The sequence below is a fragment of the Cyprinus carpio genome, chromosome B15 (genome assembly GCF_018340385.1).
Source record: "Cyprinus carpio isolate SPL01 chromosome B15, ASM1834038v1, whole genome shotgun sequence".
NCBI classification, from domain to species: Eukaryota; Metazoa; Chordata; class Actinopteri; order Cypriniformes; family Cyprinidae; genus Cyprinus; species Cyprinus carpio.
In genome coordinates, this window is record NC_056611.1 from 6266407 (window position 1) to 6512979 (window position 246573).

The following is a 246573-nucleotide window of genomic DNA, read 5'->3' on the forward strand; positions in this document are numbered from 1 at the left end:
CTATCACATAACACGATGACAGATTGTCCCATGCACACCCGTCTTTAAGTTCAAGGCTGCAGTCCAAAACAGTGAATCTACTCACCATACAAACATAAGTTAACTTCAAAAATTAACAAAATGGCTTGATGAGTTTGAAGTTTGGTGTTTGAAAAATAATGCAAACTGAAGAAAAAAATAATGTGTAATCACTCCGTATGAAACAAACTTTTTTTCTTCTATCACCAAAACGTATCCCTGAAAATGCACAATATGCAATATTCTAATTTAGGGTGGACTCATTAGGTACATAAACATGTATTTGTGATAAATATGGTTCGATTTATTGAAACAATATGTGAGTGGTGCCTTGTGGTGTGGTGGGTTTTTGAATAGCTGATGTGCTTACAGTCACACAAAAGTGTTTTCGCCCATATAGCTATAAAACAAAAACAGTCAATGAACTTCCAAGCTCTGTTGTGTTTACTCAATTCATCTCTTCCCTCTCTTTATCTCTCACTATAGGTATCAAATATACAAATAGTGTTTGTTGTACACACAAGCAATTTTGCACATCATTGGATCATCTGTCTTACAACCATCTAAGAACCCTATCCATCATGACAATGAGGCAAGAGAAACCTCACGCCTCTTTCATGCAGGGAGCACCTGTACCCAACAGGGTCCCAAAGAGAGTAAAGTGGAGGTGGCAAAAGTCTCAACAAACCTTTTTGCCCCAGGGAGCCAGGTACCTACAAGGAGCACCCAGGTCTGCCAGGTATCCACAAGGAGCACTGGTGCACGGAAGGGTCCTGCAGGGAGCTCCCATGTGCACCAGGAACCCACATGGAGCACCTGTGTCTGTTGGGTACCTGAAAAGAAGAAAGAGGAAACAGCTAAACCTACAGACTTCTTTTGCAGAGGGAGCTCGGTTCCCACAGGAAGCACACATGCCTGCTGGTTCCCGACAGGGAGGAAAGTGGAGACAGCAAAAGCCTCAACAAACCTTTTTGCCCCAGGGAGCCAGGTACCTACAAGGAGCACCCAGGTCTGCCAGGTCTCCACAAGGAGCACTGGTGCACGGAAAGGGAGCTCCCATGTGGACCAGGAGCCCACATGGAGTGCCTGTGTCTGTTGGGTACCTGAAAAGAAGAACGTGGAAACAGCAAAACCTTCAGACTTCTTTTGCAGAGGGAGCTCGATTCCCACAGGGAGCACCCATGCCTGCTGGTTCCCGACAGGGAGGAAAGTGGAGGCAGCAGAAGCCTCGGGCTTCTGTCCTACAGGGAGTACCTGTACATACCAGGCCCCCACAAAAAGCAAAGAGGAGGCAGTTGAAGTCTCAAGCCTCTTACCAGGGAACCAGGTACCCACAAGGAGCACCCATCCCTGCTGGTTTCCAACAGAAAATAAAGTGGATGCAGAAGCCTCAAACTTCTTTTCTACAGGGAGCCAGGTTCCCAAAAGGAACATTCATGCCTGCTGGTTCCCAACAGAAAAGAATGTGGAAGCAGCAGAAGCCTCAAACATCTTCTCCACACAAAGAACCCAATCTGTGGAGGAAGCATGCCGTCTTGGCACCTGTTCAGAGAGGTTTCCCACTGGAAGCACCCATGCTCTTTGGGACCCCTCAGAGAGAACCCGTGGCCATTGGGTCCCCACAGGGAGCACTTGTGCCCTTGTGTTCCTCAGAGGGAGTGCCAATGCCCTCTGTGACCCATCAGAGAGCATCCATGCTCATCATTTCCCCACAAGAAGCACTTGTGAATATCTGTCTACCAAAGAGACAACTTGTGCAGACCTCTTTCCTACAAGGAGCACCTAAACCCATCTTCTCCCCTCAAGAAGCGCTCATGCATGCCTCTTTGCAAGAGGAACAAAGTTCCCAATCCAGTAGGAATAAGAGGCAATGGCCATGGAGCACAGACGATTCGGTTAGTCCCACCTAACTCTTATTTTCATTTATTTCAGAATTATTTTTGAAAAGGATAGATGTCATGTCTTTCAGTTTTGTTCAAGTACTTGTTAAACCTGTCCAGTGTTAGATGATAATGTCTGTTCCTTCAACAGGACAATGAAGGTCTGTTTTGGCCACCTCCACTAAAAAAATGGCGTGTGGAATTAGAGCCCAGAGCCTCCACAGGAGCATCAGTTAGTCCATCTTGTCTCTCATTTTAACTCATATATTCATTCAAAAGATCTCCAGAGAGCACCCACGTCTGCCTCTTTCACACAGGAACAAAGTTCCCAGTGCAGTCGAAAGAGGCCGTGCCCATGGAGCACAGAAGATTTGGTTAGTCCGTCCTCTTTACAATTTCCATATATTTTCAGATTTATTCAGAAGATGTACAACTTTATGTTTAAAATCCTTAGTTTTATGGATGAAACGGTACAAGCATTGTATTTAGATTTAGTCTGTATATTACTCATTAAACCTGCCTTGCATTATATGATTATGTCTGTTTCTTCAACAGGACAATGAAGGTGTGTTTCAACCACCTCCACTGAAAAAACGACGTGTGGAGCCCAGCGCCTCTCCAAATGCACAGCTCACTCGGAAGAGGCCATATCCATGGAGCACAGGCACATCGGTTAGTCCCTGCTGTCTTTCATTTTACTTTCAGATGTATTAACATGTCATACCCTTTTCAGTTCATAGACCCTTCATGTTGATCCGTCAAGGTAAAAGCAATAGGCCTTCATAATATTCTGTCTGTGGAACACTCACTGAACCTGTCTATTCCCCTCAACAGGACAATGTAGATGCTGATCAGCCTCCTTCATGTAAAAAGCGGCGCATGCCAGTCCAATGAGGAGCAGCAGTTCACCTGCTTATCTAAATATTTCATACAAAATCTGATCTATATTTTAAACATAATTATACTTATTTGTATTTATTTGTACACATAAAGTTAAAATACATTTTATTTATTATAATAGTTTTATTCAGTTGTCTGTATATGTATTTTTTATTTGTGCAATTAAATGTTTTATTATGCATGTAATAAAAAATTAAATGTTAAACTATTCACTCAGTAAATTCCAAGTTGTTCAGTAATCTCCATCATTTATCCTTTAATAATAGAATATGTACCCATGGTTAAAAAATGCATAGGCCTATAATAAAATACCAATATAAATTATTATTATAAAATAAAAAAATATATTGTCTTTCTACATCACTCCCAAACATAAGATTGCTGTTTAGGCCATACATACCACATAATATTAGAATTGGTACCCCTTAGTTTCAAAATACTTACAGTATAAATGATTTGTAATTTTACAGGTTGTTACCCCTTTATTCCACAAACGTTGCATATTATTCCCCTACACGGAGGTACTGAATTGGTACTCTATAATTTCAAAAAAGTTATGCTGTAACTTCAGTTTACTGACGCAGTTCTTTGCAGGTTTCATATCTGGTTGTTACCCCCTTATTACCCAAACATAACATTGTTCCCTTTAGTGACTTTTTATGAAAAAAGCTCCTAGCGACTAATCTAGCGTCCTCTTGGACAAACCTTATTTAGTTTCTGAGACTTGTTGGTACAGCCGCCCAAATGCAAGGTCTTGCTTTCCCAGTGCGCACACACCTCTCTTTGCATCTGCTCTTTTCAGCAAGTGGCAGAGAGTAGCGCTTTCAGTTAAAACAGATATTCTTCTATTGCTTCTCTAATTTTTACATGGAACTATAGCTGAAATCACAGCGCAGACATTGTCTTTATCTTACGTGTATTTTATTTCATCAGACTATGGCTCAATTATAAAACAAGATTTTTGTGCAGATTAACATCTTGGAATGTAGTGCTGGTTGTGTAGTCTTTATGGGTCATGTTTCACTCACTTTTTCATAATCATCCGGTTATCTGACACCACAATAAAATATATAAATGAAAACAGAATTATTGAGAATTTGGCTTTATATCATTTGGTTCTTTTGTGTCCTTTTGGAGTCCTTTTTTGGAAAGACATCTAAATTTATCTTTTTAAATTTATATTTTTGAGAATCACCCTTCAATCTTTTGGTGGATATAGCAAGCAAATGATGAAAAAATAAACATTTGTAAGAAGATAAATGGTCTATGCTTAATTTCATAAAGTGTGCGATTAATCATGATTAATCACAGAAAAAGGGTGTGATTAATTAGATTTAAAAAAAACTAGCACTTGCTTCCCTAATCTTTTTGTATTCTATTTTTTTCATTTAATATGCAATTAACAAAAGCAAAAAGGCATCTAACACTAGCTTGCTCTATTCTTTTTCTATTCTGTTTTCTTTTTATTTATTATATGATTAAAAAAAACATGCTACAGTATGTGTACTGCATTAAGCTAATTGAGACTTGTTATAGCACTTGCATATCATTGGACATGCACTTGTGCGCGGCATGAGCTCCTGCGCACTGGTACACATGAATGCAATACAAGATTTACATAAATGTAATAACTAGCCATTTTAGTTTGTTTCTCACCAAACCCTATACCTTCAGAACGTTCGGAATATACACCCTGAGATACATCTGATTATTTTATGACAGATTTACATCCGCTTAAAGAATTAAAAGTGAAAGACACAATTCTCTGCCAATGAACAGGTAAGTGCAAGCCAGACATTTTGTTTAGAAAAAAGAAGGTAGGCCTATGTAACATAACAATAAGATACTGATTTTTATTTTTTTCTTTCTTTTACCTTTCCCATTTTCATGCCAGGACCATGACCAGACAGTATGGGAATAGATTCAGCCTTCTGGCTTTTTTTTCACTTTAAAATAATTTATTTATTCATAAGGTAGTGCAAACAGATAATTCATGATTTGAAACCATATTTTTTTGTAAGTAGAATTTATTTATTTATTTATTTAGTCAAAGTTTTTAAACTTTTTTAACCTTTTATCTAAGTAAAAGTAATGGTGACAGTCAGACAGGAAAGACAGTCCAAATGTGCAGCATACTGCATTTATTTATGTAAGGCATTTGTTACAAGTTAGAATGGTAGAACTGAAGAGTTATCTAAATAATTTAGCACAAAATGTCAAAAGTCAGAATGAAGATTACATACATCAATAGAAAAACTGTACAATTATTTATTACACTGGACCCTAAACTGTATTTGGACACTTAAAAAGTAAGTCACATTTAAAATGCCTGTCATATTAATGTCCTGTTGATAATTTGTTCGACATTGATACATATTAACTGAGGGTTAAATGTCCATATACATTTTAGGGTCACTATACATGCAGCAGATCATAGAGCACACCCATTGCTAAGAACATGCTTCACATGCCAGCAAATAGGACGAACGATCCATTACACCATGGATTCGTCTCCTCTTGTGTCATTTCTGCCTGCAAGAATGACATTTTCAGACTTAAAAGAAGAAGAAGAGTAAGTAAAAGCGCTGCTAACTGGATATCTGGAGGCACAGAGACAAGAGAGAAAGTGTATGAAAGACAATCACAAATGATGATCACTCGTGTCCACCTCTGAGATGCTGCTAGCAGGTTTCACCCTCTATTAAGTCTGTTTTATGCTTTTAAGCCACAGAGCTGATCATCTTTAATCAGGATGGGATCCATTTATTGCGCGAAGCATCAAACATTGGCAGTCACTCCTTCTTTTTCTGTCCATTAACTATGATCTCCAGGACATGGGTGAGGTCCATCATCTTGGTGAGCATCTCCATGATATCAGGATGTTCTTTAGCCCCTGTGATGAACTCCTCCAACGTCAACTCACCTGCAAATGTGACATGATTTTAATTAAATATATATATATATATATTGTTTTAAATGCTGAAAAGAAAAGAAAAGAAAAGAAAAGAAAAGAAAAGAAAAGAAAAGAAAAGAAAAGAAAAGAAAAGAAAAGAAAAGAAAAAAGAATGGCCTAGATGTACAGAATATGATTCCAAACTTTAACTGGTTGTTTTGGTTATATTATTGTTTTTTTTTACCTGTTATACTGACCTGACTGACCTAACATTGTACCACTGGAATTTGTTCTCTGTGTATAGATGCTGTAATGAATATTCATTTTAGTACATAACCTTGTTCTTTTCCTAGTTCTATAAAAAATCTAAACCTTGACCCTTGTTAATTGCAGTAGTGGTGTTAGCCTAATGGTTTTAGATTGGGGCTAATTATACTATTCAAAGGTTGCAGGTTTAATCCTGAACAGAAAAGACTTGAAGAGTGCAACACAGTTGTGACCTTCCTTGAGCATAAAGCACATTAAACAATACAGTGGACAACAGGAGGAATTAGTGTTATGTACATTTTTCCAAATAAAATATTACAGTTGAAATATTCTGTTGTAGGTTAATATGATCTAGAAGCTCACCTTCATTATTGACATCGATCCTCTCATAGATCAGAGACACAATATCATCTGGAGGGATGTCATAACTCCGGGTAATGTCCTGGATGGCCTGCGCAAAGATGAAAAATTTTCATTTTTATTCCTCTACCAACATCACTATCTTTTTGACACAGTATAATAAAAAATAAAAAAAAATCACTGTCTTGAAATGTTTTATTTTATTTTTTTGCACAAGAAGAAATAATAGTAGGTGTGAAAAATATTTTTGAAATGATGTAGGTCCTCATGAGAAGAGTCATATCAGATAACAAATATTTTATTCTACATGGAGCGGGTTACCTCATGGAGGCTTCCGTGTTGAGGCCACAAGATAAGTGTGAAATACAACTTGGTTTATCTCCATAATACTGGAAACATTTGCTTGAAGAATAAATGTGATATATGTGAATGTGCATTTCTACTATGGCATGTAACTGAAAACCATAGCTATTATGAGATTATATGACTGAGTGCATCTTTAAAACTGAACTGTAGTCTGGACCAGTGGTCGTACACAGGAGGAAACAATGAATAAAGAAAAAATTGATATATTACTTTGAATATGGTCTCCATTTCATCTCTGTCAATCTTTCCATTTCCATCCTGATCAAAGAGTTTGAAGTACCACTTCAGCTTCTGGTTTATCTCTCCTTTCAGTAGAAGACTTACAGCTGCAATGTATTCTACAAAATCTATATAGCCATCCTGTGGAAGAAAAAAAAGGAAAGAAAAACGAAGAAAAATATATATGAATATATAATACATACAAAGTATAACATTAATTTTAAAAGGGCCTTTCAGACAGGATGCATTCTTACATCAAACAATTAGAGCACAACATAACAGAACAGAATGCAGGAATCTTCAGTTTAAAAATTATCGTCACCAGCATAGTCAATATCCGTGCACACCATCCGTATGCAGTGTGATTTTATTACATAAAAATGTCTTTGCACTTGGGTTTCAAAAAGAACTTCAATCAGACTTCTATCAACGAGTTTTCTTACTCAAAAGTGGCACATATGTGAGCTGGGCATACATTGGACACATGGTTAGAAAAATCTGACTAAGCTCCTACAGTGAATGTAATTTCACAGAGTACAGCATGTTCCCGGATCACCATCCTTGTTGATCCTGGAACAACATTCCAATTAACCAATCAGTACTGAGGGACAAGTTTACAGGAAATGTAGGTTTTAGGCTTACAACAGCAGTTAGGTGCTTCTACACCCTTGTTATTCAGCTGTCATTTCACACTGATTTTAGAGATAAATTATGGGTTAGTTTAGGGGTAGGTTTTTGGACAATAATGTTGATCCAGGACCAACAAAAGATGTTGACCTCACACCTTCATTGCTAATGATGACATTTGTGTCATGCACACTGTACACATAACCAAATATGCATAAAAACGAAGTATGGCCTTAAGAGTTTTTCAATAGATGCTTACCCACACTGAACATATCCACATGTCTGAAAATGCCTAAAGCATGTTACTGCATAAGCATAAAACATGATAAAAGATAACTGCGATAATACTGACAGACCAGATATAATAAAGTTCTCACACCATTTTTCTGTCACGCACAATCATTTTATTAGCAAAATATTCCACCACTCACTCTGTGTGTCCAGGTCACACTTAAAATTGCTATGGTCTAATACGCAACTATCATGCTTTTCCACAGGACAGCAACTGTAAATTTACAATATGTGTCGAATGACAAAACATGCGTCAGTTTCCGAACACTTCAATTTTCATCATCTGCAATACAACACTTGAAAATGCTGTTTTCAAAACTTTACTACTTGGGAGAGCATCTTCAAAAAGTTTTCAGTCTTAAGTTTTCAGTCTTAAGTGTGACCGGAATGCCAAAACAGAAAGAAGAATATACATTTTGGATTAAGGTGGACGCTTATAACGCAGACAGCTTGACAGGATTGTAAAATGGATTCCTGTGGACTGTAGAACACTAATAGGCTTATGTTCAGTGATATATGCATTATATAATGCCATTTGATGATTTAACGGTTTATTTGTTTGCCACAATAATGACTTTTATCTTAAGTTTGGAATATTGATATGTGAATAATAAACCATTTGAAAAAATTATTCTTCATAACCATTAATTTGGTTAACAAATTTTCCATTCACAAATTTCTCTCACCCCATCCATGTCAAAGGTGTAGAAGACTTGATCCACATAGCTGTTGGCTTCCTCGGTCATCCCCTGCATCTGCAGCATGGTCTTGAGTTCAAAGAGCGTGATGAGACCTGATGGCGATTCCCTCATGAACTTGTTGTACCAATGGTGCATGTCCTCAGCCAAGACTTCATCCAGGCTGGATCCGTGGGCACCCATACCTCCTCAGAGAGCCTCTTTCTAAATGAAATGTAGAATTGGTCTGTCAAATCCAGAAGTCCAACAGTAGCTGCAGTTTATTGAGTATGAGCTGTGAACAGTTTGCTGCTCCAATCCAGGATTGACTGTTGATGACGGCACAGAGTCTAAAGCCCTATAGACTAGGCAACTAAAAGGAGAGATAACCCTTTAATTGGATAACTGTTGAAATCTTCCAAGAACTAAAGGACATCTATGGCCATCAAAGAGGGAAATCGGAAAGTCTCCAGATGGACTTACCCCTCCCGCTTTGGGGGTCATGATTTGCAGTGATCCTGAACTTCCTGGCCTTGTCTGCAAGGGCTTAGCATAGAATGATCAATCACTTTCCATGGAGAGGTCAAGATCTGGCCAATAAGCTTAAATGTTCCTGGCCTCTCTGAGAAAACCCCGCCCGGGGATTTCTTGGGATGCAGAGTTCTTGTCTAGGGAAACCCTTTATAGAAGGCTATGTTTGAGTCCACCAAAGTTCAATGTGGAACGTAACTAGGGTGAAGGATATTTTAAGAAATGATTAAAACTGTATCAAGAGATACAATCTGTATCAAGGGGCCAAAAATAGCTGGACTCTGCTAAATTTAATACAAATTTGCACTGAAAGTCACTAAGTCGATGTTTAAGAAGTAATTAAGGCAAGTGGGACTATTATCATTGTTTGCATTTAAAGTTTTACATTTCTGTGAACTCATCCTGCCCCCTTTGTGCTTCAGACCTAAATAATACTTTGTTGAGAAGAGGTTTGCAAATAATTCTCTAAAAGATCAGACAGATTGTTCCACTGTGCAACATTCTTACAACCACCCAGAACAATCATCTAGAATCTCCTTAGAAAACATTTAGTAATGATTTATTAACATTATTATAGTTATTTTATATATTTTATGTTAGCATGTTTTAAAGTACACACAAGAAAAATAAACTTTTTGCAAACCTTTACAAAATTACAGCTTAATTGTGTTCACAATATTTGACACAAACGTCAAGTTTTTTAAAAAGAATGACTTTTTACAGACAATAAATATTATTATTTAAAACTCCATGTCAGTAGTTGTAATTAAAACTACTTAATTTTTTTAAATGTATATTTCATTGGCATTTAACCTTTTTTTAGGCAAAGATAAAGACCAAGTGTCATGTTTATCCAACACAGCTGACCCAAGTGCGACCCTGATCTCTGATCTGCATGAGCTTTCACTGGCATGTGCATGATCCATTCAGGAACACAAAGTAAAGTGCAACCTCACTGAGATTAAATGCAGAGGATAAATCAATCAGACTATCAAAGATCAGTGTCCCGTTATAGTAAATCTGGCTTCAGACGATTAACGATTTCCAAAACAGATTACATTAATTCTTTTGAGATTCTTGGGACTTCTTAAAAAACATCCCCTGCAATATACAACCAAATTAAATGATAGAAATTGATGCTAAATACAGAACATTCTGTAATATTTCTAATTTTGCAGTATTTCTATTTAATTATAAGTATTTATTGGTTTGAATAAAATGTGTCTCATTTGATATTTTAATTTATATAAAAATTTATTATTTTTGTACAATCTTAGTTAAGACTATAAGGCAAACAGTTTTAACGTCGAACAATTTAAAAAATAAACAGTAGCTTTTAGGATTAAAAATTGTGACTGATTGGAAACAGTTACTTTTTATACTTTGTGTTGAAAACATTTCTCCAATAAAACTGCAAGTCATCTGCTCAGGATGTTCTATTAATAAAAACGAGTAAATAAGAGGTAAAGTTGATTAATCGGACAGATGGCATGGCCAAATCATGCCACCCTCTCCCAATCTGATTTAAGCAGTAGAATGCTGATTACTGAATTAAATCTCCTGTTTTAATTCTCATTATCTCAATTTAATTAAGACTTTTACTTTACATAATGTTCAACATACACACTCAGTCATTAGGGTTAAAAATGTTTAGTAACAGATCATTGCTTGCTTGGCATGCTGAAATAAATTTTGCATATGTTGTCATCAGGGGCGGCGTTAGGGGTGGGCTAAGGGGGCTGGAGCCCCGAATGTTTTCAGTAAAGCCCCTAATGTTTTTATTACCACCATGCCATCAATGAGTTTTCATGCCCAATAAAGTAATTTATATTAGAATTTAATTGAATGAATGAATAAATAAATAAATAAATAAATATCTCTCGACTCTCACGTCTACAGTGTCTGTCAATTTACGCGTTGTCATTCACACCCGACAAAAACCGCCCACTGAGTCTAGTGCTTCTGACTGACATGTAAACTGGCCAACCATCGATGAGCGTCTGTACGATCCAGCCAATGAAATTAGATCTTTTGGAGCCAGGCGGTTTGTTGGCGTGTAGTATTTTACTAGATCAATTTATTTGAAAATTAAAATGGATATTTCAAAATTCTTCAAAAAAAAAAGGAAGTAAAACACCCCCAGCCAACACTTGAACGCCAAGATACAACACCTTCAGGTATCTGTAACTTTTAATCATAGTATTATATTTCTTTTTCGGTTTTAAATTGTGTCTGATTTAAGGTTACATGTTGAACATCTAACAACAGTTAACGGTTGCGCACAGTCTTTAGGACACACACACACAGAGCGGTTATAATGTTTGGTTAGCACGGTCTGTGGCAGACTTTTCGTGTCAGGGCAACAATTCAATAAACAAGATAATAAAAAAATACATATTTCACAAAGGAAATGGTTCCAAACAAAGCATGTTGTTGTGCTCTGCAGCAACACACAGCGGTGTTTACTGAATACATTTGCTTGAGTAAATGATTCACTGACCCATTCATAAAAACAGCTGCTTACTTTTTTTCTGAATGAATCATCTGTTTCGAACGAATCCATTGATTAAATGACTGACCGACTCACTCATTAAGGCAGTGGCTTGCCGCCACCTAGTGGCAAAGTACCATTCTAATTTTTTTCATCATTTCATATTTCTGTATTCCAAATTTTTTTTAATTTGATAAATTAGCCTCATAAGATTATTTATGCAATTTGTAAGTGCTGTGTAAGTGCTCCTTCAAAAATATAAGTGTATAGAGCCCTGTGTTTATAATTATACTTGGCTTTAAGTGTTTGTGTGTGTATTATGTATGTGAGTGTATGTATAAAGTAAGAATAAGGTAGCTTATAAAATGTAATATGTGCAGGAAGAATGGGTGAAGGTTTTTTTTTTTATTATTATTATAGATTCTTTATTCACCTTTTTTTATCTATTCTCACAAAAATCATGCCGTTAAATGAAGACTATTAAAACAATAATAGAGCTGAGCTTGCTATTTTACCATGACTTAGATGAGTCAGCAAGGAAAGAAGAGGCTTTAGAAGGTGAAAGGGATGATCTAGGAACACTGCAGACAGGCCCAAAAGCTTCAGCAGTATCCCTTTACCCAACTTGGAACACAGCAGAGAGCTTTTAATAAGAATTGGCTAAATGCATTTCAGTGGCTTGAGTATTTCGTATCCAGAAATTCTGCATTCTGCTTTTCTTGTCGTCTCTTTGGCAAGCATTATATCCGAAACAGCAAAGACACATTAACAAGTGCAGGTTTCTCCAACTGGAAAAGGGCTTTAGAATCATTCAGAGAGCATGAACAAAGTAGCCTTCATAAGGGTTCCATGACATGCTGGAAGATCTACAAAACAACTGAAACACATGGAGATATTACAGAACAGCTTCATAGAGCTAGTGTAGGAGATATAACTGAGAGTCGTGAATACTTCCATCGTGTTGTTGCTGTGACGTCATTTCTGGGGAAGCAGGGGATTGTTTTCCGTGTACATGATGAACAGAGCCAGAGTCAAAATCAGGGAAACTTGCTTGAGTGCATGAAACTTCTCAGCAGTACAATGCTCCATCCTATGCTACCTACCTGTCTCACTCTTCGCAAAATGAAATGATTGCATGTATTTCAGAAGAGGTCACAGAAAGCATCATAAAAGAAATGAGAAATTCAATGATGTATGTCAGTGCACTGCTTAATGTTTGCTTCTTATCCCTGTTCTACCAGGAAGAGTGTAGCCAGTCAGGCTTGATTGGAAAAGAAAAGAAAACTGAGAGACAGAGACAAAAAAAGTGAGATAGAGACACAACATCAGCATATGTGTCAGGATACAAGGGATAAACATTAAATAAAATGTTTTAAATTATTATTATTTTTTTATTATTGTTTTTGTATATTTTGAACAAGGTAAATCCTTCTGATTTATTAAAATAAAAAGTCACATACATGGATTTTTCTGGGCTAAGCCCCGGATCTCCACTGACCCTAGAACCGCCCCTTGTTGTCATAAAGAAGCTTTATTGGTATTATCTGTACAGAGTAGGCTAATATTGTTAAGAGATTATACTATTAGTGACAGCGTTAACTTTTCCCTATACTAAAAAGGTTTTTCAACAGCACAAAAGTGAATCTGTAAAACAGCGAATTAAAGTGATAGTTACATACTGTAGATGTAGCAGAGATTGGGTTGAGTAACCGCTGGCACCAGTCACTAAACACAAAACTAAGGCTGCAAAAGAGCAGTGCCTCCCCCTACTGGACACAAGAAACAAACTCATGCAGAGTGAACGCTAGGAATGTACCGAAACAAAATCGGACAATAATATACGATTATTTGATTTATTGACAACAATACTGATAGCTGGTGGCTAATTCATTACCATGAGTGTCAATTTAACACATTTAATATGAACAATTATAAAACAAAGAATGCGATAAGTGCAGAGTCGGCGTCAGAGCAGATCTACTGGAGGGGCATTGGATCATCGGCGGGGGGGCACTGTCGTTTGATAAATATTTTTTTTACGCATTGGCAACATCATAGTAGCATGGAAATCCAGACCTAAATCTGAAAGATCTATATAGAATGACAATGAACGATTTAGACTTGGGTTTTTATCTAAAAGAGGAACAGTAGACAGCGCTGAAATTTGCTGTTTTGCCGACCGGATACGGCAAGAGTCATTTAGCTCCAATGATCTTTATAGAATGACATTCTACCCTAGAATGTTAGCTCCAATGATCTATCTATATAGAACTGTGACGAGTGGGGCGGGGCTGAGAGCCGTGGGAACGGAGCGAGGCCGGTGGAGTGATTGGGAAATGAGCGACACCTGCTCCACTCACCGGTCTCGAGTCCCACGGAGGAGATTGGGAGGATACAAAAGAGGAGCGACGACAGTGAAGGACGATAGAGGACCAGTTCTGGGCTTTATTTTGTGTTTGGTTTTTGTTTGTGCGCGGCAGTCGACCGTGAGGGGCTGTCGCGCTGTTTTATCTTTATTTGGTTATTAAAGTTTTATTTGAATGTTCGCCGGTTCCCGCCTCCTTCTTCCCGTGACTATGGAGTTTTTTATTATTACAAGAATGTCATTGTATAATTTTTTTATTTTTATTTTTACCTGTCTGGATTCCTAATACACAACAGATGACGATTGTTAGTTTAAAACGTTCAGAATACGATTACATATAAGGTTAGTATAGCCTAGTTCAGCACTTTGCGAATGGACAGCGACTCAAGTAGCACGTAGTAGCCTATTCTCGCGTTCTACAAGTTCAGTAGCCTACATTTTTGGGAAACGCGCGAGGAATTGCGGCTAATGTTTATAACCTTGCACGTAGAGAGCGCTTTTAAGAGCTAAGATAGGCTAGGTTACATCGTTATCGGGAAACCCGGCCCAGAACAGATAGCCTAAACAACAGAACAGCACAGAAAATAATAATATAAATATAATATAGGCTAAATAAAAAACATAAAATAGGCCTACAATAAATAGCAATATATTTTTTTATACATAAATAATTAACAAATTACGACGACAAAAATAAAACACTGAATCAGTTTAAAGCTTTGAAAAACCGGCAAAAAAATGTCCCCATCAGACAAAGTTTTTTCGTATAGATGTTTCTGAAAACTTAATGTTTTTTTTCTTCATAAAACGAGTTGGACATCATCACACAAATGTCTGCGTATTAAATATTTTGGCGGTTGCCCGGTGCTAGCATTTGCAGAAGAAGCCAGCTCGGCTCTCATAGACCGTGGTACTGGTGGTCGTGGCCGGAGTATCTAAGTCTGCTGATTGACGAGGCTGCGAAGGTCTAACCATTTTCGTAAATCCAAATTTTTTTTATTTATTTTTTTTTTAGAAATTTTTAAAATTAGCTGCTAAGAACAGTCTATAATATAGACGGATAAACTGTTCTTCAACTTGAAATGGATTTTGCACGCGTGCTGCAAATCAAATGTAACAAGTTTACTCGGCGACCAATAAGCATTCACCATGACGAATCCTAGTAACGTGCCATGAACAACCAAAATTATGCATTTTCCCCATTCTTTTTATTTTATTTTATTTAAGTAACAGTTTGAACATTTAATATTAAAATAATAACTAAAAGGGATATTTTTTTTGGGCCACGCCATGGCCTGTGGGGGGGGCATCAATGACCGCTAAGGGGGGCACGGCCCTCGAATGCCCCACCACAGCGCCGGCGCTGGATAAGTGATTGAGTTGTACTGTAGCTTGGCTTGAATGTGACGTGATGGGATCATCGTTCTAGTCATAAATGAGAAGTCAAAGTACAGTACATGCTCGGAGTTTCGCCATTTTAATCAGACAGAACGGATTCTTTGCAATAAGCAATCAAAAAAATATATATCTAGAAATGTTTATTAACTTAATGGAAAAGGTGGATGGTTTTTATTTAGCTGGTTTTATGTATCCAAAGTTTGATTAAGGTGACTGTTCAGGTCTCGAGACGCTTTAAAGATGACTTCCGCATGAAAATTCTGAAAAACGTATTCATTCTTACATGTGCTTGATAATGAACGTGCCTTCTGGGTTTTCTGAATCTTCAGCTGAATTAAATCTATCTGCGATGTCCATCCAAAATCAGGGTGCACACTCCATGGATGAAACAAAATCAACCACAGATGAAGATTTTTATCCAAGATGCAGGTACTTTGAATGGACACTCTATTAAATACATTTATCTTATAAAAAAGTTGGGATTAGCACATTTTTTATGTGATTTTATGTATTAAGATTTGTTTTCTATTCCAGTTCAGTCCAGCAGGAGAGATCAGATTCACCAGATTTCAGCTGTGTATCTATGAGTGCCCAATCAATTGAACAGCCAGTAAATATTAAGAGTGGAGACACACAACCTGATCTCATGTATGAACATTGTTTAAAACATATGATTTATAGAATGTCATTTTTGATTTATGGCGGATATATTTTAGATCTGTTCTTTATTCCAGTTCAGTCCAGCAGGAGAGATCAGATTCACCAGATTTCAGCTGTGTATCTATGAGTGCCCAATCAATTGAACAGCCAGTAAATATTAAGAGTGGAGACACACAACCTGATCTCATGTATGAACATTGTATAAAACATATGATGTATAGAAGGTCATTTTTGATTTATGGCGGATATATTTTAGATCTGTTCTTTATTCCAGTTCAGTCCAGCAGGAGAGATCAGATTCACCAGATTTCAGCTGTGGGTCTATGAGTGTCCAGTCTATTGAACAGCCAGTAAATATTAAGAATGGAGACACCCAACCTGATCTTATGTATGAACAATGTATAAAATATGATTATAGAATAACATTTTTTATTTATGGTGGGTAAATTTGTTTTATTATATAATACTTTGTTAAGAAGTAGCCTGCATTCACAACAGTGTAAAAACTATTGATGGAATTATTAAGGTAGGCTAATGAGAAAAAACTACAAATATCAGTTTCTGATTCTTGATTCTCTTGATGATGTTAAGGTCAATCCATCCACCCAGATCAGACCTAACAGAACCTGTCTGCAATAAGGATGATGAGTTTATGAATCAACTACAAAGCACATATTCTGATTTCAGGTAAAATAATGTTTATTTTTATTTATTTATTTTAAATGCTGTAATGGGTCATAACACATTACTCAAAAACATTATAACTGACTTAAAATGTCATGGAACTGATGGTCTGTGTACAGTATGACGTAGAAAACAAACAAAAATGTTTAATGGAATAATTTGGTATTTTAACTGATACAGCTATAAATCTAATTCTGCTGAAGTCCTTAAGGCACTGAAATCAAATCTGAGGAAGAAGTTTCAGTGTCTGTATGAGGGAACATCAAAGCAGGGAAACCCAACACTCCTGAATGAGATCTACACAGATCTCTACATCACAGAGGGTGAAAATGGAGAGATCAGTAATGAACATGAGATGAGACAGATTGAGACGCAATTAAAGAGAGCAGCAACAGAGGACACACCGATCAAATGCAATGACATTTTAAGAGCTTTACCTGAACAGGACAAACCCATCAGAACTGTGCTGACAAAGGGAGTCGCTGGTATTGGAAAAACCGTCTCTTTGCAGAAGTTCATCCTGGACTGGGCTGAAGGGAAAGAAAATCAGGACAGCCACCTCATATTTCCACTTCCTTTCAGAGAGCTCAATTTGATACAAGACCAAAAATGTAGCCTTTTAGATCTTCTCCAGTGTTTTTTCACAGAAATAAAAGAACTGGATATTTTCAGCAGTGAATATAAAGTGTCATTTTTCTTTGATGGTCTAGACGAGTGTCGCCTGCCTCTAAATTTTCACTGCAATGTGAGGTTATGTGATGTACGTGAATCAGCCTCAGTGGACGTGCTGCTGACGAACCTCATTGTGGGGAATCTGCTTCCCTCTGCTCTCATCTGGATCACCTCCAGACCAGCAGCAGCTGGTCTCATCCCTTCTGAGTGTGTCCATCGAGTGACAGAAGTGCGAGGCTTCAGTGACCCACAGAAGGAGGAATACTTCAGAAAGAGAATCAGTGATCAGAGTCTGGCTAACAGGATCATCTCACACCTGAAGTCATCAAGAAGCCTCTACATCATGTGCCACATCCCAGTCTTCTGCTGGATCTCAGCCACTGTTCTAGAGAAGATGTTGAGAGAAACAGAGAGAGGAGAGATTCCCAAGACTCTCACTCAAATGTACACACACTTCCTGATCATTCAGACCAACATCAAACATGAGAAGGACTATGAGAAGACAGTGAAAGATGACATGATTCTCAAACTGGGGAAAATAGCTTTTCAGCAGCTTGTGAAAGGAAATCTGATATTCTATGAGCAAGATTTGAGAGAGTGTGGTATTGATGTGACAGAAGCATCAGTGTATTCAGGATTGTGCACTCAGATCTTTAAAGAGGAGTTTGGGCTCTTCCAGGGGAAGGTGTACTGCTTTGTTCATCTGAGCATCCAGGAACATCTAGCAGCTCTATATGTGCACCTCTCTTTCACAAACAACAACCTAAATGTGTTTGATGATATCCCCAAACAGAGACCACGATTTAAAGTTCTGAACTTGATTCAGAATAATCCTCCAAAACATGTTTTATCTGAGCTGCATCAGAGAGCTGTGGATGAGGCTCTGCAGAGTAAAAATGGACATCTGGACCTTTTCCTGCGTTTTCTTCTGGGTCTGTCAGTGGAATCTAATTATGTTCTTCTACAAAGTCTAATGAAGCAGACACTAAGCAGCTCTACCAGTAATAACAAAACAGCCGAATACATCAAGAAGAAGATCAGCACCAGTCACTCTCCAGAGAAATCTATCAATCTTTTCCACTGTCTAAATGAGCTGGGTGACCATTCACTAGTGGAGAAAGTACAAGATTATGTGAAATCTGGAACACTGAGTGACGCCAAATTCTCTTCATCTCAGTGGTCGGCTGTAGTTTTTTTGTTGTTGACGTCAGAGACAAAGTTGGATGAGTTTTATCTTAAGAAGTTTGTTGGAAGAAGAAGTAAATCTGAAAATGTGAAAGTTCTTCAGAAGCTGCTGCCTGTGGTAAAAGAATCCAGATCAGTTCAGTAAGTATCTCTGAGAACAATCACTTAACTTTTAAAAGGATAGTCCACCCAAAAAGCAAGCCAGTATGAGTTTATTGCTTTTGTGCATAATAAAAGATGATATTTGATAATTTATTTCAAAATTTCTTCTTTTGTGTTCAGCAGAAGAATGAAACTCATACAGGTTTAGAACTAGAATGAGTAAATGATGACAGAATTTTCATTTTTGGGTGAAATATCCTTAAGGCTGGAATGCACTACACAACTTTTTAAATCTGAACAGATTTTAAAACACTGGGCATTATACACTTACTGACTAAAAAGCTACAGAGGAAAACTGGCCGTCAAACATTAAACGACTGAGGATCGTACCAGACTTTAAAGTCCCTCTCATCACAACAAACATATGACGAAACTGGGACTTGTTGCTAGGAGATGCGTGACAAATGAAAAAGCATGTGTTTTCAAATCGTCTCAAAACATCAAATGTTTGTTATCATCAGACTAGATGGAATCATAGTGTGAAGCTAAAAAATCTAAGTCTGTTACCATCATACAGTACATTATTTGATGTTCTATTAAATCTGTCAACTTAAATATGCAGACTGTTTCTAAATTTCAGCAACTAGCATCAACTTCTCCAGACTGTAGATCAGGCCAAAAATCATATATAGTGTATTCCAGCCTTGAGAGAACATACAGAAAATAAAAGTTACAGAAAAATCACTTGTTATCAGTCTGTGGTGTTTAACAAGTGTGTTCTCTACAGGTTGTGTGATTGTGACATCGCAGATGAAGGTTGTGCTGCTCTGGCTTCAGCTCTGAGATCAGACTCCTCACAACTGAGAGAACTAAACCTGTCTGATATTAAACTAGGAGATTCAGGAGTAAAGCAGTTATCTGCTGGACTGGAGAATCTGCACTGTAAACTGGAAATACTGTGGTAAGAACATTTCTCTATACCTTTGTCCTCAACAATAAATGTCATTAATGTTTTTAAAATAAATGTTATAAATGTAATAATCATTAACAATTACCACACTACATCTAAGCACAAAATGACTCTTCATTAATCTCCATCTTCTGATTTCCTACTCCTGTTTTTAAACCCCAATAACCATTTACCGGAAGTTTGTCTTCTGGCTTTTTAAATAATACTCCATTAGGGTCTTATTTTTGTTCTTGCCCTGAAATCAAAATTAATATGTTTGATCCTTCACAAGAAAAGTTGGTCATACAGTAGGGGTGTGACGAGACACTTATCCCACAAGACGAGACGAGACTCGAGACTGGGTTCACGAGAACGAGACAAGACAAGATTTTTAAACTTTTTTTTTAAAGAAGTCCTCATTGATGAAATATATAGTGGAAAATTGTCTTTCATTCAACTGAAAAACTAGCCTGGGTGCCAGCCCGAACCCCGCCCACAACATTTTTTGGACGGGAACATTTTTTGGACTGCCTAGAATATGAGTATGACGAAGTCAGGCTACTGAAAAACACAAAATGCAAAAAAATAAAGGTGCATATTGAAATCAAATTGTACTTTAAACATCTATTTTAATCAATTTTATGCAGGTTTAAACATGTAAACACTGAAAAAGGTTTTTCCAAAAACTCAACTGACATGCAAGTAATTGCACAAAATTATATAGTATACATAAAAATAAATAATAAACAACACAAATAATATCCCTTTAAAGTAGCAGTCACGTGCCACGAGATCTCGTCACACCCCTATCAAAATTATCTAAAATAATGATAGTCCTTCCTCTGCAGATCATGTTAACTATGTACTTAATATATTTTTGGGTAAGGATTAAGGTTTGGTTTAGGGTTACTTGCATGTAATTCATAGTACAGAAACGGCCCTTCTAAGAGTAGTGAACGACCTCCTCCTTGCTTCTGATTCGGGGGCCTTCTAATGTGAACTGAAATATTTTGATGGACAGATGTCTGTAATGTGTAATTGTTCTCAGGTTGAGGAATTGCGGTGTCACGGATAAAGGTTGCGCTGCTCTGGCTTCAGCTTTAAGTTTAAACCCATCTCACCTGAGAAAACTGGACCTGTCTATGAATGAACTAGGCAATTCAGGTGTGAACCTGCTGTCTGCTGGACTGGAGAATCCTCAATGTAAACTGCAAACACTGATGTAAGATCATAGGACTCTCACACATAACAATGTAAACTAGGGATTTACAATGTAAAGCTGGAGTTTTTACTCCAACCCTAATCAAACACACATAAAACAACTAATCAGGGTGTTCAGGATTACTTGAAACTAACAGGCAGGTGTGTTGGAGCAGGGATGGTTTAAAAAAGTACACTTCCATAATTTACTTAAAGTGCTTTATTTTCACACACTATTTTTGTACTTAATATACAAAAAAGGATTATTTAGTATTTCTTATGATAAACTTGAGATTAATTAAGTGTACTCAACTGTGCTTTTTTGGGACATCATGAATATGAGCTAAAATGCACTTTTAACATACTTTCTCTGTATTTAAAAAATGTATTTTCAACACTGCATCAATATTGTGACATGGTCAGATCCCGGACATCATAGCTTTAGACAAGCAGCATGTCATGGCACTACATAAACATTATTTCAAGATCAGTGCATCGATTTATTTTGTGCATAGGCTTGTTTGAATCGAGATAAACTGCTCTAAATATCTATATGCGATTAACTGTGCTTTATTAATGTTTCACAAAGTTTCAATCCAAAACGTTGCACAAAGCATACTGTGTGTACTGTTAACATTAGCATAAGTGAAATGGTTCTTACAAAAACTTAAAATTGAATATTTCTATATGTCAGCAAATTTTAAAGCCATTGTTAAGAGTAAACAAACTTTCCTTGTCCAAGTCTTTGCTCCTACCACTGTTTTATTTAGCCTCACCTAAAAAGCATCCATCTTTGCTCCTCTCCATTTTCCTCCTTTCTCCTCTTTAGTTGTATGAAGAAAAAAAAAAGGCCACTAGCGTGAGGCTGCCTCCGCAACAAGAAACTATGAGGGGCCATACAAGCCATAATTCATTCTGGCATTCTCACACACTTACATTTTCCTTTCACCTACATATATTTTTGCTTTCACACACATACATTCTCCTTTCACGTACATATATTTTTGCTTTCACACACTTACATTCTCCTTTTACATACATATATTTTTGCTTTCACACACATACATTCTCCATGTACATACATACATTTCTACTCTCGCACACACATACACTCTCTTTTCAACAAACATGCATACATATATATAGAGACAGAGAGAAAGAGAGAATGTATGTATGTCTAAAGAAAATATGTGTATGTAAGAGAAGAATGCATGTATGTGTGAGAGAGAGTATAGTGGAAATGGAAGGCGTATAGTGGAAACAGGCAGGTCAGACGCGATCAGAGTCACAGAGACAGGTCCTGATTAGCATGGCAGAGGTAGATGAGGAAACCGCAGAAGTATTTCAGCAAGCTATGTGGGTTTTAAAAAATAAATAAATAAATATTATCATTGTGAAAAGTTTACATGGTCTCGTCCCCTGAGCGTGAATATATTCTAAACAGGAATTTTTATCAAGTCTTTTTAAATTTGGGGCAACAACGTCACCAAATATTTAGCAATGAAAATCACCAACATGCTTAAAAACTCTGCAAATAAATGTTATTGCACTTATTTTCAAATAATCTGTTTTAAAAAATGTATATCACTATCATTTCATTTTTTTTCATCAATGGATCCTTGTAATTTCTTTTTAAAAAAAGTAATGACCCTATACATTTTAATGCTACTGTAAATATAATACCAGTCCAAACTCAAAATAATAATCAACCTCAATAGTCTGTGAAGACAATTAGACTACTTTTTGTTTGATGGGGGGTGGTGAGGTACCTGAATAATGGGTAGGGGGGTGCTGGCCCAAAAAAGGTTGAGAACCACTGAGCTATAAGAACAAAACAAGTGACTGATTTGCACTTTAAATGTGTTCTTCCTTTCTAATAATGGAATAACTGCTAAAGTGATCTATGATGATGTATTTGTTCTCTAATCTCTGTAGATTGAGAGACTGTGGCATCGCAAAACAAGGTTGTGAATTTTTGGCTTCTGCTTTAAAATCAAATCCCTCACACCTAAGAGATCTGTATCTGTCTGATAATAAACTAGGAAACTCAGGAGTGGAGCAGCTATCTGCTGCATTGAAAAATCCTCACTGTAAACTGCAGAAACTGAAGTAAGGCCATACACTGCATGACTTTTGCACATAAAACACAAAATATATACAAATAAATGTAAACATCCAAAGTATATTTTAAGGTATTTAGCTGCTGTGTTCAGGTGATTGAGCTGTAAGTGTTCAAACACATCAGCTACTACTCAGTAACTTGATACTGATAGTCACACTAAAATACACACTTTCACATCACAGTCAACATTTAAATCTCATGACTTTAAACAGACCCAACCTCAACACAGTAAGAACTATGATAAATGAAGACAATGTTGTACAAACACACATCACAACTCCATACATTTGTAGTTTTGTAGTTTTGTAAAGGTAAACTCACCTATGTAATGAATGTTATCAATGTTGCATGACAATACAGATATGTAAAAAAAAAAAAAAAATTAATTATATTGAAATATTTAATTTAATTATACCGCTTGAATGAGTCTTAAGATTGTCCCATAGATTGTGCTCTGTGATATTTTAGACTTTAGTTCAATGATCCATCTAATATGGATTTGACAGGTGATGAGTTTTTTTTTTGTCTGTTTGTTTGTTTGTTTTTACAGTTTTTTTTTTACTCTGTGTTCTGATGAGAGAGTAATAAGTGTGCCATTTTCTACAGGTTGACTAATTGTGGTGTCAGAAATAAAGGTTTAGCTGCTCTGACGTCAGCTCTGGCATCAAACCCATCACACCTGAGAAATCTGAATCTGTCTGAGAATAAACTTCAAAATTCAGGAGTGGAACTGCTCTCTGATGTACTGGAGAATCCTCACTGTAAACTGGAGATACTGTGGTAAGATCATCAATTCATTAGCAGATGAAACGTGATGCCCCATACTTAATGTATGTGAGTCACAATATCATCTCGTCTCTGAAATTGGATGATTGGATTTCTTAGCGTAAGGAGTTTCATGCAACCGGGCATGAAATTGGACTATTTTATATAGCCTTTAAAAAATTGCTGACCTGAATGTTGATTGGACAGTGGGCTTTCAATAATAGACTCTGTGTGAGTGAATAGTCTAATTTTTCTCTACAGGTTGAGGAGGTGTAATGTAACAGATGCAGGTTGTGATGATCTGGCTTCAGCTCTGTTATCAAACCCCTCACACTTAAGACAGCTAAATCTGTCCTGGAATAAACTAGGAAATGCTGGAGTGAAGCTGCTCTCTGATGTACTAAAAAATCCTCAATGTAAACTCGAGTCACTGAGGTAAGATCATCTCTCTTTATCACCTTTCTCCTAAGTAAAACATTATTTATGATAATGTAATAGTTTAACTGTTTAACTCACTCTATACTTACAGTGCTGTTAAATACATTGGATTTAACTTGTTGCCGAAAAAAATAAAAAAATAAAATCCAGTAAAGTCCAGTCAATCTTCACACTAGGTCCAAAAAATAAATAAATGAGAGAATGTGAGAGAGAGAGAGAGAGAGAGAGAGAGAGAGAGAGAGAGAGAGAGAGAGAGAGAGAGAGAGAGAGAGAGAGAGAGAAAAGAGTACATTTTATTAATATATTAAAAGGATAGTTCACCCAAATATGAAAATTCTGTCATTTATTATTCACCCTTATGTCGTTTCAAACCAGTAAGACCTTCGTTCATCTTCGGGACATAAATGAAGATATTTTTGATGAAATCTGAGAGCTCCACGTTTAAGGTCTAGAAAGGTGCCAAGAACGTTGATAAAATAGTCCATGAGACATCAGTAGTTCAACTGTAATTTTATGAATCTACGAGGATACTTTTTGTGTGCAAAGAAAACAAAAAATAACTTTATTTAACAATTCTTCTACTGCACTTCACCCTAGCACCATTTTGGAGAGTATCACAGCGTATGTGCGTGCTTTCCTCTGAACATAAACAAGACGCAGTGCATGCGTGTTCTAGGTCAGCAGCATTGTTTACATGCACATCAGAGTATGTGCATGCGCAGTGATACTCTCCTTCACACCTACAGGACATTCCAAGGCAGTAGCATAAGCCAGGAATAAAGCATCTACTATCCAGCAAGATAGTCTCTGCTTTGTGACTGGCAGCCCTTTCAGGAATCCTCCAATCCACTCAAAGAGCTGCTCTGGTTGTTTGAACAATTCAGAGCGCTCAACGTACACTCTGCGTGTCCTAACAGGACACAGTACTGTAATTTGATTCCCTGCTTGCCATCTGCCGCAGGGAGAGCTAAGAGGGAAATAACCTGGGCTCTCAACTTGTTCAACAACTCCTGAAGAAATGTTAGCACGTGGGACACGTCACAGGAATATGGATCCAGGCTTTGTGTTGAACACTATTTAAGGGTGTAAAGGTATAAATGGCACTCTAGCCTCTAGAATGTTACACTGATAATTCAATGTTTGAAACATTTCAGTCAGGCTTTCACAAATGCCATTCCACAGAGACTGCACTTTTGAAGGTTTTTAATGATATTTTAATATCCTGTGATTCAGGGGATTCTGCAGTTCTTGTGCTCTTAGATTTGATGGCCGCTTTCAATACAGTTGACCATGCTGTTCTCATTGATCAATTAGAACATTACAATGATTTAAGAGGTGTAGCTCTAGATTGGTTTAAATTGTATTTTGCAAATAGGATTTTTTCAGTCAAGATAGGTGAACATTACTCAAGTAATGCTTTTTTGCCCTGTGGGGTTCCCCTGGGTTCTATTTTGGCGCCTTGTCTTTTTTTCTCTCTGTATGCTCCCTCTTGGTTCAATTTTTAGAAAACATGGGCTGTCATTTCACTGTTATGTGGATGACACTCAGGTTTATCTGCCTGTTAAACAAAATTCTGTGGGTTGTGAATCTCTTATGGCTTGTTTGGTGGATGTGAAGGCTTGGCTTTCATTATTTATTTTTTTTTTTTAATTTTTAATGAAAAGAAAACTGAAATTATTGTTTTTAGCCCATCTGAATTTTCAGACTCTCTGAAATTGGATTTGGGTGGGATGTCACTGTGTCTGAAATCATGGGTAAAAAAACCTGGGTTTCATTTTTGATGATGACCTAAAGTTTGACCATCAAATTAATTTGGTTGTCAAAACTTCCTTTTTTTATCTGCGTTTGCTTTCTAAAGCAAAGACTTTTCTTTCTTTTAAAGATTTTGAAAAAGTGATTCACGCCTTTATTTTATCTAGGCTGGACTATTGTAACTCACTTTATTTTGGGATTAGACAGACAGCTTTATCCCGTCTGCAGCTTATTCAAAATGCTGGGGCTCGGCTCTTGAGTGGTCAAAAAGAGGCAGCATATTACTCCTATTTTACGCTCACTACACTGGTTGCCTGTTCATTTTAGAGTGGATTTTAAAATTTTGCTCCTTGTTTATAAATCTCAAAATGGTTTGGCCCCTACCTATATATGTGAGTTACTGAATAATTATCAACCCATTAGATCCCTTCGGTCTTCCAACCAGGATCTATTGGTTATTCCTAAATCGAGGCTGAAGTGCGATCATGCTTTCTTTTTTTGTGATTAACTTTTTATTTTTTTTATTTATAACCACAATTCACAATCTGAAAGCGATGAAAAAAAAATTACATTTTCATTTCTTTATATATTCCAAAATGTCAGAAGAAAAATATTGCCATGCATCAATAGTCCCAGGCCTATCTCCGTTCATTCATGCCATTGTGCATTCACAGGTCACTTTCCCAAGGAGGCTATTTATCCAAAAAAAATTTGCACATATGTTCGGGGTAAACCAGTTTTGTATTATTGTCTTCTTATAGGTCGATTGCAGTTTCATTTTAAACTTCTTGTAAGGAGATATGTAGCTCTATGGATGACTTTGAAATAGATAAGACGATGAACCAAGTTTTTAGAAGTTAAGATTAGATTAGACCACACCCTCTCCCAGTCGACGATAAGTCTAAATCTGTTAATTCACGATTCCATATAGATTTAATAGAAAGAGTCTTTGCAGTGTGATCATTAAGTTTGGTGATCGTGCTTTCTGTATTGCTGCCCCCAGGCTTTCCACTCTCCATTAGACAAGCTTCTTCTGTTAATATTTTTAAGTCTAGGCTAAAGACGTTCTTATTTTCTAAAGCGTATGGCTGATGGGATATTTGTATGATTTATAATTTTATTGTTTGTTTGTTGTGTGGTTTTTCTGTTTTTAATGACTTACTGGAAAGCACATTGGTGGACAGATGTTGAAATTAATTGTGCTATATAAATAAATTGTCATTGTTAGATGTCATAGAATGGTATTAGTGACTCTTGCGGGAAGCTGGCTAGACTCCTGTCGAGGGGCCAAACATGGAGGCTCCACAACTGTGACTGGGAGTGCCAAATCTTGCCCCTAGATTGCGAGAAAAGATCTCTCCTCAGCAGTATTGGCCACAGGGTTGCAGACAGCAGCTGAATTAGTTCTGGGAACCAAGTCAGGTTTTTCCATAGAGGGGCCACCAGAAGGAGAGAGCATTTCATTTCATCCCTTGCCGAAGACAGACCAAATCATTTGAACAAACTGGGGACTCTCCACTCTTCTGGAGCTATATTGTCTCTGGATAGCATGTCCGCTACCTGGTTTAATTTGCCCAGGACATGAATTGCTCTTAAAGGAAGTAGTTTGATCTGTGCCCAAAGCAGGAGACGTTGAGTCATCCTGTAAAGGGGACGTGACGGGAGCCCACCTTGGTAATTGATATAAGCTACCACTGTCATTATTTGAACGGACCAGGATGTGATGTCCCATAAATGCTGGCAGAAAGGTTTTCAGGGCCAGACAGACTGCCATTATCTTGAGGCAGTTCATAGGCAGGCGTTGCTCATGGATCGACCAGGAGCCAAATGTCAGGTTGCCCTCGTACAGAGCGTCCAAGCCCGAGTCAAGTCAAGTCAAGTCAAGTCACCTTTATTCATATGGCGCTTTTAACAATACAGATTGTGTCAAAGCAGCTTTACAGTATTAAATAGAAAAAATATTGTGTAATGATACAAAAGGCCAACAGTAAACACTCAATTTCTGTTAAAGTCAGTTCATCATTGATTCAGTGATGTCATCGAACTCAGTTCAGTTCAAATAGTATCTGTGCAAACCGAGCTTGAGGCATCCGTCGTAACTATCATCCTTCTGGAGGTCATCCCCAGCTGAATGCCTGATTGAAACAGGCAAGCAGTCGTCCAGGGGACTATGGCTTTGACCTAGCAATGGGTCATCCTGATATAACGCCATCCCAGGCGCCAGGCATGGGAAGGAACAGAAGTTCTGAGCCATTATTGGAGCGGCTGCATGAGCAGCAGGCAAAGGGGAATCACTGAGGTTGCAGCTGACATAAGGCTGAGCAATCTCTGAAACACCCTGAAAGAACGCACAGTCCCCAACTTGAATGATGCTCTCACTGTGCCCATCTGGATCGTTTAAGAGTTCCTTGGATTTGCTCATATTTACTCTATGGGAATAGCCCGATGGCCACAGGAGAAGGCTGGATCTCTTCTGCTGCCAGTACTCCTTCTATGGTGGAGAGCAGGCAAGCCTCAGCCTTCTTAGCCTTCTTGATTGCAGAGTCAGAGATGGTCTCATCGCTGAAGGATAAAATTCTGACAAGATGGCACTCTGGGCAGACTTACAGTATATATCAGTCGGCTCCTCCCATTCTGGTGGGCTCTAGCACCATTGGTTTGTGTGGCTACACAAGCATTAACTAATCAGGCTTCTGTATCAGAGGAAACAGGAGTACACCCATAACCTTCAAGTGACGCAACGGGAGTTCCTGTTCGATAGGGAACTGTTTGTACTACAAACCAGTGTATTTATAATTAATTGTGTGTGTTAATTATTACGTGTTCATAATTAATACATTAAAATAATATGGTAAGAAACACCAGTTTACAAGAACAGTTGAAAGCGAATGAGACAGGAAGCCAGACACATTAAATTTAAAAAAGACTGCGCCTGCATATGCGGGAAAAATAAGGTGGATATAAACCAGCACTTTCATCCAACCCACATTTCCAGCACACATAGCATCTGGTTAAATGTGTTTTCAGGCCATTGACTGCATTACTGAAGTCATTTTTTACACACCGATTACACAGTATCATTGTGCAAACTACAAAGTGTGTAATCATCTTCCCTACAGGCTGATTAATTGTGGTGTCACAGATGAAGGTTGTGTTGCTTTGGCTTCAGCTCTGGGATCAAACACTTCACACCTGAGAGAACTGGATCTGTCTGATAATAAACTAGGAGACTCAGTGAAGCTGCTTTCTGCTCTAAAGGATGATCCATATTATAAATTGGACAGACTAAACTGTTATTGTGAGTATATTTCATACAATTACTATATACAATATTTAACCACCCCCCCCCACACACACACACACAATAATAATATTCTAACTCTTACAGTATCAAAGTGACAAAGGAAAAGTTGTTTATAGATGTTTACTGTCTAATACTCCATATGTTACTATCTGTGTCTTATACTGTAGGACTCTCAGTATTTATATGACAGTAAATTTTTTTCAGGATAAGCTGATGGTGAATAAAGAGCTGCTACAGAGACGTCACAGTAACAATCAACAGAGAATGAAAGCACAGTCATCTCTTTGTGGGACTTTTCTTTTGGTTTACATCATCAGATTTCCATATCTAATACACTTCCTGAAATAAGAGTGAAATGTGATGTTATTATTTTAATTTGTGTATTAGACTTTTAAAACGTTTAGGAGAAGGTGAAAATTTAAGAGAAGGTGAAAGAAACTTAAGAGTTTTACCTTAGAGAAATTAAAGAGCTGGTTATATTCAAGATAATAATTTCTTGCTGGTGTCACCAGCCAAGTGCAACAAAGAAAATGCAAATAATTTCACCAAACATTTATGTCTGTAAAACATTTTATTACTTACTAGTAATATAATTCTAATATTTCTGGTAGCAATACTGCCCCCTACTGGACATAAGACCAAAAACAATGCAGGTTCTAACATTGGATACACTGACACAAAAACTACAGAAATACATACATACAATCATTCATTTTTAATAAATGAATTAACATCAACTACTGATGACAACACAGGCTAGCTGCCATTACAGACCGTGCCCCACCCCAATCAGCACTTACTGTTACAGTAGAATGAGTAATGGACTGGTTATACAGTAGTTGATCCGTCCACAAGAGTGTGAGGGTGGTTGAATAAGAGTTTTTTTTTTTTTTAATCTACTTGTAAATGCTCTGTGAATTAATCTTTCATGTTTGACTACTTATAAACTTAAGAATTACACACAAAAAAAATTCTAATTAATAAACAAAAAAAGGTCCAAAAGCTCTAACTAAGGTGGTGCCCTCTAAAAAAGATAAACTTTGTACCTTATTTATCAGGAAAAATAATTCAGATCATCTGGATTATAATACAGATTATTTATATTTTTCATGTAGAAATACAGTAAAATAATTCCATTAAAGCACATTTTTTAAAGCACATTTTTTTATTTAAAAAAAGCATTTAAAAAAATTTCACACACCTACAAAGAATTGCTCCACAGTGCTTAAAAATGGTCCAATGGAGATCAATAAAAGTAAAGTACACTTATAGTATTATTATAGAAATTCATCCTGGAGCAACATGGAAGTTAACACCATAACAACAGAACAGGTTTGGAAGTTCCATATTCAGTGTTTCGATAATCTTTTGAGACTCAAATTGTGACAAATGTAAACCTCCATATTTCTTAACAGTAGGCTACATCTATCTATTCTAAAATATATTATTATTATTACTAATGCAAAATCTGTTTTACTCTACTGTTTTCCATTAAGTGTTTTGAAAGTGTTAAATATCTACAATTTTTATATAAAGTTTGTAAAACATACTGTATGATCACTGGATTTTTTTAAGTGAACCCATAAAGACTGAGTTAATTATTAATGGTGGGTTATTATTATTATTATTTAGAGATCTGTTAAAGAGTGGGGAAGGCAGTCAAATGAAATAATGTGATGTTTGGAATGTTTTGTTTTCTGATGAAGGGACGTGGTTCAATTTAAAACATCCATCTTGTAATTCAAGTTTTGCTTATTTATCCAGCTGAAAAAAAGCAAACAAAAAACAAGAAAATCATAGTCAGTTCTACTAATAAAACAAAAACAGATTTATTTTATATTTGGAAGTCCTTTTAATAATTGTAATATTATCAATAACTGTTTTGAGTGTATTATTATTTATTTAGAATTTATTATTCTTATTTTGTTTTAAAAATATCTCCTCACCTTCCATGTGGAGTGATGTTGGTTTGATATAGAAAGAGTCTCCCGTGTCTCGATCATACAAGTGTTGGAGCAGCACATTTTTGACCATCTTTAGACTCAAAGTGTAGCGTATCAACTCGTCATGTTCTAAAGGCATCATGAACTTGAGCTTGAACTGGCCTGTAGTATTCCTGTATGGAAACACAGCATTAAAAGGTAATTTCGGTCAAATTTAACTTGATATAATTGAGATGTGTTTGTCTGGGTTGCACCAAAAACATGTGGACAAAGGCACACTACAGTATGCACAAGCAAAGGCTTAAAGGCACACTACGGTATGCACAAGCAAATAAACTGAAAAGCAGGCCTAAAATATGACAGTGGAGTGTGAAATTGACTCACTGAAGATTGTTTATGGTGACACTGGAGAAGTACCGCTCCAATGCAGGAGAAGAATTGTAGACTCCTGTCAGCTGAGGGTTCATCATGGTGTATGGGAGAGACAGACATATATTGACTAATTAATCATACATGTAACTAGCAAAAAAAATAAATGTTTTTCCATTCTTCTCCTGGATGTCTAGCTTATCTAATACATCTTGAGTCATTCTACTACTGAGCTGTAAAAAAAAAAAAAACAGATGTGTAGATAAACAAAACATCTCAAATATGCAGTGCCCCCAGGAACAGCACTGAGAGAGAGAGAGAGAGAGAGAGAGAGAGAGAGAGAAGACAATGCCACTTTGAAAGCATAAGGGCAAGTTGTGGCACATCCCACTCAGGCTGGTTAGTTCACCCACAAAATAAACATTTTGTCATTATTTACTCACCCTCACTAATAAGTACCAAACCTCTCTGACTTACTTTCTTCTGTGAATCACAAATGGTTTTTTTTTTTTTTTTTTAAAGAAACTCTTGATTTGTGCAACACTTCTAAACAGTGATGATGTCAAATGAAAGCATTGTTCATTCTTTATAAAAAATATAATGTATAGTAGTGGCCAAAATTATTACAGCACTAGTATTTTGACCAACTAAATGGTTTTAAGTCAGTTATTTATTTCTATCTTTTGCTGTAGCGACCTACCTGCAAAGCTGCCTGAAAAACTATGCACTAATGCACCAAGGGTAAAAGCTACTTTAAACGCAAAGGATGGTCACAATAAATGTTGATTTAATTTAGTTATTAGAAGTAATTTGATAAAGAAAATCTATTTGATTATTTTTTGACAGCATCCTCATGTTACAGTATTTTTACACAAGTGCCTAAAACTTTTAACAGTACTGTAGTTTTGCAGGTAGGTCTCTTGAAGCATCTTGAAGACACTGTCACAGTTCTTCTGTATTTAGTCTGTCTCAGTTTGTTCTGTTTCTTCATGTCATTCCAGACAGACTGAATGATGATGATGAGATCAGATCTCTGTGTCAGATTTCTTGTGTAAACAAAAATCTCACTGGATTATTACAATTAAAGGCATGATGAATGTTTGGAAATGTAAACTGATATTTCCTACTGACAAACTACAACAAAAGATAGAAATCACTGATTTAAAACCATTTTAGCCAGAGAAAATACTAGTGTTTTTGGCCACCATTGTGGGTGCATGCACACACACGTCGCAGGAGTCTCGTTTGCACTAAATGTGGAACATTCATTTAGTTTCAGATTCAGGATTAGTCAGGGAAATCATGTGAAACATTTGAAAAAAAAAAAACAAAAAAAAAAAAGCATGGTGAATATTTATTCTTTAAATCCATGTTAATTTAAAAATAAATTTATGTCTCTGACTTCTTCAAACTTCGGAGTATGATATGTGTGTAGTTATGTAAAGCGTACAAATGGGTTTCTCAAACCTACTTTACAGGTACAGTATCTATAATAACGGTCAGATCATTCTTGTATTTACCTGCTGTGTCAGCTCTATTATAGTCTTTTCGTCCTGAGTGTCTGAATGGAAACTTTTAGCGTCCAGAGTGAAATTCCCTTTGAAGAAGCGCGGCACCACAAATGATGATTTGTCATATTTTTCATCCTCATCATCATGACCAACTTTAAAACACAGAGGGTTGCAAAACAACAATAAAATACAATCAGAATCTTACACAGGAATAACGTCAGAAACATATGTTTGTACAGACATATGAATATGATGACATATGAATGTATAGAGGAACGCTTCTCTGATCTCATAACTTCAAACATCAGTGTCATAAGATCAAGCCAGATATGACTGGTGTCAGCTAAGAATTCAGGATGCACTTGGCCTACCAAAAATAAATTTCATTTAATAATAAATTAATTAAATGTATTTAATAAATCAACACTCACAAAAAAATGTGAGTAAAATGTGTATTTAATGTGTAAAATAAAAATGTGTATTTTGTGATAAAATTGACAGAATGTGAAAGCTGAGACTTTGTTTCCTATTAATAGTGCATAAAAACAGCAGAATATGTAACAAATAGTTACATTATCAATAGCATTCACACTAGATAAAGAATCTGAATGGAGCATTGGTACCTGCGCACACAATGATTGAGATCCCAATAACCAGAGCAATGGCAATAAAGACGATAAGTATCACTGTCCGTAGTTTGAGTTTCCACACCACCACTTCATTCAGTTCTCTCTTGACCCTCCGCAGCTCCCTCCGCCACTGCAAACAAACAGAGGAACACGGTTTTCTTACTGTACCTTAGTGATATTCAAAGCCAAGTCTGGATACAGAGAGCTGTTACTATTACATTAAACATCTTTGTTTGACTGTTGCATTTAAGATTTACCTTGGGTTGACTTAGGGAGTCAGTATCGACGCCTTCATCCACCTGGAGGCGCTGTTCCCCATTGTTCTCAGCGACCTGAAAACACACAAATCAAGACTGACAGGTCAAACTAAACTAAAGGATCAGTTTGCCGCTTAAAATTCTGCACACAGTACAAAATGTCAGGGCACACATATAAAGTGGAGCTTATTTGAATAACAATGAGTGAAAACAATGTATTGTATGTAGGTTATTTAGACTGTTTCTGTATTTCCCAAACAGGTTTGCATATTTATTATTTGAGTCATTGCATATCAGGTTTCAGAGCAAGACAAAATGGAAGGAGCAGCTTATGTATTTGAATGCATGTCAAAATGGTTTTGCTTTGGCTAAGAACCATCATAGTTTCATTCATTCAGTTAATTACTTTAGCCAATCAAAAGTTAGGAGTAAGGCATATACCTGTCTTGTTGATAGCAAAGGGGACACTTCATTTCTCTCTGAACTGTCGGGGCCTGAGCAAGCACCATTCCCTGGAATCACCTTTGAACATTTGTGACAATTTATACAATATACACAAACATTAAGATATTAAATCTGTTTAAATTGCTCTGTACAGTTGCAGTATGGAAAGTATATTTTTAGACAACAGCCACTAACAAAAGAGTAAAAACATTAAAATGGTACAGGACGGGGCAATGGAGAGGGCCCATGATAAAGAAAAGAGTACATTTTTGAAATGTGCCAATTAACACACACACACACACCTTTGTGCTCATAATTTACATACCCCTTGCAGAATGTGCAAAATGTTAATAACTGAAACAAAATAAGAGGGATCATGAAAATATGTATTTAGTACTGTCCTGAGTTATTTCACATAAAAGATGTATACATAAACTCCACAAGACAAAATAACAACTGAATTTAAAAAAATGACCCAATTCACAGGTTTTCATACCCTTGAATCTTAATACTATGTGTCATTTCCTGGATGATGCACAATGTTTTTATATTTTGTAATAGTTGTTCATGAGTCCCTTGTATGTCCTGAGCAGTTCACCTGCCTGCTGTTCTTCAGAAAACTTCTCCAGCTCCTGCACATTCTTTGGTTTTCCAGCACCTTCTGCATATTTGGACCCTTTCTAACATGATTGTATGATTTTGAAATCCATCTTTTAACTCTGAGGACAATTGAGGGACTTATGCATAACTATTACAAAATGAAAACATGTACTGACACTCAAGAAGGCTACGCAATAAGAGACAGGGGGTGTAAACTTTTTCAATTGAATGATCAGGGTAAATTGTACTTATTTTGTCTAATGCTAAACATTTATGTAGTTAAAGTATTTATGTAGCTTCTGAAGTCCAGCACTAAGTTAAAAAATATGATTGTTAAACAAAATGAGAAGAATTTACACATCATCATCCTGTAGATATATACACACACACACACACACACACACACATATATATATATAAATACATACATACATACGTTCATCAATAATAATATAAATATCTCTAAAATATCTTTAAATTTTTGAGAATCACACCACATTTTACAACTTTTTGCAGCCATGTAGCCTACTATAGTAATCCTGCCGACAAAAAAAAAAAAAAAAAAAAAAAGTAAATGAATAAATAAATAAAAACACATCTCAAACCAGCCTTAGATAGTTTCATAGTCTTTGGTCTCGAAACCTGGTCAGGTGTGCGTCCATCGAAAAATAACTATTGTTGTAGCTCCATTTAACTTTATTGGGAACGACTGAACTTGCAGTTGCTTTTGGGAAACGCACCCCAGGAGTTTTTTTTTTTTTTTCTTTTTTTTTTTTTTTTGTAAGAGGAATTTTCTAAATAACCACTTAACTAGATGAATTACAGGGTTACAAATAAATAAATAAATAAAAATAAAATTCCTTGTTCTGTACAGTTGCAGTGTAGCTTAGAAAGCATATTTTTAGACAATAGCCACCTTGCAGTTTACAATGTAAATAAATGGTAAAACGATTATGGTTATTATTCAGGTCGTGTCATGTATAAGCATTAAGGTAGCACCACAGTACCTTTTGTACGGGATTAGAAAGTAAAAATAAAAAAGTTTTTCCACAGATCTTACGATCAAACCGATACAACAATGCAAGTCCCTCGGGGTAAAACTGTAGCGTTCTCTTAGTAGAGCTTGACGTTTGCGTACTTGGACAAACATCATGTGAAACCAAACTTGTCAATGACCTGAAGACTAGATTAAAATGAATAAAAGACACATTTTTGAAAACTTACCTCAATCGTTTGGTCACTCGACACGTTATTGTTGTCATAGACAACTTGAATGGGCTTCAACTCCAGCGCGTCGTTCATGCTTCCATAGTCACTTTCCCAACCTACAAAATACCCGGAACTGCGACGTGTAAAAGGTTACGAAAAGGTCTCACAGAGTTTTTGTTGTGGTTAGATGACAATGCCGTGTTCCGAATTGTTACATTCAGCAAGTAAAGGATAAATAAGTTGATTCCAGGTTTCTTCTCAACGTGGATGTGGCTGATAATGATGTAGGCTACAGGTGAAATTTAAGTGTTAAAAAGCGTCTCGTATTTCAGTTAGGAGGAGTTTCTATGTACAACATCGAAGCGAAACTGAAGTAAAGCACACAGTTTTAAGCGTTGCTTACAGGAACTGTGAGTTACTCAATGTCTGAAGGCCAATAAAATGAAGAAGCAGGCTATATCAGTGTATAGATTCAGGGGTTTTGGGAAACCATACTTTTTACTGCAACGTTGAGGACGTATATTAATGTCTTTAACTGTTGTGATTCATATTGATTTGAAATGCGTTGGTAGTTGTTTACTGTGATTTCAAATAAACACAGGTGTCAAGGCATTGCCCTTGTGAACTGTATTTTGTGCACATTTACATTGCATCCAGAAAGTATTCACAGCGCTTCACTTTTTCCACATTTTGTTGTGTTACAGCCTTATTCTAAAATGAATTAAATTATTTTCCTCAAAATTCTATAAACAATACCCCATAATGACAACAGAGAAGTTTGTTTGAAATCTTTGCAAATTTATTAAAAATAAAAAGCGAAGCCTTTGCTCAATATTTTATTGAAGCATCTTTGGCACCAGTTACAGCCTCAAATCTTTTTGGGTATGATGCAACAAGCTTTGATCATCATCATTTGGCAATTATCTGCCATTCTTCTCCTCAGCTTTTCACCTCTCAAGCACTGTCTGGTTGGATGGGGGCAAAAGCACATTTTCAGGTTTCTCTCATATATTTGATTGGGTTCAATCCCAGGTTCTGGCTGGGCCACTCAAGGACATTCACAGAGTTCTCTAAAAGCCACTCTTTTACTGTGTGCTTAGGTTCATTTTCCTGTTGTGCTCTGACATGCACTGTTAACTGTGGGACCTTATAGACAGGTGTGTGCCTTTCCAAATCATGTCCAATCAACTGAATTTACCACAGGTGGACTTCAAGTTGTAGAAACATCTCAAGGATGCACTTGAGCTCAATTTTGAGTGTCATGGCAAAGGCTGTGACCACTATGTACGTGTGATTTTTGCATTTTTAATTTGTAATAAATTTGCAGAGATTTCAAACAAGCTTTTTTCATGTTGTCATTATTGGGTATTGTTTGTAGAATTTTGAGGAAAGTAGTAAATTTAATTCATTTTGGAATAAGGCTGTAACATAACTAATGTGGAAAATGTGAAGCACTGTGAATAATTTCCGGATGCACTGTAAAAGCACTGACTTTGCTCTGCAATGAAAATTAGTGCTGTTATGACTAATACTGAGGCTTCCAGGCTTGTTGTTAAGAATATCAGGTACTTTCAGACGGAGCTCTGTATTGAGGCTTGTATCATTTTAGTGAAGTGATGTCAGTGAAGTTCAAAGCTTCGTTTGAAGGCAGTGGGTTCACTTTTGGTGTTATCGATCCATGTGTTTACTATCCACCTTATTCTTCAATGCGGAAGTAAGCCATTTTCTGTGAATATGCAAGATTTCCGGTTCATTCGCGAGAAGAATAACAAAGTGCAGTAAACAGTAAAACAGTTTGCACTACAAGCCAGTGTGTTCATAATTAAGATAATACATTAAAATAATATGGTAAGACACACCAGTTTGCAATATCAAGCAGCAAAAAGAGCTGATTTGCACTGGAAGCCAGACACATTCAATTTACAAATGGCCATGACCGCTCTTACGGGAAAAAAAGGTGGATAGGCTATGAGTGTGTATGTTAAATTTATCAAGCCCCTTTTAACCATGTAGTTTTTTTTTCTGCACATGATTAGAATGGACCAGCAGGTGTCCATATAGCGTGCATTCAAAGCCTCGAGAAATGAACAGATTTTCAGCACCTCTAGCTGGAAAGCTTTAAAGCTTCACGAAGCTTCATCTTGTCACCTCTAATGAAAATTTATTCACCTTGTCATCATGTGTCTGGATGAAATCCATAATTGCATCCGCTTAACACAAAAGGGGAGGTTTACAATTTCACAGTGCAATGACAGCCCTGGTTCGCATTACAGAGAGAATGAGGACTGAGGCTGTCAAGCTCCATATGTGTTAAGAAGAATAAAAAAAAAAAATAGAAAGAAAGAGACTGATATTTAAGTACAAATTAATTGACAGTCACTAATAACTCTGTCTCTTCCATTGTTGCCAAACTTCATTCATACTAATTCAAACAGGTTACAACAAGGCAACACGTTGTGCTGAAGTCTTACAAGTACTGGGACCAGTTGCATTAACATAATGTTAAGACTGTGTCTTAAAAGCTACTTTAGTGGTAATCAACCTTAATTTTCAGATTTAAATTAGACCAATCTACTTTTTTGTGTTACTGATTATTAAAAAAAATCATGACCAGTCTTGCAGAAACAAATTAGATGACTAACTTTTAAGACTAGTCTGAGCAGTTTACGCACATGACCCCTGGTCTCTGCAGAGCAGTGATGGGAGTTTCCGGATCAGTGGGTGAGGACAGACCGGAGGGGATTTCTGACTGTTACCTGGTTTGCTCTTGTCACTGTGATAGTTGTGTTTAGGGGTGGGGTCAGTCAGTGACGTCTCGCCTTTGTGTTTTTACATGATCACGTGATCAATTATAGTTGACATTTCGGTATGCTATGTAATAACATTTTGATGGAACCTCGATTCATAACAAGGGGTTTGCATATTTTCACTTTCATTATCAGCAGCTTAAGCATTCTGCAGAATAACTCTTTCTGAGTTCTACAGAGGAAAAGTCAACTGGTTGAGTAAATGATGATTTTCATTTTTGACTTATCTATCCCTTTAAATTTTATCAAAGAAAGCTATGACAAAAGGCCAGATATATTTGTTCAAGATTAACCATTAAAAATGCTTAACCCATAATTACTGTAAAGGAAAACATCTGTTAAGTGTAAATAAAGCTCTTTATTCAGTCTTATATGGGAAGTAAAAGGTCATTGATGCAGTACAGTAGCTTTGCAGTCACAGTGATACATTCCAGGCATTTTAAAGTATCTTTGCATAGCAGCAGTGGAGGAGACTGCTGGTGAATTTGGCTTGCGCAATATCTGCCACTAGTTCTTTGTATTATTTATCTTGTTATTTATAATTTTTCTGCAAGATGTAAAAAAAAAAAAAAATTGCATTTCATTAACCATCAGATAAAGTGCAGTAAGTGACTTGTGATTTGCAACCACACAACCTCTCCACAAACCTCTCAGCTAACTCAATGTCTGCAAACCTAAACACTCAAAATGACTGACAGATAAAGCATTTCTGAAGCATTTACGAAACATTTCTAGCCAACGTTTGGTGTTTACAGAGTCTAGGACTGTCCCAGAGGCATGTCAGATATTTTTTAATTAACTGATAGTCAATAAAAATACACTTATTTCAATGATTTTTGTCATTTTGTAAACTGAATCACATAAATAATCAAGATCAGGTGAAGGTTGAAACTTTTAAAATTGAGAATGCTCTCCAAAGGTGAAAGCTTTCTCATCCTCTGAACAGCAAATAAGAATCCTACATCAGTTTATTTAAAAGCAAAGCAAGCAAGATAAAAGCATATGAATTACTCAGACATATCCTATAGAGTTCGAATAGAAACTCAGGGTTTGATATAATGGATTCATTTTAGTTATAAGATCCCACCTGATCTCTTGATAAAACTTAAATGTTTTTATTTATTTATTTTTATTTTTATTTTTATTATTATTATTATTATTATTACAGTTGGTAAATTTGATTTAAATTAAAAAGGGTGGGGGGGGGTGCAAGGAGATTGTACACAAACATTCAAATTAGATTGTACAAATTCAACACCAATTCTCTAAAACATAAGAGTTACAAATGATAGTGTGTTGAACATACTGTATAACCCTTTGTGTAATATTTGCTTTAGCGATATTAAGTCCATAAATCAACAGTACTAAAAGAGGTTCAATTCTGGCATTCAGACACTGTCCCTCTTCATCTATACTGGAGTCTGTTCTCAATGAGTTCACCTGAACGTTTGTTAGAAACTCCAGTAATTCAACTGTTGTCTGCAATAATCTTCTCACTATTCTAGTTTGCTAAATCAATGCTTATTGGCAAAAAAAATAAAAATAAAAATAAAAATTCTGATAACCATTACCCTTTTACTTCTATTCTGGGTTGTTCTCTGCATCCAGCACTTCCTTGTCCTCTTTCACTTCTGTCCTGTCCTCTTCTGTCTCTTCCTTCTCTTCTTTTTGTGCCTGTTTACAGTCAGAAGGTTCATATCCTCCTTCAGTTACTTCATGCTTGTTTTCTATATCAGTTACTTGGGTCCCCTCATTTTCTTGGGGTACATCTCTGTGCTCTGTCCTGTCTTTTTCCTGTTGTGGGCCATTGGTGGGTTGAGCAGAGTCTATTTTATCTTCTGTATCCTCCTGCGAAGGCCCACCAGTCAATTCCCCTTCATCTCCATTCTGCTGTTGACTATATGGTTCACACGGAGATTCATTTCCTTCATTCCATTTTGCCTCCTCACATGCTGACTTCCTGTGTTGTCGTGTGGGCAGCCGTCGCTTAAAAGACAGCCTAGCTCGACTCTGTGAAGTGAATGCATAAAATCAGACTTGAATTAGATTTGAATTCATACATTAATAAACTATAGACTACAACCGACATATTTACTTTGTTTAACTTACTTAGCTGCAATGCTACAGCTAAGCTGCAATGCTAAACAGCATGCTAATTGGTCAGAACCTCATAAATAAAACACACAGGACAATCAACTCACAACTGATTCTAGGAGAGTTTGGCATTGGCATGAATGAATCATTTACTGAAAAACAAATTTTCACTGTAATCTGAAATTAAGGTGGTGATCCCGGCTGTTTCTATCAATATGGTAATATGGCATTTTAATTATACTGAACTATTTTTATTGATACTTTTAAGTACTAAGTGAAATAAAAGCAAATTTATTAACAATTTTCTTCTTGACTAGTCAACCTGAGCTTGTCGCAGTTCAGTCTAGGACTGGTTCCTGCAGTGGATATTTCCTTCCTATGATGGTTTAGGTGCAAAGATAACCATCGACAACCCACAGCTATTTACAGAATGCAATATTAGAGTACTGCCTACAGCAGTATAGGGTCATTTCTAGCCTTTCATCAAGCCCTCATCAAAAATAAATAAATAAATAAATAAAAAAACTGTCCAACATGTTGATATTTTTGAATGTGGCTATGAACACAACCAGTCAAAAGGTTTTTTTTTTTTTTTAAAGAAGTCTCTTCTGCTCACAAGCCTTCATTTATTTGATCCAAAGTACTGCAAAAACAGTAAAAATTTTAAATATTTTTACTAGAAAAAAACTGCTTTCTATTTTAATGTTAAAATATAATTGATGATTTCAAAGCTGAATTTTTAGCATCATTACTCCAGTCACATGATCCTTCAGAAATCATTCTAGTATTCTGATTTGCTGCTCAAAAAACAAACAAACATACAAAAAACTTATTATTATTATTATTATTATTATTATTATTATTATTATTATTATCATTATTATTATTATTATTATTATTATTATTATTATTATGCTGAGTATTATACAGCTAAGTATATTTTTTCAGGTTTCTTTTTTTTTCAGAAAGTTTAGAAGAACAGCATTTATCTGAAATAGAAATGTTTTGTAACATTATAAATGTCTTTAACTTCACTTTTGATCAATTTAAAGCATCCTTGCTGAATAAAAGTATTAATTTATATACCCCCACCACCCCAATTATTATATATTGATAATAATAATAATAATATATGTTTCTTGAACAGCAAATCAACATGTTAGAATGATTTCTAAAAGATCATGTGACATTATGCAGCATTATTGTTGTTTAAGTCATATCTTAAATCCAGGACAATTTCAGTGGCTATCGGCCAGGTTTCCTCATCATAAGTTTCTCTCCCTTGTGGGGTTCCTCAAGGGTCCATTCTGAGGCCATTACTTTTTAATCTGTACATGCTTCCATTTGTTAATATAATTAGAAAATATAAAATCTCTTTTCATTTCTAGTCTGATGATTCTGAGTTATACGTTCCATTAAAATATAGACATTCTCTGCAGCCTCTTATGGACTGTCTGAAGGACTCTAAAATCTGGATGGCGAATAATTTCCTCAAGCTAAATAATAATAAAAAAAAAAAACTGAGGTGATTGTTTTTGGTCCCTCTAAAACCACAAACTCTATAGTTAGTAACTTAGAGACAGTCTCACTCCATATGTTGTCACATGCAAAAAATGTTGGTGTTATTTTTGACTCTGAGCTTTGCCTTGAAAAACAAATTAGCTCAGCTGTTAAAAACAGCTATTATCATTTGAAAATCATTTTAAGACATAAATCAACACTTTCCTTTCAAGACTTTGAAAAGTTATTCATGCACTTATCACATCATGATCGGACTACTATAATTCCTTATACCTAGGTCTTCCCCATCTTCACTGAATCATTTGCAGATGGTCCAGAATGCAGCAGCCAGATTGTTAACTGGTGCAAAAAAAAAATAAAAATAAAAAATGTGATCATATCACTCCAATTTTAGCGTTGCTCCACTGGCTTCTTGTCTCCTTAAGAATTCAATTCAAAATTTTGTTGATTGTTTTTAAAGCACTTAGTGGACAAGCCCCATCATACATTTCTGATCTTATCTCATTTAATTCTGCTCTTAAGTCCCTCAGATCTGCTAATGTAGCCCTTTTGTATGTCCCATGGTCATGACTTAAGTTTAAAGGTCACAGAGCCTTTGCAGTAGCTGCTCCACAGTTATGGAATCAGTTGCCACTTGACATTAAGTGTGCCCTGTCTATTTTGGTTTTTAAGTCTAAACTTTAAACCCATTTTTACTCTATGGCCTTTCCTGATTTTTAATTTATGGATTAGTATTGTTATCTTGGATACTTATTTGTATTTTATTGTATTTTATTTTATGCTTAACTGTATTTTATGATTGTTTTGTACATCACTTTGGTCAGTGTAAGCTGAATTTAAATGTGCTCTATAAATAAAATTTACTTACTAATGATGCTGAAAAATTAGCTTTGATCAAAGGAATAAATGACATTTTAAAATACATTCAGATAGAAAGCAGTTATTTTAAATAGTAAAAATATTTCACAATACTACTGCTTTTGCTGTATTTTGGATCAAATAAATGCAGGCTTGGTGAGCAGAAGAGAAATCTTTTAAAAAACATTAAAAAGCTTAAGCCTACTGTCCAAAACTTTTGACTTGGGGTGTATATTTATATTTATATTTATATGTATATTTATGTTTATATACCTTAGCAGTACAGAATCAAGTTGCTTCTTTGCTGATAAATAATAAAAGACTATTTTAGTTTCTACAGTGAATTAAACATCATCCTAACATCTCGTTATTTTGTTTCCAGTTCCGTTATTATTTCAGTGTGAGAAATCACTAAAAAGGATTCAGTTAGTGAGTGAACTTTCCAAATTAATTAAACTGAATTGAAACAGATTCAGACCTTTTTGTGAATCCATTCATCAGGCTATATCAAAAGAGTGATTTATTTGCAAATTTCACGACATAAATTTTAATTCTAAACAGCAGCAATGTAGTATATTCGACCCTGCACTACATACCGCCTATTTACTTGATGCAACATGCAATAATATGTATTTCAAAATGTTTTATGTAAGAGAAAATTTTAAATTTACAGCTGGTACTGTATAACTACCAATTCATTCCTCACAATGAAACTAGAAGGTTGAGTTGAGACAAATGCATTGTGGCATATACATTCAATGTAGCATGCTCTGTATGCACAGTATACTGCATAATTTGTCAAATGTACAGTAGTACATTATATTTGCATTCTGGATTTAAAGAACATAGTTCAGCAGCTACGTGTAAAATATAAACAGGCATGTGTTATGGCTGCATTCTCTTGTGAATGCTCTTTGAAGAGGTGCAGAGGGTGAGATGCAGAAGTGGCCTGATTGGATTAGAGTTTGCAAACCCTGTTATTATGTCCTCAGACAGTGCATGGACAGTCTCTATAGGCTTACACAGAGCTTAAGCCAACAATACTGGCTGCACGCAAAGGACGTGCACCTTGATGCTGATATCATTCTGCACACATCAGAGGTTCTCTGAGAAACAGCAAGCCTGTAAAATGTTACTGCTGAACTTAGAGATCATGTTTTGCTATTCACATTGGTCTACAACAAATACAAGTTTTCAGTGATCAGCTGAATTTAAAGTTATTACTCAGAGTCCAAAATATGTGATCACGGCCTTTCCAATAATTATTTATTGATGCAATCCAAAACCTGTTACAATATATACTTAAAAAAATTCCAAGTATCCCACAAACAAATGCACAAATTTTGGTATCTTTTTCACAAAGTGATGTTTTATGCCATTTTTAATGCATATTTTATATTTATATTTTTATATACATTCAAAAAGCATTATGGAGTCCCCAAGGAGACATAGTGATAAAAACAGTTATGAAATGTGGAGAAAAAATCATGTTTCTCTTGCTAAATTATTGCATTACCTAGAGAAATCTTGCATTTTCTCTCCCAATATTTGCATTGTCTCACAATATTTGCAATCGCTTGAAAAAGTAAGTCTTGAAAAAAGCAAATTTTTTACCATCTAAATATATTTTTTACTATTATCATGTCCATGACATTTCCACACTTAGTATAGGATTTTGTGTCAGCCCAATTTATTTAAAGTGTAAATATTTTCTAAGAGACAGGCTTGTGTCTCATTGACATTACAGTAAGTTCCGAAACAAGAGTAAAGCAATGTATTTTAAATGTATTTTGGAAAGTGAGATCCTTTGTATTGCTATTGATATTGACAAACTAACTGACCTTGTTAATGCTGGGCAGTGGAGTACCCTCGACCGGCTGCTCGAAGCTAACCGGCGCCTCTTCTTCACAGGACAGCTGAGTGGGCTGCAGGGTGGAGCTGCAGGGGCTGATGGGACTGGAGGCAGTGGGTGGCTGTTTGGACTCTGGACTTTTGGGAGGGGAGAGCAGGACAGTTGGAGAGAGGGCAAGATTGGCTAAATAGAGAAGGAAAGAATCTGTTATGTACTTGAATAGAGACAAAACTAGTTGACAAATGAAATTGTTTCATGAATAGTGGACGACATAATGCACATTACCATAATGCAACTTACTGATGATGAGATGTACATAAAATTGTGAGAGTTAAATGATTATTTTACTTATTATTAAATATGTATTTAGTGGCACACAGGGCTGTGCATTGTTCAAGATATATAACTGTTGAGCTCAATGCCGGGTTAATAAAAAAATAAAAATAAAAAATTATTTCAGCTAGTTTCTAAGGTTTATTTAGTTTAAGTTATTCTAAAGTAACTTTAAAATTAACTAAAGTTAATAAATCAAAAATAAACAAATACTAATTAATAAAAATGACAAACTAACAAAAATGGCTAAATTACTAAGACTAAAGTAAAAACATAAAAAAATAAATTCAATTTAGAATAACAAAAACTATAATAGTACAGTATATCAATGATAATAACATAAAACTCAGGTTTGAGTTTTGCCTTGGGTCATGTCTTTAACCTGTTCTCCTTCTCTCTCCCACCTCTTTCCTGTCAAAATCACCACTTTCCTATCTACTAAAGACAAAAAGCCAATTAATAAAATAAAAATAAGTAATAAATCAAACTTATTTGACAAAATTATCAAAGAAACATAATCTTTTAATATGGAAATATAAAATGTAATGTTATGCATGTAAATATTATTTTAAAAAGAGAATACAATAAAAAAGACCATAAAAAAATGTATTAAATTTAATAAAACTTATAATGGCAAGCTAATATTTTAGTAAAAATAGAAAATGCAATATACTTAATACGTTAAAATATATAAAATGAATAAAAATACATTAAGTAATTAAAATTAAAATAAAAAAAATAAACAAAAACAACAAATTATAAGTAATTGATGTTTGTAGAATGCTGTCAGAATAAAGAAAAAAAAACTTTTTTAAAAAAATAATTGCTTTTAAATGGCAATTAAAAGACATGTTCCTCAGACCATTCACAGTAATATCTATGTTCTTAAAATTATCTTTACCTTGACTACCTGTGTGTTACCCATGGTTAACCTCTGGCATAGGCTGTTGGACATAGATCAGGCTTAGTTTATATTCCACTGGTTCTGGCTAAGATGAATCTCAACAAACTAAAAAGGCAACAAATCATCTAAATCTTATGAGCACATATTATTATCAGTATGACAGAAATGTATAAAAGGTACATATACCTTTAAGAAAGAAACAGCAAGTTAAAACAACTAAAAATCAATTAAGTTCCTCTTGCACTGTAAAACGAAAGACATTATTCCGAAACTAATATCTCCTACCTGTACAGGAGAGAACACAAAGAGAGAAAAACGGCAACCCTTTTGTCCCATGACTGCCTGATAGCTGCTAAGTCGAGTCTAGTACAGGTCAGCACTCAGCAACTGTGGCTAAGCCATTATCTCATTAGAGTCCTTGCCTGAACCAATTGGAGGAGACAGTCCAGACCTGTCCCTTTTATGAGAAGACGTATCCCACGGACCAATGACAGTTCAAACTAACTAGACACCTCTCATGAGAGATGCTGTGTGGGGTTTAGTTGCATGTATTGGCCACACAGTAGTACTATTTAAACTCTAGGTGGCAGAAAAGTTGCGTTAAAAAACATTGCTTTGTTTGCATATGAATATTGTTTACTGCAAACTGCAGGTTAACACTGCATACTGCCTACTGCTTTAAAGTGTCCAGTTTCACATTTTGTCAGTTTGATAAAATAATGACTAAAGAAGATGATAAAAAATCTTGGTGGATATTATTATATTGAATTCATTGGTTAAAAAAGAAGAACTACATTTACTAACGTATGTATAGTATACACTATGTATACACGACTACTGCATAAATACTAAGAGTATTATCTTAGCATGCCATTCTGAACATCTTAAGCCAGTGGTTCTCAAACCTCTCCATTAAATACCCCCAGCACTGCACATTTTGTATGCCTCCCTATATCTGACACACCCACTTTAGGTCTTGCAATCTCCACTAATGAGCTGATGAGTTGAATCAGGTGTGGTAGATGAGGGAGACATACAAAATGTGCAGGGCTTGGGGGTACTCCAGGACAGGTTCGAGAACCACTGTCTTAAGCCATTGGGTCTTGTTTTTGATATGCCCTTGCAATAGCACATTTTTAACACTAGGTGACAGGAGAGTAGTATAAAAGTAGCAGCAGGTACAACAGGTATACTTGCAAAATTCTATAATATGACTAATATTTTGATGTTCGAAACAGACAATAAGTTGGCCTTTAAAATAACAAAAAAAAAAAGAGGAGTTTCCTATTAAGCATACGCATTTAAAATATATTTGAAACCTCAAACAATTCGCTGGCGCGGCTGATTCAGAAGAGTGTACACCACCTGCGTACAGCCCAGAATTGCCAAAATGGAGCTACAGTGATTTGGAGAGACACAGAGGAGAGGAATTGTTGAATAAAGTCGTTATTTTTGTTTTCTTCATGTACAAAAAGTATTCTTGTTGCTTCATAACGTTACAGTTGAATCACTGATGGCAGATGGACTATTCTGATGATGCTTTTCATACTTTCCTGGACCTTGACAGTGTAATTTACTTGGCAGTGTAAGGGACAGTCTCAAGTTTTCATTCAAAATATCTTAAATTGTGTTCCGAAGACGAACGAATCTTTTATGGGTTTTGGGACGACATGGGGCTAAGTGATTAATGCCAAAATTTTCATTTTGCAGTGGAGTAACCCTTTAAACACCAGAATCACACACCAAATCTGCAAAACCATACACTAATTGTTGGCCTTTGACTTTTTGCAAAACAAAACACACAATTCATTATGTAACACACAAATCTAACAGGAAGTATCTTGATTTGCTGTTTCAAACACAACCAAAATCAAAATGCCAAACTAATTCATCAGTCCCTTACACTAATTCCTCACATGTGCAAACACTCATTGCTTTACTTAACACCAACCAATTATGGCTTTAGAATAGGTCTATAACTACACAACTACGCATGGTTGATGTATTTCTTTTATTTTGTATTGTAATACTGTATTCACTACCATAAATGCTTACAGTAAGAAAAGTTTGGTTTCAATCTTACTTTCGTGTTTATTATTTTATTTAACATCTCTCTGCCAATTACTTTCTATATTGTACAGAAATGTACATAGGAGCTCATAAAAGAAGAGCTTTAGGTTTTGAATAACTGTGTGTGTGTGTGTGTGTGTGTGTGTGTGTGTGTGTGTGTGTGTGTGTGTGTGTGTGTGTGTGTGTGTGTGTGTGTGTGTGTGTGTGTGTGTGTGTGTGTGTGTGTGTGTGAAATATCCAAAAATCTAATATTATGGTAAAGGTATTTTCAACATAAGACAAATGTTTGCTTTTGAGATGTTTTTGATATTTTTAATGCAGTGCTCCATTTTGCAAGAGATGTGAGGCATTTTGTGTGTGCAGTTTTAAAAAGAGGCAAAGTTTGAAAAATTTAAGCAGTTGAAAAAAAAATAACTCATTAGCTCCCTTTGTTCATTTCCTTCATCTGGTATTGTGTTACTACACTTTGGTTGATCTCTTTGTGGATTAATTAAAGTCTGTTTGGACTCATCGTTGTCTTCTTAATGTTTAGCAATGTGTCAGTTACATGCAAGTTACTTCTTAATTACATATTTCAGCAAATAGTTTGATGAGAAAAACTGGTTTCCTTTTACCTGAATAAAAGTTAACTTCGGAAATATGTGAAATTGATAAGCAACCTTGGTGAAGATGGTGAAAACTTGTGCAAATAGCTGGCTGAAACTAAAATCTTGTGTGAAGCGGATAATCAAGGAAATCTCACCTGTAGTTTTTCAATGAAGGGTGAACTCTTTATCTTCATCTTAGGAGGATAAGGGCAGACAGACGACTTCTGCAACAGAAAAATAAGTGACTTCAAAGACATTTGAGATGAGACCATTTTACATGGATTCCTGGCATTAAGATATCACAAGGTGTTTTAACATTCATCATCTATTGATATTTATAACTCAATTAGTAACAAATGTGTCAGTGGTAACATGCTCACCTCTTCATGTTCTTCATCTTTTTGGTTGTTTATCACCAGAGAACATGGGGGTCTTCTCACAGATATCACCTGCAATTCAGAACCATACTGTAAGCTAAAATACATTAGTACAAGTGGGTCTGAAAATAGAAAATGTCAGTAGACTTTGTAACTGACTCAGTTAATTTGTAGACCAACACTGACACATTGCTTCAGAATTATTTCTCAAGGATTTTTGAACCATTTAATGTTATCGATATATAAATAAAACCAAATGTAATTTTAAATAGGAACAACCAAGAGACAAACAGAAAGATGTCAGATGTTCCACTACCTCCATGTTTCCTGGCATTGGCAGTGCATGACCTTTGAGTTTTCCAGCCAGCTGAGCTACTGACAGCTTGACTGGTGTTTCCTCCTGCAAGCAGAAAAGCAGAAACTGTTTGTTTCACTTAAACTGATAGATATTCTTTGCTGATGGACCACAGTATCCTGATCTCACTTTACTGACACAGAATCCCACAGGGCCTGTAGTGAAGCTCAGACCACCAAACACAAGTGAGGAAGCTTGCTGGAGGAAAGTGCACACCCTACTGCTCATTTTACACTTGGGATTCTTTTTCGGGCCCATTACATAAGACAAGCATGATGCAATAATGGGATCAAAATTCAGCATGTGCTTGTTTTTACTAGACATGTTTTCTTACTTAAGAACAACTGGAAAATGAAAGACCTTTCAAAACTAAGAAATGGTGACATCAGAACCACAAAGAGAGGCTGGCTATACTTGGAAGAGCACATTACCGCTCTATTTTTGTATGCATTTTTAGTATGCATACTGTGTGTATCTGAATGTATCAATTAGCTGTGATTTCTATTACATCATCTGATAATTTCATGTTTTAATCAGACTGGCAAGATTTTTGTTTTTCACAAAACAACCAGAGACCAGAGTTTGAATCCAGGATTTGATTCAAATTTCCATTTCCACTCTCCCTCTCTCTCCCTCCAACTTTCTTTGAGTTCTCCAATGTCTTATATAATAAAGGCAAAAGTATGTGTAAATTTTACATAAATTAAATTTTATTGGCCTATATCATTTATTTATCAGCTTTATATCATTCATCAGCTACACTGCTCTCTGGTATTGAAGCTTGTTTCCACCTCAAAGTAAAAAAAGAAATAAAAAAGAATATTGTGAGATAAAGTTTAACGTGTTGAATTGTCAACTGTGTTGATAACAACAAATTTGTGTGACGAAGACATCAAGATTCAAGAATGTTTTTTTTTTGCTTTGTTTTTTTTATTCGTCACATACACAATTATATAGAGCATATATAACCAGCAGTGAAATGTGAGTAAGGTCCGCTCCATGGACAGTGCAATTATTAAAGAATACAACACATATGAAAATATACATAAATACAGCTATGAAAGAATTAAATAAAAGTAAACAATAAAAATATAAGAATAAAATATAAAAAAGATGGACGAATAGACGAATAGATGAATACACTGGATCATTGCTACACTCAGTTTAAGAATGCCTACAAAGCTTAAACATTAAACATCAAGTCATATTTATGAGAATAAAGTTGCAATTTTGAGATATAAAGTAACTAGTATGATATAAAAATTTGTGAATGAGCGATATAACTGTATTTGTGAGAAAAAAAAAGTTGAATTTGGGAGATATTAATTTGTTTTTGAAAGTAATAAAGTCACAATTGTGCGATATAAAACCAAAATTATAAGAAAGAAGTTGCAATTGTGAGATCTAAAATCACACAAATCATATAAATTTGTGAACAAAAGATATAAGATTGCAGTTAGAGACAAAAAAAGTTGAATTTGTGATATATAAATTTGTTATTGAAGGATAGAGTGTCGCAACTGTGAGAAAAAAATGCAATTGTTAGATATAAATTTACAATTAGGATATTTCATTTATATAAAAATTATAAAATTATATATTTGTGATTGAGAAAATATGACTTTGTAACTGAGAGATATAAAGTTCCAGTTATGAAAAAAAAAGTTGTCAGATATGTCAGATTTGTCAGAATTTGTTAATAAGAAATACAACGTCACAATTGTGAGATATACTTTGTAGTGTGCAGCACACTAGTTTTATACTCTGGACACAGCTGCTGTTTTCCATTGAAGAATAAACATGGGTGTATTCTGAGTTTATCAGCAACACAGCTGACCAGCATCACACTTACTGCCTGGGGGAGTTTATCTCTCTCTCATCACGAGGAATCTATCAGTGTTTCACTGAAAACTGAAGAACATTTTAGAAAAGCATTCGCCATGGCTGAATCTGTGCTGAACATTATCCCAAAGTATGTTTCAATGCCCCAAACACAAGAGTAAGCACTTGTTCTTGGCAAGAACTTATCTTACACTTGCCTTTTTCTCTCTATGTGGCTCTGCCAGACTTTGCAAACTGAAATACATCTCTCCAACAACATTCTTCGCAAATCTCCTAAATATACACACTTTCCACACTTTATTTAACTAGATTTCCACACACATGGTGACCCCACTCGCCTTGCTTCCTCCAGCCACAAAAGCACAAACTCTCACTTAATATCACACGCTTTCTGAATACCACTGCACACATTTGTGCTTACAAGCACAGAAAGAAGACGTGTTTCCCCCAATCCACTTCCCTCCATTTCCTGCAGTTCCTCTGCTTCACCCATGATAAGCAGAATTCCCCTGGGACCACCCACCCATTGACTCATTATTTTGGTGCCCATGATTGTTAACTCTTTCCTGTCCCTCGAAAACAAAGCCCCCGTAAATAGGGTAAACTTCACAACAAGGACAACACGGTCAGGAATTTGTCTGTTTTTTAAACCCACCCTTATTTGTATTTTTGGTAAAGAGGGCTTGAGAAGGAATCCCTAGAAAAAAAAACATCACAATGGAGATTTTTGGAATATTTCCCAACATTACCTACATCAGTAAGACAGAGATCGTTTTAACCCTATGTTTGGATAAAAGGCGGGTGGGAATTATGGGCTTGCTTTGGGAGTGGGAGTACAGAAAGCTCTATTTTAGGGTGCTGTGGCCTGAGAAATAAACCGCAGACCGACCTGTGAGGGTCTGGGTCAGTTAAAGTTGAGCAAAACCATGTCAGAAACTTCATGTGCAGTTTGTGGTATGAGACACACTGGTTCAAATTTTGTTGAAGCAGTGTATACAGTAACTGCAAAATGGAATTTCTAATGGAAACAAATTCACTTTCGGGACTGTTTCACAACAGCAGCCTAACAGCAGGTATATGTTGTGCTTCCACACTGATAGTGTTTCTGTTGAGTAACAAAACCCATAAAGAAAACAAAGTTATGTCTAGCTACACAGAGTAGGTTTTTTACAACAATGGCCATAAAACCTTAATCCATTTTAACCAAAAATGACATGATTAAGTGATTTTTATCTTTTTGGGTTAGGTTTTTTTTAAATATGGTATATTTAGTCATTAATATATTTATAAGAGAGAGAGAGAGAGAGATTTTTTGTGTAATAGTTTGATAGTTTTTTTTTATTTATTTTTGTGCACATTATCATTACAACTTTTTTTTTTTTAATTTTAATTTTTTTATGTTTATTTTTCAATTTAGTTCATTTAAAATATATTAACTTAAAATGTAACATTCACTGGTTTACAGTAAATTATAATCAAGTACTTTACATGTGCTTTAGTATGTTAGTCAATACATCAAAATAATTGCACTTCTTTAAAGCACAACAAAAGTTTGAAAGAAAAAAAAACAATGACATAATGTGTTTTAAAGTAAAACTTCTAATTTAATATTATTACAAAATGCACTTATATGAATGTGTTTACAGATGTATAGTCATGATAGTGTACTCTCTTTAAGAACACTTAAGTGGCCTTTTAATTAAACACTACTGTATTATCTGCAAGTATAGGCTTTTAACTGTATCTTTTAGATTTGTAGTAAACTACAAGTGCACATTTAAAGCACCAGTACATATATAGTTTACTAAAGAACCACCAAAGTTCTTAATGAAGATATCAGACTGTAAATCTCTTTTTAGTTCTAACCAAACCTTTATTTACTGTATAAGGGAAAACCACAAAGTTTCCCACAGGGCTGTCTTAAGCAGATGGTTCTCTGACTGGCAAAACTAGCAACTAAATTACAGTCACAAGAGGATCCAACAGCAAAACTGTTCCAGAGACAGCTGAATTTACGGCACCAGAGCACCAGACACAACATGTGTCATATCTCAGATTATCTCCTTCCTTTGGAAAGGCGTAAATTAGTGCGAGAGGATACCACAGAAAAAAACAAAATTGCCTGTTTTTGTCAAATCTGCAGACAATGTATTACAATTTATGCTGTGAATTATCATGACAGCAGTAAACCACTTCAGTCTTTGCATTACAGTGATTTTACCACAGTTTAGCTAAGGGTTTAGCTATTTAGCATGTTCTGTGCTCTATAACTGAGTTACTTCCATTGAGATAAATGCGAATGCTAATGGACCTTTTTCTCCAGATATTATAAACCTGTTTTAAAAGTCCCATTGTAATTCTTTGACAAATCTTTGACTACCATACTTATCATCACACACCACGGTACCACCACAGTACTTTTTGTTACGTCTCTAATCATGTACAAGAAAATTTGACAGCTGACCTCTTGGTACACCTTTGATGCTTCTCTTAAAGAGTCTTTGTCATAGAAGTGAATGCTATCAGTAGACACATGATGCACATGATGCAATTTACTTTAATTCATGTTTTCTGGACACTCATCTCTGAGAATTCAGCCAAGGTTCAAACCTTTTTGGGGTCATGACGATATACACTATATATGAGGTAAAAGGAAAAATATTGAACATAAACTCAAAAAAAAAAAAGTAGGGAAAAAAATTTAAAAAGTCAACTAAGACGCAAATAATATGGTCATTCCACATCTCATTAATATGAGAACAGGCGAGTAAGTCTCCATGTCATCCATTCCAGGAAAACATGATGTGTTTGAATTTTACATCATCGGAAGATCACACTTTTCCACTGCCTTCACCGGCCTTTCAGGCACACAGCTTGTGTTTTCACAAAGGTTCTCTGTGTGCTACATCACTCAAAGGAATGGGAGAAACAGCATATCATGAGGCCTGAAAGGAGGGAACATTGTGACATAGACTAGGGGTGCACAAGGAATTAATACCAATGTTTGACAGTAAAGCAAAATGCAGTAAGACAAGTTGTATAATAGTAAAGATAAGCTGGGCAGGATGTTTATTCTTTATTTATTACACATCTACAGCTTGAAAAAGGATTTTATACAAAGTTTTTGGCTTAAGGTTAGTGTTAAGGACTCTGTACATGTGTGTAGTCCTAAAAGTTAACAAACTAAATTTGCAGATATGAAAATTATTTTTTCTTCCAATAAAAATGATGATGTGTCTGGAACTTTTTCACCCTCACTCAAAACTCACGATCATGTGGATACCTATAATTGATTTGATATCGGCCACAATTTTGCAGAATAAGTATGCATGAATGCACCTTTAGGCAACTGTCATGGAACCTCAAAGGTGATCAGTTTGGAACTCTCTTCAAATAGCAGTTAGAACACTAAGATTTGCAGCTGTTTTTAGTGTTTGATATTGTCACGCTGTCTAGTCGCTGTTTCCCTGGGTGTCCACTAGTGGGCTCACTTCCCCTTAGACACTTCACCGTAGGCACTAGAATTCCTCTAGTCTGGTCCTGTCTTCAAAGTAATTGCACTCCTGTTAATTGCACCAGGTGCAGGCAATCTATTGTCATTAGCCTCCCTATATATTCCTGTCTTTTCCTGTTGTTTGTATGGAGTCTTTACCCTTTGTGTGTCCAGCTTTCTCGTCCCCGAGTTCTTCCTATCTGCTCGTCCTCCGAGTCATCTCGCATTCCGAGTTCCCTTTTCCTGTCCCTTTCATTTGTTTGTTTTGTTTGGACTGTCTTTTTTGGTTTTGACCTTGGATGTATTGACTACGATTTTGGATTTCCCTTAACTAATAAATACCTGCAATTGGATCTCTCGCTCTCCCTGTGTCTCTCTGGTACACGAATCGTCACAGAAAGACTCCATCCAGACAGAGATCCAGCGGTATGTCCATTCATATTTCCTCCCCAGTCACCGAGCGGGTGAGGAATGGATTTGAGGGTACTCGCCTTGTCGTGTTTCGTGGGACCAGGGGAGGTCGCTCAGGAGTGAGTGGTCGAGAGGAGGTCCGGCATCACTCTCCTATATGGCCCCCCGTCGACCTTGAGTTCGGAGGGGAGCCGCCGTCTCTCCATTGTGGATGGAGAGGGGAAAGGAGACGCAAGTCTGCCGAGCCAGCGCCGCTGCACAAGATGGCCGCCAGTCCAGTGCCGCTGCACAAGATGGCCACCAGCCCAGCGCCGCTGCGCAGAATGACCGCCGACCCAGCACCATTGCACAGGATGGCCGCCAATCCAGCACCACGAGGCATGATGGAAGCCAGCCTAACACCACAGCACAAGATGGCCGCCAGCTCAGCGCCACGAGGCAAGATGGACGCCAGGTCAGCGCCACTGCACAAGATGGCCACCAGCCCAGCGCCGCTGCGCAGAATGACCGCCGACCCAGCACCATTGCACAGGATGGCCGCCAATCCAGCACCACGAGGCAAGATGGAAGCCAGCCTAACACCACAGCACAAGATGGCCGCCAGCTCAGCGCCACGAGGCAAGATGGACGCCAGGTCAGCGCCACTGCACAAGATGGCCACCAGCCCAGAGCCACTGCGCAGAATGGCCGCCGGCCCAGCACCACTGCCCATGATGGCCGCAGGTCCGGCGACACTGCACAAGATGGCCGTCAGCCCAGCGCCACGAGGCAAGATGGACGCCAACACAGCGCCACAGCACAAGGTGGTCACCAGCCCAGCGCCACAGCACAAGGTGGTCACCAGCCCAGCGCCACGGTGCAAGATGGCCGCCAGCTCAGCGCCAACGCCCAAGATGGCCGCTGAGGCGTTTTTGGATTATTTCTCCATGCTGTCTAAGATCCTAGAGATTCCCAGGAGTGTTCACATCATGGCTGCTGAGCCAGCACCACAGTACAAGATGGCCACCAGCCCAGCGCCACTGCACAAGGTGGCCGCCAGCCTGGAGCCACTGCAGAGGATGGCAGCTACAGTGGGCCTTCCAGAGTTGAGTCGCCACTGCAGAGGATGGCAGCTACAGTGTAAGGTGCCCGTTGACCCTCCAGAGTCGAGTCAGGTGCCCGTTGACCCTCCAGAGTCGAGTCAGGCTCCTGTTGACCCTCCAAAGTCGAGTCAGGTGCTCATGGACCTTCCGGAGTCAGGGTTAGTCACCGTCGACCTTCCGGAGTCAGGGTTAGTCAGCTGTGGTGTTAGTTGACCGAGTAGAGTCGAGTGTGGTCTTCGAGGACCGAGTCAAGTCACCGGTGATCTTCGAGGACAGAGTCAAGTCACCGGGGTTCTTTATGGGAGAATTCAAGTCACCAGTGATCTTCATGAACAAAGGCAAGTCACCAGTGATCTTCAGGAACAAGGGCAAGTCACCGATGATCTTCATGAACAAATGCAAGTCACCGATGATCTTCATGAGCAGAGTCAAGTCAGCATCGATCTTCTGGAATCCAGTATAAACACCATGGGATTACCAGAGTCTCGTCACTCCTCTGTGGAACTACCAGAGCCTCTCCACGTCTCTGATGAACTACCAGAACCGTTCCACGTCTCTGCTGAACTACCAGAGTCTCTACTCGCCTCTGCGGAACTTCCAGAGACTCGTCGTGTCTCAGTAGATCTCTCTGGGCACCCGACTGTTCCTGTTGTGGCCACGGAGGCTACCATTAACATGTTCATGTTCTATGTTTCAGACTTGCCCAACCAGACTTGTCCTCCTCTTGGTCCGGCCGCACGGATGTGGTGGTCTTCTGCTCCACCCTGGGGGCTTTCTGCATCGACCACAAGGGAGTGGTGGTCGTCTGCTCCGCCCTGGGGGGCATCTGGTTCGACCACACGGACGTGGTGGTCTTCTGTTCCGCCCTGGGGGGCTTCGGCCCTGACCACATGGTTGGGGTGGTCTTCTGTTCCGCCCTGGGGGGCTTCCGCCCTGACCACACGGTTGTGGTGGTCTTCTGCTCTGCCCTGGGGGGCGTCCGTCCTGACCACACGGTTGTGGTGGTCTTCTGCTCCGCCCTGGGGGACTCCGATCTCAACCACAAAGACGTGGTGGTCTTCTGCTCTGCCCTGGGGGGCTTCCGCCCTGACCACACGGTTGTGGTGGTCTTCTGCTCCGCCCTGGGGGGTTTCCGCCCTGACCACATGGTTGTGGTGATCTTCTGCTCCGCCCTGGGGGGCGTCCGTCCTGACCACACGGTTGTGGTGGTCTTCTGCTCTGCCCTGGGGGGCGTCTGGTTCGGTCGCACGGTTGAGGTGGTCTTCTGCTCCGCCCTGGGGGACTCCGATCTCAACCACAAAGACGTGGTGGTCTTCTGCTCCGCCCTGGGGGGCTTCCGCCCTGACCACACGGACGTGGTGGTCTTCTGCTCCGCCCTGGGGGGGCTTCCGCCTTGACCACCTGGTTGTGGTGGTCTTCTGCTCCGCCCTGGGGGGCGTCTGTCCCGACCACACGGTTATGGTGGTCTTCTGCGCCGCCCTGATGGGCATCACGTGATGTCCTTCTTGGACTTGTGTTTTTGTGTTTATTTTTTGTTGTTTTTTTGGTCTGTGTCTTTCTTTCTGTTTCCTCCTATGGACCTGGCCCTCCGTCCCTCCCCCCTGATCCTCCGCCGTTCCACCTCCCTCCTGGGTTTCTTGTCTGTGTCTTTCGTTCCGTTTCCCTCTAAGGACCTGGCCCTCCGTCCCTCCCCCTGATTATCCGCCGGTCCACCACCCTCCTGGACTCCTTGTTTTGTGTTGCACTTCTCTTGTCTCTGTTTCCCCATTTTACCTGGTTGTCTTGTCTCTGTTTCCCCATTCTACCTGGTCCCCTTGTATCTGTTTTACCATTTTATCTGGCCCTCCATTCCTCCCCCTGGTTCTCCGCCGCTCCACCTCCCTCCTGGTCTCTTTGTGTCTTTGGTTTTTCCCTTGGGTTCAGGTGGAGCATCTGGCAGCTGCTCCGTGGAGGAGGGGGTAATGTCACGCTGTCTAGTCGCTGTTTCCCTGGGTGTCCACTAGTGGGCTCACTTCCCCTTAGACACTTCACCGTAGACACTAGAATTCCTCTAGTCTGGTCCTGTCTTCAAAGTAATTGCACTCCTGTTAATTGCACCAGGCGCAGGGCAATCTATTGTCATTAGCCTCCCTATATATTCCTGTCTTTTCCTGTTGTTTGAATGGAGTCTTTACCCTTTGTGTGTCCAGCTTTCTAGTCCCTGAGTTCTTCCTATCTGCTCGTCCTCCGAGTCATCTCGCATTCCGAGTTCCCGTTTTCCTGTCCCTTTCATTTGTTTGTTTTGTTTGGACTGTCTTTTTGGTTTTGACCTTGGATGTATTGACTACGATTTTGGATTTCCCTTAACTAATAAATACCTGCAATTGGATCTCTCGCTCTCCCTGTGTCTCTCTGGTACACGAATCGTCACAGATATTAGCATTTTGTTAAGCTCAAGACACAATACTCTATTTTTAAGTTTTGTTTTGCTTTTATGATTGTTAAAGAATTTGTGAAAATATCTTATATTCATATCAGATCATATATCTAAATTATGACCTATGCTCTCAATGTCAAATGCAGAAATATTAATTAATGCGTTCATGACCTCAAGGTTAGATTATTGTAATGCTTTATTGGGTGGTTGTTCTGCACGCGTAATAAACAAACTCCAGCTGGTCCAAAATGCAGCAGCTAGAGTTCTTACTTGAACCAGTAAGTATGACCATATTAGCACGGTTCTGTCAACACTGCACTGGCTCCCTATTAAACACTGTATAGATTTTAAAATCTTGCTTATTACTTATAAAGCCCTGAGTGGTTTAGCACCTCAGTATTTGAATGAGCTCTTATTGCATTATAGTATTACTGTATATATAGTCCTCCACGTCCACTGCATTCTGAAAACACTGATAATCTGATAATACCTAGAATTTCAAAATCAACTGCGGGCGGCAGATCCTTTTCCTATTTAGCGCCAAAACTCTGGAATAACCTACCTAACATTGTTCGGGTGGCAAACACATTCTGTCAGTTTAAATCTAGATTAAAGACCCATTTCTTAAACCTGGCTTACACATAACACACTAACAGATTTCTAATATTCAAATCTGTTAAAGGATTTTTAGGCTGCATTGATTGGTTCAACAGGAATTGGGAACACTTCCAATAACACACAATGTACTTGCTACTTTGTTAAAAAGTTTTTTTTTTTTTTTGCTTTGTTAAAAAGTTTTTAAAATATTTCTAAAAATGTTTTTACTTTTAGCTATTTTGCGGTATTTATTTACTGAAGGTTTGAGGTGCTTTTGTGGTTTTGGTTGAATGAATGATTGTTTTTTTGTTTCTTTAAGTGATTTGCCAACACCTAGTTTAATGGTGGTTTTAGTGTCATATTTAAAAGTCTCAGTTTGTTTTTCCATCATATTTCTATAATCAATTTTTTTTATTATTATTTAAAACATTTCTCTCAACATTATTTATGCAGTGAATTCATTATTTTTTGAATACCAATTCAAATGCAACTTCTGTGCCACATCCTATGCAAAGTAGTGAATTTATTTGATTGGTAACAGCTCTATACAGTGTCTTATTCTGATTTTGTTTACTGATTAAAATTAAAAATAAGACATTTTTCAGGCTTGAAACGTGGATCTTAATGATGAGTTTGAGTGCTGGTTTGGTCTTGGTCTTGACTCTGTCTCGATTGCTAGGGTATTCTGGGTGACTATGCTAGTGTGTTGATGTATACTGTAGTGTTCTGGGTGATCTTCAGTAATGTCCACATACAGACAATCCCACCTCTGTTAATAATGGACACTGCTATTGTAACTTTTTATTAATTAACAAAATAGACTATAAATTGTAATGCAACCATAATGAATATTCATGGACACAAATGTGCAAACGAGACCATAAATCCACAAGACCTATCTACATAAATGTTGCTCATGGTCCTTATGCCATCCCCTTGTTACTGTATGATTCATTTTCTAGATACACCCCTTGATGTAAGAGCTAGAACACATTATATTATTAACAAATTTACAACTTCAATTTAAATTAATTTCTCTCACAAAGATATTGTATAACATTAAAAGACTCTAAAGTACAGGGCACGACCCCTGGTTACCATACACTTTTATTAAAAGAGCAGCATCAACATTATTCAAAACATCTCCGTTTGTGTTCCACCGAAGAAATAAATATATATGGTTTTGGAATGACATGAGGGTGAAGGAGAATACATATTTACACAATTTACATTTTTGGATAAACTGTTCCTTTAAACTTCTATATATTTCAAATTAAATGATGGGAGCTCTTGTAATAACTGCATTTGTGGCAGTGTGTACTACTTACTGTGACAGCATCCAATAGCACTTGAAATATTGTTGTCTTACTACAATATTACATAATATTTGTGGCCCAAATATCTGGCAAGTCTAGCCTACCTTCTTACAACTTCAGTTACACTGTGTTCTCTTGCCTTCTTCCACAACATTCTCAAGCAGAGGGGACTCCCAGTTTTCTAAGTGTGATGAGATGTGGGATTTTCCTTCTGACTTTCTCACATGGCGTTGCTTTCTGCAGTGATGTGCCTCTAAGGAGTTCTTCTTTTCTCTTTACATTATTCTACTAAGTTGAAGTCATGCCACAAACTAGAGCTTTCTCTCATGAGAATGACCCTCCCTGTGTTTCCCCTCTCAGTCATCCTTCACTCTCTCTCTTCCTCTCACTCATCTATGCAAACTTTCCATTAAAAATGAACACACTGGTGCTTTCCATGTACACTATCACAAATCAAAGGTTTGCACACACCTTCTCATTCTTAATGACTATTTTCTACAATGTAGAATAACAGTAACAATGGAAGCACAAATAGAAGTATAGGAATTCTGTAACCAAACATACATCTATACTCTTAAAATGAAAGGTTATTTATTGGTATTGATGGTTCCATGAAGAACCTTTAACATCCATGGAATCTTTCCATTCCACAAAAGGTCTTTTATAGTAGAAAAAGTTTTTATTAGATTATTTCTATACACTAAGAAAATAATTTTTTAACTCTCTATTTATTTATTTATGTATTTTTATTATTTATTTTTATTGTAGGCCTAATTCACACTCAGTTAATTTCTCTCTCTTTCTGTCCAGTAACTGGAATTAGCAATGAAGGTTTGGGGATGAAAAGAGTTCTACACACAAGAGCATTTTAAGAACAAAAAAAAAAAAAAAAGACAAAGGTCTTGAAATAAAACATCTGAACAATATCTTGAGGTGTGGTAACCATGGTATAATCAGAATAACTGACTTCAGTCTGTTGGATTATTGAAAAATAATGCACAATGGCCTGTCATTATTTATTCTTTACATACATATATGTAATTTTCATGCATTGAGGGCTGTTTTAGTTATCTATTTATTCAAATCATACAGACAAAATCTGTATTTGTCCACAAAACTAATTTCAATCCTTTAAGCAAAAGCAAAAGCAAATATATATATATATATATATATATATATATATATATATATATATATATATATATACACACACACACTTTTGACTGGTAGTCATGTACATTCTGACATGTACATTTTGTGGAAAAGCATACCTCCTCCTTTCACATCCCTTTTAATGACCTTAAGATGAACACCAAGGAAAGAGTTGAATGCTCTTTGATTACACTTGCAGAAGTAACAACCCAACCACCACATGCCACGTGAGGAGCTTTAATGCTTGTGGTTAAGAGAAAAAAATCAATGCTCTTACTTTTCAAACAGAGGAAGATATTCTGCAGACGGCCCTTCCTGCCTTATTTTGTGGTAATCTAGGGTTAAAACAGTCTGAGTAGTCATTTTACCAGCATATGTCTGTTACAGTGTATCTGCTAAGTGTAGCTCACTTCAGCCACTGTTGACTAAATGAGATTTATGGTTACAGATATTTCGGCAGACATATGGGTAAAATTTTAATGATTATGGTAGCACAGCTAACCAAAAAAAAAAAAAAAAAAACTTTCTGTGCTTTCCTTTTTTTATGTTACTAAATACCAGGGGTTGTCATCGGAAGGAGTCTCATAAATTTCTCAATTCCTTAAATTTGTAAAGGCAAGAAAACTAAACTACATTTACAAATATTGTACGAGACTAGACAGGTTATTAAAACACACATGCAGTTTAAAGTGTCATAATAATAAATGTTACATTTTAGCTACTACTATTCTCCAAACACATTTACATTGTTGTTATTAACAGTATTCGAAAAAGTCTAGTCATTTATGAAACTAAGTTGTTAGAAACTATTACCTTAATGTCAATATAAACAAATGTGAGTCAGTAGATTTCAATTTCAATTTAGTCATTTAGCAGATGCTTTTATCCAAAGCGACTCGCAAGGGACTTTTCTCACTGTTAACAAGTCTATTAGAGTCCCATATACATGGATTCATATAGGCTTTTAAATCAAATGTCTTTTTTTTTTTTTTTTTTTTTTTTTTTTTATTGCAGGACATAGAGGCAAAAAGTAATGAATACATAAAACGAGATCATACCTCCATCCTCAAACAGGTTTATCCGCGTTGATCTTCTGTATCCAATCGCAGTATCGAGATGCGTCCCTCTGCTCTACAGACAGCAGCAGCCTTACTTCACTTTCCGTTTGTTTAGTCAGCAACACCCAGATCTGCGAACACTTCAAATCTCAGACGACAAAGGAAGAGAAACTGTGTGATGTTGAGAAGGCAAGTGAGCTGCGCCAAACACAGTGTCCATCTGCGTCTGATCACGATCACCTTACTCTCAGCAAACTCTAAGCCCGGTCAGTTATGAGCCATGAACAATTATGACAAACAGACTGGCTGTGTCACAAAACCTAGTACTCTGCCTTCTTTAACCAGTAGGCTACATGCCCCGTTTGAACTTTCGGTTTAAAAAAAAAACTGATGCCAATCATGTGAGCATCAGATGCGAGCGTTTTATGCGTCATATGCGCGATATAGTATTAAAAAGGACTACAAGGAAGATACACATCTAGAACAAATTCTGTATGTGGTCTTGTTTCATTAATACAGTGTACATGTTTTTCTTTATTACCCGGAGATTATGAAAGTTAAATGTGACAACATGCCCCACAGAGAGGGGCACGTGGTAACATGACCATAACAGCTTGAAATGCTGATTTAACACACACACACACACACACACACACACACACACACACACACACACACACACACACACTGTATATATACTGTACTGATATTTATATTTGAATAATTAAAAATAAACAAATTTTGAAGTTTTACAATGAACATAACACAGAACAAAGCCTTATAAATCATGTATACACGCATATACATGCACATATAACACACATAACACATATTCAGGTTTGATATAAATATTATGACATAATTGCAAAAAATAAAAGTATACTTCAGTTAAAAAAGCTAACTTTCTATTGATATAATAATGATTTTGTAATGTCTAAACATAAATCTAATGGCACATGAGCCATTGAAGTTTCATGTCATTTTAATTTTAAAAGTGTTTGTTTTACAGTAAATATCAGCATGTTTTCTTGTATTACCGTTAATGAAATTGGAAAATGTAGATCTTCCTTAAAAGTGATTTTTATATAAATGTATACATTTGATTTATTACATATTGAAAAATATATTTTAAAAATACCATAAATCCCCCAAAACTAAATAATTATAGTGATATTACATTTAAAAAAAAAATACAATATTATGTTAAAAAACATATTTTACTGATTATGTAAGCTAGTTGGACAGAAAAAGGAATATTGCATATAGCATCACATAAGGGATATATAAGCCTATTTTTCGTCCTTCAACGTTAAGTTGACATAATAGGCTTGTTCGAGATGATTCGGTTCTTTGATGTCATATGCCAATCGTTCTATGCAACGCCCATACATCTCGAACAAGCCTACCATGTTAAGCGAACCATAGATACATACATGCCATATTGGATTGCTCAAGACTTGTCTGCTATCTTTAAATGTCAATGTGTCTACAGTCAAAATCAATGAGCTTTAAAACAGGGTTCCTCAAATCTTGCCCTGGAGGGCCAGTGTGCTGCAGAGTTTAGCTCCAACCCTGATCAAACTCACCTACCTGTGATTTTGTAATGATCCTGAAGACATTGATTAGCATGCTCAGGTGTGTTTGATTAGGGTTAGAGCTAAACTCTGCAGGAAAGTGGATCTCGTGGGCCAGATTTGAGGATCCCTGCTTTAAAATGTGGTATAGCTACAGTATAACTGTCAAGATGGAAAAGGGAACTTTACATTTAAGATGATGGCTTACATCATGTTATTTCCTGCACTATACTTCACCAGAGGGAGGAAGCATTTTACATAACACAATGAGCAAAAACAGACACCCTGAATGCAGTTTATATGTCAAGCATGTGACAGAGGAATATGAAGAGGCTCTCTGTTTACAAGAGAGTGAAACCAACAAATCAAAGCATGAAATAAAAAAATTGCATATAAATAATCTACTTGACTTATAATGACAGTGGTGCTGCCCCAGTCATTTGACTATCTTGTGCATGAACTGAACAAAATGATTAAATAAATCATATTATTATTAATTAATGCAACTTTAACCTTCTGAGATTTTTATTCCAGATGACAGGCTTGTAGACTAGTTTACTGTAATTAGGCCATTCTGTGGATTTTGGACTGAGCTTTTTTGCTTTTGTTTTTGACCTATTGTGGTTCTTGGGGTCTTGCTGAACAAAATTTTGTAAACTTATACCACAATAAACAGTCTTTTAATTTAAACTTTATACATAACTTGTATGCATGTGTTAAAAATATCATGTTTGAAATGTCAGAAATGCTGTTTGTTACCTTTAAAATAGTTATTTAAAAATAAATAAATAAATAAATGACTTTTGGTTAAAAAGTTGATTGAAAATAATTGTAAAAAATATATAAACAGTAAAGTCTTTAAGATTTAGATTAGATTCTTAAGATTTTTTAAGAAGTTTTATTTAAAAGATATTATTAAAATATATTTTATTTGACATTTTTAAATGTTTTTGTTATTTACAAATTCATTTCTACATTTACCATGAACTGACTTCTCAACCATTTGGTAGAGGTAAAAAAAAAAATTATAATCATAAAAAAATAATAACTTAAATTTAAATAATAAATAAATAAAACTTGTTATATTTTATTGATAATTGATTGTTTTAACTATTGCCACAACTAAATAAAATAAATAAATAATAAATAAATAAAAAAAAGCAAATAAGTTATTTTTTCCATTTATTTTCCTCTTGGTAAGTACCTTGAAAGGCTAAGGAAAGAACAGCATAGCTAGCAGACGATTGACATTTAGGAAGAATTTTAATAAATACTATATATAAAATCTATGTCCAGTACAAACAGACACTACAGTATGGACATGTTATGTTTTATGCTATTAGATAAGTCTTCTTATTATGAGGATATAACTGATACAACAAAGAGTCACTCTCCCTCCAAAGAAATGATGTTGCTTCTTGCTAGTCATGTGACAGAAATGGTTTTATACTCATTTAGTTGTTATGTTTCTTTGTTTTTGACCTTTTTCACCTGTTCTTTATTATACCTTTGTTACTTTGTATATTTATACATTTCTTATGCACTGTGTCCGAAATCGAATACTTCCCTACTATATAGTATGAGAACAACAGTATGCCGAAAAATATTTTCGAACTCATGGTATTTAAAACACTGTAAGCGCTGTGTTAAAAGTATGATATTTTGTTTCTATATGGTTTTCACAGCTGATGCACTTTACAATCCCATGAGGCCAAGTTAGAGAATTTATATGAGTGAAGCAATGTGAAACAATGCAAAACTGATGCTGGTAAGTCACATGATAATACCAACATACTGTATGGCGGATGTAGTACTTCTGAATGAGATTCATACTATCCATATTTATAGTATATAGAACATACTTTTTGAAGTTACTCAGACACTACACAATTTCAGACTCACTGGTCGTCTTTGTCTGGTTTTGTCCTTTATTGGATGTTGTGTGTGATTTATTTAGTCCTGTTTATCTTATGAAATCTCCTTTTTGTTACCTGGATTTACTTTTGTTGTTTTATTTTAATAAACTGCATTTGGACGCTTATCTATGTCTTTTTCATTTAAAATAATTTAATGGTTTTACACACACACACACAAAGTATCACAACAAATTGTATTTTACATCAAACAGAATGTAAAAATTAAGCAAATGTATAGACTACTACTCAAAATTGCTAATTTAAATATTCATATGTAACCTTTATCAAAGTGCAGTTTAATATGTAATATGTGACGTAATGTGCATGTAAACAAATATGTGAATTGGACTACAATTGGAAATTGTAGGGTTCATACAAACAGATTTTTAAAAGTCTGAAATCAGATTGGAGGAAAACTGGTGCATGTAAAAAAAAAAAAAAAAAACCTTATGTGAAAGCACTGCTAAGTACTAAAATAATATGTCAACAAGCTGTGGTTTACAGTGATTATTTATTATTTATTTATTTTATTTATTTATTTAAAAAAATATATTTTTTATTTTATTTTATAAAATAAAATTTAGTTATTTATTTATTATAAAATGTATTTAAAAATATACATTTGTATATTATTTTATTTTATTTTTTATTTATTTATTTTTTAGAATATTAGAATATTTTTATTAATAACAGCTTCTGATGCTGCGCAACCAATCATAATCAAAGACCGCAATCATCCGTTTTATAATGAACAATAAGTCCTTTTTAGAATCAGTTTATCAAGAATTACATTGAGTGGACATTTCAATTACAAGATGACCCAGATCCCGATTCCTTTTCTTTTGAGGCTATGTTGTGATAAAGTCCCTGTTCCTCCTCTTTTTTTATACCCACGTTTATAAACATGGCCACAGCTGAGTGAGCTCATGTCCTGTGGAGTTTGAGATTAGCTCAGAGCAAACAAGCTCTCTGTCAAGAGGCTGGCCGAAGGGGAACACAACCAGGCTCCTGATAATAGTGCTTTGAAAGTCTTTGGAAGAAAGCCACGAGAAACATTCCAAACATATGGCTGTCTGATGGAAGAAATAATGTCTTAATGCTTTATGTGACCCTTCCTGACACTTAACCAGATAGTTCATTCATGTGGGAACCGTAACGATCTCACACCACTTTACACAAAATACAGGCATTTAGTAACACAGCTGGACTATTTAAATACTGTTCTCACAGACTGATAGATATATTAATGATAGATAGATATATACTGATCAATATATTGAACAATGCTTAAATATTGATCAATTCTAGAAAAAAAAATATAAATAAAACTATCATAGAAAAACTAAACTACAATTAAGGGTTCAGAGTTACTGGGATTTTAATGTGTATGAAAATTATAAAAATCATCATATTGTTTAATAATTTCAAGCAGATCTTATATGGTATTTATTTATTTTTCTCTTTTTTAATTCATAAATAAATGTAACCATTTTTATTAATTATATTTGATTAAACGTTTTATTTCTTTAGATGCATTCAATTAAATATTTGTTGTTTTATGAATATAAAATATTGCTCTCACCTCCCAAAAGTTATATATACTGTAGTTATACTGTATATATGTATTAGTCAAGCATATAAGAGGGTGGTTCCCCCTACTGGACATGCACTGCTATTGTAGAGTAGGTTATGTCGAAGTTACTAAGGCAGTTTATACAAAAACAACTTCAATCCATCTTCTCAATACTTTTTACATTTCTGAATTAAAATTAAATGTGATGTTTTGCGGGGCTTAATACAACAAAGGGCGTGTGGCTCTAACTTTTTGAGCCACACTTCATATGAAAATTGTAAAAATAAGCAAACACCACATTAAGTTGTAAATTTTAATTACAGATTTTAGATTTTAAAAGGATATTATATATTCACGTTATTAATATTTTTATTAATATCTAAATAAAATATTATTTTTTAATGTTAACTTGTTTTGTTTTGATTGCTGCTGAACAAACATCATTTAGTATCTTAGTTTAAATGTTGTTTCAAAAGCCACAGAAAATATTTTTTATATACTTTCCATATTATGTTATTTAATGATTACAATACACTATATTATAATGAATACATTATAATATAGTATATTGAAATCATTAAATAACATATTATATTATATAATGATAACATTATATATATATATATATATATATATATATATATATATATATATATATATATATATATATATATATATATATATATAAATAATGATTACAATACTATTATAATAATATTGTAAAGTTTGTTTAATGATTCCAATACAACATACATATAAATACTATAATTGATATGAATATGTGCAAAGGAAATGACATCCAACACAGTAAAACAGAATAATTTACAGACACAAATACATTCAAGTAGAAATAACACATCACTGCAACAAGATAATACCATCACTTTGTGGTATAGAATCACCATTTTGTCCCGCACTTTTTAATTAGAATTTAAAGATTTGGATTATGTTTTCTGTAAGACATAAAAACATAAAATGGCTTACAATTCTGTGTAATACAATAGAAATTCTAAATTAGAAAATCATATTAAAAAAGAAGCACACAAAGGCTGCCTAAAGTCTGCCACATCTCATTTTTGAGCTCAGGTGCAGCACGTATTTAAAGAGAGAAACATCAAACTGACTTCTACACCACATTTATATGTGTCTGCAATGGTTTACAGTTGCTTTCACCACAACTGGTTTGGCAACAACTCAATGTTTTACCATGAAATTGTCAAAATCTAATCATTCAAGTCACAATATTTCCATTAATCAAGTAGTTCTATACAAAACCTATTTCACATTATTGATCTAGACTACATGATTGCTATAAGTGTGTAATAACTGTGTAATAACTGTGATATTATGCATTTGTGTGAAACCCTTCATTTATGAGTCATTTCCCCGAGCACAGTCACTGTCACTCATAATGTGAGTCAGTTCCAAACTCATTTTTCATTTCCGTCACATCAATTATTCAAGCTCTTATCCAAGAAACCCACACTTTCTTCACTTTTCCCAGGTGCCTACGCTCCTCTTCAGCTGGGTTGATGTTACCGTAGCCCTCCTCTGTCATTACAGTCTCCTTCACTCCATTAAACGTCTCTGTGCACACGGTGAAGTCATCACGGGTCGAGATATGCCTCCGGTTGGGCCCGTGGTGGCGCCTGTGGGGCAACAGGAAGAGGCGTCTGACGGCGGAGCGATACTTGTTGGACATGAGGTTGTAGAGGACGGGGTTAATTGAGGCGCTCAGGTAGAAGAGCACCATGGAGGCCACGTTGAAGTTCTGACTGAGGCGGGCGGAGTGGTAGTCATCCACGTGTGTGAAGAGGAACCGACCGATGTGGTAAGGAAGCCAGCAGATAGCAAAGACCAACACAACAACAGCTAGGAGAAGAGAGGGGCACAGGACACAGGGTTAATGGAAGAATGAGATTTGTCCATGTTCTGGGGGGTTGCGTACCGAGACTAATTTATGAAGGCAAAACATTCGCCAATCATTCATAAAGGAACATAAATTGACAAGATAGTAATAAGACAATTAATAAATAAGACAAGTTACATATTTGCAATCTCACACAAGTTGACAACATTCATTTACATTGCAAAGACGTTGCTACTGCTACTTATTAAGATTAGGCAATATTCATGTCTCGCCCGAGTCACTTTAAATGGAGAAGAATGGAGAACATTGTAATTGTCCGTTTCATTGCTTAGAAATAAGGAACAGTGGATGATGATGAGACGGCCGTTGTCAGACTCCTTGTGAAAACAAAAATCTTTTTATTATTACAATTAATGGCAAAATGAATGTTTGGAAATGTAAACTGATATTTCCTACTGACAAACTACGGAAAAATATAGAAATAACTGACATTAAACCATTTTTAGCTGGTGAAAATACTAGTGTTCTAATAATTTTTGCCACAGCTGTTCATCTCTGGAGCAACAGATTGCGTGTGAACTCTAATCGCTTGTCACCTACATAACCTTCGGAAATGTGCTGTGAACTGATCTGTTAAGATTTTGCATGCTTTTCTAAGACTAAACCAATCAGAATTCTTTAAACCTAAATTAATGTCTTATTTAGTGACCTCTGTTAGAGTGTGATTATACACTCCTCACAAATATTGAAGCTGACATTTGCTGATGAAACCGAAAACTATTTTCTTCAGTAAATTTTTCTTCAATTGTTCGCATCTCTGACTCTTGGTCTCATCTTCATTTACATACCTGGTCCTTGGGTATTAACCGTAAATCCCCTACAACACAGTGTTTTCATTTGTCGTGCATTTTCTAGCAAAAAGGGGCATGAGTTTGATAAGTTTAGAATGACTTGAAAGTCCAATGTGATAAGTCATTTAATGTATAACGCCCAGATTTTCTGTCACCATTGCAAATGAATGATGTGTAGTGTTTCAAAACCTGTTCAGATGTTTCAAGTCGTGTAGTGTATTCCAGCCTCAACACTTCCCAAGACCCACTCACCCAGAATCTTGACAGTCTGCCTGTTGACCTTCTGTCTGGCTGCCGCATTGGGCCCATGAAGCTCATGACGACCCTTCCACAACTTTCGACCGATGGATCCATACAAAAATAACAAGCAAAACATGGGGCAGAAGAAGTAGGCGGTCGACACCCAAATAGTGGTGTGCAGCAGCCCTGATTCGATGGCATAGCGTGTGTGCTTGCACTGCCGAGTGTCCGGGTCAGGCATCGTCTCGTTCTCGTACTCCACCCCCATCAGGAAGAACACTGGTGCAGCGGACAGTAGGGCGAAACCCCACAGAGCCAGAATGACATACTTGACCCTTCGCTTGGTGATGGCAGCCTTGGCTTTGAAAGGGAAGCAGATGGCCAGGTAACGCTCCATGCTGAGCACTGTGATGTGGAGGATGGTGGCGTTGGTGCATCCTTCATTAATGTAGTGCGATAGACGGCACACCAGCTCCCCGAAGACCCAGGGTACATACTTCCAGAGGCGGTAGAGGTCGAAAGGCAGGCTAAGGAAAATTACCAGGTCTGAGATGGCCATGCTGGAGAGATACAGGTTGGTGGTGGTCTTCATGTCCTTGAAGCGCTGGATAATGAGGATGGTCATGGTGTTGCCGGTTATGCCGACAATGAAGAGTAGGATGCAAATGGTGGTGACAGGAATGAGGGTGGAGGTTGGGAAGAGAGAGTCTCCACAATGGTGGTCCTCCATGAACTCCTCCATGCTGATGCAAATCTGCAGATGCCCCTTGATAAGGTCTAAGAGATCGTGGTAAATATACAAAAGACCTTTAAAAGAGGTTGAGCATGAAGAACTCTGATGAGACTTCTTTGCTGAAAGTCTGTTTCAGCATCAGGGAAGGTGGAACCAAAGAGGTGGTGTGTTTTACAGGAGATGAAAAAGACGAGACCTGTGGGTGTAGTATCTGGTGCGCTGCTACAGGAGATGAGAGCATCACCTCTCCTCTCCTGTGTGCGTGCAGAATATCACTTAGTTCAGTTCTTAATTAAATAGTGAGATCACAAGAGGTGGAGACAGTAGACAGATAGGGATAGAGGTGGGGCTTTGGCTTTCAAAGTGTGTTTAAATTAACAGCTCTTGATTTATGTCTAAGTCCATACTCTCTGATAATATGAATAAAATTACGTGCATATCAATATGTATCAAGTTTTATCAAATTAAGTAATTTGGAAAAATATTGAACTTGCAATCTTTAAATCAAATTTATTTTGGAAATTTTCTTAGAATTACAATTTAGTCAGCATAAAGCAGGGTTATTATAATTAACACAAACAAAAAAAAAAATGTTTTTTTTTTGTTTTTTAATAAAGTCAATTATCAAAAAACTTAATTTCATTTAGTTTCTAGCTTTAGTTTTAATAATGTATATGTTAAATGAACATCAAAAAACGAAAGCCTGTCAGATTAATGAAGAAACAGAGCTGTGACCCAAGCGTATCTCAAAAAGTCTAATGTACCTTTTTATAGAAATACTTGTTTCAAGTTTAATATATATATATATATATATATGTGTGTGTGTGTGTGTGTGTGTGTGTGTGTGTATATATATATATATATATATCAGTTCAAAAGATATACTGAATAAAAAGGTGTGACCTAAGTGTATTTGTCTTTTTTGTAACAAATAGTTAATTAGTATTAATGTTAGCAATGTCTAACACAATCTTTATTCATACTATGTTGATGCACAAATAAGCTGCTGGTGTGTCAGGTGGTGCATTGTGTTCACTTCAAATCTGTTCTGAAACATTACAGAAAAATACATTTAGATCATCTTAATGTCTTTGTAATAAGCTTTAACACTTGATCCAGGTGCTGAAGAATAATCTAATTTAATAGACAATCTGTCTGGAGTGAGCACTCCAACCCAATGAACCTGACGGCTCTTTCTTTTTGGACAAAAGTTAACCATATACAGGAGGAAGGAACTTTCTTTGTACACAGTCTGGTCAGGAAGTCTGGATCTCTGACTAAACACAAAATCTGAAAACATATTTTTACTAGTTTCACTGAAAAATTAAGATGTAAAATATTAGATACAGTATACTACTCATAATATAGTAAAAGTCATTACTATAATGATGTTTAATAGGTAGAAGTGTTCGATTGTCAGATTGTTTTATTAAAATGTGACGCACAAAATCTGAAAATTTGATTTGAATGTGCTCAAGATAAGAAAAAACTTTTAACGTAATGTTGACTAAATACAATAAAATCCAATGAAGCAAAAAATCTTGACTGAAATGCAGGCTTGATGAGCAGAAGAAACTTCTTTCAAAAACATTAAAAATAGTAATGTTTCCAAACTTTTGACCTGTACTGTATATACACTGAGTGTTTTTTTTAGATACAAAACATTATCATAGTGATTTGAATCTACATATATGGCAACATGCAGTAAAAGAAGACAATTAAGAATTATAAATCTTTTATTGTGCATGGATCTGTCTGTAGATATCATGACTATACAGACACACTTTAGATACATATATATATATGATTATACATTTCCTATCTGATAACGAACATTTTAAAGTGATATGTCTGATAGTATGTATACTATAACAAATTTTAGTTTTGGAATGTACGGTGTATGAGGTAACTGCAAACATTAAAATTACATAAAAATGGTCTCATTTTTTTGTGCATATTTTATTGATTTTTTGTAGTTTTTCTGTCTCCCAAGAACCAAACGCCTACCATGTTGGGGAGATGTTAAAATGGCACACTTCGCAATTACATTTTATCACTATCAAAAATAGGAGTTTGAGTTTTTTTTTCTTTTCCTTTAATGACAAACAGAAGACATCTGCAGAATATCTATAAGACCAAATCATGTAATTCATTTTCATCCAAGGCTTCTTGCAAGGTACCTTCAGTTGTTAACAGTTGTTGACAGCACTCATATGCCCATAACTAAAGCACGACACAAAACCCTACGACCGGACCATCATGCTGCTGTGACACAGCGCTGACAATCACAACACTTTAACACACAGAGAAAAAGGCAAAAATGTTCGATTCACAGGAAGTACATATAGGATTAACACAATTCATTACAGCTGTTTGCATTTCATTTCTTGTACTTTTCTTAATTTCTCTGCTGGACAGAATAAACTTAAAGGTTTTATTTCCATATAAAAATAAAGTTCAAATGTGTGATAAGAAAAAAGATATCTGAAAATTAATATTTAGTCCTATATTCAATAATCTTGAGATTACATCAAAAAGTAATATTGCTAAAAGTAGAGTATAACACAATGCGATAATCTGGTTTCTAAAACTAAAAACCAAAACCAAAACAAAAAAAAAATTAACAATAGAGAAATTAAGAAAATACTATATGACTTTCCAAATCATGATTACTGGCTGAATAAACCATTTCAAGAATTTTTTTGTGGTACTACATTTTTAAAAACAGCCAAAACACATTGAGGGCTTGCACAACTGGAGAACATGTTCCATAAGACGCATCACAAGATCAAGACGCATTCGTAAGTATTTTTTTCTCTTCTCACTAAGGTGCAAAGGTAACGACTGAAGGAAAGGTTTCCGAGAAGCATACATTGTTTGTGCTGAACCACAATATTTTGGAGCAAAGCAGCTGCTTGATTGTGAAAACAAGCTACAGTATACGTACATGATAGTAAAAATAACTATTAAGCTGAGTTAGTTTGGTATTCATAGTCATAGTCTTACTCCCCATACTAAGCCAGAATCTCAGGTTCTTGTATCATACTGTACAAAAATATACTTACATTTCTCTAGTTATTTTTGCATCCTTTACACATTCTGAACATCAAAAAAGTTCTGAGGAAAGTGCTAAATCAACGTTCGCTAATTTGAGCGGTATCGGTCTCGCCTCCCCTTTTTTAAATCGTAGACCTGTAGACTTCGCTCGGGACCCCCGGTGGGCCTTCTGCTCGCCTGTACCCCCTCGCCGACAGCGTAGTCACTGGCCCTCGAGTCCCAGGCCCAAGATAGCAAACCGGTGAGTGGTGCGACCACCTAGCTAGCTTTGGGACACTGAATGAAACTGACACTCAACAGTTTACAGTTGAAATTATACGTATAAATAACATAAAGACTACAGCTACACAAATAAATGAAGTGGTACGATGAGTATGCGATGAGCGGTAAGCCTCACTGCTGATCCTTCATTAGATTGCTCTCCGAGTCCCACGGAGGGAAGGGCGTTCTTTCAACAGCATGCTCAGAAGGGACAGCGGAAAGAAAGATCAATAGATTGGGTGAAGTGATTCTAAAACTTCCTTTTTCTCAATCCTTCCCTTCATGCGGCTCCTTGATGCTGGTGCCGGAACGAAAAATAAAGAAAGAAAAACAAACATCAACAAACAAACTCGTTTTGACGATGTAACGCAGGGCCAAGGCTTATTCGATCACGAAGTACTGGATGGCGACCGCGATGAGGATGGACGTCACAGCCAAGAGGGCGATGATGAGGAAGGAAAACTGTTCGTCCGTCATGCTGCGTTTTGGCTTCTGGGCCTCGGCTGCTTTGGATCCCGTGGTGCCGGAGACCCCGGGGCTATCGACGCGAGGTGGAAGCAGGATGACGGTGGAGCTGTAGGGCCCGATGATTTCGGGGGCGTCCTGGCACTGCCGGATGGCGCAGACACGAAAACGGTACTCCGTGGACGAGCTCAGGTTAGGGAGCTGGTAGGAAGTGGCTGAGCCCTTGTAGATCTGAAAGAATTAAAGACGACCATTAAATATTTAATTAAAAACTAAACACAAATATATTCTTAAATACTGCATAAAGTATTATTTGCATTGTTTTTTTGTTAGTTTTTGAAAGAACCCTTATGGTTACCAAGGCTGCATTTATTTGATCATAAATACACTAAAAACAGTAATTTTGTAATTTAAAAGAAGTGTTTTTTTTATTTTAATATACTTTAAAACTTTTCAGCAGAAATTTTCAGCAGTCATTCTCCACTACAGTATTCATTGTCACATGATCCTTCAGAAATCTTTCTAATATGCTGATTTGGTGCTTAAGAAACATTTTTTATTATCACAAATGTTGAAATCAGTTGTGCCATTTAATATTTTTGTGGAAACCATGAAACCCTTTTAAAAGATTGTCTGATGAATGAAAGTTCAAAAAATTTATTTAAAATTGTTTTTTAATAGTGTAAATGTCTTTATTTCACTGTTATACTGTTACTTGATCAATTTAATAGTGTATATAATAATGTATTGAATTATAATAGAAGACCTAAATTTAGCTTATTTTTGAATAGATCAGTAATCAGTTGAATTTATACAGAACAGTATTCAGCATTACATTAATTTCATTCTTTTTCACAACAAAAAGTAAAGAGCTGATGAAGTCTATTTAAAGGATGCAGATGTGTAGGCAGAGAAATAATATGCCCGAAGAACATGAGAATATGAATATGAAGTCGCGCATGTGTGTGTGGGCTGCATCAACACAAACACACAAGCCTCCCATCATGCCTGCAGTCTCCTACAGTGTCTCTCAGCAGGGGGTGATGAGTCAGAGCCAGTGAGACTGCTTTACCCTTCCATTACCCTCAAATCTTCAGTCACTCAGAGGCAGCCCACGCAGGTGCTCACGGTAGAGTGGTTTTAAGTTAAATCAAACGTTCTGCCGGGTCCCGCCTGACATACAGTTCAGTGATAATATTTTTAGTGACAATCACTATTAGGAATTAAACACTGCAACTACAGACAACTGGGTGATGTTTTTACCCGGCTCTCCAGGGGCCCCCTTAGGACTCCCATTTAAAGGGACAGTTCACACTAAACGTTTACTCCTCATTTCTTTTGGAGTGAGTTTTTTTTTTTTCAGAATGTTCAAGGCGTTTTTATACTTTGTGAGAACAATTAAAGGGATAGTTCACCCAAAAAGGAAAATTATGTCACTAATTACTCACTCTCATGTCATTCCAAACCGGTAAGACCTCCATTCATCTTCAGAACACAAATTAAGATATTATTGATGAATTCCGAAGATGAACACAGTTCTTACGGGTTTGGAACGACATGAGGGTGAGTAATTAATGACAGAATTAAAATTTTTGGGTGAACTAACCCTGGGCCCGATGATCATCAAATCTCATCTGTTTTTTTTTGTAATTTATGCATTTAAATATGGTGCCACAAGTTTGGCTTTGACTTTAGTTTAAGGTAATATTTTTACAGTATAGTTACACAATTAAGTACTAAGTAATATTAATTTACTACATACACTTACTACAAGGTTAGGATTAGGTTTAGCAAAGGACCTCAAGATGGGAATCAAACTTGGGTCGCCAAGAGCACAGTTGCATTATATATGTCAGCACACTAACCACGAGGCTATCGGCGCCAACAGTTTCTGGCTGTTTAACAAGGACAGTAACATGTCACAGCAAAATACAGTGTTACCTAAGTTTGTGGGAAGTCTGACATAAATGTTCACAACGCAAAAGTTCCTAATGCACTTCACAATTAATCATAACATGTTTAAATGTTTTAAATTCAGTGCACTTGACGTTGACTTATTTTATGATCTGCTTCTCATGCTAAGATATCGTATGAGCTCAAAAGATGGGACTGGTTTTGGAACAACTTAAAGGTATAATATATCACTACTTTTGTTTTGTACTTTGTTGCTTCTTAACATTTTTGGAGTCCTTGCCAAACAAATTCGAATTTTGAATATTCGTCAAAAAGGCAGCCTTGTCAGTGGCGTAAATGTCATTGCATTTTAATGTTTTTGTAAGCCTATCAAGTTGAAGCCACTATATATGGCGCAGCTGCATTGTTAATTACAAATATGACGGGAAACGAGAACATCAAACGTCAAAACTAAAACCAAGCCATTCACACAGAACGCATATTTCATGCATTTTCTTTAGGGACATCTTTCATCGTTGCACTCGCACTTCGCACAAAAGAGCCGCATGTTTAGAAAGCCATGTAAAATTAATGCAAGTTCAACTTTGAAAAAACATATATTGAGACTTTATGGCGGGTTTTTTTCCCCATCCCCCCGCAACTCCTGTTTTTAAATGAAAAATGTACTTGTGATCGGCTTTCGGCCCTTTCTATTAAACTATGCATACATACACGATGCTGTTTTGTACATAGTTGTTTAAGAAACTTTATTATAATTGGTTTATAAACATTATTTTAAACATTATGTACTTTTTTCACAGATGTTATTCATGTTATCTTATGCTTTGAATAAACATGCATTAGTAATATTTTGCTTGATGCGCCCTCTTTTGGCCTCAGGTGAGAAGCCAAAATCTTTTCTTCACCCTTACTGAAATTATGCATTTTTTAATTTCGAATATAATTCGAATTTAGTTTTTTAGCTATTCTGACAGCCCTAGTTACATCATGAAGTCAGAACAAAGAACATGCACAATCACATCACAAATGTGAGTGGATAGATTTGATTTAGCTATAACATTAAGTGCAATAACTGTCACTAAGCCATTCAAGTAATGACCACTAGATCGTCATTATGCTATAATAATATTCATCCAAACTGCTGAACCCAACACCTGCTGTCTGCTGAGCGCACCTGCTGAGCGCCGTGGCCTCTGTGTAAATTGCTTACAAGTGCAAACCTACATTTGAGACACTTTTGCCTCACAGTGAATCGAAATATTTTAATTGAGATGCTTAAATGAGGTTAAAATGGATGGTTTTTAAGTGTTCGAATGAGCTGTATTCTACTGAAACATGTACATGCAGCTGATATAGTGCGGTGTAGGTACCTGTTTGAACTCAGAATTTCCCTGCATGCTTTGCAAACAGTAGATGACTGGATCTCCCTTCATAGGCGGCAGTGTCTCCCAGCTCACCTCACACGACTCATCCACACGCTCCACACGAGGAGCTGAAGTCAGATACAGACAGATGTACAGTAGAGATGATGAGAACAAACCAAACTTGCATGCAAAAATATTTCAGGTCAAACCGCAGAACATTAATTATGTGTTTTAGGATGTTGTTTTCAAAGTGAATCAATTTAAAATAATTAATTTGAGTGTGAGACTGATTATTAAATGTAACATTGGCTGCAACATGCCAATAAACAAAGCTGTGCAATTATTATTTATGCACATAAATTAGCTCCCTTATGAGAAGACAGGCATAATATTCTGTGTAAAATACAAGTGGAGCTTTATTAAACACCTTTATATTTATAATAAGTAAATACCACAAAATATTTTCATCGTTGATACTAATAAGAAGAAATGTTTCTTCAGAAGCAAATCATGAAAATGAAGTTTTGTAATCAGCAAATTAAATGAATCCGAGGAAGCCTATGGGGTAAGTGTATGGCTGCAGCAGCTGTGATGCTGTACCTTTCAGGGGTGCAGGTGGGGAGCGGGGGGTAGTGAAGGTGTAAACAGTGGAGAAGGGCCCCTCGCCCGCCTCGTTAAAGGCCTGGATGCGGAACGCATACGAGGTAGACTCATTTAGCCTCTGCACTTTGTGAGTGTGACAGGGTCCTTTATACAAGGATATAAACCTTTAGGAAGAGACAAAAACAGATAGAGAAAACGTTATAGAGTTAACCTCTATAAAGCCAGAAAAAACACAATATTATAAAACAATAACAGACTTGAAGGCAGACCTACACAAAATCTGAGTTTTGAATGAATTAATAATAACAAATAAATAAATGTAAAAATAACTCTAATTTGAATGATTTATAAAGCTGAACACATCCCTTGCCAATTGCATGTTTGTACTATACAACCTTTCAAAAGTTTGCAGTTGGTCAAATTTATTAAAGGGATACTCCACCCCAGAACGAAAATTTTGTCATTAATCACTTACCCCATGTCGTTCCAAACCTGTAAAAGCTTTGTTTGTCTTTGGAACACAATTTAAGATATTTTGGATGAAAACCGGGAGGATTGTGACTGTCCCATAGACTGCCATGTAAATTACACTGTCAAGGTCCACAAAAGTATGAAAGACATCGTCAGAATAGTCCATCTGCCATCAGTTTAACCGTAACGTTATGAAGCGACGAGAATACTTTTTGTAAGCGAAGAAAACAAAAATAAAGACTTTATTCAACAGTTTCAGCCATGCCACATGCATCCTTGTGGCGCAGTTCATACAGAAGAGCATACGGTGATGTGGAGAGACACAGATGAGACTGTTGACAAAGGAATTGTTCAATAAAGTTGTTATTTTTCTTCTTCGTTATATTATTCTTCGCTTACAAAAAGTATTCTTGTCGATTCATAACATTACGGTTGAATCACTGATGGCAGATGGACTATTCTGACGATGCTTTTCATACTTTTCTGGACCTTGACAGTGTAACTTACTTTGGCAGTCTATGAGACAGTCACAGGCCTCCCAGTTTTCACCCAAAATATCTTAAATTGTGCTCCAAAGACGAACGAAGCTTTTACGGGTTTGGAACGACATGGGGATTAATGACAAAATTTTCATTTTGGGATAGACTATCCCTTTAAGTGTTTTTGAAAGAAGACTCTTCCAAAGCTGCATTTATTTGATCAAAAACAACAACAACAACAAAAACAGTATTTTTATTACAATTTAAAATAATAACATTTCTGTTTAAATGTATTTAAAATGTAATTTATTCCAGTTATTACAAAGCTGAATTTTTCAGCAGCTATTACTCCAGTCTTCAGTGTCACATGATCCTTCAGAAATCATTCCAATATGCTGCTCAAAAAAACATTCATTATTATTATAAATATTTAAAACAGTTGTGCTGCTTTACCAAGATTCAGCTTTCTTTGATTAAGGGAAAGTTACTACATTTACCTGATTTACTTATTACTTTCATAATAATCATAAAAAAGTATTTACTTAAAAGTCACTTCTGATCAAACTAATGCATCCTTGCCAGATAAAAGTATTAATTTCTTAAAAAAAAAAAAAAAACACTGACTGAATACTTGGCTAATCTAAGCATTTAGCTTTCAGAGAAAATTACTTGAAACTTTTCTCATGCCTGGTCAGGACACAGTGTTAAAATATACTGTAATGAACCAACAGTGCATCTACTAACCTCCCACTTTTATCCTCCATTTGGAGATGGTACTGTAGGGAATCAGTGGGTTGGGCCTTGGCCGGGCCTTCACCCCACTTGAACCTGAGGGTCTGGTGACTGGAAGCGGTGCACTCCAGACGTGGAGGGAGGGGTGGCAGTGGCTTGGTCTTCAGTTTAAAGGTGTGGCTACAGGGTCCTGCTCCCAGAATATTTAGAGCCTGGATCCTTATCCTTCAAACACAGAAGCACAAGATTCCATTTTCTTTCATATACATTCATTAATTAGTTCAGATTCATGTTCATTATTGGAATGGTTGTGGAGTTTAATTTATAAGGTTCGTAAGTTCCTACATTCATGAAATGGACAACACTGGTTGTGCTGTATGTTTATTTTGCTACTGTTTTATAACAAAGATTTTATTGTACCTGTAGGTGGTGTCGGGCTGCAGGTTCTGAATGATGTATTTGGTTACGGGCCCAGTAAGGATGGGTTGTCTTTCTCCCAGATCGATCAGGTACGACGTGATCTCTGATCCGTGATCACACGGCGCCTCCCAGCGTAGCCCCAGGCAGGTGGATGGGGAGTAAAGGAGAGGTCTGGCCTGTTCGTCCTCCTCGTCCTCATCGTCATCCTCATCTACGCCTCTCTCTGTGGTCCTGCAGCCCTCCACTCTCATCTCTGACTCGCGGAGAGCGTGGACGTTGCTGACTGGCGCTGGCACAGAGCACGGTGTCTGGCAGAGCACGGCATCGCTAAAGGGCCCTACACCGGCTACATTCACTGCCTGAGGCACAAAACACACACAGTCAGTGAGTGATTAAAATTTTAAACAGGCCTGACATTAACAACAAATAAACCTTTAATCTTTGACTTTTTTGTAATTGATTTTAGTTGAGCAGATCATCAAGATGAACCATAACAACTACAGGACCAACTATAATGATAATTCTACACACACACACAAAAAACTACATGTATACAACAGTAAGACATGGGACTGGGCTAGACTGGTGTAGAAAAGTGGACCATAAAAATGTCTAAAAATGAACTGTTTTGCTTTTGTAAATCTGCTAACTGTACTACTAGAAATATTTAGGGAATGAGCATATTTTGTAATATAATTACAAACTGTTGCAAAATAATTTAATTGAACAAAATTTCATCCAACAATCAATTTATAGTATAACAGCCCCCAATATAGTAATAAACAGTTGTTATAAACCACACAGGACAAGAAAAAAACAAAAAACAACAACAACTGTATTTGTCTCTCATCCACTGGGTGGCACTGAGAATGTAAAGTTGGCACCCACCCCATCATGTCATTTGTATGAATCAAGCTGAAAGATTTGTGCTCACAGGAAGTATAATCAGTCATCAGACTGCTACTTCCTGGTTAGTTTCACAAGCCAGATCACGTCTCACCAATAGCTTAAACACTGAGATGAAATAAGTGTTTGTATGATAGCGTTTCTCACTTGTACTCTGCAGAAGTAGTTGGTGGCAGGCAGTAGACCCCTCATCTCATGGGACAGTGCAGCACCGGTGTAACACATCTGCATACTGCCCTCTGCCGCCCCCCACTCCAGACGATACTCTGACACTGCTGCTCCATTACAGGAAGGGGTCTGTATGGGTGCAAAACACAGCCACAATTTTGTGTTAGACAGTTTTGTGTTAGACAGTTTTGTGTTAGACAAAACTGAGAAAAGGAAAACAAAGCAAAAACAAAAAACTACAAATATTGAAAAAAAAAAAAAAAAAAAAAAAAAAGATGCAAATAAAAAAGCACTACAAAACTATTTGAGAGGGGATTTGTTGTTTTTTTCTGATTATGTTTTTAGGTAAAAACAATCATAAAAAACATGCAAAACATTACATTTAATTTTGTTTCTTTAGTTTTGAGTTTATTCAAATGTTTATTAATTTTCATTATATTTATTTTTATTTTCAGTAAATGTTTATTAATGAAGTTCATTTTCATAAGTTGTTTTTTTTAATACAGTTAATAATAATAATAATAATAACAATAACCCTGATTCAATCACAATGAAGTAATTCACTAAAATAAACTTGTCCTCTCAAAGCTACTAAATAATTGCTTAATACAAAAGAATACTTTGCATCATGGGATATTCTCACCTCCCAGCTGATCACAGCACATGTCGGTGATTTACAGGTGACATGAGGGGGCCGACACGCCTCAGGGGCCCCTGGACCTGTCGTGACCTCAGACCGTTCCGAAAAAGGGCCGTACTGTTGAACACCAATAAAATATGAACTTACTAGCCGAAGCTAAACTATATGTGGCACATTCTATAAAGAACAGGTTATTAGCAACTGTAAAAACAAGTCATATCTGTTACATTTATAAGGCTTGCACTCACTCCAGCTTTGTTGCCAGCTCTGAGCCGAAAGCCGTAGGTCTTGCCGGGCAGTAAACTTCCCACTGTGCAGTCCACTTCAGAGCCCTGGTACACCTCCCTGCCCTCTTCCATCTGGGGAGTGAACATCTCCACGCTGTACGAAGACACTGCACTACCTCCATCTACCAGAGGGGGCGCTAACAGATGCAATGAGAGAAAATATTCAGATTAAAAAAAACTTTTATTCAGCAAGTAAAAATATAAATTAATCAAAAGTAACAGTTAATACTTAACTTACATTTTTACAATAAATAAATAAATACAAATAAACAAATTAATAAACACTGCTTTTTAAACTTACTGAAAAATAACTATATTGAATGATAAATAATTTTTCACAGGTATCATAAATGGGTTCTTGTTTCGAACCGGATTTAGCAATATTAACAATGGGATTTTTGGAGGAAGATTTGTGTTTTTTAACGACCCCTTCTCCTAGAAACTTGAATTTTTTCAGAGATATATTGAAGACATTTTTATACTTTTTAAGGGCTTTTATGATTCGATTACATTTAATATGGAACGTATCGAGAGAGCTACCATTTCTTTATACTAAAGTGAAAGTGGATTAAACCTTATCTACAACGGTATATTGTAAACCGACGGACAGAAACAGTTTGCTACATGCTTCAAGTAGCCATGTGCGACCATTAAAACAGGGTAGACTTGTATGATAAATTTTTAGTACAATGATATAAAAGGCGATGGCTGGATTTGGCCTTGAAAAAAAAAATAATTTAGATGACCTGATTACTCAATTGGCAATGAAGTAGTTGATTGATTGGATACACGTGTTTTGATATGTAAGGAATTGAATATAAAAATGAATGTGAAAACTGAGGAAGGTCCTGCGTGATCGAAACATTTGTTGATTTTAATACACACTGAGCACTTTTTTGCACTTTCTAAGAATAAAGAAGATTGCTAGTATCTCGGCATGTAATCCTTTTATTTGCATACATAGCATAGCAAATGAATTTCAAGAATTTAGTTTTTTTTCTCTGGTGGATTCTATTATTAGGTACAATAAAATGGATTCTGTTACTGTACATGTGAATGAAACCAAGCGCAAAATCCTCTTTATTCTTCTTTTTTGACAGTTTTCATAAAAACATTAAGCAGCACAACCATTTGATACATTGATTAAAATAAAACATCTAAAAAAAAAAAAAAAAAAAAAAATTAAAAATAAAATGAGTAGCAAATTCAGCATATTACAATGGCTTTGCCATCACAGGAATAAATTACATTTTAAAATATATTTAAATGGAAAACAGTTATTTTAAGCTATAATAATATTGAATGAATGACCCCAAATTTTAAAAGACTGTGTATATACATCCCTCAACCCCCAATTAACCCTAAATACATATTAAATATAGCATGATTTTAAGAAACACTTAATTTGTTATACGCAATAAGCACAGACAGAAAGGCACGCTTACCCCAGCGTAACTGCACCTCTCTTGCTTTGGGTTTGCCTATGACCCTGGGCGGATGACATGGACCAGGAGGAACAGGTGGCGTTTGGACCTGCAAGGGCTCCGTCAATTAAAACAAGAAGGATGAGAAATTAGAAAAACTACAAAATCTTGATAAACTTTAATCATGCACACCACGTTCCACCTCCTCGATGAGAATAGTGTGCAGGCACCGGCTGAAACCGTGGCAGCAGACCACAGCATTCTCCCACATTCACGGCTGTGAAAACCAGCGCCAAAATGAGTCATAGCTGCGCGCTGGCAAGTCCTGCATGCAGATATGCATCTGCAAAGTGCCAACAATGCTATTACAGCTGGGATCAGGAGACGGAAGAGCGAAATTATTACCAGCCGCTTGCCAAAAGCGCTCCATTGATAAAAGCGTGTTACGATTTTGAAGGCGTGGAGATGATGGAAGAGAGGAAACAAGTAAGCGATTCATGCGGAAACAAACCGATAAAAGGAAGGTGGATGAATTGTTAAGTTGTGGAGCAAAGAAAAAAAAAGATAACAGTCCAATAGAGATGGACAATATTTACACGAAAGATGTATGCGAAATAAGCAAAAATGTTAATTGTATTTAGATGACTTAAAAGGTTTGCTATAAAATTAGATGTAGCAAGACACAGTGGTCTGACATTTAATTATTTTTTGCTTAAAATGTCATTTCCACCAAAGGGCGAATAGTGAAGATCGTTAGTAGTTTTACACTGTTGAAAAAACACCTATTTATGATTTTTCTAAATGAATTCTTGAAGATGCACGGTAACTGGCTATGATCTGAGGCTTTCTGTAAAGAATACCCTTTTGTTAAAAAAAGTGTTCTTTAATGTATTGAAATTATATTTATAGTGTAATTCAAATACAAATACTATACTTACACTTGCAGGTAATATAATTTTAATGAAATAAAAGGCCACTGAAGTGTATTTAAAGAAAGTGCAATTTCATGACTTAAATATACTTTTAAAATGTGTGCTTTGTAATGATGTCAAATTTTCAAATTTTTAAATCATTAGTTTTAATGATCTTTTGTAAATTAAAAAAAAAAGAAGTACACTTATTTTGATGTTTGTTTGTTTTTTTCAAATATTTTGTATACAGCAAAATAAGCATCAATATTTAAAATAAAAGTTCAACTTGGCCCTACAGCAAAAGGATTGTATATTTTTGTGTGACATACTGGGCTCTCGCCTCCCGCACTGATGCAGTGGACTCTAGCCTGGTATGAACATCCTGGGCTCAGACCATCACAAACACACTCCACAGCCGAACCACTGTACACCTGATTCCAAGAACAACCTGAAACACACACACAAGCAATCAATGAATTATCATAATGGCAGGATCAAATTGAGCATGTGTAGACACACCAGAAAACCCAATTGGAACGTACCACTGAACCCTTCAGACAGCTCCGCCACATACTTTGTCACATCCGAACCGCCATTGTCTTTGGGAGGATCTGAGGTGACAAAAAAAACAATAAAACACTTACTATTGGCGGCCAGTTCCAATGTTATTTTAGTATCACTGAGATACTGTACACTTTCTGTTCTGAATTTAGTTTTAGTTTTTAATTATTTAGTTGTGTTTTGTAACAAAAACTTTCCAAGTATATGAGGACTAAATCAAAGGTGGTTTCTAGATTAGTTTTAGTTGTATTGACTCAAAGCTCAATCTTTATGTGTTTCTAACATGCTGAACTGACCCCAGGTCAGACGGAAACTGGTCGGGTGAGGTTTTCCCTTCACTGCGAGTCTGCAGGGGCAGCCCGGTCTGTCAGGGGCCGTGGTGAACTCAGACACACCACTGGGGTTACTTTTCCCTTCTGCATTATAGGCGACAACCTGCAATGATTTATATAAAAAAAAAAAAAAAAAATAGTCAGAATGTTATTCATCATAGTAATGAGAGTGTGTGTGTGTGTGTGGGGGGGGGGGGATTTATGAATGATTCAAAATGTCACAATGCAAAAAAAAACTGAATGGTCCTAAAAATAGGCTTCATTATGACTCACCTAAACACTGGGTGCAGAGGGAATGCAAATCCCTAGGGCCTTTCAAAGCCCTTTATATTCACCACCAAATTTATCTCACTGAGAAACAGTTTGCCCTGATAAAAGCTCAGGAAGAGGAAGCGTTTACGGTTCAGAAATAAACTGTGGTGTTGTGATGTCATCTGTCATAGTAATTGGCAGTAATTGGGGATGCGAGCTCTCAGCAGGTAATCAGCTCCTCTCATCAGGATACTTGCAACCGTTCTGATCGCATTAATACACTTTTGGTTTTGGAAACACGATTATGATCAACCCACCCCAACAACGCCAGAGTGACCGATCACATCACTACACCACCTGCTTCATCTCCCAGCCGCTGGCAATAGGTGAGTCTCAATCATGACCGGGATGGGGTGAGGAGAAAAAAACAAAAAAGAGAGGAAAAAAGAAGAGAGTGGAATTGTTGGTGGTTTTGTTGGATGAATTGGAAGATGAAAGGTTAGAAAAAAATTAAACAAACAAAAAAAAAGGAAGGAAAAAAAAAGGAAGGAAAGAAAAATAAAGAAACAAAAGAAAACTGATAATGGTAGAAAGAGAACAAAAAAGAGAGAATAAAAGAATACTGTATATACAGACTAAATAAAGGGAATGACGACGAATGAACAAACAAAAAGGCAAAAAAGAATGAATGAAACTAAAGAATGAACAAATGAAGAAAAAGCTTATTCAAAAATAAGAAAAGACTAAAATGAAAAATAAATGAAAGAGACAAAAGAAGGAATGACAACATTAAGAAAACAACAAAAACAAAGAGATTTAAAAAGCACAAAGAGAGAACTATCAAATAAAATAAGTAACAAAATAAAGACAAAACACAAGAAACAAACAAAAAAACAAGAGCAAATGAAAAACAACAAGAGCAAAAAACAAGAAAGAACAAAATGAATTTACATAAAGAAATAAATAAAAGAAACTGATAAAGAAATAACATTAGACATGGCAATATAAATTAACAAAAAATGAACAAATGGAAAAGCAAAAAAAAAAGCCTGAAATAAAAGAAAGAATGAAAAAACGAAGAAAATGAATGTTCAAAAAAAAAAAAAAAAACTAAAACAAATAAAAATAAACCAATTAACTAAACTAACAAAAGGAAATAAAGAAACTGAGACACACTCAAGAAGTGGCAAACATACATCCCTGTGTGTGTTTGTGTGTTCTCACCCTGAACCTGTACGTGGTGCTCCTGTGGAGGTTTCTGACAGTGTGTGACAGATCGTCACCATCATAACTGGCCTGGAACCCATAACCCTGTGAAACACATGACATATTCATGTAAACGCATTCAAAACCTGGCCTACTTATGGGAAATGGAATCTTTATGGCCCAGTTTACACCACAAATTAACATTTGCCTTAGGCCATTCACAAATATGAGACAGATCACGGTTTACTACACACTTAATGTCCGCATAAATCACTTTTTACATTACGTGATATTCTCAAGCTCAGTCCAGGATGCATCAGAACAAATTAATGTTTACTCTGCAAAACTGATCTGGCTAACTTATCTCTCTGACTAACTATAAAATCAGACATAGATCTTCATACCAGGTGTAAGCAGGCCTTATGTGTCATTTATTTTATTAGAAGTGTTCGATGCATTTCTGACAAATGCCGTGTGTGTGCGTCTCTCACTCACTGAGCCCTCTTCTTCCATCTCCAGCACGTAGCTGATTTCGTCTTCTTTGGGCGAACCGGCTGGCCTGTACCATCGCACACAGAGCCATGTGACCCCGGACTGAATCAGCTCAGGGCTTAAGGGGGGAGCAGGCACACTGCATGATGTCATGATGTGGACGACCTCACTGAACTCACTAAGGAAAGAGTAAATGATCATAGGACAAAATACATACTGTATTTTCCAGACATGAACCACCCTTTTTATCATCTGAAACATGCCACAAATTATATTCCAGAATATATACACCAAAACGCACATAAATATGCACACACACAACATGTCAGTATTGCTAACTTGACTCACTGTGGTGTTTTTTCAAACATGTGCATGTGAAGAATGCTGTTTTATGTGGATTTTAGGACACAAGTAAATTATAAAGACTCATTTACATACTAAATAACAGTTTAGCAACCAAATGTTAGGCTACATTGTGAATATGAAAATGAATCAGAGAAGCCTGTGAGCCCAACACTGGTTTCAGTTTCACTTTAAATACATTTAATGGTTTAATACATTTTAATAGCTTAAATCTTATTTATAATAAATGCTACCATGTTTATATTGTTTACAATGTTAGTAAGCATTTCATTCACCGATATTTTACATTATTTCTGAATGTAATCATAACATGCATCATGCAAATTATACACTGCCGTAACTTATTTGTGTTTTTTTCCTCTCAACAATGCAATTTTGACCAGGTACAGGATTTTGCCATCAGCAGGTATAGAAAAAAGTGAAATCTGAACACTTTTATAATTTCTTTAGGAGCTGGATGTAGGATCATTTTGACACATTGATACGTACCTCACCCCCATGTCATTTTTGGCTGCCAGCCGAAAAGAATATCTGGAAGCTGTGGAGAGTTTGGTGAGTCTGTACTGCTTCTGAGGGCCGTAGTAGCACTGTTCAAACGTATCCGTCCCCTTCCCCTGTACACAGATCACAGCCAGGATTAGCACCACATGCTTAAACCTCACCTCTCAGACACCAGTTTTTTTAAAAGTTAACTTTTTGAGAAATATGAAAACAGCAATAACAAAATAACGTACCTCATCCCACTGAAGGATATAGTTTTGGATTTTGGAACCGTTGTCACATGGAGCCTAGACAAAAAATGTGTCAGTTTAAATATGAAATATGACATTTATGTGGGACAGTTAATGTGCCAGTGTGTTAAGGTTTGTACATACCTTCCATTGCAGGACAAGGCTGCTCTTTGTGCCGCTGGCTTTGCGTGGCGGGCTGGGCTTGTCTGGCTCACAGCTCAGAGTGGTGAAGCTCACAGGCTCTGAAGGGATGCCTTGTAAACAGTTACACATGGCCTGGACCCTAAATATACACACACACACACACACACACTTGTATTAGAATATAGAAACAATAAAATTAGCAACAGTAAAGAAAGGAATAGTTTTAGATCTTAGAAATTTTATTTATAAAGACTGAATATTTTTGTAACATAACTACATTTATTATTATTATTATTATTATTATTATTATTATTATTATTATTATTATTATTATTATACAAGGATACCATGGTGAGGAAATCTTTCCCACTAATTAATAAACTTGTAACAACATCGATATTACCAATTACATTGCACATTTTACAAGATAAGACATTTTTTCAGTGTCGCTCAGGATCTGTGCTTATTTTGATCTTTTACTTAAGATCTCTTATTCCATCCCTGATTATTTTTTTTAGATGGTGTTTTTTTTTTGAATGTTCCTATAAAGATTTTTTTACTAGTAAACTGGCCGATTCCGACACCGATTTCCGATTTTTTTTTATCTTTAAGCAACAAACAAGAAAGAAGGAAAGTGTGCATAAACAAGATTTTGGCTATCGAAAACAATAACCGTAACCATCTGAAATTAATGGCAGTAACTGCACAGTAAGTAGCCTACATTCAATACAAACATAGATGGTACAGACATCAGCATTTAGCTTTTGTTTTTGAATTGGGTTGAAACTACATAGAACTGGCCTTAAATTAAAAGATTAACTGTAACCATGTGAAATTAAAGGCAACAGCTGCATAGTTCTAAAATCCGAACAACACAATCAACACATATTCAATATGATGTTTCTTAATCAGCATTCAGTATTTTAGTTTTTAAATTTGGTTTTAAATTAAAAAAAGGTCTTTACCAGTGAGACTAAATAAGTATGCTATATAAATACATAAATACATGCGAATAAAACAAAGATGCAAAGTGTTTAATTCATCCAATTAAAAAAATAAATAAATAGGGTAATGATTCACATCTATATTTTTTACTTGAGCCAATGAAAAATAAATAACTATTTGTTCAAGTTAAAAAAAAAATATATAGATGTTAATCATTAGCCTAAAATGTTTTAATTGGATGAATGAAACACTTTTTTCAGTGTGCTACAGCAGGTGATTTCTAAATCAAATTAAGTCAATGTAATTTTAAGGTAATATAAATAATAATAAATAAAAAGATAATAAAAATAATCATCATATACAGAACTGAAATTTACTTCTGGCTTCTCAAACGTGTATGCACGTATGTTCTACTTTACAAAAAAAAAAAAAAAAAAAAGCATTTCAGTTTTGTCACAGTTTAGTTTGTTTCGTTTCTCATCCAACACGCGAGAAGTTGAGCTGAACATCCCTTCACTGTCTCCGCTTGTGTAGGGCGCGGACAGGTACAGTACGCTTGCGCAGCTTCATTGAGTGCAGGAAAGGGGCTCTTATTTGTGCGCCAGTACACCAGCGGCTGTTCACTTCCTGCTATCTGTGCCTCAGACATGTAACTCTGCACTTCCAGTGCTGAATGGCTGCCCGTGTCCTGCGCACAGATTTCGAAATACTGCGAAATACACATGACTTGTGAAGAAAAAATAAATAAATAAATAAATAAATAAATAAAATAAAATAAAATAAAATACTTTTATATATATATATATATATATATATATATATATATATATATATATATATACACACATACAGTACAGACCAAAAGTTTGGAAACATTACTATTTTTAATGTTTTTGAAAGAAGTTTCTTCTGCTCATCAAGCCTGCATTTATTTGATCAAAAATACAGAAAAAACAGTAATATTGTGAAATATTATTCCAACTTAAATAATAGTTTTCTATTTGAATATACTTTAAAAAAAAAAATTTATTCCTGTGATGCGAAGCTGAATTTTCAGCATCATTACTCCAGCCTTCAGTGTCACATGTAACATCCAGTCTATCACATGATCATTTAGAAATCATTCTAATATTCTGATTTATTATGAGTGTTGGAAACAGTTCTGCTAATATATTTGATGAATAAAAGGTTAAAAAGAACTGCATTTATTCAAAATAAAAATAAAAAATTCTAATAATATATATTCTAATAATATATTTTCTTTACTATCACTTTTTATCAATTTAACACATCCTTACTGAATAAAAGTATTGATTTTATTTAAAAAAAAAGAAAAGAAAGAAAATTACTGACCCCAAATTACTGACCAGTAGTGTATATTGTTATTACAAAATATTTATATTTTAAAAACATAGCTTCTTTTTTTATTTTTAATTTTTTTTACTTTTTATTCATCAAAGTATCCTAAAAAAGTATCACATGTTCTGAAAAAATATTAAGCAGCAGAACTGTTTCCAACTTTGATAATGAATCATCATATTAGAATGATTTCTAAAGGATCATGTGATATTAATCCTAAAAATTCAGCTTTGCATCACAGAAATAAATGATAATTTAAAGTATAATAAATTTAAAAACAATTATTTTAAATTGTAATAATATATCACAATATAAATTTTTTTTTCTGTATTTTTGATCAAATAAATGCAGCCTTTATGAGCAGAAGAAACTTATTTCAAAAACATTAAAATTAGTAATGTTTCCAAACTTTTGGTCTGTACTGTATATATAAAATAAATGCAGGCTTGATGAGCAGAAGAAACTTATTTCAAAAACATTAAAAATAAGATATTTTTTTTTTTTTTTCACAAGTCATGTGAAGAGCACAGTATATACCTGTGTTGTAACACAATTAAATAAAAAAAGACCTTTGGATTACCCCTTACTTTAAAACAAATGTTTAACTTCTTGCACAATAATAGAACAAAGACAAACTCACTTTTTATTAAACAGGAATATTGCTAAATAGGCACTATCACTGACTACTACGGCAAGCCTATTAATATATCTATATATTTCTAAACAATTTTATTCATAAAGGAGTGTTATTATTGACGGAGCTTTGCTATAAAAGCTAGAATGTGTAAAACAAATTCTAATAATGTCTTGTGTATTTAAAAGTCGAAACAGACACAAACCTGACATGGTAGTCTGTTGCTGGTCTCAAGTCTTGTAAGGTTGCACTTAGTTCCACATCACTGACACAAGCAAAAGAAAGAAAATATTAGTAACATTTTTCGCAAAATGTAAACAACAACTCTTCAGTATTCATCTACTATTGTGAACTTAAAAGAGCTGCATGTCAAGTTAACTGCTGTTGAACTTCAGCCATCAATGACTTTAGAAAACCCACAGCAAACCACATAAAACAACAGCAAGTTCCTCAACTGCACCCACACCTTCTCCACATCCTGCTCAGACCTCCTCCGCAGCAGGACATGGAGCGTCATCTCACCTGTAGGCGCTCTTGTACTTCCCGTCCTTGCCACTGTACGAGACGGAGACCTCATACGTGAAGCTAGGCTCCGCAGGGTCTTCTTCTCCCTCTTTGGGCTCATCGTCACCTTCTGTCCTTGATGGGGCCACCCAACTCAAACTGACCCCTCTGGCCTGGATGTCTGTCACCTGATGATGCAATAGTTTTTACATGCAGCACTACATCTAATGCAAACCTTTCAGTTCGCCTATTCAAAATATTATACTGAGCTAGTTTCAAATTAAACTTCTACTGGATTAAAAGTTGTCAGACAGATTTTAAATGATCAGTTGATTAGAAAAACGACTCTCACAAAAAGTTTAGGGGTGCACCGATACCAAAATTCCTGCCGATACTATTTGTATTATTTTATATAGACCTCAATAACATTATTTGGATTTGAGGTTACATTTAAATTTGGACATTTCTAGTGTTTTAGAGATAAAATTTTCTATTGCAAGTTAAAACAAAGTGAATCTAAATGTAAAAAACATAGGAAATTAGTATGTATTAACAGCCCAAATTCAGCTGATAGAAGTCCGACATTGACCCATAAGATAAATTATTTGAAAATCTCTAACATCATCAAAAAATATAGCACCATTTGTGCATCACTAAGGCTACGTCCACACGAAGCCAGAGCTTTCCCTATCCGATCTTTTTTTTTCCTCGTCTCAAGAAATATCTGCGTCCACACGAAACCAAAAAACTGACACAAAACGATGTAGTATACATGCTAAACCAGCACAAAGATACACTAAAAATGGAGAAGACTTGGACTATGCGCATAAACCTTGCGCGTAGTATACAAAGAACATGGAACAATACATTTATTAATCAGTGTTAATGTTAGTTAATAAAAAAAGACAATCGTTCAGTGTTCGTTCTTGTTTTTGTTGCTGTTGCTGCGGTGTCTGACTAGGGGCGAGATGTGGGTTGATGACATCATCGTTTCAGAAAATATATGGATTCGTTGTCAAAACGCAAGGGCGGCATTTTCAAATTTATCCACTCTGGGACCCGGTTTAAAAAAATATCAGTTTCACTCTCCCAAAACGCCGGATATGTGTGTACGAAACTCATATACGATACAAAATTCATGCATATATAGCGAAACGCGTCTCCGTGTGGACGGAGCATCGCCTGAATCCTTTTTTAGGCAAATTTGTACTCGCAAATGCCCGAAGTTGTTGCATTCTGAAAAGCGACAGATTTAATTTTTTTACACAAAGCAAACATCGGTAGAATTCTTTACATTTGTATCTGCAAACTTGCATAAAAGTCTTTGTAATTATGCAAAACTAACTTTTGTTCAATTTGATTTGTAGCGCTAATAATTTATGAATACCCTATGGACTACAGATTTTTAAAGAAGTTCAACAATATTCAAAAAAGATGGAATATCTATTTTTCCACATTTATCATATTTGGTTCACCAGATGAGTCTCATAATCTGTCATAAAAGTTATTGGCTGGGTTTTTGGTTTATGTCAGCATTACACATTACAAATTCAAGAGCTGAATAAAAGATTGATGTCAGGATCCATCATGGCAAATTAAAGAAAATATCGGTAACATTCCCTGCAACTGTGCCTGCAAACTTGCATAGATTGGCTTTCTGGTCTCCTCTGGTAAATATAGCAAAAAGGAAGAGCAAAACAACAATTATTTTCTTAATTGACTTGTCAATGGATTGTCTGTGCAATTAGTCTATCTCAAAGAAGACCTTTATAATTTGCCTGATTTTAGGTCATGTCCCCAGACAGACGGATGAGTGAATGTGACGCACAAGGACAGCCAAGGGACTGTATATGCAGACAAAAGAAAAAGTTTTAAATGAGTGAAAACTGATGTTACAAGATGCATGATTGATTCAAACTCAATTTTGTCTGATTCAGTGAAATCCATTTTGTTGTGTTTAACTACTTTCAGAGGTAAGTTGCTCCCAGGGGCTAATTGGCTATATATTTAGCTACACGCACATGTTTGGGAAATACAAAGTCTGCTTGTTTTGCCTGGAAAGAGTCACTTTAGTTTATTTTAATCACATGCGGCACTTCCCCTCCGGAACAAAAGAGAACTCCTGTTATGCAAGAAGGAATATTTTTAGCTTTATTCCAGTCGAGAAACAAGTGTCTTCTTTAGTTATGGATGCATGACTATGTACCTTTCGGGTTTTCAGAATAGCTCAAGATTGCACAGATTACTAGGCCAAAACTGACTTAAAAAGAACCTATCTATGTGCACCATGGGGCATGATTCTCTCCCTCTAAACTTTTCACAACAACTTTTCTCACTGCAGAGTTGTGAAAATAATCTTTCGGTTACTGATGCAACTGAACTACATAAATCTGACCAATAAGTTTGACTTATCATTCTGAGCAGGCAAAATATGTGACAATAAATATAGTAGGTAATGTTCTATGAGCTGCAAGGTTAGCATACTTTGCGAAAATTAACATGAAATGCATTTGCCTAATACTTACCTCATAAATTCAGGAAAAAATGGTCATTATGCAAAACTAACTCTTGTAGACCTTTTCAATTGATTTGTGGTGGTCTTAATTTATTAATTCTTCACAGAGTTACTCTTTTCCACTTTTTCTCATAATCATTTTATTCCTTATCCACCAAATTTGTCTAACAATCTTCAGACTAAGCCTCACTAAAGTTATTGGCAAGATATTTGGTTTTTGCAATTGTTTCTCCCAAAAGACGTCAACAGAATTGAATAAAAGATGGAAGTCAAAGTCCAAAGACATTAATTTTACAATTTCAGTCAATTTATATTTATATTTATATATATATATATATATATATATATATATATATATATATATATATATATATATATATATATATATATATAAATAAAATATAAATAAATAAATTCATTAATTAAAGTATTTATTTAATTTCACATTTTTTTAAACAAATAATAGATTTTTGGAGGGATATGACCTGGAAACAATGAAATAAAATGAACCTCTTTTCTAAATTCTTGCATGCCAATGGTGTTAAAGAGCTTGTGTACTGTACTGTATTTTGTGAAAATTATTTAGAACAGCATGCTTAACTGGCCTTTTTAAAATGTATTTGTAGTGCCCCTATAATTTATTCATATCTCATGGACCACTAAAATGAAAAAAAAAATAAAAAAAAAATCATAATCTTGAATGTGTAATGAAAAAGGATCAGTAATCATAATTATAGTGAAATGGACAGGGCTGTTTCGCCAAAGCTGAAGTCACTGTTTCATGAAAACACCAATAAACCAGATCCCAGCACACCAGACAAGACAGCCATTTAGCTTCCTCTATGAATCAAATCAAATGCAGCATTAATGACCCATTACGGAGAGCCATTACTGTCTTCTTGTGGGGACTGTAATCATGCATGGATGTAGAGTTTTTGAGACCGTGGAAATGACTGTCATTAAGAAAACTGTTGACGCAGCAAGAGGCCATACAGTTCTTCAGAAGGTGGTTTCTCAGAGAGAGTGGTGTCAAATGTAGCATAAAGGCCTCTCAAATAGCCCACTAAGAAGAACAGTATGCCATAACATGACGATTATGCCAGTGATAGACTAATGCATTGACCAGGCAGGCTGATTGATATACCAATATTTGGCCAGTGTGAGATTGTCCACCCTTTCAAAATATCAAGCCCCGTCAGTGGATCCATTTTCAAACATTTTGAGGGAATTATGTTCAATAAATAGTGTAAAATAAGTGTTCCCAATAAATAACATTATTTTGCTTTTCCACCACAAAGTTTGCAAGTCAAGTAATTAGCCATTACCTATTTCGAAATTATCTCAAACCATGGTTAGACTGTAAGCAAGCAGAAAAATGCATTTCAACTTCATCAGGCTTGAAAGGTAACATGTGGACTGCTTCATCTCTGGATAAATCTGTCAATCTTCTGTGGTTCGCCTGCTCATCAAAGAGTGGCCTTTTATTGTGGCCAGCCTAAGGCACACCTGTGCAATAATCATGCTGTCTAATCAACATCTAGATATGCCACACCTGTGAGATGGATGGATTATCTCGGCAAAGGAGAAGTGCTCACTTACAGATTTAGACAGATTTGTGAACAATATTTGAGAGAAATAGGCCTTTTGTGTACATAGAAAACGTCTTAGATCTTTGAGTTCAGTTAATGAAAAATGGGGGCAAAATCAAAAGTGCTGCGTTTATAATTTTGTTCAGTGTATAGTCCAAAAACGGCTGTTCCTAATATTTAACTCAGTAAGGATGCTTTTATTTCATAAAAAATAAAAACAGTAATATTGTGAAATATTATTGAAATGTGTTCATTTAAAATGACGTCTCCTGTTTTAATATTTAGAATAAACTGTAGAATAAATGAAGCATTGCTAATTGTAATTTACACCTGTGATGGCAAAGGTGAATTTTCAGTATCATTACTCCAGTCTTCAGTGTCACATGATTCTCAAAATCATTCTAACATGCCGATTTGCTGCTCAAGAAGCAACTGTTATTATCATGAAAGTTAAAAACAAGCCTGTTTTCTAAATATTTAAACTGTGCTATGTTTTTTTAGGATCCTTTGAAGAATAGAAAGTTAAAAAAAAGCATTAAGGCTGATTTATACTTCTGCGTCGAAACTACGCCGTAGGTGCACCTCTCCAAAAATTTCACAGCACTTCAAATCTACGCGGACCGCAAGGGCTGTGATTGGTCTGCTTGTACCCCCCCTCCATATGTATTTGAGTTTTGTGTGTGTGTTTTTGCAATTTAATATATTTTAATGTTACACCTTCTTATTTAAAATAAAACAAACATCTTCTGCTGTTCCGTTGTCGTCTCTTTTTTTGTAGTTTTAAATAAATTATCTGTTCTTTGATATTTATTTGCCGCAGTCACGGCTGATGCTTCACAGACAAGCTGCTTCGGCTTTTGTCTTGGTACTGTGGGTAACACAAGCAACATGCCCGTGGACACTGCAGACGGTTTGCATGTGTACTGTACGTCGATGCGGACAACGATGCAGAAGTAAAAATGAAAACCGACGCACAGCCTACAGCATAGAGGCTACGGCGTATGTCCTACGCAGAAGTATAAATCAGCCTTTAGTTTGAAACAGAAATACTGAACTTATACATGTCACTTTTAATCATTTTAACTCTTCCTTTCTGAATAAAAGTAAATTATTAAAATACCAGGTAACTGCTAAAAATGCTTAAGAAAACTAAAAGTTAACATTAAAGGAAAATCCAAACACAAAATATGCACATAAATATTAACAAAGGAACATTAAAATAAAGTTCTGCTTACCACTGGCTTGCAGATGGAGTTTAATCGTTCCTGGAGAGCTTTAGCTTCTTCATCCAGTTCTACATTAAAAAAAAAAACAATATCTAGATAAGATGACTTCTTTATCAATTGTTTCATAAAAAGGCCAAGGCTTCACATTCAAGCCTGCCTCTTTAATCACATAAAAGGCATTTATTTTCCATGAATGGATTAATAGATACATCAGCTAAGTTTAGCCAGCGTATAGTTCCTCCAGGCTGGACTTGGTTAGCGCTGATAAATGACTGAGACAGTGCAGAGGTAATTACAGCTAATGTTATCTGCACCAGCCTAAAGCTGAAGGAGCTAATGAGACCAGAGAGGAGCTGCTTGGGCCTGTTTACAGCGGGCCGGAGAGAGGGCATATCCCTGGAGCCCCGTTAAATCTTCCAGTGGGCTTCTGGATGGACTTCTACCTGGAACCTGAGATATAATCATCCTAGGAAAAAGACTTAATGGGACATTGATGTCTGTTAATGCTAATAGCTATTTCCTAATATATCACCATCAGCGATCGCACGCATAACTCTGGTTATTAATTGAGAGAGAGATAAATAGTAAATATTAAATTCCCTGATCATTTTTAAGCAAGTTTATCTTTTAATTATATGTGTTAGAAGATTATCATTAAAATCTAATTTGTAAAGCTGTTTTCATGCTAAAATGTGATACTAGTTGATACTAAATAGCTGATTTATGCAAACCTATTAATGCAACATGACTATATATCTATAAATTATACCTCACAATCAGTCTAATAGACTGTAGTGTGGTTGAAAGGTCTGAGACAATACTTAAAAACTTTTTCATTTAATCCTTAAAATACACAGTGTTGGATTTAAACTGATGTAAAGTAAAAGAAAGTAGTAGTATTTGATTAGTATTATCTAATAAAATGTAAGCAAATAAGTGGACAGTGACCATGTCAACTGATATTGTTTAACTTTCAGTACATCACTCTTTTTACTTAATTATTTTATTGATTATATCATTTGTAACAAAAAGGTCAAATAAAACAAGTAAAAAAGAAAACTAAAAATCTAAACAAAAAAACAAAATGAAACAAACTAGTGCTGTCAAAACATTAATCACATACAAAATAAAAGTTTTTGTTTGCATAATATGTGTGTCCTGTATATATTTATTATGTATATATAAATACACACACATATTTATATATATTTTTTGAAAAAATTTACATGTACTTACATGTCTATATTTATATTGATAATTTATAGTATAAATAAATTTAATATATAAAAATTTTTCTGAAATATATACATGCCTGTGTGTGTATTTATATATACATAATAAACAGCACACATACATATATTATGTAAACAAAAACATTTATTTTGTATGCGATTAATCGTTTGACAGCACTAAAACAAACAAAACAAAACTCTTATTAAATCATGATAAATAAATGTAATTATTTCTTTGCCACTGGTGTCTCATATTGCTGATTCTACTATTCTACGAAAGCAATAAGACACAAGAGACAGCGTGTTACATTTTTTCACACAGATTTTAGGCACTCTGCTTCACACCTCTTAACTGTGGTAAAAACACTGTAACACAGCATCCTGTGGCTTAATACTTAACTCTAATGGCTCTAGGAACCCTAATTTATTCTACCTCCAGATTCTGTCTCCTTCCCTCTCTCTGGACTTTTGCCCAGGGCTGTGACAGCAGTGCTGGGCTGTGCTTGCTCCTCTGCGCCCTTACCCCCCAGTCCGTTCTGGAGATCTCCTCCTGACGGCGGCGTCCCGCGGCTCTTCTGTGGGGATGGAGGCGGACTGTCTTTGGAGAGGGCCATGCCTCCACCTCCCCCTCCACCCGTCCCCTGCCTCTCCTTCAGTTTCTTCTGCAGGCGCTCGTAGGTTTTGCTAGCCCTTTCATCTCTGTGAGCAAATGCCGCACGTCCATGTGGAGGGTGAGTATCTGAGGAAATTGGAAAACAGAGAGAAATGCAAGGAATAATGTAAAACGGATAGTTGAATTATTGAAAAATGATACACAGGTGATAATAATACTGCCAATTTGTGCAAAGTGTATGCCTTTGGATACATTTGGATAAATTTATAAACACTTTAGCATTTTTTTATATATATATATATATATATATATATATATATATATATATATATATATATATATATATATGATATATATATATATAAAGCTGTACAAAGATGAAATGCAAAAAAAAATTGGGAATTAGGGTCTGTAGGTAGTATAATTAAGTAAAAACAATAGCAATTTATGATAGTCTGTTATGTACAGTGCTATTTTGGTGTTATTTATACCCTGTTGGAGCATTTATTAATATTTTTTAATTTGCTTAAATTTTTACATTTTTAGTAAAATTGTATTTATTTATTTTAAACATTGTTATTTAGCTTTCATTTATTTTTATTTCAGTTTAGGTTTTAGTAATTTTAGTGCTTTAAAATTATTTACTTAGTTGACAAGGGAACATTTCAAATTTTTGTTTTTCATCTAAGATTTAAATATTATTTTAGCTATAGTAGTTTTAGTTCCAATCAACACTAACAACACCAATTATGCCATTAATATTAATAAAACAAAAATATTGTCATTGTTCTTATTTTTATTTTCTCTTTATTACTGACTGTTTACGTGAAAAGCTTCATTATTAAATACTCTAATATTTAACTCAAAAACTTAACCTCAATATTTTATAAAAACAAACTAAATGCCATTGACTTAATTTACTTTATTATGTATTAATATTAACATGAACAGTATTATTAATATTCACACACGTTAAATGACTGATATTAAATTATTATATAATTAACTCTTAGTAATTAAATTTTAATATATTTATTACTAGATATATTTATTAGTTAATTTTTATGTAAAATTTGTGTTTTGAATAACATTTTGTATAACATAAAAATATTAGTAAAGTGAGTCGAGCCTATGGTAAAGGTAAGTGCTCCCTAAGGAATTTGTTCTTGTTGTGTTCAGTATTTACTGGCAACATATTTCATAGCTTTCAGTCTTTCAGCTTTGAATCCATAACCTATCCTAGGCCTATATTTTTTCCTTGAAGAATCAGCAGTGGCGCAGCATGCCATCCTCACTCTTGGTGAGGCAAAAGTGTGTGTGTGTGTGTGTGTGTGTGTGTGTGTGTGTGTGTGTGTTTTTTGTGTGTGCCTGCTCTGAGTAGATGGTCGTGTGTGCCGGATGGTACTGGGAGATGTACTGTGGGTTCATATCTCCGGTTCCTCCAGCCATGCCTGAGTACAGGTGAGGAGGAGGGTGCATGATATGTGGGTGGGGGATGAAGGCCTGCAGGTGGGCGTGGGGCGGCGGAGGGGGCGGGTGGTGAAGCGGGGAATGGCCCCCCGGGTGAAATTCCGTCTGAGGTAAGACCAACACCCGCCTTACTCCATTCTCCTCAATGATCTAAATCAAAAGACAGAGAGAAAATTACACAAGACATACCGCACATACCATTCTTTTAGCCTGATTTGAGTTAAAGATTTTGATATCTTGTTGAAATGTACAGCATTTTAGAAATTGTTTTGTTTGATCTGTTCCAGTTCTAGCTCTTTTAAAGGCAGGAATGTGTCCTAAGGCAGCATCATTTTGCAGACTAATGTCAGCAACAGCCTTCACTTTGACAGTGCCTATGATGCCAGAAAACACTGCTAGAGAGGACGCTTAAATGGTTTGAAAAAGGGCCAATGTAAATTAGACTGAAAATTGCATCCTTTTCACCAAACAAAAATAACGACTCCCATAAAAACAATATAAAACTAGTTCTGTAATGACTCACCTGTTGAACGTATCCAGGAGGCACATAGATTTGAGGCACTGAACCGTTTGGGGACATCATGGGAACCTGAGCAGGACCTGTAGAGGAAACATTATGAACAATAAATATAAAAAAGTCAAACACACACCATGTCATGACGCATTTATTTCTATAGCGCTTTATACAATAGAAATTGATTTAAAGCAGAGCATGTCATCTAAAGTGCATTGCTCCCTAAATCACGTTTTTACTTTAGTAATGTGATGCATATTTCAGAGTGAAACAGAACTTGTTTTATTAAATATATATACACATACATACACACACATACATTAAATCATTCAGAGAGGATTTCGGAATTATAAGGTATAAGGAAAATGTTAGCAATTTTTAATTGAAAAAAAAAAAAAAAAATGACGTGGTATAACCTTCATATGATCACTGAAATTGTGATTTTTCAAAACCATACTGAACCAACATTAATACAAAGGTTGTATTTCTAAGAACCTTGAACTAAATTTTTCCTTTTCATTATCTCGGACACTCATTGACCAGTGTGAGTAAATACAACCCTCTACATTGCGAGTAAACATGGTTATAAAGTTGTAATTCTAATTACTTAAGTTCTATTATTAAATACTTTTATGATTATTATAATGCTTGACTGACTGATGTTAAGAGTGTACTTTCAGATATTTAAAAAACTGTGCCTTTACTATACAGTATATACATACATACACACACAACACACACACACACACACATATATATATGGCAGTCTGGCGAGTAAACTAAAAACTTTACTAGCCAATGGCGATTCAATTGCCAAGGTGTCTGTAGAGGGTTGAAATAACAGTGATGATGAAAGAAAATGTTTGGAGTGAACTTTAAATACAAACCAGGTCAGAAAACCTGTTATTTTTGGGTCATATTTACTGCTGTGTGCAGTTCACATTCACATCAAAGGAGTTTTAGTTTTTGCCCCAACATTGATAAGCATATTTAGCATGTCAGTGCGAATAATTCCTGACATTTACTTAGCTGGGTAAAGAAACACACTGAGCTGAATGTGTCTGCATAGCAGTTGATAAAACGGCAGAGTCGGTGGAAGTTTTAGTACTGGAGTGTCTGTACAGGAAAAAACTGCGACTCAGCAAAGCCTGTTACAGATCAGCTCTTTCATGCATTGCTTTGCAATCTGACACTTTCACTTTCAGAAAAAACTCGCAGAGCTTGTTAGACCTGGATGATGCAAAGGACAGCAAACACACACACAAATAAAGGCAAAAGGACACAAGTAAACACAGACCTCCGTCCTGCTGTGCAGGTGTAGTTCCTTCACTCATGGTAAAAGGGCAAAGCAACAGAGAAAATAACAGTCCTCCATGAAGAATAGGAATGTGTGTGTGGGTTTGTATTTGTTTGTCATCCTCTTCCCTCTCTTTAGTGCAAAGGTTTCTACAGTAGCTCCACCTTTCCAAACTAGATCCTTCAGTCACAGGTAAAAGGTAAAAGTCCTCTGCACTACAACTACAGAATAAGGCGTCAAGGTTTGGCTGACATGATCAAGTTAACTACTGCTAATATATACACCATAATCACACTGTTCTGTGAGCAAAAAATACATAAATTAATAAATAAATAAAATGAAATAAAAAAAAATATTTAAAATAAATAAAATTAATAAAAAAAAAAGAAAACAACCTTTTTTTTTAATTTTATATAAGAATTAAAAAATTCTTACATGCCCCACACAGCAACATGGACTCTTAAAGGGAATGCTTTTTTAAAGGGTTAAATCTTAGCAATTATTTATCACTAGCCCTTTTAAAGGGATAGTTCACCCAAAATTTATAAATTCTCAACTGTTTGCTTAATGTTTAAAATCTCTTCTTTTATGTTGAACATAAAGGCATTTTACAGGTTTGAAACAAGTGAAGGGTGAGTAAATGATGACAGAATTTTCTAAAACAATTTTTATCTTATATCAGTGGATAAATAATTTAACATAGGGCATGGCCAATATATTAAAAAAGAAAAAAAAAAAACCAGATATTGGTCAATAACAAAAATGTCATTGATATACTGATGACAGTGTTTTACTTATTTTAAATAAATAAAATATACATAATATTAAAAAAATGTTGTCAAGTCAGGTCACCTTTATTCATATAGTGCTTTTAACAATACCGATTGTGTCAAAGCAGCTTTACAGAATTCAATAGGAAAAATTGTGTAATAATGCAAAACAGTAAACACTCAATTTTCATTAAAAAAAAGAAAGAAAAAAAAGTACTTTATTACAACAAAGACAACATATTATGTTTTATTTAGTGGGATATTATGTTCTCTGCTTTATTTTATATGTTAACTGATCATGGCCAAGTCATAGATTTTTATTTGTTAATGTAATGGTTTTACAAATCTCTCATTTATAATATAGCATTTTTCCTCTGTGTTTTTTGATAGTCAGACAGCAGCAGAATTACAAATGACCATTCTGTCTTAACATTTAGATCACTAGTATTCAAGTCACATTTTCCACAAATTTCTCTCATGTTGTCTTTCATGGAAACTGCAGCACTATTATTTGTACAAGCTATGCCAGAGAAACACAATGAAAAGATAAAATTGGGCCTAAGCACCTGGATGTAGCATAATGGAAGAACACACTGACCTGCTCTGCTCAACCTGACCATAAACAAACCTTATTAATCTAGCCAGAGCCAGGAGAGCCCTGTCCTAATATTTCCATTAGCTGAGGACCCTCGCAATCCACCTGAGCATCAGGAAACTGATCTACACAGCATTCGATTACAGTCAAGATTGTTTTTAAACATCATATCGCCGACATACACCAAGGATGTCAGATAAACACACAAACATGGGGTGGTTTAGTGCTTCTTGTTTCGACATCATGTGTCACTCTTGTATTAGATCACATCCTTCTCGACCAGATCGCGGCTGTTTTCATTCCATGAACAGACTAACTCACATAAACAGCAAGTGCTTGATGGAAGTAATTACGGCGTGCACAAGCCATCGCTGCTCTATAATCAGCGTCAAAGTGGGTCTCTGTGTATAAATGAGTGTGTATGTGGTTGGTGATAGGTTCAAAACAGAAATGTCTGAGTAACTCTTGAATTTTACATTGGACATGAACTATGTTTTGAGGGTTATGCAAATCAGTCCCATATAGGAATTTCATTGGGTTTTGGAAATAAGAGATTAATGCAATGTAGCAATGAGCTAACTTCAAGGTAATGCCAACACAACGACATGCACAACAAACAGGGACAGAAATCATCAAATTTAATTAAGTTCATTTAATGGATCTGACAGCAATTCTTTCAGTATTTTAAGGGGAAATATTTGTAATAAATTGCACTGCCAAAAAATGAGAATTTTGATAAATAAACTAAAATTATTGCAAACTACGTCTTCGCTCACACCTTTTAAATTACTTTTTTTAAAGTCTTTAAGAGGTGGCATAAATGCAATGAAATTAATAAACCGTTTACACAGACTATGATTTCATTTCCACAGTTAATATATATACATTCTGCAGTAAATATATATACAGGTGCATCTCAATAATTTAAACACTCGTGTGTACTGCTCAACACCCTATTTTGGGTAAAAATAGGAAAGATATTACTTTTCTCCAAAAAAAAACAGGAATCCCTAAATTATAGTTATTGATATCTTTATCACAATAAATATCAGAAATTATCGTGATACATTTTTAAGCCCATATCGCCCATCCCTAGCATCATTGGAAACAATGTGCTCAGTAATTAAAGAGGCAGGGTGGCGTTTCTGTTATTTGGTTTGTGACATCCTTTACGGGAAACGCCGAATCGCCAGAACACCGGCGTAAGGTGGTTCACTGCGCTTGGTCACCTGTCGCACCAGAACCGTTTTCGGAACCGAAACGTAGAAATTGCTCATGGTTCCGGAATAAGATCTGGTTCTCGGTTCTCAACCCTATTTAACTTCACTTTTTATCTAGTGTTATGGCTGAGGAAGTGACAGCAAATTTCTGACCAACATCATCAATCAACATTTTTTCTTTTTTGTAAAGTAATAGAAACACTATTGTGGATATTTTTATTTTACTGATGGGCAAAGACACACCCCCCTTGATTACATTTGCTATGTCCGACACATCATGTTCTCACGCAGTGAAAATACATCGTGGAGCAAAGAGGAAACTGACAACATGCTGGCAAACAAGACAGAGCAGGTTACTTTTGGTATGAAAAGTGTCAGATTTAAATTTTGTCTTTTTTTAAGGAATACAATTTATTCAAACAATAAAAAATAAAAAAATTGTGTCTCTTTAATGTGTTGTGACAGATTGCTGTAGCGCCTCAATTAAAGAGGCACATAAAGCGATCATCTATACTAATTATAGCATGAAATAAACCTGAATGAACATCAGAAGGTTCAAGTCCACCAATGTTAATCCACTATCCAGTCTGGTTTGATTGTTGGACAAAAATGGCAGATTCAGTGTTATGATTGGTCAGATCGCCTGTCAATCATTCACCCTGGGAAGGGTCAATTGGGAACTCTATTTTTGTTGTTGTTTCTGCTCACCACTATTGAAGTTTACCCAATGACAATGTCTGCTTCTGTGAACCCCACAAATGTGAAAAGGGTTTATTGACCTTAACTGTATGCTTAACTGTGTACTATTAATCCAGTCTGTGGCGACACCATCAAGCGTGTGTCACTGGTTGGGCTATACAAACACCCTGCTCTCTAGATACTGGGATCAGCTTTTAAAACACCATTTCGGTCAACCACTAATGCTAATATTTAAAAAAAAAAAATATACAACATTACTCAATAATGCATCCTATTAAAATCATTAGCCCGTCTTATAATAAGCCTTGTAGTACTACAAAGAGCATAGAGGACTATTAGCTCTTCACTTTGATGTGGAGTGCTGTGCTGGCTTTGAAGCCCATTTTAGGAGACGACTCAAGCGGACTAATTGATGACTAATGACTCAGACTAACGGCCCTGCGTCAGGTCACCTCAGAGCCAAAACACGTGGGAGGAATCTGATCCAATTCTACATCAGAGACCCTCCTGAGTAAGACGATCGATTTCTGATTTACGATATGGTTTGGCGGGGCGTGGAAAGATGCTAATGTCGCATCCGTTTGTGGCTGCATTTTCTACCAAGGGTGATTAGAGAGTCGTAGATGCATTGATTCCAGCGGTGTGCATGACAGTCTTTCCCAGTTTCACACACACACACACACACACATTGTGTAATTCATCCTATGTATCTTACACACATTATATATAATGGACAAACACAAACAACTAAATGAAGGAATGAATCAATGGAAGAATCAATGAATGAACTGCAAAAAGATAAGACAGATAGGAAGGTAAAAGGATGTATGAGCTATGAATGAAAATGAAGGATGGGCTAGGTGTGGAAAAAAGGGGGATGGGCTTGAAAGGAAAAAAAGACACCCACACTTTTACATCAGACTGACGCACAAGCACAGACAGAGATCAGACACAAAAGGCCACATCCCCCTCCCTCTTTCTGTTTCTTTCTCTCTCATTTCAGACCGCCCCACCAGAAGAGCATGAACGGTCATCTGTTCTGCTGACGTGGACCCCCAGTGCCAGCCTTTCAGAGGAAACATCAACAAACACGTAGAGGACAAGAAAAACACACACGCACTGAGCCAACAATAACTCCAAACAGGCAGTTCTGTTCTGAGAATAAACAGCTGTTAAATCTTTTCTATCTCTCTCAGACACAAACACAACCGAGAACCGACAAGTCTAAACAAAGTATCACTCAGCAACTCTGAAACACATTTTGAGGACTGGCTAGGAAAGCCAACATCATTGAGATCTGCTTACTAGAGCTGACGGCAAACACAAACCGATGAACCTTTGCGGCTCTCTCTTGATCTTCCGGATGTTCAGTAAATGCTCCAAATGCTCTAGCGAAATCAAATAAGATGAACAGGAAAACTAGGCTACGGCCTGACGGACGTGTCACTTGAGATGTTCAACATCTCGGCAATCTCATCCTCAGCTCATATCCTGACTAGGGATATGCCGGTATCAAATTTTCATGTTGCGATTAATTGATCATGTTTTACCACGGTATGCGGTATTATCATGGTATTGAAATTAAGTTTTAAAAAAAAGTGGTCATAATACAGTATAACAGTTTTTTTTCTTATAACAAAAATAACTGAACATTTAAATGCAATAAAGCAATACAAAAAATATATTTAAAGTTAAAAATTTTACACCGATTAAAGTGCAAAAGAACTTTAAAGACCCATAGGTATCACTTTACAATAAGACCTCATTAGTTAACCTTAGTTAATGCATCAACATTCACAATGAGCAATAGCTACATTTGCTACAGAAGTTACTAATCTTTGTTAAAAAATACAAGTCTTAGCTCATGTTAGCTCATTAAATAACACAGTTGCAACTTTCGATTTTAACAATGTGTTATTAAATATTGGAATACCTAAGATTAATGAATGTTCAGAAGAATTTTTCATTGGCAGTTTGTTAACTAATGAAGCCCTAATGTAAAGTGTTAATGGACAATAAAGAATCAAAACACTTTCAAACAATATCTAGGACATGTTATAGTCCTAGATTAAAATGGAAAAAAAATTATGGAAATATATAAAAAAAATTATGTTTTAGAAAGTAGCATCTGCTTTATTTATGGTGTTTCCAGGGTAAGGGCTGCAGTTTCTGCGGTTTGTCAGAGAGTGAATGTGCTTACATCAGTGTCTCTCACGTGTTCCTCCATGTGCTTCTTGTGCGTGCTTGTTTACATCAGAGTTCACACGGGTCTTTAAAGCAGCATACAAACGGTGTTGTGCATTTTGACCAGTTGATGGGAAAAGTATTCTTAAAATGCATTTCAAATTCTGAATAATTTGTAATATATAATTATTCTCGGTATTTGGAAGTGCCCACGATAACAATATTGTGCATATTCATTACCGCGATATATCGCATTACCGAATACCGGCACAAGTCTAATCCTGACAGAGAGTGCCAATGCTGCTCTCCATTTCTCAGTTGTAGTTTCTTAATAGATAAAATGTAGAATGCAGACAATGTAGTGGTCTTCCTTTAATCTTCAATAGTAATTAAAGAAGAGCACATTCCTCTAGATTATCTTCCGGTGATGGTGTTCCAGGCATGTCCAACTGGGAAGAGACCCCTGGGGAAGACTCAGGACACGCTGGAGGGGTTATATCTCTTGGCTGGCCAGGGAACACCTTGGGATCCCACAGGATGTGCTACAGGAAGTGGCCAGGAAAAAGGACGACATCCTTACTTAGCCTGCTGTCACCACTAACCAGGTCCTGGATAAGCGGCGGAAGATGGATGGATGGATGGATGGATGGACTTTTAAACCTAAGTAAAGGGTTAGCGTTCAGGTTACATAGAAACTAGAGAAACTGATAAAACCTCTTCTGGTGGTCGCCCAGTTGCTGTGTTCTTCGTTGCGAGTAGGTATTCCTTCTTGGATTTAACCATATCAAGCAGCAGATGTGAGCTTCATGATTATGGTTACTTTTCATAAAGTTCTACATGGAACTTTATTAGCGATCGCTCACGTCACCCTAAACCTCCAGCTCTAACTTGAAAATGAATGACGTCTAACTGATTTGTTGCTACAAATCACTGTCAGTGTGAATGCTCAAAATTGTGCTGTAATAAAATATTTAGTGAGTACTTTTACCTGGTTGCAATGTATATTAATTTAATTTGCAGGGTGTCATTTTGGCACCACTAGTACCACCAAATGAAATCACAAAAGAAAAGTTTCAAAAACTTGGCCAGCTTTTTAGTGCTTAGATAAACGGGTAGTCCTGGCCCAAACGTATGCCACTGGTCATGTTAACAGATGGATAGTCAAACAAACTTTGCAGACTGTAGTTCCAGTTGGTGCCACTAGTGTTGCAGAAATTGCGATTTATGCCATGTTGTAATTCCTAGATGATAATTTGGGATTTTCTACTTGGAGCCGTTTACATCTTCAGACTCAGAATTTTGAATTTCTATGGCAACACTATTAAAACCAAAATTAATGCAATTTAAGTAATCAATAGACAAACCACTATACATTTGTTATGCAAACACCTTATTAATAAGCTTACCGTTTATTTAGCAGGACATAAGATTTTACTCAACTCAGTATTGGCTACATTAAACTGTATTGAATATCTATAATTTTTACATTTTTCTTGCATTATTAAAGGTGCAATGTGTAATATTTACAACGATCTATTTACAGAAATGCAATATACTGTAATATACATAACTATGTTTTCAGAGGTGTATAAAGACCTTTCTTAATGAACCGTTATGTTTTTATTACCTTAGATTGAGCAATTTCTATCTACATACACCGCAGGTCCCCTTACATAGAAGTCGCCACCATGTTTCTACAGTAGCCCTAAACGGACAAACTGCCTGCTACAGAGCGCGTTTCATCACTTTGTTGTTCTTGCGAATAAAACACTGACACAATGATGAACAAGTACATTGTCAAGTACATTCGCAATAACACTGATTTATTGAATAATTAAGTAAATATAATTTTTTGATTTACCTTTGTAAAGAAATCTCATTGCTCTCTGCTTTCTTTACCGATGACATCTTTATCTGTGTGGGCCACCGTACCTTCCCTAAAGGGAGGGGTGAGTGGGGGACTAAGCCGTTGGTTGCAATTCGCAACCTTACCGCTAGATGCCGCTAAAAATTACACACTGCATCTTTAAGACATTAGCAATAGTTATTTATTAAAATAAAATATAAAATTTTAAATATTTCTACATGACGTTACAGCGGTCAAGCGGTACAAGTTGGAGCTCTAAAAAAATTGAGTTTACAAGTTGTAATAACGAGTTCTAGTAGGAAATGTAGCAATGATGGTATTGTGGTTATGGCAGTACACACTGGAGATTTAAGCATCAATACCTGATTTGATTGTGATTTTGTGACTCCGTACAGCATTATTTAACATTGAAAATTTGCGTCAAACTTGGTACAACAAAGTTTTCCAATCCTCTGGAAATTAATGTAACTAATGGAACATTTAACTTTGTCCTGGATCCAGTCTGGGTCTTGGCTCTTCGTTTCAGCTAATCCAACCTAAAACACTGGGAATGTGTCCACATTGTCTGGGTCTAATTACAACAGCCCTGGAAATAATCAAATCAAACACAGTTCCACCAACCCCTAGTCTATGCTAATTGCTAATTACAAAACATTAACCCAGCTCTAAACTGCAATTACTGATTATCTTTTGTCTGATTAGTTGTAACAATTTTCTTCCTCTTTTATGTGTAATGGAAGCTCTATTCTCTTAACACTTGCCACTGGTTGAGAGGGTCCTACAATGTTCCATTAGATTAGTGGATTAAAGAGTTGCCAACAGATTTAAAGGCAGGTGATACACAGTTTAGGTAAATGGATAGAAGGATTACCAAAGTACTGGTTATGCTTAGACAATACTAATTTAATGAACCACCTCCTCCTTTGCAGTATGGAGCAATTTAACAAAGGGTCTCTTCCTTTTTTTTAAATGCTAAATATCTTATTTGCATCCTCCACAGTGGCATAACAAGCTCCCCGTCATGCCCCGATGGACTGAGTGACGTTCTCTACATGCACGGAGGGAGAAAAAGACCACAGCGATGTTTATGGAACACAAGAAACTCGATTTGGCGAACATCCCACTGTCTCCTCTCATGATGCTTCAAAGAATAACACGAAGTCAAGCTTACTGGAATAACATGCTTTCTTCCTCATTCCTTGGAATGTATTCAATCGTGTATAAAAATTCCCTTGTCTATTTTCAAAAGCCCACACAGATTTATAAGTACACACCGCCCCAAGATTTGCAAAAAGACAACATGGCATGCAGAGGTGTACATGCATGAAGGATACAAAATAAGCGTATTGATTAAGCCTGTTGAACCCTGCAACCATCTAATTGTTGAAGGATCATCATCTCTCAAACAAAAAAGCTCTTGGATCTTTCTCCAAACCATCTCTCATCTTATTTCTCTCGCTCCCTCTCTCCATCTATCCCTAAAGGCTTCAGCAAAGTGGGATGAGTCATCGACTCATTCATTCCGAAAGCTACGGACTGCAGATGCAGTGAATGAAGCGTGTGAGGGAGAAACTGAGAGTGAATTCATAAACAAATATTACAATATCTTTCTGCAGAGACCCCACATATACAGAATCATCAGGTTCATTCATGAACCCCCAGCAGAACGATATTTCAACATTTTTTCAGAAAACCATTGTTACATAAATAGTCAAGTGATTTTACGAATGATTTGCACAAATTTATTGCTTTTAATTAATGAGGAGCACTGAAAACATTACATATTAATATTGGCCAATACTAGTTTAGTGTAGTTTTTTGGTCTGTCGCTACTTCTGTTTCATCACACTTTTAATTATTTGCTTTACAGGTAGTTAGTTCTATTAGCCTAATATTGGAAGCAGGGTACATAAATATTTTTCTGATTTACGTCTGACACATGTAGTGTATCACATGTCTATTACAGCGTCCATTGCGAACAACTATAGCGCTTGTTTGTTGTTTTTCGGAAAAAACATTTTTTTATTACACAGCACTCTGAGATACTTCATTCTGACTGATCAATTGCAACCTCCTCTGTGGTCAAATATTTATATATAATGGCCATTTAACTATAATTGGCTGCTGTTCCAGGCTACTCATTTTCTGCTGTGGTAGATTCAGGTGTTGTATCACTCCAGGGTCCTGTTTATTTCATAAAATATTCAACTCAAATGAATTCATTTTCAGTCAATTTACATATGGGTGTATCCCTAGTGCATCACAGTCTCTGTGTGAAAAGCATGCTCAGACTGTCATGCTCTTTAATATCAACCCGAAGGTAAACTATAATTTAGTTTAGTCTCAAATGAGAGTGAAACAAAGACTAACATGTTCTTTGATGTTGACCTATAGGAAAACAATAGTTCTGTTTAGTCTCAAATGAGTAATTTTGCCTTTTCATGCTTTGTGGGAGATAGAAGAGCTCTACTCACAGTTCAATGCTGATGGAATAAAGCTGCACTGTGTATCTGAACATGGTGACATTAGTAAGGGCTTCTCTGGATAGATGAATACATCGGGTCAGAGTACTCAGAGCTCACCGCTGGCTTCAGTCGCAATCCGAGCTGCCCTGAGTAACTCCTTATAAATACACCCACACAAATGTCCACTCACAGGGAATGTTCCTACCCATACACACATAAATGCACTATAATGCCTTCCAAAAAACATAACACAGTGGACGTCTGTGCCAACGCACACATCAGACAGCAGACACAACCATAAACACAACTTCTCTACCACATAGTCAGTATTTCATTTTTAGCTGTTAAAAAAATATAGTCCTACTGGCCTCACAACCCTTACCAATATACTGCAGCTGTACCATGTAGGGCCCTTTGAAATCTGTTAATTTTTTTCCTAAATTCCGTTTTATTTTCCAACTTTTTAATAGTTAAATTACATTTCCATTCATCAAAAAGCAAGACTATTTAATAAAAATCATGAAATGTATACATTTTCACATCAATTTCTTAAAAGTTTAACAAACTTTTGATTAATTCATTCAAAATTTGACAAATTCCATGACGTTCTGCGTTAAACTGTGAATTACTATGATTCCGTCCGCGTTTTCTGCATTGCGGAAATCATAGGGTCCTAACCATGATACACTATTGAAGCCTATTTATGCCCTGGTCTCTCTGAATACTCGATTCTGATTGGCTGGCTGGTGTTGATTAAATTTATTTAACTGCACAGGTAGTTCCAGGTCAGTTTAATCACGTTCTATGTTAATGCGCTTCCTATAAACATTGGTAACCATAGTAACATCTAACAAGTTGTAACCGGTCAAATATTGCAGTGCAAATATTATTATCATCTTTAATATGTGAATGTTGCCAAATGACCATGGCATAAGTGGGATAATCAATGGCTAGCTGTGCATTAAATGATTTGAATGCACTTCACGGAGGCAACCACCCTCCGCGCTTTGCCTCCATGTCGTGCATTCACATCGTTTAATGCACGATTATCCCTTAATAACGCTACATCATACTTTGGTAAATCATTATTATGTGATAAAAAGCCATAATTCTGACAAAGTTAATTATGAGATAAAAAGTCAAAATGATAACAATTATAATTAAGAAATAAAAAGTAATTATTGCAACATTACAATTACACAAGTTATGATGAGTGAAATTACAAGATACTAGTCATTACTATGAGACAAGTCAAAATTATGACATACTAAATCATAATTACAAAATATGCCATTTTTACAAGTTTTACGAGTTAAGTCAAAACTGACATAAGTTGAAATTTACAAAAAGTCAATTTTGACAACTTAAAATATGACTAAATCATATGGCAAAAAAAAAAAATTATGCTTTTTTTACCCACATAATTTCCTTTTTTGTCAAATCCATCTTTTTATCATTATTACGTCGAAATGTTGACTCATGTCATGATTATTGTTTACCAAAGCATGACTGGGATGACTGGATTGATGATATCTGATTGTAATATCATGTTAATCTATAGTGGTTGATAATACAATTAGCACTATTACTACCACTCATACATACATGAGTATTAAAGTTCCATCTGCAATTTATGCTACAACTAAGAAAGACCATGGTACTGTATTAACAAAAAAGGATGGTAATACAATGGTATGTTTATGGTTGTTCAGACAATGTGGAGAGAAGGAAAAAAAACAGATGATTCAGAGAAGTTTTCACATAATGAATATACAAGTTGTCTGCATCTTGTCCAGGTACAGACCAAATCTGAGCAGTGTTGCCCTGTGGATCTTTCTCTATGGTTACTAAAGTATTCCAGGTGGTTGCTAGACATCTGCTTACTGGCACAAGCCAAAAGAGTCAAAGTCTAAGTCCATGATGATATTCTGCTGCCAGTTACACGAAACCTCTTAAATTAAGAAAACTCTTTATTTGTCTAAGTGGTTTTGTGCATCTGGATGCTGTCGTTCAAATATGGCTCAGTTCCTTCACTACAAGTCTTTCTTCCACTAGGCATCCAAAATTAATTTCAGAAGTTTTTCTTTTTTTTTTTATAAGAACCCAACTCAGAAAGGTGTTATACTATAGAAAAACCTAGTTGTCTTTGCATTCACACCGGCCCTGACCACTCTGTTGTTTTGAATAAAAGAGAAAGATGTTTTATGCAATTTGTGCTTGACGATGACTACACAATTTAGCTTCACTGTATAATATGTCAAATAAATGTAAACTGGAGCGATGTGTTTCCAATGCACAATACAGTATACTAGTAAGCAATCCATACTCAGAAACACATCCTCAGTCAATTCTAAACATTTAACTAATCGTAGGCAACATTCTTGCAAACTACTCTGAGACCCCTGAAAGAAAGTGTGAGAACAACATGTGTGCGCTGAAATGGGCTCCTGCTGTAATAGTGAGCCCACTGAACATCTGAACAAACAGATGGATGCCTGTTCTTTGAGATACAATCAAACATTACTTCAACAAGCAAACGGTTTAAGACGTGCTGCAGGTTGCCCACATTTGATGCTTAGAAAACATTAATAAAAAGAAAAGTGGTGGTGAAGAAAACTAACATTTATTTTAAGACTGTTGTCCGTAAGTCCAGTTAGTCAGACAGTGAAGGAACGTCAGTAACTGGAAACTCATTGCTAACATCCTACATGAGTAATCAAGAGACAAAAACATAAGTGTGCGCAAACCAGTGTGATGGCATTTACAGGCTGAACACCAATATCCACATCTAGGGTGGCAAACGTTCAAAGAAATGTTAAGGCTGTGATGTTAAAGGGCTGTGTTAATAAGCTTCACCCCTCTGATGACTTTCTCAACCACAGCCAACCCTCGGCAGACTGGGATATCTTAAATGAAGTTCACTCTTCCCATCATAACATTGCTTCTTCATATTAAACAAAGTTCTGAAGCTTCGTAGTGTGTGTGTGTGTGTGTGTGTGTGTGTGTGTGTGTGTGTGTGTGTGTGTGTGTGTGTGTGTGTGGTGTTTATGTACTTCCAGCTACTGAAAACACATGAATGAATTCAGAAATCGAACGAACGCCCATCTGGACTGAAACAGAAATCAGGAAGAGAGGGACAAACCAGTTCCCTCTGGTTTATCCTGCGGATTTTAACATTACCTCTGGCTCACTCTAAGGTTAGGGGTTAAACACACACACAAACACACACTCTTCCCTCGGCTCCCGCAACGGTGAGTCATCACTCCATTCACGTCACTGACAGACAACAGCTTTCAGTGATAGACCAGTGCATAGCAGCCCCACTTGCTCTAACGCTACTCTTCCTCATCAACTCCTTCCTCTCAGACAGTGGTGAAGCTTGCATCTAAATTTAGTGACTCTGGCCCTTTTTCTTTGTCCCACAGAGACCTTGGCATATGTCAACAGGAAGCACATTCAAAATGGCATAAATATGGCTGCTATAGCTTGTCAATGACACTTGATAAGCACGTTTTCAAAAACACGTTTAGTTCTATAAAGCAACAAGACACAGAAGATTGTGCATTACAGTGACAACATTTAGTGATTGATAAATTTTAAAATATTTTTCACACCTTTCCGTGCCATTACACTGAATGAGAACACAAATAGGAAGCAATTTCCTTATTCAGGAACGAGATCGGTCTGATTCATTGACAAACCATTCGGACTGGTTCAATCAACTTAAAAAATAAATAAATAAATAAAAGACACATCTGGCTCATAAGAATATTTTGTTAATGAACTGGACATAGGCGATGCTTCAGTACCAATTCACTGCAATTGGTTGGAAAAAAAGTGACCAGTACTTTCTTCTTTTGCGTTCAACAAAAGAACATTTTTGCAACCACATGAGGTTGAGTAAATGATGACAGAACTATTCCTGTTGCCGTCATGTAATCATAAATTCATGCATTTTATAGAACGTAACGCAAGTGATTCTTCCAAGTATAGATTTTTTTTTTTTTTTTTTATCAAAATGTCATAACTCGATGTTCCAGTGAAAAATACAGTTGTCTCACTTATTATGTATGACAGACTTCTCCAATCATTTAGTCTGCTAAAAACCCAACTTCCAAAATTGACTGCAAACTCACAATAATTTTTGGTGCACTGCACTTACACTCCCCTACAGGGATCAAGATCCACCCTTCATGTGGTGAGTAGTGTGTCAGTTCTGCGTTAATCTTAATACAGCATTTGGATGGATGATCACCTGAGTGTCGCTCATTGATAAGAGACAAGCTAATAAAGTGCTAGTCATAAATGCAAAAGAAATAAATGATGCCCTTAGGTTTTCAGAACAAATTGGCTACCATTTCCATTAGGGTTTTCAGTTAAATGCTAAAGCATCAATCTCATTCCAATGCCACCGACTTTTTTACTTTCACAAGTCCTTGCCAAGCTAATCAGGCCAGCTAGGAGCAGAACAATCAGGCTTACCGCATACAATGAGCTGGATGCTATTGTTTTTCTAATCAATAGCTTCCCAAGGCACAGTAATCTTTCAATTACAGTCACACTCCACTTCTTCCTATTGCAGCAACCGCCAATCAGGGAGGTTGGCAGTTCGTAGCGTGTTCGCACCGTCCCACACAATGGCTGCAGACAAAAAGCGCTCTTCGTAAGCTGAGAGGGGGTGTAAGACATCTCATTGCAACCCTGCCGAGACCCACCAAACACTAGCTGACTGTTGTGACTGAGCTTCCAACACATATGGCAATTAGACCCAACACTGGAGGGCTCTCTTAGTGAATGAGGATGTGCTGATTCAGATCGGGGGATCTGCTAGGAGTCATGATGTAGTCGTGTGGAAAGGGAGTTCAGTGGAAGGATTCTACAGTAGTTCAATAATATATAAATATTTTTCAAGAACACACAGTGTTTCAGGACCTCGACCCAACCAGCAATGCTACAGCAAGTTTCCTGCATGAAGGACTTTGCCTGCCCTCAATGAAAGCATAATGTTGAGATCTGACTGGGTCAAAGGGATGTTACTCACTCATGGCTAACTACAATAAAAATTAAAAAATTTAAATGTCAATACTGCACTTTGTTATCTATCTAGTTAATGGATAAAGAATTGTTTTTCTCACACATTTTACAGAAAATACCTTACTTCCGCACTGCAAAACAAGGTCGATAGAGCAGTGTATCATCACTGGTTGCAATCCGTGTCATTGTGCTTGTGAATAAAATTAAACTCAACCTTGTTGCATTGGTCTCAATCACTCATGTTGCCTCAAATAAACAAGTCTTACTGAAAATTAAGGACTTCTAGATGTTTGGATGCTCCAAATCACTCTCACTCTTTTGTAAGGGCACACCCGTTTTTACTTTACCAAAAACAGAAAATTATAGTTGTATTCCATGAAAATCTAAACACTACATTAAAGAGAAAAATTACAGGATAGACTACATTTTAGAGAAGGCATTTAGGGACAGTGCATGTTATGAAAAGAAAAAAAATGTTACCCTCAAGTATCTCGGAACAAGGAGACTCAAATCTCTCTAATCAATAACAAGAATTAACAGGTATTAATCAGCACTTTAACTCCAGTCAATTACGGGGTAAGTCTCAGTCTGGGAATTACAATCATCTGAACTTGTGATTTGGCAAAATTAAATGCCACTTGTTCATAGACTAATGTAATTATGGGTTAAATTACACAGAAATCCTTCTTAACACAAGAGGAACGTACCTGTGATACACTGAAACTGACCATCATCTCGCTGGATCGTGAAGGACTCTCCTGGGTTTACCTGCACCAAGATTACCTGAAGAAAGCAAGAAAGATGTTGTTAGAGGAAACCAGCCTATTAAGACCACCTCAAAACTCTTAGCTCAACACATTCCCTTATTTCATAAAAAATGCATAAACTGCTTGGATGAAAGGTAACACTGCAATGAATAAAGATAAACTATAGTGATTTGAATGGCCCAACCTGTGTGGGCTCCATGAATAAAATCTAACAGGACTAAACTTCCTTCTGCCCTTATCTTGACCTCATCTAATGTCAGCACAGTGCTCCACGTGGCTCAGTTTTATTCCAGGCTAATATATCTAGTGTAAAAGCGGCCATCATTCAGCCAGGCACAAACATGCTTCTATTACCCTCATTTTCTCATGGCTATACATAACTGACACAGATGAAAACACATCCACTTCTGAGGGCAGCAGAAAATGGAAACATTGTTTACTTCCATGATGAAAATGCTCTGATTCCAAGAAAAAAGAAATCGTAGGTATAGGAATGTAAATTTGAAGTATACATATAATTAATGGGGTGGCGACAATGTGCGACTTTTGTTTTTGTTTTTTAAACAAGAACAAAAAATGATGTTTGTGTTTCTTTTGAGATCTGAGAATCAATAGAAATGTCATCAAAACGGATTTGTTATTGACTTTGTGGCACTCTAAACTCCTCCAGTTTTCTGATCAATGACTGCGGCTCAGGGGAATCATGTGTGAATCTGACACAGCTGAATCGTGAAACAGCACAACCAATTTCAGTCATAGCTTTAGCAATATCATCCATTCATAAAAGGCGCAAAAGAAAAGCGAAGATTTAAATAACACACAAAAACTAACTCCCGTAACACTGTAGAATATCATTGACAATAAAGTGATAAAAACAGAAATAGCTAGACCTGGGCTCTTTGCACTTAAGCAACTAGACTGTTACCTCAATAAATATCCTAACATTAAACCAACACACCAGCAACCACTTAGAACAACCTTAAAGTGTGTTTATACACACAGCGTCATTATTGCTTGTTGTCGCTAGTCTCTGTACTGTGAGCATCACTCATTTCCAGTGCTGATGCTGTAATGTTACTGATAGACCGCACGTCTGGACATATCTTTAGATAATGAGATCACAGATGATATAATTTACTGGTAAAATATATTGACCTAATTTGTCTAGGAATTAGTTTTCATTTCACTGACAACTAACATTCTGCGGTTGAAGAGTGTTGTCACTACTGCTCATTAAATCATTAACCACATGATCTTCCAATCTACAAAAATAAACTCACACAAACTAGCAAAAATTTCTAAAACCTCAATTTGAGTTTCTCAAATTCTTCTTGTCCCTCATATTGAACATGCATATTTCTACAATATATTTAGTAGTAGCTTGTCAGTGGTGACTATGTCAAATTGATGTACATATGGCAGAAATGTACTGTCAAATTCAGTTAATGAAGTAATCAAACAGACAATGAACACTATTAACAGCAATGATTATATGTTGCAATCAAACTATCGCACAAAAATTCTCTAAATGTCTCTAAATGACAGACCACAAAACAAAGAAGGGCAAAGCAGGACTCCACCGTTCAATAGACAGGATGCAAATCTCTGACATTAGATTACAAGGATGAATGATGATAAAGTGGAGAGGACAACATCACTGGATGTGACGTCTAAACCCACGTCACTCGCATGGGTCTGAAATGAGCTGGAGAGGCAGGTTCAGCACTCATCAGAGTACCACTTGTTCCATTAAATCACTCTGAGTCAGCCTTCCATTGAGCTTTTGTTAAGGCACTATTGATGACACATCTGTCTCGGAGACGAGCGGGAGCGCTGATCTATTTCAGTAGAGCAGGGGTCCTGATCTGAAAGCTTCCAGCAGGAAGTCATCTGACTGGCTGATTTTAAAACATATGCCACCTCGTTCAGCTCTCTCTAGTCTTTGGTTAAAGGTCTCAATGCCAGTGCCTTCCTCATAAGAGGATATGGAATGGAGTGAGTCACATCAAAGGTGTGGATGAACCGTGATAAATGTCATACCGAGACTGAGAAATGCACTCTGATATCAGTCAACAGGTAGAATAAACACAAAGGAAAGTGTAGAGTCCTAAAAAATGTCATAGTGGAATATTCAAAAACAAAGCAAAAAAAAGAAAGATATCCCTTTCGATAAAATCAGGTATTCTTGCATACAGAATATTAAAGAGTTTGAGCATTTTGTTTCATCAATGTCTGTTTTAAGCCAATATAAATGTGTTCTCAATAGACTTCAACTCTTAAAAAAACTTGGAGCCAAAATAGCGCAAATAATGTGTTATGCCAAGAACAACAGGAACACGCGGCTCTCGTCTCAGCCGAGGGTTAAGAACTGACAGTCCTTCCGGAGGTAAAAACCAACTGTACGAAAGGACCTCAACCCCAGACACAAATCAACAGTGACCAGCTCTCATACATCTCATTCTCATCTAAAAGCCAACAGCAGCAGTCTTCAAAACAATGAAAAGTCTATCTCAATAGAGACAAACACAAATTAATTTCAGCCTCTAAGCCTAACCTAAAAAATATAAGCACAGTGAGCATGTCAATGAAAATAAATTTGGTAGCAAGTGCAATTTATTTACCTCTGACTTGTGGTGGAAGTCACAATTATACCGCCTGAACTGCCACGGCTTGGGGCTCCAACTGCGGGTCTCCCCTAACACAGCCATCCTCTGTACTTCCGTCTCACTCTCTGTTCCCATTCATGAGTGCCACTGAGACACACCAGCTATCCCTTGACTGCTGCACACACAAACACACACACACTCATACGAGCGTGTTCTCGCTTGGTTACAAGCGCAGTGGCAAAGAGCGATGCATGAGCAACAGCACAGGCAACGATGGGGGTGGCTGAGGGAGGTCTTATTGGATTAGGTTCAAGCAGCTACACGCTGTTGCATTCACATGTGTGTGTGTGTGTCGCAATTACTTATTTTGCTCTGCCTTGCTCACTCCTTTGTTCTGCAACACAGCTGGTTATCCTTGATCCCCCCTCTCTAATACAACTCTCATATAGGTACTGCATTACTGACACATTCTCCAGGTCCCTTTCCTATGCCAGCATGCAGTTTTGAGACAAAGAAATGTGTGTTTACACACGTATGTGTGTGAAAAAATACTGAATCTTGACTTACGGTAGCACGCATCTCCCTCTCATCCAGCCACAGCTGCTTCAACAGGCTGGCCGATATTTTTAGGTATCTGCTACCCTCCCTGTGCTCAGGGGGTCCGAGCCACCCTTCTCCGGCTTCACCCGGTGCTCATGAGATTGGAAGGGCTGTGCAGTGTGTTCGACACATGCAGGCCTGTGTGAACTCTTCACCCTCCTAAGCAAAGCCCCGGCGAAAGGAAGTGATAGAGGTCTCGCCTAATTGTGCTAGCTGAAAGCCGTTCACAAGATAACAGGAGCGAAGCCCATGTTTGCGCTCTCCGTTTCTCTTTTTTAAATCTCTCCTCCTGCTCTCTCTGCAGTAGATGGACGACTGTCTCTCCCTCTTCTCTCTCTTTCTGGCTCCAACTCTGCCTCACCACCACCGCCAGTCTCCACGGCAACCCCTTCAACAAATAAGCCCTGGCGATGTCCGCAGCATGCCACCATTGAGGAGGACAGCTAATCGCCCGTGTTTTGCTCACAGGGGGAGGAGGAGAACGAAAAGGAGAAAGGGAGGAAGGCCACGGACGAGTGGACGCAATTGCTCTTTCCTTCAAGGGTTTGTAAGTCTCACCTCACCCTCTGTGCCACACTGGCATTGACTCGTGACGAGTTCTGTGGCGAGAGTATGTGTGTGAAAGCGAGTGAATATGGATGGCGTCCAGACTTTGCAACACCTTCAGGTAGTGCCAAGTACTGGACTGGCATGGATCCAGCAATTAAAAACACGGATAGGGGTCTCAAGTTATCCTCGACTCCTTTGTTCTACGTTTTGCTCTGGTGACGACAATAGTGAGGGGGCACAGAGCGACATGCGCTCATTCACCGACAGACACTTACACACATCTTCCCTCCCCCTCTAGAAAGAATCAGTCGTTCTCCATTCACAGAGAGACACCGCTTCTATTAATACCATGATCGATGTACAAGCAGATGAAGTTGGGGTAGTGCAACAGCTTATTTGGTGTGGAGGAGCGCCTCAGCCCTCACCTCTATTAAAAGCAGTGTGTTTCGGTCCTCTCGCTGGAGGACACAGCATGAAAAGAGAGGTGTGAAACATAGACACTTGAATAGGATTGACAACCCTGGATAAATATGAACCTACCGGTTTCTTTTTGAAAAAAAAAAAAAATCAATTAAGCTTGTCCTTCATAATCTTCAACACAGAACGGAGGTAGCTCAAATTTCTTTGACATTTCTCAAACTACAAAAAACAATGCTTCGTATACAAGAACGTCCTCTTAAGATGGGACTGCCCAAAGGCAGCTTGCAGTCTTTTATACAGTGCTGATCCCGAAGATACTTGAGTTCTCAAATACGCTACCTGTGTGTTACAGTCAAAAGCAGACTAGCCCAACAAGAGGATTGTTTTCTGTAAGCTGTAAGAAATAGGGGCGTGTAAAAATCACATCTTGAAAAGTTATAGTTGATAGTTGATGGGTTGCTTGAACAGCTAGTTAGTTAAGGAAACCCTGTATAATTTAGTTTAAAACGAATTTTATGAAACCCTGTTCAAAAGTCCTTGACAAATATTCAACAACATACGCAAAATAACTAAGCTTAAAATGTATCATAGTCTTCACAAAAAACTAAGACCTATAGATTGCACATAATGGCAAGGCTCAGTGAAAGCTATTTGAAGTTCGACAGTAATTGTCTCGAAAATGATTATTTACTCTAATGCTATGGAACGTCACAACGATGCTGCTACATTTGCATTGTGAAGTTATTAAGTCATGAGGCACCGTTGCTGCCACAGATAGCTCAGTAAAAGCATCTCCATAGGCATACACAGGCATCATTGCTAAAATATTAAAGCTAAATTAAATAGTCATTCATCCTGATTAATCCTAATACAATACCTTTTTAAGATGTTCATCTATTTAGTCTGTATCTGAACATATTCAAGCAAACTGGAAGCCAATTTCTTTAATATGTGCAGACTATAAATTGGGGCAGTAAAATGTCAGAGATAAGAGATTTAGTATCCAGGTGGTAGAGTGACAATGATTTGCACGAACAAAGATTAGCGATGGGAACATTGTTTCTCTAATGCGTCATGGCCAGGCTGAACTTGACGGGTTTAGGCACAAGGCCATCAGGAGGTGGGGGGAAGCGAGAGTGATTAGCAAACACAGCTACAGTGGTTAGCGCTGGCTTTATTACCCTGGAGATAGGCCAGTGGTGCCTTTGCGTTCACGGCTGTTAGCAACTGACGTCTGTGCTACTCCGATGAGTCAGGGCTCAGGTTCCTCACTATTTGTTCCTTTTTAATTGTTTATCGTGTGGCAACGTGGCACTGCAGCTGAGCTGACACGAAACAGAAATATGTGACGTTGAAGAGGAGCCTCCAGATGTCGGTGCCATGCAGAAAAGAGCAAGAACCATAAAGACATGGGCTCAAATAGCCTCAGGTATACGACTTCATGGAGGAGGCATAATCTCTAATCTCTATTGCTAGTGATTAGTGATAGATGGCACAGAATATTAGCCTGAAACTACTTACTTTCCCCTAGCATTAGCTAATACCATACTAACTGAATTGTCAAGCACAGCCATACCAATGCCTCTGGCACTTTGTGTGCATCTGGCTACTATTGAAAAGCAAGAGACCTCCACAAGCTCTGGCAGAAGAGCCTTACAGTAACACTGTACTGTAGGAAGTATTGATTTACATAGCAAAGAGCCTTAAAACATCGATTTGACTGATGGTTACTGAGGATGACTGTTCTCTTGACAGTGTCTTTGGTAAGAGTGGCTGATGCTGTTGGTCCAGTAAGGACTTCTGCAATTAGTTGTCATTTCCTTCTTTCCTGATTTGTTCTCCTAAAGGCTTATGTGGTAAACAGAGGCTCCCGCTAAACACTGTCAGCTTGAATAAAGTTATCAGTGAGGAATTTGATGATAATCAGCTTAAGTCGTTATTCAGTGCATTTGACAAGTAATTACAGGTAATTATCTAAAGAAAAAGCTATTTGAAGAGAATGCTTTATAAATATAAGGTTTGGATGCTAAAAGAATTAATGTAAATGTACAGCATAAAAGAAGCATTTTTGAGTAGTAAAAGATCAATGCAAAACTGTTATAAGCAACTGATCTCTGACTGTCAACCTTCTGCAAGGTGTGACCTTAACCTTTGAAGGATTACACAGAATGTATTGCCCCCAAACCAAAACCTGCTAGCATCAAAGCTGGACTGCTATCTGCAATTTGTATTTCATGACACACAGTACAGGTGAAGCTGAACTAAAGGTGAATGGGAGAGAAGCAGCATTGTACGAAGTCATTACGTGAAAGCAACCCCACTCTATTGATCAAACTCCTTTTACATGATGGTGCTGACAAGAGTGAGAATTCTGCTCCACAACAGTGAATGGGAGACGGTTATTTGAGATGACTTTGTCAGCTCTACAAAGAATTGTCAATTTTTTTTCTCCTATTAGGTGATAAGTGAGACACCCACTAGAGAGAGGGAGAGAGAAAGACAGAAACTCATTGCTATGGAAACATTGCTTAGTTCACCAATGAGCACAGGGAGGAGTAACGTGGGGACAAAGGGAAAGATTAATGTTTGGTTCAGCCATTTTATGGTTTCAGAGGGCACGGCTCGATGAATGTCCGTAACTCAGGCACTGCGTGGTATCACGGCCACTACACGTGAATCCACCCACAGCTCTGGCCTTAGGCCCAGCTGTGCGTCTTCTGTCCACCTCCTCACGGCAGGATGGCGTTAAGCGGAGCAGTGGGGGTTATTCACTTTCATATCACCCCTCTGACGCACTCAATATAAAAGAGCCTCATTATCCACATCACGGTGGGGGTCATTTCTTTGTGTGCTAAAAAGCCATTTAATTAGGCAGACTAATGCATTAAAAAAAATCAGTTGGAACTATGATACACATTGTGATGCACAGTGATTTTGTAACTGAATCAAGAATAAAACTGTGAAGAAAGGCCCAGAGATTCGGTGAGAAAAAGACTGAACCTTTATAATCAGTTTTGGCATCTCTCTAGCGTGATTCATTTTTGTCCAGAATGGTGATTCGTACAATTAACTGACTGGGAAATGTCAGTTTCAGAGTTTTTCCCTATAGAGTAAATGATAGGAATGCACGATGTGGGAGAACAAATAACATCGATAACCAATTGTATTGGAACAGCACTAATTGCATTTACGAATCAATAAAAGCAAACGTTTTGTCAGTTTTATGCAAGACAAGTTTTCGCTTCACCTCTCTGGTTAGTTTTCCTCTGCGGAAAGTACTATGTTAACAAGAAAGAGTGTACAAGATCAAAAGGAAAGTGAATCAAAAACACATCAGTGCTTTCTGGTCGATTTAGTGCCATTTATACGAGGGGCTTTTTGGCACAACTAACACAACTCTGTTCTTATCCAGCATAGACTTCCTGCAGAGTGGCCTATTCTACCCTGCTTAGAGTCTTTGCTCTTAAGGTAAGCCTTACTGCTGCTTCAAAAAGCCTTGTGCACATAAAACCCTGTGTTTGAAGACCACATAAAAACCTGAAACGACCCAAGGCATATGGAGGAAAAGGCAAATAAATGAAAGCGTAAAAGGCCAGACGTCAGGGCTTACAGACAGCTGCAGGGAGGAGGGAGGAAGTAGGGTTCCACCAAATCTTTGCAATAAAGAGAACAGCTGGACACCTGGGCTATTAGTATATATTGATAAACAACAGCCTGATTCATCTGGTCCTGGTTCTAGCACAGATAAACAAGCAGGCAGGACTGCAGGGAGTTGAAAGGAAAGACATAGGTGGTGTAGTCTGAGCGGCGAGGCAGGAGGGAGAAATTAATAGGAACTGTGAATAATTGTGCACGCACTCCACTTTGCTTTCATGAAAGAGCAGCAACGGTGTTGCCAGGAGGATGCCACACTGATATTTAGCTTCCCTCGTTTCAACTGCGATGTCAAATGCACAAGTGCTACGCGGCACAGAGGAAGAGGGAGGAGGGAACCCGGTTGCTGAGTGAAAGGTCAGGTCAGAGGCATAAGTCATCATGGCACATTGTCACAACTGTTTTCACCAGGATGCATCACGGGGACTCAGGGCTCAGAGAGAAAACTCCTGCCATCAGTTTCATATTCTCACGTTTACCCAGTCTCGCTTACACAAGCACTTTTCCTCTGGCACGCAGACCAGCTAACACCAGGAGTCACTTAGTTACACTTACTTTACCTTGAGCTCTCCCTGTTGCGATCATCAAACGCACACCTGGAGAGGCGCCACGGACGTGATTAGTTGTAGGCGTAAAAGGCCACATATGAAGAAAAATGCCAAGGGCACAAACAAACATGAAGACGGGCACACGCTTGCGTGGTAATTAACACTGAGCTAGTGCTAGTCCTGGCTTTTCGCACCAGTAAAGATTCATTTGTATTCTTGCACTGCTGTAGAGGCGTGACATGAAACCCATCATGCTATCTCTTGCATATCTTGATCTTGACAGACAACATCTACCTGTTCCCTAATGGAAGAAAGCGTCTGCATCCTAATCTGGTTTCCCACTGCCTAGACACCAAGAAAAGTAGGATAAGGCTCAAAAAAAGCAAAAGTCATCATACAGATTCCACACTCTACAGAAGCCATTTCTACAAATGAGTCAGCTTGGCAATGCACTTCCACAACCTGTGGTTTTATGAATGAGGCGAGCAGGAGGTGATAAAAATGAACGGGGATGAAAAGGGTCATAGGAATGGAAGATTGGAGCAGGTGACAGTGTGTATGCATTTTCTGCCTCTTTAAGTGCTCAGCGGACCATAAGGATGATTGGGAAGGGCTTGTCAGGTGATCGCCGCAGGGAGTTGAAAAGTCAATAACACGCTAATAACAACACGGCCTTGCCGAGCCTAGACAGATTTCCTCTACACACAGTGGACGAGTAAAACATCCTTATCTTCCAGCATTCTTCAGACTTGATGGTTTATATGTTTAAGAGTTCGGAAACAGTAGTTAACACTTATGAGTGCACTATAATTGGCCAAGCCACAAGTGTACATAAGAGTGCAATTATTCATTGCAATTTAATGGTAATTACCAATAAGACTAAAATTCAGCTTCTAAAAAAAAAAAAAAAAAAAAAATATGACATTCAAACAAGGTGAAAATGCATCAGTTTCTTGGGAATGACAGAAACTCACTTAAGAGAAATCAGCCTGACGTCCATGAAAGTGACAGCAGTGGCACCCAGCCTCGTCACGGCCAATAACTCTCACCATGACAGCCTTAGGGAGAAGCGACGGATGGACAGCTCCTCTACATGACCTTTACTCCCACTATCACATGTCTCTGTGCTGGGTCAGGTCAGTGACGTAAGGACTAGCCAGAGCCTCAAGAGCTGATGCCAATACTTTGGGAGTTACGCCATTCCTCATGTATGATGATGGTATAGTAACACTTTAAAGGGGTCATATGATGCGATTTAAATTTTTCCGTTCTCTTTGGAGTGTCACAAGCTCTTGGTGCATAAAGAAGATCTGTAAAGTTGCAAAGATATTCTTCATAAAAGTTAAGAGTTAACCACGCCCGGGTAAAACGGCTCGTCCTAACACGCCTCCACATCACTATGTGGGAAGATTTGCATAACACCGCTCAAATGTTCACGCAAAGAAAGACGACTTAACTTTTATTCTCTATGTTGCCACCGCTGCTATGTTGTGGAGTCGCTGTGTGTTTCGTTGTGAAAGCGAAACTACTTTGTTTGGCCTTCCAAAAGAGGACACAACTAGAAATCAGTGGTTAAGTTGTATTTCAACACTGTTCCAGAACAGTCCAACCCAAATATTCAGATGTGTGCTGCGCATTTTATGGAGGATGAGGACTGTTTCCTGAACCAGTAGCCTACAATGCGTCTGTGGCATATATGGTTTCTATAAAGTTGGGCAATTCCAACTTTGCAAGGACAGTCTGGCTCTTCTGACTCACAGCCTGTAAGTACGTTTTTTATATTTAAATAATTTGACACTGATGATTCAAACACAAGTTTTGAGCAGTAGAGTAGGCTTGTTGTTTCTCAGATCACAAATGCAGACATGATTTGACATTTACGCAGCACGATATGCAACGCAATGCGTAAAAAGACAGTATAAGTTATTATAATCAGTAATTATATCCCCACTGGATGCAACAAATGCCTCGCTTGTAATGGATTTTATTGGTTTTGTCTCATCTAGTGATGTCCGGATCGCGAACGAATCTGTCTATTTAACTGGATCTTCTTAGTGAATCGTTTGAAACGGTTCGCGTCTCCAGTATGCACTAATCCACATATTACTTAAGTTTTTTGGTTTATAAACGTGCCTTACACTTCCTCTGATGCAAAATAAACCAATAACCCAAGTTATTCAGTTACTCCTAACAGTATATTGACTGAACTGCTAAAAGTGAACCGATAATGGGATGTGCACGAGCAGAACAGCTGGACTGAGTCTCGTGCTGCTGGCCTGGGAGATGCCATAGTATGTTAAGGGGCATAACATTTCCATCACGGAGCATTCTGCCAAACACAACGCACTGGATATCTGGCCAATCAGAGCACACCTCGCTTTTTCAGAATGATGAGCTTTGTAAAAATTGACGCGTTTCAGAAAAGCGGGGCATAGAGGAGAAACAGTAGTGTACATTATATGGAAAATAATGTTTTTTGAACCTTAAACCGCATAAACACATCGCATTACACCAAATACACAAAATAATGTTCTTTTTAGCAGCATCAATTGACCCCTTTAAACATACTAATATCACAAGAACAATTGCAGTGCAGCAACTGAAAAAAAGGCCAAACAATGCATATTGAAGATAAAATGTTATTTTTTATTTTTTAAAGAAAATAAGCACCATCATGAACAACGCAATTATCTTAAATGCATTTTTTTTTTATTGCCCTCTTGTTTCACACAACATCTGTGACGTAGATACAACGTCAATTTTGCCGCCCAATTTATTTATTTATTTATTTGAATTTGTGGGTTTTTTAGGCCGGACCCCAATGATGATTAATTTTTCGGATTTAATTTTACGCTTTTCATTAAATCCTCTGCAGTTCCCTGACCATATGGTGTCATAGTTTTGTGTATTTATACTTTTGCCATTTTTATTATTATTATTAGTAGTAGTAATATTTATAATTTTATTCTAGTGCTGGGCACCGATAAATCATGTCCAAATTAAAAGTTTTTTGTACATAACATGTGTGTGTACTGTGTATATTTATTATGTATATATAAATACATAGATATATGTGTATGTGTGTATATATATATATATATATATATATATATATATATATATATATATATATATATATATATATATATATATATATATATATATATATATGTGTGTGTGTGTGTGTGTGTGTGTGTGTGTGTGTGTGTGTGTGTGTTTGAAAAATATATTATGTTTATATATTAAATATATTTATATAATATAAATATATACACATTTTCTTAATATATACTGTATGTGTGTCTTTATATGCATATAAATATACACAGTACACAAACATATTATATAAACAAAAACTTTTATTTTGGATGTGATTAATCATGATTAATAGTTGCCCAGCACTATTTTATTCATGAATTTATCACAAAAACTAAAAACGGCATATTTAAATATCTTATTTAAATTATATTCCTTGTCGTTTTTATTTTGTTGGATGCTGGTAATATTACTTATTAGCTGATAATTTTAGGAAATAATAGGAGATAACGAGAGGAACACGTGTAATATTAGGTAATAGCAGAAGCTAATGACAAAAGAATTGAAAAGAGTATAGAAAAGGCAAGTGTGTATTAAACACTATGCTGTTTGGTTGGGAGTTAATAAATCTCTTTGAATTATACTCCACCTCCTGATTTATTATTATTTTACTCCCATCAGCTGGAGACTAAAATGCTGTGGACACCAAAAATAATATTTTCATTATTTGTCTCTCAAGTCTTTCTGTACTGCCATATCATTTTTTCCCCGATACTGCTCTATGCTCTATTTATTTTGTATTAAATGTATTTGGATAATAAATTTGTTTCTTGACTCTTGAAGATTAATCTACTGCAAAAGTAACTCTGTAGTCTTAAGAGTATTTTCATGTATTTGTTGCCATCAAAATGTGATTGGCAATTGCCATTGGACGTGATTGACTGGGCATCCCTAGAGAAAGTGTTTCTGAGCTCAGCAGCAAATAAGGCAAATAAAGTTAAAAAAGTTATTTCAGAGTAAGTGAGTTGTGGAAGTGTCACAGCTCCATAATTATCAGGGCACAAAGTGCATGCATGCCATTTTATACATTTTTAAATGTTTTACTACAAAATCTAAAATAATTAAATTTAGATATACACACTTTCTCATATATTATCATTATTATCAACAGACAGACCCAGCTCAGCTTGCTCTCCTGGGTTCAACAGAACCATATAAGTGAGTTTGCCATGAGAAATTATTTCAGCAGAACTTCAGCAGTCTGCTGGGTAGAAAATTGCTTTTTCTGCGGAACATAGCTTAAGGACTTGACAGAGAACACACAAGTGAGCATGAAGAAACGATGCCTATTTATCCTACCTGTTGTGGTCCATCTCCGTTGACGATGTTGGGCGGGTGCGGCGGTGGAGGCGGGGAGGTGAGCATTGGGATGTCTGGGCTGAGCAACTGGCTGGACTCCAGCGGGGAGGTGTGGTCAGCCATGACTCCCTCATCCACACTACAGGAGAGGCACTGCTTGCTCCTGTAACCACAAAGAATTCAGTCTTGATTCAATTCCACTATTAACAAGCACTTGTTCAGAATCGCAGCAATGACTGCATACATGCAAGTATTCAAATATTACAAATGTGAAATAATTAATTCCTCACAATTAAGTATAAGATTGTCAAATGGATATCGACAACGTATCATGTTTTATCTAAAGCTATACTAATACAGAACACATTTTGGTTTGTACAACCTCAATTCTTTTTAATTGATGACAGATTTGATAGATTTTAACACCTCATTCATAAACCTCAGCACCTAATTTTTCTTGCACTGTTTATGCTACATGATACTTTAAATCATGCATCTTATTGGGGAGAGGTCTGATGCTGTGTTTAGAGATTAAACATTCAATTTGCACATTGTCTTAAAAAATTCTGATGATCTAAACTGTATTGATTTCATTAACTACCATTCAAAAGTTAGGGGTTGATACATTTTTTCGCCAATGTCTCTTGCACTCATCAAGGCTGCATTTATTTGATTAAAAAGGCTGTAAAAACACTAATATTGTAAAATATTATTATACTTTAAAATAACAGTGTTCTATTTTAATATATTATAAAATTTATTTCTGTGTGGCAAAGCTTAATTTTAACAGTCATTACTTCAGTGTAACATTATTCTTCAAAAAACATTTTAATGTGCTGATTATTATGTTGAAAAGAGTTGTGCTGTTTAATATTTTTGTGAAAACCATGATACAAGTTTATGGATTCTTTGATGAATAGAAAGTTCAAAGAATTGCATTTATTTGAAATCCACCTTTGAACAACAGTGTATGTTTCGTTTAAATAATATAAATTTAGAAAAGTGAAATATAAAAGTGCTATATAAAGTTCATTGTGGAGATTATACAATACATAATATATAATATAAATTATGCTTCCAAACATGATCCTCTCATTAGCATGTGAGAATCATTTTTAACCTTACACCCACAGTGGTATGAACACCCTTTAGGCTTGACTTTTAATTTCACTGTTGAGTTTACACATTCATGAGTTTATGGGGGAAGAACAATAAAAATACAAAGTGTTTCCACTGACTAATGTGTGCCCTATTTGGCTTTAATAGCCAGGAAGTTCAGAAAACTGAACTCATCAAACTCAGGGTCAGTCGTGGTTTCGAGCATAGAGTGGGACGTCAAACGCAAGAGGCCAGAGAGGCCTTTGGCCACTTCTCTCTTATTTGAGAATTGAGCGAAAGAGAAAATATAATCTATTTTAAGCTCCATTCATTGTATTCAGGGACTGTTTGACCTGTCTGGGTGCCACACAGCAGAGGAATGAAAATGTGCCATTTGTTCCCTGCCACGTCCACATGCACGCACTCTAAAACGAATTCAAATTAACTAATCAACTCATAGTATGAGGTACGGCCCGGTATGAGCACACTCTCTCTCTTATGTATCAGGCTTGCAATGAGTCACAAGCAGAAGGTAATAAGGAGGAAATGACGTGAGTCCTTGAAGCTCATTAGTATCTAGCGCATGCGTTCTCGCCGGCCGCAGCGATCAGCCTAATCCGTAAGCTAGTCCCCTACTTAAACCCACACACAAAGTTAGGTTATGTGGGTGATGCTCAATAAGATGAATCCTGCTAAGACTTAACAAACCTCTTTTCAGCAGACAAAGGCTTTAGGAAAATGGGCAAATGCAGCACCTGCACCTGTCAGTCGGGTATTAACAGCATTACAGGTTTAATTCAGGGTACGTTTACACGACGAAGTAGTCAGAAACGGAAAAGTTTTTCCCTTGCGGTTTTAAAAAGTTTCACGCTTGCCTTTAAAATTGACACGTACTGCACATGTCTACATATCTAACACTTACTACACAAGCGCATGATGTCACCATTTCAAAGATTCCCGTTTTGGGTGTTTACAAGGAAACGATAACGCTGGCGTTTTCAAAAATATGCGTTTTCAGTCCCCAAAACGCCATTGTCGTGTAACCGAACAGGCAAAACGTTTAGTTTTTGGCTGAAAACGTTGTTGTGTAAACGGCCCCTCAATTGGACCTCATATTTGGTACTTTCCTTCCAAGCCAATACTAAAATAGGGTATTTAAGCCATCTCGCAACATTTTTAACCTCAGAACATCAGGAGAGACTACCTGACTACGTTGTTAATTGTATCCTTTAATATTGCACTAATTTGCAAACAACAGGGCTCCCTATATAGTTTATATCATTAGATGATATAGAACAGATTTTTTTTTTAATCCTTAAGTAAATTTTAATTATATTTGAACTTAAAGACAGGGAGAGTAAATACACACACACACACACACACACACACACAGTGACAGTATACAGTATATGTTAGGCATGTAATGGTTTACAAAAATTGGCGGCTTGATACTTATAATACTTCAGTATGTATGCAGGACGACTGACTGCTTGATGTATCATACAAGAATTCAATTACATGCCCCTAAAATTTAAAACATGAGTGACAAAAATGCCCCATTATGGGTTTTTAATCTTTTATTCAAATCATATGACACAGTTCAGCAATATCACAAAAGCAAAAGTTTTTTTCACGAATATCTGCATTACGTAAATGTGATATTGATTTTATACAACAGTTCAATAAACAAGTTGTTAATGGTGTTTTAGACAAAATGAGTATTGTCTGTGTTTGCTCAATTTCACCAATGAAAACAGTTTCAAACAAAGTCACAGCAGAACTGCATGGCCTTTCTTTGCAACACACAGCAGTGTTTCATTACTGAATGAATCCACAGTTCTGAATGAATGTAGTAAGCCAAGGATTCAGTAATCCATTCATAAAGTCACTTGTTTCTTTTCTGAATGAATCAGCCATTTGAACGAATCAGCTGACTGAATGACTCACTCGTTAAGACAGTTACTTGCCGCCACCTACTGGTGGTTTTAGTTTTATATTTAGGCCGAGTGTCCACCAAAGCATTTTTAGGCAGCTGAAAATGGCGCTGCAGCACAGTGCTTTCATCAGTTGAGGTGCTTTGGTTGCTATAATACATAATATCCTCATCATGAATCATCATGAATTAAATGTTGCAAGTATTATAATTATTTTTCATATCAATATTAGTAGTAAACTGGGAATCCCATATGGTACATACATCAATACTCGGAGACAAGCAATATTAATTTACCCTCCACTGTAGTTTAGTCATAATACATGCAGAATGTGTGACAATTAGTTGGAGTGGTATTTGCCCCGCCCCTTTCCACTGAGATTGGACGGCTGACTAAAAAGTGACAGTGATGTCATGTAATTAATTTGATTAGAAAGAATTGCTTGACAGCCCTTATATATTATATACTTTTAGTATTGAAAATAGCATTAGCAATCTGGTACTGTTATGACACTAGTGAAATTCTGTGACCTGCTACACTGCCCCACTGATTTAACAGTCAGGTAATTCCAGTGCACAAGCGTTGAGTAACAAAAAAAGGAGAAAAACATACCGTGTTGCTTTTCAGTTGTAAACCTGCTATTTTGAAACTGCAACACCATAATATGAGGGAGCCTACAAGCCTACAAAAAAAACAAAAAAACAAACGGCAAGCAGGTAGAAGTCAGCGCTTACTCTCTCGGAGCACTACAGTTGAGTGCTTTCTGTGGTCTAATTCATCCTCTCAGCAAGAGAGCGGATGACGCCAACAGTGGAGCGTGGCCTAAGGGTGCAAATCTGTTCTCGGAAGGGCAAAGGGTCAGACACTGGAGGTGACGGCTTCCTATTAAGAAGTGTAATGAGAAGATTGGGGGGGGGGTTGCTAAATGACAGTTTCCTGCAAAGTGGAACTGTAATTGTTTCAAGTGATTATGTGGCGAACTCCTCTAACCCATCTAAGAGCACAAGGGAGAGCTCTTACTGCAACTTGGTAGCAACCTGAAAATGACGAATGATGGTGTTTCGTCAGCAGGAAGTGTGGGGGAGGAGGGGATGACTTCAGAGATTAGACAACAGCACTTGTTTTATTCAGTCACCATTACATACAAAAAACAATTTCTGTGCATGGCACTGTTTGTCATTGATGCCTAAAGGGGAAACAGCTGGAAATTTCTAGGGAAAATTAACAATGACAAACCAGATTTTTACATTTCCAAAGAAAATCTAAGCGCTGCTTATCTGCAAAACTTTCCACCTTGATGCTAGGGTGTTGTAGGTACTTGCCTGAACGTTGCTATGTGAACTCCAAAAAATATTAAGGCTTAAATGCAATATTTATGTATTTGAACTGCATATAAAATTACCATTCATTTTGAACGCATGGCGGCCGACTGTAGTGGGCTCCAAAGTTGCAAAAATACAAAAAAAGGACATTCAGTTGCTCTAAAATGCATTCAGTTCATTAGTTCTAATACAGAAATTTGACCCATTTCATTTTTGTATGACTCACAAATATGCTTCATATTGTATTAGTTTATGTTAAAACTGTCTAAATAGATGGAAATATATTATGTACTTCATGTAACACATAATATGTAACACATAAACCTTATACTTAAAATCTTATGTTTGGATTAGAAAAGTAATAGCACACCAACAAGCCACACGATTTGAAGTACAAATCATGTCCGAAGCGGTGTGTATATGTAGGATGAGTTCCTTTGAATTGTTTAATAAGGTTATATGGGTTGTTCAAATACTTAAATTACTTCAGCTCACTTATGCTTATCACACTACTAATAATTTACTAATCAATATTTATTAATTTAAAGAGCTTAAATTCAAATATTATTTTTAACAGGCAAACAAATGTGATTGCAAGGCTCAGAAGGGAAAATCCCATTTAGTGTATGAGAGAACAAGGAACTTTTAAAGTTTCTGTGGCCTTTCTGATTTTGCTTCAAACGAAAGTTGACGTTTCATGATGAGGGATAAAAAAAAAACCTGCTAAGAATGCCATCATTAGAAATCTTTCTTATTAAAAGCACCAAAAAAAAAAAAAAAAACATTACCACATTAACATTCGGCTTACTGAAACTTGTGTCTAATATCAAAAGTAAAACGTACTTGCATTGTTACCAAGTTGTCAGTGAAACCTTGAAACAGGTTTTTATATAGAACTGAACTGTTTTCACTAGGAAATTATAATGACTGACAAATGGCAAAATTACTAGTACATGGATTAAAAAAAGAAAAAAATCATTGTTTAAAAGAAAATTCCTAGTTCTAGGTTATCTAGTTACATGTCTTATTTATTATTGATTAAGTATTTGTCTTAAATATTAATTGAACCAGAGAAATATAAAAATAATTTACAAACACTTACATTACCTGCTATTATAGAACTTATTAGTTTCTATTTTAATTTTTGACATTAAATGTTAATTCATCACAATTTAAAAGAACTTACTTTTTTGTTGTATAAGGGCTGTCAACTTACTCAGCAGCCATTACTCCATTCTTCTGTATCATAAGATCTTTCAGAAATCATTGTAATATGCTGATTTGGTGCTTATGAAACAAAAAAAAGTTATGCTGCAATTTTTTCTGGAAACCATGATACATTTTTTCTTTTTTAGGATTCAATTCATTTGATTAATGGAAAATTTTAAAGAACAGCATTAATATGAACTTGAATTGTCGTAACATTTGTATTTACAATCTCTTTTGATCCATTGTACGGATCTTACTGACCCCCAAACATTTGAACAGTGGCATATAGTGAGTGAAAACTCTCATGACATTAGCTCTGTTTCCACCCAAACATGCAAATTTAACTTATACACAAAACTGGAATATCACATAAAACATTTGCGAATAAAGCACTGTTTCCAACCAACAAGTCAAAGAGAACAAAATTGTCAGTTTCTGATAAACTGGCACAAAATATCACTAAGAAAAGTAGGAGAAGTGACTGAACATAATAATTTTCATATCACATAACAAATTTGCAAAATAAAGCAATGTTTCCATCCAATGAGTCAAAGAGAACAAAATTGTCAGTTCCTGATAAACTGGCACTAAATGTCACTAAGAAAAGTAGGTAGTGACTGAATATAATAATTTTCATTAATGATAAATTACTTGCGCCTCAGACCAAGCAGACAAAATACAATGCAGTCATTGCTTTCAGAGGTGGATGCTTACTGTTTGGAAACTCAGTCATGTAAGACAATTATACAGAAATACTTTGACGACAGACTTTGCTCAGGCATTTCAGAATGAACAAAACAAGATTTCAGATGCAGTGCAATGAGATCGGTCAGCTGGTTAGTCAAGTTATCCCATCCCATCGTGCAAAGTCACATGACTTTTTTTGATGCGCATGGTGAAATTTATTTGGTAAATGTGTTTCCATCGTAGTTTACGCACTGTTGTTCTTATCGGATGAAGTTTATCCTACTCAGTTGTCTCATTTTTAGAACTTATGCGCATCTTAGCATTTCCATCAATCGGTTTTTATGCGATATTCCAAAATGTGCATAAAAATAGGTGGATGGAAAAAGCTTTTGCATTACTACTGAAATATTGGTACTAAACAAACAAACAAATAAATAAAAATAGAAATAATAAAGACCTGATGCATATTAAGTTTTCTTGTAAACTTCCATTGTTCTGTTGCTATGGTTTTTTTGTCTTCTGGATTCACAAACGCGTCGCAAACCTCAGATTTAAATTTAAGGGCCCTATTTTAACGATCTAAGTGCATGGTCTAAAGCGCTAATGGCGGAGGTGGGCTGAGGGTGTGTTCAGGGAGTGTTTTTGATAGTTTTTTGATTGTTTAAATGATTGGAGATGATTGGCGTATGGTCTAAACGGGCTGTCCCTATTCTCCTGATGAGAAATGGGTGTTTTTTTTGGCCATAACGTGCAATAAAACAATCATAGTCTCATCTTCCATCCCCTTTAAAAGCCAGTTGTGCTCTCGCCATGGCGGATTCGCTATTTACATGGCGGTATGTAATTTTTCATTTGTAAAACTTTGTGTGTGTCCCTGTATGTGTAATAAGCAAAGTGTACTCGTGTTGTGCACCTGCCTATAGGCACATATTACTAATGCGCTCTTTAAATAACAAAGAAAAAATATTGCGCCAGACTTTAGACCAGGTTCGAGTTGGTGTATGGCGTAGTCATTTTCAGTTCCTCAAAATAGCAACACGTCAACAATGCACCTAAACAACCTCGCGCAGTCTATTTTCAGTTCCTCAATATAGAAATGCGCCAACAATGCTCTGCTAATTAAACAACGTGGCGCAGGATGGGAAAATGAGATCTGCGTCGGGCTGAAACTAGCAAAAACACTTGCGCTGGGTGTATGATAGGGCCCTATACCTCAGTTAAATATGTGCATGTTAAACTTTAATCCTTTGCACCATGCATCCGAATTAATTTCCAATTAGCATAACCCCCGCCTATTATTTAAAACGACAAACTACAATTTTCTTATTTTTAACCTATTAATTTTGGCCTGATGCACTCTTTAAATAATGGTTAAACATCCAAATGCAACTTCAGGAGAAATGAAACCATCTAATCTCACATAGCCTAAGCAGTGCTCATCTTGCTCCAGCATCAGCTTTTTCGGCATCCCTATAGCTCATCAACTCTACCAATTTAATTTAAGTATCTTGATATTCATACATATCTTCCAAGCCCTAGCAGCCCCTGGCCTGGGGTTATATCAGAGATCAAGTTGAAACCACTTCCTTGAGCCCCTCAACCAGGGTTGCCAGGTTTTTGCAACAAAACTCACCCAACTGCTTGTCGAAGCTAGCCGGTAAAAAAAAATTAAATTAAATTTGCATTCCAGAGGTAAAATACAAGTTTTTCAGCAGGGATTCTAAATATCACATCTAAATATCATGTTATTGGGGTCGCTTCAACCCGCAGACATGAAAAACAACCTGCGGCGTGAGTGTTAAGGGTTTAGGTTTATGCGGGAGAAATGAAGACTTGGCAACACTACCCTCAACTGCAGACAGCAAGTGATTGTGATTTTTGTGATCAAAATGACTGATTTTGCTGCGGCTTTTCTCAAAATTTGTGATGATATTTGCGGCATTTCTTATCATTTTGAAGTGAAAATATACCACAGACAACATTCTTCTAACACTGTTATGACTTTTCAGACTTCGAGAACCACTGTAGGTCTCCAGACTAACGTTTGAGGACACCAGCACTAGTGCCATTAAGTTCTACAGAAGGTGGCACCAGCTCCTGACAGTAAAGCACTCACCCTAATCACACATGTACATCTCGGAGACAACTAATGTCTGCATTTACATATGCTAGATGCATTTTTAAGAGTGCTTGTTCATCTGCAGTACATCTCTAAGATGTTTCCTGTCAGATGTCAAATAGACATTTATTAGAATGCATGTAAAACTGCTTCTGAGACGTTTATCAGAGTTCACAGCAGATGATTCCCAGATCTTTAGCAGACATCTTACAGATGTAATAAATATATATATTACATAAATGATTACATATTACATCTGATTTACTGTCATTCATAATGTCTTAATATAATTTAATGAATACAAAAATATATAGGCTATATTAGGGAGTGGAAATGGCCTATACTTCTCTGCAGCCATCTACTAGTGGTCCTTTAATATATATTTTTTTATTTTTAAATAAGTGTTTGCTTTCCTACATTACAAAACTTTTAGTTTTATACATGAGGGAACCTATTAAGGATGAAAAAATATCGTCACATTAAAAATAATTTTCAAATTCGGTAATACTTAAAGCATTGAAGTGCTGGGAAAAGTTGTGTGAAGCATTTAAAATAACTCTAAAACATTAGCGCATTTCTGCCGCAATTTTTACTCATAGATTGTATAAAACATGGACGTAGTGTCCCTGACGTCACCCATAGACTCCTGAAGAGCGTTTTTGAAGCTCAAAGTGTGCAGAGCGGGCCGTCGCCATCTTGGCAGCGCATCACCGTGCGACTCTCCCGGATAATCAAAAATGGGCAAAAAGGCGGGAGCTGGTTGCTGAAGCCACGCCCACCTAGCTCGACGGCAGTCAGCAGCGGCAATCCACCTGTCAATCAAGTGGCCAAGCCCTTAATTATGCAGATACATTAAGGCTTAATATAATTTAAACAGATGAGTTCTAAAAAAAAATTCACCCCCCTCACAGTTGTCATGAAGGGCAAAATTAGCTATATAGACCAAAATAATTTTTTGAACCAGGCTGTAAACATGTTTTTTCTGCTGTAAAGTTGGGCATTTTAACATGGGGAATCTATGGGACTGACTGCCTTTTGCAGCCAGCCTCTAGCGGCCAGTCGATGAATTGCAGTTTTAGTCACTTCCTTGTTGGCTTCACGAGAGAGAGCGGGAGGTTGCCGCTCGGTTTTACTATGTTAAATCCATGGTGAATGGTGGAGATTTTGTGTTTATTGAACAATGTTTTTCCTGGTTTCCACATCAGTGGCGTCTGTTCTGATATCAGCTTTAACAGAATTCTGCACCGAATTTGAATGCATCTCACAAGATTTCATTGATTCTGTGGGGAATTCGACTGCTTTCTTCACACTGTATCTCCCAGCGCTGTGTATAACGGTGTTGCGTGATCAAAATCAGTCCGCGGCTCCGGCTCAAGCAGATTAACGGTCTGTGCTGCGTAGCCCGAACTACTAGCGCGGATTCGTTCCGCTTTCGGTTTGTTTATCCAATGTAGCTCTTGTAAATCGGTCATGATGAGAACACAAGGCTGTTCATTCCATTTTTGGGTCTAAGAAACAACCTTTCTTTGACTGAATGCGCATTGCGATGACGTCACGGGACGCTTCTAAGCCCGAATTATGCGGAAAATTTGTGCCAATTATGAAAATTTGCGATCTTTTGAGAAAATTGCGGAGTTTGCTTGATTTTGCGATAAATTCAGCGATCGCAAAATCGCGAAATCCTGGAGGGACTGGTTTAACCTCAATCGCTTAAAGACTATCTAGCTACATGGGCAAACAAATTCATGAAATATTATTATATTACATATATTCTTTTCAAAATGCAGGTCACAAAAGAACATGTTTTATGCACCATGCAATTTTTATTTATTTTTATTTTGGTACCAACCAACATTTTGAAATGCAACCATTTTCTTGAATCCGAACATTTATATCAGGATGGATTTAAGAACGATTTATTATTCTGTAGTGATGTGTCATTCTTGAATGATTCGTTCATTTTGAACAAATCTTTAATGTGACTCGGCAAGAACGAGTCATCTCGGGGAGTGATTCGTTCAGGCGCACATGCGCAAAATTCTATAGGTTCTGTACTGGAATTAGTCTAGTAGTTCACCTGTTTCAGTCAGTGCAGTCTTGAGCCGGAAAGATAATTGAGAAAATTTAGTAGTTCATCTCATGATTCTTTGGGTTTGAGTCGTTCGTTCATCATGTGAGAGACCCATAAGTGTTACCAATGCAGTCTAAGCCGGAAAGAGAATTTATTAGTTTTTTTTTTTTTTTTTTTTTTTTATTAATGCCAAGGTACCAAAGATAAAAGTACAGAGAATGTCAATATTGTATACAAAGAGGTGGCATTACATGCAAAGCACTGTTTACAGACGTATGTAAACATAAAAATAAATAATACCAAACGAAAGCTTTAACAAAATAAGTTAAGATTAAATAAATTATCTGTTTTAAAAGCCTTAAGATTCTTGGAAGATTAAATAGTTTGGATATACTGTTGAACCTATTTTTTTTAAAAACAATATATAAAGGATTTTGATGAGTGAATTTACTGCGGTGAATATGAAATTTTGCAAGAAGTAGTAATAGGTTAATAATAAAATATTCATTAATTTTGTCTTTTTGAATATTAAGGAAGCCAAACAGTACATCCTTAAAAAGCACAGAGAAACCCTGGAGCACACTGCGATAAATAACATTAGAGAATTCAATCCATAATAGCTGTGTATGAGGACAATCCCAAAAGATATGCATATCAGTTTCATTAGGGTCACCACAAAAAGAACAGCTTGTCTCGATGTCTGATTTAAACCTTTTCAAAAACACTTTAAATGGGCAAAATCTGTGTAACAATTTGAATGCGATTTCTCTAACCTTGTTAGTTATTAAGTATTCCGAAGACAGAGTCCATATTTTTTCCAATCAATATGATCAACCACATTCCTCCAATAAGACAACACATATGGAGTTGTTACAAGCTCCTTTTGAAAAAGTGATCTAATCTTATATTTACCTGATGAAGGATGTGACAAAAAGCATAGTTTTCCTACTGGGATTTCAAATGGGTTTAAAGAAATAGAAAAAGTGCTGGATAATCTAACAGAGTCTCTTAAAAGCATAACAGCTCCTTTAGGAATAGCGTCCATGACAATGGAGAATTATTTGGGAGTTACTGGAAAAATAAATTTACATAAATATTCTTCGTAACTTAAAATAAGACCTTCTGAGTTAAATAACTGGAAAACAATCAAAATGTTTTTTCTCAAACCAGTTATTAAAAAACAAAGATTTTCTCTTATATAAAATGTCTTGATTGTTCCAAATGAAGTACCGCTGAGGGGAGAAATTGTGCTTAAAAATTAATGACCATGCAAGTAATGCCTGTTTATGAAATGTAGATAAATTGTAAGGCATTCTAGCAATATTATAATTACATATCAATAGGAAAGGGAGACCACCTAATTTGGAAAAGTAGTAATTGGGGATAAAATTCCAGATTGAGTTTGGATTACACAAAATCTAATCCAACTAAGTTTCAAAGTGTTGTTCAAAGAAGAGAAATCAAGGAAATTCAACCCACCATACTCATATGTGTTAATAAGTACAGACTTCTTAACATAATGGATTTTGTTTTTCCAAACAAAATTAAACATGATTTTATCAACTGATTTACAGATTTTATTGTCCACATATAGAGAGAGTCCAGAGTATGTAAGCCTTAGCAAGCAGTATTCTGCCTCTCAAGGACAATTCCCTCCGAAACCATGCATTGAATCTTCTTTGAGCTTTAATTATAACTGGGTCAAAAAAGAATTGATTAGTTCATCTATCAAGTCTTCGGGTTTTTCGAGTCGTTCGTTCATCACGTGACAGACCCATAAGTTTTAACCTATGCAGTCTGAGCTGGAAAGAGACTTAATAATAATAATAACCAACTCTTTATTACAACATTCGGTGTATGGAAAATAACCATCATGACAGAAATTCACACATTTATAAACTGTAAGAAGTAAAAAGCTACAATTTGAGACCAGCAACGCAGTAACTGTAAGAGTAAATATAATAATAATAATGATAATAATGATGATGATGATAATAATGATGATGATGATGATGATAATAATAATAATAATAATAATAATAATTTTATTATTATAATAATAATTATTATTATATTTGCAATGATTTGTTTTGTAGGTTGTATTTTAATTTATCTATTTTATGCTGTCACCTCACGTGACAAAAGAACAAACGATAAGTTAAAGCCTTTTATACAGTCTTTTTTTTTTATTTATTATTAAACAATACAAACATTAAAACATTAAGGCAGTACACTTAAAATCATAAAGACAAAAAAAAAAAAAGTGATATGTGGCCAGGGTAACTCCAGTCTATGGTCAAAGCTTATGGGTCTGTCACGTGATGAAGAAACGACTCAAACCCGAAGAATCATGAGATGAACTAATCAATTCTCTTTCTGACTCAGACTGCATTGGTAACACTTATGGGTCTGTCACATGATGAATAAACGACTTAAACCCGAAGAATCATGAGATGAACTAATCAATTCTATTTCCGGCTCAGTATTATTAGGTTATATAAACATTAAGTAGACTTAAAATCATAAAGACAAAAAAAAAAAGAATGACTGAAGAGAAGACCCAGGTAAACAATGAATTAATCTTTTCTGTTTATTATATCATTATAGTTTTGTATTGTTTGTAGTGTGATCAACGTTTGCGTAAGTAGGCTACTAGTAGACATGTTAGGAAATTAACACATAAGATTTTAATTATATTTGATAAAATGAACGAAATGACTTGAAAAAAAAAAGATTTGTTCATTTTGCTAAATGAGACTCAAAGGTCAGAGCCGGTAAAATGAACCGAACTTCCCATCACTATTATTCTTCCCATGTTTCATGAATGAGGCCCATGGACCATAATGTATATGTTACCATGAGACCACCGGGCTGGTGTAGGGCCCTATGAAATCCATTTTATTTTTTTCAAAATTCCATTTTATTTTTTTCAAAATTCCATTTTTTCCATTTTAATTTTTCCGGACTCCTTTTTAATGGTTAAATTCAATGTTATTAATAAAAAGCATGTCTAATTAATTTAAATCATGAAACAATTTCTCATCAATTTCTTAAAAGTTTAACAAAAGTTACATTTAGGGCCTTATGAAATGTTTTATTTTTTTTTCACACCATATGTTTGACTTATCAAATTCTGTTTTTTTTTTTTTTAGCATGTCTAATTATTTAAATGCATGTATGTAATTTATTCAAACTTATTCTTAAAATAGCTTAATGAAATGAATTCTGTGTTGTGTATTTAAATTTTTCTGGTTCTCAAATGAAGGCATATAACATTAATTTTATTTATCTTTTAATTATTGAAAATTAAGCAAACTTTATTTTTTGCCAAACAAAGGGGATTTACAATTAAAATGAAAACATAGAAGAAATTTTGTGTGATTATACCCTAAAAAATATAGTTTGTTTAATTCTAGTAGTAGTAGTAGTCCAAGTACAATATACTGGACAATAGTAATAAATAGTACATATGTCTTCAAATTAAACCGGACTTTTATTTTGGCGTGTTGCGTGAATACCTTTACAGTTCTGTGTATATATGATATGACACTAGTTTTACTCAAATTAAACGGTAAAATGCTTGTGAAGTGACTCTCAGAACAGTTGTTCATGTATTTGTCCTCATTTAGTGGGATGACAGACGCTGAAATCGCCGCGAGCGTCACGCGTATTTCAGAATGTGTGTGTGGTAAGCGAAACAGCTAAATGGACTAGTATCTGTAAATATTAAGCCGCGAAAATACTATTTAAATATGAATCCTGCATGTTCTGCGTGTCTCTGTGTGTGTATTATTGGTACTGAATGTTATGAGATGCAGGATTCATATTTAAATAGTATTTTCGCGGCTTAATATTTACAGATACTAGTCCATTTAGCTGTTTGAATTAAGTGTAATGACCTACTTTTGATTAATTCATTCAAAATTTGACAAATTCTGTGACATTCCGCGTTATTCAGTAAATTCTGTTTTCATTACTGGATTCTGTCCGCGTTTTCCGCATCGCGGAAACCATAGGGCCCTACTGGTGGGAGCTACTAAGGTGGACAGACTAACAATCTCAGTAAAATAGTTATGTTGTTGATCCATCAAATTCAGAAAAGAGAGACAAACCTCTGAGATGAGCTTCAAAATTACAACTTATACAATTAGTTGCTTAGTTCAGTTAAGTACATTGCATTTTCACTACATTAATAATTTGTGGATGACTTTGGTTGTAGAATATGACTGTCACTCTGTGCCTACTGAACAGGATGTGTGTTGTGTTGTCATAATGATAAATTTTACGACTTGAGGGCACATGAACGATAAAGTCATAATTACCGGTAGGAAATGACTTGGGGTGTTGAGAACGTGTTGATTTCATAATTATGGTGGAAGCAAATAGGTATCGATCATAATAAGTTGTAATTGTGAATGCTGATTGAATTATTTTGTTTGCATTCTGTTGATGAAGAAGAGCTTGCAAGAAAGCCCTAGTCACTTAGCTGGTTTACAAGGAGACAGACTATATATCCCATAGTTCTCAAAAAAAAGGTTCACAGGAATGATAAGACCTGTGATAAGAAGCACTCAGAAAGTGTACCATATTTATCTGCAGATGTGTACATACTCTAACTACTGAAATATTCAAATAAATATGATGACTAAACATGAAAAAGAAAAAAAAAATCAGAGGTTAAGAGAGAAAGCATCAAGCATGACAACATCTGCCTGTCAGTAAAAAAAATAAAAATAAAAATAAAAACGTCTGGGGTGTGACCAGAAAGTCCCTTATGCAGATGCCAAAATGAAATGTAAATTAATCCTACCAGAAAAAAATCAAAAATCAAAAACAAAGTAGTACAGTGGAATTACAGTCAGGAGGGCAAAAGAGTCTTTAGTAGTAATAAAATAACTTTTACTTTACTATTAATTTAATAAAATTAATAGTAATTAAAGCATGAAAGACAAATCTTTTTAGCTCGGTTGGTGTTTTTATTTTTTTTAACAATAAAAATAGAAATTAAATTTCAGTTATAATTATTTCATAAGATGATTTTTAGCCTTTTAAAATAAAATGCTCAGGTAAAACTACAACAAGTTTTTATTTTACTATAAATAAATCTGAGAAACTGTTCTATGAAACAATACAGAACTTTTGAGAACTATACAAGTTTTCAAAATGAAAAAGAATAAAAAAATGAGACACTTTCCCACGAATTTCTAATAAAATTTGGCAATATGTCAGCCTATCAGATGTTCTTGCAAACTAACTTTCTGATTATGAGTCAGCATTTCCTTTTCAGTGGTTAGAACATGAGTATTCAGACTGTCCAAACAGGGTTGGTTTCAGTCGCAGTTTGGCCTGCACAGCTGTTGAGCTGCAGCTGATCAGTTTTTGGTTCCACCTCAAACCACTATGCAAACACTGACCAGGTCAATTCCAAACTTCTGATTAAATGGGAAATAAACGGTTTAGAGTCACTGAGAGTCTCCGTAGGTATTTAAAAATTCCAACACTTTCATAAGCTCGTGTAACTAACTATAGTGTACAGTGGTGTTGTAACTAAAACTCTCATCAATCTAAAATAACTGTATTCCCTAGGATACTGAATTTCTACACAAGTTTACTCCACATTGTGATGGATCACAAATCAGAATCAAAGCACTGATGCATGACATATGCTGTGAATGACAGCTGGAAAAGAAGAATGTGTGCCCTAAAGTGGATGGGAATAATATGAATAACACATGATTTTTAAGTTGCAAATGAGATTCTGTTACAAAGTCAAGCATGTTCCTAATAAATAAAAAGCAACATTTGGAACATTTGGAACTGATACGGAATTAAATAACCATGCTGTTGTACACGAAGAGGCTATAATATTTCAGAGAAAAGTGCAGACTTATTCACAGGAAAGCAGATACAGGGTGTCTGAGATTCAAAACAAGATGAGTAAATGTAGCACAGGATGAAGGTCTAAAACAAGCAATGATGTTTGCACAGTTATTAGCCGTGGTTCTATTAATAAATAACCAAGTGTCCTGCAGCGCAGTGATGGAAAACTCTAGCTGTAAAACAGCCTCAGTTTTAGACAGCTATTTTGAGAAAGAAAACAGAAAAATCTAACCATTATCATTAACTAAAAGATAAAGTAAAAAAATAATTGTCAAATCCATTATGGTCTCTTCACATTAAAATATCATGAACTTAATATTTAAAAGGGTCATGAGAAATTATATTTTCCTTTTCATTTTGATATTTAAGAGGTATTTCTACCATTAATGGAACAGTTCACCCAAAAATGTAAATTTACTTACAATACACTCAACCTGAGGTGATTCCAGATATTTTTTTTAAGGAAAGGAAGTAACATGTGGCAAAGTAGGGTGTCCCATACTCGGAATTTGTGTTCTGTATTTCACCCATCCAAGTGTGCACTGCACGCACACACACACACACGCACACACGCACACACGCACACACACACAGAGCAGTGGGCAGCCATTCTTACTGCTGTGCCCAGGGAGCAGTTGGGGTTTCGGTGCCTTGCTCAAGTGTCTCACCTCAGTCGTGGTAAGAGAGCGCTCTTCATTCACTCCCTCTACTGACAATCCCTGCTGGTCCCCACAACTCAAACCTTTGGGTTACAAGTCTGACTCTCTAACCATTAAGTCACGACTGCCCCCATATAGATGACTTTGTCTCTTTATCTGAACATATTTGGAGAAATAAAGCATTAGATCACTTGCTCACCAGTGGATCCTCTGCAGTGAATGGGTGCCGTCAGAATAAGAGTCCAAACAGCTGATAAAAACATCACAATAATCCACACCACTCCAGTAGCCCTGATGCAATAGACGTGTTTTCGGTGATACCGTTTTTAAGCCGCAACACTGGTTATGTCATTTGCCCACCATGGTACCGTCGTTTTAAATTTGTTTAGTAATAAAAATAATTTAGTTCAGTTAGAGAACAGACACTACAATTAAAAACTGAAAGCGGCTGCTCAATGCAGCGTGCCGAATGACAGATTTCATTTATCACACAAGGAGAGTGAGTCGAGCTGACTGACCAGAAGAGTGAGGTGAGACAGACAAGACAATAGTGGATGATTTCGTTTTGAAACTAAATGCAAAATCGCCTATTTGGCAATATTTTGGATTTTGAACAGACTGTTGAGTTTTGCCATTTATCTAAGGTGATACTGGAAGTTTTTTTAAATACTCCTTTTTTATGTAATTGGTTCCACAGTGTTTGCTGATTTTTACTTTATTTAAACTTTGTGTAATTTAATTATGCTATTTTAATTAACATCAAGGTTTACTGTGTGCTGTGTCTTCAAAGCTTTCCTTTTTTTTTTTGCTAATAAACATTCTATGTTTCTTTTTTATTTGATTCCACAGTGTTTACTTATTTTCAGTTTTGTATACCTATTTAAGCTTTGTGTAAGTTATTTGTTATTTTATTTTTGTTTTATATTATGGATTGGTTTTTTTTTGTTGTTTTTGTTAATAAAAGTTATGATTATATGTAGTTTGACGTTGTTTTTTGTTGTTGCTTCAATTGCATTCAAGCAATTGACAGCGAATTGAAGTGAAAGTAAAATGCGCACGGTGTTTTAAGCTATTTAAAAGTGAAGGAATGGTTATACTGGTATTATCGGTTTTGTCACATGTCAATTAACCGATGGGAAAATTTCCTCACCATCACAATCCTACACTCCAGTCCATCAATTAACATCTTTAACTGATGGACTGGAATTGAAAAGCTGCGTCTTTGTAAGACAAATCCATCATTAAGGCATTTTAATTTTAACCTGTTGCTTCCGAGTCCACAATCCATAATAGTGCTGTCAAAAGTACCGACTTCAGTACTGATCCAGGGTTTCCCATACATTGATTTATTTGTGGAGGCCCGCCACAATATCAACACTGACCACCACAAATAGATTTTCCAAAAGGCTTGACTTCATTGGATAAACATGAGCTCTGCACGTTTCAAAATCAAATGCGGCACGGGTGTTTTTATATAAATGTATCTTTTTGGAAGGGAACCGATTGTCTTCAGAAAAGTTTTGATGTCATTTTTATTAATCTTTCCTATAATGCTTGATAAAGCAGTGTTTATGAGTGCAGTGCTGCTTTGATTACAGCTGTTACCAGGGAAACAGCTATTTCTGCCATTCCAAAAGCATCTCCTGCTGGCAGAGAATGAATTTGCAATTTAAATAAGCCCGTCTGCTGACTGTTTTATATTTACTTTATATACATATATATTTCCCAGTCTAATGTCAAATATAATGCTATGCAGTTCCAGCGGAACTTGGAGCAGTGTTGTTGTTGTTTTTTTCAAGTGAGAGGTGGAAAAAAGTTCCAAGTGGAGTTGTCTTGAACCATAGCTTATTTAATAAAACATCTATCAGAAAAACAAAAACAAAAAAATATTACTTCACTAACATTTTGTTAAAAGAGTAGTTGCTTTAAAAGTGTTGATAAGCTTTCTGATCATATCACAAGATATCTTTAAAACAAGCTGTGGCATGTAAGCTGATTGATTTGGAGTGTGTGTGCATGTGTCTGTATACAGACAGACAGATCACAGAATACACCAAAGAAGCATTCCAACATTCAATTTGCACCTTTCTTTCATTACAGAAGTCTTTGAACTTTTTAACATTTTATACATGTCAGGTGCTAAGTGAACGTTTATGTTTTTGCCATCACAGGCGCCCTCCAATGTTCGAATCGAACACTTGTGTACGTCAAGCTTCTGAACGTTCGAATTGAACATTAACAGACATAATACATGTATCTAAACGCTGTAATCATTTTTTAAGAACTCTACTATGAAGACCAAAGCTGCTACACGCGCCTGTGATGCCCCAAAAATGCAGCCTAGCTAGAAAGCTCAGTAGATTTTGAGACACAGCCAGAGTGAGTATAGTGACTGCAGCAGTATTTAATCTGCAGCTCTGTGATCAGATGACGTTGACGTGTGCACTTCAGGCCCTACTCTTATTTCTTTTAAACCATATACTGATTATGCCTATCATTGCACACAAAGTGACTAAAAAGAGCAGCTAACCAATCACATCTACATGCAGAGAGAAAATAAACGCACATTCACCTACGTATGCAGAGCAAATGCATATTTAGTAAATCGAAATAATTTGCAAACGTGTATCCACTCACCAACAGCTCGTTCCGCTTTTAAGATCTTATTTTCTCGTTCACTTCTCTTCTTCAGGTTGATGTGTATCTGTGTGGAGGCTTTAAAAGCACTAGGCCAGTGTGTGTGTGTGTGTGATCTGGATCTCTATAAGCTACGTGGCTCTTTCACACTTGAATATTAACGTTACACCAGTTTACAGTCTCAACCTTTATCCACTCGCTTTTTTTCTACGTCTGAAAACGTCCGGGGGCCGAGACTGGTAGCGATCGTCCAAAGCAAACAACTTTTCCCCGCGAGTGTTGTTAGTTTTGACGGCCACCTCCATCCATAGCGAGCGCAGGCTCTTCAAGCGTCTGGATAATCGCCATCATTTTCCGCTCAAGAATGTACACACACGTCACTGCGCATGCGTATCGCAGCCGCGTCAACTTTCATTCCTCTCTACTTTTCTGTCTGTAGTTATGCAGCATTTGTTTTGCATACGTGTTATTGACAGGGACAATAGTGCAGTCGAAGCAAAAAGTATACGAAAGTCTGCAGTGTTTAAAATCGATATCTGTTTATATTAACTATAATATCCTGTTACAGGCCTAACTATAAAGAATATTTTACATGGCATTAGAAAATGACTCGAAATTTAATTTTCAAACGTCCGACTACCTGGAAATGTCTGAAGTGTGGGAGGTTTCGGTGTTCCTCATTGGTACCGACAGATGGCGCCACAAGTCGTGTAGTCCCCATAGACTGTTTAAAAACAGGGTAGTCACTCCAACAGGGGGCTCCTAAGGTTATGGTTTGTAAACATAACGCTCCTTGATCTAGACAGGCCTCTTTTTAAATAATGTAAGTCAGTGGAGGAGATCCCGTAATATGCTTGTAGGGAGAGAAAAAAAACAGCTTGTGTGGATACTCGTCCCATAATAAAATGACTGCCAAGTCACTTATTTCTGCTTGCAATCAGAAATGAACTGTGGTTGTGAGGTAAATTTGGAGTTTGCTTTCAAGAATAACAGCTGCATAAGAGAAGTTTATAAGAGAAGGCTTTTGACACCTAAAAGTTTCATTTTATGGTATCATCTATTCATTGGATACGCAGACAGTAACTGGCTGTCACTTTTTTTTAGGAGAGAGAAATTATACTGTACAAACAATGAAGAAGATTTCACATGTAACAAACAAAAGCAAACACGCGCATGCACACAAAGGCAAAGCAAATGAGCAAAATAAACAAATGCATGATTAAAGTAAATGAAAGTAAAATAAATAGAATTATAAATGTGATTTTAAAATCATTTAATCATTTGAAAAAAAAAACAATGAAGACAGAACGGTCAAATCGGAAATTTTTTTTTTTTTTTTTTTTTTTTTTTTGTCATTACAGTTTTGCTCTAATTTGGATAATTTTTTAAACAGTCTAGTTTTTTTTGTTTGTTTGTTTTTTTTTTTTTGCGTTACAGTGCCCTCTAATGTTCGAATTATACCACACATACCTTGAACATTCGAAATTAGACGAGAGGACAAACACACAAAAATGACATAGCAAAATAAACAAATAAATAAATAAAATAAATAAAAGTAAAAACTATAAAATTATAACTATCATAAAACAACAACAACAACTATAAAGTAATAAACAAATAGATCAAACAAAATGAAAACATTGACAAGAATGGGAACGCAAACTAAACCTCATCAATAGAATCGTCAAAAAAACCCTCATTGTTTATACTGATTCGGAACATCTTTTAATATCATTAATTATTGAATTGCATTACAATTTGCTGCAATTGTCACTGTTGCACATTCGTTTCCTGAGAAGAATAGTGAGTGAAATGACAATGTGATGTTTTTTTTAATTATTATTATTATTATTATAAAAAAAAAATTCAAATATAGTAGCTACTGTACATTTATAGTTTTACCGGCAGAGGGCGGAATGTCGTCATGGAAACTCGTCACTAACTAACGCAATGCCCACACTTGTGGTCTTAAATGTACAAATGTACAAAAATAAAGCTCTATATAAACTTTACTTACATTTTTACAACACTTGTTGTACACTGAAAAAAATGTTTCATTCATCCAATTAAAAAATTTAGGGTAATGATTCACATCTATATTTTTAAACTTGAGCCGATGAAAAATAAGTTATTTTTAGGGCAAGTTATTTATTTTTCATTGGCTCAAGTTAAGAAATATAGATTTGAATCATTACCCAAATTTTTTTTAATTGGATAAATGAAACATTTTTTTTTTCAGTGTACGTGCATAATCAAAAGTTCTTCACATACTTGCAGTCTTCATGCCCAATTGAACACTTTGGCCAAACACAGGAAATAGGTTGTGTAAGTAGACAAGTGGAGAACTGCAAGACTGCAAGTGTGGGTATTGAGACAGGCCCTGAATATTTCACTGGTGGTCTCCAGAGTGTTTGACATGCCTCATTTCACTGTCCACTGCATTGTCCTCCAAGTCGCTGAGGAGGTGCTGGCCATTCACCAAGAGATTCACCTCCCGAAGACCCCAGAACACATGGAGGCAGCGCTGGGCTCAAAACTGATGTTGTTTTTTCCGATCTTTAAACCTAAGCTATGTTGTAAATAGTTGTAAAAAGTACTTTCAGTAATGTATAGAACAATTTGTTTTAATGTGTAAAAAAAAATGGAGTTAATTTGTTATTTACTTTTTTTGTCTCCTTAAAAATTTGTTTGGTGCAGCATTCTATATGCATATAGGTATTTATATATTATAGAGTTGTTTGGGGTGGGGATAAATTAAACGCGATCTGTGATGACGTCATAATCATGTTGCATTGTGGTCTATAGAACGGCCTGAAGTGTACATATGAAGCAGACTTGCTCCCTCGGTCAAAATCGAGGGAGCGAGGGTCTGTCTATATAAACTTCCCTCATCCACTTCACGAAGTGGAACGCACTTCAAAATGGCAGCAGGGATTCCCCCTAGGGGAAGTGCTTAGGGAAGCTTGCGAGGGCATATCTAAAATTGGAGTAGAACGCAGCCCATATGTGCACTTCATTTTCCTGGGAAAATGCACTTCAAATGCGCACTTCGGAGTCCACGCACTTCAGTTTGGGACACAGCTAGAGTAAACAGTCCCCTCATCCCTATGGCCTAATCCCTTCAAAGGGTTTACCCTTCGGAGTGAGAGCTTCGAAGGGGTTGAAGGGTGTAGGGGACCAAACAACTGTTTCTTGAAGTACCCTTCTGCATCATCATCAACACGGAGGCGCCGTCATCATGCAAAGCATCTGCACAAAGGATCATGGGAGAGATTGAAGTGTCCATCAGTTGTACCTTTCGAAATCCTTCATTCCAAAGGGCCCTTTGAAGAAGACAGTTTTGTTCACTTTGGTTTGGAGCGATCCTTCAATATGGCGGCCATGATTGTTTTCACTCCGAAGTGCCCTTCGGAGGGTGATATATCCCATTTGAAACCCCGGGTCCCAATGCCAGCTCAGTAAGGAGTTTTAATTCTGTTGGGGGCACTGTTGGCCTACTTCTAATAAAATGAAAGCAAAATACACAAATAATATTTAGACTGTGTTTCTGATTAAATAAAGCAGTATTTGATCAGAACAGAAGGTCGGAAAAGAAGCTATAGCTTACATGAAAAAAAAAATCACAAATATGACACTTAAATTAAATAATTTTATATATATTCATTTATTCATTAATGTGCAATATGTTATATTTTTAAAACAAATTATGAGCTCTAAAATATTTTCAGAATTTTTACAACTCTTTTGCTTTAGACCATTTCCAAAAGTTAAATCATAAAAAAAATGTTAAGTTGTACTAATGTATAGTTTATTTATAGGTATTTTCAAATCTTTAATGTAGCCTACTGTAATTATAAAATAACTTTATTAATGTTTAATTCTAACAAATAAGTTCTTGTTAAAAACTAACCAAAATTAAAAATAATTATATATCGGTATCGCCAGTGACTGACAATTATATATCGTGCATCCCGAATGTGTGTGTGTGTGTGTGTGTGTGTGTGTGTGTGTGTGTGTGTGTGTGTGTGTATTAATGCATTCTTAAAAAAAATAATAATTGTATTCTTTTAACCTTGTGTGCCCCAAACTTTTGAAGGGTAGTGTCACGCTTTCCATAAAAATTCCACAAAAAGTACAACTTTTTCATCTTTCATAATAATACTTCAGTAATTCATAACAAATATTTCAGCAAAGCAGAACATATTAGAATGATCATCATTTGAAAGTAAATACTGAAGTAATGTGATGAAAATTCAGCTTAGCCATCACAGGAATAAATTACATTTCAAAATATATTAAATAAAAAAAACAATTCTTTAAAATTAAAATTTCTATTTTTACTGTATTTTTGATCCAATAAATGTAGCCTTGGTAAGAATAAGAGATTTCTTTAAAACATTTTTAAAAATCTGAATTATTCAAGCACCAGATATGACTCTGTATTTTAACAGCAATGCCTTTCATTCTCCTAAATAGGCTAAATCTGCGCACTGCAGAAAGATTTTTGATGTATAGACAGTTCCTCCAATACTTTAAAATACAATTGTCTTATTTTATTGTATTTTAACATTACAGAGAATAACTCCAACCATCGTAAATGTATAAATATCCACAATTTAACAATGAATAATGAGAAATAATTGAAAAAAAAAAAATCCATAGATAGATAGTCAGGTCAGTTTTGGCAATACTGTATTATTTACAATTATGGTAAATTGGAGATAGATAGATAGATAGATAGATAGATAGATAGATAGATAGATAGATAGATAGATAGATAGATAGATAGATAGATAGATAGATAGACAGACAGACAGATAGACAGACAGACAGACAGACAGACAGATTACTTGTGTATAATACTCTGTTAAAAAAAAATTCAATCATTTACAACATTACATCATGAACAATAACTTCAAACCTGGTGAGTTCAGTTGTATAATCTCAAAACAAGTTTAAAATATATCATCAGCACTAATGTACTTCAAAAGAATCCTTTTGAACTGCACACATGTAAGCACTTACTGTCATGTAGGTCCTTACAAAAAATGCATAATAAACATATGTTTCCAATTGAGACAGATAATTATTATCTGATAAGAAGGCATGCACATAAACTAAACTGGAAACATGTGTACCAAATAAATTCCTCTATGCACAACATAAAAACTCAAGTAACTTTGACTCCACAGATGGACCAGTGGACCAACATCATCGCATACCATCATGTTGTTTTAGTAAAACTGAAATGCGTGCGCAACAGATTTAATATAATGATCTGTTTTGTTCTCTTGAACTCATGGGATGGAAACATTGCTTTCCTGCTGAAGGTTAATCGAGTTCTTCCTGCATGGGACAACAGATCCACCAGATATAAAATATGGTCTTCTCCAGGAATTTCCCCCTCAAGTCCCAACACGTCCCAAACACTCTAAACTAGTCTAAAACGTCTATCTAAATCATTGTTGTTTATCTTCTCCAACACTTTCACATTCTGATCAATTATACAACTCTGTCTTCTTGGTGTATGTTGTCGCCAAAAGCTAATGAAGTTTTCCCCAACGAAAAAGAAAAGCAGTGGATCCAGGCAACTGTTTCCCGAGGCCAGGCAGTGTGTGATGACCGCTGCCTTTCTCACACTTTCAATATAATGGCAGGACTCGACATAACCATTGTTATGAATGTCCATCTCAGCCTCCAAAAACAGAGTTCGGACGACATGATATGGCATAAAGCACGCGAGAAAAATCAGCAGAACAATAATGACGAGAGAGCAGGACTTCTTGTGATTGAACTGAGATCTTTGATTCTGCCTGGTCTTCCTTAGCTTTAGCAAATAGAAGGCTGCAAAAATGTAACACACTGAGATGACCACGAAAGGCATAACGAAGCCTAAAAACAAAACCCCTCGATTCAGCATGATAATGGTCCCCACCTGGGACGGCCTCAGATCCAGGCATTTGGTCTGATTAGACTCCACATAAGTTCCTGCTTTCAGAAGCGGGATGGACGCGACAGACACGATCAGCCAGATGATTATGCATAACACCCAGGCTCTCCTAGAGTTTTGCAAGCGCACATATGTGAAGGGCTTCACAATGGCCACAAAGCGAACCATGCTCAGAACCGCCAGGAAGTAGATGCTGCCATACATGTTGATATAGAAGACGTAGGACATGATCCGGCAGGTGATGTCTCCGAAGGCCCAGTAGTCCATGAGATAGTAGGCGGCTCGAAAAGGCAGCGAGCACACCATCATCAGATCAGATAGAAGGAGATTGAGCATGAGGATGTTGACTGGAGAAAATGAGGATTTTCTTCTGAACGATGAGGAAGTGAAGAAGAACAGAGATATGAGGTTGCCAACAAGCCCAAGGGAAAAGATTAAGAGATAGGCAATTGGGTAGACGGTGCGCTTGAAATCACTGATGGAGCAGTTTGTGAAATTCGATGAATAATGATCCATTGTTGGGATGGGGAATTCTGTGAACAAAATCAAAATTAAAATTAATAAGAAATCTGAACCATTTTCAAAATAGACAGCTAAATATATATGTGTTTCAGGCACTTTTATGTCCCAAGGGTTGATTTAGTTTAAAACGGATTAAAAAATATATATCTATATTTTATATTAAATGAATAGTTTGCTAAAAATATAACATTTTACTCACCCACAGGCCATCCAAGATGTGGATGAGTTTGTTCCTTCATCGGAACAGATTTGGAGAAATTAAGCATTACGTCACTTGCTCACCAACTGATCCTATGCAGTGAATGGGTGCCGTCAGAATGATATTCCAAACAGCTGATAAAAACAATAATCCATAAGTATTGTATATTGTGTAAGTAATCCACAAAACTGTTATTTTTTAAAAAAAAAATTATAGGTTGAAAGTCCCGATTGCAATCATTTCATTTGGTCTGAGGGCTACGATAGGCTGTCCTACCTGCCTGTCAATGTATGTATTTGCATACCTCTGCGCACCCCATTAGCGCAGCTTGATATGTCATAAGTGCGTTCCATTATGCTATTGCAAACTGAGAATAGGTGTTATTATTGTAATATTAAGTGCTTTGTACTGTTCTACTTTGTACTATTGCTAGCCTTTTCAAATCTCCTACCCTACCTTTAACATCTTGTAAAGTGAAAAGCTGCATGTTTATCAAATCTCTCATTAAGATGATTTTAACTTGAAACTGTTGCTATTGGCCAAAATAACAAGTGAATAATCCATGATATTTCTTCATCCAGTCAAAAATTCCTTCCCTGTTGACCTCTCATATCGAAATCCACCAACTTATTTGTTTAGAACTGTTTTGGATTGTTTTTGCTTGTAAACGGTTCTTGATCTCTGCATATTTCTCTCCCCTAATTCAGATGAGATGATTTTTTTACTGGAGAAAGCAGTTTTATTGAAAGTTAATTCAATTAAGTTAAAATGCCTTAATGATTTGTTTTGTACAATCACATAGCTTTTTTTGCTTAACAAGACATTAATTGATGGACTGGAGTTGTGTCGATCACTTGTGTATTATTGTGATCACTTGTGGACCAGGTGTTTGGACTTTCATTCTGAAGGCACCCATTCACTTCTGAGGACCAACTGGTGAGTAAGTGAAGTAATGATACATTTCCTCAAACCTGTTCTGATGAAGTAACAAAAACATCTATCAAATCTTTAAAAAATATAAATTTTGTGGTGAACTACTCCTTCACATTAAAACTGCCTTGCAAACTTTTTAGTTTCATTTAACTTTGAAGGCAGCTTTTTTGCATGTTTTTAATGCTTTTCTCTTGTACAAATGTTATTGTATTACCCTTGTTTCAAGCCTCCACTCTAAGAAAAGGTTTTAGGTTTTTTTAATTTTTCTTCAGATTTGTTTTCTTCCAGTGTGACACTGTGAAAAATCCAGGATACATTATGAATTGTCCAAACAGTGAACAGTGAAATAAACATGCAAATAAATAAACATTTCAATATTTACTATGTGTGAAGATGATTTACATTAGTTTCTCAAAAACTTACCCTCGGGTGTGGCATTATTTCAATTACAAGCAATAATTTAGTCCTTAATAAAGGTTTAACTTGGTACTTGGTTAAGTACACAACACTGTCAGTGAAGAGCTTGTTGTGATGTGTGAAGAAAATGTGAAAAAAACAAAAAAAATCAAGTTAAGTGTCACTTCAGGACAAAATATTTTGTATGTGCATAATTTCCAATTAAACTGTAATTTTGTCAAATTATAAAGAAAGGTGTATGAAAAATGTGTTTATTTAGGATACATAAATTGCTAGTAATGGAATCAACCTAAGAAAGCAAAAGGATCCTTCATTTTATTCCAAAATGTTAAAAAATGCAATTTTCATCACAGAATACAATTGAATGCATCATTTACAAATCACTTGTGTAGGACATATGTTGTTATGTTGGACATACATACATGGGCTATTTTATTATTCATATTTCAATAAAAACTTCTGTAAAACAGTCAAAACTGTCCTCTATTTTTAGTCGGATGTTCATTTTATAATGCAATGATTTTATAATACAAACTGGAATTGTACCCTATTTAGGACAGCTAAAAAGCAAAACTGCACATCTGACATCTGTAGTAAAATGTAGCTACTTGGGTAAAATGACTATAAACGTAAAATTTCTCAAGAGCAATTTTTGAATGGGACACAAATAATCCAGCTAAAATTGTACTTGTAAGGATATTTATACACAGAGAAAAGCCTTACTATTAGTGTAGCAGGGAGACCGTGCCAAATTTGACAACTTCAAGCTGTTGTGGTCATGCCGCGACAACCCTTGTGTCCATTGTAGACATTCTTATCTGTCACAGTGTTGCCAAGTCTGCGGTTTTCCCGTGGAATTGGGATACTTATGAAGGTAAAATGTATGAAGGTAAAATGACGTCAAAAAGATTTGCATACGCAGGGTAATATTTGTGGAAGTGTACATAAAACTGTTAGTATAATTCATGTATTTTAAAACTGCAGCTTCATGCTAAAGCAAAATAAATATGATCTGCATGCTTATGACTTCCATTTTTCCGCGCGTACACTTTTGGCACGTTTTTGTTTTTTTTTTCGCCAAAAGACGGTCAAAAGCACTGCAAGCCTGTGAACGGTGATTTGCAAGTGAAAACAACAGTTTAAAGAACTGCAAAATGGATTGACTGCATAGAACCAATCTGTATGTGTAAAAAAACAAACTGTTGCAAATGTCTAAATGACCTGTTTTGCATGTGGGGTAAAAAGTTCCCGAAATAATCCGATATGTACAGCTCCGTATTTCTTTTCTCTGCGCTAACAATTTTGGCATGATTCTCTCACTAACTGAGTTTTGCATGCGTGAGGGGGAGGGTGGGTCCACCTTCTTCTTGTAGCCAATCAAATGAGCCTCTCGCTGACTCTTCATTTACTCTTATCTGATTGGTTCAATAAACACATCATACGCCAAGACCAAGACATTCATCTTCATTTAGTTCAGGATCATTCTTGCTGCCAGAATGGTACTTTTAACGCACACATACAGTAAAATAAATAAATAAATAAAAAATAACAACTTAATTAAAACATGCTCCTTTCATAAGCTGTGTTCATACTGAATTGTGAGCTAGTGTTAAATTTTTTTGATTTGGCTTTACATTGAACTTTCATAATGTGCTTATACCACTGAGCTGATGTTAAACTTTATAATCAAAATTATGTTATGTGACAATGCTCAACACTATGATATCAGAGTGCTATACTTTGTAAAACCTTTTTACCATGCCAATAAAGCTACTTAAATATGAATTTGTAAATTTTTTAGACAATGTTTCTGTTTATGGTATTTAAGACTGATTACTTTCATGTGACTGATCAAGCTATTATATGAAGCAAAAATGAGTAATAAAATGCTTTCTTTGTGTCCAGATTTGACTAATGCAAAAACTTTGAAAAATATGTCTTTAATAATGTCTAAATATATATCCAAATTCAAGTAACTAATTATGTGGGAATCCCAAGTTTCCAGCCATTATAGGGAACACACAGCCATGTTAATATGTTTATATAGAGAGAGAGCTAAACAGCCATATAGTGGTAACACGATAATATTATAGATGATAAATGGTGAATAAGTTAAAAATAAATATTTAAATAAATATTTTAGTAATATTTTGTAAAATCCCCTTTAATTACAACATGTTAAATAAAAAAATATTACTATTGGTTCTGTTGTTACAATTATTTTTGAACCAAATTTGTGTTTAAAAAATGGATCAGTAGATAAAGAGGTAAAATTATACATGTATTAGGCTAGTGCAGATACTAGACTTTCAAGTATAATCAAAATTACAATATTACAATAAACTAATATTTCATATAGCCTGTTGAGGAAGAGAAGGAAACTACACACCTCCAAATTCAGTAAGAACACATTGCCTAATGGTACACAACTTATCCACCTTTTTCCTGACGTAAAAATGGGCACCACCATTTGTAAATTCTTTGGGTCTAGCTTCCGGTCTCATTTGCGTCCAGCTATTTTTAGAGGTACAAAACAGTTCATTTTACTGCTTGATATTGACAATTGATGTATCCTATCATATTATTTTAATCTGTTATCTTTAATTAAGAACACACTGGTTTGCACTGCAAACAGTTTTACCGTTTACTGCACATTGTTATTCTCCTCGTTATTTACCTATAGCGGCTAATGAAACGATGAAGTCTCACCCATAGGCTTACTTCCACGTTGAGGAAAAAGGTGGATAAAATATCATGTTTTATTTTTATTTTTAGAAAGACGGAGCTGTACATATCGGATTATTTCGGGAACTTTTTGCCCCACATGCACAAGTCATTTAGACATTTTAAACAGTTTTTTTACACATACAGATTTCTATGCATCATTTTTTCGTATGCTTGAAACGTGATTTACACCTTTACAAAGCTTCTCTTGCGTATGCAAATTTAATTTACACTTACAGTCTTATGTACACTTCCACAAATATTACCCTGCATATGCAAATCTTTTTGACGCCATTTTACCTTCATAGATACTTTATCACTGTTGCCGCGGGTTGTTTTTCATGTCCGCGGGTTGAAACATACCCAATAACCTGTATTTTAGCCCCTGAAAGACGTTTTTACCAAGAGACCCCCTCGATTAGTTTGGGCTACTTTTGGGCTACTTTTGAGTAGCAATTGGGTGGGTTATGTTGTGAAAACCTGGCAACCCTTTTCATCAAGAAGGTAACCTTATTATTGCTAACACAACAACTCTCAAACAAAAATACATTGGCCTGTCCCCTTGACACCCACCCAATCATATAGCCCCTATGCTTACGTCCCAAGGCAAAAGCAATGAGGTTAGACTGAATATCATCTTTCAGCACAACAACCCAAAGCAGTCAACCCTGACTGATCACAAACTGTGTGGGTCTGTACTGACATGTAAAGAAAATTAGAAAAATTGGCAAATTTTTGCAAGCGGAGTAAAGTTTGAATTCTTAAGATAAGACAAGGTTTTTTTTTTTTTTTTTTTTTTTTGTTACAGCTGCTGCTGTTATTGATAACAGCCTGTTTAATTCACAGTCTTGATTATCTAAATGCTTTAGGTTTTTATAGTGGAAAATGTATTCTTTAGATGATTAAAATGTTCTTCACACACACTAAAAAAAAAAATAATGTTAAGCATCATTATGAAAGAAAATTTTTTTTTTTACCTTTATTTTTCAGATTGTATGGTAAAATTATATATACAATACCTCACTATCAATAGTCCATTGAAACAATGTATTTTTTTTCCAACTAAAAACTTTTCAACTAATGCACTTACTTGTGAAGAGACAGCCAAAAACCTAAATCCACAAGGTCCAAAATAGTCCAGTCCACACAAATGTAAGCTAAATCCTGTGCAACAGTAAGAGTGGGGAGAGGAAGCCGTATAAAGACATGACTCTACACAACTGCTGCTCTGGAGAAATGACTCAATTTCTCAGACCATAGACACACCCAATCATCTTTGATCTTCTGCCGGAGGTATCAGAAGCGGCATATGGGTACAAGCATATCCATATTATATTATAGAAACTAAAACCTAATAATACGTTGGATCAAATTATTTGTAAACCACATGTAGAAGTATACATTGTCTGATTCAAGATAAACTCAGTTTGGTTCTGCTCTGAGATTTCCTTGCTGTTGATGCATGACATTCCCAAAATGAAGCGTGTTTCCAGTCATCACATGTTGAGTGAGGATTTAATGACATTTTATATACATTTAATACATTTAGAATTAATGACACCAAACATAAAAATCAACTCTAGTAACTAGTAACTGGGTAATGGACATAATTTCCCAGGGGTGGCATCACACCTTCAAAATTTGTTTATGCCAGGTCTTAGACATTTACAGTTGTAATTTCTAAGAAAATATATAACACATATTTTATTTTAAAGGGTAAATGTGTATAATTGTCATTATTTATATATATATATATATATATATATATATATATATATATATATATAAATTGTCTTTGACGTCAGCATGACATGAAAATTCACTCTATCTGTTTTATAAATGCATGTTACTGATATTTTAATTTCTTGCAAATTTGGTATGAAATATGACTACACATCAGTGTTCTTCAGTACACATTAATGTATCGTCATGAGCCACGGGGTTTAATTTGGTTTTGTTTGTGTATGTTTTTTTGACTCTCAAAGCCATGATTCCCATTCTCTTACATTATATGAATGACAGACTGCAACTGTTTGAGTTAAAAATCTTCATTTGTTTTCTACTGAAGAAACAAAGTAACCTACATCTTGAATGCCCTGGGGGTAAGCAGACAAACATCAAATTTTCCTTTTTGGGTGAACTATCCCTTTAAATCCTGTGTGAGTTAAATCCAACACCCAGATATGACACACTGCCAGCTGAGAAGACTGTGTACATCCACATCTCTCTGCTCTTCTCACTCGTAGTCATGCAAAACTGACCGCTTTACCATATCGACACCATTCTCTGAAACCCGGAATGAAGACTTGGGAGTTTAAGTTAACACAAGGTAAACATTCAGAGAGTTTATTTTGTAAAACCTCGCGCTGAGTTGGATTGACACTTCTCCATGACGTCAATCTATACAGCCGGCTAACATCAGCTAGCAGCTTTACTCACTCAAACAGCTTTAGATGTGTTATAACGACTGCTACTGGGTGGTACACCGTGTAATTGAACATCTTAGCTTGAGGCTTATGCAGACTTGTGGACTGTTTTTATTTCTATAAACACATGAGGTGTTATGAATTGAAACGATAGTTAGCTTGTTAGCTAACTAACAGCATCTGAGTAATAACACGCCCGTTTATTTACATAAACATTAATTTATACTTATTAACCCTGACTAGATGTTTAATAATATTATTATTTTAAAGGTTATTGTTTGGTCACATTATTAGTATAATTTATTTTGTAAAGATTTCTTTTATTTACGTCAATTAAATGAAGTGTCTGACAGCTAGCAATATGTTACGTTTTAACTAAAGTAACAATGTTACTTTAGAATTTCAGTTCAAAATGTAAATATTTCATGGTATTTCCTTGACAATGAAGTACTTGTGTAGTACCATAGTACTTATTTCCAAGAACAGCATGGTGCCACGTTGATACATATTTATGAACATAGAAGTAAATGGTCCTTGTTGGTGAAGCTTTTATTTTTACATGAAAATGATATGGTACTTCATTGCAATTTAGGGAATACTATGTATATATATATATAATACCATATATATATATATATATATATATATATATAATATATATATATATATATAATCAAAGTATTTTGATGTGGTTTGAGTTCGTGGCGATCATTATGCATCAAAAATGTGTTCCAAACTGCCTGTTAATGTGTGTGTCAGTCAATACTACTCCTGGCCGCCTGGTGGGAGTATGTTTTTCCTGAACATGACGTAACTACGTTGAGTGCAAACCCCTGCAGCGTTGGACACTTCGGGATTTCAGCCCTGAGGTGTTTTCAGGTCACCTAGACTTTTTGAAAATTTGCGTGGCTTATTTGGGCTTTCATCTAAGCTTTGGACACATGAAAGGTAACATAAATACATAGCTTTTTATCTTGGTACTGACGAAATTCCATCGAAATCCATAGAGGAGAAATTTAACTTATTGGGAATGGCGGGTAGATTAGCGAACGCCCTGTCAGATGCACTGCAGGCATCGTTCAAAAAATAAATAAAAAATATACTTATTGTCTGTTTGTGAATGAAAAATGAATATTTGTTGTGTACTTGTATGAATATGAATAACAATTAATAGTGATGTATTTTTGTTTTCTCTCTTGTATTCTGAAAAAAATGGTTTATGAATATGAATGAACTCTTATTAATGTTTTCAGTGAGATAATACTCTTATTATTTTTGTTTTCAGATGAGAGAGAGGAGATGCCCATTCCAGCTAAACAGTAAAATTTTCATGATTTCATTTGAAAGAAACTAACAAAAATCCTACCTTCTATTCAAATTTCATATCTTAAAATGAGGAAGTTACAAGAAAAAATGTGTGAATAGTAAGCATTTTCGGTCACACGACTTCAATTTGCTAATGTATACTATTTTACTATATTCCCCGTTATTAAAAATATCATAACTTTCGAATCCTCAACTGATCTTATCCAGGTGCGTCGTAAAGGGAATTTTCAGCTCTGTCTAGTCATGTGATCCATTTTGATCTTAGGGTCGTTTTGAAAATTTGTCATCATACCTATATATATATATATATATATATATATATATGAAAGAGAGAAAGAGAGACCCAAAAATTCTACCAATTTTTCAAGATGCGCTAATGCTTTCCTAATGCGTGTGTTTTATGAGAGAGAGAGAGAGAGAGAGAGAGAAAGAAGCTTTGCCCCCTGCCCCCTGAGGATTACCGTCGAATGAAGCTATCTAGGTACCGTCAATGTTGCGAATGAAGCTATCTACATTACCGTCAATGATGAGGTACCGACATGCTGAAAGCTTTTAGTGGACAGATGAACCACAAATGAGTACACATCCTTGCTGGAAAATCTTTATTAGGTTTTGTTGTGGACTCAATGATAAGGATGCTTCAGTAAGAATATGTTCATAATTACAAACAAATTAGTTGTTTGCCATCATTTTAAAATTGAAGGTAAATTTGGTTTAAATTTAAACTTATTTTGGCAAAAATGTGGTCAGGGAAAGTAAAAAAAATCTAAGCTACAGTAGAAAAAAATGTTTTGTTGAGCTCCGCATACATATACTGATAGGAAAGAGACAGAGACAAAGGCAGAGTGATCTTGGGCTGGTGATAAGCAGATAGAATAAAGCTATATTTAGGCTCGTAATACTAACACATGCCTTGTTTGCTTCCTGAGAGGAGGTCTGTTGCACGTCCTGAGCCTGGCCACTTCCTTTTTTAGCTCTGTTTTCCTTTCATGCTTTTTAACCACAATAAAACAAGGAAAGCACTTAAGGTACCATTTATCTTTTCAACAAAAGCTTTCTCATTAAAGTGACTCTATAATCTAATGTATCTCATGTATATACTGTAAGTAGGGATCAAGTGCTAAACTGACAGCACAAAGTGCCTTTAAGAATGCTGTGTAAATGGGTTTGTAGTTATGTTAGAAGGAGCAGTCAGAGTTGGCCCTTGAGAGACTGATTGTCACTCATCTATCTGTTCTGTAGATACTGTATGCACACATGGTCTTGGCTGATATTCTCTGAATATTGGCATAATAAACTATAAGTAGGGCTGTAAAAATTAACACGTTAATTGTGCGATAATTTATTATTATTTTTTTTTTAGTTTAACATGCTAAAAATATTTAATTTATTTAACATAGCATCCATTTTCCCCCCTGGTATCCCTTTGCCTAGTAGACTATATGAACATGCTATCAAGCACAATAAGACGCAAAAGAGAACTTAATTCGTTGCTGGCACGTTGTCTGTGAAGCACGATTGTAGCGCAGTGAGCTTGCGAACAAAAACACAAAATTATGCCATAATGCCCATTTTTGGCGAGTGACCTCATAAACAGTTTTAAATTAGTTAAAATGTACTAAATCGGATGTGTGTCAGATCTGTGTCATGCACATCAGATTTTAAAGAGACAGCGCTACATTTAAAGTGAAACCTGCTGCAGTCTGTCATTGATGTAAATCAAACAACAAAAGAAAAAAAGAAAGAATCTGTATTCAATTTATAGTTTATTCATATACAATTTATAGTTATGTGAAGATTAAGTTCTTACTATAAGTAAATATAATATAAACCTAATAAAAAATATGTCAAGTGTTAAACAATCGAACTCATGTTTTTGTGTGTGTCACCCACAGGTGTTTGCACTGGGGACGAACTGCAGTGGCTGCCTGGGGCTCGGGGACACGCAAAGCACCATTGAGCCCAGGCGGATAGACATCTTGTGTGGGAAAAAAATTGTGTCTTTGAGCTATGGCACAGGGCCACACGTGGTCATCGCCACTGCAGGTTGGACAGATTTTTTGACATGAAACAATGGCGATGATTTGGTATTTGCCTGTGCCAAATGATTTTGGTTGCAGGATGGCGAAATTAGAAATCTTTCTATGGTGAAAACTCATGAATATTCATATTTTTATCATAAATGTGTATTATTATTATTATATATTATTGGCAGCCCTAATGTTAGGGGTCAGATATTATAATATATAAGCAGGACATTCCCCTCCCCGGTACCTTCCTAATGATATTTATACTAGTTTATCAAGATTGTAAATCACTTTTATTTATATAGCGCTTTTAACAATACGGATGTGTCAAAGCAGCTTTACAGTATCGAAATAGGAAAATAGTGTGTCAATGCAAAAGGACAGTAGTTAACACTCAATTTTTCAGTTAAAGGCAGTTCGTCATAGAATTCAGTGATGTCATCGTCTAGCTCAGTTCAGTTTAGTATCTGTGCAATCAAGTCAGCGATATCGCTGGATATTATGTGTCCCCAACTAAGCAAGCCAGAGGCGGCAAGGAACCAAAACTCCATCAGTTACAGAATGGAGAAAAAAACCTTTGGAGAAACCAGGCTCAGTCGGGGGGCCAGTTCTCCTCCAGCCAAACAAACCAGCAGGTTGAGCCATGCTGCAGCAAAGTTAGATTGTGCAGAGGGCTCATCTTGTTCCGTGGTCTAAATTAATGTATATAAACAGACCTTACGGAAGTGGGTGTGATCTGAATTTAAAATCATCATAAGCAAAATATAAAAACATGGTGAGCTGCAGTGACTTGTTGTACTGAAGTACTGCAGTTGTAATGAAAGTGTTAAGAGGCATGTATAGAAGTATAATGCCTAAAGCGGGGGTCGGCAACCCACGGCTCTAGAGCCGCATGCGGCTCTTAAGCGCCGCCCTAGTGGCTCCCTGGAGCTTTTTCAAAAAAAAAAAAAAAAAATAAAAAAAAAAAAAAAAAAAAAAAATTTATATAATATTATTTCAGTACGATATAAATTAATAAACATTCTTAACGTTTTTCAACGTTGTAAAAATGTGTGTATAATAAATATTTAATTTCAACATTTCTGTCAACGAAGATTTACGTCCAAAAAAAAAAACTGCGAAACACGTTTCTGTCAGATCGCCGTGATGCTGAAAAACAAAAAAAACAAACCGGCGGGTGTGTCATGGGCCATGGATCCCGAGGGGAAAAAGAGAAAGATAGCTGAGGAGAACAGAGGATTCAACAGTTCTTGGACCGAATCATTTGCTTTCATTGCCAATGCGGAAGGATTGCCTGCATGTTTGCTTTGTAATGAGAAGTTGTCAAATAACAAAAAGAGTAATGTGGAAAGACATTTCCAGGGAAAGCATGCTACATTTGCAGCCAAGTACCCAGTTGGGAGTGAGAGAAAAAGTGCGATTGCATTACTTCTGGAAAAATTAGAGGAGCGCAAAGATAAATTTAAGAAGTGGATTGCATCTCCAAACTCCACTACTGCTGCTAGTTTTGTTGCAACCCGGGAGATAATAAAGCGTGGGAAATCGTTCACAGATGGTGACTACATGAAGGATTCATTCATTAAAATTTCAGAGCACCTATTTTCAGACTTCAAAAACAAAACCGAGATAATACAGAAAATTAAAGACATGCCTCTCTCCGCAAAGACAGTGAAGGAAAGGGCCATTAAAATGGCAGGCAACATCACCAATCAGCAAATCAAGGACATTAATTCAGCTCCAGCATACTCAATTGCCTGTGATGAGTCGTGTGATGTGATCGATATTGAACAGGCAGCGCTGTTATGCAGGTATGTTAACTCTGATGGGCCGCAAGAAGAAATGATCGAATTAATACCACTGAAAGGTCAAACACATGGGGAAGACATATGTGAGGCTGTGCTGAAGTGTTTAAATGACAATGGAATAAACACCAACCACCTGATTTCAGTGGCTACAGATGGGGCACCCAGTATGAGGGGATCACAAAAGGGGTTTGTGACTTTATTACAGAAAGCGTTGGATCGAAATCTGCTTGCATTTCACTGCATCTTGCACCAAGAAGCACTGTGTGCAAAAACATTCCCACCGGAGTGTATGGAGGTGATGAACCTTGTCATCGAGATGGTGAACAAGATAATTGCAAAAGCATTAAACCACCGTCAGTTCCGTGCATTGCTAGATGAAGTTGACAGCGAATATTCCGATCTCCTGCTACACAATAAGGTCCGATGGCTGTCCAGAGGTGAGGTTTTGCGTCGCTTTGTTGCTTGTTTAGAACATGTGAAAACATTCCTGAAAAGCAAAAACCTGAACTACCCGCAACTGGAAGATACAGAGTGGCTGGGAAAACTGCACTTTATGGTGGATATGACAAGTCACCTAAACATGCTGAATAAAAGTCTACAGGGGCGGGGGGAAACACTGCACTGCACATGCTGGAAGCTGTATTGTCATATCGAGCGCAAGCTGACTGTATTCGCCAGAGATGTACAGCGAGGCACGCTCTCTCACTTCCCCTCCCTGAGAGAGTTCAAAGAAGCCTATCACGATCACACACTCAACGGTGATTATTTACAAGGTGCGATCGTGGATATGCAAACTGAATTTGGGAGCAGATTCAGCGAGTTCCGAAAGGAAAAAATGACACTATCTTTCCCTGTCACTCCCCTGGAGATTGACCCGTCCTTGTTGAACACATTCCCAGGAGTAATTCAAGCTGACCTTGAAATGGAATTGGCCGATATAGCTGACAAAGATTTGTGGGTGTCCAAGTTCAAAAGTCTGACAGCCGAGCTTGAAGACGTCACTCGCCAGAAAGCCCAGCTTGCCCAAAGCCACGAATAGAGCGAAATTGATAGCCTCCCCAACTATCGAAAAACTTGTGTTTCAAACATGGAATGCTCTTCCTGACAGTTATAGTAACATGAAGAAATATGCATTTGGAGTATTATCTATCTTTGGATCAACTTACCTGTGCGAGCAGATATTCTCAAACATGAACTACATAAAATCCAAATACCGCACCCGCCTTACAGATGAGAGCTTGCAGTCCTGCGTCAAGATTAAAGTTACATCTTACATGCCCGATGTTGAGAAGCTGTCCAGTGATGTCCGAAAACAGAAGTTACATTAAACGGGTAAGAACACAATCCAGGCACATATTTAGTAACAAAGTGGCTTTTTTATAAAGTGATTTTTGTCAGTATATATTTGGAATGACACATAGGGAAATTGTGTTTTGTTGCTCAGGTCCGAGGATGGCTGTGCGTCAAAAGAGAAGAGGATGATGCTGCATTTTACCCTTGCACTGACTTACTTAGCATTTTCAGAAAACTATAGAGAAGAGGACTATGCTCAGAAATCGAACTGAATTATTTTTGTTACGGGCATGACTGAGCTGCTTTTATGTTTTACTGGGTTTTATACTGTTTTAATGCATGTTTTATGCATGGTTTAAATACGTTTCCAGTTAATTTCAAAAGGCTGTTTTATTGCACTCTGTCTATTGGCCAGATAAGGGGGGAAAGAGAAGATAATTGTATTGTATTGTATTATTGAGGATTGAAGAGGACTGCATTTCATTTCCATGGGGAGGTCTGAAATTAGGCTACAGGAGGCCTATGCACGTTGCACATTTTGTTGTATTTTCGAATCCTAAAGTAAAAATGACATCAAAAATCAGATTTCTTTATTGTATTTCTTTAATTTAATCAATGCAATGAAACATAATACATTAAAATTATAATGGAAGTTAAACTTAAAACACCATCGTACAGCAGAGTAGTCACGTGGTGCGTCATTCTCTCCAGGATGCGCTGCAGGGAAAATAAACATTTAATCATGAATGCTCACTATGTATTTGTAGCCTACTTATCATTTTGATACTAAGGGGGTAATATAGACGCTTACATTACCTTCATTATAAGGCTTATATAAGGCGTTTAATTTTTTGCGGCTCCAGACAGAATTTTTTTTTTTTTTTTTTGGGTCAATATGGCTCTTTCAACATTTTGGGTTGCCGACCCCTGGCCTAAACCATGGTTTAATATATATATACAAATTATTTTATATATATATAATATTTGAGTTTTTTTATATTTGAGCTTTTTACATCAGGGATTGTGTTAAAGGCATGTCGTGGTAGCACATTATCACAGTGAAGTTTAATCTTCAATCTAGTGTTTATGGGTTTTGAGCTTACGTCTCAGAATTTCATGGGAGATGTATATCAGACATTATTTGGCTGACTTGACTATCAGATCAGGCCTGTGTAAGTGTGGGGTCAGAGGTCAGTGTACTAAGGGTTGTCATCTGTGTAATATAATGCCATCAGCTGTGCTCAATCTTGAAGACATCCATAATCTACTTTTCAAGTGAATCTTTTATGTCTGCATAATGGTTTTAAAACTAAAACATTGACTGGCTACTAGATGGCTGATGACTGATCAAATTGTATCATGTTTATATAATGTGTTTTTTTCATGAGTGTTGACATATCAGCGTGAGCTAGCTAGGCACTGTGATTAATCAAATTTAAATTTCGATTTCAAATTTGGCTTCAAATGATAATGAAAATGCGATAATCAATGCCACTCCTTTCCTTTAAAACAGTGCACTTTTGTCCCTCTTTATAAGCGGATTCATGTATTAGATCCATACAATTGGTCTTAAATCAAACAATAAAAGACAAAGAGAAAACCACTCATTGCTCTTAACAGAATGACATTAGTAGGTTTAAAAATCAGTTTATATTTAATTCATACAGTGAAGACTATGCAGGGTTTTAACCAATTCTTTAATGCAATATAGAATTTTACATTTTTCATATAGATAAGTCCATTGGCTTGTTCCAGTCTGGATATTCTAGATAGCACATTTCAAAATTAGCAAGATTGCAACTCCAATTGTGGATTGTGATTGTGTGTTATAAGATCAAGATAAGATTTTTTTCACCCACCTGTGCTTTAAATAGTTTTGTTTTGTGGTAAAACCTTCAGGAAGCTTATGCATAAAACACTTATTAGGATTAACTAAACATCTATGAAGTCTGAAGACAGATGGCAAAAACAAAACAAATGAACAAAACCATTTAGGCCTTGTATAATAAATTCTAGATCTGTTTTTCCAGTATGTTTGTCTCCTAATCAAAGACCTGAGCCAAAGTTTTGTTATCTTCAGATCTGTATCTTGTCTTCTGTGTCTATAGATGGAGAAGTTTATGCCTGGGGTCACAATGGCTACAGTCAGCTGGGTAATGGCACCACCAACCACGGCCTGACTCCTGCCTTGGTTTCCACCAACCTCATCAGCAAGAGGGTGAAAGAGGTGGCCTGTGGCTCTCATCACACCATAGCGCTCACCACAGAGGGAGAGGTAAAAAAAAAAAAAAAATTACAAAATATATGCTGAATGCTGGTTATGATTTTAGCAAAGGAATGAGGAAATGGACAATCTTTTTTTCTGGGTTTTTCCCCACATTTCTGAGGTTACATCTCACAGAACAAAACAATAAATCACACAACAGAACAAATTGCAGAAAATAAAATGTTGTTTCGACTTTTCATGCCACAATTTCAGTGTTTTTTTCTTCTTCTTATCTTCTGACTTGGGGGAAAAAAACTCAGAATTGCGAAATATACACTCAGAATTCTGAGTCTCACAAAAAGTTTTGATTTTTTTTGTGTGTGTGTTATCCTATGGTTTCCATATAATACTGCTCTGTTACTATCATTATACTGAATGCCTTTATATCATTATACCTTTATACAACAGTTTCTAATGTCTTTATATCATTGTACATTATATATTTATACAGCGTTTTTTTGTTCTTTAATCTAATCTCTTTAATGTCAAAGAGCCCTAAATACTATATTCCCCTTGTGAGGGACCCCTTCCTAAACTTTTATATTTTAATAGCTTTAATAGTACATAACCACTATTCTAATTGTTTTCACTTCCCTAGTAAAAAAGTAATATATTTAAAATACATTTATTTCATCCTAAGTATAGTTCTAATCTATTTACTGACCTATTGTTTGAGATATACTCATATAACAATTATTTAACTTTATTTGGATTACTACTTGTGCACAATGCACATTTCTTAATATTAAGCCTAAAATGTGTTTTAATGTCACTATTGATGAGCATTGTATGATCTTTGAATAATATTGTTTTTAAATGGAATATATTTAAAGTGTACCTAAAATATTCTTGCAATAGTTCCACTTTATCACAATCAAATATACTTCACTATATCTTTAGTTGGACTTCAGCACTACTTCCACACAATTAAAGTGCATTTAATTACAAATTGTTTTGTTCCAATTTAGCAGACTTTATGGATACCAGTTTAGTATACTAAAAGTACAATTGCAGGGTACTTGTAGTAAGTACATAAATATGTAAATGTATTTGTAGTGTGCTTAGCATAAAATAAATGTATTTCAAATACATTTTAGTATATTTATTTTTCACTAGAGTTACGACTTAAGTTTTTTAATGAAATGGAAAAAATGGAAAAACAATATGACAAAAATCTTAGTAAGTTAATAATAAAAGATATATTGCACAAATATTTACCACTTTCGACAAGTTACCCTGGAAATGGGCAACTCAAATGCCCTTACTTGACATGTTCAGCATAATAATATTAAAGTCTGAGAGAACAAAGAGTTTCCTGTGTACGTGCAGAAAAACTCCCAAAAATTTCTAACACAAGGTTCCTGAAAATGACCAGCTGGAATGTACTGAAGGTACTGAAACATGAGTGAAGTCAATGAGGTACTTGATTAAAAAGATGGAGCAGCTATGAATCACAGTTGGCTTACCTTCAAAACTGAGTGTTCTTGCAAAAAGCCACAGTTGGGAAAGCTTAAGCAGGGCTTAAAGTTCTCTGGCACCGTGCCGGATCTCCGGCGTGTGGCGTTTGGCTGCAGGAAAAAGTCGTCCTACATTTAAAAACACATGCTGATATCACGTTCGAGTTCGCCTACCAATGTATGAGAGGATCACAGCTTTCACTCTCAACCAAACTAACATTACTAGCCAATCAGAAGTTTTTGCTCTTATAAACACGAGACACGCATTAGTTGATGAATGGAAAAGAAGCCTGGGTCTCAAGCACGACACATTGAAAAAGCTGCTTGATGCAATGGTCAGAGATTTCCATCTAACGTCATATTTACATAGAAAAGCTATTTAAAAAGCAGCGGAGCTTTGTAAACAGCTCAGAGTAACCATGTCATCTCCATAAGAACATGATTGCCAGAACTAATTTACAGGGATTTTTGAAAAGTTACTTTTCACACATGATCTCTTAACGGTAATTTACCAGTAAAGACTGTATGTGTGAAAGGGGATAAACTCTTCCTCTGCATATGTGGTGAGTTGGGTTGCTTAATTAACGTTTATCTGGGAAAACTTGATTTGTAACATAAATCATTTAAACCTATGCTAACATAGGAGAATACACACACATATATCTGAATGTGCAAATTATTGTACATTGCGATTTCAAAATAAAAGTTTCTGACTTTGCATGTCGCCAAATATTAAAATTAAATGGATACAGACATCGTTGAATCACATGAAACATCACCAGGCCATTATAATATAGGCATATTACATTATGTATTTAACAGTGTTGTTCATAAAACCATGTACTTGGTTTTGATACTTTATTTGAGGCCAATTATTATTGCCTCATCATTACTTTATATATAAATATAGTCATATTAAAGCCTATTTTTAGTTTCAGTTTGCTTGATGTTGTTAGTTATCTATTGTATCTGTATTGTATCCGCGTGATTTTTTCCTTCCGCCGCAAGTCTATGGCAGCCCATAGAACCGCTTGCAGGAAAGTTGTGAAATTTGGCACACTGATAGAGGACAGTATCAACATTAACCATAGCAAATTTGGAGTCTCTAACTCCAACTCTCTAGCACCACCACTTGTCCAAACTTTCAATATCTTTATGCTAATAACTTTTGAACCATAAGGCACAGAAGGAAAATCGAATGGACCCCAAAATTCAAAAATTGCAAGGTTTAGTTTTTTCGCTATTTTCATTTGTTCGAAAAACCTACTTTTCCGAACTTGTCCTAGACAGTTAGTCCGATTATCACGAAAATTGGATCAGATCATCTTCAGACCATTCCGGCCAAAAGTTATGGAATTCAAGTTGATTCGTCCAACCGTTCTTGAATACCATGAAAACAAATTCTACGAAAAGCACACAAAAATGCTTGTGAGGTTATATCTCCGCAGCAGTTTGGCCTATTGAGACCAAACTTGGTGTGTGTTATAATCAACTTTTTTAGTGTCAACCTGCAGTGTTTCGGCACTGTGCCCACTAGTGGTCAGGAGATATGAAAAATGCATATTTTTGCTCATAACTTATGAATGCTTATGAATTTTCCAATGTCAGCCATTTTGGTCGTTGGCCATTTTTAAGTATGTTCTAAAATGCTGTATTTTATGAACGCATTAGCGTATCTTTAAGAAACTAATTACTAAAATCTTCAGCTCCATACCCTCATGGTACTCAAAAAGTTTGGGGGCAGCGCCACCTCGTGGTCAAAAGTTATGATGAAATTTAGAAAAATGCTAATAACTTTTGCTTACATTAGCCTTTTGTAATCGGACTGATATTGATAGATTCCTTGGATCATGACGAGCACACCGATACCAATTTTACCAATATTGGCTAAGCTTCCTGTCCACCATTTTGATTCATGTAGACAACCTACTTTTTCGAACTCCTTCTAGACCGTTGGTCCGATTTTCACCAAATTTGGCTCGGATCATCTTCAGACAAAGCTGGCAAAAAGTTATGGATTTCGTGTTGCTACATGCAACCGTTCATTCATTAACATTTAATTATAAATTTCCAAAAATGCTAATAACTTTTGATTGCATAAGGCTATTGTAATGAAACTGGTCTCAAAATATTCCTTTGGTCGTGCCGACAACAGACATATCAATTTTTTAGTAGGAAATCTGAACTCCCTGTCTGCCATTTTGATTTTTGTTAAAATCCTACTTTTTCTAACTCCTCCTCAACTGTTGGTCCGATTTTCACCAAAATCGAGTCAGATCATCTTCAGACTGTGCTGACAAAAAGTTATGCATTTCATGTCGATTGACAAAATTATTGTAGTGAGTAACCTTTCTTGTGATTGCAAATATCCCACTATAATCTGTAGTGTGAGCCTGTCAAGGGCTAATGGCAATGCCAGATACATTACTTATTAGTTTCAAGGAAAATCATTTTCTTTTTTTGTTTGCCAAATAACCCTGTGTTTGCCCCCGCAACCCTCAAGCCCCAGAAAAAAGTTCAGGCTCAGGATTTTTTTTTTTTTTTTTTTTTTGCTTTAACCCCTGTTTAAGGCATTATTGAAGGAATGGCAGACCATGGGAAAAAACTGCGGGAGATGACAGTAACAAACGAGGTTTGTGAACAAGGTTCACAAATGATTTTACGGGGAAGTCGTGGCCTAGTGGTTAGAGAGTTTGACTCCTAACCCTAAGGTTGTGGGTTCGAGTCTCGGGCCGGCAATACCACGACTGAGGTGCCCTTGAGCAAGGCACCGAACCCCCAACTGCTACCCGGGTGCCCACAGCATACATAGAGCACAACAACCAACACGTGCAAAGTACACTAACGTGCACAGATCAATGAAAACAAAACACAAAACACGCGTGGACCAGCGCATCAACCGTTGATTCTGATTATACATACTAAACAGAAAAACTAGAGGGTTATGATCGGTAAACACAGTGACTGGAATATTACTCGATCTGACATACACATCAAAATATTGGAGGGCCATTAAAAATAAACTGGGCTTTATTTACAACAACCCGAAAGGCCACTGGACCCAGTCAAAATAACAATGATGTGCGCTATGTACAATGTGATAATGTAAACAAACAAACAAACAATAAATGCGAAAAGAACAAAAGCAGCGCCAAAGGAAAGAACAAAATATAACAAAACAATCCTTAATCTAAACCTAATCTAACCAAAACAAAAATGTAGAACATAAACTGAAATCTTGGGTGCATCCGGCACCCTAACTAAACTACCTAACAAAAACAGAAATACAAGGGATGGCGCTCACTTCTAACCTGGTGTGTCTAGTCAATCATCTGCTACGGGTGCAGTGTATATCGTGATATACTAACCTGTGTTCTCTTCCCAAAATGTCAGTTATTAACCGATATCTCCGAACAAATTAAAAAGGTAGTCAACACATCAAACTAATCTTGGCCATGTTAGAGTGCAACATATTAGAAGTACAAAACACATAGCACACCACTCAATTTGCGGGCAGAAACATACACAAAGACTCCGTTCACTACAGAAAACTCATTATACAGCATAAGTAATTCCAAATGGCCTGGTCTGTTTCTCTGTCTATTCAAACATCAGCGGTCGAGTAAGTGCATTTATTCAGTGATCACTATCGCAAACAATACAGTCGAGATGTCATGACAGAACACAGACCGGCTGAACGAAGCTTTCATTAGATCGCTAAACTTCAGCTTGTTAGTGTTTCAGATCATCGTCTGTGGCGCTTCCGCAATGAAGAGTAAGCATGTGCACATGGTTGCCAGATTGCTTAAAATAAGCAAACACCGGGCAGAAAATGTATCCTTTGTAACAGCGAAGCTCTGACAAACAAACTCTTGTTATCTGTCAACCGCTCTTATGAAAGCTCTCGTAGTAGATGCGTGTCCGCAGTTACATGTTCTTTTTTTGGACATTCGGCGCGTTCTTTTGGGAAAGTATGCTTGAATTTGAAATATTCGATAATCCCGATATTTTAAAATTTTACTTTGTCGTCAAAATTATTCCGATATTATCGCTAATATTCGATACATCGCCCAGCCCTAATAGGTACTTATTTGAATTTTTTTAAATTCTGTTTCCTGTCCTCTCTTGTTCTTAGGTGTATGCTTGGGGATACAACAACTCCGGGCAGGTGGGCTCTGGATCCACGGCCAACCAGCCCACCCCACGCAGGGTCAGCAGCTGCCTGCAGAATAAGGTGGTGGTCAACATCGCCTGTGGACAGCTCTGCTCTATGGCAGTTCTGGACAATGGGGAGGTTAGTTTAAATAACAAGAAGAGTTTAATCAAGAATTACAGATGACATTCAAATAAAAAAAAAAAAATAAATAAATCAAATAAATTAGATTATATGTTTTCACATGTAATCACATGTATTACTATTTGCTGGATTAGCCATCCAATTAAAAAAATATATATATTTATTGTGGAATATATGCATGTGTCAGGGGGCATGATTTTTGATTTATTGAGTGTGTTTTAAATAATTATTTGCTCTAAAGTAATGTGTTAAATACCTGTTATTGATGAGCATGCTGTTAGGAAATGTTGACATGCTGTCAGGATATGATATTTAATTCTGTTACTGTCTTTTGAAATGCTGCAGTTGTTGACTGTAGCTGTCTCAACTGTCAGCTGTGAGTTTTGTTTTGCGTTATTATGCATTCAACACTTCTCTGTGATACTTTTCTCACACCTAATATTGACAGTGTTTCCTTTCATGTTTTCATAGTAAAATGATAATTGTATTTCTTTGGGGGGGGGGGTTACTGTACATTACTTGCTGTAATTAGCACATGGTTTATCTCAAGGCTCTGTGTTGACAGACTTATGGCTGGGGTTATAACTGCAATGGGCAGCTTGGTTTGGGTAACAATGGCAACCAGCAAACCCCTTGCCGGATCGCCGCCTTACAGGGAATCAACATTGTACAGGTGACAAACAAAGACCTCTGGGTATTAATCAGTGGAGTATGGGGGTCTACTGAAATGAGGTGGCTTCTGTAAGAAAGCCTTAGTTGATAGCTTTTACTTTGCAGCAAACAATATATTATACATTAAATTAAAATATAGTATATTCTATGTTCATATTAACACACGTTTTATTAAAGCCAAATCACATCAAAGTCTCAGTTTTATGCGTTTATTTTTCCACATTGATAAAAAAATAAGTGTATTAATACAGTAAAACGCAGTGTTATTTTAGTATTTATTATACACTATTCCAGTATATATTAATGTTTTGAATTAGCTATTAATTAATTACTAAATTTATAAAATAAAATTTAAAAATGGTGCTTCTGTTATATGCTTTTATCAGTTTTTTTGTCAGGTTTTTTTGTAAATGCTTATTTAACTAATTTTATATTTATTTTGGTTTTACTTTTATTATTTTAGTACTTCAGCTTATTTTATTTCAGATAGTTGCAAAGGAAACATTGTTTATTGTATGTTTTAAACATAAATTACATATATCTAATATTTATATTTTCAATTATTTAAGCCCTATTTCAGATAACAAAAAAATTAAGTTTTATTATATTTATTATATTATAATAATGGCAGATTTATACATTGTTTTCTATATGTTCTGTTTTGTTGTTCTGTCAATTATTTTATAATTCCGTTTTTTTTTTGCTGGCACCATCTCTTTAGTAAAATCATCCCTGTTATTAAGTCAAATTATTTGCTTTGTATGATCTTTTAATGACCCACAGACAAAAAGCTAAAGCAAATAGAATCATAAGTAATATTTGACAAAATAATAATAATAATAATAATAATAATAAGCAAATAATAATAATTACACACACACACACACACACACACACATATATAAATGGTCGTGTCAGTCCTATCAGTGGTATAAAAGCAGCTGAAACAGCTTAAGGCCTCCCTGTCAAAACCACATAACCAAATAATACTCACATTTGTCTCAATTACCCCGCATTATTGTAAACATTCAGTTACAAAATAAATGAATCATAAATGGCAGATATGCCAGCAAATAAGGTGTTTCAATCAGCCCTGAACTGTCTTGATTTTACAGGTATCATGTGGATATGCACACACACTGGCTCTTACAGATGAAGGATTTATTTACTCTTGGGGTGCAAACTCATACGGGCAGCTTGGTACTGGAAACAAAAGCAACCAGGCTGTGCCCACCCTCATCAACATGGACAAGGAAAGGTAAGATTCAAACGCAGCCTCCCACCTGACAGATTTAACAGTTGATATGGTGGAGATAATTTGCCTGTCATCTCATCTGATTTTCTGTGCATTTGAACCCATCTGGGTGACATTTTAGACATACTGGAATTTATACACTTAGTTCCTGTCATGCATTTCCTTAACATTTAACAAAGAAATTTCAAAAAAAGTAGGTCAAGTGAAGTATGTTGTCTACACTTCATATAGCTGTTAAGGAAGCTATAGGAAGTCACTTCACCAGAAATCTTCATACGTGGGTGTTTGCTCAATAATTGTGGGAAACTCAGAGAACTCTTCACAGACAGTTGGAATTTGAAAAAGGTGTTTTTGCTTAGTTGTAACCATTTGAACTCTGCTTAAACACTAAATATAATCAGTATATATTGGCTTATCTGTCACTTTTTAATTCTCAAGTTTTACTGTGACATTTGAAAATATTCACATGAACATTTTTACATTTATCAGAAATGATATATATGATCAAAATTTATATTATATTACTATATATAACATTCTAGCCCTAGACCACAATCAAATTTATGTTGGTAATGATGACAGACTCTGTACATTTTTACTTGATATGGATTAATCTAACAGCCTATCACACAGCAGAAATAAATGTGACAGCAGGCAGTCAGTGCATGTTGCTAACAAGTCTGCATGTTCTGCTTGTCTCTTTGTGAATGAATGGTGGCGTTTGGTTTACTACACAGACTCAAACAAAAATGATGCTAGCAGTGTTTTCATTGCCTCAATATATGAAGACATGGACACATGAACTTCATCTCCAGAGCTGCACTCCAGAGCTGCACTCCAGAGCTGCACAAGTTTCAAATGCTTTTCACCATTTTATTTGAGAAAACCTACCACCGAATACACACAGAATCTCAAAGATCTTCAGGATAAATGGCCAAAATAAAAGACCAAAGAAATATAGCACTATGAAAATATTTCTAAAAATGTTTTTAAATATTTTTATTTTTTAAAATTAAAAATGAAATGTTTTATTGTTCCGTTTTGTTGTTCTGAAATTATTTTATAATCCTTTTTTTTTTTTTTTAGCTGGCACCATCTCTTTAGTAAAATCATCCCTGGTATTAAGTCAAATTATTTGCTGTGTATGATCTTTTAATGACCCACAGACAACAAAAACTAAAGCAAATAGAATTATAAGTATAATTTGAAAACCCCCCCCCCAAAAAAAAAAAAAAAATACAAATAATAATAATAATTATATATATATATATATATATATATATATATATATATATATATATATATATATACACACACACACAGGTGCATCTCAATAAATTAGAATGTTGTGGAAAAGTTCATTTTTTTCAGTAATTCAAATCAAATTGTGAAACTCATGTATTAAATAAATTCAATGCACACTGACTGAAGTAGTTTAAGTCTTTGGTTCTTTTAATTTTGATTTTGGCTCACATTTAACAAAAACCCACCAACTTCATAAGCTGAAGGCCACTGTCCTGGGCAGTGAAACCTGGGCTTCCATACCACCGTAGCAGTGCCACAAACTGATCACCTCCATGCCTTGCCAAATTGAGGCAGTAATTAAAGCAAAAGGAGCCCCTACCAAGTATTGAGTACATGTACAGTTAATGAACATACTTTCCAGAAGGCCAACATTTCACTAAAAATGTTTTTTTTTTTTTATTATTGGTCTTATGAAGTATTCTAATTTGTTGAGATAGTGAATGGATGGGTTTTTGTTAAATGTGAGCCAAAATCATCACAATTTAAAGAACCAAAGACTTAAACTTACTTTACTTCAGTCTGTGTGCATTGAATTTATTTAATACACAAGTTTCACAATTTGAGTTGAATTACTGAAATAAATGAACTTTTCCATGACATTCTAATTTATTAACATGCACCTGTATATATGGTCGTGTCAGTCCTATCAGTGGTCCAAAAACAGCTGAAACAGCTTATGGCCGCCCTGTCAAAACCACATAACCAAATAATACTCACATTTGTCTCAATTGCCCCGCATTATTGTAAACATTCAGTTACAAAATAAATTAATCATAAATGGCAGATATGCCAGCAAATAACATGTTTCTATCAGCCCTGAACTGTCTTGATTTTACAGGTATCATGTGGATATGCACACACACTGGCTCTTACAGATGAAGGATTTGTTTACTTTTGGGGTGCAAATTGTTAAATTTGATAAAAATTTATAAACAATGCAATATTGTATGTGGTGGGTTGTTCATTTTCTGCCAGTTTTAATGTTTACCAAATTATTATGTAATTTATCTTCTACATCAAACATATAAAAAAAGCTTTAACATGTTTGATCATTTAACAACAGCATCTGTGACACTCATTTGTCTCCTGCAGATTAGTGGAGGTTGCTGCGTGTCACACCAGTCACACATCAGCGGCGAAAACACAGAGCGGTCAGGTGCTGATGTGGGGTCAGTGTCGGGGTCAGGCTGTGGCCTACCCTCACCTCACACACTTCACCAACACTGACGATGTCTTCGCATGCTTTGCCACACCGGCAGTCACCTGGCATCTTCTGTCTGTGGGTAAGATCTTTATTCCACAAGCAATTTTCTGGCCACTCTTTCCATCAGCCTTGGTTTCTGAAGTATATTTTCATTTCATTTACTCCATAATCATTTCAGAAAGTTCTTTGATAAAGTGTCAAGTCTTGGATCAAACCAACCAGGCAAACAGTGAAAAAAAAAAACAAGACTTCAAAGACACTGAATTAAAACAAGTGGGCAAATTAGTACAATGGGCTACAATTTGCTGGAAAAAGGAAATAATTAATTAAATATATATATATATATATATATATATATATATATATATATATATATATATATATATATATATAATATATATATATATTTATATATATATACATACACACATACACACACAAACACTTAGGAAATAGGAAATATTATCACAATATTTTTTTTTTCCATGTCACAATATTGATATTTATAACACTATTTGTTTCCCATTAACCCTCTGGAGTCTAAGGGTATTTTTGGGGTCTGGAGAAGTTTTGTCATGCCCTGACATTTGTGCTTTTTTCAGTTTCTTATAAATATCTAAATGGCTAAAGTCTAATCTCACTGTAATCAGCACAAACTAGGCTATAATAATATGTGAGCAGCATGTATGTACATGATTGTGTTTTTGAGAAAAAAAATTTTATGCGTGGTTACTGAAAAACTCAAAATGTTAAATCAATTGAAAAAGGCAATAAAACCACACCATCGAAAATTGGTTCCCAGGAATTTTGAGAACTGGAGCTTGTAGCCTAGAATTTTTTTTTCTAAATGATGTGAAAATCATCTTGTTTACTCACTTACAGAAAACAATATATTGATTTAAATTTTCTAAGACACTTTTTGTTGCGAGTAGGCGTCAACTATCATGAATTCACACCTGAGAAGACAAAGGCCTGCATAATGAGCTGCATAATGAGCCATTCAGTCAGCTGTGTCACTGAGAGGGATGAGTTACAAGAAAGAATGTGAGGACAAGATAAATCTATATAATTTTATGTTTGTAGTTTATTTAGAATATATTTAATTATCCCCCAACATAATTTAATATTCACTTGTGAGTGCAGTTAAACAGTTTATTAGGAAAAATCAAAGCTGACTTTCAAACTGATTTTTTTGCATCATTACTCCAGTCACACAATCCTTCAGAAATACTTTTTAACAATCTTATTTTCTACAAAAAACATTTATTGTTATTATTATCATTATTATTTATATATTATTATTATTATTATTATTATTAATGTTGAAAAGAGCTGAGAATATTTTTTTTTTAGATTTTAGATTTTTTTAGGGGGGGTAAATTGAAAGAACAGCAATGATTGTTACATTTGTTACAGTTACATTTATTGTTACATTTATATTATTTACATCAAGCTTTTGAATGGTATAGTAGTGTATATTGTTATTGAAACTTCATAATATTTCACTTGATTATACATTTAGTCAGGAATTATAGTTTGGAAAAAGTCTTTGGAAAAAGTCTAACTAGTAAAATGTTTACACGTTATGTGAAAACTAGTACAAGTAATATAAATAAATAAAAAGAGAGTTACTCATGTTTATGAACTCTGCTGAATAAAGTGCTTCATTCTTCTTTTTTTCTGAGGAAATCCAAATCTCAAATCCTCAACCACATGACATCTTTTTGGGGTGATTTATGTCTTATTCCTCTCATCGCGAAGCAAACAGTAAAATTAATAAAAACTTGAAGAACAGTCTCGCTGCTTTGTCTTCTGTTGTGTGGGCGTATTCAAAAGCCGCGCGCGCTTCAGTGAAACATTTGAATCTCAAAAGCGCGCTCGGCGCGGGGGCGTGGTCGCATTAGAAGATAATGAAGCGAGACGTGAAAAACGGACATCGCGTTGTTTTCATATGGATTACTTTATCACAGAATATTTGTTTTCAGCAGCACTTGTTTAGGTTTAAAAGTAGACATGTCAGGCTTTCTATAGATATCTCTCTCATGTCTCTTCGTTGAGTATTCACTGAGTTACAGTTCATTTTAATGACGCATTTGTATCTGAAGACCAGCGCAGACAAAGGCTGCAGACAGCACTCCTTGTTTGTTATCTTTATTTTATAAGTGCACAAAGTTTTTGTTGTTATTATGTCTGTATACAAAAAAAAAGTAGACCCTTTACAGATTCGATTGATGTTATTGCACTTATCTGTACGATCAAACTGAAAGTGTAATTTAAGTTCTTTTCGGGGTTATCAGGAGAAAATACCCCAAAACGCGTATACGCGTTAATCGACTCCAGAGGGTTAACAGGGAAGGAAAACCTTGTATTAAATTCTTTAAATATATTATTATTATTATTATTATTACTTTGAGAAGTAGATTTTATTATACAATAATTATATCTCTGTCCTAATTTCTTTAAGTTAAACTAAACTTTTTTCGTCAGTTTATCGTGAAGATCTTTGAGCTTCAATGTGTATTTTATGGTAGTTTTTCTCAGATTAAACTGTGAAAAGATCATGATGTGACTTATGTCCTCATATATTGAGACAGCAGACAATGAAAACATTGTGAGGATCACTCATGTTTGAGTTTGTGTGGTAGACCAAACTACACCATTCATTAACACACAAACACAAAGAACATGCAGACTTATTGGCACCATGCACTGACTGGCTGTCTATTGTTAATGTCATGTTTATTTTTATGCTGTAAGAATATAAAATCACCAGGGAAATAGGTAGTAGGGGAGAGCAGGTCACAACTTAATACTTTTTGGCTATCTCAGTTTGTGTAAATCTACAACCCATATTAAGAAAGTTGGGATGTTTTGTAAAACGCAGTAAACATACTCGGTTACAAACATAACCTCGATTCCCTGAGATACAGGAATCAGTACTGCATCTGCTAAGATGTTATGGGAAAAAGAATTTTTTTTCTCCTGAAGCCTTTTTAAATAACGCAGTGTAACTGAATGGCCATTGGTATGTGCAGTACACTTTAAAAATGAAACAATGGCTCGGCAGCAGTGCTGCATGAACCTATGGCCACGAAGCCCGCCAAAGCCTGCCAGAATGGACTGGGCCATCTTGCTATTAAAGCGGGCACTTCGCCATAGGAATTAGGTTACTTTGACTGTAGCGACTTCACTCGTACTGTGTCTGCTAAGAAGCTGTGGGAACCAGTACAATCACGCCGTGCTTATGACAGATGAATGACTACATTCATTTGTAACATTGCCCAAGGCACCTCAGGGCCCAAGGGGACAAGAATAGTAAACACCTCCCAAGGCGAACGGGCTAAGCTCACAGAGGTCACGCTGAAATAACGCAATGATTGTTCCAGAAGACTTGCACAGCCCCGGCACCCATGAGGGCCGAGAGCGCACAAGTAAGTCCTCTGATGGGTTAGAGCATGTTACGGCCAAACTCCTGCTCAGAGTGGTACTGCGTAAGCAGGTGCATGCCAGTTATGCAGAAAGAACCCTAGCCTGCAAGGCAGGGACGTCCAGGTTATAAAACCTAGCAAATGTGGACAGCGAGGCCCAACTGGCCCCCGCACAAATTTCCGCAATGGACACGCCACTAGACCATGCTCAAATAGAGGTGACGCCTCTAGTTGAATGGGCTCATACTCCAATGGGGCATTGCAGGCCCAAGGAAGAGTAAGCAAGCATAATAGCGTCAACTATCCACTTAGAAAGTCTCTGCTTCGTGACCGGATGCCCTTTAGCGCGGCCACCAAAGCAAACAATGAGCTGTTCAGACTGCCTAAATGGGTCAGAACGCTAAATGTAAACTTTCAGCACCCTGATGTGGCAGAGTAAATTCAACTCCTGGTCCTCTTCTGAGGGAGGAAGTGCAGAGAGTGTAAAGACCTGTGCCCTGAATGAAGTAGAGAGCACCTTGGTATATGCCTCAGTTTCAGAACGACCTTAGAGTCTCACAGCACCTGTAAGTTTCCCATTCGTTTGAGCGATGCTAATGCTAGCTGCAGAGCTGTTTTCAACGGCAATCATCAACGACAGGGACCAAAGGTCAACAGACTGCAGCGGCTCAAAGGGAGGACCCTTCAGGCCCCTCAGAACAGTGGGCAGGTCCCACGTAGGGACAGTGGATTCAGCCTCCCAGCCCCCCTCAGAAAACTGACAACAAAGTTGTTTATGCCCAACGACTGGCCAGCTATAGGAACATGAGAAGCCGTTATAGCTGCTACATAGACCTTGAGTGTGGATGGGGAGCAACCCTTATCCAACAGATCCTGCAGGAAGGACAATATCACTGATACGTCACAGACGGGTGGGTCTTCGCTGCGGGTTAAGCACCAGGCGGAGAACACCGACCACTTAAGGGTGTAGAGGGATCTTGTAGATTGAGCTCTAGCCTGAGAAATGGTGTTTAGAACATACTCTGGGCTCCCATCTAGTGGCCAAAGATGCAGACCCCACAGTTTGGACCGGGGGTGCCATATCTGAGAGAGGAGATACCGCCTCAGGGAAATGGGCCATGGGGCTGCTATGAGCAGCTGCGACAGCTCTGATAAACAATGCTGGTTCCTCCAGAGCAGGGCCACCAGGAGAACATGGCGTTCCTGATTCATCTGATTACCTGCGGCATCAGGACGATTGGGGGAAAAGCATGGAGGAGGAGGTTGGGACAGTCTTGGGCCAACGAGTCCTTGTCCTTGCAATAATAAATAGGGCAATGAGAGTTGTCTTTTGAGGTGAAGATGTCTACTTCCGCCTTGCCAAAGATCAGTTTTTTTTTTAAATGTCTGCGGATGAAACATCCACTCTTCTGAGGGGACTTTGCTTCGTGACAACATGTCCGCTCCTTGATTTAGTTTGCCCTGAACGTGTGCTGCTCTCAGCAAGTGCAGGTTGAGCTGAGCACATTCCAGGAGGCGCTCTACCAGCACGAAGAGGCACCTCGAGGAAAGCCCTCCCTGTTGATTTATGTAAGACACTAGGGCTGTGTATTGCCAAGAATCTGGTGATACGATACGTATCACGATACAGGGGTTGCGATACGATGTGTTGCGATACAGTGCGATACTGTCAGCAAGGCAATATATTGGGATATTTCCTTTTTTAGGAATAGGTTATATTTTTAGGAAAGCTGTCATTAAGAACACAATTCAATTCAAGTTTATTTGTATAGCGCTTTTTACAATACAATACATAAAATTAAGTTTCTACAATATTTAGTAGTCACTTATCAGTGGTGATTGTCAGTTTAGTAACATATGGCAGAAATGTACAGAAAAATCAATTAAAGACATAATCAGTCAGACGATGAACACTATTAACAGCAATTATATTAAACCTATAGCAAAATTTGGTAGTTCTGTATGTTGTAAGAACACACCACCATATGCAAACTTTAGCAATAAGTAAATAAAAATTATTTAACCAGAACACAGTGGGGATCCAAGATGGCGGCTTAGAGAACGGTCGCGTTATTCAGACGGTGCGGGCTATTACATTCATTTATCATTATTTTCGGCGGAGGAGCTCATTATTTTCTGTGTTGCTGGCTGCATAGTTTGCTATGAGTTTAGACACCTACTTTTTGAAGCAATCGACCAACATGCCTCAAAGGAACACTAAAAATTCGAGCAAATCAGAGACAGAGCTTTTTGAAGTGATGGTGAAGATTGTGCTACTGTTAGTTCAGATGCTAGCATTAGTGTTTCCGAACCGGGCCCACGACAGATTATTAAGGAAGTCACAGAAAACATTTCGAAATTGATTGATGAAAAGTTAAGTCCACTGTCACAGCTCTTGCAACAACAGAACGAGAAGATAGATGATCATGAAAAACGAATCACCGAAACTGAGAATCGAATTTCCGCGGTGGAAGATGCTGCCGCCCCGGTCGAGGGTAAATTGGAGACGCTTGCGAAACGAGTTCGGGAATTAACAGAACATGTGGATGATTTGGAAAACAGAGGGAGAAGGAAAAACATACGTATTGTTGGGCTCCCAGAGAATGCAGAAGGTGATCGCCCTGTTAATTTTTTCGAATCCTGGCTGCCGAACTCTCTGGGCATTCAAACGAAATCTGGCCGCATGAAGATTGAACGAGCCCATCGCGTTCCAGGCAGAGCTCTCAAGACGGCATCCCCGTATCCAAGGGCAGTTTTGTTGAGATTTCATAACTACGTAGACAAGGAACGGGTCATCACAGCAGCGAGAGAGTTGGGTAACGGTGAGAAGGCTTTGATGTTCGGAAACTCCAAGGTGAAAATTTTTCAGGATTTCTCAGCCGCGGTTTTGCGTAAACGCAAACAATTTGACGAGGTCAAGAAGCGTCTGAAGGCAGCCGGTGCCACTTATGCGCAGCTTTATCCTGCATCTCTCAAAGTCACATATCGAGGAGCTACCAACGTGTTTCAGGATCCAATTGAGGTGGACAAATTCTTGTCGTCGCAGGAGGGAATATCCCTGTGAATGTTTTTTCATTCGTCATGCTGGCAATGAAAAGGACTTGGGTATGTGTACGCCACAATATGTAGACAGATATACTTTTTCTTTTTCTTCTTTTCGGCTTTGGTTAAATTAGGCCCTCTGTCACATGGACATGCTGTGTGCGTTTAAGGTCCGCAGGTCTGTCAGCGGTACGGGGTAACCAACTTTCTTTTGTCGTTCAGGGTCCCTTTTACACTGAATTGCGTTTTTTGAACCATTTCAGAGTAATGACTGGTTCTAATCTGAGTACAGTTTGTACTGTTTCTTGTATTATAGTTACGTGTTTATTGTTGTTGTTGTTTTTGTTTTGCACTTTTCAGCTCACCTTTGATGTTAACATGGGACTGTATTTCTGCTATAGGAAACATTTTTGTCGGGATTTGTTTTTGTTCTTCTTCTTTTTCTCCCTTATTATAAAACATGTCAGTTAGTATGCTTAAAATTTGTTCCTGGAACGTTAATGGGATACATACACCCGTGAAGAGGAAGTCAATTCTCACATTGCTTAAAAAGGAGAATGTTGATATAGCCCTTTTACAAGAAACTCATCTTGATGATAAAGAGAACATCTTAAATTGCAACAGCTGGGCTTTAGTCATGTCTTTTTTCTCCTCATTTACATCGAGGAGTAGAGGAGTGGCCATTTTGTTAAAAAAATCTTTACCTTTCAGGCTGATAAATTGTATCAAAGATAAAAATGGGCGTTATGTGATTGTGAAGGGTTTGCTGCAAGATGAAGAAATCGCCATTATGAATGTATATTTTCCCCCTGGTCATCAATGTGATTTTTTAACAAATGCATTCGTCAAATTGTTGGAATTCAAGGTTACTCGTTCTATTGTGGGAGGAGATTTTAACTGTCAACTGAACCCACTTATGGACAAATTACCTTCAGGTTTGACTCCCTCATTTCAGGCTAAATTTATTAATTCTTTATGTGAAGATTTGGATTTTGTTGATGTATGGCGTGCACAGCATCCAGCTGATAAAGAATTTACTTTCTATTCTAAACAACATTGTTGCCACACAAGAATAGACTTTTTCTTTGTTCCTAAGGGACTGTTACAATTTATAGATTACAGCGCTATTGGAAAAATTATAATTTCAGATCATGCTCCTGTTTTTTTACATTTAAAGTTGCAGAGTCCTTTTAATCAAACGAGGTATTGGAGATTTAACCCTTTTATTCTTAAGGATAGCAAATTCTGTTCTTATTTTATGTCAGAATTCCAATCATTTTTTGCTATCAATTCTCCCTCTACAGAAGATAAGTCTCTGCTATGGGAAACGATTAAAAAGCTTTTTCAAGAGGTCTTGTAATTTCTTACACCTCTAGTAAGAGGCGGAGGCAAATAGAACAGAAGAACATTCTAGATACAAAACTTAAACGAGCAGAGAGTGATTATGTTCAAAATCCGAAGTCAGCAAAATTAAAGGAAATTACTGCTTTACGTTCTGCTTTAGAGTCCTTTGCATATAAGTTCTGCTGAGAGAAAAGTTAGGTTCGCTAAGCAAAGGCTCTATGAACATGGTGATAAGCCAGGGAAATACCTGGCTTATCTTACTAAGAAAAAAGCAGACTCACAAATGATATCTTCAATCAAGGATGATCAGGGGCATTCTTCTTCTGATGTTACAATAATTAACAATACATTTGTTAACTTTTTTAAAACACTATATAAAGCAGAGTCCCCATGTAACTCATTAAGCCTTATGGATGTGTTTTTTTCTAAAATAGAGTTACCTTCTATATTGGAGGATCAGAAGCTTGCTCTTAATGGTCCTATTTTAAAGGAGGAGGTGTTATCAGCAATAGGGAGTTTGCACACTGGGAAAGCCCCTGGTCCAGATGGACTAAGTTCTGAATTTTATTCAGAGTTTCAAGATTTTTTTTTGGTAGATCCTCTTTTAGAAATGTTTAATTATTCATTAGAGAATGGTATTCTACCTCCTTCCTTACGGGAAGCTAATATTTCTCTGATACTTAAAAAGGGAAAACAACCAGAAGATTGTGCCTCTTATAGGCCAATATCCCTATTAAATTGTGATTTCAAAATTCTTTCTAAAATCCTTGCTAAAAGGCTTGAAGACTTACTCCCTCAACTTATTAAAGAAGATCAAACTGGTTTTATTAAGGGACGTAACTCTGGAAATAGTATTCGTAGACTATTAAATATTATTCAGTTTTCACATGAGCAGAAAATGGACAGTCTTGTTGTCTCAATGGACGCAGAAAAGGCGTTTGATCGAGTTGAGTGGCCTTACTTTGTTTTATACATTATCTAAATTCGGTCTGGGTGAAAAATTTGTTAGTTGGGTGAAGCTGTTGTATACAGGCCCTCTTGCTGCTGTTATAACTAATGGCTTACGTTCTTCCAGTTTTGGGATCAGTAGGGGCACTCGACAAGGCTGTCCATTATCACCCCTTCTTTTTGCTTTAGTAATACGAACCTTTGGCTGAGGCAATTAGGTCAAATCCAGGTATACATGGTTTTGGCTATAGCCAGTAGGCAACATAAGATTAATCTTTTTGCTGACGATGTGCTCGTTTTCTTATCTAAACCGGACATATCTATAATTAATCTCATAAGTGTCATTAAAGATTTTAGCGTCTTCTCAGGCTATAAGATTAATTTTAGTAAATCTGAAGCTATGCCACTTGGTAACCTACAAACTGTCCCTTCAGGTTCACTTTCTTTCCCATTTAAGTGGTCTACGATGGGCTTTGTATATCTGGGAATACATATAACCCCTAAATTTGACCAGATGTTTAAATCAAATTTTACTCCTCTTTTTAATCGTATTAAGCTTGATCTAGAAAGATGGAATACTCTACCTATTTCTTGGCTGGGGCGCATTGCTCTTTTGAAAATGAATGTTCTCCCAAGATTGTTATACCCGATTCAGATGATTCCAGTTCTTTTCTTACAGAAAACATTAAAAGATATAGACAGATGGTTCAGTTCTTTTATATGGGCTAATAAAAGACCTCGCCTTAGGATTAATATATTGCGTTTACCAGAGGATATGGGTGGCTTGGGTCTTCCGGATATTAGAAGATATCAACTTGCTGCCCATTTACGTTATATAAACTACCTGAATTTCTGAAGACCCAACTTCATTGTGGCTGGATATAGAGTCCTTTCAATCACAAGTCCCTCTTCAAAATTTGCTTTTTATTTAAAAAAATGAAGACAGTTAGAGTAGCTTGTACAAACCCAATTACTGTAAATTCTGTGAAAGCTTGGCAGTCTGTTAGGCGATTTGAGGGCAAATCATGTTTAACATCGCTTTATACTCCAATATGTAACAATCTAGATTTCCCCCCAGGTATCAGTGATTCACGTTTTCGACAGTGGGCTCTTAAGGGGCTTTCTAAACTAAAAGATCTTTTTGATAATAATATTCTTATGTCTTTTAGTCAGATTTCCCAAAAATACAACTTAGATGGGCTGGATTTTTTTCCGCTATTTACAAATAAGAAATTATATTCAAAAGGATACAACACTTCTTTCTAATGTATGTTCTTCAGAAATCGAGAAGCAGCTTTTCGAAATGCACTCGATTAAATCTATAAGATTGTTTTATGATGAGTTATCAGAGTATCTTGACACTTCCACTCATTTTCTTAAAATAATTTGGGAAAAGGAATTTAATATACAAGTAACAGAGGAAGATTGGTGTACGGTTTGGGAAAATGCAAAGAGTCTGAGTATATGTAATAAAGTAAGAGCTATCCAGCTCAAGATTCTTCACAGAGCTCACATTTCTCCTTCCCAGCGTAGCAGATTTAGGGCTGATTGCTCTCCTTTCTGTCCCAAATGTAAGACAGAAATAGGTAGTCTTACTCATTGTTTGTGGTTTTGTAACAAGATACAGAGGTTCTGGTGGGGAGTTTCTGAAGAACTGAACAAAATTTTGGGGATTACTTTGGTTCCAGATCCAAGGACTTATTTGCTGGGAGTGTCTCCTCCTGTGGGTCTTGATAAGTGCAAAATTAGGCTTTTTAATATTCTGATTTTCAGTGCAAAGAAATGTATACTTTTAAAATGGATATCAGATAAGGCTCCCTCCATTAGGATGTGGCATCAAACTATTCTTGAATATCTGTCGTTAGATTACCTGACTTGTATTGTACATGATAAGACTGGAAAGTTTCATAAAATTTGGGAACCTTTTATGACATATGTTGAATTTGACATTGCTTCCATCCTGACAAGAGGATTTATCTGAGGATATTATAATCTCTAATATTTTTTTTCCCGACTTAGTGAATTCCCATGTATGTGTATAAAAGTACGTAACCCTTACTTTTAGGGTGTGAGCTGATTTTGTGGTGTTTTTTTTTGTTTTGTTTTTGTTTACCTGTCATTGTCATTATATTATCACAATTTTGTAAGGATGTTATTTCTTTGTGAAAAGTGAAAATAATAATAAAAAAAAAAAAAAAAAAAAAAACAGAACACAGTGGGATCGGCATTTGCAATAATCAGTCCCTGTAACATTCAACTTTATTGAACCAATTTTTGTGCAGTACAAGTAAAGGGTGGGAGTGTTAGGAATTAAAGTGCTTGCAGGATCCTTTAGTTAAATGTTTAATACGTATAAAATGTATTTTATAAAAAGACTATATATATATATATATATATATATAATATATATATAATATATATATATATATATATATATTATTTTATAAAAAGACCATATATATATATTTAGAACCTGCTTTAAAGGTTCACAATTTCAGTTTACAATTGTGACATACAATGTCATAACATTTTGATCTGAACAAAAATGACATCTGCTTATTATCAATAAAAAAGTGCTTACAGGATTCCTAAAGAAAACAAAACAATTATAAAACAATAAAATAAATACAGATGTTGAGCCTTTCCACTTGGATTTCAATGGTTTTTCATTTTGTATTTAAAATGTTCTGCATGGAATCGCCGAAACCGCGACATGAGCACCGCCCCAACTGCACAAAATGGTCCCAAAATAAGAGAAAGTTGCAGGCGCGACGAGCTGCGACCCTAACGCCAACCTCGACCCGCCCCGCCCCTCGCGAGCCCCTCTTCACACTGGACGCGGCGGGACCGAGGCAGCGCCCTCGCCATGGTCCCCTGGTGGACATTACCACAAAAGCCCAAATGACGACACACTTCAGCTTTGTAAATCGAACCAGGAACAGGGACAATTCTTTCACCCTACATTACTAGCAGCAATATTAATGCAAACATTAGTGGTGTGCTTTAAAGCTTGTATTTCCTGTTACTCTCACTGTCGTTCAGAGATGAAGACTGCCATCTAGCGGTCGGGATGTAAACTCAGAACGAAACAACTGGCATGAATCTTGTACTTTTTATTTATTTTTTATTTTTTTTGTAAATATCGATATTCCTTTTTGAGAATCACGTGTATCAATATTTTCTCGTATAAGACACCACAGTTATGCTGTCCGAGCGGACCAGAACGTGGTGTCCCCTCAGGTCCAGTAGGAAGGTTTGACAGGCCTGACATAACCCCAGCATTTCGAGGCAGTTGAAGGGAACCTTGTCAGTGTCCTTGATTTCTGTCAGGGTTAGCCATAAGTGATGCTCAAGCACCACCAGACTGGTCATGGAATGCCCTACAGCCTGAGCTGTTGTTTTGGTGGCTACTTTTTTTTTCCCCCCGAAAGAATTAAAGTGAAATGTGACAAAATGCTCCATAGGTGGGACACATTATAACATGTGAGGGGCGTGTTGTAACATGAACATATAACAGCTTAAAATGTTTTCTGAGCTAATAAAAAATATATATGTTCAAGGCAAACTAAAACAGTCAGTCATTTATGGTAAATACAATATATATATATATATATACACACACTCACCTAAAGGATTATTAGGAACACCATACTAATACTGTGTTTGACCCCCTTTCGCCTTCAGAACTGCCTTAATTCTACGTGGCATTGATTCAACAAGGTGCTGAAAGCATTCATTAAAAATGTTGGCCCATATTGATATTATAGCATCTTGCAGTTGATGGAGATTTGTGGGATGCACATCCAGGGCATGAAGCTCCCGTTCCACCACATCCCAAAGATGCTCTATTGGGTTGAGATCTGGTGACTGTGGGGGCCATTTTTAGTACAGTGAACTCATTGTCATGTTCAAGAAACCAATTTGAAATGATTCGAGCTTTGTGACATGGTGCATTATCCTGCTGGAAGTAGCCATCAGAGGATGGGTACATGGTGGTCATAAAGGGATGGACATGGTCAGAAACAATGCTCAGGTAGGCCGTGGCATTTAAACAATGCCCAGTTGGCACTAAGGGGCCTAAAGTGTGCCAAGAAAACATCCCCCACACCATTACACCACCACCACCAGCCTGCACAGTGGTAACAAGGCATGATGGATCCATGTTTTCATTCTGTTTACTTCAAATTCTGACTCTACCATCTGAATGTCTCAACAGAAATCGAGACTCATCAGACCAGGCAACATTTTTCCAGTCTTTAACTGTCCAATTTTGGTGAGCTCGTGCAAATTGTAGCCTCTTTTTCCTATTTGTAGTGGAGATGAGTGGTACCCGGTGGGGTCTTCTGCTGTTGTAGCCCATCCACCTCAAGGTTGTGCGTATTGTGGCTTCACAAATGATTTGCTGCATACCTTGGTTGTAACGAGTGGTTATTTCAGTCAAAGTTGCTCTTCTATCAGCTTGAATCTGTCGGCCCATTCTCCTCTGACCTTTAGCATCAACAAGGCATTTTCGCCCACAGGACTGCCACATACTGGATGTTTTTCCCTTTTCACACCATTCTTTGTAAACCCTAGAAATGGTTGTGCGTGAAAATCCCAGTAACTGTGCAGATTGTGAAGTACTCAGACAGGCCCGTCTGGCACCAACAACCATGCCACACTCAAAATTGCTTAAATCACCTTTCTTTCCCATTCTGACATTCAGTTTGGAGTTCAGGAGATTGTCTTGACCAGGACCACACCCCTAAATGCATTGAAGCAACTGCCATGTGATTGGTTGATTAGATAATTGCATCAATGAGAAATTGAACAGGTGTTCCTAATAATCCTTTAGGCGAGTGTATATATTATTATATATAATATTATTTATTATTATTAAAGTCTGTTGCTCACTGGCTTTGAATACACATACAGATCATGGGTCACAGGAGGGCATGCTCCCGAGCAAATTATTTGGGCTATAGGAAAATTATAGGAAATAGGAAGTTTCCGATAGCACGTGAAGACAGCAGAGAAGTGCTCTTGCTCAACACAGTGGAGTGAATCGATTTGTTAATTTTTGGGTTTATTATTTTGAGTCGTATGGGATGTGGATGTGGACCTGTTAATGTCCTGGCAGTGACAAATAGCTTGTTTTATATTTAATTTAATTAATTTAAAAAGCACCTTATTTGTTTAAAGATTTGGGAAGTCGTGGCCTAATGGTTAGAGAGTCAGACTCGTAATCCAAAGATTAAGAGTTCGAGTATTGGGCTGGCAGGAATAGTAGGTGGGAGGAGTGAATGTACAGCACTCTATCTACCCTCAATACCATGATTGAGGTGCCCTTGAGCAACTCACTGATCCCCCAACTGCCTCTCGGGCACCGCAGCATAAATGGCTGCCCATTGCTCCGGGTATGTGTGCACTTTGGATGGGTTAAATGCAGAGCACGAATTCCGAGTATGGGTCACCATACTTGGCAGAATGTCACGTCACTTTCTTTTAAAGTGTTTGCAAACCAAATGTTATTACACTTTTGTTTATTTTGGAGGTAGGCTTATTTTTAATTAAAAAAAAAGTGCACAATACACTACTTTTGAATGCATTATTAGATTTGTGCATAACAATGCAATTAATCACAGACAATAATGTGATTAATCGTGATTTAAAAAATGTATCGTTGCCCAGCACTTTTATATATATATATATATATATATATATATATATATATATATATATATATATATATATATATATATATATATATATATATATATATTAACTTTTTTCATATAAAATGACAGAATTATTTCAAAATAAAAAACAACTCATTTTGGAGTTTGAAAACAAACACACCATAAAACACTGCTATACAGCATAGTTCAAAACATTGTGTGCAAATAGATGAAGAAACATTTAGGTATTCAGAAGAACAGAGTTGAATACAACACACCCCTCCCTCCACACGCAAGAGAAGACAAATAGACAAGCCAGTACGAATGCTTTAAATTTCTTAAAATAATAAATTCTGAACTTTCAGGTTCTTCCTCTCAGTATTTCTTCACCTGTTTCTGATGGTTTCTCAATAGCATTCATAAAAGTAACAGTACAGTTATGTCGCTACCTTCATAGAATTACAGTTCTAATAGCAATGCATGTTTTAACAGTGTTACAATGTGCCCCCACCACAACTGGCATTTAAATCTCATTAAAATTTTATCTAAACTTCTAAAGGTTTGTAAATTTAAACAATAGGAGGTTTGTCTCATTTTAGATAAACACTAAAAATTAGGATGTAACATTTAAATTTAGTTTTGCTACAATTAAATGTTCAGTTATATCTTCCAAAGATTAGTGTATTTTTCTCTGTATAATGTTGATACGGCAACTAGAAAATGCATGGTTTTATTTTTCTAGCATGTGTGGAAAATTTTTAACAATGTGTGTTACAACTAGCCCTGCTTTAGGTTGTGCCCTGCTCTCCCCTATTTCTTTATTAAGGTGTTTTACCACACCATTAGCTTTTAATACAGCTTCTTAATACAGCTCCTTCTTAGAATTGAGTCATATAACTTATTTTAAATGTCTTCAGTGGAAAGTCGTTTATCAAAACATCTGCAAGTTGTTTCATGGGTTCAACTAGGGTTGGGCCGATAGACGATGCCATCATCCATTGCCGATGGCTGATAGATATCACAATGTTGAGCTGTTGTTCTGAAAGATAATGCCAGCTTTGTGATTCCCCCTCTCACCCACACCACCTGTCCCAATAATGTGTTCTGAAAGAAAATGACGTGTACTACGTCAACCCCTAATGTGAATGAATACAAGATGGGAGGAAAATATGAATTTCAATACTTTAGTTTTATCATTGGGTAATTGTACTGTATATAAATTGCGGACATCATGGAGCCTGGCATTATGCCTGGCATTGAAACTGCTTTTGAATGCACAATCTCTTTTTAGTTTCAATTTCGATTTGCAATTGCACATATTCTGTTTATACGATGGAGCGGCAGTACTTACCACATGTTTTACAAGATTAGATGTGCGTCAGTGGTGCTCAGAATCTGCAAATCATTCGCCATCGTCCTCAGTCATCTCTCCTAACTTTGTTTATGTGTAAGTGAAATTTTAAGTACTGTAATGTAACAGGCAACTGTTAGCAAATGTTATTTGTTTTCCGTGCCTTTTTGAATATGGATTTATGCTTCAGGCACACCCCCTAACCATTTTAGAGAGTATCCCAGAACAAATCAGCGCAATCAGCGTTGTTTACATTCAGCATGTGGGATTACTCATGGTTTTGTTATCATATTACGGATTTTGAGTCACAGATTGGATAATTTTTCAGATCAGCAAAAAAAGTACAAATAAATAAATACAATTTACTGAAAGCTTACTTTAAGTACTTCTATACTACAGCAAAAACTACTAGCTTAACTAATAAAGTTAGTAATAAGACAAGAACAATTACACAAATTACAAGCATCTGAATACAACATAACACAGTTACAAATAAAGTCAGTAACAGTATTCAGGTGCAGAAATATAATAATTAAGTGTAAAATAACACAATAGTGCTCACTTCACAGGTTTAATACAGATTAATCTTTGTTAAAGCTGTGGTGTTATTTGATTAGCAGACAGAAGCAAGTATTTATTGGCTGCTGTCCCTTTACGACCAAATGAACGGGCCTAATACTGACACATATCCAGTTTCTTTCTCAGTTGTTTACTGTGTTTAGAATACCTGCCAAAATGTGTATTTTAACATAACTTTGTGTGTATGTGAAAGATGAATCAATTCGGTGTTCACACAGTGTCTCTCTCTCTGCGTGTGCGGCAGCGGCTGAGCACACAGAAAACAGCGCCCAAGTTAAAATTGCTTGAATGTGTAAATTGGCAAGAAAACGTGCAAATGATAAAATTTCACTCTGTGATGGTTCAACTTAACAGTTAATCCGCAAATCACATATGTGTCGAACCGTGGGGCCTGGTCTGTATTTTTTACCAATGTCCTTGCTACAATTCTGTGCTTTGATCGTGAAAGTATACTTGCTTTCTATGGAGGATCAGAGAGCTCTCAGATTTAATCAAAAATATCTTAATTTGTGTTCTGAAGATGAACGAAGGTCTTAACAGGTTTGGAACGACATGAGAGTGAGTAATTAATGACAGAATTAAAATTTTTGGGTGAACTAACTCTTTAAAGTTATCCAGTAGAAGATTATAGAGTAAGCAGGTGCAGATTGCTATATTTTGGTATGTATTCTTTCTTTCTACCAAGATCTGGCAACACTGAGTCAAAACGTGTCCTTTCTTTCCTTTCTTGAGTTCTTGCTCTGCATATACAGAAGACACAACTCTGATACGTGTTTGAATTGAAGTCTGAAGTTGAAGTCTATTTGTTCAGTTCAGTTCCATACACTGTATAGAATTTCACTACCTGAATTTTTCACTACCGAGAGTCAGTTTGGTTGTAGTATGTTTTCATTGCCGTAAATTACTGAACTGTGTGAGTACAGAAGAGTTCTAAGCATTAAAGGTGAACTGACAACCAAATTTAGCTGTAGTCTGTATGCGGCCTATATGATTTAATGTAAATCATCAGCATTTTAATGACAAAACTTTAAATGTGTTTTTACATGTGGAAACTTACTGTAAGTCTGGATGCTTTACTTTGTGAGAAAGTTGCTTTAAACTAGGCCTGCACGATAGATCGCATGTGATATTTGATGCGCATCTTGTCAGTAAAGCCGGTTCTGTAATCAGCGGTAAATCTTCATCTCCTGCCCGCTTTCACATGGAGCAGCATTAACTACACAGGGCCGTTGTTCACTGACAAGCTGTGCAAAACATGATCATATTTTGCGCGTTTTTGCACAGCTTGTCAGTGAACAATGACTCTGTGTAGATAATGCTGCTCCATGTGAAAGCGGGTCTACTTTAAACAAATAATGTATTATTTTCTAACTCTTTTCTGCTCATTAGATGGAGATGACTACCTGACTGTTGCCCAGTCGCTAAAGCGAGAGTTCGACAGCCCAGAAATCTCTGACCTAAAGTTCCTGGTTGATGGGAAGTGCATTCATGTGCACAAAGCCCTGCTTAAAATCAGGTAAATTAAATAACATCTCTAAAGTTTTTTGCGCTGTTTTTAGCCCTATTTTGTGTATAAGAAGTAAAAACGTTTTCCTCAGGTATGTAAACAACATCTGAAAATAGTCTGTGAATTATCAACAACAGAGTGGGGTTTTCCCCACTTGTCATTTCCATGCTTTTATTCAAATCTTGGCAGCTGAACTCTTTTGACATGAACATGTGCAGACACATTCTTGAGCGTGCTTAAACGCACTATTGCATAAGTATTGCTCTTTGTGTTTCGAAATTCACTATGTTAATATTATGAAACATATTTTCTGTATCTTATTAGAGCAAAGTTAGACCCTTACTTTTTCCCAAGGAGATTTAGGGGGGCAATGATAATTTTGGGTTAGTGTTTGTAAAATAGAGGCAATCAAGGAGACATTTACAAGCAAAATTATATTATTTGTAGTTATTATTAAAGTTTAATGTAATATATGCAATTTATGTAATATTTATATATAAAGACTTCAGATGCAAAAACCTTGAAGTACATCTGAGATTTTTATTTTAAATGAGCATTTTCTAATCAGGCTTCCTATGGCTCTTTTATTCTCACTGGTCTACAGATGAAATGTTAGCTACACTATTCAAAAAGGTCATGCCTTGTAACAGGTTTGAAATCATATAGACAATTTATTAACTTCAGTAATGATAAAGCAAGCCCAGACAACTATACTGCCAGTCTGTATGAAGTCTGCAGTGTCTTAGATCATGCTGTGTCCAAATTCCATAAAATGTTTCAACCTTAAACAAACATTTGCACTGACATGGGTATGCTTCTCTTGCATGGGCACCTAGCTTTCTGGGTGTACAAAAAAAAAAAAAATAAAAAAAAAATATTACAATATGGCATAAAATCCTAATTGTAATTTATTTCTTTTTTTTTTTTTTTTAACTGTTTACTTCTCTTTGATGTTTGAGCTTTATATTAGGTGGGCTAGTATTTGTCTTTGCTGCAGTATCTTAAAAAATTTGAATATATGTGAAATTTCACTGGTATTATAACATATTTTAATTACAATTAATACAACGTTTTCAAAAATAATAATAATTTTGTGTTTGTATTGATAGGTGCGAGCATTTCCGAGCATTGCTGAACGAGACCGATGAAGAGACCATAGAGATTCATCAGTTTTCTTATCTGGTGTATCGTGCATTCCTGGAGTACCTGTATACTGATACCATCAACCTCCCACCTGAGGATGCCATTGGTAAACCACACCCTTCATGACTGCTAGATCACGGTCATACATCCATGATCTGAATTACACTGATTTATTTGTTTAAATCCACAAATACATACATGTTTGACATGCTTTTAGATGGAGTCCAACATGACACAGTGGAAAAACTTGTTAAAGGTTTAGTTCACCCAAAAATTTAAATTGTCATTAATTACTCACCCTCATGTCATTCCAAACCCACAAGACCTTCATTCATCTTCTGAACACAAATTAAGATATTTTTTATGAAATCCGAGAGTGACTTTCCGAACCTGACTTTCCATAAACAGCAACGCAACTACAATGTTCCCAGGTCCAGAAACGTAGCAAAGACATCATAAAATAATCCATGTGACATCAGTGGTTCAATTGTAATTTTACGAAACTATGAGAATTTCTGTGTGAAAAGAAAACAATAATAACAATTTATTCAACAATTCTTCTCCCCGATTTGCCGTCCCATTTTGGACAGTACCCCAGAACGTAATCAACATAATCAGCGTTTATCATCAAAAGTATTCTCGTAGCTTCATAAAATTACGGTTGTTCCACTGATGTCACATGGAATATTTTTACTGATGTCTTTGCTACGTTTCTGGATGTGGGAACATTGCAGAGCTCTCAGATTTCATCAGAAATATCTTCATTTGTGTTCTGAAGATGTTCAAAGGACTTACGGGTTTGGTACAACTTGAGGGTGAGTAAATAATGACAGAATTTTCATTTTTGGGTGAACTAAGCCTTTAACTACACCATAAAGCAGCATTTTTTTTGTTAAAATATCTGACTGATGTTGTGTGGTGTTTGTAAAGGTCTGCTGGATTTGGCCACATACTACCGTGAGAGCCGTCTGAAAAGACTGTGTCAGGAGACCATCAAGAGAGGCATCACAGAGGAGAACGCTATAACACTGCTCTCAGCTGCTGTCAAGTATGAAGCCCGGGTAAGTGTGCACACTCACACCTTCAGTCATACATCCATTCAGTTAAATACAGGTCCTGTTCCAAATGTTAGTGAGATAAAAATTAACATGTTACTAAGCTAACAACACCATGCTCAAAATTTCCAAAGATGATGTGAAATACACAAGAGACTCGACAAACATTTTGTTAAGCTAACATCTTAATACACTAATAAAAAATACGACGAACATATTAACAACTCATTCTAAAGATTCAGATGTTAGTGTATTGCTAAGCTAACAACAGATACTCTAAAAATCACAGATTTTTTTTTTTTTTTTTTTTTTTTTGGGGGGGGGGGTAAATGGATGTTATCTTATTGCTACAGTACAATACAGTTTGATGTTATCTAATAACTTCATAATCTAAGAAGTGAAAAAAGCACAAATATTTGGTGAAATAGCTTAAAGGAGACAAATAACTTTCATAGTCGGTACAGTGGATTTTGATTTTAGCGTATTGCTAAGTTAATGGCTTTATACTGTTTGAAATAGATCATTTGCTGATGACTTTATACTCTAATAAGCAAAAAACAAACATAAATATGGGTTAAAACAGCTGACTTCAAGAAGACTTGACTTACATTCGCAGTTTGATGTTAGTATATTGCTAAGCTATGACTAAGTACTCAAAGATTGTTTTCATACCAACTATGGGGCCAGATTCATGAAATATTCTTAAGAAAATTATATAAAGAATATTCTATTTTTCTTCTTATGATTATTATGTTAATCTGCATGCAGCAAAAAAGATGGCTTATAGGGTGTTTTCATTTAGTTGATCAGCGAATCCTCAGCAAGAATTGGCAAGAACTCCATACAATTAGATAACACTAAAGCTTGCAATTTAATTCCTAAGGGGAAAAAAAATAAGATTAAATAAATATTTGAGAACAACATTTTTTACAGATTTGTATTTATAAACATTCTTACGAACTTCGAATTTATACTTTAAAAAATTTCTTAAGAAGTTTTTTTTTGTTAATCTGGCCCCAGAAAAACAAAAGTAGTGACCTCAGGCTTTAAACAAATTTGGGTCCACTTTAAAGGATCAAATGTGATATCTACCCCAAGATAGCACCATACAGTTATAACTAAAAATAGCACATACACACGTGGTCAGAATTTTTGGTACCCTTGGTAAATCAAAGAAGTCTGTGAAAATAAATCTGCATTGTTTATCCTTTTGATCTTTTATTTTAAAAAATCACAAAAAATCTAACCTTTCATTGGAGAATAAGAATTTAAATTGGGGGGAAATATTATGAAATAAATGTTTTTTCTCAAATATACATTGGACACAATTACTGGTACACCTTGAAATTCTCATGAGTGAAATATATCTGAAATATATTGCCATTCATATTCACAATTTTGAGCACACCAGGGTGATTATGAACATGACATTATCCAGCCATGGCCTCCTGTTTCACATAAATATAAATGGAAGGGAAAACAAAGGCCAAATTCCAAATTAATCACCCATCACAATGAGAAAAACCAAAGAATATATTTCTGATGTGCAGCAAAAGATAACTGAGCTTCACAAATTAGAAAGTGGCTTTAAGAAAAGAACTAGAGCAATGAAAATTCCCATTTCCACCATCAGGGCAATAATTAACAAGTTCCAATCAACATTAAATGTTATGAATCTGCCTGGAAGAGGACGTGTCTATATAGTCCTAATGCATGATGAGAAGGAGAGTTTGAGTGGCCAAAAACTCTTCAAGGATCACAGCTGGAGAATTGCAAAAAAAAAAAAAAAAATTATCAACAGCACCTATAGTACATCACCACATGTTTCAAGAAAAAAATCAAGAAAAGAAAATGCTTTCACCAAAAAACAATCTTCAGCATATTCAGTTGTCAGACACGACAGAAGCTTAAAATGGGAGTGGCTTCTATGGTTAGATTTAACTAAAATATTTGCTTTTTAGCAGCAATCTCAAGGATCTGGAGTGATTCTGGAGGAAGGAATTGTCTCTGATCTCTTGTCAGGTGTTCTCTAAACTCATCAGGCTTTATAGGAGAAAACTCCTATACCATTTTGGCAAATGGAGGTTTAAAAAATGATTGAATAAAAGGGTGCCGTTAATTGTCCAAAGTGTAGAGAAAAACATTTATTTCATAATGATATTTCCCCCCATTTTAAATTCTTATTCTCCAGTAAAAGGTTAGATTTTTGTGATTTTTTTTTAAATAAAAGATTAAAAGGATTAACAATGCAGGTTTATTTTCATAGCCTTCTTTGATCATATTTACCAAGGGGGCCAACGATTCTGACCACGTGTGTATACAATGTCTAAAAATGCTGTCTAGGTAGGCAGCTCACTAGGTTTTGGAACAGAGCCCTAAACATGTACATATATTTGCGGTTTCATATATTATTCTGTAGGTCTTTGGTGGTGGTTCTCTTTCTCGTTGAATCATCCACTCTTCATGTGCAGGATCTGGAAGAGTTCTGTTTCAAGTTTTGTGTTAACCACCTGACGGCTGTCACTCAGACGCAGGCCTTCGCCGACATGGACCACGATCTGCTGAAGAACTTCATCAGCAAAGCCAGCCGATACGGAGCATTCAAGAACTAACAGAAAGATATTGGCTAAGGAGGTATTTTGCTTTGGCTTTGCTTCATCCAGGCAAGTTATCTCTAATACCTCAGATTTGGAGAGAGGAGCCAAATTCACGTGGTTTGACTGTGAAGAAGTTGTAAAAGCCACAGCACTGGTCGTCTTCTGGGTCCCAGTGCCTTTAAATTACATCCCCATCTGAAGCCCTATGTAAATGGAAGAATTCTAGACTGGATTCAAAGGGACCAGATGAGTCTCAAAAGATTGTATTGAAATCGAGTAGCTAAACGAAAAGAAACCTCTGAGGTGCTTCATGAGCAAGGGATTCATCTGTGCATAAGCAAAAGGGAAGATCATCTCATGTAGGAGATGGTTGATGGGAGAAAGAGTTGCTTTTCTGTTACTGAATTATTGATTTGGATCAAGATCACAATAATTTGCAATATATTTCCAGTCCTTAAATATATAATGGATTGGAAAGTTACAGTCAGCCAAACAAGTTGTCCATTTCAAATCCATCTACCATTGTCATGATGGCCTTTATAAAGCAGGCCAACAGCCGTACCTCCTGTGGGAGGTCACCTGTGTCATAGGATATCATGTTTCTTTCTTCCTGGCATTAGAAGAAACTTTACACAGTAATATGTCATTAGAGTAGTAAAGCATTATTTTTAAATGTAGTATTAAGTGGCTTCAATTTAATTTACTGATCCAACTAATGTCGTTTATGTTATTTTTTTTACTGATAGTAATGTTACTTTTGATATGGTTGCGCTCTTTCTGTGTAACAGAATTATTTAGAATATGTCAGAAGGGTCAATGCCTGTGATTTTTCTCAAGTCATCAAAATATTAATGTTATTTTAGCAAGATATTATTAATATATTTTAGTGTGTGTGTTTTTTATTTTTATTTTTTTTTTGTTTAGTTGTTTTTTGGACTGAAGTATGAGCCAGATATTTCTTCATGACATTTACAGGTTGGGAAATAGTGCCGTCTGGTGGTGTTGCCCATATTACCCAAAAACTTACCCATATTATGTCATTCATTTCTTTTACCCACAGTGAATCAGACAGATATTTTTATCACTCATCATAGCATCAACCAATCAAACTAATCTTGAAATCGCACTTGAAACAAGCAGCTTATAAACATATATAATTCAAGTGTTTACAGTAGGTTAAGAGGTGTTAAGCAAACACAGTCTGACACAGTCAGAGAGAGCTTTCACTCTCTTCACTTCTTAAGGGTCAGTTGTTACAGTCTGTTTATACTTGTTTATACAGTCAGGGGGTTCTGCTGGGTTGTAGATATTTCTACATGATTTCCTTTTGTAGCCCCATAAATGAGGGTCAGGACCGCTTACCCTGCCCGATTGCCAAGAAAGGGTTGTTAAATATTCCCCTGTGGTCATGTTATGAATGGGGACTTAAATATTTTGACACTTGAATAATCTCTGTTTTAAGATGATACCAAACTTGCTGTTTTCATTTAAGAAAGTGTCATACAGCACTTTGAATATTAAAATAAATATCCTATATGATAAGTTATTGTGTTTTGGAAAAGTTATTATTAAAAAATATAACATTGCAATATACTGCACTTGTTTTTTTCCCACATACATTTTTTTCTCACTTTTTTTCTTTTCTTTATGTAATAAAGTATGAATTTGTTATGCATCATAGTAGGCATTTATAATTTATTTTAATACATTTGATTTTGTTTTTTGAACTTTTTTTTTTTACAGTCTATGGCATAAACAGGCATTAATAGTTAGGCATGTTGTCACATTATATATTTAAAATCTTAAATAGCCTACTATTTAAAATGCAAAATGGATATATACTGTATAGTTTAGATGCCTTACTGAATTAACAAGTGAAGCAGTGAGGGATGGACTGTAAGGTTGTTTATTATTCACAACTCACAAGTTTGAATCTAGTTTTTGTCTGCTGAAAGTCTTTTCAGAAAGTTTAGTCACAATAATAATAATAATAATAATAGTATTTGTTATAATAGTTATAATATTATGTGTTGTTAAATAATAAAATAATTATTTAATAGTGCATTTTTTTTTCTTCACAGCCTCGTTTTCATTCTTGTCATAAAGAAACCCTGATACCTTTGCCATTACCATTGCTATAACCATTGAAACTTAAAATTCTACAAAATTCTGTCCAATTTGCTGCTCTAAGATGTTTTGTGTGCTTATCTGCCTATGAGTGGCGCTCTATGCGCATTTAACACACAGGTTGTGTTTTAAAACCTTATGAGCCGCCTACCTAGACAGCATTTTGGGGACCACAAGCGCCTTTCGAAACAACATTTTTTTTTTAAATATCATAGATGTACCTAGCATTTTATCCAATCCGCTGCTGAACTGCAACGATAACTGACCGAAATCAACGGAATGATGCACTAAAATGTTGTCTTGCTAGGGAACTCGCTGTTTATTCGGACACAGCCATATTTGTTCACTTCATTTCTCACCATTCATTCCTGCGATCAGCGTCCTGTAGTGCGCGCCTGGCTCTCTTCTCATCCTCTCCGCCTGATTTTTCACTCGTCTTGAGGATGCTGTGCTGGATCAAACACTCATTCGTCTTCTGCATCAGTCGTGCAGCGTTTCCTCTCAGATGCTAAAGATCAGGTAAGACTGTGTGTGTGGAGATAATGTGATGGCGCACACTCACAGCATCACATCCACCTGCTGTCGTGTGTATCTGCAGCAGAACTCAATGTCTGCTTATATCACACATGCTGTTTTTTCTCGCGGTCTGATAGCGGTCGAATTTATCTGCCATGTATTTTCATTCAGCACGCATTGACACTGAATTAATAGGCCTAAATGAGTGAATGTTCTAATCTATTATTTATACATGTTGCTATGATGTTTAATTTCTGTTGTTATTATCACTATTTTTGGTGGGTGTTTGCTCGTGTTTATTATAATAATAATCTGATGATTTTTTTATATACTAGTTACATAATATTAAGTATATTTATATAAATATAGCCTATACTTATATTAAAATATCCCTGTACGTGAATACCCTTGTATTTAATTATAAATGTGTTAAAATTGGAGTATAAATTAAATACTAATAATAATTACAATCTTAGGCGTTATACAGTTATCAGTATACTTTAAATGTACATAATTAATTTACATAGCGTACAACAGATATATAAATATTGATGCTATAATGTAACAAACAAACAAACTATATTTCATTTATAAAATAAAAATAATGTTATAAAATCACATTAAATTAAATAACAATTTTTTTTTCTATCAGTTCTGGGTCAGTTATTCTGATTCTGTGTTTGCTCAAGACAACACTAAGCAAAATACATCTACAGTTTGCATCATAACAACTCGCACAAAAAAAAAAAAAAAACAGGAACAACACACTTTCTGTATTAATTTGCGCTTTCTGTCAGGTTGTGAAACTGAACACTCAAAATGCTTTGAGTAAAGTAAAGAACATTTATATACAATAAACCCCTCACACAAAGCTGATGAGGGATTTGCTTTTGAAAGGGAGAGGGGGCGTGGCCTCCGATTTCATTTGGATGTTAATATTTAATTAGCACTGTAGATCTGAGAGTGGAAATCGCTGCTTCCATTAGAGAGATTCTTGAGAAAAGGGGCTAAAAAGACGCACACACATAAGGAAAGACAGATGTTTCTCTAATCCAGGTCCCTTCTAAGTTAGCTGGTTGATTAGTGAACAGGTGCAGTGGACTTGCTCTGAATGCATCATGGGAAATGAGGGGAATTTCATGCATCTTAATGACTATGACAGCAATTTGCCTCTTGAACTTCCTGCTGCCGGCTGCATTACTGCCAGTAGCACTCTGAACGTGTTACAGTGTCATGAAAGAGGAAAAACAATGAGGTGGAAGTAACAAAGGCAGTCTCTCATGGCCATTGGCTGTGGGATTCATGCTGACGCCTTGAGGAACATGCTGTGAGTGTTTTATTTATACTTCATGTCTGCGACAGAAACTGTATCAGTCAAGAGGAGAACTGTCTGTCCTTACCGTATGTCAACCTTCTCTCTCTTTTCCTTCTGTTCACTCTAAAGGTACTTGGCATGTTAACACTAAACTGTAAAAACAACTGTAAAAAAAAGTCAATATATTTTCACTGAATTGTGAAGTTTAAATGCAAAGATACTGTAAGAGATAGATTAAATGACACTAAACTGAATTTACATTACATAAAAATTACATGATACAAAAAAGTTGAAATTGCTCAAATTATTTTGATGAGTTAAAGTCATGTAAAAACAAAAGTTGCCATAACTTATTGATCATATGAATTTTTACTCTTATGGTAATCCATTTTTTTTTATGTTTTGGCAAATTGGTGGCTTTCTAAAAATTATACAAATCAAATTTTAGAAATTCATTTAAAAACACTACCTCATAAAATAGTCATTTTCTCATGAGATTGATAAATAGACAAATAAATGAATACACTCTTTTCTAAATGTTTAATGTTTTGGCAAATTGGTGGCTTTCTAAAAATGGTATGTTTTCGTAAAAATATAATAGCATGAATTCATGTGAAATTGCCACCTCATAAAATAGCTACAAATATTCATGAGATTGATAGAAAGATGGATGGACAGACAGATAGATAGAACATTAAAAATACTGCCAATGTATCATGAATGCATCTGGATGTATTTCTGGCATCAGGGCAGCAGAATTACTGCAGGGCTGATGCTGCAGACTGCAATGAGTATCTGCATGTGGGATCGCATGTATTGAGTGACTGACCTATTAGGAAGCTTCCTTTTATCTGTATTGAGCTAGGTTTCTGTCAAACATTACAGGTGCAAAAAGAAAATGTACAGAATACATAAGTTTAACATTTGTATTTAAATAGGCACGCTAATGTTCATCTGAGTAAATATTAAGCTTGCAGTTACATCATTTTTTATGTTATTGAAAGCTCTGTATTATGTGTGAATGTGTGAAAAGCTTAAAACTTAAGTACTTGCATTTCAGCACATTAAAGGGGTCATATGATGCAATTTAAAATTTCCCTTTCACTTTGGAGTTTTACAAGCTGTTCATGCAAAGATAAGATCCCTAAATTTGCAAAGACTAAAGCCTCAAACCCAAAGAGATATTCTTTATAAAAGTTAAGACTCATCCACGCCATCCTAAAATGTCTCATTTAAACATGCCCCCACATGTCTACTTCACTGTGTGGGAAGATTTGGATAACACCGCACAAATGTTCATGCAAAGAAAGAAGGCGTTTGATTCTTGCTGAAGAACTTTGATTCTCAAAAGAATAACTTTGATTCTCGCTGTAGGATTGTTACCACCGCCGCCATGTTGTGGAGACGCTATGTGTTTTGTTTGCGAAAGCGAAACTACTTTGTTTGGCCTTCCAAAAGAGGACACAACTAGAAATCAGTGGTTAAGTTGTATTTACAACACTGTTTTGAAACAGTTCAACTCAAATATTCAGATGGGTGCAGCGCATTTTACTGAGGACTGTTTCCTGAGAGAGTAGCCTACAATGCGTCTGTGGCACAAAGGCTATTTCTATAAAGTGGGGCAATTCCAACTTTGCAAGGATAGTCTTGCGCTTTTGACTTACAGCCTGTAAGTACGTTTTTATATTTAAAGAATTTGCCACTGATGATTCAAACGCGGGTTTTAAGCAGTGCAGAGTAGTGCTTGTTGTTTGTTGTTTCTCTGATCACAAATGCAGACATGATTTTATGTTTGCGCGGCGCGATATGCAACGCAACGCCTAAAAAGACAGTATAAGTCATTATAATCAGTAATTATGTCCCCACTGGATGCAACAAATGCCTCGTTTGTAATGGTTTATTGGTTTTGTCTCATGGCGCCGCCGCCATCACAGTATGGTAAGGGGCATAACATTTCTGTCACACGCTTGAGGTATTCGGCCAATCTTAATTTCAAGTATACATTTAAGAAGTATTTATTGCAAGCACAATAATTAATTTAACCCATAATAAACTTAACATTTTCATTAATATATATCCCAAAACAGTGACTGTTCTGTGTTTAATGACAATTTTTAAGTAATATGCACTTTACACTGATATAGTGCCATCTTCTGTCCAAATGAGATAAAACTAAATTTTTTCAGCCTGTAAATAAACCCAGCAAGTTTTGTGTTTGGCCTTTGTTAACCTCATCTAATAGCTGTTTGCTAAAAAAGCTGATATGTTTTTAAAAACATGCAGTTGTCTTCAAAACTTAATTGTCAAAGTCACTGCATTCAAATGGCAAAGTACTTATTATAATATATACAACAGTTCCAAACGTGCTGGATAACAGTATTGGGACATTTCACTGTTTGTATCTCTCTACTTGTCTGGGTTTTGCGCATTCAAACAAACTGTTATTCCGTGCATTTGGTCTGTAGTTTATGTTAATACATGTTATGCCTGTAGGTGGTGACAAGAGACTGTGTTTATGAGTGAGTCATTTGAACTATTCACTTTGTTAAAAAATGCTGATTCATTTATGAACCTAACAAGTCTTTATGAATGAGTCAATGTACCGTTTACTCAACCAAATTGTTCAGATGTGTCTTCCTCTGTAGAAAACGAGTGAAAAAAAAATATGAAACTTGTATTTTTGTTAAAGCACCTGAATTGTGAATTCAATTAAAAATCTGTAGTAAAGTATATTTATACCCCCTACTAGATTTAGCACTCATGCTGCAAAACACAATGTCATGGTCAAAGTCTTCTGTCTGGTTAGTTTAAGAAAAATGGCAAAACCACATTTTGTGTGACTCATTTTATATACTGTTTTGTTCTACAGTAGCAAGCTTGGTTTGCACTTTGCAGTAATAAGTCACAATAAATTTCACACAGAGAAGTGCAGAGCAGGAGTTCATCATGCATTCTCACTTTAACAAAGTCGAAACAAAGCCATCGCTGTGCTCTCTCATCTGTTCACTGTCAGCTCGGTATCCATCAGCCAGGGGGAAACCTCATCCCCGCTGATTGAGCCGCATAGAGATTCCGCCAGTCAGTATAAGAGACTGTTTTTAAATTGGGCTTTTTCAGTTCATCTGACTGGTGATTTGTTCCCTCTAATAACACACTAATATGAGATAGAAACCACAGAGCTTTAGTTTGATCATCTGTGAGAGTCACTGAATTGCAAGGCTCCAGACGCTGGTAATGGCTTCTAATATATTTAAGCTTCATAGCTGCTTAGAACTGTGTCCTATAGCCTTCATTTAGCATATAAACACTTGAGGCATGTCTTATGGATAAATTTGTCACTTGCCCAATGTGGATGAGAAAGTCAGGTAAAGTTTTGGTTCATAGGGTAACACTTAATAATAATGTTCAGTTGTAAGGGATTTATAATTGATTAGTTAATGATGAACAAATCATTTAAAAAACATTCATAAGTGATTAATAAGTGATACACTAACAATTTGTGTATGTTTTGTTAATCCATTTACAAGTAATTAGTTAATGATGAACTAATCATTTACAAAACATGACTATGCATTCATAAATGATTAATAAAATATATGTTAATGTTTTTTTCTGTTTTGTAGATTATGTTAGAAATCATTTACAAGTGATTAGATGATGATGAACTAATCATTTACAAAACATCACTATACAAATGAATATTAAGTAATATGCTAATGATTTACAAATCTATTATCTTAAAAAATATAGCATTATGAAATAATCAAACATATCCTCAGTAAATGGTTAATAGTTACTAGTTAATATATTATTATTCACTTATAAATCATTTAAATGTCAACATTGTACTGTCATCTCAATAAACATTTATTAATCATGAACAAATGAAGATTAAACAATTAGTAAATGATTAGTGTAATCATTGCAGCCTTTACATTGCAGTACACACTACAAAGTATTCAAAACCTGTTGTGTAAACGCATGAATAAATAATTTACAAAGCTTTCTGCATCCCCTAATAAAGTGTAAACTGCTCATCGCTTGTAAATGTGTTACACATCATTTGTAGATTTTTCTTATCTGTTACAAATGATCTATAGGTGAATACAAGGCATTTACAACACTTTCTGCATCCCATAATCTAAAGTGTAAACTACTCATTACTTGTTAATGTTTTACATACCTTCTGGTTACAGGTTGTGTGTGTATATACAGAACCTGTAACCGGGAGGTTTGTAAAATATTCTTTAAAATATCCTGTCTTATGTTCAACAGAAGAAAGCATACAGATTTAGAACAATTTGTGGGTAAATTACGAATTTTCATTTTTGGGTGAACTATCCGTTTAAAGTTCTACCCAGAGTCGTGCTGTGTGCCAATTTGCCTACTTTAAGCTTTAAGTTTTGTTGAGTAACACATCATAAAAATGTGCTCTGTCACATAGTTACGTGCATTCTGTCATAATAAACAGCCTGTCAATCATCAAAGTTTTTATTGATCATTTATTAGGATGTGTTCCTAGATTTTGGTGGTAGAATTAAAATGCTTTAAAAAGGGAAGTGCATCAAAACTCCACACTCTGTAAACTGTATAATAATTAGTATTCAGTTGTATCTGTAAGCTCAAACCCTCCCTAGTGTTGGGCTGTGAAGTCTTTGAACATTTTAACTTGAGGACTTCTGAGCCTTTTCTGTGAAAGTAGGTCAAGTAGAAGGTTTGGTGAGTGTGTATTTGGTATGAGAGAGTGTTTATGTGAATGTGCAGAGTTGAGCTTTGGGATGTCAGATTTGTTTAATTGGTTTGGTTTGTGTAAATAATTAAATTATTCTGTGAAGCAGTTATGTTGTATTTACAAAACAATATAATATTTATTACAATAATTTTACAGAATAATTTCATATTTATGTAATTCCTGCTGTGCATAACTGTTTTAAAAATAAAAGTTCCAAATAGTGGCTTTGCAATGCCATAGAAGAACCATTTTGGGGCAACAGTTATTTAAAGAACCATATTTTTCTTATTGTGAAGGAAATTTTAATGGGAATAATCCTTTTCCACTGAAGAACCTTTGTTTTTAAAATTGTGATTAAATTGAGAAGTTTTTTGATTATAATTTTTATATTTAAAAAAGTGTCAGCATAATTGTTGGATTTTTATTTTCTGAGTACCTGATAAAAACTGCTCTCCTTGGTGCTCCTTTAAATTTTGAGTAGCTTGTTGCTTGACAAGCTGCATTTTCAAAGTAGCTTACCTGACACTGGTTGTTTTCATTCTCTATTTCTGTCTACCTTCCTCTTGTAAATAATTGAGCTCCTGACTCTAAATGGTCGTGATGATCTGTTGCATGGTATCTTTTGAGGCGTATTCCAAATCTCTTTATGCTGTCATCAGTGCTGCGGTATTGTGACCTGCAGACCTGACTATGATGTGACTCGTCACATGTGACTGACAAACCGTCATATTAATAATCAGTCTGTGACAGTTAGTCATTGTCTCTGACAGCTCAACAGCGACTGTTTAAATTATTCCATAACATTTAGCATAAGCATGTCATTTTGGAATGGAGGTCAGTCAGTTTTATTTTCTGTTCTAATGTAACTTTCATCTGTAACTGAATAAATTTAATTTACACAAATAAATAGTGGACATAAAATAATAAAGATTAGTGACAGTTTCTTCAAAAGCAAGGTATGTTTTGATTTGATCTTGATATAAGCGGAAAGCAAGTATTTAATTTATAAAAAATTATTACAGACCTTTTTAAAGCATAGAAAGATGGTGAGACATCATTATGATAGTAAGTGAACTGTAATGATTGACTACAGATGCACAAAACCATCAGATGCACAAAGTAGGTCAAGAAAATGGACCATGCCAAGAAGTATAAATGCACAAAATATATTGTGTTTACCTATAGGTCTGACAGAAGTCAGCCTAGCAGAATGTCTTATAGTTTTAAGTGATGGATTGCTTTTTGGTATCTGTTTATGAAAACAGCATTTAGTGGGGTTTATTTTGGTTAAATATTTAATTTGTAACAGGGCAAAATTTACACTATGCAATAGTATAAAGGTAATTTGCCTTCTTGTTGAACAAAATTCTTTCTTCAACATGGTACAGTATCTATTAAGAGACATAATTTGCTAATTTAGACACTTTAGAAGTTCATCTATTATTTATCTATTACAAAATCAGTTAATGCACCTGTTTTCCTGGAAAATATGTTCCTGTTGAGAACATCTGTCTCCCATTACCTCAGGGAATGACCTCCTACGGTTGAAGTTCTGGAGTGTAGGAGCTGTTGTTGTTGCTAGGGAGAACTGAGCATGAGTGTGCTTTCTCACTGCATGGAGAATTATCATTGTGTTTATAATTCTGTATAAAAGAATTTCATGATTGAATAAAATCTTACTCCAAATCCCATTTGACTGAAGCATTAGAATATGTATGCCATGGATTTTTTTAACCTGGAAAAGAAAATAAATTTTGTCATTTACATGGAGAAAATGTCAGTGTAAATTGCCCCTAATTATAGAACTATCTCTCTTTAAGGTAAACAAAGAGATACTGCACAAAGAGAGGATTTATGGATCTCAAAACATACTACTATTTTTTATGGGTATAACATTTGAATATTGTATATGAACGTGTCTGTTTATGTTTACATTATTTCTTATTTGTATTTCTGTTACAGATTTTATGTCAAGACATTTCTAAATCTGTTGTTGTTTACCTACCTTGACATGTTGAAGACAACTCCTGATGTCATCTTCTCAAAATTAGTATCTCACATAACAGTGTGAAAGATGCCAATACTTACTTTAGCTTTAAGTTTGAAAGCAGTGAGAGCTCCAGACCTCAAGGGAGGATCAACAAGACTCTACATGAAAGCTTGAGAACACATGAACCTTCAGGAAACATGAGTGTGAATGATGAACACACCAGACCCTTCGGGACCAGCATTGAAGATGGCTGTGAGGAAATCAGGAACAACAACAGACATGCTGAAGATTCCCTAGATGGTGATGCCAATGCTAATGAAATCCAAAGAGTAGATGAAGGAACAAATTTGGAGGCAACTGAAACCCTGTCCTCTGTGGTATCTCACACTGAGGAACATGTGAAGATGATTATCCAGGGCACAGATTCCCCATGTGATGACCCAGAGTTAGCTGAGTTTGAGATGCTGGAAAGTCAGGAACTAGAGGATGATGAAGAGAGCAGTATTCCTAAAGGAGATGTCAGGGGTTCTCTATCCACCAATATGATGCAGACTGAAGCAATGTCTCCGAAGGTAGAAGGTAAAAGGTTCTCCCAATTCATTTCAAAGGAGCAAGAGTCTACTGTTTGTCCTCAGTCCACTAGCAAAGAAATGGTGACCAGCATAGCAAGGACTGAGTTTAGCTCTGAAAATGATGTTTTTGTCTCTTGCCTCTCCACAATGTCTAGTCTTGGAGGAAGTCTTGCTAGTGCCCTGGACAATGCAGGTCGAACCCAGAGCTCTGATTCATGGCATGCTCCCTCAGGGCCATACCGAACTCTCTCTGAGGACCTTACCCTTGTCTCACAGTCCTGTTTAACTATTTCAGATAAAAGCCAGAGCTCCGTACATACTGATGGCATGCATCATCAAGCAGGAAAAAGTACAATGCACATTGACAGTGTTGATCTCAATCTTAACTCTACCACATTGCCTGAGGAACCCCTTTTAGAAGCACAAGAAAACCAACCAGCTACAGACTTTGTAATATATGAGAGCTCAGGTCAACTGACAAATGGCATGAGTGATTGTAGCATTGCAAGGATCAAGAAGGTCCCTAATCAAACAGGAAGCACCAGTCCGGACAATCTAGGAGAATCTGGATTTCATGTAAAGGAGTACCATGGAACAGAAGACAAGGTTCCAAATTTAAAAACAATATCAACTGAGAAGAAACCTTGCCAACCTCTTGTCTCAGAAAACACACAGTCTGCTTCACAGAACAGAAGGTTCTCTCATGATTCCGCTGCTGATATAAATAATAAACTCAAATCCCAGGATGAGGAATCTCATAAAATTGCTCTTAAAACCTCAAAACTAACCTCAAAGGATACACCTGTGCACTCTGGTGGTTCTGAACCCCAACCATATAAGAAGCAAGCTTCTTTTGAAAAGACCCGAAGTTCTAGTGCATCAAGTTTGGAAAGGCGAAGACCTTGGGGCAGCCCATCTCGCTCTGAGACCCCTCCATCCCCTAAGACCACCTGTTCACCTCGGAAACAGCCACCTTCATCACCAGCCAAACCTATTAGCACAAGAGAAGCAAGTCAGGAACGAAATGAAACCTTACAGAGGGGAACGACTGGTTCGAGGCAACCAAGTAAAAGTGTTCTCAGTAGTAGTAGCAGTCTCCCAAAACCTGCTGTTCCTCAACAACCCACTAGAGCTGAGTTTGAATCTAAGAAGTCTTCTCCACCTCAGAAGCCTAAAAATGTTCGACCAAAAATCATAACATATGTCCGCAAAAGTCCTCAAGCGAAACCAACGTCTGAAGGCCCCTATGAAGTATCAACGTTACCGCCAAGACTTACACCATACAGTAGCTCACCAACCTCAAAAGAGTCTAAGGCTGAGGGTCCCAGAGGTTCACCTGTGCTGAGCTCCTCTAATATCCTTTATGACAAGTATCGACAGGAAGTACAAAGGTCAGGGTACTACTCCCCTCCAGGACAGATGGCATATGGGATCAGGCCACCTAGCCACACTGTCCCCCATAAACTGGTGGGCAAATCAGAGAGTTTCCATGGGGAACTGCCAGATCAATATTTACAGGTAGGATTTGTGTATTAAGAGATTCTCAGCTGCTAACACAGCACTACTGAACTCTAATAATTTATTAATATTCTCACCTGCTTTATTAAATTTGTGGTAACAAAGACATCAATGGATGCTTCTTACGGTTTCAGGGTGGTAGAGCGGTTCAGCTTAATACCCATGATGCTGCTGCTGCCGTTTTCCGCTTTCCGAGAGCCTTAAGGCCTCAGCTTGGCCTTGGAGCTGTCACCAGACAGCCTGCTACTAAGAACAGGATGGTATTACCAGGTCAAAGGTCAGCGTCACCCCTCAGTTACACCTCTCCATCTGTTCAGGCCCCAAGTAGTCACCAGGAACCTGTAGGTCAGTAGGCACTAAAACCTTCAAAGTCAAGTTTCCAGTTGTCAGTTGACTTTCTTCAGAATGTGCAATGTTTAATTAAGCAGTATTGATTTGTATTAGACATTTTCTTAAAATATATCTTATTAAGCTAGACAGGAATCTAAATGATTAACTACATAGCTCTATACTGCCAGTACTCAGAATCAGACTTGTTTCTTAGCGTAATGGCCAAACACAGACATTCCATCAGCTGAGGTTATGAACTGCAGTCATTTTGGTTCTAGAATTATATTGATTCTTTCAGATGCTTCTTTTCTTTTTTGAAATGTAAAATCCATGATGGCAAGAAGACTGTGGAGATAACTAGTCACATACTTACAGCTTTTTAATGTAATGATTCAGAATACTTAATCTCATAAAAGGATCACTAAAATTGTCAGAATTGTGAAATGAAAATATCTACACCCTTAAAAACTCTACTTTTTTACTGGTTGTTGATGAGCTGAATACAAACTACATATCATATATCTATCCATATTGACAGGTATTTAAAAAAGAGCTCTTTTAGACCAATACTACTTTGCATACACCTTAAGTGGGCAAAGATTCACACTGCTAAGTTCTTTTGTGTCCGGAATTTAAGTTGCAAGAACTATTTTACAAATTTTTTAAATATTTGTGTGCAGTTTCATTTTCTTCTCCTTATATGGTATGGTACATTGTATTAGTTCTGTCATGACAACTCTTAGTTTAGGATGGTAATATACATGGCAATGTTAATGTGTTTGGTCTTGGAGGAATAGATCTGCTACGCTGCTGCTGCGGTGTAGCAAGTACCGAGATTTGCTACTGCTAATACATCCACAGACATGCTGCTGCTACAGTATAACGTACATAAAATTACCCCCAAATCTATAGCATAGGCTACATGAAATTACCCCGTAGCAGATCTATACAGGTGGAGCTGGGGAGGGTGGAGGGTTTCTGAAGCACACTGCAAACTGCCATATAGCCAACACTGGCTTAGTATTTGATTGTTGAGCAGCAAGCTCATTGGCTGATGATGCAACTAAAAATCACAAAAAGATGTGATTATATCAGATTGAACTAGATACCTATCGGCATGTGCCATCTAAAGTTACATGACAGAAAGTTGTATTATCATGTTTAGATATTTATTTTATTTATTTTAATGGTTTGTAGAAAGTAATTTCAAGCCATGATATCTATAAATGAACTTATGAGATTTGTTTGAGGGAATATTACAATTTATCTTCTGCTTTACAGTGGATCATAAGAGACTAGCATTGGGTGTGGCCCCCAAATTTATGCTCCCCAAACCGGGTCAATCTGGACTGCGTCCTCCTGGCTTCTCCCATCTGCCTCCTGCTAGACTGGCCACCTTTGGTTTTGTCCGCAGTGCTAGCGTGTCTTCTGTGTCCAGCAACCAATCAAATGACAGCACACACAGTGGCCCCTGCCGATCCAGCCGTAAGTGTTACAACTCTTTCTGTCATAAAACTATTGTCAGCCACATCCAAAACAGACAGTTGTCACAGACTGGGACACCTGAGTTTAACAGTTCTGGGTTCAACTGATTTGTAGGCTTCAGCTAGTTGTGATGTTTATTGTACTGTTTTTACCTTTAAGCTCTTGTAAGAATGAATTTCCTGTTGCGAATGAATGTTTTTTTTTTTGTCTGACAGTCTAAATTCTCAAAAGTGTAGGAATTACCAAAAAGGCCCATTCTCAGACCACATGCTTTAGTATTCGTATTGTGTCAGGATTAGTTTGGGTCTTTTGGATTATCCAACTCTTCCTGTCATAAGCCTTCTGCCTGGTAGATACAAAGTACAATCAATGTCTACAACACCCTGCTGGTTGCTCTGTGTCTGTGCAAGACGAGGCATCTCAAAACGTAAGACAAATAGAGCGGTGTATTCCAGTCTTTCAAAAATGGAAGTTACTTAGTATCGAAATCCCAGTAAGTCTGAAATATCATCCATGATTAAAACAGACATCATAATAGTCATTTTAAAGTTCGGACCACCTGTCATAAGACATGTTATATTACTTATTGCAGAATTGCATTGAGGTCAATGGGTTTTAAGTGTGTGTGTGTTTGTTTTTTTTAATGAAGTTGGAGAAATATAGAGACTGTGCGTGTTGTTTTATAATTGTATTTGCCTGTGCTGTGGTGGGCTGAGATATTTGAAACCATAAACATAAACAGTGTTGTTGTGAAGAGGAAGTGCAATTGAAACAAAAAGAGCATTACTGCAGAAATCTGCCTCTGTCTGGTGTCTATGCACCTATTATATTCATAGGCAGAAAGCACTAATCTACAGATTTTTCTAGAAAAAAAAAGTTGTGTTATGATTCTCCTGTCTTTTTTTCTGTTTTCATTTGACTAAATGAACAGATCTGATTGTTATAACCAGACATTATCTGGCAAACTGTGCTTCTGCAGCATATGATTGCATTGTAGTCATTAATTTAGATCAGATTCTTTATAATGTATATATATATATATATATATATATATATATATATATATATATATATATATATATATATATATATATATATATATATATGTATAATTATTGAAGTGATAGTATTTTGATAACATGCAAATTAAGTATATAAGTTCCAAAATTACAGTGATAGTATTTAAATAATTTGTAAGACACAAAAGGCTAAAGTGATTTCTTTTATTTATTTATTTATTTATTTACTGCCAAAATGAGGAGTTCTCTTAACTGACTCTGTACAGTAAGTTTGTCCAAGAATTATAAGCCTCCTTAATATTTCTATTCAAACAGGAATTTGAGGCAGGGCATATAGAAGGGCTCGTCCTTACATTCAAGGCTAGAGTGTCCTCTTATTCATTTATAGACTATTTCTCTGCAGTCATTCCCTCAAGACTGCAGATAAATGCTGAGTCTAGCAAACAGTGTCACTAAACTGCTGAGTGTAATGTATGTGTTCTCACAGTACAGAGACTGTGATTCTCTCTCTCTTGCTCTCTTTCTCCCTCAGGTTTATTGTTGAATGTTCTTGTACTGTAAGTACAGTGTGTTAATAAACCACACCCTTGTTTAGCATCCCATTTATGACATCAACAGACGTCCCGACATGTCTGATGCTATAGTGGGGACACATTTGTCTCTCAGCTTGGACAGCTGAGGGGTCAACAGTGGCGCCTTTTATGTCCTCTCTTAAAAACCCAAAGACTCCTGGCTTGTTATTTAAATCCAGAACTTGTACATGCATGTGGCATTTTTGTTCGATGCTGTGCTTGGTAGATAAAACATAAAGGACAGCTGTCGACCCTACCCAAGTTAGAGTGTCCATAACTAGGCCTGAGTCGCCACTTTCACTCTTATATCTTCTCTGGGAAAGTGGAGGAGTTGAAGAGGAGTTGGGCTTCTACTATTTTGCAAGGGTTTTAAGTTAAAGTTTAGTCTACCCATAAAACAGTGTAATTAATCTTTGAGACTCGTTGTTGGTTTGGAACTTTTTGGCAACTCTGTGGAGTTTTAATATCAGATTGACTTTATGAAAGCAGATGATGTTTATTGTCATCTCAAGTATAGATCCTGGATGTGTTTCCTCTACTAACGGACAAATTGGCAATACAAATGTTTTCATTACTGGGGTATTTTGTACCACTTTTCACTTTCATTTTAAAAAGGGATATTGAAAAGCAAGACCTGCATCCATGTAAGTATTGTCTGTGATTTATTAATGTCACATACATTTTTAAAGATGACCATCTGACTTATTCGTGGGCCATTTGACTAATTGGAAAGAAATAAGCCACATTGTCAGTGATTATTAAAAGCTTTCATTAATATTTTATTTATTTATTTATTTTAAAATATATTTAAAAATGTGCATTTATTTATATATATATATATATTACTACAGAATCCTTAAAAGACTTTAAGCCTTTTGCCAGTGCATCACATGCACCATAAACAGGTGTTTAAGGGTAATTATATTATGAATTTAAATAGACATATCAAATAGCAGAAAATGTGTATAATTCAGTACCTTAGTTGATTTTACCCTTGGCACTGTTTGTTAGAGATGCACAGTGACGACAGCGTAACTGTTTGATGTGCCATCATTATGTGCTCATTTCATTCATAAGGTTTACACTCACTTGCTCTAACTTCACACACTCATTATTGCGTAGTAATTTTAGAGATTAATGTATAATATTGTGCTGTTCCCGGGCTCACCTGTTACCTAGCAAACACAATGACCAAAATATTTTACCGTTTCATTGTTTGAATTCATAATTTGTTTTGAAGCCAATATCTATGGTTTTCCGAGTAAGGTATTCGGCTTTGGTCATAACCTGGAGCACACACAACAGTAACAACAACAACAACAACCCTGTATTATGTATAGTTAAATCCTTGACAACTTTACACTTGACTTGACTTATTGATCTCAATCAGTGTCCCATTAATCATGATTTGAGTCACATTTATCTCACCTTGCATCCACTTTGCATTTACTTAGGTATTTCTGTACTTATTACATACTACTGTAGGTATTACTTAGGGCTGTAGTAGGTTGTGTGAGCTTGAAGGAGGATGCGTCAGCTTTTTCAAGACCTTTGTTGAAGTATTGGGAACACCCACTTCTTTAGAACAGAAAAAGGCACTTCCGAAACTGTGGCAGCAAAGATGGAAACATGTATTAAAAAAATGTATTTCCATCTCTGTTGCAACAGTTTTGAACCATTTCTTGCCTTATACACAGAGACATTGTCATGTGAGAATGGGGGTGTCCCAATACTTTTGGCAATATACTGTACATACATACATATTTAAAACTTCCATCTAAGATATGTTTTATCCAAAGTATAATTAAATGTATAGTGAAGTATAATCAATTCATTAAAGGGATAAAACAATTCAAATACCGCTACTATAGAACTATTTAATTGTATAATAAGTTTAAACATGTATTAAATTGTATAATAAAAGTATAACAGTATAGGACAGCAGAAAAAGGATTTTCTTCTTATTTGGCTCTCCATAGGTCCACACAGCAGCAGTGATGAAACTCTCCTCTCGCGCTCTCCTCTCCCTCCTGCTGAGAGCAGCAGTGGCAGGAGTCAGAACCGCAGCAGCCCCCCGCCCTCAGCCCGCCGATCTCTGCACCCGCCCCTCCGTGCCTCACCCGTGGGTGAGTGATGCCACTGTCAGCTCGTTTATTATGTGACCAGTGTTGTGTCTCGGTAAAGTCATGTGACCCTGTGTGCAGAGGTGTGTCAGTGACAGAGCATGCTGCTGTCACCATGACAACAGGATTCATACTAATGAATATGAATATGAAAATAACACACATTTACATTGTACAAAAATACCTCTGTCATGTACAATAAATGTACATCAACTGCATTTTTGCAGAAATACAGAGGATATTGTCTGTCTACTGATATCTGTTTATTGTGGGATATCAAAATTTATAAATACAATTATCTGCAGTATTATTACAGTTGCACTAAATAAACACACACACACACACACACACACACACACACACACACACACACACACACACACACATACACACACACATACACATATTATAGTCTGTATATCACTAAAGTAGCCTGTTGATAACTGAAGACATCATTAGAATAATAAAAGAGTAATATTCTTAATCTATAGACTATTCTAGAAAATGAAGCAAAATCTAGTAACAATACCAGAGTCTATGGGTGAGACCTTAGAGCCAGGCACCAAACTCCCAACTGTGCTGCTGCCCACTGCTCCTGGTGTGTGTTCAGTGCTGTGTGCATTTAAATGAACTAAAAAACTAAAACAATGAGCATTATATACTAATTAAGCTAAATGTTAAGCTGCATTTCATTTGTTAAATAAAAATGCAGTAAAAACAATAACACTGTGAAGTACTATTATAATTTAAAATAACTATTTTCTATTTGGATAAATTTTAAAATGTAATTTATTTCTGTAATGGCAAAGCTGAATTTTCAAGCAGGCATTACTCTTCAGTGTCACAAGATCTTTCAAAAAAATATTCTATTATGCTAATTTGCTGCTCAAGAAGCATTTCTGAAAACAGTTGTCTTAATATTTTTGTGGAAACTGATACAGTGAAATTTAGATTCTTTCGTTAGTCTATTCTTTGATGAATAGAAAGTTCAATATAAACACATGCTCTTCAGTGTTGATTTCGAGGAAAGGTTTTTTTTTCATATGAGCTTTTATCATATGATATCATATCATCAGAGCTGTTCATGCTAACTTGACACTGCAGTCACAGTGGAAGAAAGTGAACATTAGTGGGCCAAGGGCTCCAGCTAGAGGACACTTAAGGCATTTACTTCATCTTTATATAAAGCTGGTTTTGATTGCAGAATTTATCTGTGAGTTTTTTTTTTTTATTAGAATAACTTTTTGATTTGATGGTGCTCAGTATTTTTTCATAAATGTATTATATGTACATACTGTTGGAACTGTAACTAGTTCTCATTTACAACAGTATATAAATATCTGTTTCTCATTCAGCCTCTAGAAAGGAGTTTCAAAGGGATGGAGAAATCACCCGACCCATTGTGTCATCCCCGAAGAGGTTTGCAGTGGTCTCTCCCAAGCCTCAGTCCCCTGGTGAGTGTGTGATGTCTTTTTATTCTGCTCCGCTGCTGCCACTCCTCCCACTGTCATCTCCCATTCCTTATTAACTGGCTACCAGTGGTTGTCATAGCAACACTGTGAAGACTAAAGACTTCCATTAGGAAACTGGCAAGTAATTCCCTCGCTAATGTTTCTCCACTAATACAATTTTTTGTTTCCTCAATAATTCAGTTAAAATACACAATAAATTGAAATACCAATATATAATGTTAGTTTGAAAACATTTACAAATGAAATACATGCATATTTATAAAAAGATATTCTAAAGTCTTTTTTTATGATTTTGAAAGAAGTCTCTTATGGTCACCAAGACTTAATTTATTTGATCAAAAATACAGTAAAACAGTAATAATGTGAAATATTTTTACAGTTTAGAAGAATAAATATTTTCTTTTTTGATATACTTTAAAATGTAAATTATTCCTGGGATGCAAAGCTGCATTTTCATGAGAAAATACTTCAGTGTCACATGATCCTTTGGAAATCATTCTAAGAAGCTGATTTTGTCCTCAAGAAATATTTCTTATTATTATGAATGTTAAAATCAGTTTTTGCTGCTTAATATTTTTGTGGAGACCATGATACATTTTCTTCAGGATTCTTTAATGAACTTGAATAAAAATGTATTTGAATAGAAAATTCAAAATAACAGCATTTATTTGAAATGAAACTCTCTTATAATGTCATCATTTATGTTACTTTTGATCATCCGTAAAAGTATTAATTTAAAAAAAATAAATCTTACTGGCCCTAACCTTTTGGACAGTAGTGTGTATACCTGTATATGTGTATATGTATGTACATTTTAAATTCACATATGCAAAAAAAAATAATAATAAAATAAAAAATTCTAATAAATTAATTTTGTTTAAAATTTGAAAAGTCTGGTAAATAGAAGTATTTTCACTCATGGGCTTCACTGTTTTACCATACATATGTTACATATATTTATGGATTATGTAATCCTGACGCCATCATCTCTGAGCTGACTCATCAGGGAGCATTATGTGTGTTCTTGCAAGTCAGCAGTAACTGCTGAATGTTTGACCTAAACATAGTCTTTATGGTCACATTAACATATGGTCGTTATACAGCTGTAAATATGAAACATTTAATTAAGCAATAATTTACAGTAATTGACTTAAATGACACATGTATGAAATTACATGAATTGCAGTCATATTTCAAGCATACTTGTAGTTTAAAATAAACTGAGAGAATCTTACAAAGCCTATCACAGTCAAAATTCACTAATTTTGTAATAATAATCTTAATCTCATACTAACACTTTTCATTTTCTTTATGCTCTTTTTTCATATGTTTTGTTCATCCTACAGTCCGTCAGAAGTCATGTGTGGCCCGTCTGGGTGGGCGTGCAGAGGGCGTGGATGCTGAGCGGGAGCGGTTGATGGTACAGAGACTGAAAGAGAGATGTGAAGATCAGGCTCGGCAGCTGATCACCCTGCAGGACGAGCTCAGGAAGTCTTCACGATGCTTGGATGTGTTCACCCTAACCACACAACACTTCTGCCAGAAGGTAACACACTGTCAAAGCTGTAAATGCTGGTGTGCTGGTAACTGAATAGTTAAGACCCAAAGACCCACAGTGGTTGCAGGTTCAATCCTAAACAGGGATGACCCAGAATTCAAAGTTAACAGCTGAATAATTGTTTAGAAAACTGACTGTTCGAAAGATTCAATTTGTGGAAATGAGCCTGACTTCCCATCACTGCTATAAAAGCAGAGCTTCTGATTCCCTGCATGATGTAATCATCTGATCATGTGATGCTGGTTGGAGGGCAACTCAGCCCTGCTTCATGGCAACTTAGGGACAAGACAAAAATTAATTGTCATTTAAGCTTAAACATCTCATCTACAATTTGAAGAACACTAATTTCAAAGAAGTTTGGAGCAATGTGAAAGGGCAATTTCTTAACCACAAACTCACCCAAATGAGAGCAGTGTGATTCCCAGAAACCACTGGAAGCCTGGCAGTGAAACATGGATTTGCATTTACTTTTTTGTGTTGGATATGCTGAATTTTCTGGTAAAATTATACTCTTAACATTGTACTAACAACTCCATTTAATATTTTCTTACAGTTGAAGTCAAAAGTTTACATGCAAATTGAATGGTTTTCATAATGACTGTTTAATAACCATAAAATGCAAAGAGCATTTTTTTTTGATGCGTAGGCTGTAGTCTACATTATCCCATGCTTTGAAATTAACCCTCACTGTAAATTTGAGGATGTTATAATGTTATATTATAATGTTATTGTTGTTTTATTTCATTATTTGAACATTCAATACAACAAGTTTCGTGAACGACTTTAACACACGACTGGCCCTGCAGCGGCGGTACACGCAGCGGTAATTTGCATTTTGGTTGGCCACCTACTGAACACATTGCAGAAGCATCAAAATGTTATTTATTTTACCAAAATAAGAGGGATTTATTTAGTACTGACCTGAATAAATAAGATATTTCACATAAAAGATGTTTACATATGTTTACGTAATGTTTAATTGAATACTTGTTTAAACAATCACTTTAGCAAAGTTTGAAATATTTTCTGCTTATTTTGAAAAAAAAACAAAAAACAAATTTGTTCAATAAATATACTGTCATTGAAATATGTTAATATAAAAATATATTTTAAAATACAGAAACAATTTTTTTTAAATTTGATGGTTCCATTCTAAACATGGTGATTATATCTAATATGGACACCCAACATAATATATGATATTTACCATCTGAATCTAACCATATCATGTCAACAAATGGGAAAGTCAGCCATCTATTAATTATCATGTTAATTACTGTGCGCCTTTAGCCTTAACAGCAGGGGCGCTTTTTACCCTTAAATACCATACTATTATATATCCTTTCATTATTTAAAAATTGTTGCTTTAATTATCTTACACAAAACTGAAAATCATAGAGAAGTCTTTTGTCTCAAAATATATGCATTGATTTTAGATTATTCTCATTTGCTACTTAAATCTACAACATTTTAAAAAACATAAAATATTAGATCAAGTAAGCACGGAATCAACTTTGCGCTGCTGCGCATGATAGCATCAAGGATCAGACAAAAATACACATGCATCTTGAAAAACGAATGTTTTGGAAATTGCTACGCCACATTTTTTGCCATCTAGTGGTTTAGATGAAAATAATATCAAAGGCGCCTTTTACCCCGGGGCGCCTTTAGCCCCATTGTACCCTATACAATATAAATAACCATCCTGATTTATAACTACCTAGTATATTGTATTTATACTATTGGCTAGCAGATACAGAGTTAACAGGCTTTGCTTTATGTATTTCCTATGCATGCAAATCAGAAGAGCCAAACGTCAATGTCCATGGGCCACTGGTTCTTTAGTAAGGTGTAAGGATCACTGTTAAAGTCCAACTGCATTTAATTTAAGCAGATAATCGTTTTACTCCTTTTTCGGAGGATGTTTCGCCACTGAATTCACCTTAGGTGGCGTGTCCTGGTGGGAAAGTAAGTGCTAAAGTAGTGGTAAGCATGTTGCTATGCAGTCACTAGGGTGTTTTGGTTGGTTGCTCTGGCATTGCTAAGGTGTTGTGACTTATTTGCATGTCGCTGTGCGGTTGCTAGGGTTTTCTGGATGGGCATTATTCTTGGGTATTATATTGTTGCTGTGCTTTGATGAGGGATTGTTTGTATGATGCTTTGTAGTCTAGGGTGTTCTGGATGGTTGCTTGGGCTTTATGTAGTTGCTAAGGTGTTTTAAGTGGTTGTACACAAGTTTTACAAACAGCTATGGTGTGTTTATGACCTTTTGGGATCTTGACAGCCACTGGTCACTGTCTGCTATTGTTAAATTGCCATGCAAATAATAATGCTGCATTCACATGCTATCGAAATGATCATAAATACGAGTTTCCTGGTCATGAACAACCTCTCAAGTTGTATTTACAACTGGGGAACCCTTTATGATACCCTGAGTTGGGTGGGCCATAAACTTTAATCATGGTGGAGCGGAGAAATACAGTTGGAGTATGGATAAGTTTTAATATTTTTTCCCGCAACATCTACATTGGTTTCTCCTGCCATTACAATTATGTATATTTTTATATATAAATAACCATGTGATGCTTATTTTATGCATTGAACACAGCGAAAATAGCATTTATTTGATTGAAATTTCAGAATCGCCAGCCAGATGAATATCTATAGCACAGTGATTGTTTATATGGTTACCAGTGAACTCGAAACATGTTGTGATCAAAGCCTGTTGGACATTGACTAAATATTATTTGATTTTAATAAGATTTCCCTGAGAAATAGGCAAGAATGAACTCATGAATTGGCCGTCCTCCATGATTCCTGTTCTTTCTGACAACAAAACACTTTATACAAACTCATAATTATAACTTCAGAGGTGGGAAGTTGTAAATTTCCGATAGCAGGTAAAGGCAGCATGAGATATTCTGAATGGTTTCATAGGAATTGCTATACTGTATTATTGCTATGTGAATTGCTCCTTTCAGTGTTACTTTTAGTTTGTCAGTTTTTTGTTCCTTTTTTTTTTGGTCTGTTGCATCATTATAAAGTATAAAATTTCTTAATTTTAATTTTCTTTTTTTTTTTGCATAGGACTGTTTTTAGAGCATAATTTATTTCAAGATTATCATAGGTTAAGTGTTGGTACTATACTATATAACAAATTCTTTATATGTCATCTGGAATGCTTTCTTTCATCTGTTTGGATAAAAATGTGTGTTCATTCCCAGTAGACTTTAGTATCAGACAATGAACACGTGTTATTTTGTTCTTTATTGATCCCATCCTCCTGTTCCTCTATCTCTCCATCATCTCACCCCTCCTCCTCTCAACATCCTTGAGTGTGTGTGTATGAGAGAGAGAGGGCGAGACGCTTGGTTGGTTGTCTGAAGAACATGTGTGAAATCGCAGACTCACGGTACTCATTGTTGCAGTAGTCAGGCAATGACGCTAAACACAGGATTAGGTAAGGCTTGTTGGGTAATTTTTATCTTATTCTCCTGCCTTCTCCCTCACTCTGCCTGTCCGTCTTTCCTCCACTCCCTCTCTCTCCTCATTTCTCTCTCTCTCGTGTGGCGTGCGTATGGTATTCCCCCGACACGTTTTTATAAAGCTACATTCTGCCGTAGCATGAGCCAGTATTGCTGTAATCTCTCTCTGTGTCTCCATCCTACATGCTGTTTGGATACTACGGTAAAACAACAGCAAGAATAGTGTGTGTTATGCTGCTTTCTTGCTCTGTGACTTGTTTGCTAAAGTAGAATCAGTGATGGTTTTTGCGTAAGACCTTGTTTATTTCATTCTACTGTCATGTTTTATATAGTTTGTGATGATGGTAGTGTGTGTGCTGTCAGTGAGAACAAACATGTGCTCTTTTAGTGACGGAAACACCCCACCCTGACTGTTGACACTTGATGTGGGAGGTCTGATATCATTAGATTTTATTGCACTTTTGGTTTTTATTGACCTATTAAAAAATAAATAAAAAAATGATATTGTATTTGATAGTGTTAATATAAACATTGCTAATTGGATATTAAAATTTTCTGAAAAAAGTGTTATGTTGCCCTTGCAAAACTTGTCATGACAATGTTAGAGTGGGTGGTATGTGGTTTTTAAGGTCTTGTGAGATTTCTTTTAAGGTTACTAAACTAAGGTGTTCTGGCTGGTTGTTTGGGTGTTGCTGTGTGGTTTCTAAGGTTTTGTGGGTTGTTTTTGTGGGTTGTTTTTTTGCGGGTTATTATGCTATAGTGTTCTTGTTGGTTTTTTTTGGTGTTTTGCTGTGTTTTTTAAGGTGTTGTGGGTTGTTTTTGTGGGTTGTTTTTTGCGGGTTATTATGCTATAGTGTTCTGGGTGGTTCTTAGGGTGTTGGGTCTATAGGTGTTTTTTTTTGGCGGGTTATTATGCTATAGGTGTTCTCTGGGTTGTTGTTCTTTTGTAGGTGGGTGTGGTTTGCGGGTTATTATGCTATAGTGTTCTGGGTGGTTCTTAGGGTGTTGCTATGTGGTTTCTAAGGTGTTGTGGGTTGTTTTTCGCAGGTTACTACCTGATTGCTTAAGTTTTCTGGGTGGTTGTTTGGGTGTTGCTATGTGTTTTCTGAGGTGTTGTGGGTTGTTTTTTGTGGGATACTATGCTAAAGTGTTCTGGGTGGTTGTTAAGGTGTTGCTATGTAGCTTCTAAGGTGTTGTGGGTTGTTTTTTGTGGGATACTATGCTAAAGTGTTCTGGGTGGTTGTTAGGGTGTTGCTATGTTGTTTCTAAGGTGTTGTGGGTTGTTTTTTTGCGGGTTACTATGCGTAAGTGTTCTGGGTGGCTGCTAGGGTGTTGCTATGTGGTTGCTAAGGTATTGGGTGTAGTTGTTTGCAGGTTACTGTGTAGTCACTGAGCTGTTAATGGTGGTTGCCAAGATTATTCCCGGGGGATTCCTAAGGTGTTGTTAGTGCATGTTAGTTGTTAGTGGAATTAAGCATGTTGCTATGCAGTCTCTAGGGTGACTGCTATACCTACTGGGCCAAGGCTGGTTCATTTAGTGTAAATGTAGGGGATACCTCTAATCAACAACCATATGATTTGAAGTATTGTAATGTCTTTAGCACAGACGGTGTTACAGAACAAAAATGTAATACTTAGGGTTATAGTTTTTTAATCACTAATCCTCAAGATGAGCAGTAGTAATCAAAATGCCTAGTACAAAACACTTATTAGAAAGTCCATATTTGTTTTAAGCACGTTCAGTGTTGTAGGTGTGTTGGGGAGTAACAGTGTTAAGCCCTGCAGATTGCTCTTTTGTTTTATAGGTGGGGACTGATTCCTTGAGACCGCCTTGCTCTCACTATTCTAGACCTTTCACAGCAGGAAACCAAAGTAGGTGAGGTAACCACGGTGAAGATAAGGCAGTCAGATTTGTATTCATGGAAAGACTCTCCAGGGATCTGCGTGACATCTTGTGTGCTGGAGGAAAATCTGATTGGGTGAGATCTGAAGAAGGGACACAATGATGACAGGTCAGGGCATTCGTGGGGACATAGGGTCTTGACCCTGCTGTTAGTTTACATACTGTATGAGAGGGTTATAAATCAAAAAGGCTAGCAGCATCTATTTAAGGCACGATGCACGACAAATTGTGTGTCTTTTGTATCTTTTTTGTTAACTTATTTAATCAATTTTATTTAAAAATGTAAAAAAAAAAAAAAAACAGACATTGCTTTACAACAGTCATTATTTTAGCGTCTCCATTTGGTGAAGAAACTATTTTTAATAAGAGTTTGTTAAACTTTTGTCAACTTATTCATTTATTTATTTATTTTTTAAGTACAGTGCTACCATTTTGGACTTGTACTACTGTATGTTGGTGACATGGTATTCCTGGGAAGTACCTTGTTAATACAATGGTGCATGGATTTCAGTATCATGGAATTACTATGGTACTACCAAAATACTTTTCACACTGGCAGTCACTGTCCATAGAGGTGTTTTAAAATAGCAAATGCAGTGGGATCTCAGCTGGTATTTGGAATTGAATGAGTGTAAGATTCAGGACTGCTAATGTTAAAATGCTGACTCATGCTGTATCATTTGCTGACACTGATTCTTATAAACAAGTATGGATCATTAGCATCTCACTGTATTGTGGCATCATCAATCAATCATCATTGCCCATGTATAGACGTGGTTGTTTACGTCACTGTGGAGTAAATGTGTGTTATTAACAGATACAGCTACTCCTAGTGTAATTAGTGCAGATTAAGCTCTGTGGCATGGTTATCTGGAGCGTGCTGGTTTATTTTAAGGCTAGAAGAACTTTCTGTTTTGTTTATAATTATGTGTGCTGCAGGTATACAGCAGAGGTGTGTAGTCCTTTTAAGCTGTGAATGCTCTGCACACCCAAGCCATTTGAGGGAAGGGAGTTTGGGAACTAGCTAAATACTATGATTACTGTAAAATTCCACTGTCATTTGAAGTGTATCGTAAGGGTTACATGATAAAATGTGGGAAATATGTAAAAGTAACAGTCTGTAAATTATTATTTGCCAAATGACTTTAATTTTCTGCAAATCTGTGCCAGTTAAGGATGGATTCGGGGGAGTGGATTCACAACAGCTTTGGTGCCTGATTTCATGCACAAGAAAGTCTGTCCACAAGTTTTTTTTTTTGTTTTTGTTTTTTTTAGTGCCTAGTCTGAATGTTTTTTGATTATTTTTTGTTGATTTATTATTCCATGCTTTTCTTGTCAATTGTTTTTTTTGTGTTTTTTATCATATGTTTATCTAAGCATGTGTGTCTCTTAGAAAGGCACTACAACATAAGGGCTGTTCCTAGCAACAGTACTTTTAAACTGACACCTGCCATGGTGTTTCATATTTGTCAAATTAATAAATTAGATATCAAAGAAGTCACTGCTTGACACTGGTATACAGGAATCTCATTTAAAGTGGTATTTTGGTTGGTATGTTAAATTGTTGTTAATGAAAATTGTATCCATAACCAGGCATGCACAAAGTACAGATTTCTGCAGATTCATCCCTCATGTTAATTTATTACAAACTAATTTAACAATGCTTTGAGCACATTTTACTATTTTTAAACCCATTCCTCTGCATAATTGTCCCTTATACTCATCTGAGCTTGTGTGTGTGTCTTGCAGAGTGAGAATGCTGTCGTGAAGGAGAGGGAGTTGTCCCTGCAGTTAGCCAGGATCAGGGATGAAGTGGGTAAGTCTCTTCTGGCCCAGACATAAAAAAATAAAAATAAAAACACCATACTTCACAGTGATCTCATGCTGACACATGTGCTACACCATACTCACAAATGTTAGGATGACTTCAACCATAAAATAAGAAAGAAACTATATAGACCTTCTCCGATTACATATTTGTAAACTGCATTTTTCTCTTCCCATCTCCCTCATATTTAATTTGGCATGTGACTCATCTCACATCATGCAGACGTAAAGCAACACTTCATGATTTTCGTCTCTAATACATGATGTCCTATGATGTTCAAATAAGCATTAAATATCTCATGTAAAATAATACATCATAATTTTAATTGAGATTTAGTTGAATACAGTAAAAATGTTTAATTTGTACTAACTTTAATGACCATAAACAATGTATTTGTCTGTGCTCTTTTGCATTCAACCATGTTACAGAATGATTCCCCCTTTTATTCTCTATGCTTTAAATCTGTTAGGATTAAAATTAAATGTTTAGACTTTAATGAATGGAAAATAACACGTCATATATTATTTAATTTGTTCAGTAGAATAGGTACCAAGGTTGAAAGGAACAGGGTTGCAAATTATCAACATTCAACATATATCATCAGCATAAACATTTTCTAAAGGTTAAGCGTGACCATAACAAACTATTTTCTGTCTCTCTAGTGGACAGCGTTCAGCAGTGGGAGCGTCTGCAGGGTGAGAAGGCCCAGCTGGAGCAGAGTTTTGAGTGGGAGCTGAAAGGACTACAAGAGGAGCAACAGCAGGAGCTCAAGGCCCTACAGGAGAGACTAGTAGAGGAGCACACCTCTGAGATACAGCGACTCCAGCAACAGCAGAACAGCCACCTGGAGCAGCTACGCTCCCAGCACCAGGAACAGGTAAGATGAGGAAGTAACAGGGTGTAAAGACTGAGATTATTATTGACGCACCTTGAAGAGGCTTTTATTTTAGCATTGTACATATAGGATTGCAGGGTGTGAAGGCTCATGAGTGTTAAGAAAGCCCGGAAAGGTAGTTACATGACTATGTAGTCTGATGATTCAGTAATCATCTTCCCTTAAGCCCAAAATATACTTCAATTTTGAAATGAAATCTTAGCATACAAATATGTGTACAGCCAAACATACAGTCTTTATTAAATTAGCTTCATGCGCACTGTACACATACTCTAGTGTATTCATAAAAAGCATTTTGGTGCCATTGCACAATGAAATTTTGCAAGCGAAATTTTAGTGAAATGGGAATCTAAGAAATGTATATTTCTGCCTGAACAATTTCCGGTGTCAAATATAATGGAAATTTCCGCAGATTTAAGTTCCTTGAACTTTTAACACACAAATTTGCAATTCCAGCCAATAGCAAGTGTTTCTGTTCATCAGTGACCTCTGTGTGGGTAGAGAGTCATAACTTGGTAATAAAAAAAGTTTTCAGCTAAAAGTTCATATTGTCAACAAGTCTCAAAATGGCACATAGAGTTAATCAAAATTGTGTTGGTATGAAAAAGAGAAAGACAACAGAGACAATGAAAGCAGCATGGCACTGTATGTTTCTATTGACAACATTCAGATATACATTGTAAAATCGTTCAATTGACCAATCAGAATCCAATATTCCAGTGCGCCTGTCAAATTTGACAGCCATTTTTGTTTTCTGTTTTAGATTGAGGAAATGAGTGAAAACCATGAGAGGGCAATGATGGAGATGGAAGCGACTCATGGTGCCACATTGGCCACTTTACAGGAAGAACACACCAGAACCATCAAGAGTGAGTCCTGCTGACAGACACATCCATTACACTCCCAGAAGTCCAAGCAACTGTGTCTAAAAACTAGTTAGTGGCCTACTTGGACTGCATTATTAGGGCATCATTACCTAGAAGCTATTGGTTTGGCCCACTATGAGAGCTCCTGGTTGAAGTCCCTCCTTAATAACATTACTACAGACAACTGAATTAAAACTGTCTGTTAATTCTTTTTCATCAGTGTGTTACTAACATGAGCTGCTTGTTTGTTTTTAGACCTGAAGATGGCACATGAGCAGCAAAAGAAGTCAATGGAAGAGGAATTTGAGAAGCTCAGACTCTCACTGCAGGTACTGTATGGTCCTGCTTTTAATGCCAGCATGCACTGTACATTGTTTTTACCCTTTTCTTTATAATAGCATGTGTTTCTGTGCTGCGTTTAGGATCAGGTGGACACCTTGACATTTCAGAACCGCGCTCTGCGAGACCGGGCCAAGCGCTTTGAAGAAGCACTCCGCAGAAGCACAGATGAGCAGATAGTGGTACTGTTCTTCATATTCTTTTTTTGTGTGTGGCCAGTGGTATTAAAACAAGAGTTAATCCCCAGACTTTTCTAAATTTGTCATCTGTGTTCCAGAAAATAAAGAATATTCATACATATCTGTATTTTCATTTTTGGGGCACCATTTTTTGTCTAGATTATAGCTCTGCAAATTCTGGACATCCTGGGAAACAGTAATGAAACATGCTGGACACTTTTTTAATGCTTTGTAGTTAAAGGATTTGTTCACTTCCAGATAACTAACTCTTGATAATTTACTCACCCCCATGTCATCCAAGATGTTCATGTCTTTCTTTCTTCAGTCACAAAGAAATTAAGTTTTTGAGGAAAACATTCCAGGATTTTTCTTAATTTAGTGGACTTCAAAGGTGGCCAATGGGTTGGAGGTCCAAATTGCAGCTTCAGAGGGCTCATCACGATCCCAGTTGATGAATAAGGGTCTTATCATTTTCTAAAATTAAATAAAAAATTATATACTTTTCAACCACAAATGCTCAGCTTGCACTATAGCTGTGCAATGCACATGTGGGACTTCATGCATTAACTAACAAAGTTTGAAAGGTCACGGGTGGTAAGTTCTTCCTCTGTGTACTTCGGTTCAAAAAGGTAGGGTAGGGTGAAAATCTCATTTTCTGCTACATCTTCAAATTTGTCCAACATTGTTGTTTTACCTTTTTTGTAAAGGGCGTTTGACTTTTTTTGCAAATTCTCTTTGTAAACACTGGGTCAGTACTTCTGCCTACGTCACATGTGACCTTTCCAACATGACTACGTAATGCGTGAGGTCGTGCTCATGCAAAACAAGCCTTTGTGGTTAAAATATCTACATTTTTATTTTTTTTAATAAAATGGCAGATCGTTTCGCTAGATAAGACCCTTAATTCCTTGGCTGGGATCATGTAGAGCCCTTTGAAGCTGCATTAAAATGCCAATTTGGACCTTCAACCCGTTGGCCGCCATTGAAGTCTACTATATGGAGAAAAGTCCTCGAATGTTTTCCTCAAAAACCTTAATTTCTTTTTGACTGAATAAAGAAAGAAAGATATTAACATCTTGCATGACATGGGGCTGAGAAATAATCAGGAAAGTTTTATTCTGGAAGTGAACTAATCCTTTAATTAATATTTTATAATGTAATAATAATCAAATATTAAAAAATCAGTTATGGTTAGTCCTGGGATGTATGTAGTAGTTTGCATCTGTTTTCTGTTTATGTGTACAGGATGCCCTTGCTCCTTATCAGCATATTGAGGAAGACCTAAAGAGTCTTAAAGAAGTTCTGGAGATGAAGAACCAGCAGATTCATCAACAGGAGCTCAAAATTTCAGAGCTGGAAAAAATGGTAAATGACATTAACAGACACTACAAAACAATGTTAAAGATAGCTTTAAATATTACATTTACATTTATGCATTTAGCAGATGCTTTTATCCAAAGCAACTTACAGTGCATTTAGGCTATATTTTTTTTTACCAGTATATGTAATATTAAATATTAAAGACATTTCACTTTTTATCAGATATACACATTTAAAATGTGTGTGTGCGACAACTTTTTGATGACTGAAATTGCCATACATTTTTGACCAATCAAATGCTCTGTAGAATGACAATGTCCCTCCCCCTGCCAAACAGCATGTAGCCGAGATTAGTTCATGGCATAATTAAAGCCTATTTTTAAAAAAGACCACTGCTTCCATATGTCTTACTCAAACTTGCTGTTTTCAAAAGGGTCTATACAGGACAGATGTCATGAGGTTTTTAAAGGTGTACTCAAAAAGGCAGAAAACCCCAGAGCCATTTAATTGCCATGGTAATGGTAGTTTGAAGGTGTTTACCATCATGTGCAAACTTTTCCAGAAACTGTTTCAAGCTTTGTTTGGCCTAATTTTGTTGGAAATGACATCACACCAGTTCATTCGTCGATTTAGCTTGAAGTATATCGGGGCCTTTAGACTTCTTAAACTTATACTCGCACCTATCAGTGTGAATCTGTTATCAAGCAAAGCCAAAATTTTTCAATTACTTCTGCCATTAGAAATTAAAAATGTCCTATGCAGATGTATTTGTCAACCATAAAAGGTGTCCAGTAACAATAGAAAGTTACCAAGATACATTTTTGGCCCCTGCAGAATAAAACACTTTTTTGGCCTCTGATATGACTGTATTCTCCATGTTATTTAAATGTATATTATGAGTAATAAAGCTAAAGTGCTCATTTGAAATTAGAAATGTTGAGTTTTTCAGTCAATTTAGTGTATTTGTTATGTTTTTACACAGGCCCAAAAGAATGTTCTGTTGGAGGAGCGTATTCAGGTTTTACAGCAGCAAAATGAAGACCTAAAAGACAGGATTGACCGCAACCTTGCTATGTCCAGGTCTTTATAAAACATTTCTAATTTATACCTTTAAAGGCTTCTTAGTTTGAAAGGATTTCCATGCTACACTATTAAAAAACTTCTTTACTGGCATTGATGGTTCCATGAAGAACCTTTAACATTCATTGGACCTTTCCATTGCATAAAAGGTTCTTCGGAGTGGAAAAAGTTTTCGATTATTTTTTAATGTTCTTCACACTAGATGTTCTTTGAAGAACTGTTTACTGAAAGGTTCTTTGGCACCGCTGTGAAAACCACATTATAAAACCTTTATTTTTAAGAGTGCATGACCCTTTTCAAGCTACGGATAGTGCTCAGTAGTTGTTTCCTCTATTCTACCAGGCAACTTTCAGAGGAAAATGCCAACCTGCAGGTGTATGTTGAGAAAGAGAGCAGCGAGAAGAAACGACTGAGTCGCACCAATGAAGAGCTTCTGTGGCGTCTTCAAACAGGCGAGTTGAGCCCACGAATGTCTCCCACCCAGTCGCCCCTTCATCGACCAGCCTCTAGTCCCGCTTCACCCTCCCGACAACAGCCCTTCCCTAGATGAGTGTCCAATTCTCTGCCTTTCCTACTCAGACTCTCGCACTCTTTTTTTTCTGTAACTCATGTTTCTCATTTTTGGTTCTGATTGGATGGAACAGAGGATGCTCTCACACCTCTTACACCATGGATGGTGGTCATAACGCTTTCAGTTTCATCATGCAAATGTCAATGTTAGTAAATTAGTTGGTACAGTGATCAGGGTTTGAGTTTTTTCAGCAAGACTGAACAAAATAGTTGTGTATATGTAAATGGATAGTCCACCCAAAAAATGTAACATTCTGTCATAATGCACTTGTTCTGAACCTACATGACTGACTTACTAATGTGGAGCACAAATGAAGAAATTTGTAAAAAAAAAAAAAAAAAACCATATATATATATATATATATATATATATATATATATATAGTATATATTCTATTTCATATATAGTTGTTCTTTTTCACACAATTTCAATGATTAGGGGCTGAAGCTTTTAAAGCTTTAAGAAAGTCAAACTTATACAATTTTTTTTTATTTTAATACTTCGACTACAGTGTAACCAGATCAGTGAGTTGATCTCGAGAACCAAACAGGACTGATTCATGAAGAATCGATTGGGGATGCGTTTTTCAAAAGCATTTCAAGCGTAGTTGAATGTTCCATTGTTACCAACACCATTTCCTGCTGTTACCAGTTAAACGTTGAATGTTTTCATGAAAATACAGCTCCAAAAAAAATTATCAAACAGCTTCACAAAGCTGTTTGGTGGGAACTACTGCCTTTAACCTGTGATTAGAAGTGAAGTTTTTTGTTAGTATGATGTGACATACAAATGAAAGTCTTCTAGTTTTTCAAGGAAATTAAAAAAGTTGATGTAAAAAGGAATCAAATATCTGGAAATTAACCCAAACAACAGAGGACAAAAGTAAAAGCAAAGTTGTCCTCAGTTCACATGTTCATTATATGAAGCAATAATCTTACATAATTAGCAGAAGTTATTACTGCACCACCTGCATGACGTCACTAACGACAAAGTTACTACGGTTTCAGGTAACATTTATGACTAGCTAGTTAATTTCACTAGTGATGCACCATACTGTGGTAGTTAGCCAGCAAATTACATTGGAAATACACCCCAGACCACTCTGAATTGATTGAAAAACTAATTCATTCACAGTTAACGACCAATAGGATTTTGGCCGATTCTCACAGTTAGTCGATTAGCAGACTTGCAATGTAGCACACAAGTTGTATAGATCACTTTTCCTACACTTTTATGGTGGTTTGAAAGCTTGAAAGCAGCAGTCCCGTAAATGCATGGAAAAGAAAGACCAGCACATTTTCAAAAGTTCTCCTTTTGTGTTCCACAAAATAGTCAGTCATACAAGTTTGGAACAACGTGACAATGAGAAATTTAGAGAATTGTTTTGAGCTTCAAAATAGTTTATTAACAAATTAACCTACACTAAAGAGAACAGAAAAAGAGAACATTATTCTCCCGTTTTTACTGTAAAACTATATAATGTGAGTCACAGTGTTGTGCATTATGATGTTTCACAGGCCATTTTGGAAATATATCCTTTTTTTGTACCTCCTACTCTAATGGATTTGGCTCTTGGGCTTGTGCTGAGGTTTTCCGTTCGAACAGGACATCATGGTGCTTGTTCTCCAACCTTTGTCTGTTGTCTCAAGCTTTTCCAAAGATTAATCAGGATAACATAGATACAGTTTTACTAAGAATTGCCTTTTTCAAAGGAAAACCACCCACCAGCAACCTCCTGTGCAAGCCCAGGCATTACTGTACTCAATACACCAAACAGGAAAAGACAGGAATCTTTATAGGCAAGTTTAGTACGGACAGCTGTCATTCAAATGAGGTAAATACTTTGGCAAAACACGATGGCAACTAATAATTATGTAGTCTAGGGGCTTAAATGTCGATACAAATGAGTCTAAGATGTACTTAATTGTTGTTTTTTTTAAGGTGGTTCAATCACATTTTGTGACCACTATACAAGGATGCTAATATTAGCATGGACTGACAATGCAGTAGTGTAAACAACTTGCAAAACTTCAACCTGCTGTTTTTACCTTCATCTCATGTTTTGTGAGGGTAAACAATCCTCATGCCTTCATCTCAACTGTCCATGTTTACAGAAAACTCCGGAATGCATTAAGCTGTAAGAACTATGAACTGATGCCACAGTTATCAGTCATGGCTGTTTATATCCCTCTTCTCTGTAGAGTATGTATCATAAGTCTTCCGGTTGCTCTGACGCAGATGATTTCCTTAAACTGCATTCATTTGGACACTATGAGGGCTTTTGTCCTACTTCATAGAGACTTTCCTGCATAATATTTAACTAAAAGCTTTTTTGCAAAAGTAGGCTACTACAGAGCATTAGCATTTGCAACAAGTTATCATGAGTACCTCAGTTCGTAAAAATCCAGGCTTCTACAGAGACTTATTGTTTATTGTAATACATTCAGGGTCTACAGTGTCAAAGCCATGGTCTTAATACAGGAAAGTCTTTAGTAGTGAATAATAACCAGAAAGTATTTAAACTACACCTGCATTTATCTTCCCTGAAAGGCCTACAACAGCTATCCTGTATATTAAGTGGATCATTTGTATGTGTATATGCTCTTGTATTCTTGCTGATGTTGTGGTAAAAATCTGGACTCAATCTTTCAGAACTTTAGAAACGAGTTAGGAAGTCATCTTGTTCATGAATGTTTTAATGTCCTGAGGGGACAATATACATGTTTTATTTTATGTCTAAGTGTACTTAGTAATGCAGCTATTAGTGATTACATATTTTAGGATTAGCATAAATGACCACGATTGATTTTTATAGGAACATAAAAACATTAGTTAACATTCTTCAGCCTTGACATTTGTACTAACACAGAGAGTGCAAATGGCTGCTGCCGTTTACAAACACTTGAACTATAATGATGGCTGATTTTATACCATTTTACTAGTGAATTTTGTTTATTTATTCCTGCTCATTCCGAGAGTACCACCTCCCATCTCCGTCAGTGATCCAGCTCAGGTTAGGAAGGTGTATTACAGTGTCATTCACAGTTTAACTCGATACATATTAAAACATTTTCATGTTGAATCTACAGAATGGAATGTAAACTACAGATATACATTTGAAGGTTGGCGTCAATGTAATATCAGACTTGTATTTAAATGTATTTCCCTCATATAGCAATTAAATTGGAAGCTCTGAATGAAATAATGAAATATAAAAATCAACTACCTGTCTGCAATTACAGTAGGTGTCTGCTTGGATTATCTCTTGGATTAGCTCATCTCTGCTTTTGAAATGTAAATGAAAGGAAATCTTCAATCAATCAGGTTGTGAAATGCACTGATTTTGTTCTTTTGTCTCCCCCCTTGTGTGTCCCATGGACATGATTATGGAGTTTCTGAATGCTTCTTCCATTCATAAAGTAACACTTCAGCCAAAAAATTAAAAAATCTGTCACTATTTACTCAGTCTTATATCGCTCCAAACTTGTATGTTGTTATTTTTGTCCATGTAGCGTACTTCACATTTGAACAGTTGTGCCGTGCTAAAATTTTTTTACCTAATTTGATGTTCCAGACATTTAAAAATTGCTTATAAATCTCTTATTTTAGCTATATTATAGCTATATTATCGCACCATAAACATCATACAGTAGTTTATATAGCATCTTAATCATCATAGTCTTTATGACTTGTGCACTAAGTTCCAGATCTATCCATACTGTGAACTAGTGTTGTATTGAGTAGAAAAGCTTATACGTTTGAGAATGAAAACAGAATGAGTAAATAATGACTGCATATTATTATTTTTTAAGAACTGGAATACAAACACAGCTGTCTGTCATTGGATATTTAAGGAAGGAGTGTAACATGGATTGTATTAATGAAATGTCCTATTGATTTATTTTTTTTCCCTCTTCTCCTAATTTGTGTTGTACAGCTTGTATGAGCTTTATGTGTGATCTGTTACAACCGTTAATGGAAAAGCATGTCTTAAAGCTGTGATTTAATTTGTTTCGTTCAAACCTTGTTAGTGTATCTACTCACTGTTGTGATGCATTCAAAAACTCTTTGATGATTATGTTGCACTTTATTGCCCTTTGGGTTTAGATATTAAAAGAAATTGTAAAAGCATCCTGTTTCTTAGAGCTGACTTTCAACTCATTTAAAAAGAAGTGTAACTTTTGAGAGATTTATTTATTTATTTATTTTCAGTTTTCAAGAGCCTGGCAAAATAAAATATATTATTATTAGTGCTGTCAAATGATTAATTGTGATTAATCGCATCCAAAATAATAGTTTTTGTTTACATAACATAACATAATATGATTGTACTGTTCATATTTATTATGTATAAAAATAAATACACACACATGCATGTATATATTTAAGAAAAAAAGTGTTTATTATAAGTAGTAAATATATTTATATATAATATAAATTATATGAATAAAAATATATGTAAATACTCTTAATATATATACTGTATGTGTGTGTACTTATACAGTATATTCATAATAAATATACATAGTACATATATATTATGTGAGCAAAAACGTTTATTTTGGATGCAATTAATCATGATTAATCACTTGACAGCACTAATTATTATTGCTAAAATATGATATATATATATATATATATATATATATATATATATATATTGCTATTATACTACATTAATTAATATCTCAGAAAACCGTTTCACTATCTGGTTATTAAAAAATAGTTCACCCACAAATGAAAATTTGCTGAAATTTACTCCCCACATACCCCAGCTTTGGCCCTGTCTCAGGCCATCCAAGATGTCGAAGAATTTGTTTCTTCATTAGAACAAATTGGAGAAATCTATCAATTCATCAAGACGTTTTAAGTATAAGGATTTGTTTCTTACAAACATGCAGCTTTTCACATGACAGTGGTTAGAATTAGAATCTTGGAAATCTGCAAATTATTCATTCTTTTCTGGATGTGAAATGCTGAATGATATCAATAGGCAAGGGAAAGATAATGGTGGAGTTTCTTTCCGCTGCAATGTTTAGAGTCTGTTCAGAGTCTGGAGGTATCACAGCTGCAGAGCTGATGGTGACTCAGCGATCACCAGAGACGCTTCCTTCAGTACCCGCGAGGTGTTCATCTCAACCCGAGCGGCAATAGCCTACACAGAGATATAATAATACACTTGAGTTGCTTGTCGTATGTTGTGCCTGATGTGGATTTTAATGTATGCCTTCATATTTGGCTCAGCTATAATATTAAACTGTAGGGCTGTTATCACTGATTTTCTACAAATGATCCTAGAAGGCCTGTAGAGCATTGCTTTTAGGAGTCTCAATCCAAATAAAACATTTACTTGTGGGAAGCAAAATTTTTTATATAAAAATCCCATATAAGAATATTGCAGTTTATAAGGGGGTTCAAAATGAAAACAAAATGATTTATTTTAATAATACAATTATTAAGACATATGGCATAATGGGTAACTGGGTTGCACATTTGCTTAATGTATCAATAAACAGAAGTTAGTTAGTATGGCACCAAATTTTGGTTTCTATAAATTCAGAAGAAAAAAAAATCCTTCTAGTTAGTTGGCTGTGAGAGTTTTTGGAAAATCTATTTGGATTTTTTCTTTCTTTTTTTAATTACATTTACAATTACATATAAAATCAGATACATTATATTTAAGGAGTCGTTGTTATTGTGTTCGATTTGGATTATATGAAGAGTTCATTTGCAACAACAGATAACCCCATTTTTACTATTTTTAAAAAATCTTTTTTTTTTTTTTATTCTGCATTCCAAGTAATATTAATCAAACTGCAGTTGGGTTGTTTTGATTAAATAATAATAACTCAAAAAATACATCTAACTAACAAAATAAAACAATAAAAACATGATTTATGAAAGTTAATAAAAACAGAGTTATATACATATAAACTCTTCATATGTATTTGCTTATACAATGCATTGCAGCAGCTTTTATTCAGAATACATCAGCGCTGTTGCCATGTTTTGTTGAAAC

The 246573-nt window shown here is 36.1% G+C and overlaps 9 protein-coding genes and 1 pseudogene across 15 annotated transcripts; 4 read left to right on the forward strand and 6 right to left on the reverse strand.

Moving 5' to 3' along the window:
* Positions 1 to 274: 274 nt before the first annotated feature.
* Positions 275 to 2864, forward strand: LOC109064792. Its single transcript, XM_019081822.2, has 5 exons — positions 275 to 1913; positions 2050 to 2130; positions 2216 to 2272; positions 2454 to 2570; positions 2733 to 2864. Exons 1-5 carry the CDS (start codon positions 600 to 602, stop codon positions 2790 to 2792), a joined length of 1629 nt encoding a protein of 542 aa, XP_018937367.2. The 5' UTR covers positions 275 to 599; the 3' UTR covers positions 2793 to 2864.
* A 2047-nt stretch (positions 2865 to 4911) lies between these two features.
* Positions 4912 to 8905, reverse strand: LOC109064783 (guanylyl cyclase-activating protein 1). The gene is made up of 4 exons (XM_042739003.1): positions 8508 to 8905; positions 6895 to 7044; positions 6322 to 6409; positions 4912 to 5721 (listed from the first exon to the last, which is right to left on the reverse strand). Exons 1-4 carry the CDS (start codon positions 8700 to 8702, stop codon positions 5591 to 5593), a joined length of 564 nt encoding a protein of 187 aa, XP_042594937.1. The 5' UTR covers positions 8703 to 8905; the 3' UTR covers positions 4912 to 5590.
* Positions 8906 to 15357: 6452 nt separating this feature from the next.
* LOC109079103 (NACHT, LRR and PYD domains-containing protein 12-like) lies at positions 15358 to 45383 on the forward strand. 2 transcript variants are annotated; one of them, XM_042739004.1, is made up of 13 exons: positions 15358 to 15712; positions 15818 to 15931; positions 16018 to 16131; positions 16218 to 16331; positions 16535 to 16630; positions 16808 to 18625; positions 19374 to 19547; positions 20584 to 20757; positions 22671 to 22844; positions 23464 to 23637; positions 23884 to 24057; positions 28932 to 29110; positions 29321 to 29466. In XM_042739004.1, coding segments are annotated over exons 1-13 (3453 nt in total). In that variant the 5' UTR covers positions 15358 to 15566; the 3' UTR covers positions 29323 to 29466. The 2 variants fall into 2 exon arrangements, with proteins under 2 accessions (XP_042594938.1, XP_042594939.1); XM_042739005.1 differs by lacking the exons at positions 28932 to 29110; positions 29321 to 29466 and adding an exon at positions 45270 to 45383.
* Positions 30263 to 36578, reverse strand: LOC109068433 (TPA-induced transmembrane protein-like). Of its 2 annotated transcripts, XM_042739009.1 has the most exons (9): positions 36094 to 36578; positions 34572 to 34623; positions 34267 to 34347; positions 33826 to 33900; positions 33563 to 33698; positions 32949 to 33091; positions 31444 to 31514; positions 31063 to 31232; positions 30263 to 30880 (listed from the first exon to the last, which is right to left on the reverse strand). In XM_042739009.1, exons 2-9 carry the CDS (start codon positions 34581 to 34583, stop codon positions 30873 to 30875), a joined length of 696 nt encoding a protein of 231 aa, XP_042594943.1. In that variant the 5' UTR covers positions 34584 to 34623; positions 36094 to 36578; the 3' UTR covers positions 30263 to 30872. The 2 variants fall into 2 exon arrangements, with proteins under 2 accessions (XP_042594943.1, XP_042594941.1); XM_042739007.1 differs by lacking the exon at positions 34572 to 34623 and having other exon boundaries at positions 36094 to 36577.
* LOC109068434 (capZ-interacting protein-like) lies at positions 39224 to 63536 on the reverse strand. Its single transcript, XM_042739006.1, has 6 exons — positions 63204 to 63536; positions 49798 to 49881; positions 49485 to 49553; positions 49260 to 49328; positions 45200 to 45394; positions 39224 to 40895 (listed from the first exon to the last, which is right to left on the reverse strand). The coding sequence occupies exons 1-6, from the start codon at positions 63207 to 63209 to the stop codon at positions 40467 to 40469; spliced, it is 852 nt and encodes a 283-aa protein (XP_042594940.1). The 5' UTR covers positions 63210 to 63536; the 3' UTR covers positions 39224 to 40466.
* Positions 63537 to 69598: 6062 nt separating this feature from the next.
* LOC109051846 (growth hormone secretagogue receptor type 1-like) lies at positions 69599 to 72311 on the reverse strand. The gene is made up of 2 exons (XM_019069330.2): positions 71240 to 72311; positions 69599 to 70138 (listed from the first exon to the last, which is right to left on the reverse strand). The coding sequence occupies exons 1-2, from the start codon at positions 71967 to 71969 to the stop codon at positions 69726 to 69728; spliced, it is 1143 nt and encodes a 380-aa protein (XP_018924875.2). The 5' UTR covers positions 71970 to 72311; the 3' UTR covers positions 69599 to 69725.
* Positions 72312 to 73678: 1367 nt separating this feature from the next.
* Positions 73679 to 152425, reverse strand: LOC109051845 (fibronectin type-III domain-containing protein 3a-like). 5 transcript variants are annotated; one of them, XM_042739010.1, is made up of 26 exons: positions 152031 to 152425; positions 132415 to 132577; positions 119583 to 119658; positions 102754 to 102830; positions 102129 to 102380; positions 100581 to 100887; positions 98925 to 98983; positions 93604 to 93773; positions 93287 to 93346; positions 90144 to 90282; positions 90003 to 90056; positions 89758 to 89882; positions 88909 to 89083; positions 88432 to 88518; positions 86920 to 87058; positions 86605 to 86673; positions 86392 to 86510; positions 85173 to 85278; positions 83689 to 83864; positions 83444 to 83557; positions 82780 to 82929; positions 81727 to 82085; positions 81319 to 81531; positions 79622 to 79788; positions 79028 to 79149; positions 73679 to 75974 (listed from the first exon to the last, which is right to left on the reverse strand). In XM_042739010.1, exons 2-26 carry the CDS (start codon positions 132535 to 132537, stop codon positions 75660 to 75662), a joined length of 3753 nt encoding a protein of 1250 aa, XP_042594944.1. In that variant the 5' UTR covers positions 132538 to 132577; positions 152031 to 152425; the 3' UTR covers positions 73679 to 75659. The 5 variants fall into 5 exon arrangements, with proteins under 5 accessions (XP_042594944.1, XP_042594946.1, XP_042594947.1 ...); XM_042739012.1 differs by having other exon boundaries at positions 100671 to 100887; positions 152031 to 152424; XM_042739013.1 differs by lacking the exons at positions 132415 to 132577; positions 152031 to 152425 and adding an exon at positions 122816 to 123404.
* A 4086-nt stretch (positions 152426 to 156511) lies between these two features.
* Positions 156512 to 158751, reverse strand: LOC109051856 (annotated as a pseudogene).
* A 21490-nt stretch (positions 158752 to 180241) lies between these two features.
* LOC109104111 (RCC1 and BTB domain-containing protein 2-like) lies at positions 180242 to 208301 on the forward strand. The gene is made up of 8 exons (XM_042740030.1): positions 180242 to 180307; positions 180340 to 180345; positions 181460 to 181602; positions 183997 to 184187; positions 201847 to 201973; positions 203074 to 203213; positions 204038 to 204168; positions 206634 to 208301. Exons 1-8 carry the CDS (start codon positions 180242 to 180244, stop codon positions 206772 to 206774), a joined length of 945 nt encoding a protein of 314 aa, XP_042595964.1. The 3' UTR covers positions 206775 to 208301.
* A 590-nt stretch (positions 208302 to 208891) lies between these two features.
* On the forward strand, positions 208892 to 240887 carry LOC109052048 (microtubule-associated tumor suppressor candidate 2-like). The gene is made up of 15 exons (XM_042739015.1): positions 208892 to 209405; positions 217412 to 219529; positions 219664 to 219874; positions 221141 to 221344; positions 224915 to 225061; positions 226414 to 226512; positions 227877 to 228076; positions 235226 to 235292; positions 235967 to 236181; positions 236963 to 237068; positions 237321 to 237394; positions 237488 to 237586; positions 238829 to 238948; positions 239886 to 239983; positions 240326 to 240887. Exons 2-15 carry the CDS (start codon positions 217637 to 217639, stop codon positions 240531 to 240533), a joined length of 3741 nt encoding a protein of 1246 aa, XP_042594949.1. The 5' UTR covers positions 208892 to 209405; positions 217412 to 217636; the 3' UTR covers positions 240534 to 240887.
* Positions 240888 to 246573: the final 5686 nt, after the last annotated feature.

Coding starts and splice junctions, on each gene's coding strand:
- LOC109064792 (XM_019081822.2), top strand. CDS start 600: ATGACAATGAGGCAAGAGAAACCTCACGCCTCTTTCATGCAGGGAGCA. Junction 2,131..2,215: donor GAGCCTCCACAGGAGCATCA/GTTAGTCCATCT, acceptor TCTTTCACACAG/GAACAAAGTTCCCAGTGCAG. Junction 2,273..2,453: donor CATGGAGCACAGAAGATTTG/GTTAGTCCGTCC, acceptor TTTCTTCAACAG/GACAATGAAGGTGTGTTTCA.
- LOC109064783 (XM_042739003.1), bottom strand. CDS start 8,702: ATGGGTGCCCACGGATCCAGCCTGGATGAAGTCTTGGCTGAGGACATG. Junction 6,410..6,894: donor AAATGGAGACCATATTCAAA/GTAATATATCAA, acceptor ATCTTTGCGCAG/GCCATCCAGGACATTACCCG. Junction 5,722..6,321: donor GATCGATGTCAATAATGAAG/GTGAGCTTCTAG, acceptor TCACATTTGCAG/GTGAGTTGACGTTGGAGGAG.
- LOC109079103 (XM_042739004.1), top strand. CDS start 15,567: ATGTGCTTGATAATGAACGTGCCTTCTGGGTTTTCTGAATCTTCAGCT. Junction 16,332..16,534: donor GACACCCAACCTGATCTTAT/GTATGAACAATG, acceptor GATGATGTTAAG/GTCAATCCATCCACCCAGAT. Junction 23,638..23,883: donor TGTAAACTGGAGATACTGTG/GTAAGATCATCA, acceptor TTTTCTCTACAG/GTTGAGGAGGTGTAATGTAA.
- LOC109068433 (XM_042739007.1), bottom strand. CDS start 36,171: ATGAACGACGCGCTGGAGTTGAAGCCCATTCAAGTTGTCTATGACAAC. Junction 33,699..33,825: donor ACTCCCTAAGTCAACCCAAG/GTAAATCTTAAA, acceptor GTTTGTTTGCAG/TGGCGGAGGGAGCTGCGGAG. Junction 33,092..33,562: donor CTCAATCATTGTGTGCGCAG/GTACCAATGCTC, acceptor TGTGTTTTAAAG/TTGGTCATGATGATGAGGAT.
- LOC109068434 (XM_042739006.1), bottom strand. Junction 49,329..49,484: donor AAGATGAAGAACATGAAGAG/GTGAGCATGTTA, acceptor TTTCTGTTGCAG/AAGTCGTCTGTCTGCCCTTA. Junction 45,395..49,259: donor CCTTCATTGAAAAACTACAG/GTGAGATTTCCT, acceptor CTTCTCTATTTA/GCCAATCTTGCCCTCTCTCC.
- LOC109051846 (XM_019069330.2), bottom strand. CDS start 71,969: ATGGAGGAGTTCATGGAGGACCACCATTGTGGAGACTCTCTCTTCCCA. Junction 70,139..71,239: donor GCAGACTGTCAAGATTCTGG/GTGAGTGGGTCT, acceptor CTCTTCTCCTAG/CTGTTGTTGTGTTGGTCTTT.
- LOC109051845 (XM_042739010.1), bottom strand. CDS start 132,537: ATGGCTGACCACACCTCCCCGCTGGAGTCCAGCCAGTTGCTCAGCCCA. Junction 88,519..88,908: donor AGATGGAAGAAGAGGGCTCA/GTGAGTGAGAGA, acceptor TGTGTTTCACAG/GGTTATGGGTTCCAGGCCAG. Junction 83,558..83,688: donor GAGCTGGCAACAAAGCTGGA/GTGAGTGCAAGC, acceptor GGTGTTCAACAG/TACGGCCCTTTTTCGGAACG.
- LOC109104111 (XM_042740030.1), top strand. CDS start 180,242: ATGGCTGGGGTTATAACTGCAATGGGCAGCTTGGTTTGGGTAACAATG. Junction 203,214..204,037: donor CCCACCTGAGGATGCCATTG/GTAAACCACACC, acceptor GTGTTTGTAAAG/GTCTGCTGGATTTGGCCACA. Junction 204,169..206,633: donor CTGTCAAGTATGAAGCCCGG/GTAAGTGTGCAC, acceptor CTTCATGTGCAG/GATCTGGAAGAGTTCTGTTT.
- LOC109052048 (XM_042739015.1), top strand. CDS start 217,637: ATGAGTGTGAATGATGAACACACCAGACCCTTCGGGACCAGCATTGAA. Junction 219,875..221,140: donor TAGTCACCAGGAACCTGTAG/GTCAGTAGGCAC, acceptor TCTGCTTTACAG/TGGATCATAAGAGACTAGCA. Junction 235,293..235,966: donor CAGGATCAGGGATGAAGTGG/GTAAGTCTCTTC, acceptor CTGTCTCTCTAG/TGGACAGCGTTCAGCAGTGG.